General features: G+C 41.9%; 16 protein-coding genes across 25 annotated transcripts; 6 read left to right on the top strand and 10 right to left on the bottom strand.

Moving 5' to 3' along the window:
* Positions 1-57,094: 57,094 nt before the first annotated feature.
* Positions 57,095-68,869, bottom strand: LOC308124960 (SUN domain-containing ossification factor). 5 transcript variants are annotated; one of them, XM_080488383.1, is made up of 24 exons: positions 68,616-68,869; positions 67,651-67,768; positions 66,845-66,925; positions 66,556-66,761; positions 66,307-66,411; positions 65,536-65,674; positions 65,322-65,439; positions 64,193-64,317; positions 64,022-64,089; positions 63,839-63,946; positions 63,557-63,662; positions 63,315-63,335; positions 62,759-62,814; positions 62,164-62,246; positions 61,896-61,961; positions 61,729-61,794; positions 60,943-61,033; positions 59,449-60,792; positions 59,254-59,341; positions 58,959-59,063; positions 58,415-58,572; positions 58,035-58,126; positions 57,898-57,953; positions 57,095-57,792 (listed from the first exon to the last, which is right to left on the bottom strand). In XM_080488383.1, exons 1-24 carry the CDS (start codon positions 68,672-68,674, stop codon positions 57,337-57,339), a joined length of 3,915 nt encoding a protein of 1,304 aa, XP_080344509.1. In that variant the 5' UTR covers positions 68,675-68,869; the 3' UTR covers positions 57,095-57,336. The 5 variants fall into 5 exon arrangements, with proteins under 5 accessions (XP_080344509.1, XP_080344505.1, XP_080344506.1 ...); XM_080488379.1 differs by having other exon boundaries at positions 66,845-66,952; positions 68,616-68,847; XM_080488380.1 differs by having other exon boundaries at positions 65,536-65,671; positions 66,845-66,952; positions 68,616-68,843.
* Positions 68,870-71,289: 2,420 nt separating this feature from the next.
* dnm3b (dynamin 3b) lies at positions 71,290-94,587 on the bottom strand. 2 transcript variants are annotated; one of them, XM_080487544.1, is made up of 21 exons: positions 94,252-94,587; positions 93,276-93,654; positions 91,510-91,583; positions 91,151-91,300; positions 89,594-89,797; positions 88,662-88,760; positions 88,359-88,519; positions 87,883-88,025; positions 87,580-87,715; positions 85,067-85,134; positions 84,339-84,477; positions 84,121-84,207; positions 82,702-82,772; positions 82,498-82,552; positions 80,804-80,917; positions 76,703-76,812; positions 75,287-75,401; positions 74,852-75,016; positions 74,520-74,743; positions 74,226-74,399; positions 71,290-73,031 (listed from the first exon to the last, which is right to left on the bottom strand). In XM_080487544.1, the coding sequence occupies exons 2-21, from the start codon at positions 93,434-93,436 to the stop codon at positions 72,989-72,991; spliced, it is 2,493 nt and encodes an 830-aa protein (XP_080343670.1). In that variant the 5' UTR covers positions 93,437-93,654; positions 94,252-94,587; the 3' UTR covers positions 71,290-72,988. The 2 variants fall into 2 exon arrangements, with proteins under 2 accessions (XP_080343670.1, XP_080343671.1); XM_080487545.1 differs by having other exon boundaries at positions 94,269-94,576.
* An 8,409-nt stretch (positions 94,588-102,996) lies between these two features.
* Positions 102,997-105,614, top strand: LOC308124504 (myocilin-like). The gene is made up of 3 exons (XM_080487531.1): positions 102,997-103,636; positions 104,076-104,180; positions 104,279-105,614. The coding sequence occupies exons 1-3, from the start codon at positions 103,153-103,155 to the stop codon at positions 105,082-105,084; spliced, it is 1,395 nt and encodes a 464-aa protein (XP_080343657.1). The 5' UTR covers positions 102,997-103,152; the 3' UTR covers positions 105,085-105,614.
* Positions 105,615-110,302: 4,688 nt separating this feature from the next.
* LOC308112002 (polyisoprenoid diphosphate/phosphate phosphohydrolase PLPP6-like) lies at positions 110,303-113,930 on the bottom strand. Its single transcript, XM_080467169.1, has 2 exons — positions 113,242-113,930; positions 110,303-111,054 (listed from the first exon to the last, which is right to left on the bottom strand). The coding sequence occupies exons 1-2, from the start codon at positions 113,624-113,626 to the stop codon at positions 110,633-110,635; spliced, it is 807 nt and encodes a 268-aa protein (XP_080323295.1). The 5' UTR covers positions 113,627-113,930; the 3' UTR covers positions 110,303-110,632.
* Positions 113,931-113,996: 66 nt separating this feature from the next.
* On the top strand, positions 113,997-118,167 carry LOC308115548 (peroxiredoxin-6-like). The gene is made up of 5 exons (XM_080473106.1): positions 113,997-114,273; positions 114,864-115,020; positions 116,969-117,118; positions 117,227-117,373; positions 117,488-118,167. The coding sequence occupies exons 1-5, from the start codon at positions 114,182-114,184 to the stop codon at positions 117,623-117,625; spliced, it is 684 nt and encodes a 227-aa protein (XP_080329232.1). The 5' UTR covers positions 113,997-114,181; the 3' UTR covers positions 117,626-118,167.
* Positions 118,168-118,620: 453 nt separating this feature from the next.
* On the bottom strand, positions 118,621-128,010 carry fggy (FGGY carbohydrate kinase domain containing). 2 transcript variants are annotated; one of them, XM_080485257.1, is made up of 16 exons: positions 127,895-128,010; positions 127,442-127,635; positions 126,047-126,158; positions 125,458-125,609; positions 125,173-125,261; positions 124,816-124,931; positions 124,586-124,714; positions 123,237-123,340; positions 122,685-122,792; positions 122,289-122,350; positions 121,832-121,994; positions 121,359-121,433; positions 121,100-121,220; positions 120,842-120,936; positions 119,346-119,407; positions 118,621-119,046 (listed from the first exon to the last, which is right to left on the bottom strand). In XM_080485257.1, exons 2-16 carry the CDS (start codon positions 127,622-127,624, stop codon positions 118,965-118,967), a joined length of 1,653 nt encoding a protein of 550 aa, XP_080341383.1. In that variant the 5' UTR covers positions 127,625-127,635; positions 127,895-128,010; the 3' UTR covers positions 118,621-118,964. The 2 variants fall into 2 exon arrangements, with proteins under 2 accessions (XP_080341383.1, XP_080341384.1); XM_080485258.1 differs by having other exon boundaries at positions 127,912-128,010.
* A 3,907-nt stretch (positions 128,011-131,917) lies between these two features.
* Positions 131,918-134,166, top strand: LOC308118811 (transcription factor Jun-like). Its single transcript, XM_080478409.1, has one exon. It carries the CDS (start codon positions 132,421-132,423, stop codon positions 133,387-133,389), a length of 969 nt encoding a protein of 322 aa, XP_080334535.1. The 5' UTR covers positions 131,918-132,420; the 3' UTR covers positions 133,390-134,166.
* Positions 134,167-134,567: 401 nt separating this feature from the next.
* Positions 134,568-139,049, bottom strand: tada1 (transcriptional adaptor 1). Of its 2 annotated transcripts, none has more exons than XM_080473087.1 (8): positions 138,952-139,029; positions 138,718-138,863; positions 138,581-138,646; positions 138,051-138,145; positions 137,629-137,841; positions 136,636-136,787; positions 136,247-136,403; positions 134,568-135,589 (listed from the first exon to the last, which is right to left on the bottom strand). In XM_080473087.1, exons 1-8 carry the CDS (start codon positions 139,023-139,025, stop codon positions 135,437-135,439), a joined length of 1,056 nt encoding a protein of 351 aa, XP_080329213.1. In that variant the 5' UTR covers positions 139,026-139,029; the 3' UTR covers positions 134,568-135,436. The 2 variants fall into 2 exon arrangements, with proteins under 2 accessions (XP_080329213.1, XP_080329214.1); XM_080473088.1 differs by having other exon boundaries at positions 134,569-135,589; positions 138,718-138,809; positions 138,952-139,049.
* A 4,384-nt stretch (positions 139,050-143,433) lies between these two features.
* LOC308114527 (angiopoietin-related protein 1-like) lies at positions 143,434-158,058 on the bottom strand. The gene is made up of 5 exons (XM_080471465.1): positions 157,854-158,058; positions 153,688-154,526; positions 151,337-151,530; positions 150,034-150,304; positions 143,434-145,662 (listed from the first exon to the last, which is right to left on the bottom strand). Exons 2-5 carry the CDS (start codon positions 154,508-154,510, stop codon positions 145,475-145,477), a joined length of 1,476 nt encoding a protein of 491 aa, XP_080327591.1. The 5' UTR covers positions 154,511-154,526; positions 157,854-158,058; the 3' UTR covers positions 143,434-145,474.
* A 3,609-nt stretch (positions 158,059-161,667) lies between these two features.
* On the top strand, positions 161,668-168,859 carry LOC308123142 (protein zyg-11 homolog). The gene is made up of 14 exons (XM_080485466.1): positions 161,668-161,905; positions 162,337-162,502; positions 162,831-163,630; positions 163,833-163,973; positions 165,086-165,262; positions 165,484-165,548; positions 165,847-165,946; positions 166,186-166,236; positions 166,602-166,763; positions 166,876-166,923; positions 167,043-167,243; positions 167,326-167,378; positions 167,843-167,940; positions 168,218-168,859. Exons 1-14 carry the CDS (start codon positions 161,903-161,905, stop codon positions 168,391-168,393), a joined length of 2,241 nt encoding a protein of 746 aa, XP_080341592.1. The 5' UTR covers positions 161,668-161,902; the 3' UTR covers positions 168,394-168,859.
* Positions 168,860-175,951: 7,092 nt separating this feature from the next.
* On the bottom strand, positions 175,952-185,412 carry LOC308112832 (leucine-rich repeat-containing protein 52-like). The gene is made up of 2 exons (XM_080468595.1): positions 184,410-185,412; positions 175,952-177,061 (listed from the first exon to the last, which is right to left on the bottom strand). The coding sequence occupies exons 1-2, from the start codon at positions 185,056-185,058 to the stop codon at positions 176,733-176,735; spliced, it is 978 nt and encodes a 325-aa protein (XP_080324721.1). The 5' UTR covers positions 185,059-185,412; the 3' UTR covers positions 175,952-176,732.
* Positions 185,413-189,222: 3,810 nt separating this feature from the next.
* mgst3a (microsomal glutathione S-transferase 3a) lies at positions 189,223-191,960 on the top strand. Its single transcript, XM_080468584.1, has 6 exons — positions 189,223-189,680; positions 189,891-190,017; positions 190,117-190,190; positions 190,983-191,040; positions 191,178-191,250; positions 191,336-191,960. The coding sequence occupies exons 2-6, from the start codon at positions 189,901-189,903 to the stop codon at positions 191,473-191,475; spliced, it is 462 nt and encodes a 153-aa protein (XP_080324710.1). The 5' UTR covers positions 189,223-189,680; positions 189,891-189,900; the 3' UTR covers positions 191,476-191,960.
* On the bottom strand, positions 191,956-198,896 carry LOC308112809 (uncharacterized protein). The gene is made up of 5 exons (XM_080468572.1): positions 198,685-198,896; positions 197,201-197,494; positions 195,192-195,497; positions 194,947-195,107; positions 191,956-194,245 (listed from the first exon to the last, which is right to left on the bottom strand). Exons 1-5 carry the CDS (start codon positions 198,749-198,751, stop codon positions 194,201-194,203), a joined length of 873 nt encoding a protein of 290 aa, XP_080324698.1. The 5' UTR covers positions 198,752-198,896; the 3' UTR covers positions 191,956-194,200.
* Positions 198,660-208,350, top strand: LOC308112787 (importin-13-like). Its single transcript, XM_080468550.1, has 21 exons — positions 198,660-199,611; positions 200,435-200,560; positions 200,654-201,294; positions 201,374-201,514; positions 201,608-201,749; positions 201,892-202,058; positions 202,334-202,454; positions 203,118-203,265; positions 203,378-203,559; positions 203,641-203,667; positions 203,833-203,967; positions 204,969-205,115; positions 205,212-205,292; positions 205,409-205,546; positions 205,636-205,732; positions 205,816-205,868; positions 205,955-206,021; positions 206,144-206,202; positions 206,296-206,385; positions 206,491-206,672; positions 207,448-208,350. Exons 1-21 carry the CDS (start codon positions 199,543-199,545, stop codon positions 207,539-207,541), a joined length of 2,907 nt encoding a protein of 968 aa, XP_080324676.1. The 5' UTR covers positions 198,660-199,542; the 3' UTR covers positions 207,542-208,350.
* On the bottom strand, positions 208,168-213,438 carry fzr1b (fizzy/cell division cycle 20 related 1b). Its single transcript, XM_080468561.1, has 14 exons — positions 213,202-213,438; positions 212,683-212,856; positions 212,488-212,589; positions 212,351-212,414; positions 212,128-212,255; positions 211,938-212,020; positions 211,662-211,845; positions 211,467-211,532; positions 210,391-210,493; positions 210,031-210,212; positions 209,679-209,912; positions 209,475-209,579; positions 208,993-209,085; positions 208,168-208,896 (listed from the first exon to the last, which is right to left on the bottom strand). The coding sequence occupies exons 2-14, from the start codon at positions 212,758-212,760 to the stop codon at positions 208,855-208,857; spliced, it is 1,464 nt and encodes a 487-aa protein (XP_080324687.1). The 5' UTR covers positions 212,761-212,856; positions 213,202-213,438; the 3' UTR covers positions 208,168-208,854.
* A 7,809-nt stretch (positions 213,439-221,247) lies between these two features.
* Positions 221,248-266,509, bottom strand: LOC308111355 (3',5'-cyclic-AMP phosphodiesterase 4B-like). Of its 3 annotated transcripts, XM_080466218.1 has the most exons (18): positions 266,286-266,509; positions 263,796-263,850; positions 254,865-255,003; positions 250,051-250,298; positions 244,572-244,766; positions 244,442-244,478; positions 243,800-243,870; positions 243,140-243,189; positions 233,895-234,007; positions 227,485-227,578; positions 225,907-226,130; positions 225,718-225,816; positions 225,124-225,288; positions 224,653-224,752; positions 224,324-224,478; positions 224,060-224,182; positions 223,792-223,974; positions 221,248-223,703 (listed from the first exon to the last, which is right to left on the bottom strand). In XM_080466218.1, exons 3-18 carry the CDS (start codon positions 254,904-254,906, stop codon positions 223,338-223,340), a joined length of 2,265 nt encoding a protein of 754 aa, XP_080322344.1. In that variant the 5' UTR covers positions 254,907-255,003; positions 263,796-263,850; positions 266,286-266,509; the 3' UTR covers positions 221,248-223,337. The 3 variants fall into 3 exon arrangements, with proteins under 3 accessions (XP_080322344.1, XP_080322343.1, XP_080322345.1); XM_080466217.1 differs by lacking the exons at positions 263,796-263,850; positions 266,286-266,509 and adding an exon at positions 259,148-259,304; XM_080466219.1 differs by lacking the exons at positions 250,051-250,298; positions 254,865-255,003; positions 263,796-263,850; positions 266,286-266,509 and adding an exon at positions 246,278-246,396.
* Positions 266,510-268,451: the final 1,942 nt, after the last annotated feature.

Below are 268,451 nucleotides of genomic sequence, written 5' to 3'. Positions count from 1 at the left end.
AACAGAGATGTAAGTGAATAATATTCCAGCCTGCAGACTGTTATGCAAAGTGCTGTGAAACAGCCAGCCACCTATTTCTTCTGTGGACAATTTGCCTTTAAGGAGCAGAGATCCGTCTCATTTCTAAAATCCCTCAAAAAAGCAATCCATCAGGGTAATTGATCATACTCCTCTTTACCCAGCCATCCGTCAAGCCATAGCTCTCCCCTCCTCCCTCTGGCCAAACCCCTGTCCCACTCCAGTCGCCTCATCATAGGCCGTATTGATTTCAATTTCCCCTTTCAGCCAGGGTGAAAGGTGTAGGAGAGCAAGCCAGGTTCAATCACTGGAAATGCAGCACGTGGGGTAACAATGACCCCCCCACACCTTCATGGTCTGCCAACTGGGGAGAGGGGTAACTACATCCAGGTCAAGCTCCCAAACACACACCTATATGAACACTTTGGCCTTTATGAGCTGCCTGCACCACTGGTGGCTTCAGACTGGCCCCCGCAGGGTGCCATGCAGAAAGTGCGAGTGCATTATGGGGGAACAGTTGGGGGTCCTGACAGCTCGACAACAAGTCTCAAAGAGACAGCACCAGCAATGGACGGGTGGGTGGGTGGGTGGGTGGTTGTGGGTCACCCCCGTGTGCAGAGCCGGCACAGTCTGGGCTCTGAGGGTGGGGAACATTCCAGCAGATAAATCAGCATAAAATATGTTTTGTTGCATCTCATATGTCAGCTTTCCTGGTGTTAAAGCATTTTTCACACTGCATACTACAGCGGCAAGGAGCTATTAGTCATACATGATTCATGTTGGGGCATAAAAGGTTTTCATATATGATAAAAAAAAGCATAAAGTTTTTCTTTGCTTTTTTTTTTCTTGCTGTGTATGAGCCATGGTGTGTGACTGACGTATTGCTGGCTTTGCTCCATCCCACAGATTACAAATGAAAACAACAGTGTTGGGGGTCCTCACAGCCGGTGCAGTTGTTGTATACACACAGAAACACACACGGGCAGAAGTACACGCACAAACACTTAGTGGTTGATTGACGTGTAGCTCTTGGCTTGAACACAGCTTAATCCCGCTGCTTTCACAGATGGACTCAGTCTTCCTCTTTTTGTCTGGTGTCACCAGCAGAAGCAGTGCAACGTTACACACACACACACACACACACACACACACACACACACACACACACACACACACACACACACACACACACACACACACACACACACACACACACTGTACAGCACCCTGTACTTTTGTTTACTGGGCAGCAAGGCTGCTGTTGTGAGGGATCTAATCCCTCCCCATGTAACCCCCCCCCCCTCCCTTTAGCGGCCACCCCTGCACAAACACACAGATACACGCACAAATGCACACAGGCATCTACTCTTTGGTCATTATAAAAACAAAGGAGGTCAGTGTCAGCAGTGGAATCAGGCAGCTGGGTCCTGTGAGGCGAGAGTTAATCCTCGTTTTCAAGGCCCAGAGACAGAAAGAAACCTCGCAGATGAAATGTTTCATGAGTTACACATGAACACATCACGCTTGTCCCACCTTGTTTATCCAACCATCCACTTTCACAAAAGAAAAAGAAAGAAAGTGTTTCTTGTCATTCAGTTTCTCTGCTCTTCATAAATTGTCATGGTATATTATTACCATGAACTCCTCTCCCCCTCTCTAATTGTATTCTGCATCTGCAAAAGCTTTGATTTGCATGTCGAAGGACCTGTGTTGATAACATTTGGGAATTGCCCCGCAGAAACGAGGCAGAGAGATAAGATAAGGCAGGCAGATTCAGACAAAAACACAAAGAGGAGAGTCATCACCCCACAAGGCGGTTAATCTCCATTCAATCCAGAGATTAACAAAGTCACATTCTCATTGCTGCAAATGATTAGTCATCTCCCCATGGGGAGATTGTTAACTGGTGGCCCTACAGCAAAACCTTGGAGGAAAACCTGATCAATAACTAACTCCTGGTTAAAATGACAAAACATGTTCCTGAAACGCACATTGCTGACTTGCTTATTGCAACAGTCTTGACCACTAAATACCCAACTATTCAGCTGCGTTCATGACACAAGTAAACAGGCACACAGTGACTATGTTATCAAATCAGAAAGATTCAATCAGAAAGTGTTTATTGTCATGTGTACATTAAATAAACGTGTTTCCCTGTACAATGAAATTGCTGCCCACACTGAATGCCACATAATTGAAAAACTTAAAAAAAAAAATATATATTAAAACTATAATAAACTTAAGCAATAGAAATATAAACGTACGCATTAAAACTGTGCAAAATACAAGTGATATATACAAGTGAATATGCAATATGAAATTCAAGGTGGAAGTAAAAGAAAATGCTACAGTCTGTACACAAGCGTGCAGAAAGGCCTGTTTGCTCAGTATTGTGCTGAGCCTATACGGAGTTCTATGCTAATGGACTGTTTTAATCAAGTCTAATCGTATTGTCCAAAACCACGTGTGAGTGATTAGCATTCAGACAGGCAAGGCAGGGAGAAGCCTGACATCGATAAATGACACGTGGCCCCTGACCCCGACTACCCTGGCTGCTGAAAAGTTACTCTCCTTTTATTGGTCTCATCCCAGGACTCTTCATTTCCTGCAGCACAGATAATCATAATATACTTAGAGGAAAGCATGTCTGAGGGGTGCAGTTCACCGGGGAAGCAGCGAGAGCACCTGTGGTAAAGTAGTAAATACATTAATTACTGAGAGAAGCAGTCAAGTAGTTTGACCTAACCAGGAAGTGCCATTTAGGAAGGTGTGCTACACAAACTTGAACACACAGGGGTTACAGCTGGGCGGATTGTCCACCATTGGAAAAGCAGGGAGTTCAATCCTCAGATCCTCCTGTTCAATTGTGGATTTGCCCTTTGACACATCATTGAACCCTGAAGATCACCTCACACTGCAGAAAGGATCACTAAGGTATGAGCTAGACTGATGGTGTAGAGTTTTGACAGGTGACCTACATTATGTTTTTAGGCTGGACATTACCCATAAAGTTCTACAAGAGACAGGATAAAGCCAATAGGTTTTATTTCTTTAAATCTACAATGCAGGACTGTGAGGTGTGTTGCCTTTTAAACTCAAAAAATATACACTGCTGTCTTATCTTGAAAGAGATTCTTTAGAAACCACTCGAAAGGGGAATTTATTGTTTATACATCCGTGTGTCAGCAAGAGTTACGTTTGCATTGGTCCATTATGTGTGAGATTTTACATCTATCTGAGGGCCTGTCCACACAACACAGCCATTTCATGTAACTACATAGTTTTTAGCAGGTCATCCACTCTGCGCAGCGTTTTAGGAGACCGAAAATATATAAATATTTTTAAAAAGGGTTCCCGAATGGCGACATTGTAAAACGCCGCCTCGGCTTTGAGGTTTGGTTGGGCAAGGCGCACATTTGTGAAAAACAATGATGTCATCGCCCCACCCTGCGACTCTCTCTGTCACTTAACAACAACATGCTCCAGGTCGTCCAGAAGCTACTGATGCTATATCTGTAGCTCACAACCCCGCCTACACTTTAAACGTACTTTCCGTACTGGAAACCTGCAACAGATTTGGCTCTGGGTACGCTTTGATGTACTGCTCCGTACTACTCCGTTCCATCCCTGCACTTCTAGTGTGGTGGAAACGGGGTTTAAAAGTCCCTCGAGTGAGCTCTATTCAGAAAAAGGCTGTTTCAGTGACTGTACCTTTAAATGCTCATGATCTGTGTCTGTCCATGCCTCACTCTGGTAGCATTTGCAAGGAGAAAAAAATGGCCCCCTCTCATAAGTTTTATAAGGCAGAGCAAAGTGAGTATCCACCACCAGAGCGGTTATTTCCCCAGTTGATGTCATGAATTTCCTGGATGAGCACACATTCGCTAAAAGAGGGGCCAGCAAGTGAGGAAGATGTCAGACCTTCTTCACTCCTGGGGCCCCATACACAGGCTATGGGGAGATATTTTACTGTTAGAAAACCATTATAAAGACAATTTAGCATTATAAATTGACCTTTTTTGTCATTATCCTTGACTTAACTCGGTTCCAGAAGCAAAAGTATCCAGTCTGGAATGTGCACTTCACAAAAAAAAAAGAAAAAAAACAACTATGGAGATTTGCACAATGAAACAGTCAGACAATGAGTTCTCGACTGAGAAGCATTAGGATCATTGTTACTGAACTGATTAAGATGTTTTTAAACTGTTTTTATAAATGTGCAACACCTTTGCCCTTGTTGTCTTGCTCTACGCCATTGCTGTGGGACGCGAGAGTGTAGTAGCCACAACACCAGCTTGTTAATCTCGTGTAGCTGAAGCAGCCGTCTCGTCAAGGTCAAAGAGGTCTGGAGAAAATTGTGCTCATAAATCTTGAGATAATCAGACCAAGGAAAAACCAGATGCATACACTCAATTGTGCTTAGTTTTATATTTACCTAGAGACAAGCTCTATTACTGCAGTTTTATTTGAGTGAAGAGAAACAGGATGCCCGTGTTTTCAGATTCACCTTGGGTTCCTCAATCTGCATAAATGTCGGTTGAATCTTCAGATATCAGCAGTGAAGCCAAAAGGAAATATGCCATTTTTTGTTGTTGGTGTTGTTGTTGTGGCACTATTGAGTTTTCAGACTAGCCAATATCTCAAAGTACATTCAATCTTACTGTATGCACACATTTGTCAAGTGAAAATACATCACCAAAGTGCTGCATGAAAGCACTCAGTCTAACTACAACTAAAAGGATCCGCGTGGTTCAAGCACAAGCTTTATAAGGTTTATTAGTTCTTGATATTAAATCACAAAAAGAGAAAAGAAAGCAGATGGACAATGACAGGTGCCAGTTTGTATTTTGGGAAAGAAAAAGCAGTTGGATTTTTATCCATCTGCTGAAATCGCATTTTAAATTAAAAGCATTACCACAATGTGGATACATTGCATCTGTACGCCGGGTACAGGATCATCCGCAGATATTATTTGTCGTCTATCTCCGGCGAACATCTTGATAATTGTTGAAATTTGGCAAAAGTCTAATGTCTGGGGAATCGGCTATTCACTGCTTCTGCCTCCATGCTGTACTGCCATTGTTTTATGACTTTTTATGGGCAGCACATTTTCAAAATATAATGCATTAAGTTGTTGTAAAGCATAAGAAAGACAATACAGCTCTGTATGAAAGAAGAAAGTTCTACCACTGATCTGTTAGACAGATGAAGAGGTTGACGTCACTGTTCATGTACACTGATCTGACTGTGGGATCTGGTAGATGATTGTTTAAAGCATCAAAATGCACTTGCGTTTCCCAGGATGCATCTTGGTCCATGTGACGCTAAAAGATAAACCTTGCTCAAATTCTTGTATCCATTGCTGTGGCGGGCAGGGATCAGCATGTGCATCACGACTGTTCTGCCGCTATGCAGCTCCAGATCAGAAACAACGTTAACTGCTGCAGTTTGAGCTACAATAGAATCAGTTGGATCAGAGCACATAGGCCAGCCTTCACTCCCCATGTGAATCACAGAGCCTTGACTTCCCATGACCCTGTTGCTGGCTCACTGCTCGTCCTTCCTTGAACAATTTTTCATAAATCCTTACCAGTGCAGGCGAGGGACACCCCACAAGAGCTGCAGCTTTATTAATGGTCTGACACAGTGGCTTGGCCATCATAATGTGGCTGATGTCAAAATGAAAACCTCATACAATTTTCCTTTCCTTAAGAACGTCACGTTTAAGAACAGCATTTTTCACTTCCTCCCTGAAAAACAAATCTCTCCTAATATCAAGTGCCAAGATATAGAGATCTACGATGTTGTTATGTTCACACATGTCACTGGCGTTAGTGTTTCAAATTAGCCGTACAGGTCATGAAAACAGTGGCATCAAAGCATCTTTGCTAAATCAGCAACTCTGTGCACACAGCAGCTTCTTCAGGATACCATGGAAACACGAGACCTTGCTCATGTCCGGTTTATCAAAGAGGTCTTTTAACGAGTTCACTTGGTAGGAAGACATCTCTTCACACACACACACACACACACACACACACACACACACACACACACACACACACACACACACACACACACACACACACACACACACCCACACACACACACACACACACACACACACACACACACTTGAAACGTAGCTTTGTGGGGCCTTACCGCTGACACAATGATTTTTATTTTTTTTTACAGTAACAATTACTCTAATTGTTTATGTTGAAAACATTTCTTTATAACTAAAATCTAATTCTAATGATACCTTCTGGTACAAAATATAGTGAACTGTCCAAAAAACTTCAACTTCTCCTATAGCTGTTGCATTATGCATGTTTTTATAAACTGACCCTGGCAGCCTGGCTTTAAAGGTTGATGGTAGCTTTTATAGCAGCATCTGATATCTCAACTCTGATCAAATCTGTTTTCTTTGACATTTTTACCATTTGCCGGTGGTTTAGCGGGCCAGATTGGAGCCTCTTGTGGGCCAGCTTTGGACTCTGGGCCTTATGTTTGACACTCCTGATCTTAACTCAGCTGTATGCCCCTATTTTGGGGGCTCAACGCACACACGCATGCACGTGCGCAAGTGTGCACGTACGCACGCACACACCTTCTCCACATGTTTTCCACCCACACATCTCTGTGATCAAATTGTCACAGTGGCCCAATGACAAAGACATTGTGACAGTATGTGATTTATTATGTCAGAAAAGAACATAAAAAGAGGGTAATTGAGGGATAAGTATAGAGGAAACCAAGTTTGCAGGTGTCAGCGTAACTTTGTCTGCCATCACAAGACTGTGATGAATTTATTCATGGGTGGGTGACACTGCCAAGTCAAGGACAAACACCATATAATTACCCCATAAATTTAGGAAGTGATTAATTCTAAATTCAAGCTATTTAATTAAAATATGCAAATAGACAGCCATTGCCTTAACATGCGACACATTTAGGAGAGTGACAAAGTTTGACAGAAGGTTAGTCACTTCTGAATGGTAGTGGCCTGAAATAGAGGCATTGAAAAAAAAAAAATCTCTTACACACAAACACACACACACACACACACACACACACACACACACACACACACACACACACACACACACACACACACACACACACACACACACACTGCATGTGTCTCCTTTGCACATTTGCTCCATTGCGCATCACTGATTTACTGAGCACATTTGAGTCCAACACTGGTGACTCAAGCAAGCTGACTCCTTCAAAGCAGAAGAAGAGTTGAAGAGCCATTACAGATATAATTGGATTTCATTTCAACCATATGAGAGGAAAAAAAGACTCGTCACCACCCTGGAGAAAAGGGAGCTAAAATACAATCATTGTATTAATGCGCTGCATGGAGGGGGGGGGGGGTGTTTGTGAATGCGTATGAACACGTGTTTCACCTCACATGCCTCTGTGTTTGTGCGTTTTAGGGCGACTGTGTGTCCACGTGTTGTTCCTGTTTGTAATGCCAGGTCGTGTATACCTGCACTGCATGTGGAAGAAAAGACAATAGTAAATACAGCAGGCATGCTGCAGTTGTGGTTTTCCACTAGTGTAATAAAAAAATATGACATCCTGTGTCACGGCTACACATAACATAAACTAATAACCTATTGCAGCTCAAATTGGGAGGAAGTCAGGAAAATGCCCGGGCAGGTCTGAAGCTCATTAGCATGGACAAAGACATGGTCATCCACACACACATTCAGGAGCACTTTTAGAGTCCTTATTAACCTAACTTACATGTGTTTATGTTCTGGGATGAAGCCAGAGTAACTGAGCACACAGGGAGAAGCACACGCCACACAAACGGGCTCCCACCTTGACGAATATTGCACCTTCCACCTCTGGAGCAGTTTCAAAGTGTTTTACAGTGCTAGTCAGATTCTGCCACTTACACACACACACACACACACACTCCGATACCAGTGCAGGGTGCTTGAAGAGAAATGTAAGGTTCAGACTGATGCTCAAGGACACTTTAGCACACACACAAGTAGAGCCGAGGATCAGAAGCCCAATCATGGGATTAAAGGACAATGCACTCCACCACCTGATCTCCAATCGCCTCGCAGCATTCTTAGTCATTTGTAACTCACAAAACGTAGGAAAGATTTGAAATTGTCAACCTAAACATACTTGAGGGTGTAATCAACAGAAAGGTATTATGTCTTTTAAACCTACCTATGTCAAATCAGGCAAAATCAGTCCCAGTGATTTGAAGTATCAGGGCTCACCTACACACCTTAGTCAGTTATCATATAATAATGAAAATAATAATAATGATGCATCGGTTTTATATAGTGCTTTTCAGGACATTCAAAGATGCTTTACATTGCATTATTCATTCACTCCATACTCAATGGTAGTATAGTATAGTATAGTAGACTATAGTTGTAAGGCACTCCAGGACTTTTATCTTAATGGGAGCAATAAAAAAAGAAGTGAAACATTGTATTGGTTTAGGCATCAAAGCAACTGAGTGAAGTCAGAAAAAAATGTCATAATTACAGTTAAAACACATACAATATGCGTATAAGCAGTGAAATATTAAATAACATTGTGATAAAGTTGCCTTCTGCTTTTATCTTGATTAGATTTAGGAAGTTGGTTGAAATATGTTCATTGATATATTATGTGGCTTTACACCTACAAAAGTCTTCAGTGTTTTTACAGATGCTATTTGAATTCGTCATCATTATTAGATCGACTGTAGGTTACACTGAATCTTCCCTCCTGACACTAACAATGTCAACTCAATGGCCCTGACAACATTCAAATACTTTATTGAAGTATACATAATGTGTTTAACTGTAGCTCACATTCAACATAAAATGTTACACAGCCCATGCTACGGCAATGCTTGATACATCTTTTATTGTGAGCACACCAGTCCATGTAGTTTTATACACAAACTCCCCAGGCATACACAAATCAATAGAGGAATAAACTAAAGAAAAACTTTTTAAAGAAAGAAATCATGACACCTTAGTTTTATTGCTTCTTTGGCTTATTCTTCATTTGTGTGAAAGCTTTTTGGTGCATTTGACCATTTTCAGCTTAAGTACAAATTCTATCATTTAAAAGTTGACAAAGTGACATAAGTGTAAATCTTTAACTTTGTTACAAATACAAATCATTCTGCTTCAGGAATAATAATGTGGCTGCAATCTCCTACCACCTATCTGCTATCACAGGTGAACATGCTTTGTAAACAAGTCAAAGTACTTCATTTCGTGTCATGTGTATTCATTTTTTTCAGACGAGAAAAAAGATGTAAAGATTCAATCCTGGATGCGAAGAGCCGAGACGGGTGTATTTTGCAGCGTGGCGCCCAGATGGAGGCTGTCTTTTAGGAGCGTGTTAGAAATGTGGAGCTCCGCACGGGGAGTCGAGGCGCGGGAGGAGGGAACCCGTGGAACATTTGATTTTCCATCAAGAGCATCCAAATGCCTTCAGACCTCCCCCCTTCACAACACTGACAGGCACACCTACCTACACAACCTCGCATCATCACACTCCCATGCACACGCAGTCAGATGGGTGCAGCTGCTGCACACCTCCCTGTGCCTAACTGACATATATATTTAACCACCCACACATACTTTACGTGACACACACACACACGCAGACACACAAGATGCAAATTGAGGCACACTGACACACAGGCAGGTTTTCCACTCACAGTACCACGTGAGCAGGGCTACCCTGAGATATTCTCCAGAGATTTGGGAGTTCAACTGGTACAGAGACCCAGATTTCACTACTTTGATCGTCATGCAAGAGACACTTTCACCAAGATGTTAACGATGGGTTATTTAAAAGCCAGAGGCCACATTGGACCAACGCACATCACCACGGAGCCTCCTTCTCTGACATCTGGAGTCTGGGTATTCCTCTCCTCCCTCCGTTACCCTCATCGCTATCCTAAATGTGCCAAGATATTGTTTAGAGAGTTTATATCTGGCAGGATATGAAGCTTGACAATACACAGAAATGATAATAAGGCGCCTCGTTTGATATTTTGAAGCTCTGACCCAGTTTTGATTTGTTCTATGGGGGGGCTGTTACTGCAATACACTGCTTCAGAACACAACTCCAGACCCTAACAAACAGTGAATCCGCTGCATAATTACACCAAAAACTTTCCCAGGGCAAACAAGCTGTGTTTGACAATTTCTATCTGAATCTTGTTCAGGCTGGCCAGCCAAGAAAGAAATCTGGAGCCTACTTGAAGTGGAAATTTTGCAGTTACATGAGCAATCAGTCAGACTGAGACGGATGCTACATGAGTGTGTGTGAAAGAAGAGAGAAAGAACATCTAAGAAAAGCGGTGAATGACAGAAGGAGGGAGAACGAGAAGACAATGAAGGTACAATAAAAAATGGATTCAGAAACAGCCAGATGGAGTTTTGAATTATCTACTAACTGTCATCCATCCACACATACGGTAGCATGGCACGAGGCAGTCTCCATCACCTGCACCATGAAGACCGAAGCAGATGTGAAACCATGTCGGAGAAGGACTCAAATGTCAGGCGGTAACGGCAGCCAGTTATATTAATCACAGTCAGGGGCCTCCTTAAGACTCCTACATCCTTGGGGAGGAGTGTCATAAAAAATAACGCAGTAAAGAGAACTGTGTAGCAATGCAGCATGAAAAATGCCCTCCATCTGCAGTGACTCAACCAGTGAATCCAAGGTAAAGAGGAATATGTTTGCCCTCTCTCTCCTCTCGTCTCCATGCAATCGCTCTCTGTCTGTCTCTCGGTCTCGCTCTACATACGTACATGCATCAGTTCATAGACTCGATCTCCACTCACACAGATGCACAGGAAAAGAAAGTGTGAGGAGGGGGGGGGGAGAAAGAGAGACTCTCGCTTTAGAATATTATCAAGGCCTGCTTACATTCATCAGGTCCTGTGTGCACACGATTTCATTCATTATCCTCAAATAGACATTTGAATTCATATACGCTTGCTCAAACAATCACTACTGTCTTTCCGTTTCGAAATCAAACAGCAGATGCGGGCGTTTTCTTCTTCTTCTCCCCCCCTCTCCCGTTGACTAATCTGTTAATTCTACATTCCCTGGGTGAGACAGACAATAAGGACGATGGGCTTCTACGTTAAAACCCCCAGCTATCGGAGCTACATGGAGAGAATGTCTATTGTTACGGGGCTTTCTAATGTAAATAGGCTGTGTAAACAACCATCACTACATGCTACTGTCCTAGATAGATACTACGGTGCACTGCAACACTATTAAGTACAAAGGCATATTTATGCATGACCGGGCACACTCACATTCCTACTTAGCAGTAGACTGCAGCGAGGCTGAGGAAGGTACATACATAAACAAGAGCAAACTCTCATTTAGATGAGTTTCCAATCTGGAGTATATCCACACATCCTGTCATTCAGTTCACTTCTGTCGCTGCTGCTCTTGTCCTGTACTGTCTTTGTTGTGGGACCATTCAAAGCTTCACTTTTTTTTTTAGACGATGTAGAGCTTTGTAAAAATACTTGGTGAAGGTGTGTAAATAAATCCTTTATGAAAGCATTCAACTTTGATGAGCAGTGAATAGAACCATATTATCTTTCTTCCCTCTTTGCCAAATTAGTTATAGAGCATGTTTATTCACAGAATTTATTGCATATGCATGACTGAACTCCCTGCCATGATAAGTTTGCTGATTTAGTTTTCCTGTCCGATGCACAAGTAATTAGAAGAGCGACTTCTTTTTTGCTGGCTTGAGATGTTGAGAAAAAAATAGAAAAAAAATAAATAAAATCAACCATATACTGGAACAAAACAGCTAAATCCCAAAGTAAATTAGAAATCTATTTGAGCCCAGACAGAGAATACATGGTGGCAGAGTACCTGACCACTGTGACTGATGGAAAAATGAGAACAACATTGATAGTGACACACACACACAGTGGACACAGACCAGAACAGGTGAGACTCTGCCACTTTGTTGCAGGAGAGAGGATGAGAGAGAACGCTTCATTTGCTACTTTTTCTGTCAGTTTGATGAGGGAAAATTTTCAACATGAAGTGATATGTATTGAGAAAGGATTGTGTTTAGAACTCAATTATTCGTATGGGGATTTTGGATGTTATATAAGATGATCAAACTCTACGAAGCAACGCCATCAAGCTGAAACACACACACACAAAAATAAACAAAAAAACGTTTGTATTGCATATAGTGTTACTTTGCATTCAGAATAACAGTCCTTTTAGTGGAAGGATCATAGGAAATGTTCCACTTTCTAAAAGGCAAAACCCATCTGGGCACTTGTCCAACTTCAAACTTTATGGTGGAGAGCTCTGATCTGTGCACCAATGCAAATATCCATCCACCTTCGAGACCCGTTCATTCGACTTAAGGTCACAGGGTCCTGGAGCCATTCCCAGGTGATTTTGTGTGAAGGCAGTGCACACCCTGTACAGGTCACTAGTCCATTACACACACTCACACTCATACCTGTGGGCAATATAGAGTCACTGAATAACCTCCAGCACATTTTGTTTGTTGCCTGACAACATAAAATGAAAACCCAATTCAAGCAGAGGTAGAACTGATAAAGTCAATGCAGAAAGCTCCCCAAAGATATCAATCACACATTATTGCAATCGAGTGCAAATAGCCAAACTTCTTTCGCCTGGTCTTTGAAGTTCGCTGCCTACAAATACTACATCCTTACCATAAAATGAATACAGTATATGACAGAGCTCAAATTCCACCGTACTGGGAAAACATAAATTTTTTAAAAAAACATCATCAAATTCATTCCGACTTTATTGCTCTTCCCATTTTCACAAATCAATTTGCTGGGAGAAAATAGTTGGCCTGGAAATTAGTTGAAAATGAAGCTGCGACAATGTGTACAAATATAAGTAAAGGTCCGCAGATATCCACATCATGACCTCCAACTCAATCCTAACTGGCGCCTTTTTTGTGTTGTCACAAGTTAAAGTGAACGCACGGAATCAAGAAATGTTTACTACTAGTACATGCTTCATATTTGCATTCATAGTGCTCATCACCTGTATGTTTTTTCTGCACTGCCTTTACAATGATGCTATCTAATCTGTTATGGCAATTAGACATAAAAAAGTTACAATTTAATTTGCAAGTGCGTTGTTTATTAGTTATATATTGAACTAAGTAGTAGCAAAATTGCTTTAATCTATTTCACTAGAATTCTGTTACTATACTTGAAAACTGCGGTTTAATTGCAGATTAAAGAGCTTAAACCATCAGAAAGTGAATCCATATCAGACTGTTACATTCAAACTGGTTGGGGGTAAAAAAAAAAGTGCACGTGCATTAAACGTTTTGGAAAAGTAATGCAAATAATCCTCCCCCAGAATGAATGATATTCTTCCTTCAGTGACATATTGACACCCTTCCTGACATATAAATAGATCCACAGTCACGCAGGCAGGTCAGACAGAGAGAGCGCGGCGGCTTCCGCTGCTGCAGCCTCACTCATCCGTGGTCTACCCCGATGCAGATGTGCTCTCTACCTCGTTAACCTCAGCCAATGGGAGCTGCCCGCGCGCAGCTGTGCAGCCGACATACTGCTCTGCCTCACCAGACAGCGGCGCTGGCACGAGAAGCCCACTGGCACCGAGTCAACACATACTCAAACACTTGGACACGTGTACATACACATACAGTATACACCTGTGCGTGCGCACATGCACACGCACACGTGCACGCACACACGCACACACACTGCTGTGCCTGCACAGGAGTGGAGAGCACTCAGACATGAATGTGTTTTTAAACAAGATCCACCTCTGCTCAGACTCGGAGCATCATGCTGCACAGTATGCTGGCACGTATTACATACAAGTCACCTTGTTCAAGGCCAGAAATAAATAGGTAATTTATCGACAGGGCTGGCTTTCTTGACTACATTCAATTACACCTCGCAAGAGGCTTGTACAAATTTATATCGGGTCCTATAATGCTCACAGTGGCTCTGCATCCTGCAGGGCTGCAACTACCACCACCACCCGATTTACAGTAACCATAGCAACTACTTGGGACTACCAGGGCTACGAGGGGAGGAAGGTCAAGGGTTGAGTTCTGTTCAGCGGAGAAATCAAATCTTCTCTTTGCCAAGACAGCAGCTCGGAAGATTGATGTCCAGCAGGAGGGGAATATGTGGAGTGAGTGGCTCTGGAGGTTAGGGCAGCTCTGACCCGGCCTAAAATGTGCCGGCCATGCCCACTGTGACTGAGCCCCTATCTGACTGATCAGGAGACTCTGCTGTCTGCTGATTCAAGATGTTTCTTATCTGCTTGCGTGGATGTTCTGAAACATCAGAGAGACTGAAATGTTGGATTTATTCCAGGGTACTCTCGGTCAATCAGTTTGCAGTCTGACGGTTTGTCTCTCTTTTTTTTTTTTTTTTACATCAGAAGCGAACCCACAGGTGGTCGCTTACTTTATTGTAGCCATGGCAACTGTCTACGGTAAGCCAAGAGTGTTGGCACAGAAAGAGAAGAAGAAGAAAAAAAGACCTTTCACTTACCTTTAGAGGGGCAGCTCCTTCGATGAGTGTGGGTGGTTTCCCATTTGTCGAGTGTGATTTCAAGGTTTTAAGGTTTATTTGGATCCCCATCAGCACTGGAAGCTATAACTACCTTACCAGGGCTCCTCAAACGTCACACTCACACATAATGTGTTACCGCAAATGAATATAATAGACAGATAAAGGATAAAGACACAATCAAAGCATACATACAGGACAAATTCTGCAAATTTGAGTGTTACTACACAACAGAAGAATGTAAAGGGTTCCACTTTCACTCCCTCTCTCTCTCTATATAGACACACACACACACACACACACACACACACACACACACACACACAAACACGCCGGGCGGGGGGCGGGGGGGGGGGTGGGGGGGGTTACTGGCATTGCGGCCAAAGCAAGCGGAGCCAGTAGAGATCCATACTTCCAGTTTCAGAAACAAAGACCAGCTGGATAGACTGGGTCATTGTCAATGGCAGTCTGATAGGAAGGCAGCTGTCTTCATAAAAATAAATAAATAAATAAATAAATAAATAAATAAATAAATAAATAAATAAATAAATAAATAAATAAATAAATAAATAAAATTCCAATTCCAATTCCTATTTTTGCATTGCATTATATATTTTGGAATGTTTGATAGCGTTTGTATTTCACTACATGGAGGGAAATGAAATCTCTTACTCTTACATTCATGGTAGCATAACGTTGTCCCTCTGAGCTCCAGGACAAGTAGTCACAATACAGATGGAGTTTTTGTAACACAAACAGTCACAGGATACACAGGATACAAGTAGAGAATGCAGAAGTTTCTTTTAACCACTAACCAAGTGAGAGCGTAACACATTGCAACACTTGTTTGATGATCACTTTGTAGCACAAGATGGACTTCCACATTATGTAACAGTTTCTTTACTTTGTCCCTTGTGGTGTTTAACTATACAGCAGGACAATAGTGAATGTTAAAGCTCTGTCAGACCTTTGACTTGTTGAAATGAATCAAGACAAAATGGGCACTGTTCAGGGCGCTCCCATTCAACCCAGGTGGGTCACTTTCATTCCCCTCAAGGCCAGTCCACAGATGGGCTGAGCCAAGAGGGGGTGAGTTATGGGGCGGGGGGAAGTGGGCACAGTCCTGGCACTGAAGAGCTGAGCCATCTGCCTGTCAGGACTGCTTCATTTCAGACCCCGGCTCTGGCTCTCCTGTGTTCCCACCACAGATGGACAGCCTTCAGAAAGGTGTTAGTCATGCCTGGGCTGCATCACAGTGACACGGGGAGGGCCGGACAGTTTGGCTATCATTAAAGCAAAAGCGAAGCAACGTGAAAGAAAGGATGGAGGAGGAATGCTTGAGTAAATCTGTTGTCTATTTGAACAGGTTGAAAGGGGTTAAGACACAGAGCAGGGACCTGGCAGTAACTGATATTTGCACACAATATTAAGTAAACGCTGTGTGGATACCAGATATTAAATGTTTCAACAGTCAAACCCCTTTTCGATACCAAACACACTCACACATGACCACAATCTCTCTTTATTCTGCCTTTTGTTCTCCTTTCGTTGCTCCTACACCTCTTTTCCTTTTCAGTTCTCTCTCATGTCTATTCCCACGTAAGCGCACGGAAATTCAGCGGGTGGTCACCTACACACTTTCATTTTCTCACTTAGGTTCAATGGGTTGGCTGTGTGCCTTTGAATGTCCTTGGAGCTCTCTATCCATCCACCTCTTTTTATCACCTCATTTCGTTCTGACCTTTGTTCTCGCTCCTCTCCTCTCCTCTCCTCTCCTCTCCTCTCCTCTCCTCTCCTCTCCTCTCCTCTCCTCTCCTCTCCTCTCCTCTCCTCTCCTCTCCTCTCCTCAGTGGCAGCCCCACCATTAATCCACCGGGATGCTGTGCAGCATTTCTGCTGGGGTTTTCTGGGAGTGGATTTGTAAGAGAAACACCAGTAAGCCTCTCTCTCCCCCTGTCTTAATGGCAGATTAGAGTCTTGCTCCAGCATTAAGTCGACAAACACACAGAGCCGTCACAGAAGCTCGCAGGCAGGTACACTGGTGAGGTGGAGCAGCACTGGTACAGACCTGACACTCATCAAAAGAAGTAGAAGCAACAAATACAGGTAAAGGGGAGGAGGGGGAGGGAGGGGATCATCATAAACTAAACATAAGCTGCTTAATGTACCACCTGCTAATTCATTTTTTTTTACAGGAGAAAAAAACAAGCACGTGGAAAAGGACACAGGAAGCCTCGCATCTACCTTTCCACGCTGAACACTGAGATGTTCGGAGAGGTTGACCTTTTTCGAGACATTGGGTTTCATTGTGACATGTATCTGTGGTGCATTTCTGGAGCCTGTAAAATAAATACACAGCCGACCATGTGAGCAGTCATTCACCCGTATCCAGAGAAAAGGTTTTCAATCAAAAAAAAAGAAGGGAAATGTTTTATTATCCACAATGTCATAACATAAAACCACATAAAGCTACTCATGACAGCAAACCTTGTTTCAAATTAATTATGTGAAATAAATTTTACGAGGAGGTAGCAGCTTTCTATAAAAAAAACCAATGCCAAACCAGTGAAACTGCCATATTAATACTGAACATAGGAGTGGAACTTTAAGAAGCTCAGTGAAAAGTGGTTACACGAGTTTCACTCGATTATCTTGATCAGTGCAAAAAGCTGGTCTCCCAATGTCATACACAGGAAAAGTAGGACCCATCTTAAGTATTCGGGAGACTTGTATTCATTTGTATTAAAACATTGTATTTATGACAACAGAAATGCAGCAAAGTGGGAAAGAGGGACAGAAATCTGTGCCAAGAAAGATAATGGCAAATGTACCCAGGGAAATATACCAGTGGAAACTGGTCCCTTGTGAAAGAATTGTGGATTTATTTATATTTTTTTTAACTTGAAATTTTTTGTAATTATCCGCATGACTGTTGTTGTTGTTTTTTTGTAAGACTTAGCATGTTTTAATAACTTGTTAGAGTGATGGATGATTCTGAATGAGTGCATTGAGCTTTTTTGAGTTCCACAAAGTTTGTATAACTGTTCTAATGTGTAATTATTCGTTTTGTCAACTTGTGTGCAAAGAAAGAAAGAAAGAAAGAAAATCAAGGATGACCCCCCCCCCCCCCCCCCCCCCCCTTATAGTTTCATGTATTTAAACACATTGTGATCGATTAGGTATTTTTGCATGACTGCTTTATAATAGCAAATAACAGATCACTCATGACAGTGATTTAGGTATATAAAAACATTCAGCCTGAGAGTACATCTGGTCAGTTGACTGTCCAGTGACTACAATACTGATCAAAAACAACAAGGAAAACTCCCACCACACTCACAGTCTCATCACTATGAAAAGAAAAATCCTCATTTAAATAATAAATAAACTCCCTCAGTGGCCGCTGGGCTTTTTTTCTGGACCTTACGCTGAGAAGCATCTGTCAACATGATGAAATTCTGCTTGCCTTCATCTGCTGATCCTGGAGACGATTGGCCAGCTGGACGGTCCTGCCTCCCCGCTCCTCTGGCCACTGGATGACACAGTCGCAGGGACTGACCTGGCCTCCTGTGTCAGGTAAGTGGGCTGACAGTAAACTGGACAGAGGGGTTCGTTACTGGGTCAGCGCCGTGAACTGGCACTGCAGCTCACTCATCTGACCTACATTATCCTCCACACGGCCGGGACGAGACGCACTCCAGTACACTGTTGTCTCTAGATAGAGCCTAAAAAAGCACAGCCGATACGCTTCAGCAGTGCTGCACTGCAAATAAGTAATGAGGTGTGTTGACTTCACTCGCTCACACATTTTTCTACGGTTTAATGAGACAGAACTCTGTCATGAGTTTTATTGTATAATATCAATCGAGACAAAGGAGATAGGCTTCTTTTAAACCCCTCAAAGTATTTCTAACTAAATATATCTAATGAAATAAATGCATTAGTATTAAAAAAAAACAACCTGATGAACATTTCTGGAAAGCTCTTGTCTTTTAGGATTTTTGTGATTAAATTAACCACCTATTTTGGGATGAAGCACTGTTCACATCTGACCTTGTCTTGCCTTTGGTGATCACTCAATAAGAAGGTTAAAAAGTTTAATCTGGCAGGTATATCATTCATGAATTAAAAGAGGCAGATCATTGACAGAAATCTTGGTAAATAAATAGGAGAACACTAAATATGCGGGTCGGTTTCCTCTGTCCTGCTCTCTACTATCTCTGCCGCACCATCTTTGAATATATAATTCTCTTCCTCATCATGGCTGTGATCCAAGATGATGAATCTGGCACTATCACAGAGTGACATATGAGCAGCATTATTTATTCATAGAGCATAGATCAGTGAGAGCAAAAATCAGTGTAGTCTTAAGTTGTGTTGTGGTTAAGCACCATATTCTGTTTAATCCCAGAGCAGACATGTTTATTTAGCAATGTATGCCTCATGAAGAGGAAGGGTGAAGATATTCATATGCATTGATCCATTTTCTGTTCTGCTTTATCTAAATTAGGGTTGTGAGGGGCTTTAGTCCATCCCGGCTGACTATGGGCGAAGGTGGGTTACACATTGGACAGGTCATCCGTCCATTACAGGACAAACACAAGAAGACACATATATGCACTCAAAAAGACACAGAATCTGCACAGAAAGGACTGTAACAAGGGTTTAGTTTTGACTGGAGAGCAAACCACTATATCTGTTATCCATTGTTCCATAATGTCGAATATATAATATTTAACTCTATATTGTTCACATTTCATCTTCTTGTGTGGTTTTACAATATTTCATAGACAATTTTTTATCATCTATCTACATATATCACCCGATTGAGAAGAGCCAGGACATGTGAAATGTGTAATGATATGACAATAAAAGATCCTTGAATCGTATATTTTGTATACGCTACCCCACATGGTATACATAATCAGATGTATTATACTATTCTATTGATTATTCCTCTTATATTGGAAAAACCGTCTATATTATCTTACAATGTGGATACATTATACTATATCAGGGGTCTGAAACATATGGAAAATGGGCCAAAAACTCACAGACCAGAAGGTCTACTCCAGCTTACTAGATGACATCGCAAAGTACAGCTAGAGAAGTAGCAGAAGCATCAACGCCCAGTTATGATCAGGGATTTAAAAGAACATGCACACTGAAATCTGCAAAATGCCACAATTAGAGGACATGATTTTTTGGGGGGACATTTCATTATATTTTGCACCAGGTAGCATTATTCAAATTGTCTTTATATTGCAAATGTCATTATACACATTTTGTCCTTGGTCATTATATGATTTCTAAGGCCCCGTTTACACGACAACGAATACGAGGGTGTCCGCAAGACTAGACTAGACTTGTCCGAAATGTACTTCCATCAGTTTGCACTAAAACAAATGGAACACTGAGTTTTCCAGAAATGTGCATTTATATGCTACCATTTTAGTTCTACTCATTCAGGATCAAATTAGGCCATATGTGGCCTTTATACCCAAATTGATTTAACACTCCTGTTCTATATTGTGTACTTATTATTGCGCAAAGTGTATATGCTGTTATATTGTGCACTTATTCTATTTTTTATTTCTTTACTCTTTTGCGTACCATTCCTCCTTGCTTCTGAAACACCAGGAATGTTCCTGTTTTGGGAATAATAAAGGATTATTTAATAACGCAGTGAGAAACTGTTTAAGGAATCATTTGGTGACTAATAGTACATGTTTTAATAAGCACTACATTTTTGTGTAGAATGTTCACTCTATGATGATAGGTGTGTTGAGGAGGGAGATAATTCAATAAGTTCGTACACCAGTATATGAGGGTGGTTATATTTGAATAATTTTAAATCAATCAAGTTAAATTAAACTTACGTTCCTCAATAATGATCACTTCATCCTTTAATGAGTTCACGAGGAGCTGACGTTTTTCACAGCCAACACTGAACAAAGAGCAGGAAACACCTTGGACAGGTTGCCAGTCTGTCACAGGGCTGATGCAGTGAGCGACACAATCTCCAACACACACATTCACACCCTCAGGCAATTTAGACTAGCCAATAACCTTAACAAATACACATTGAAGGGGGGGATAATGGGAGGATGCCAGGGTCCTGGCAACAAATAAATAAATAAAACCCTTACAGACACAATACAATCATTATTAAAAAAAAAAAACACTTAGTGAGCACACTGCAAAATGTCTTGCTGAACAAAACCTAAAACAAAATATTCAAATTGTGTCACTTTTTATTTAGTGTGGAAAATTCAAGCATTACAAAGATGTCCACAATAGTTATCAATTATTGCATATCTACTTTTGGCTTTTTGGTCCAGGAGGCTGGATAGTTCCATAAAATGATTGTAGTCACAGAAATACATACTTGCACATATTTGAAGTGCAGTTATGCTTAAGGCTAATCAACTTTGTCAACATGGCTCCAAATTGACTTACCCAAGAAGATTTGGGGGTTTGTTTGTTGTTGGGGTTTTGTTTTTAGTAACTGCCCAAAACAGATATCAAGTAAGCCATCTTACTGTTACTAACAAAACAAATGTTTGACTATTCATTACGTCACAGGAATTACATAACTCTGTCCACTATTTATCTTTGACCAATTCATCTTTCTTTTTAGCCTAATGTGCCAACAGTGTTTCTCCCGCTGCTGCTGACTTTGCAGTCTTATCTTTGTGTTTACTGCACTTTTGAATACTAACTTTTTAAATGATGTTTTTAAATAAATGAATCTCTTCTAATCTGAAAGGCTAAATGTAGTACATTTGTGACATAGATGAAGTAAATGCTGAATCACTTGTTCTTCAAACATAAAAATAAATAAATAAATCATACCCCTTAAAATCAAGAGGACGATGCAACCCCCCCCCCCCCCCCCCCCCCCCCCCCCCCCCCTTAAATCCTTGGTGCCCTTTCTGGTTGTTGATCAGTGCCTTAACGCATGGCCTGCTGGGATCAGCTAAAGCACATTTGTCATTTTATTTCTTAATTCTTTAAAACAGATATTGTAAATAACTGTGAAAACAGGTAAAAGGTGATTAGTCAACTTTGTGAAGCCAGCTCACTGCAACAGTCTAAAAACAGCAAAATACACTCAGGAAAGAACACTTTGAAAAATGCATGATTTATTTTGGCCTGTGGTAAATGTAATAGCTCAAGCCAAACAGCTCACACCAAGGTGGGAGAAATATCCTCGCCCCGTGCGTGTCCATTATTTTAGCTAAGATACCTTTGGGTGTGCTACACTCACTTAATAACTCTTTGACTGACTGTAATGCTTTGTGCAGTGAATATGAAGGTAGAGGCACTGCTGTTGCTGTGTGGGTCGCGTTTTGTGCACTCATGTGTTTTAGTTCCACTAGTTAGTGCTTGTATTTGTCCAATAGTGGTTGACTTCTATTCCACATGAGTAACTGTGTTTTGATGCGCGAGTCCCTCCTGTCTGACCTGTGTCTGTATGCGTCTGTTGAGCACAGGAGGATCTGAACATGTGAACCCTCATGTACAGTACTCCACGCTAACACATATACATGCAGACAGAATGTGGACCCTTTCATGGTATGTGAACAGCCCATTAGTGGGACAAAAGCACGTTTCCCTATTCATTTGAAGGAGATCAGTGGATTTGCACAAAGGCAACCCAATTTAGACATTTCTAACAAAGCTTGCCTTCTCTCTCCCTTTCCTCCTCTCCTCGCTCTCTGTCTCTGTTGCACATACATTTGCACATTTGCATGCTCTTTGAGAAAGTAGCGGTTCTCAACCAAAAGCCCAAGCTGTGAAAAATGGGGATTTTAGAGGCCAATGACTGAAGGGACCGAATTAGTCGCAAACTGTGGGGTGGGGGGTGGGGGGTGGGGGGCAAGGAGACAGAGAGAGAGAGAGGGGGGGGGGGGGGGGGGGGGGTGGGGGGGGGGAAAAGGTCCCTTGAAGAAGCTTAAGTCCACCCTGTTTTAAAGTACTTTGATCTCGCTCTGGAGCAGCTCACCCAGGAGTTAAGACTGTTGCTTTATTAAGGACCTACTCTCCTCTGCTCTCTGCTCTGTCAACACTTTTTTTTTTTGTTTTGGATCTCAAAATTAGCAATTCAAATGAGGGCTATTTGGATATGCTTGCCCAGCTTCCTCCCCTCGGCTTTCCAGGCAGTTTGACAATATTTTTGTTAAGCCCCATTTCCCCCTCACGTAACTGTAGCAACAGGGGAGAGAAAGGAGATGGGTAGATAAGGGAAGGGAAGTGAGAGCATACGCGATGTTAGTGTGGGTGTGGAAGGTCAAACAGAAGACATAGTTGCTCTTGCCATTTGGCACGCTTGCTCCGCAAATGCACGATAGGTTTTGACGGGGACTGTTACAATATGGTTTCTTTAAATAGTAAATGGTCTAAAAACACATTTTTAATTTAAGTAAACGATAAATGCACACAGTAATTAAAAAACAGTGCCACTGGGTGATGAACTTTTTTTTCAACACGCCAGCTGACAGAGGGATTATATACACTGGTGAACTGTCAAAGTGATGCAAATTACTTTTACGTGTGATCACTTCAGAAACAGCTGCCAGACAGTGTTTAATGATGAATAAAGAAATACATCAATGCGGTGTATGTAGTGACACTCAAGTGAGGATTCAAAGGCTGGATGCAGAATTAAAGGACACCAGTATTTTCCTATATTATCTATATTTGGATGAATGGGCGAAAAGTAGACCCAGGTTGAGATGAAATTATTGACAGATGGGATTAACCGGCTGAAAAACAAACAATTCGGTGTTAACGTTGGGTAGCCTGATAATGGTTCTAATGCTTAGAGCACGACCAAGCCATCACAGTCTTCAATTTTTAATTTCAACTCGTACTGCCCATCTTCTTATACAGCTCCTCATTTATGATCTTATGAAGACGATCTTACAAAGGCAGCCGTTGCGAAAGATATCAACCCTTCTCATATTTCTTTTCATATCTCCCGATTATAACTTCATATCAATTAGTTTAAAAATAAAAAGAATAACACATAATCTGAAAGTGACCATATGGAAAAGAGTTAAAAGATGGGCTTGTTGTATAGTAAATATTGCACTCATATAAAGCCTGCAACACTTCTTGTTCTTGTGAGTAAGTTTGTATTTGGTTTAATGAGAGTTAAAAATAAATTCCAGGACAGTAAATTTGGAGTTTTGGAGGATATCAAGCCAAACAGTGTTGTTTAGTAAACAAATGGAACAAGACTCCTCTGAGGAAACATCATGAAAGACGACAAGCATGCGCTTGTTCTGTCCCTGACCGGCGTTACATTCGTAAAGCTTGGATATCGACGGCCCTTCAACTTCAAACATCTCTGCTTGATTTCTGGGTCATAGCCTTAAGCCAAGCTCTTACCATCAATCTTCATCATCACCATTAATATTTAGTCATCGAGGCCATGCAGTTTAAGGTCAAAGGTAAAATTGCAAACATGAACAAGGTCACATGGTGACGTGCAATATCAAACAATACCCTGGCTCGTGAAAAATGATGCTCAACTCCAGCTAACAGTCATGACCATTACCAAAACTCTAACATAATCATACAACAACTGTCACTTCAAACCTTTGGCCTTCTGAAACAGATCCCGTTCAATATCAAACAATTATACTGGGCCTTTTTTCTTTAAGAGAACACATTTTAGAATTACACCGTAATGTTGTCTTGTGTTGTGTTTAGCACTCCGTTCCCCAGGGGTCTTTTTTCCGGTAAGTATCAATAAATGGAAAATATTCTTGCAATAAAATAAAATGTGTCAGTGATAATATCTAACACCTTCTCTAGTGACTCTCTAGTGTTAGTATTTGTTATAGTGCAATGAAACAGTTTTACACCCGAACCCAAGTATTATACCTGTCAGGAGTATAAGTAAGACACAAACAGTGTCTTGTGAAACTCGTCTTTAGTTTTACTCAAAAAACAAAAATAGATTAGACTCACTGCCACCTACGAGGTGTAAAACAAAGTCCTGCTCCTCTTCAGTGAGGGAAGCTGCTCGAGCTTTGGAGAAAGTCTACATTGTTTGACCGGGGCTGTATGGATAGATGGAACGACGGCCAGGATGCCAGTTATAATTCAGCTGCTCATAGAACCGATTCTGTTGGACCAGACTGGACAAAATAAATCCTGGATAGTCCAGCACTCTCCCCAGTCCCGGATCAGGTTGCCACAGGCAGACAGGAGAGGACTTCCTTTTTTTTTTTTTTTTTCCAGCATATCATGTAATTTCTCCCTTATCAGCTGGTATTACAATGAGCACCTGTCCCATTGGGTCTGAGACGTATAGCGTTTTAATCTCTTTCCCACCATCCTGTAAGTTGAGATCGCATCCTGCCTCGTGATGTTTGGGAATTAACAAATTGTTCTCAACCCAGCGAGCTAGTTTGCTGACTTTCAGCGTTGTTCTTATTGGTCATTGAGCTATAAATCCATCCCGAGAACTCCTGGACCATCGTAAACAGACAAGATCAAAACATTTTAGTCTGGGACTAATCCTGATAAGGCCAGAATTCCTCCAGACCTGGTCCGCAACCAATAAATCCTATCCGCTGATATCGCAAACAAGAGCAGATTGAGACAGATTTCTTGGCCAAGACAAAAAAATCCACCCCAATCCGCTCTGTTTGTGGCATTACTGGTTGACTGTTTTCTGCTTTTCTTTTGCTGAAACCAATATGGAGATCCAGAAACTTAAGCCCTAAGATGAAGCTGCAAATCTTCAAAGCTGTCCTCCTTTACGGTCCTGAGACCTGGTGGGTAACACAAACTACAACAGACAGGGTGAAAATCTTCGAGAATACCAACCAGGAAGGAATGGCACACTAAATACGCAGAAGCAAGTTGAGGTGGATCTGTCATGTGCTCAGGAAGCCTCGGGACTGTTTGACAAGACAAGTGCTATCGGGGAACAAACAAGGGCAGGAGAAAACCGGGTTGGCCCAAACTGAGCTGGAACTGATCAGCGGAACAGGGACTATGTTAAACCGGGTCAGACTGGTATAAAATTGCCAGATTCGCTCAAGATTGTTCGAAGGGGTGTAATTTTCTGGAAGCTGTATGCTACTTTTAGGATTGATGGGGTTATATAAAAAAAAAAAAAAAAGCTACAAACTAAATGAATCTTCCACAAGGCTGACACCTTGAATACTTCTTTTGTTCTCATTCTCTCTCTTCAAATGAAACTGCAATTTTCCTAGAAAACTGGGTTCAGTTTCATGAAAGAAAATCCTAACATTTCTCAGCATAGTTCAGTTTTTGCTCCCGAAATTTTTTGTCCAATCTTTTTGGTACCAAAGACGAGGATGTGTGCCAAATGACTTTTTCATAAGCAGGCCAAACTTGTATAGCCACGCTTATTTCATTAGAAATCAACTGAACAAGCATGTGAATTAGAGACAGTTTTATTTCAATTACTAAATATTGTAATTTTAGTTAGCCGCAGCAGCTTTCCAGTGAAATTGCACCAGGAATCGCCAGCTGGGATGAAGCCTGTCTGGGAGCTGTGGCTCCTTTGTATGAGTCGGTCGTATTCATACTCCAAGGTTCGTGGTTCAATCCCTCATTGCACCTTGTCCAAATCTTGCTGGGCAAGATACTGAACTCCAAATAGATCTTGAGCACCGTATGGGTGAATTTCACCAACTGTGTGAAGCACTTTGAGGAATGCGGAAGCAGTGAAAATCTTGCAAAGCTGCAGTCATTTTATTGTTATAGAAAACCCAGAACCTGGTTGTGAGGATATAGTTCTTGCTTGGGCCAATGAGGGCCTCCTTGATGTACTTTGAAATTGTCAAAGGCATGTCTGAGAAAGCAAATTGCAGTCACTTTAAAATGACTGCAATTTGCTTTCCCTGCAATTACCAACCTAAATGTTAAAAAAACTGTAGCACAACATTTGTCAGCAGTTAAATCCTACAAGACAATCATTTGAGCAAGAGTAAAACTCGGCATTTTAATCTCCCACATGCAGTTATTTTCGGTGTTCCGTTTTTATTAAGCACTATAACTTTTGTGTAATTCTTTTCGAGTTTCCATTCATAACAATTTACAAAAGCAAGCACAGGAAAATAAAGTATATGTGTGGGAACATGAATGAACTTCTCCTCAGGTGAACTGAGCTACTCTCATATGAAAAGAAAACAACTTTAAAGGCCGGCAAGCTGGTGTTAAACAGCAACCTCTCCCTCCCTGTTCCCTTTCACTTTGGCTGAAAAAGAAGTTTTGCTTCAGATCACTCACATCATTTTCCAAATATTTGGACAACAAAAAAATTGGCTCTGCAATTGAAATTGGTATGAGATTTCCTGTTTATGGGAGTCACGTGTGCATAGTCAGCTCCAGTGTATTCCCTCTGGTTTGTTATGGTGATTAGGCTATTCTGGAGAGAGCTATGGAGACAGAGAGAAGATCCCATAAAGAGAGAAGAAGTTACACCAAAGAGGCTTTAAAGATTACAATTAAAACGACTTAGACCGAACACACACACACACACACACACACACACACACACACACACACACACACACACACACACACACACACACACACACACGGGTTGTGCTCATTTTGAGACAGAAGAAATATTCATGCAAAAGTTGGTAGATTCTGCTTAACAGGCAGGAAAAGAAAATCACACAGACACTCTCTTTCAGGCGCGCGCGCGCACACACACACACACACACACACACACACACACACACACACACACACACACACACACACACACACACACACACACACACACACACACACACACACACACACACACACACACACACGCCACTCTCTCAAGACCCGTCTAGAGGACATGAGGGTGAGATTAAATATTTTTCTCTTCCTCTCTGCCTGTGATGGGAGGAAATATGACAACAGCAGCTAATGAGACAAATGATAAATGTCCCTCATGTGTGGTCTTCAATCCCCAATCCAGACACAGAAGCCAAAAACCGGCGCGCCCCGTTAAATTTAACTTCATGAGATTGTATGCTTGTGCAATGTCACCCCAAACAAATAGAGGCGGGTGCGGGGAAATTACAGTTAAATGCTAATTCAATATGTTTCCATCCTGCCAATCAGGTCCAACTGATTAGTAGTGCTTATTCATCTCACTGTATTGTATCACTCTTTTGCCAAAATATAATGCGATTCTTTCATGCGTGGTTGGCCGGGGCTGTGGCGCAGTGCTAAGTCAGCGCTCTAGTTAATAAGTCCTTTTCATGAAACAAGCGTTCATTAAACATTCATTCATTCACTCATCCTCATTTGCATTTTCTCATCATGAAAACATTCATGAAACATTCATTTGTTCACTTGTTCTCATTTGCACAAATTCAAACGCATTCTTCAAGGACCGAATTAAGCCGAAATAGGTAGCGAGCGAGAGAAGGAGCAAGGGAAGGATAACTGTTATGCTGTTTGAACAATCTGTCCTGTAAATGAAAGTATAAATTAGATTGTGTTTCCTCACATCATTATGTAGAGGCACTCGCCATGCAAAAAAAAAAAAAAAAATGATATCTATGTTGCACAATGTGGGCTTGTGATATGAAAACAACTCATCTTCAATACCGAAGCACACAGAGATTGAAAATTCATTCTTAGATGTGGTTGAATAATGTACCTGCAAAGAAAAAAGCCACCACGGCCCATTTCAAAGATGATGCACTAAGATCACAATCACAACAGTTTACTCGGCTTGCCTGACTCACTGTATACCGAATATTAAATGTTTGCTGTGATATACAATGGATCATAACATTTCATTGTGTCTCTTATATTTCATTAGATCCACACTGTATTGTGCGCTCTGTGCCATACACATACCATTCCCTCTCTTTCACGAACAGGCAACACATCAAAGACACGTTCACCAAATCCTCTGTGAATTGAAGCAGTTTTACTTCACACAACTCCCAGTACATACAGCATGGTTGCGTGTACACGTGTGAATGTCAATGCAATGAATTGAATACCGATGATGCAGCACCAAGAGATCATCTTCATGTCTCTACCCCTTGGAGCATTCTCCATCCTCTCTTCATTACCTTCCCCTCCTTTCCTTTTAACTTGTGCCGTCAGGGGAGACATCAATCTGAGTGACAGGTTGTGTGATCCTCCTCCCGGGCTTTGGTGGGAGAAGGAGGCCTGTCAACATAAATATCCTTCCTGGATTCGCGGCGGACACGGAGCAGCCGTGGCCACCATGAATCTTCATCCATGATCACAGGCAGAAAAACATGAGCCCATCAAGAATGGCTGGAAACCTCGCAGTCACCGGCAAACGCCACGCTCAAAACCTCCCTCCCGTCCATGCTGCAGAAAAATGTGATCAATACTGTCAGTTTACTGCTTGTTCTTGATTGTTGCTCTATTTTTTACTTTCCCACACAGGCGATGTAGTTGGCATATCCCTTGATCCAGGGTTTACGAGTGATCTCACGCAAGAAGTGGAATAGTGCACATACAGTATAGCACACAGAATATTTTCACACGGTGAGCATATATCTGTGTCTACCTGTGTGTTTTTGTTCATTTTTGTTTTGAAGTCTTATATTAGATGGGGGATCAGTGAAAGAGTTGTGAGCACGATCTGTCTCATCATATAAACAAGCTTCCACCCACAGATCATTCTATATACTATGTTAGAACTGTATTAATATTTAAAAATAAGAATCCAGTGGTTCAACTCATATTGGTAAGCTGTCATTGATATATGAAGCTGAGAAGTCAGTAAAGCATGTGTAATAGTACAAGGGCTTTTAGTAACATAGCGTGTTAGTGGTTAACATCGATATGATCAAATGTGGAATCTGAAACCAAAAATGTTTTGGAAGGAAAATAAAATAAATGTGCTTTTTGAAAGCATTCAGTGTAAGAACTGTAGCATGCAACAATTCAAGCATTTTCTCAAAATCTAAAATTGTTTGTAAAAAACTAAAATCATGCAGGAGGAACAGCAGGAAATTTTGAGTCAGAAAGCTATGTCGATACTGCAAATAATAAGAAGCCATTTTCAATATGTTTCTTTGGTGACAACATGAATTTCTATTTGATTTTCGGAGAAGATCTTAACTGATTATACAAAGATTCCTGTGAACAGATTCCTGTCATTTACTGGATGAAGTGGGACGATGGCTGCAGCCCAAATATGAAACAGTTGTTTCCTCAGTGGAAGAATCACAAGTTTTCTGGTAAATCAAAGAAGGCAAAGCAGAGCAAGAGTGTGTCTATAATGTATGACTGATTTATTCAGTTTAGGGTAATGGGGGTTGGACTCCCTCCCAGCCGACACTGGGTTGTAGGCAGACATGCCGTGGACAGGAATAATAAGGGTTCTGTTTGGAATCCGCATGTTCTCACTGTGCATGTGTGGGTTTTACCAGATGATATGTGTGATTGGACTCATCCTTTCACCTTCTTCTGTCCAGAATGAACTTTATCCGGCTAAAGTGAGCATGGAACTAGTTTTCTTCTATTGAGGCGACACATCAACTTCTTGAATAAACGGTTGGCTGATCTAAACTCTGCGATGTCATTTAGCCTCTGTAATTGTTATCATTTCAGTCTTTTCCAATACTTTCCCCTTCAATTCTCATTTACATCAAATTACCATGCTGTTACTTTGGCATCCTTAATTTATATGTAGTCATTTTTCAATTATACACCCAGATGCACACACTGACGTCGATGCTGCAGCTCAATGGGGAGTGGAAAAACCCCGGGGCCTCATCTATTAAAGAAACTTTGACACGAACATTGCTCTTGTGACCTGAGGTACAAAATGAGTTTGTGCATCCATAAAAGTTCATCCTGACTTTGCTTTTATTTTTGAATTATGTGTACATTTTAGATGTGGTTGATGAACCTGAAGACGTTCCTTTCTAATGACTACTGGACAGATATTGATTTTGATGTCCATTTTGTTGCAAAACCGAACATGGCTTACATATATGTAAAGGTTGATTTAACCTTCAGTGGGGTTAAAGGATTCAACTCAGGGTCTCTCTCTCTCTCTCTCTCTCCCTCTCCCTCTCCCTCTCCCTCTCTCTCTGGTTACAGCAGATGCAGCTTATTGAACTCGGTCTTCTTCCCTGAGACGTTATTAAAGATTACACGAGATAACCGCTGTGGTATCGTGCCGAATCCTGAGGTCGGTCAGCCCAATATCATCATCACACAGGAGAATTCCCCCGGGAGAATACTCGATTGGATTTGAGGGGATCTGTCCATAAGTCCGAGCATCGTTAGACGATAACTCCGCTCAACACACCGAGGTTTAAAGAAGCTTAAAGGTGTATTTGGTGTTCAACATGTGTTTGACAAAACTCTAGTGGAAAATCTCAAATTGAATCAGGTCGACTGAACTTGGCCACATGTCCGTCATAAAACAAAGGGAGGATTGGAAACAGCTGGAACAACTGTCAAATTGAGTGACAGGCCCTTTCATATGAACAGGCGAGTGTTTTCCGCAGGCCAATGCTGTCAAATGCTGGTTCTTGTCTGATTAAAAGTTTGACGTTAATTAATTGGTGTTCAATTATTTAGTTTATGAGAGTTACATATCAGGGAAAATTGATAGCACTTGGTTGGGTGTGTTAAATATAGAGCTGCAGTCAGCTGGTAATGAGCTTGGCTTTGCAAAGAGACTGAAAACAGCTAATGTGAAGACCCTGAAACTTGAATGTCGACAGCTATAAACGTCATTAATGAATGGATATAATCTTGTTGAAGATATCTGTGGCATTAAGTGTTGTCATTGCAGCTATATTTTTTTTCAATCCACGTGTACAAACATACAAAGACATTTCATTAACATTAACATAAATTAACATTTTTGCTTTTGAGAGCAAAGGTCTCTGGTTTGAGTCCCGGTTGTGCCTCATCTACTGGTGCTCTGGTTGTTTCCCCACAGTCTAAAAAAGCATGTTTAAAATCTCTGGATAAAGTGAGAACCAGATCTGGATGGAAGAAAAAAAGAAGTTACTTGTAGAATGCCTTCTTGTAATGTTTAAAGAGGGTTATTTAAACACATTAGTATTGTGCAGGGACACACTGTATGTGCATCCTTGGTACACACAAAGCAGCAATAAAATAAATAAATCCTTCCACCTGTCAACATCTTGGTCAACTCTTCAGTTTGGTGACGTAGTGTTTGTTGCCTCCAGCCTTTCCTGTGGTTGAAATACCTGCAGCATCAAAGATCAAACTGGTTTACGTTCCCCAAAGTAGGGTTAGTATTGCACAGTGTTACGCACATCGCAGTGGTAAATTCATTATGTACTTAGAAATTATCTGTGTCTTATGGGAACAACATGTAAGGGGAAAGTTTGTACTTTTCTTCATTCCTGACAGATCGGCTGGCAAGCAGTTACAGTTTATTTTACTGTGCGGTGTCCTGAGCCCCATCTGTCATTGTACACTTTGTGCATACATATATGGTTTTCTCCTACAGAGGAAAGGTTTTTTTTCTCTTATTAAGCGTATTTGCTGTCAAGCAATACAACTATATGCAGAAAACAGTTAACAGTGAATGGGAAAGTAAACGCTGATTGGTTTATTTGTTGATACACACCTGAAACACATCTGCAAACCATATAAAATACGTTCTTTTTTAGATTATGCAGTGGTAGGATAATGGAACCTACTTTGAAACTCCCTTTAGATCCTTGGGCTTTAGATTGCTTCAGTGCAACACCGAGACCTTCAAACAGAAAAAGGCTTGCCATGCCTCTTTTCTCAGTTTTAGCAGAAGTATAAGGTTACTCTTTGAACAACAGACTACAACAAACATTTGGAATTGCATTTGAATGTACAAGATGTAAAAACATACACCAGATAGCATTCACACATTGGCGTTTCAATACAGTACACATCAGTGAGGATTTGCAAGTTTATGTACCGTGCATTCAAATGGCCTCCGATAGCTGCAAAAACACCAGCTGAAAACGTGTCATTCTTGTCGGTGGAAAACACGGGGTCTCTGCCGATCTGTAAGACTGCGAGGCAGCTTATCAGTGGGCTATCATTGTCTGAGCCACAGCCACGGACACCTGCTCTGCAGAGTCACACACAGGCAGCAGAGGAGGCCACCTGAATACAAATCAGACGGAGCTGCCGAGCAAGAGCAGGGGAGGAATGGTAGAGCGAGCGAGAGAGAGAGAGAGAGAGAGAGAGAGAGAGAGAGAGAGAGAGAGAGAGAGAGAGAGAGAGAGAGAGAGAGAGCAGGGCCTGGTTAGAGGAAATAGGAGCAGTTAATTAGCGAGGATGCTCATAATGCTATCTATTCTTGTGCCTCCCCCTCCCTTGAACACAGCTTTGTCTGCCTCTGCAGGTACTGAAGAAAATTATGAGTGATGGAGTCACACAACAAGCTTTCTAATCAAACTGACACTTCTTTAATACCGTATTGATTTCTCATCCCGCAGTTTTTACATTATTGATGAATATGAGTAAAAGATTGTTGTTCTGACTAATGGCGCAGTGGTCTTCTGTAACAGCTGGTACATTTTGTGCACAAAGACCAACCACACAGCTTTGTGGGGTTGTTGTTTTTTTTGGTGAATTCACATCCAGACTGTTTTGCTTGCCCGGGTTGCATAACGACCACAGCTGACTCACAAACACAGCAACCTCTAATTAATATTTTGTTGAGTACCCGAAGCGAGGTCATTATTGCAACACTTCAGTTATAATCACGGCTGCTCTGCACTGATGCTGAGGGTGAGATATAAATATTCTGCTCTACTTGGAGAAGGCTGAGTTTAAACTACAGCCTCCGGTTGAATATGAACACACTGCAGCAAATGGAAAGAACAGATTATGACCTCTGATGTCTTTTTTTATTGTTGGAGAAAAGAGTAGACCACACCATTATCATGTATAACATATTTTTGAATGACAGAGTTTGGAATTAAGGTTTGAGTTCAGCTGTTAGTGGCAGGTCACTTTAAAATATTTACCATCCGGAGTTCGTCTTGAAATAAATTTGCATTAATAAACCACTGAACTTGTTTCTTATGTCATATCTTGTTGAAAGTCAAAAACTATTATTCTGTTGTCTTCTTCTTCTTCCCTTCTAAATAAAGTCAGTGACTTTGTTTCAAATCATCAGAATATTATTGCATTCTTGTAAGAGGGTGAATTACTAAGTCAATTGCTGGAAAATTTGATATTCATTGTCTCGAAGGGACGCGATCTTTGACTTTTCCTCCGGCACTACCAAGAGCTGGCAGAACTAATGACATTCCCAGAGTCATGTGTAACGATAATTATCAGACTCTAAAATGGTGAACATGTTTAACATTATGAGGCCCAATCAAAACACCACGTGACAGCCCCTATAAAAAGCATCTGAATTCAAATTGTCTGCCGTTTCCTTTGATGTACTCACCTTGTGCAGGGATCCACTGCTCCCAGCACCCCCGCCATGCCTGTAACGCTCTCTGAAAGAACCATTCTTCACGTGGAGCAACGGGCATCTACATCACAACTTTGATCTCTCCAAATGTGTCAGAAAATTTGGATTTTTCACCTTAAACCTCAACTTGGAAAAAATAAATAAAAATAAAAATAAAAATAAAATATATATATATATATATGAATTTGGACTGATACAAGCCATGTGTGCAGAGCTAGTGGGGAAATATAATTGTATTTGTGAGATTGAAGAACTTCCTGCCCACCGGGGAAAATGCCTCAGAACATTAAAGTACACCAGAGCATAAACAAATTAGCAATGGGCAATGAATTCACAGTTAGCAACCCGGGAAGGTCACGTAGTGATATGAAACGCTTTAGTGGTTATCGCTGCTCCTTCAGTCCAAGAAGAGCTTCTTCTCTCTAAGGAGTCCGCATGTTCTTCCACTGTTCTGTTCACAATTCAAAGACATGTCGGTTAATGTGATCGTTTTTTGTTTTTCAAAACTGTGTGGGTGATCCTGTCTTGGGGGTCCAGCCCCGGTGACCTCAGCTTAGATAAATCAGGTACCACAATATGGACACTGTCCTGCTCTGCTCTGTAGTTTTAAAGCTCAGAAAGGTGCAGCGCCTCCATTATTTTACGTTTGGTCCACATTGTGTTAGTCCCACTTCCTCTCACCAGAGACGCTCTGTTCACAGAATTAGGCACATTAACAGTTGAAGGAATCAAATGTATATTCACATGATGCAACCTGTGCCTGAAATGTAAAAAGCTTTCAACAGATTTTATGTTTTGGAAAAAGTGCTTTTAATGCTTTTTTAAATTTTTATTCTCAATGGACTCAATAAGCTCCCATTTTTATTTTATGACTTCTTAAAGCTTATTTTTGTAGTATTCTGACTAAAACATATGTGTTACTACTGTAATCTCCAAGTTATTGTTTATATTAGACAACTTTGACTGACTAGCACTTCTGGGATTCACTTTCTTTGGTTTATTGACAACTGATCACCATGAAGGTTTCAGTATTGACTTGAGATTGTTAAAGAAATACAAATCTTATGCGTGCGTGTGTGTATAAAAATAGGGAATTAGAGAGAAAGAAAATGTGAAGCAATACTTGCAAACACACATATACTTCTATTTAATCAGTAACCAGAAACATATTTTTAATTGACATGGAAATTAACTGAACAAGGTCATCGGTAGTATTGCAGAGATTAATTAATTTCACCAAACACAAGGATCACAACAGAGCCTGATCTTTTCCTGTTCTTTTTAACAGTATTAACTGGTACAGAAACACCATGACCATGAGTCTAAATCTCAGCCAATTTTCTAGAACAAACACAATGTCACCTACCACAAATGCAAATCCTCCTATCATCATCATCTGAAAAATTCATTAAACCCCCCCTGGGCCCACCCCTACCTGTCTTCACTAATGGCATGTCACATGCATAATGTATGAGCGTAATCTAAAATTATAGATTTCATAATGCGGATCCACCTGCGTTACAAAACACAGAAGGGTACTGTAAACACTCACTGGCATGCATTTCAATATCAAAGTGGATACACTTGCATGGAGTCACCTGATCAAACATGTCAAATTGAACTACGCATCAGTAGCGCTGAAGCGGTGGGGGCCCCATGGGGCAATCCGGGCTTCCCTCCCCATCACTTCATGCTCAGCATTGATTTGATGTGAACTTGAACCATCTGTCCTGCGATAATTGCACATGTGCCGCAATGTAGCCTCATCGGTCCGCTAAACTAGAAAGGGACCCGTAATATAATCCCCCTCAGGCCTTCTTATAGGTGCATGTGATCATTCACTCTCTCAAACAGTTGGTGACCTGTCAGGCCAAAACACGAAATTCAGTGAGTGATCCAAAATGTGAAATTGATATTTGGCAATCTGTTGCTTGTGGAGCAGCTGCACACTACGAATCTATGTGCATAATCAAAAAAAAAAGGTCTAGGTGTTCTCAACCTTTCTTTAAAAAGCATTGTTTGTTGACTGTCAACAAATGCATCCTTCACATTGTATATGCAGTTTCAGAGCTGCGGTGGAGCAGGGTTGGATTTTCTGAATAATAATAAGTGGCTAAAGGGGAGATTTAGTCGAAGTGCATTCATCTCGCTGGCTCTGCTGTGGGTGACATCGTTTTCCCCTCTCCTGCTCTTGGTCTCTTTACCTCCGGCGCAAACAAGCTCTCATTGAAAACAGCAGGGGTGTCCCCTCTGACTTAAATATTACATGGTCGAGATGAGGCGAACACAGGACAGCAGCCAGGAGAAGATATTCTGATGTCAAATGATCGGGGACAATCTGAGAGCAGCTGAGAGGAAGGAGGTGAAGTCAAGCAGGCCAGAGAGACAGAGAAAGAGAGCAGAAAACAAAAAGAGACAGAAGGCACTAGAGTGCAACATATTGCAGAAGCTCGGAAACAAGGGCGTTGGGGAAAAAAAAGATGTTAGGATGCAAAAGAGAGAGCAGAAAGAACAGCAGGAAAAGAGGGTGAGACGTAAGAAGAGGCAGAGCCTGTGATCTTCTGTCTATCTACAGTGAACAAGGCCGTCCTGATGGAGCGCGGGGAATTAGAAAACAGAAAAGAGCCATTTCCCAGTCTTGACAGGTGTCATGTACAGTTCCACCACGCATGATGTTGGCTTTCCTGACGCACACATACAGACATTCAGCTGAAGTGAAAATGCCAATTCTTCACTGCAGTGTCCCCATGTGGGGTTTTCTCACAGCATCAAAATGTGGTTGGCATGTTTGAAGCTGCATGCACTTTCCATTCAATATTTCAGCAACAATAAAGTCAAAGTAAAATCACGATGGAAATAACCTGATATGTCCATAAAGATTTTTGGAATGATTCCAAACTCCATCGCTCGTCAGTTGCGTAGTCTGGCAATTGTGTCTAGCAAAATACCTTTCTGATAGAATAATTCTTCTTTCAGGAGCGTCGGGGCATTTCTCTAGTTCTGTTTGTGACATTTAAGGATATACTTCAGAAAAAGGGTATTGATCTGCATTTAACAAATCATCTTCAAAAAAAAAAGTCTTCGATTATTAATTCACTTTGATTGAGCATCACATATAGAGGGAGCAGTGTGCTTCAAGTCCACTCTAAGAAATATTTCTGTCTCCACCAGTCGAATGTCATGCCAGCTTATCCTAATTTTTACATAATGGTACTGTATTCACCCTACATTTGCCATTAATAAAAACATTCTACATGGTACAGAATCAAATTATATTATAATTAAGAATCAAATCAAACAAATATATTGTCACTTGCACTACATAAAGTGTACAATTATCCACACACTGGATGGGAAATTAGTCAATGAATTCCATTCAATGCTATTCAAACGGATTTATATTTAGTTTGAATTGTATTTCAGAGGCAGCTAAGTCTCAGGATTCCCTGCTGAGGGTCAAGATATAACAGTTACTTGAAAAACAGTGAGAATAAGACAAATGAGAAAAATAAATGTGGTGGTAAAATGTTGTAAACTAGTAAAGTAAGGTAAGTAAGTCATTAAGTCAAGTGTCGTCTGTCTTTTTAATCCTCGATTTCTGTTACATAATTCTAAGAAATCAGGAAAGATCTGTTTGTAAATATAAACAAAAGAGCAGCTACAAGGTACATTTTGGACACAAAGATTTATCCCACATAACAACCAATAATGTAACTAACTGCCAATAACATCATAATCTTGGCAATTCTGAATATTGTAATGAAATGGTAAACTGTTCATTTATAACCATGACAGTACGATGAGTACGTATCCTCAATGAATGAATATGATTATGATCCCAACCACTTTGTCTATGTTTGATCAGCAAACTGCACAGGACCCGAAAAAAAGCTTTATCTCCAAGAAACACAGGATTATTTATTCATACATTATTGGCTGCATTTATTACATCTTCATGGGATTTTTTAATTTAAAGAGTTTGTAAGTCATTATAATTTTGGAAAAATGTCATTGCAATAATAGATCAGATGCATTATTGGCCATCGTTACATCAATGTGACGAGAGGAACAAAAGTCCTTATTTACAAAATCTTTGTTGATCAAGGCACCAAATTCCCTTGTTTGATCACGTCTATCACCAGACACTGTTACACCCATAGAGCATTTCACAGGCGTGTGCAAGGAAGCAGAAACATATTCTAATGCTGCAACCGAATGCCAAGTTATCTCAGAATTAATCAAGCAAAATTGATCAAGCACAAATACAAAAGAGTCAGGCAGAAACGCCAAGAAGAATTCAGTGGATCGGCTTTTACACCTCTCGGCTCTCCATCTTCTTTCTTTCAAACAGTCACATCACACACCTCCACTCTTCATGCACTATGGTTTAACAGCTGTGCACCTGCTTGCGGTGCAGTAGAATCATACACCGGGAAAGGGAAAGGAAGGCAAAACGGGAGAAAGTGCTTAATAGGTACCGAGGACAAGGTCAGGAATGCTAGGAAAGCTCCTGCGCCGCCTCTATGGCAACCAGATGTGTTCCCACTCTGAGACAGAGACAAAGACAAGTCACTCACACTTGCACCTCTAATGCATGGTTTCACAATGTGGGAGGGAAGTTTATTAGAAAGCATTTACAGTTTTGGTTAAAAACAACAAAAACTCATTAAGCTAATTTGGCTTTTTGGGGGGGGGGGGGGGGGGGGGCTTAACCTGCTTAATAAAGCTGTGCGCTGCTTCCTGTGCTTGTCTGACAACACAGCATGCAACACCACCTCTGCTTCCAGCGCAGAGGATGCCAGGCACCTCTCCCGAGAAACAATTAATCGTGAACTTCAGAGGAGAACAATGATTAGCATTTGTGCACACGAGTAGGGGAGAGCTCGAGTCCCCTTAGTTTTATTATTGAGCCCTTACATAATCGGGCACTGAATTACATAACATTTGGTGCTTTCAGACACAACCTCCCTGTCACTCCGCATCACCCAACGCACCCCCGCTACTCCCACATGCCATTTCTCTCGTCCCCGCGCTTTTTGATTGGATTTTTCTTGCCACCATCGGAGTAACCTCATTTGGACTGTTGGGCTAATTAAAGGGCCCACAAACCAGAGTAAGAGGCCGGCCATATGTTCGGGCTAACAGTTACTCCAGAGTGTTGCAACCTGGAGCGTCAGACATACTGTATCGCACAGAGCAGGAAAAAAAAAAAAGGCACATTACATCCTTCTGCTCACCTTATCGACACTATAAAACCCCTCGCCGATCTCTTTTAACCAACGCTCATTTAATGGGAATCATATTGGGTTTTATGATGCATAAAGTAAACTTTGCATCGCACGTTGATGTGTGTTTCTTTTTTAAAAATTTTACTGCAACTGAAATTAAATTAGAACGGAAAAGCCAGAAGAAGAAAAACTTGGGGAGAAACTTAAAGCAACTGTAGAAGACAAAGAGACTGGGGAGAGATTAAGAAGAGGCTTTAACCTGGTACAACATAATTTACAGAGTGATATGACTGAAGATGCCATTTCTGGCAGCCTTGACTCCTAAGGCAATACAGCCCACCAGGGCCCTGTTGGCAACAGCACAGGTCGCCTTTAATCTTTAGATTTGATTAAGGAAAAACAAAAGAATTTGACAGAGACTAAAGGAAACCCTGTCGGCTTCAGTGAAAGCATGAGGCCTCAGTCATGTTCAGCCTCACAGTGATGTCAAATCTGGAAAATATTTCTAAAAACACAAGGAAAACACGCCAATAAAATGTGAACGATATGATCCAATTGCAAATAATGAGAGAATAAAATAAAGTTGGTCTATTTTCAGGTAAAAAAAATCAAAAAAAAATCTGAAAACTCTACTTGAAAATCCCCTCCAGACGTTTATCAAAAAACATTCTGCAATGAATAACAATTTGTGTGATGCTTTTTTCCAATATGAGAAAGAAAAAGAAAAATCATAAAACATCTTTAATGACCTCATTGGGAGATCCAGACTCTTAATTTTTATCTTTTATATACTCAACATTATAAAATATGTATTTTTTTTTATGTTTGAAGATGTCTATGATCTGCCTTCCCGGCCAGACTTTATCATTTATATCACACAAACCACAACTGCAGCTTTCAGGTGACTATAACTTTCAACTCCCTCTAAACTTACATCATTCTGCACAATAAGCATCAAAATGTCAAACATCCGACAACTCTAGGTTTCAAATGCATTTTTTCAGCAACGTTTTTTTTACTGTGTAAATTAAAAGGCAATGTGCGAGCTGTTACTATGACTTATTTATTTAGTTACATGCAGTCCTGCCGCCTGGCCATAGATGTGAGCAAAATGACTCAGTAAATAGCTCACAGATGGGCAGACTGACCCAACATGACCCAGTTTTAACTATTTGAAGGCGGTTTGTGAGTTTTATCTTTAACGCTGCTGTGATCAATATTTCATATTTACAGTAGAGCAAGTGTATGAGAAAAGGGGCAAGTCGGGGTAAGAAACCCAGAGGGATTCATCACAGGCTTTGCAATTCCTTGCAGCCTTTATAACTTACACATTTGGTATCCCCAGACCATGCGAGAATGAGTCCACAGCTCCCCTGCTGGCTAACGTGAACATTACAGCAACACGCTTGAGTCTGCCAATTTGCTTCGGATGTAACCTGTATGTTTGATTCAAGAGAAATCGTGATTCAAAAGGAGGTAAGTGGAGGTACAGACATCTGTCAAAATAAAACAGATTGTTTTTTAAGACTGGAATGGAATGTACAGACAATGTGAAGACAAATTCTAACTGTAAAACATAAGCATGTAAAGAAATTAAACAAATTCAAGGGCTCAGACAAAGGTCTCATCTTCTCTTTTGTACAATTAGATTTCAGTGCTGCCATATTACAGAAACTGGAGCATGTCATTATGATTAAAGGAACAACCCTGAACTTGCTTCAATCATATCTACAGAATTAGACAAATTCCACTTCGTTCATGTTCATGATGACTCTTCAGCTCCATCTGAAGTTATTCATGGAGTTCCACAGGGCTCTGTGTTAGGACCCATACTTTTCACGTTATACATGCTTCCTAATTATGAAACACTGCATTAACTTCCATTGCTATACATCTATCTATATATGCAAACAGATGACAGACGATATGACACAATCAAGCTGTCAAAGTACAAGTGTTTCTTAAAGACATAAAAGCTTGGTTGAGCTGTACTTTTCTGCTCCTGAACTCAAAGCGTTCAGTTATCAGGCTCCTCTTATGTGGAACCTGCTCCCAGTTTCAGGTAAGGAAGCTGACATAGTCTCCACCTTTAGGATCAGGCTTCAAATGTTCCTTTTTAATAAAGGTGCTAGTTAGGGCTGATTAAGGCCAATCTTAGTCTTATTCTTTTTATGTCATCACATTTCGACAGCTGGAAGACCTTCTCTTCTCTCCTTTGAAAAACCGCAGAATTAAAGGCTTTTGGAAGATTAACTTGAAATACGTAGCTTGTCAGGATCGCCACATATGTGTAGTTAAGTATATATTTCCACTTTTGATATATTATAGAGAAGCATTTTGTATAAATACAACAATTTCACATCAAAACTGATTAAAATGAAATAAACATCGACCAAAATGTCTACTTTCCTACTTTTTAAAAACCGATTAGCCGAAAAGAGAGTCTAAAATTGTCTTATCGTGTTCATGAACAGACAATTGTAAGAATCAAATAGCAGTAGAGCTTTTATATTGTATACATATCAATATTCATTACACTGTATATCTGACTTTCAACAGAAGGTCTGCTGGTACAATGGTAATTTCTAGCAGAGCAAGTCAAGCTCCGTTCTTTGCCGTAAGGGTTTAACGACAATAAGGGGCAACATACACATCAAGAACTATAAAGTAATTAACTTCACTCTGCTGTTAATTCTATATAACCTCCAGACCTCTGCACAACCTATTTAACACCCTGTCAACCCTGAGCGCCACCCTGTCACTGCTCAGCTTTGAGTCATTGTACAGCAGAGTCTCAGGAGAAAGTAAATAGAAAAAAAAAATTGAAGGGCAAATAAAGAGACATGGAGGCTTCTCTCTCATATGTACAACTCATGTAATGAGGGTCATAGTGCCCTGGGCTACCCAACTGTACAGACGGGAAAAATAATTTAATTCATGAAGGAGGGCGGGGGAGTGGTAGCTTTTCCATATCAAAGAGGGTTGGGAGCATTTTGTTTGAGAGGCATTTTTTCAAATTCTACAAATTCATTATTCTCTTTTTGATTAAAATTCCAAGCGTCTGCCCTGCGTCTTTGCCTGACTGGAGCGCCGGGGGAGCTTTCCAGACAAAGGTACTGGATTCAGCTCCTTAAGGCAATTGCTGACTTCGAGTGTTAAGTGCAGCGGGGATCTCCGTGGATGAACTGTGCGAAAATGTTCAGACAGCAAATCCCAAATGCATTGAGAGGTTCATGTTCCTTGTACAGCTGCAAGAGACGGCAGTGTCTGACAGAGGGCTTTGTGTTTAAAGTTTGATCCTTTCTGTGTCACAGCGCTCGCCTCAGAGGGCTGCGACGGCCTTAGCGTGGCAGCGATCACTCCTCCGCAGGATTTCCACTCGCAAGAGCAAATGTCTATCAGATCAGACACATTAAGAAGCTAATTGCCCCCCTTGGGTTGGGCTGTTCAATTATTTGAGCCAGTGCACAAAATTCATTGAAGCAGGAGCAGGAATAGGAATAGAGGCCACGGCAAGGCTGACACATACAAGCATGGTCAGTAGTTTGGTAAACTCCGAACAGGCAGCCTGTGGTTGTGCCGAGCTTCCAAGCTTTTCGTGATTCTCCCTCTGTAAACAGGAAATCTCTCTGTGAAATTGCCAACTATAGCATTGCAATTACCAGCTACAGTTTGAGCTCGTTTTCTGAGCACATAACCTGCCCGCAACAATATTCTAATTTACTTTTGTCTTTCTCTTGAATAGAGCATTTTGCAGAAGTCCAAGACCAGACAAAAACCTCTGTCACCCATGAGGAAAGCCGCCGTTTGCCATGCAAGGTGTATTGTTGGCATTAAACCACACGCATCAGTCCGTATTATTCAGGAAGTCAAATTCCTTAAAAAGATTGACACCTTCTTTTCAGGAAGGAAGAAAGAGAACCTTTATTACTCCTCTTGTGGCAGCAGGAATTGGGCTGGAAGGTGTCCAAGCTGAGATGTATTGGCAGGTGAACATTTAATACCATTCATTCTTACCCGGCGAACACACAACAACAACAGACCCTGCCCCCTTTGAGCTCCAACAAATAACTCTCCTCTTCACAGCCAACGTGTGTCTTTATTTCCACACAATTGAGTCATGATGGGATTACCTATTGTGTGTACAGCTGCAGTCACAGGATTAGGGATGACTGGGGATGATGGCAGAGAAAACACAGTTCAAACCAACTGCACAACACCAGGCACTGGCTCCACAAATAGCAAGCTTGGAAAGCTGCTCAAAGACCTGAGATCGTAGCAGGAGTATTATCAACTGATGATAACACTAGCTTCCTCTCAAAAAAGAGAGATAGGGCTCTGATGACAGACTGAGAAAGGCAAAGTAATGTGTCACAGTGTGGTTGTAATGTGTTGGATGTACTCCTGAATGTCTGCATAGCATGTGCTTCAGAGTTTTCTTGCTCGCATGAGGAGACAACAAGGCTCCTCATCACAGCCTGTCAGCCTCCTCCTCTCTGTTGTTCATACCTTTTGTGACAACAAATCGTGTATTTGTGACGGTGGGTGTGTGTACACCGGTGTGTGAGAGCACGGGAGGCGAGCAACGCACGTCAGAAGTGACATGTGATGACTGGGGTTTGCAAGGCACACCATTATCACGACTCTCGCACCTCAGGCAAGTAATGCGCGTGCGTGCGTGCCAGCAAGCCGTGATAACAGGGTGCACCTCGTGTTCCCGTGCAGCCTTGTAAGACAGAGCTGCACATCTCCGCTGGCAGATGGGCCCCCCCCCACCTCCAATACCGGTGAAGCAGCTCAGCCGGCGTCATGGGAACAATGACTCGCAATGCTGTTATTACACCTCAGTACAAAGTGGTAATTTACTGTAATTCTAGTCAGTGTCACAACAGCACTGATGTGCCTTTCAGAGCGCTGTCATGTTTTTCAGACGCCGCGAGCTACCAGAGGAGACAGTTTTTATTTTAAAGGGGTGATACGCTCTCATGACACCAACGACCCCCGTGAACTGGAGCCACGCTGAGAGGCAGAGATGTCAAATGCGGTTGGTGATCGGCAGGGACAGCGTCCAGACGTCCCGTGCCAGCATAAAAACTGTGATTGCTGTGCATTTGTGTGTCTGCACCCTCTCTGAAGAGTGAAGGAATAATTGACGGAGGGAGGGGGGTTTGCCGAGGGAGACACAGTGACTCACATTTTAGATGGGAAGGGTACTGAGGGGGCAGAGAGTAGGACTGAGAGTCACTCATTATCACACATGTGCCCACATCATCTCCCTCCCTCATTACAGCCAGTGCCACCCACACTCCTAAGAGCATGCTCACTCTGAGTTTACACACACACACACACACACACACACACACACACACACACACACACACACACACACACACACACACACACACACACACACACACACACACACACACACACACACACACACACAATATAAAGCCTCTACATCAGTGTGTCAGAGGAGCTTATCCATAATGGGCAAAGCAGGCGGTAGCAGTGAATCAAGCACTTACCCAGAGCAGCCATCCTGTATAATACAGTGCTCACAGTGAGAGCAGACATTCAGAGAAAGTGGTTAAAAGCTTGTGCAAATTATCATGTTTCAGCGTCGACGTTCTGATGTCGGCTTTCTTGCAGTGACAGGTCGCAGTGTGTTGTATTCAACAATGGGGATTTCACGGATTGAATACAAAATGTGTATTTTCAACTGGCTTTGATTGGGTCAGTCAGTCATTTGCGGGCATGTGAGTTATAATGAGCCGACTCCTATAGTGTTGATGCCAAATAGTGAAAATAAGGGACCAAGTGAACATAGCTGGTTACGGTTTTCCAACGTCTACCCCGCCTGCAGTGTCGCAGCAGTGTGATGCCGCTTCTTCTCCACACAGATAAAAAAGCTTTGGCGTGCAATTACTAAATTAGTCGAGAAATTAATTTCAACTCACTGAACTGACACAGAAACGCACTGAACTGCTAATCTGGGAGCAGGAGGGCTAAAAATCCTCTGGAATTTAAAGTTTAATGGATTAATGATGTCAAGGCTCTCAAGTGGATAGGACTGTAGCGCAAAGTAACTCTGGAGGAATTAAATTGCTTATGGGGTCTGTCAGAAAGCAAGCCGAAGGAGTCTTTTAGTACAGTAGCAGCTTCACTGTGGAGCAACCAGCATCTGCTGTTGGCTGTGAAGCCCAAACTACGCCATGATATTGTAATCTTTCATTCCTCTTGCATTGGATGGCCTTTACTTGCACACGGGATTTGTGAACGGCTCTACGAGTGAGTGACACAACGGCATCTCACAGTATGACATAACTTATTGTTTTGTAAAAAGAGCCCACACAGGGAGACAACGTCGTGGAAGGGCACCTACTGTACATCATCACTGATCACTCTTGTTAGTCATGACCAAAGACTCAGAATACCAAATAAATCATTTCTGAATTGAAATGATCATTTTAGCTGGCGGTACTTTACTACACCAAGTTGTGTGCATACCTATAACGTTCACTGAAAATGGTGTTTTAGCCGCCAAGATGTTTGATTAAAAAAAACAAATCAACCTTATGCTAGTGTTATGACAAAAAATGTCAGGAGATCAGCAAACACATGAAACCAGTAATAACCGTGCAGAATTCTATGGTAAATGAGTTATATCAGATCGTGATTTACTCACCGAGGGATGTTCCTAATTCTTTTTTTTTTCCATAGCAATGACCTGTAAGTAATAAAAACCAGCAGGGGTCACAACAGTGATAGGCCATCTTTATCCCTCTCTTCTGACACAAGAAACGTACAGCACAATAACCAAACCGTGTAGGACACACATAGTTTTGTATGCCCATTAGTAAGACCTGCAGGGACTTATTCTTCTCCACCAACCTCTTGTGGTAGCCTCAAACCAAAATAATCATCCTTCATTACACTATGTATGAGCCGAGGGCTGACATGGCATTAGCAAGAGCTGATACAAGGTTAGTGGATATGAACTCAACTAACAACATCCTCCTGCATAACCGCAAACTAAAGCTGCAGAGAGGTTTAATTACGATGGTCTCAGAGAGCACTGTGGGGCTCTGTTTCACTCCAGATACATATCAATTAAGGTATTTTTAGTCAGGTTGCTGCTCTTGAGAGAAAACCTCTCTTTTTTATTAGTCATGTGAAGAAAAGTAATTTACTTGGCATATTTTGGGGATGTTGAAAGTTCACCTGGTATGTGAAATTACCATCTTTCACTCAAAGACTAAAAACACAGAGCCAAAACTGTGATGGACCACTGCAGGAAAGATTTGGAGTTGTTCCACTGATGGGATATGGGAGACTGCCAGAGAGGATATGAAGCATCAGTATTCCAAGGTGACTTCCCCAGGCAGGTTATAACCATAGCAATTAAATGAAGCTGTACTGTTGTGGAAAAGAAAAGAAAAACTGAGGACAGCACCGGCTTTTCTGCTGGTTGATGTATGACCATAGTGCTTTGGTTATTTCTTTCAAGCTGCAGCATATTTTATACCCATTGGACAACTAAACAGTCGTCTTGCGATCTAAAATGCGTGTAGTGATGAATCTCCAAAGAGTGATCCCGCTGTCTCATGCAGCCGATTTGAACGCCGACAGCCAAATCAAATAAAGAATGTGTGAAAATCATAAATCACCCCTGATTTTTTAATTAATGCGAGGTCTTGGGATACATTGTCTGGAATACAAACATGTTAAAAATGTCATTAAATCTAAAAGTTGGCTCTCTTTCTATGACGCTTAGGTGTATGCTGAATTGGAATCCATAGTTTACCCCTGGCTGAACAAATCTTTGCATTCTGGAAATGTTGATCCTTACATTTGAATTTGACTAAATCTTCATGAACAGCAAATATGTGAAAGTGTTATGTATTTATTGTCATATTCATCAAGTGAGTAATATTTTTTGTTTTCCCCCAAAAATGTGACCAAACATAACAAACCCCATGTTATTGTTTACCATGGCAGCAAACGTTTTGTTTTGTTTTTAAACCTGTTTACAGTGTCCATTTTGAGAATAGTGTTAATGATAATTCATAAACCCTGCTAAGAGGAATTCAGCAATGCAACTTCATAGCTGTAAGACTGCTAAAAAGTACCAAAGGTGGACTTAAACCATTTCAAAAGAGTTGGGGTAATCCCTAAATACATCTAAAAGTAGTGCAATTGTCAAGTATGTTCAAAATCCCCTCCAAATGAGCAAACCTGTTGCTCTGTATGCGCTAGATGTGCAAAATGCAGCACTTTCACAAGATAGCCACACATTTCTAGTATTGCCTTGACACAACTTTGTATTCAGCCGTGTAAACAGTGTAAGAAACAGTCTCATTAAAGTAACTGAAAGGATAAGTCTCTCCTCCTAAATCATTAAAATTTCCTTCATGTTTAAACGAAGAGTAATGGGTCTAAAGTTGAAGTTAACTCAGGGTGATTAGAGGGTAAAATCTCATTAAGAGCAGCAGCATTCTTCGCATTATACATCAGTAGGTTGCATCTCAGTTCCCAGTTTGGTTGGGGGAAAGAAAAAAAAAAAATTGTTTTTAAAATAAGCAGAAAGGACAGACGTATCAGCCAAACACAACCTTGCTCCGGGGAGCAAAACACACAGTCGACCTGGTCCCTCTAATTCCTGTTGCGTGCCTTTCTCACCTGGCAAGTGTTTCCTCGGGGGAGGTGACGGAGGTCATGAGCAGAGGATGGTGGTCCTGATGTGAAAGCAGAAAACCCCGGGGACAAAATATGACAACCAACAACACCACCATCATCATCATCATCATCGTCATAATCATCACATCTTCATCTGCGGAACCCTTCCAATTGTGTGTAACCATGGCGACAATCAAGGCACTGGCCCTCATCAGGGTCAGTCCAACGGCCTTCAAACGACCTCCACACACACTGTTATTGGAAGAAAAGCTACCGTGTAAGCGAATAAGAAATTCATAAGACAGAGTCCTCCTCATCTAACACCGTGAACATATATTCAGCCTTCCACTCACAGCTGATCCTGTGTGCCACATGTGCAGAATAAATCCTTAGTCCATAGAAATTTAATGATGCACTTGAAACACAAAAGTTCTTTGTGTGGAAGCACATTTTCACAACTGGGTTTTCTTCCGAGTCTTGAGTCGACGGTAGCCGTCAGGGACAATGCACTCAGACCTACAACAAGTGAGAAAAATAGCAGCCAGAGCTGACATTTTCTCTCTGCCTTGACGCACACCATTTTCCCTTGACTTTCCCCTCACACGTTACATAATTTTGTGCTGTTTGTTATGCCATGAATTACAATTACAAAGGCAGTTACACAAGAGGCTCATATTAATTTAAATAGTAATTAGCACATTACAGAGGCACATGAGACCATGCAGTCATTGCCTATATTACTGCAGCAGCAGAATGTCTGCTTAGCAACAAAGCAGCCTCAGCGGTGATCGTTGAATCATGAAGTAATGCTGTTTAAACGAAAAACAGAAATTTGAGCTTAAATAAAACAGCTTTCACTTCAGGGCTCTGGTATGTTTCCTTTTCAGTCCTGTTTCAGTAATAATTTATTGGAACTGTTGTTGGACAAAGCTGATGGGCTGTTCACAGGCATGAGAAACACTTTGCGGCCAGTGAATTGAACTGGGCCACAGCTTTTAAAATATTGGCATTACGTCCGAGCATCTTGCAGTGTTGGTGACATTTGTTACCAGAGTGTGTGGGGGAGTGCTCAAGGGAGGGTTCATGATATCAACCTCTGCCCGGCACTTGATACCTCCGCCTGGCTGCAGTGTAGATCACATAGTCTCTGCCCTCTGTGTGAGTGGATGAGACACGAGTCACACTAAACACGTCAACATTTACCTGAAACGTCTTTTTTTGTGTGGTGGTTTTGTAAACCTCATTGAAGGAAATTGTGACACCATTGCATCAAGAGCCTGGTCCGAGCCAAGGCGGCGGTGTTTTCTTTGGGAATGCTTGATCCCTCCTGTAATGCAAAGACTTGCTTGTCAAGTTAAGTGACAGGCATAAATTGTTAATAGGTGTGGATGTATGCATGGATGATTTACTGCATCCCTGTATGTCTTTACCCTGTGATGGAGTAAAGATCTGTCCAGGCAGGCCTGTCTTTCAGCCAGTATCAGAAGGGAAGGGATCCAACACCCTGCAACTCTAGCAAGGATAAAGCAGGAACTATGGATAATTTATATTGTTGGAGATTTAGAGGTTAACTTCGCAAGTCATTGCTAAAGTAAAAGGATACCCAACAAGCTTAGGGCTCAAGAAACATAAGGAGTACTGGATGTGTCGCCGGATTTAAATCAACAGCAGACAGTGAAGCTCAGACTTTACTCACTACAATGGCGCCATCACTCATCGTTTCTGCCCATGGTTAGCACTTGGAGCATGGTGGAAATTACTGCAAATTAGCAGTTAATTATAGTTTCTTCTTTAATAATTATGAGCAACTGCTGCCATCAATTGCCACTACAGTACAGAGGATTCTAATCTGGTACAAGTTTAATACTCGATGCCCTTCAAGGCAGAACCCACAGTGGGATTCGGGATCAGGGGGATTCAGACCCTGACCTTCCAGTCACAAGTGAGCTGCTCTAGGCTGTCATTCCCTCGCGTAAATTGACTTTACTAGTAACTAGCAAGGTAGAGGGTGTTTCTAGATGACTATGCGAAAAGACGGACATCACCCTGGACTATTTTTCGAGTCCATCATGAGGCAAATGCACCACACGCACGCCTCCATTCAGACCAACACAAACCCACATAAGCACATAAAAAAAAAAAAACCAGACTCAAACCAGGAATAATCTTGCTGTGATAAGAGATGGATGGACGGACAACAACATTTGAATGTTAATATTAAGGTAAAGCCCATTTAAATTCCATCCATCCACCTTCAACACCACCAGGTGAAGGCAGTGTATATCCTACAGTGACGCGAAGGGGAAAAATCTAGAGTCAACAATCCCTCTCAAACATGTTTTTAGACTATTGGAGGAAACTGAAGAACAACAGGCAGGTAAAACGTGTTAAATCTACATAGAAAGACATTCAGTCTCAAACTGGGGATGTAGTGGCGAGGTGAGAGTAGTAATCAATTCACAACTTTTGCAATCTAGTGAAAAGGTTAATTCATTTTGTGCAGTTACGTCTAATGCTTGCCATTACCCTGTATGATGCTGAAAAATTGTTTGCAGGGGTATTTCGGGAAGCTGCAGACCGCCATGTTCTTCTCGTGACTTCAATATGCACCAATGAGGGGTGTATTAAAAAAAAAAAAAAGATTTCATTGTCCATAAAAAGGATCTGCTTGGAAAAATAAGGAAGAACACCATGAGATATGGTCGTAAACATTTTTTGCAAAGGGAGTGTAGCAGTCAGAGGTGCACACCGTATAAGGTCACCTTTGGCATCTGGGCTGTGACTCATTCATCAGCATCGGAAAAGGTTAGGCTACATGCTTCCATGAAAGTGCACGTCATGCATGATCATTCTTTACTCCAGGCTGAATGGTGTGCATCCTCTCCTGTATTTAGTCAACATGTCACATCTCATCTGTGTGCGAGTGTGTCTCAGCTGCGTCTCACTCATGTGGGCCTCGCGTGAGAGCACAGTGTGACCCAGTGAATGTTGACTCAATATTGTATGTCCACGTCTGCTGCACTCTTGCCACACGGATGTGGGATTTCCAACTGTGTGTGTGAAAGCATATCCATTATTGCCCCTCACACACCTAGGCCTCTGTGTCAGATGGGCTGCGATCACAGCGAGCGCCTCATGTTTCTGCATGTCGTATCAGACAGCGGCAAATCTCAGATGACAGGAGGGCACAGAAGAAATAAGTCCATGAAACATTAATCAGAAGCCTCCCTGGAGGGAAATGTTATTCATATGTTATGTTATTCATCTCCAAGCAAAGACTTATCAAATGTGGCACGTATGCAGGAGCCTTTTGAATGGCGACCTCACTCCTCAACACCGGGCTTAATCACAGGCACATGGGAACAGGACCTCAGTGACAGTAGGCTTACTGGGGGTAAGGCATGGCCGAATTGATTTCAAGTGGCTGCCAGCGTCTTATCGGCCTCTTGCTAAGCACCTTGCTAAACGGCCCTGTCAGATTGCCATTGTAGCCCCAACACGTGCAAGATTTAGTTGCTTTTAAATCACAAATACAAGTGTGTTTATATTGGCCAACAGTGGACAAGAAAGGACAATAAAAAGAGGTCACAGAAACATAATGGAGAGAGCAGTTTAAAAGAAAGAAAAAACTGGAATAAGGATCCATGAAGACAGTGGAAGAAAATTGGATGGGAGAATCTATGACAGAAACTGTAAATCCGCATTTAATGCCGCGGTCTCAAATGGTATCCGCTGAACATCAAAGAATCCCCCTTCTAGTCCCCTCTCCCCACAACATCAACAAAAAAAAATAAATCTAAGAAAGCAAAGCACTCAGAGGATTATTCTCCTCCAATCACATCGCTCACTCTGACGGGATCCTCACACCCCCCAACCCCCCCCCCCCCCCCCCCCCCCCCACACACACACACACACACACCCCCAACAGCCGGAGAGAAGTAGAGGAAGCACGTAGACTAAGAGCAGGAGTTGGAGCTGTGCGTGGAGAAATCAAATCAAATAAAGCTAGAGGTGTGCATGTAAGACAATGTTGAGGAAGCATATCGGAGGAGAAACTGGATCAATGAAGATGAGAAGTGAAGGTTGGACTGTTCAGAAGCACAGAGGGGCATTTAGGGCCTACAAGTGGAGACACTTGAAAAGCTTTATCCACACACACACACACACACACACACACACACACACACACACACACACACACACACACACACACACACACACACACACACACACACACACACACACACACACACACACACACACACACACACACACACACACACACACACACACGAGTGGGTGAACCATGTGATCTCGACAATGACCAGCCCATTCCTAAAGAGCACCCAATCTGCATATTTCACTCAGTATGAATTGCTGCATTGAGATTTTTTCCCCAAAGGAAAAAAGTCCAAGCAGCGTTTTGATCCGATTCTGACCCAAATGTTTTCTGCTGCGTTCAGACTTCAGATCACCACACAACCCTCCTTTATCCAGCCTGGATCTCTCTATACAAACAGAATGTTAATGTGAGGTGTGATCGGGTACATTTTCAGGTGGGCAACTTCAAAGGAAAATCATATTAGAGGGAAAGGGAAGAAACAAGTAAAAAAAAAATAATAATAATAATTCTATCATAGAGGCAACACATGCTGAGAATCCTGATCCATAACGAGCATGTTTGTGTTCACACTTTGGGTTTTAATCTCTTGAAACAAAATAATATTTTCAGCCGGGATAACTCGTGCTTTGCTGCCATTTCTTTTTAAACGATGAATGCAAAGGAATCAAGTTAGCCATACTATCACAACCACAATGTTGTCTAATGCTCCTCAAACCTGGACTTGTAAAGAGATGGACCTCTGTGGGCGTGTTGTGCTATATGGCACCAGGATGTTCCCAACGGATCCTTTTCATCCCGTTAGTTATGTCAGTGTGACTCCTCCATAGGACCTTGTGCATCAGTGAGCTTCATCTGCCAATGACCCTTCACTGGTTCACTGCTTTCCTTCCCTGGGCTACTTCAGATTGATACAGAACATGGCCGACTGAGAACACCTCACAAGAGCCACTCTGAACCAATCATGTCGCCATCACAATTTGACCTTTGTCCAACTCACTCAAATGCTTGTACTTGTCCATTTTTCTTTGCTCTTTGCTTCTAACTCATAGACTTTGAGTACAACATCTTCACTTGCTGCCCAATAAATCCCACCAACAAATGAGCGGCATGATCAAAAGATAATTAATGTTAATTCACTTTAACCGTCATAATGGTTATTTTGTTATGGCTCGTCAGTCTATAAACACATAATGTGTGGAAGTTTTTCGCAGCTGAAAGGCTGATGATGCACAACCATGACTGTCATGCGTTTTCCACAAACATTCACAATCTCTACGTGTTAAAGAGCATGTCAATTCAAACAGGGGTTGGGAATAATACATCAACACATTTTGTCATAAAAGCCTAAAATTACATGATCAAGTGAAAATATTCCTCACATTCTGTGATGATCTGAACACTGACCCAGACAGATGAATAGATTATTTTATTTTCTGTGCGATGTAAGAAACAGCCGCAGCCAGCCAAAACTGAAACCAACCTTCCATTGCAGCCCTCCAAAACCCTTACACATTTGGCACATTTGGAGACTCCGCACTTCCATGTGCTGAGCTAAATGTGCTAGTGGCATTATCGTGGAACTATCTTCACCATCTAAAAACTCCTAAAATATACAAGACGTTTCCCTCATTGTCGATTTTTAAACATTTGCTCTTCACTGCAATCATTCAATCAAACTGTAGCATTTCTTTCAAAGTATTGATCTATTTGTTGGCCATTTTTTAGGATGACAGTGATGATACTTCCCCTCTAAAGTAAAGTGTGCACCTTCGCCTGATAAATCAATAAAACCTTTTCAAGTGCCTCAGTCCCTACAATCCAAACAAGATAACTCTAAAAGCCTGATTTTCGACTTATCATTAGGAAACAGCATTAACTTCCATTGCCATGCAGATTATATACAATTCTACGTATCTATGAAACCTTAGGAAACGGATCAATTTGCTCAACTACAAACGTGTCTTAAAGACGTAAAGGTCTGGATGAGCTGTAGTCGTGTCCTAAGAAACTGATATAACAGAAATTGTTATATTTGGCTGCAAACACACGAAAGACAAATGATCTAAACATAAAACCACACTGGACGGTAATATTTTTAACTCTTTGCCCAAGCACTGAGCGGGTCTGTAAGGCTGCATTCTTTCACCTGTGAAATGTCACTGAAATCAGGATCATGTTGGCTCAGGTCCAAAATCAATTCATGCATTTATAACTTACACAGGTCTATTGTAATATCTTAGCAGGAGTTAAGAAATAAAAAAAAATAAAAAGACCTCTTTGAAAATCTGTAACTGATGCAGCAAGAATATGGACAGGAACTAGCAGACATCACAACTCTCCCACATCCGTGTCTCTCTATTAGTTTGCTGTACATTCCAGAATCCAATTTAAAAGCCATACTTGCAGCTCTTAACATTAACAGCTCCATTATAATTTAAAGACCAGCTAGTTAATAATATGGTAACAGCCAGCGTAAGCTCGGTGTTGTCAGAACGACTAATGCCTGCACAGATGACTGAAAACACATCGGAAGTATTTGCGATAAGTAAAATGACATTTATGTGTCAAAATCAGTTCACGCTTCTTAAAATCAGAAGCATTTAGAAAGCAGGAGGCCGTTTCCCACTCAGGGTCAGGAGTTCATTTCTCTATGCCTATAACACAACAGACACCTGGGTGCCAGAAAGCAAAAGAGTACACATACTGTAAGCAACATCATCTGAGAATATCCCTTCGGATAAAACCAGAGTGCCCGGGAAAAGAGGATTGCAGCCCTGCATTTACAGATAATCTTTGAGATGAGGCGGGGCAAAGAGAAACCTAGGAATTCTGTTAACAAAATGAAAGAAGGAAAAAAAAAAAAAAAAAAGAGCATCATGCACGCTTATCTCTGAGAGGCTCCTGCTACCCAACCAGGTCAGATGAATAAAGAGGTTTTAACCTAATTTCTCACATCCAGCACTCTGACCATGCCTGACCGCAGTAAGAGACGCTGCATAGCAAAGTGCAATAATCCAGTTTTCCAACATGTGAGAAGCTGTACGACAAGAGGTTTTTTGGTTGAGGCTTCGCATCAAAAGATTCAGTCCTCAAACCCAGTTCCACTCAGCGCTTTGTTTTACAGAACACACTTCAAATATGCACAACTGTGCAAGTAACAACGGAGCCCAAACTGGGATAATAGTGACAGCGGCTTCACTGGCTTTAAAGTGAACGCGGTAAACGAGTTCACGAAGTGGAGAGCAGCATTAGCCCTTGAACTCATTTACTTCTATCCCAAGTGATGACTCATCACGTGCAAAATGATTGTGACTGGAGATGAAAAGCTCATCCTGTGGTTTTACACAAAGATTACACTGCCCCCTAGGGGATAGAGTGAGTAATCACTTATATAAGAAAAAGGTTACTGCAGTTCAATCTTTCAGTACCTGTAAATATGGGGGGGAAGCGTTGCATTTATTGAAATATAATATAAATGTTGAAAATAAACTGAACATGATATAAACAGGCACTATAAAAGAAAAAATAAAGATTCAAATAACTTTTTAAAATCTTGAACGGTGTGTACAGCCTCATCTGGAACACATTACCACCTTTAAAGGTTGCCATGATTTACTGAGTGAACCTCTGATGGGGAGAATCAGTGCAAAACCACTCAGCCAATCACGTGAGAGTGTGAATGTCAGCGACACATAAAAGATGCTGCTGTGACCAAAGAAGTATCAGTCATTACCGCGAACACCCAGTAAATGAAAGCCACCTTTTGGCACAAACAGTGTCAGCACAGAATATTAACCGTTTTAGTTTTACTCTCCCGTACTCACAAGTTCTCCTGAGGTCAGCAGAGGAACGTCACTCCCGAGGCCTGTAAGGAAGTTGATGTTTTCAGTTGTAACCTCGAATCAATTTTAATTTAGCAAGAGCAGGACCACCCGTGATAAGAATTAAGCTCAGATCTGTAGCAGGTATACACAGTGCTGGTCTTAAGTTATGTGTGCATGCTCAGAGAACAGCGATTTCTCACAGGTTACACCGCAAACTGAGGTATTTAAAAACCAAGGTGCATCAAATACTACTGAAAGAATACAAATGTTTAAATCATAAGACATACACAGCGCTGCAGAATCGGTAAACTGCCCATTGCTTTTATGCAGGGTGTCAGTGAGGGGCAGAGAGGTAGTGGGTAGTAGGCAGTAGGTGCTACTTCAGGGAGTGGCGACCCTGCCTACGCGAGACCCCGGCTCAGCTTGCTCCGGCTGTCAGTACCCTGCACTACAAGGATGTCTGTAAGCGCAACCTGAGGACAGGCGGCATTGATCCAGTGGACCTGGAAACAGCACTCCCAGACCCGTCAGTTGGCAGTCCCCCGTGAAAACCAGAACCCAAAAAAATCTGAATTGAGGAGAGAGACCAGATGGGAAGAACGGCGGCTCAGGAGACGGCAGAGAATACATCCAGCATCCATCCAGGCCAGTATGTTTACCTGCAGCAACTGTGGCAGACCCTGCCTTTCCAGGATTGGTCTGTACAGTCACAGCAGATGCTGCAAATCCACCAGACTAATCCACTGTCTTCAGAGACTGACGGACCCCAACAAAAAAGTGTGGGGCCAGCATTTGACTTTAGTTTTAGTGAATCTGCCCTCAGGAGGCAATGCGATGGGGCTCCAGGGGGAAAAGGTGAGCTGCCGCTAACTTAGGTTTACCATTTTCTAGTTTCAGTAAATCCAACATTACTTTTTCTATTTTGGAGGCACTTGTCAATAATAAAATTCCCTGTTCACCTCGTCGATCTAAAGAGGAGCATAGTGAATCCACAAAAATGGGCCATTGTGATTTTTTATATATCCTGGTATATTCTCTAGAAGCCTCGGATATATAACAGATAAATCTCTTTAGAAATGGATTATTTGTATGAGGCCGAATAGGTTTGTGAGTTTGGGTAGATCTGTGCAGCATTTTGCTAATGACTTCCTGAACTTATGAGGTCAACAGCGACAAATGATACTCACAAGAGAAAAGCTTTAATGAAAAAACTGGGAAGACGCTTTTTAGGATTTGAAGTACAATGAAAACAAACGTCTGACAAGAAGTGAACAGTGAACATGACTCGACAACAAAAGGAACAGAGATAATAAATGGATTGTCTCATGTTGAAGCGTAAAGCTGCCTCCCGATTACAGAACTCAACGGCCGTCCTCTTCGGGAAAAGAGCGGAGGAAGAAGAGTTTTTAGTCGTTTTGAGTCAGACAGGACCTGAGAGTGCCGCAACCGTCCCAGAGCTCGGCTCTGGTTTTCTGTTCATAATGTCTTGTATGGTTGAAATGGGCAACGTTTCACTTTTGTCCCCCCGAGGAGCGTGAAGCAAGTCCACCACTGCACAGCTGGGCTTAGGACGCCTGCGTCTTAACGCCCGCTTCTCCGCTCGCGTCTTCGGTGGGGGGAGGCCGTCACAGATTCGAGAGCAGGCGGCAGTGATGCCACAGAAAGACGGGTCGTCTGAATGAGAAGATCCCTCTGAGCTGCCTTCTGACGGCGAGTCTCTGAAAGTAGGTTGAAGTAACCTTGACAGGAGTGTGGGGTTTGTGACGACCGGCGCTCCGTTACATACAACGGCGCCGTTACACAGTCCGGGTGCAGAATGAAAGGAGGGCTTCAGAGTCTCCACTTTCTCCAAGGGCTTCATCTTACGACGTTTCCTCTGTTTATGGAGAAGATCACGCGAGACAAAGAGAGAAGAAGAACACGCCGTGCTTTAAACTGTTATAGCAAATTTTTTACACTTCACTTTTAAACTTTTACACACCTTTCTATTTCCTGGACAGAGACTCTGCGTCTCCTCTGGGTGCAGCACATCTGGGCCTGTTACACATAAGAAAATTAATATCTGTTCTGTGAAGTGATCATTTCTTTTGATCATCTCATCTTCTGGTACAAGCCTACCGTCAGTGGTGGCTAGCTGGAGAGACTCGGAGTGGATGAGTGGATAAGATGCACTCCTCTTCAGGCCCGTCTCGTCACAGGAAGAGAACTGCCTATTAAGGAAATGGTAAAGTAATGGTTGAGGGGAAAGGCTTCATGCAGCACCTTCATCAAGACATTAGTCACGGGAGTGCGATCATGAAACTTCCGAGCTGCGATATTCCCGATGAATAATTGTGTCAATAAACTGGTCTAATGAGTGCAGTCCATTTGAGAGACCGTAACCTGTGCCCATTAACCATATTGGCCATTAAAGCCTACTTGGGAGTGCACGGTTACAGCCGATATTTCCACTCCAACGTTGTCTGTTTTCCATCATGCAACATTAAAAAGCCTCCTACCTCTCTGGACAGCAGTAGGTGTAGCTCTTGGGTATGGGCGGCTCCGGTTCTGTGGTGGGAGAGACGGTGGAGATGCGGCAGTGGTGCGCACACAGCAGAAGGCCGAGGCTTAAGCACAGCAGAAGGGACAGCAGCAGGTAATTCTGCCTGTCTGACACCTACAAAACAGCAAATTAGAAGCTCATTATCAGATCAGTCACCATCTAACTGGCTAGGTGGTACATAAAAATGTGACAAAAACCACTGTGCGGCATCGAGACAAGTGTAATTACAATGTCACTGGAACTACAATTAACAAACAGCTGGTCGTATATTGTACTTTCTCTTTAGGCTTCAAAAATGAAACATAAAATTTTTTTATTCAGTTCAGTAATTAAAATAGATCACAGCATGAAAGATTGTCCTTGTGCAGCACAACCTCTCGGGCAAGAGCGCCTCTGCCTAATGAATCGGCCCTGGGAAAAGACTAAATCTACTCAATTTGATCACCCTTAAAATGCGCTGATTACATATGAAGGCTTTGTGCCTGGAGCGTCGCATCTACCTCAGTCTGCAGCTGGCTGACTCTGACAGACAGGTTGAGAACCAGCTGAGTCATATTCTCCAGCTGGCCCTGCAGCATCTGAATGGATTCAGTCTGACGTTGGTCCTATGGGGGGGGGGAAATAAACAGGACAATAAATTAGTCATAAAAAAAAAAGCTATTTATTTAGAGGTGCCTTTCAAAACACATGAGGTCAGCGAAACATCGCATGTACAAAAATTCACATCATTGAGAAAATGATGCACACTCAACACATGCATGTATGAGAGACTCGGCAGCAGCTCTCTGGATTTACCTGCTCCTCTGCAAGTCTCGATGTGTTCTGAAGTTTAATTATGGTTTTATTGAAAGCTTTTTGCATTTCTTCCATCTGCTTCCGGTACCTTGAATTGAAATCAAAAAGGTGAAAGGGTTACAATCGTCCGGCCAATTTGTTCACAAACCAGTAAATAAATAAATACATGTGAACTGTATTGCTGTGTTGCCTCACCTTTGGCTGAGTTGCTCCAGATAGCGCCCGCTGAGGGACATGTTCATCTCCAGAGCCTTGATGCGGTTGTTGAGTCTCATGAACACAGACTCTTTTTGGCTGGAGCCGTGCACCGCGTTCCTGTTCTGCTCCGTACCGTTAGGCGGCTCGGCGTAGATGTCCGAGAGGGACGGCGGGGTGGACGAAGTAGGAGTCGCAGTTGAGGGGTGAAGCAGTTGATTGCTGCCACCAGCAGGTGCAGACAAGTCCTCTGTGAGATCCTCTGTCTTGCTCTCTGTGACGGCTGCCTGGCCACCAGAGGGATCCAGCTCGGTGACGATGTCCTGAAAAGGGTTGGTGACCTCGGTGGAAGAGCTACTTTCAGGTACAACTGGGGGGTCAGGGTCCTTTTCTAATTGAGGGGAGACCGTGGGAGGGAGAGGCACAGGCTGGTCCGTCTTCTCTTGAGTTTGGACGGGTGCTCCATTTGTTTCTCTGGGAGTGATGTCAACAATCGTCTTGTCCTCTAATGGATCTGCTAATATTTCGCTCACTGTCGCACTGACACTGGGTTTTCCGTAGATGGACATACTGAGGGAGGCTGAAGGCTCCATCTGTTTCTCTTCAGCCAGCACATCCCGGCTCTGTTCTGGCTCCATTGTGTGGAGCTCAGAAGACAGCTGTGGCGTTTCCACAATAGGGGTGGCTTTGGCAAGGGATGAATCAGCAGCACTGGGTTTGGGGAGTTTCGCGGTTTGACTAGGCTCCAGCAGAGGAGGTTCGGATGTGGACAGGGACGAGTCCCCTGAAGGCTGCGGTGGTTCTGGTACGATTGCTACACTTTCTGGCTCCGGCTCGGGAGCTTGTTCTTTTTCATGGGGCTTATGTGTTTGACTGTGGTGCTGTTGAGGGTCAGGGCAGGAAGAAGGAGGCAGAGGTAGTTGCCAGGAGGGGGTTTGAATGATTTGCTTTCTCTCCATTCTTTGGCAGGTTCTTCTTTTGGAAAGGCAGGCTGAGCACCTTTTCTGAAGATACTCATAGAAAGAAGCTGCACAAGAACATGAAGAAGAAAGAGACGGTCCCAGAGCACAGTAGTTTAGACTTTCCTGCTGTCGCTCATCGTGTTCCGTTTCCTCCTTCTCTTCATCAAGGTCATCCTCCTTGTCCAGAAGAATGATTGTAGAACTGATCGGTTCCTCCTCTTCTTTCTCTAAAGGAATAACTATTCTTTCCTCCACTGGGTGGAGCTGTTCAGAGCTGCCATCTGGGGGGGTGAGAGTCTCTGTCACAGGGTCTTCTGAAGTTGCAGGTGTAGTTGCAGGAATATCAGAGTCTGTCGATAATGTTACATCTTCAGTGTCAGGTCTAGAGAGAGAGAGAGAAGGAATATTTATTACATATCAAAGACATTTAATGCTGCATGTTACCTGCATGTCGTTGCCAATAGGCAACACAGGCGTGCAATAGAAATATAATGTTGCATGCTCTTATGAAACGACCCTGGCAGGTACTCACACTGAAGCGAGATCTTTAGTGGTTGTTTGATCGCTTGATTCAAGCGGCAGCGACGGCTCAGTCACGTTTACTTCTTGAGATGAAAGGTTGCCTTAAAAAAATTCAAATAAATTGAATGTTAGTGCCCCAATTATCATTCTAAAGTCATGTTAATGTCAGCATTTCATCAGTATACATTTGTGTTCCTTATTATTATTCAAAACAACAAAAAATCTTTTGACTTCTTTTTCCTCGACTGCTTTGAGGAACACTGAGCGGGGAGTCCTGTCTACAATATCATCACTCCAATCTTCAGGGATTTCCTCTGCTAGTTTTTGTCTAAGACTTACAAAGAAATTGTTAAAACTATTAACAACCTCTTCCATCTTGTCCTTTTTTGTTTCATTATCAATCAAGTATTGAGGATAACTTTGTCGTCGAGAATCATTCACAATAAGACTATTTAATATGTCCCATATTCCTTTCATATTATACTCTAATATTCCTATCTACATAACCTTAGAATTATGGCCAACTTATTCTCATATTTATCTTCTGCTTCCTTAGTTCTTTGTTTGCTGAATTCTCTGTAGAGTGTATTTTTCTTTTTAAAAGCATTCTGTAATCACGTTGTCATTCAAGGTCGATCTGTACGTTTTATTTTTCTGCTAGATTGTTTAATCAGACCATATATGGACAAGGTATTTGCAAATAAAAAGTCTGTAAACTTTCATTTCAAGCAGCTTACCGAAAAAAGAAAACAGAGAAATTCTACCCACGAATATCTATGAAATTCATATTTTGTACCTTGCATTTCTGGGCCTCCCCCAAGAACATTGACAGCAATATTATTCACCATGTTCAAAATGGCGTCTGGGGAGGAATTTAAAACATCACAATCACATGTGTAATCCAAGTCTGACATGAAAGCACACATCTGAATGGCGTCTAAATCCGTTTTAAGCTCGACTTACCTTTAGCTGAGCCAATCAAATTGTTGGATAACTTGGCTTCTCCAGGTGCAAATCCAGAGAGATAATCTGCAAGGAGCATTAAAACATGCAAAGCTTTCATATGATCCATTCTACAAGACTTACATTTTGACAGGTCGATCTAAAAGGCTATTTTTACCACTTACTCATTATGTTGTAAATCGAACCAACAGGTTAACAGGCTGCGTGAACAGTCGGAGGACCAAATTCAGAAATTCATCTATCTGCATTTCAGAATCTAAGTTCTTACCCAAGTCATCATCGGGATCATCGGTTCTTTCCGAGGGATCGGCTCTCTCTTCATACTCTTCCACCATGCTCGTGCCAAACACTCTGCCGAAAAACATTTCAAATCATTCAGTCTCCGCTTGAAAAAATGTTTTGTCCCCGGGATCTTAAAAGCTACGCCTGCAAAGGTCATAAAGAAAGTGATTCTATTCTTGGATTTTTTTCTCTCCACATGAAAGCATCTGAACATGAGCATCTTTTTTTTTTTTTTAGGGGGGGGGTTGTAAATACAGTTTAAAAAATATCCTTCACCTTTTATGTACAAATATATATTGAATTTGACCTTTTCACTTTGAAAAATTTGCAACTTAGGATGCTAAAATAAAAAAGTAAGAAATAGGCTTCTGCTCAGTAACTACTAAAATGTACCAAATAACCAATAATAGCTTCGGTAAAGTGATATAGAATTTAGATCAACCAAAATAAGCAGGACAAACATTGTTATTTTTGTCAAATCATGAGACGGGTAACCCTCATTATGAAACAGTTCTCAGAAGTCAAAGCTGCCAATATGTCATATTTTAATAACATGCTCCCTCTCCTTGTCTGTTACATACCTTATGAGACTCAGTGGACAGAAATGTTCAGAGCCAAAGTGAGAGACCAGCTCCACCTGAAACATGAAAAGTCATTAGAATAGTTTTGTGTGTTTTACACAGCAACACATATTCACTAAAGAAAACAATTTCAGCAGTGATTTAGTTACTTAAGGAATAGTTTGGACTGTCAAAGCGGTAGTTTCAGGAGGAAGTACGTGTGAACACTATTAGTTCAAAGAATGCATGTTTAAGTGCCTCAAACAAATTGAATTGAAAGAATCCAAACTATACTCTTAAGAAGCAGCAACGTAGTGATTCTGTTGCAGTTATGAAAATGTGAGCTACTGAGCATGTAAATCTAAAAGACACGTCTCAGACAATAAGATGCCTTTCCTGGCAGAATGGGATTCTTTAAATGAATGAAAATGAAAATCATCACAGGAGTTATCAAATTGTCAAATCAGTGCCAATGTTTCAGGTCCTTTGAAGACTTGGATCTGATTACGGTACAGGACAATCACCCCACACGAGAGCCACCCGGCCACATTCAGCTCTAAAAAGAGGGCATGCTAACCTTTATGTACTTGGTGAACATCTGAAGCAAGAGAGACAAAAAGAGGGGAAAAATTAAGGGGATTTGAGCGTGCATTCAAAACAGGACTGAAGGAAAGCATGTGGCGTTTGTGAATCACTTCCAAGTCAAACTGCCACAGACCGAGACGACGACTTTCCAACTTGGCCTAAGCCACATGTTACACATTTTACTCCATCCACACAAATATTACAGCAATTTTGCTTTGACTATATTGAGCTCACCTTCACATATTTAGCATAAAGATGCTCATCCAAAGGGAAGCTCTGCACTGTGCGCTCCTCTCTGGCGTGGAAGGTCCCCAGCTTTAGCCACTTATTTGTTGGGTATCTGATGCAATACATTTATTTGAGAACAGTCAGTTCGGTCAAATGGGTGTTTGGGAGCTCAGTGTGGCCTCTTTGGAAATTACAACAGCGGTAATGCTGATGGGATTATTAAAGCGTGACAACAACACAATCCTATGTTGGATACAAGCGGCAATGTTTGCTGGTTATGGCGCGTACCTGTCACTAATGGAGACAAGGAAGTCTTTGGGAGTGGAGGAGAAGAGCTCGAAATTGGCGATGTCCAACTGCTTCAGCTGGATGGGCTCACAGAGTTCAATGACAAACCTGAGCCGGGAAGAAAAGAGTGTTTCAGACCGATGAAAACCAAAAGACAGCAGGAGATACACAGACGCGACATACCAGATTTTGTTACTGCAGGGGTTCAGCATGTACAAGTCCATGTTCTCCCTCAATATGGCCGACGTGCTCTGGAAAGTAACAGAAATTGCAAAAAAATTAACAAAAGTAACAAAAATTGTCATTGTGCAATCATTTTCTGCAGAGCGCACCGGACGCTTGACATCATTATACCTTGGCCTCTGGGTTGGCGCCAAGTATCTTTGCTCCACACTCCACTGAAGCGTAGTTATTGAAGTTCTTCTGAACTTTCTTCACAGTATGAGAAGCCCCATTATTAGAGGTGTGAGTAGTCAGAGCTGCAAAGGAAGACAAATATCAAGCACATTTTAAAATAAACCCTCACATTTCTATGATTTGAACTATGAACTATGATCTGGACTTCGGCAGATTTTCACTGGGACTCGCATCAGGTAACGTATCCACTTTCTCAGTAAATAATGGAGTTTCCTATTCGGGATCTCCCATACATTCTTCCATTCATCCTTCCTTCGATTACAGGAGGTTTTCCAGCACCAGTGCCAGGAGTGTATTGAAAAACCAGCAGCACACCGCCATGTTCCCACCGCCAAACTTCACTGTTGGTTTGGTGTTTTTGTGGAGGCGTGCAAGTGCCATTTTCACTCCTGATCTGGTGTGTATTGGTCTTATCTGACCAGATGGAACTTCTCACATTATTTCTCAGGCTTGTGCAAATGTTGTATAACAACCTTCAAACAAGCTTCACCATGCTTCTTCTTCAGCGGTGAAGCGTTACGTGATGACCATGCACAGAGGTCATGGAGGTTGAGGTTATTACTTTTGAACAACTCTTCTGACGATCCTTATTACACAGATATCTTGCAATGAAAACCTAGTTGGAGCCAGTTTATGCTAAAATTATGTTCTTTCCCATTCCTGATTATGAACCCAACCGTGCTCACTTGAAGCATCACAAGCTTGTAAATCCTTCTTTAACAAATATCCTCTGTATGTTTTACAATGAGGTTGTAAATGTTGTGAGGGAGCTGTTCACATTTACAAATCATGAGATTTTTCTTGTAAATTAGACTTAAGCCATCTGACTAAACGAGCTGACATTAACTACCACTGACAGGATTTCACGGGAACTTCTGATCTATTTCAGCTGCTGTCTTAGCTTTCCGTGCATTTTGTACTATGTGTGGATGATATGATTTGTTACCAACATCGAGTGAAACTTTCACGTCAACGGCACCTTTGGAAATAGACTTACCGATGAAAAATGCCGACATGTTTAATACTGGTTTTACTGCCGTCTCACAAGCAAGATGTGTCGCCTTACTTTTCTCATTCTCCACTTCCATCATCTTCCGCTTCCACTCATCAAAGGTGGGGATGTCCTCCGGGTCTTTGCTACTCATGCTGGAATCTGTGTCTGTGGTGACAGGGGAGCTCAAGTCCTGTCAGAAATAATGAGAAAATGAGAGCTGGGACACCTCCTTTGGTAGACGGTGGAATATAGTTCACGTACTCCCAATTCCATCCGAGTTCCCTACCTGATCTTTCATGGCGTGTGATGTGTTTTGCACATGCTGGGCGCTCTGGCTGCTTGGAGAGCTCAGGGGAGGGTCAGTGTGGGTTTTAGTACCTGCAGTGTGAGCATTTGAAGTGTTCTCCAGGACAATTGGAAGACTGCTGAAATAGCAAAACAAAAGAAAACTTGTCTTCACTATTCAAACTTCAACAATTTTCAAGGTTCTGTGCCACATTTGACCAAGAAAGACAAAAAAAAAAAAAGAAGAATTTATGCCAACACAGAATACCATATGTAAAAAAAAAAAACTGCATGAATGTTAATGCTATGCAATAAAGATAGGCAATATTACCCTAAAATTTAAATTTTATAGTGAAATATTGATAATGATCCGAGACACTTCAGCAACAAAATCGCATTGCAAAGGAAAGGGTTTACCATTAAAATCGTTATATTGGTGAACTAAAATAAAGGGTTTTATTTCAAAACAGCTCCAGGAAATGCTGGCACATAAAAGCGAGTGGTTGCAAGCAACCAATCATGAGCTGTTGCGTTTACACAACAAGATCTGTAACAACAAGGCCAACAAGTAGCTGCACCTTCGTATTTTGGTCGTAATTTTTTTTTTTTTGTCAGATTAGTTTCATTTCCAGTGATCTTCCCTCCACACCCATAAACTATTTAATTGGCTTTCATTATATGTTTTCAGACGCAACTGCAAGTGGATCATACTTGTACAGTGAAGTCATGGAATCATAATAATAATGTTCAAACTGGCAAGAGCCGTACTCACCTATCACTGTTGTATGAGTCATTTTCTTCTTCTTCTTCACAGTCGCTTGGCAGGTCAGAGTCACTGGCCTGAGCTACAGCTACATCCGATACGTCTCCCGACACACTGAAATCAAACAATATACATTGAAAATTAAAAATCAGAAGAAAAAAAGCTGCTTCGGCGAGGACCAGTCATCAAATAGATGCAATATGTATATTCAAAAAGCACGTGTATGAGCCATGGGTGAGATTCCAGGTAATAACTTACCTAGCAAGGATGATTTCAGGAAGGTTCGGGATGCTGGAGTCTTCTTTAGTCTCATCCGTAGACCCAGCGATGACATCAGGGGAAGGCATCAGGGGGACCTGGTCCTGGTCTTTAGTGCTGGCCTCTTCATGATGTTCATATGCTGAGCTTGGCTCAGCTTTAATTTCTTTGTCTGTTTCTAGCTCCACCTCTTGAGCTTCTGTAGTCTGATGGATTGAGAGATGGTGAGAGAAGGATACACTCAAGACTGATCACGGTCTGTTAAATAAATGTTTGAACTACACAGTACCTCATCTTGTTTGGCCTCATCTTGTATTATCTTCTCCTCTTTGGGCTGATTATCATTCATCACCTTTTCACTTTCTGCTGACTGAGGAGGTAAGACCACATCTTCAATCTAGATGGATAGAATTTAAATAGTTGCTTGAAACATAAATTTATTCAGACACAAACATCAATGAACAGCGAAACGGTTTCTAAATAGCTGTATAAATCTTCAAATCTTTAGTCAAATCAGATAATGCATGGAAATTCCCCGTTAACCTCACGGATGTCTCACAGAAGCAAGAGGATTTTCACTACTTCCTGCATTAATGTGTACTGGTGCATCTCAAACAGTTTGAATATTGTAAAAAAAGTTAAATTTTTTTGTCAATCATTTCAGAATGTGAAACCCAAATATTATATAGGTTCATTATACATAGAATGAATATTTCAAGCCTTTATTTCTTGAAATATGGATCATTGCAGCTCACGGATATTGAAAACCCAGAATTTAAAGTCTGGGAAAATGTAAATATTACAAAAGATCAACAAAAAAAATAAAAAGAGAGAATTTAAACAGAAATGTCAGGCTTCTGAAAACTCAGTTCATTTCTATGCACTCAATACTTGGTTGGGCCTCCAAATTTCAAGAAATAAAGGCTTGACATATTCATTCTAAGTGTATTGAATCTATATAATATTTGGGTTTCACTTTATGAGACGAGTGACTAAAAATATTGAACCTTTTCATGATATTACTTTCTTTTTTTTTTTTTTTTTTTTAGATGTACCTGCAAATCCCAAATAATTTGGAAGGTTGTGAAATGCTACCTTGAGAGGATGAGGCTCCTCTCTGGGCTCTTCCACTGGACTGTCGCCCTGAGAGGACGTGGGGGACCTCTGGGCCTCTTGTTGCACCTCCGTGCAACCAACATAGTGACTGGGGTACCTGGGCAACAAAGTGAAAGACAAGAAGTAGGTGAAATCACTGAACTATTTGAATTTGTGTGAGTCAGGGTCGCATTCTAATGATTTACATTAAGTATCCTGCATAGCCAGGCAAGTGTAATAATTCCTTAATTCTTATTGCAAAACCTGATTAATTGTGAGAGCTGACGCTGACCTGACAACAGGCCATGCCAACATCATCAGTACAGATTTTAATGGAACATTACATCATGCGTTTCCGCCTCCCCAACTAAAGCACAGTCTGTGTGTTGTGTTATTGCCCTCCAGCATCATGCGAAGAGCACATAATCCCTCTCCATAATCGCTACCACTTTCTATCTGTCTCCTGGCTTTGCGATGTTCAGTCAGATTTACACAAGAGGACATGGCTGACGTGACAAGGCCATAATCCCGTCATGAGCGGATGAACCAATCTGTGGGACTGACTGGTGGTCAGTGGAAGTGGAAGATCCGATGTGCACTGAATGCACCACGTTGATTCTGTGCTCACGGTCGCTTTTAAAGGTCGGACGGACGCGACAAACTTCGGCCGACTTATAAACACACGTCTGACTGTGTCAAATCACCGGAGTGGAAAATGTCACTGGGTGTCCGAGGATATAACGCACAGAACGACGAGTTATTTCTGCGCTAACTTGTAGCTGGCGCATGCTAAAAGGCTAGAAGTCAGAAGTCAGCCAGGTGCCACATCACAGCAGTGTAGACGTTAGCTGACGTTTAGGTGATTCTAACCATGGCGAACATTAGACAGACATGTTGTTAAGGCCCCACAGTACACATGTAACAACAAAACAGAGATGTTTTTTTTAAAAAGTTAACCAACTCACCGACAGACTACAGCTACACAGAGCCACGCTGATACAATTCTCCACAGCAGTGTTGTCATCTTCAGCCCTCTCCGGACGGGACAGGCATCCTCGCCGTACTCGAACTCTCTTTTTTTTTTTTTGTCACTTGTCTACCCGGCTGGGTGCGACATGGATTCACCTGCTGTTTCCTGTTAACTTGGCGGCTGAAGTGGAATGCTAACACGGCTCAACAACACAAACGCAGTCAGCTGCTGACTGACGTTAAACGGCCCAATGAGAGAGCAGTGACGCAGTGACGCAATGACGCTGTGGAGTAATTCGAATCAAGTGGAGCATGGAAGCGCTCGTTTTATTGCCTTTGAATATCCGGAAAAGCGGTGGTTATAGAACCAAATGAATTTGAAATGTGTCTTTTCTCTAAAATTGATAATGAAATAGTTTAACTATACGTGGAAGGGCAAATAACACTGATAAGATTATAGCCGGTGTTAGTCACTGCCTCATGGAGTGCACAGTTCAATGTATATGAACCTCAGGTACACGTAATCTCCGCGAAAACAATCGCACCTTTGTACGTCACACTATCTTTCTCGAAGTTGCATCCTAATCGATAACACAAGCCACCACAATTCAAAACACTTTAGAAGGATATCTTTTTTTTGTTTTTTTGGGGTTTGCCAGAAAAATCCGGTGGAATAATAATAATAATAATAATAATAATAATAATAATAATAATAATAATAATAATAATAATAATAATAATAATAATAATTAATAATAATAATAATAATAATAATAATAAACGGCCACTAATAAACATTTGCGCCTTACCTCTGAGAGGAAAAAAAAATCTTTTTTGCGTAAATCATTGAAATATACATAAATATATATTTTTGAAGCTTTACCTCTGTACAAATAGTCGTTTGTCACATCAAACGCATCTTGTGATAATTTGGGCAAAAGAGGAATTCTATTTCTTTCCTTTTTTTGATTTGCAGGCCATAAATACTGCATTTGAGACTCGAATGCACTGCAAATGAGTTTGCAGTAAAAAAGCACATCCACGTTTCGGTCACAAGAGGGCGCCCTTTGCACAAGTGTACCATTCATTTAGGCCAGAAACAACACAGTAGTAGACGGTCACCTTGGTGAAGGCAATGGGGGATGTGCCCAAGAGTTTTTGTTGGTAAAAGAATAAATGTCAAGTAAATTTCCTCGATGAGTGAAGCTTTTATAAGGGGCATTTTGGCGGTACTACATGGTTTCCAACAATGGACTAAAGTTTAGATACATTTTGCACCTGTCAGTTTGTACAGCTAAAACAAATCAATGAAATTAATTGTCACATAACTGATCAATCGAGACAAACTCTGTAACCAGCTCTTATGGCATCAAAGTAAGGAGTCATCACTCTGACACGTTTATAGATTGTTCATATAAGTCGTTATTTCTACCTGATCATACCACATTCAGGTGTATAGACAGTGTATGTCCCATAATGTTATGCCAGAGTAGTGTATGCCAAGTTCTACAATTACAAAGCTCAACAAGAAATGCTCCTGTTATGCGGTTGGAACTGAATCGTGGTTGCAGTTAAGAAGGGGATGTAGGCTGTCTATGCTTGAACCCTCAATACATTATTGTAGAATGTGTGATAAAATGACAGTGATCCAAATAAATTAATAATTTTCAAGTCTGCATTTTTATAGTCTACCCTTTAATAATGTGCATATGTTAATGTTGCTTAAGTTTCAGGCTCAAGTAAACAGACTTCATCATAGAAGACAATTTTGTCATAAGAATAACATAATACACAGTCATTGTTTAACCTGTTATAAGACAGATGATGCTCATCTACAGCTGTCACGATCAGCTGTCATGCCTGTGCTATTGTCTATAATGACTTTTCATCCCAAAAGACACAGTAAAAGCTTTTTTAAACCATCATTCAAGGCACAGGTAAGCCTGAAACATTGTCATGTCATGTAAAACTAGAAGTTTTGCAATTAATCAAGTGGTTTTGAAGTAAGAAGAGAATTATGCGATTGACTTCAGTTTATCAGGGAGGTAAATGTATTCTAAATATAGTGAATACCTTAAGTGAGAAGTCAGTGATCCCATCTGCTTCAGGGTAATACACAAACAATCAATAAGTACCTCATACAAGAGGGATGGTAAAATGATTTTCATCATGGGCCAAAGACTGCCGTGCAATTCTGATTCATGAAGTTACTTGTCTTGCTGTTTGTTACATGGTTTGAGAAAGGTGATGAAAAAAGTCAATGTTAAATCCTTAGATATCCTTGAATACAGTAATCTGTCAAAGGCAAAATAATGTTTACGATAGAGATCAGTAAATAAACATAGAAATGTTCACATTTCAGTAGAAACTGTACATTCTGCGTTGCAGCACAAATGAAGCGTAGCTCCCCAAGCTTTTTGTTCTTAAACATAAAGTATTCAAAAAATAAAGGGAAAGTAGTGGTATTGCATGAATCAGACATGGTGTCGTTATTTGGTTCCTTAGTCCTGACTGACTTCCCATGGGGATGCCACACTTCAAGTAATCAAAATCATTGATTTACTTCATGCATAAAGACGTCGTCTTTGTCTCTCAATTTAATAAATAGGGTCTGCATAACTATGTCAGCTCTATACAAAATCTTGTTTGTGAAATAATGAAGACTCAATTGACAATTTGGGACATTATGAGGAAGAAGTTTATTGAGGAGCGATACAGAGACACAGAAAATAACAACCGATGCATTTCCCCCAATTTACCATTAAGCTCTCTAGGAAACAACGTCATCTCACTACACGGGAGCCATTCAATTGTTGATCTTGAGCAGGTTTTTTTTGTTTTGTTTTTTTTCCAACTTCACAATTCTCTTTCTACATTTAGCTTTGGCAATACAGAATTGTAATTCATGCCAGTAAGGCAGTCTAAATTAGAGAGAAGAGAGCATTTAGTGAATAGAGACATAGAGAACGATTAAAGCGCTAGGATCCTTGATGAGGTCTTTATAGTCCACAGGTACAGTATCTCCTTATCATTACCTATATACATCAGAACACAGTTTAGGCCCACATACACAATAACAAACTGACAGAGAAGCACTTGAACATTGACATTACAACCTTAAGCCTCGATGCAAACGCTGACTGAGTGGCTTTCATGGTTGTGAGGAGAGCAAAAAAAAAAAAAAAAAGCGTTGAGAAGAATATGAAAAGCTAATTTGCGATATGAATGGAGTTGCATGTTTCAAACCTGAGAAAAGGGCTAAATGGAAACATGTTAATGCATGGTCTTTGTTCATTAATGGGGGAACTCGTGTTTTGCCACATTAAATAACACATCATTTTAAAAAGTGGAAAATGTCATCCCCATCTATATCACCAGTCAGCGTCCGTATCAGATGTTAAGGTGGCATGGGTCGCGATTTGACCATTGATACAGCACAGGTGGACACCTATGACAAGTTTAAATGCATTATTGAGGCTGTTTTCCATATAGAGAATACTGAAGGTGCTCCTCAGCCTTGCTATGTGTGTATGGCTGCTACTACAACACAGGAACAACTCACAAAAGTCCAACATTGAATTGACCCGAGAGGGTTTTTATGATTCATCTTTAACAGCTTTGACCATGAAAACAAACAGAACTGAAACGCCAACAAACGTGCAGACAGACAGCACATGCACACATGTCCTCACGCACCCACACGCACACCCGCATTCACACACATACACAGTATTATTCGCACACGTGAACGCATATTTACACATATATTAAGGTACAACTTCTGTTCCTAGGAGAACATCAGGCTGATATTCAACACTTAGGGGGGGCCATTATACAATAAATTAATACAATACTAAATCAAACTCAGCCTATATATAGGCAAATTTGACCCTCCCCCATATACATACACACAAAACACTCACATACACACACACATTCTACATACACACACTCCCATGCAATAAAAGCAGCGTATGTGCCATGCTGCATTTTGGAATGAGCAGGGCAGTATGACTGCTGAGCGTATTTTCATGTAGAAGCAGCAAGTGGGGGTAATGGCTGACTTGGCAGAAGGGCTCGGGTGTGTGGGGGTAAAGAGGCTCCAGGGACTGATACTGGGTAGTGGACCTGCTAAGCAAACCTGGACCACAGGCGAGCAACAAGCGCACATATACATACACCACAAGACAAGTACCATACTGTACATAGATATATGGACATCGTCACCTGGCAGGAAATTGAAGGTCAGGGGGGGGTCAAAGACTTCAGTGTCTGCACTAAGGACCAGGACGGCAGAGCCATGGCTAAGAGAGGAGGGATGGCATGGGCGAGGGAAAGAGACCAGGGTTTGAGGAACCCCTGTAGATAATTATGGTGGGACTTGTCTTGTAGGAGATGGAGGGGGCCGCCGGCTAAAGATTTGACAGACAGATGTCCCAGAGATGATGAGGATAAAAGATTGAAGAAAGGAAGAGAAAAGAAAAGGAGAGACCCATTTTTAGTGCATACATATATTCACAAGATAAGAGAATACGAAACCTAAACTTTACAACACTTTGCTAAACTATGCTATACTATAACATTCTATGCTGTGTTAAGCTATACTTTATTATACTATGTGGGTGAAAGTCACGGTGGGATTGAGGGGTCTTGATCCCACCATTCTTAGCAAAAAAATAATTAAATATCTAATTAAACAAATTAAGGCATTTGTGCAAATCAAATTCACGTTTTTAATACTTTTTACAAATGATACACACTTCATCTGGGAGGAATGTGGAGATTTGGAAAGGCTCGTTTGACAGTTTTGGATCGGCTTTGTTAATTTAATTTCTCACCAAAAGTCAATATTATTTTACACTTACGCACTGAATATTATTCCACAATGAACATGTTTGCTCAGCTGAACACAAAGACTAGAAACGTTGGAAAAAAGTGGTTGGTGGCCTTTGTTTGACTGAAGGTCGCACCTACATTAATGTACGTTCAGACAAGATCAAACAATGGCAGTGGAGTCAATGTCCTAATCAGTTTTTTTCATACTGGATGTCAGTGTGTGTATTTCTTTAAATATGTTTGTTTGATGACTAAACACACCTAATCTTTACACATCTGTAGTGCAATGTTTACTAGTGCATGTTTATGAGAATTAGTTTGATGCATAAACTTGCAAAGGAATCTGTGCTAATATTAGATTCAATCCACTATAGATTGTCTCATGCTTAGCTGTGGTTAGGTGAGTTGCTACAGAAACAACATTAAAGCAGATTTCAGTTAATGGTTGCAAAAGTATTAACTCTAATCCAATGCCAGATAAAGAGCGTTTTGTGGAGAGAGCGACTGAGATTTTAAATCTGAGCAGAGACAGATCAGTGGATTATATTCTCAGCAACGTCCTTTGTTATGCAATAAAAAAAAAGATGCCTGAATACATATCAAACAGGTTGATGTTATTACCAGGAAAGTTTCCCCTCATGAAATATTCATATACATTGTTTTCTCCACATTTCAGCCACACACACACACACAAAAAAATCGATTGTTCAATGGGAAAAAGCAATCTCAATAACACTCCAGAGAGCACTAAAAGGGAAAAATGAACTCACCTTGGGATGCTAGGTGGGGCCCTGTTAGGGCGGCTGGGAGCCTGAGGGCTGTCAGCGGTGTTATTGAAAGGCCCCAGGGGTCCTGGACGGTTTGGTGGAGGCGGGGCTCCTCTGGGAGCAGGACGCTGGCCTGAAGACATCCTCCTGGGGGCAGTGGGGCTGGGTGGAGGAGACCTGAAGAACAGAGCGGAAGTGGCCAGAGGGACAGATTTAAGGAGCCAGTCAGTAATGCCCCCCCGTTTGCTTTCGTCCCTAATTCCATCTGTATGTGTGTAGCTGTTAAATTTACTCTACCTGCGACCTCCCATCCAGGAAGTATCGACCGGGGGAGGCATGGGTACAGTGATCGTGGTGGTGGAGATATCACCGATGATGGCCAGGGCCTCCTTCAGAGCCTGGTGGGTTCTCAGCACCTCATCCCTCCTCTGCGCTTGCTCCTGGGACTCATCCATGAGAGCGTTCTGGTCACCTGCAGAGTATAGCTGCGCCAACAGCTCTGCATTGATGAAGTCCTTCACCTAGTGGTGGGAAGAGGAAGTGAGGGATTGTAAATCACAGCTGACAGAATAAGGGGGAAAAAGTTGTAACTAAGGGTTTAGTTTGTTGTTTTTGTTTTTTTTCCTTACATTGTTGATCATCAAATGCATGATGGCCTTGGGCATGAGATCTCGGATGCACTTGTTGACAATAGCCATATAGGAATCCACAAGGTTACGGATGGTTTCCACTTTACGCTCAAGCTGAGGGTCCATGGAAAAGTTATCTGCAGTGGTGGTCGTCTCACTCTCAACCTGCACGAAAGTGACGAGAGACATTGAAAGAAAATGCTTACATTCACAAAAGCATATACTATTTTATTGTTTGCGTTTTATGGAAATCACACAAAGTAAAGGTATATATTTCATAAAGTTCTTCACATGTTAAAAACAAGGTGGAACTTAGAAATGTCATCAACAGTTGAGAAAAACAGGAGTGATATTAGAGATGGTGTTTGGATCAGGCAACAGAGCCAGTCTGAATGAGCTCATCTTGCAAAGTGGAGAATAAATGGGTTTGCAAACCGTAACAGTCTTCTCAGGATAGACCCCAGCACGGAGGAGCGAAGACTTCCAGCTGTCCACATCATCCTGAGTGTCACAGGCCAATTCCAGGGTGCGATTATCCTTGTACACATTCCTGAAGACCAGACAGAAGAGATCGTACACGGGGAGCCCCTCCAAGTTGGATAAGTATAGAAAATGGATGATCTAATAGGGATTCAGGACAAGTCACACATCTTGATAAAAGTGTATTTAATGATGGTGTGAGTGTTTTCAAAATGCTCACTATGGTAAGAATGCTCAAAAGAAAAAAACTAAACATTTGCAAGTATTGACCTCATATTAGGTTTTGTAAGTTCTTCCATGTGGCTAATTTTGTGGTTTCAAAGTTTTAATTTGTAAACTTGAGTAAAAAAGTAAAACAATACTTTAAAATCAGCAACATACAACACACGGGTAGGTTCTAAGTATAAAGCTACTATTTCACATGTACAGTACTTAAAATAAATTCAATTTTAAAGCTATTTATGGCTTTTTCACAAGTTTGCCTTTAAGGTAACATTTTGAGGTGATATATAGTGTATCAAGCGTCCTTGTTGGGATAAAAGCATAGCTCCACAACTGTTAGGATAAAATAACAAAATAACATCACATTTTTGATGTCTAAAAGTTTCTTCTTCCACCAAATGTTGATTGAACCGTTCACATTTTGATAAATGACCACATGGCCTGCTATCTTACCACTGATCAAAGTTCAAATTAATCAGATTACCAAAGCAAAAAAAAAAAGACAAAAACAACCCTAAAGAAAACTCCCATATTACAAACATTATTTGTTCATATATTATCTCCCAAGAATCACCTCATGACCCCTCAAACATCACCGTTAAATAAAACAGCTTAATCTAACACAGCATTACTGACACATTTTTACTTTTACTTGAAGTAAAGCTATATTTGTAATAGTGTATTTAACTGACATGATTGTTATTATGTTTTATCTAAAGACACTGCCTGAGAGCAAGATCCACCTCTGTAACACTTTCACTGTGTAATACTGCATAAAAGCTGCAGTTCTTTGGCTGAATTCACTTTAGTATCATTCCTATTAAATCATCAGAAATAAAATGGTTTATTAATTCTTATAAAATACCATGATTGTTTCAACTTTTTGCACTCCTTGTATTTTTAACAAATATATAAATGACAAAATCCATGAACCGAGGCGTACTTTATTAGAAATACTTCAAGCCTGTCCCAGCCGGTATTCATGCATGCACACATGATATGCAGAACACATAATCTAAAACATCTTTCAGCAGCACACAGCATCTACTGCATGTGGTTCTTGTCACTAAAACCTCGGTGTGTTTGATCACTGGCAAGCTTTTACAAAGCTGAGTGGAAAATACGGAATAGCAGGGACTTTGAGCCGACCTTGACTCTGTGTTGAAGATGCAGAATATGTGCTTGCTGGACATGAAGCTCTTCTCCACATCGCGGACCTTCAGGTTGTCCAGGGGCAGCATGTACTTCTTCTCTTTCTCCTGCAAATGAGGAAAGCAGAAGACATCGATCACAGTCACTTTCACAACCGGAACCATTGTGCCCCATTGTTGTGCTGTGATTTGCCTTAGAGGAGAGGTGAAATCAGATTTTAAAACAGGGACAGAGTGAGATGGGGGGTGGGCAGAAAGAGGAGGAGGAGGAGGAGGAGGTGACGGGAGAGAGGAGGAATGGGGGAGAAAAGAAGGTGGGAGGTAAGGAGGGGGAGTGGGTGGAGAAGGGGAAGCAGAGACAGAGAAAGAAAAAGGCAAAAGGAGAGCACATGTGGAAGTCATTACAGAGTGGGTCAAGACACAGTCGCTCTTCACGGTACGTTTTGCTGTGGAACTAAAGGCTGAACAAACGCTTCGGCTGTAGTAAAGACAGAACACACTGAGCTATGAAGGCACTGGAGGTCCAGAGAGAGCTGCTCAACCACAGCGTTGGTGCGACTGTAGATTCAGAGAAGAGCCATGTCACATCCTCGGGTCCACTAAACCCTCCTCTTCTTTTTACACTTCATCCAAGCCTCCATCTTCCTTAACTCTCGCCGTCTTTTTTCTTTTATCCCTCCCCCTCAATATTTTTTCAATATTTTTTCTTTCCATTCCAGAGGGGCCCACTTCCTGCCTGATTTTTTTGAAGGAGGGAGAGAGAGCGAGAGAGATTAAATGACAGCCTGGCGTTAAAACTCAACATCTGGTAGTGCTTAGCAGCACACAGAGAAGCAGGGAAGGAGGGAGAAGTTAAAGAGACGGCGGGTGAAGGAGGAGGAGAGACCGAGAAGAAGAAACACCAACGTGGATTTGCGAAAGATTTGCAGAAGAAAGCCCACATCTGGTCTGACGGTCTGGAAAGTGTTGGTAGATGGTTGCAGGTAAGAATTAAAGGGGATGATGGGAGAAGACGAAGAAAAGACAAGAAAACTCTGCAGACTCTTCTGGGTAGTATTCCCCAAGGGGTCACTACAACCCATATATGGTCACATGGGTCTCCTCCCTCTTCCTCTCTCTTCCTCTCCCTTTCTCACTCACTCACTCCCCCCATCTCTCTCTTTCCCTCTTTTTTGTAATATCTCCTCCCTGAACGCGCAGCCAGTCTGTCCCAGTCGCCTGAGCGAATATGCCACGTCAAGGCTGGATACTCTTCATGGCCGGCGTGACCAAAACGGACCGCGAGGGGACCCAGAGCCCAGACGCCCACCAAAAACAAATAAACAAGCCAAGAGATGTGCGCAAAAAGAAATCTAAGGACAGAAGGCGGCAAATGCGGATGAGGCGAAGCGCACTTTTGAGGGGTTTTCGGGATCCTTGCGGCCAAAATGGAGAGGGGCGAAGGGAGGGCACAGACGACAGAGCCACGAGCATCTGGAATGGCAGAAAACCGCACACAAGGCCTGGCTCTTAACTCCGGCTCCGTCCACCCAGTGTTCAGACTACCTGTTCATTGTCATACTGGTGTACAGTAGTCTGCACATTGGTTAGACTGGGCATGGACACCTCTTCTGTCAGTCTGTCCTTCTGTGTGTGTCTATCTCTCTCTGTTGCCATTTCAGGCCGCTGATATGTGTTTTTTTGTTTTTTTTGTGTGTGTTTTTTTGTGCATCTGTTGCTTTTCTTCACCTGCTATTTTTAATCTAAATATAATTTAATCTGTATTGATCTGTATTTTGTTTTAAGTGCACTTTAACACTCACCACTTCCTTTTCAATTCTTTTTCTTGGAATAAACATGCATCACCAGATCTCAACACTAACTGCACAATTGGAAATTCGCTGTGAAAACCAGGGTGTGAGAAAACTCAAATTTGGAGGCATAATGATAAAGAATTTAAAGCTCAAACTCACAAAATAGCCAGCTCACATGATTTATAGCATGAATGAGTAAGTGTTCAGGCTGCTAGCCTGGTGCTCTGATGAAGATGTGGTCCACTGGAAGGAGGGGGGGGGGGGGGGGGGGGGGGGGTGCGGACGAAAGCGGCTGCAAAGCATCAAACACAGGCCAAAGGAACGAAGGGCCAATCAATCAAGTGCAGTTTGAAAATACAGTCAGACACCTCCAGTGAAGTTATTTCTGTGGGTGGCCAAAGTGGAACTAGAGTGCTAGAAAGGCAACGGACACCGATGTATACAAGATTGCTGTGGTGTCAAATAACTGCGACAAGCTGGTATGAAAACTATTTTGCAGAGAGTGCAATAAAACAGCAGCTACAGCCACAGTGCACAAAGAAGTCTTGCACACAAAGGATGTTTGAACCAGGCGGCATGAGATTAGGTCGGTTTTTGTTAGGATCGTGTGCTGTGTTAAGATTTATTGAAAACCAGTGAGTGGAAATGTGACTTCTTGGTGTAAGTGTACATACATACGTGATCAGTGAGTCATTGCGACTGAGCAATAGCCACTTTAGAAGCTAAAGGACAAAAACAGAAGGTTAGGTCAGATTGAGATGCTGATATTTAATTGGAGGGATTTCTTCCCACTGAAACACTGGAGGCTGATGTTTGGATTGAAAACTTGTGATTTTACTGCCAAGAATGCAGGCCGTTCCAAAGTAACTGCCAACCACATTATGAGAGAGGGAGGAGGGTGCGCGAATGTGAGTATGTGCAGCCGTACGTGTACACTTTCATGCATATGTGACTATAGAAAGTTCACAGAGTGTAACACAGAAATATACAAGGCGAAGCCAGCAGAGTCTATAATTTCCTACATTACCACACGAGAGTCTCAAATGACAATCTGTAGACCCGATGCTGTGCAGCCCCATGTGCTGTCTGAGGACTGAGAGTGCTGCCATATATTTTCTGTGTCTGTGAGTCAACCTTTGGTTAGAATTGGGACTGTTCCAAAGTTTGCAAAGAAAAAGTGAATGCCTAAACTCCCAGAGGAAAGAGGTGGGGAGAGAGGGAAGAGAGAAGAGAGGGGTAAACGTCAAGACAATTGAGAAGATGAATGGAAAGAACGAGCAAACGACAGAACCATGGCCAAACGCTTCACATATGGCATTCATACAGTAAACTGCTTCATCATGCTGATGATAGACTCTCCGGCAACATTCAAATATTGCACTGCCAGCCAGATAAACTCAGAGTTCGGTTGAAAACCTGTTTAATAATTACAACTGCAAACACATTTTATTTTCTGTCTGTGTATCACTTCTGTGTGTGTCTTTTAGGACTGTTTTGTGGCAACAAAACAACACAGCAGCAGCAGCGGCAGCAACAGCAGCAGCAGCAGCGTCGCTTGGCTGAAGGAGTTGTGGTATGTCTGCCTATCTACACTTGCTGTGCAGAATATCCTCGAACCTGTACAGCAGGCACAGACAGGCAGATAGACATCAGCCCGGCAAACTGAGCCAGCGGAATGGAACAGATGCTGCATTTTTTTACGACAAAACCAACAGGATGTCGAAACATAGTTGAAATGAAATGATAAAAAAAATCTGCTTTTAAACTTTCCCAGGGGATGCAAGTTATTAATGCATCACTTCATGAATTTATTAGCTTATTGAATTCTGTATAACATAAAGGCTGTGATCCATAATGAATGTACTTATTCACAATATCTTAAAATATAGTCATTGTAAATATAAAAACCAATGAAAAGAAGAAAAAAAAACTCTCTTCCGTGTCATTTTTCATCTACTAATGTGATCTCCTTGGCAGTTTCACATAGCATAAAATTGTCCAAGTCTAAACCAGCCTTTATGGATTCATTTATAAGAAGAGAAAGAAATATAGAGAGCTAAGAACTCCTATATCAGTCAGAGTGAAATATCAGTCACTATAGCTGCCTACCTGTGGCCAAAGACAACACAATGAGAGCAGTAAGTCTGAATCCAAATAGAATATCACGAGCTATAAAACTGACAAAAAAGAGATAAAAGATGCTCAATCATTTAAAACATATAACCTGCAGAAAATATTGGCTTCATGAGAAATCTCTCTACAAAAAAAACCAATAATAGTAATGACTTCAGATGCTTCCAGCTCACCTCATCGTCCTTGAACCAGGAGAGGCTCTCAGCAGTCAACACAAACCAGTACTCCTTGGCTCCTCCCTTCATGATACTGATGTTGTTAATTGTCAGCCAGCCTTTGCGGATGACCTGAGGGGAGGGGATGGTCAACAAGTTACAACATGTGTGTAAGCATCATTAGAAAAAAAAATAATAATAATACAAAATACAACGCAATATAGCTTTTTTTTTTGTCTGTAGAGGTTTTATCAATTGCAAATGACTCGTCCGCCTCAAAACACAAAGACGACACGTGATATTTCCTGGCTCAAACTAGAGAAGACAGAACAAATCTGTGCAAATCATCAAAGCATGAATCACGGTGACATGAGTGTGAAGGTCGGGTTAGGTGTGTCATTGTGCCTTTGTGAGTCGTTCAGGGCCTGGCATGTGACTGTGTGTCAGTGCAGTCTCATTCAGGGAACTGTGTTCACAATGCCACAAACAGAGGCCCGTGTTAGCTCGTTAAGTGACAACGGTGTTTTAGTGTTTCCAGCGCACGACAAAGCGTGTGTGCGTCTTCTGTGTTAGGTGAATTAACCCCGCAGGCCTGACATAAACAGGCCCGTGGACAGAGTGCCAAGTGATTATTCGGTTAGATTACTGTCAGTCTTGCACCGCCTAAGACTCACTAAGGAGGTTACCCAAATCATTACAAAGCCTTTCTGTTGGAGGCACAAATTAGAGAGCACTTTTGAGGTTGGAACCATGACAGGATGTTAAAAGAAGCAGCATTTGGACACATTAAATCTGAGAGACGTTTACCGCCAAACCGTAGGAAATGTTATCATTTCACATGTAACTGGGAACCCCTTGTAGTCTGCAGGCCTTGGTGGGTGTTAGAGAGTAAACAGTTAGAAAGTAAACTCTTACAATCAGGCCTGATGCGGGAGGAGAGGAGGCCTGCAACAGGAAGGAATGTGTGTGTGTTTTTTTTTTTAAAGATGGCATCTCATCTAATGTTGAAAAAGGAAGAAAAACCTCTGCCCAAGAGAAGCCAATTAGCATTCTTGACCTGTCTGAGTGGAGAAACGATGTGAGTTGTATTTTTTATATTTTTATTAAAATAGCAGCAGTGCTGGAGAGCACCACACAAAGGGGCAGAGGTGTTACTGCAGGCACAAATGACATTGCAAACTAAAACCCACATTGAGCGATACTCACCAACAGACACCCATAAGAGGGCAGCTGAGATTCTCACTAAGGGATGGGGATGAAATGCAAAGTGGCACCTTGATGACACAGGAGGGGTTCAAACAAAAGGGAAATGTCTCAACAACAACACCAGTGATGATGGTGGGCAGAAGTAATAGAACCCAATGTGACCAAATAGGCAAAAAAACAAACAAACAAAAAAAAAACACTGTTCAGAACTGTTGCCCAAATAAAACACAACATAGCATGCAAGACTAAAACAGAACTGAAGATCAACAACATCATCCAAAAAGTATGATAAAAAGCAGACAACAGAAATGTGCTACACCAAAGAATTATCCAAATGAAAGAGAATTTGCTGCTTCAGTTCTCTTTCATTTCAGCTCTGTTTTTCTTCTTTTTTTTTCTTCTTTTGTTTGCGGTAGTAACCATCTTGCCACTGTGGATGTGCTGGACTCCCTAGGCCTTTTGCTTTCCTGTTTGTATGAGACACGTAAGACGTGACAAATGCTCACCTGATTTCCAGCTGAACTCTGGCTCTTATTAGTCTGACTGCTCCTCTGCTGTGCACTGAGGCAGAGAGACAACAAAGCAAAAGAGGAGGGATGATGGGGAGAGAAAAAAGGGAACATCGAGGAAAGAGGAGAAGACATTGGTCAGAAATGTTTACATATTTCATGTTATCGTGCTGTAATTATTGTATAAGGTTCAGTTTTTACTTGGCAAAACCAATGAAGTCCTCATGGTTCGTGTTGATGTAAGAGAGCTGAATGTCAATCAACAGCAGAACCTGAAAAGACACAGAACATTAAATATGACGTGAGGAAGGGTTGTTATCCTTTTTTTTTTTTTATCCTTAAGAGTCTGTATATTGAGTACCTTGTTTGCAATAATGATGATTTTTATACCAATAGTAAAAATAAATAAAGATAAAGATGCAATGTATATGTTGAGGCCCAGATTGGAATCTGGCTCGATCCGGAATCCGGCTGGCCCAGATTGGAATTCCACGTTGAAGTTAAAGACAACAACAGTCATTCCCAAAAACAAAATTTGATTTGATCAGAAAACAGTTGATGAACATGTTAATTATCAACAATGAAACTGTGTAACAGAGAAATAATGTACAAATGGAAAATAATCTGCAATGAAATGAAAAGATGAGACAAACAAGTGCTGAACAATTATATTATTGTAACTAAGTAATAGGAAAAATAATGAAATGCAATTATTGAATATTTGAGAGGTGGTAGGATTAAATAAGTTTTACTTCTTCCTAACAACTTTCAGGCATGATGAATTATATATAAATGCTTGAATGACATATATGGAGTGAAATTCCATTCTGGGCCTGGACATAAATACTGCACCTTTAGTTAAGTGCAGTGAATATATTCTATATTATCTATATAATTCTATATCTCTATAGAATTCTTATTTTGTTACCCTCAAGACTAGAGAGCAGCAAAAAGTGTTGATATTAAATTGAATTATTAGAGTAATTAAACAGAAGTAAACTGAAGTAAACTGCCATAATCAAAACTTTCAATTGTATTGCTTTTGGATTATTTTCTTTGTGTTTTGGCCTTGAATTCAATTTTATATATACATAAACTTTAACTTATATATGTATACTCATAGTGAGAATATCCAGGATTTGGAGTCTATCAGTGTGGCGTTTGCATGGTCTCCCCATGTGTGCATTTTCTTTGTTCGCACTCACGCAAGTCGAATTTGTGATTGAAGTTGCTCCTAGGTTGGTGTGACTGTTTATGTGTATGCAGTAACTATCTGTATTTGCCCTGTAATGGAAGTGAAACCTGTCCAGTGTGTATCCTGCCTTTAACCATAATCAGCCGGGGTTATCTGCGGTGACCTCTGACCTTGAGATGGACAACGCCGTGTAGAAGACGCAAGGACGGATGGATGTCTTCTCTCACTGACATATATGTCTTTTCTGTTAATTACCTATTGGAGTTTATCTTAATTGATTCACTTATTTATAGATTGATTAAATGAAACTCATTTAAAATCCCTCTGCACAACTTTGGATATATATGTGATTAAATGTGTCATACATCATATCATATCTAACAAGCAAAAGTGAGCGTCTATAATTGCAGTGTATCAAGTGTTACCTGGTCTTTGGCGCGACTCTCTCGGTCTCGGATATGAGTCGTCACAATTCTCTCAGTTTCCTCGCGCAGCATGGGGAAGCACTCCAGCTGAAAGCATACCACAAAAAATTCCACCGCGTCCACGTAATAAATGTGAAAATGTGAATTTCTACACAGAATGTTCAACTTTGAATGAGAAGCTGGGGCTTTTGCAGAAAGCTTGTTGGTAGACGAGGTACCTTGTTGGAGCACTGGCGCACAGTGTTGATCAGCTCCTGTATGACCATGTCCACACACTTCACACAGGGCTCCTTCAGCTTTATGACTTGCTTCTTCACAATGGCCTCAAATGCCATGTCTGGGGTGAAAAGTCCAGTCCTGGAACCCACAGAGAAGACAAATGAAATAATGAACAGTGTTCTCCTGAGTACAATATTCAATTACATGCTTGGTTGCTGCATCAGTAGTACAGGTTCCGATTCTACATTATAGTCCTGCCATTTGTAACCACAGATTTCATATGTGGCTGCAAACATGTAAGGATGATTTAAAAAAAAAATAAATAAAAAAAAAGGTCATCACAGACCTGCTTTTGTTTTTGAGGACAGTCAGGCTAAAAATGTGAGGTTTCTTTAAATGTCACATTTTATCTCGCCTGGGTGGCAATTTCTTTTTGGTTGCGGTGGGAAACCGCCGCTGAGTCAGAGACACACAGAGAGCCTGGAGTGAATGTTGTAAACAAAAATAGGACATGCTGCACCCTTCTATGTAAATCCTCACTGAAATAGTTTCAGTCTTTTAGTTGGTAACATATTTACCATATCAATAAAGTCTATCCAGGAAGTAGTCAAGCATTCATGCGTCTTCAATGCCAAGAGACAGAACATAGAAAAAGGCAGCATCACATAGTAAGGCTGTAACATTTGGGGGAGCTGCGTGCTGGCTTGAGAAACTGGCATAAACCTACCTGATACCATGGATGTTCTTGATAGCATAACTGATCTCACGGCGCATCTCTTTCTCATCGCACTCCATCTGACAAAGGAATTGAGGAAAAAAAGGTGATCAGAGATGAGAAAAAGTGTCTCCACAGAAAACGCATCATGTTGAAAACTGAGGAACAGTTCAGACCATTTATTGTATGGTCAAGGAGACAATAAATAATGAATTAACCACAGTCATTACCATATCTTCAGTCTGGCGAAGCAGACGGCTGTACAGATATTATCTAAGTAATGTACCGCTATGAATAGGTTTGGCGATAAAAGAGGTTCATGTTGCCATCAGACACAATTTAATGTCAGCAAACATTGTCATTATAGTATTATTTTGAAAGTTATATATTACATAGACAAATACATTTTTTTCCACAGCACAGGGGAAGGGAATTGATGATCTACTGTTGTTTCTCCCAATTGATTGTGTCACTGAAATAACACCAGATGTTATTGCAGGCCAAAACAAAACTGCTAAAAAGAAAGTTGCCATACATGTTTCCGAGTCTGGCAACCAGTTCATCTATAAGACATCATAATTATGATCAAGCCAGGCTCCACTAACACTGAAAGAAAGGGAAATCCTTGTACACGTCACCAGCTGTTATTACTGCAGTGGAGCTGATCCCAGCTGACTAAGGGCAAAGGCAAGGTATATCCTGGACCGAGTACTAGAAATACACAAATGTCAAATACAGAGTCAGACAATCACACACACTCACATTCACACCTCTGACGCCAACTTAGTAACTTATTAGTATAGGCATGTTTGCATTTGATTAGAATGTGAGAGAAAAACCAACACACATAGTGGGAACCTTGTATTTGCTGTGGCAATCTTTGAACGTTGTGGTGGTGCACGCCAAACAACCTGACTAAGCATGTTTAAAAAGCAGCATGCGGTGCAGCTCCTGCCATAATCTGATGTGGTTTGATTGAAGTAAGGGATCTGAATGCATCGACACAGAACAACAGTCAGAGGCTATACTCAACATCATCGCAGCATATCTTAATTGCTATACAGATTGTGGGAATTTGTACGGCTGAGTGGATTCCTTAATACAAACAATAGTTTGTGTATGTTTACATCGTGTGATCAGATGTTAAAAATGCTAATGTGAACAAAAAGTGGACAAGACTAGAAGAAAGCAACCAGGGAACTTGACCAAAAGTGTTAACACTGCTTAAAACGAGTAGACAAGGCGCTTTTAAATACCACAATTGTGAAAATCTGGTTAAAGTCAAAAAATAACACAGTGTAATGATAAAAATAGGAGTTGTCCAGCAATGTTTCTGTTCTGTGAGGTAACAGAGATTGAAGCAATGTGGTTCCCTTTCATGAAATGGTAAATATATCTGACGAATACTGACAACCGTATGTGTTTTGTTAGTGGTCCTGTTCACAACAGCATATTGCTTCGCTCTGTGTTGGTGAAGCTTTTCTAAACTGGGAATTTGCTCATTGTTGACCTCTTAACTGCTGCAGGAAGCACACTGGCTATTGGCAAGTACTTCATACGTATGTTTTCAAAAAATGATCTTCAAAAAGAGAGAGAGAACTGTTAAAAAAATATGTTGCAAAGATTGATGAGGCATTCATGACAGTGAAGCTATGTAGGGATCTTTCAAAAGAAAATCACAATAGAGGGAATATAAGAGGTAATTACAGTGTGTGAGGGGAGTTGGCAGAAATCAGGACAAAGAAAAAAAGGAAACAAAGGAAAAAGGCTGGAGAATGCGTCATTTAGTCTTATATTCACCGATAAAAATGTACATTATCTTAAAACAAGTAGAAAGATTGGTACTGGGGGTGTTGTTGTAGATGTTCACTATGTTCTGCTGTCCATGTCAGTATTTTGAAAGAAAACACAATCTTGCAAATGGATTCAGGGGCAACGCTACAAATCAGCTGAATGTATATTTCAGAACAAAACTAACAAGAAGAAGCTCAAATAAGGCACTGAAATAAAATAAAAAAAAATATATCCCAGAATGCGGTGTACTTAGCTTTACTGCTCTCAGCTCATAGTGAGATTGTTAACTCCATGTAAGGTTTGGGGTCTTTGTTTTTTGTTTGTTTTTGTTTTTTTCTGGGAGTCTGGTCTCCTCTCACAGTCAGTAAACATGCATTTGAGGCTTATTACTGATTATACATTGCCCAAAGGTGTGAGAGTGTGTGAGTCTCTCTGTTTGCCCTCTGAGGGCCTGGCGACCGGTACAATGTGTATCTTGCCTTTGCCCATTGTCAGCTGGGATCATCTCCACCCAGATCTGCAACCCTGAGTTGGATAAAGCTGCATAGAGAATGGATAGAAGTTCAGTTTTCTGAAGTTGGTGCTCATGAGGATTTTGGTCACTGGTCGGAGGTTATTCTACTGCTACCAAGAAATAAACACCAGATTTATTTTTTTAATTGCATTGGAGTAAAGTCATTTTACGACACCTAGTTGATATATTTGTTGACCTTTCATAAGCAGCATATCACCTTAACCAGCTCAAAGGGGAAACGCTCATGAAAGATGCGGTTGATTTTTGCTCCACCAGACAACTCCACTGTGTCCACTTGGTCCCCTGAACCTTCAATCCTCTTCTCGAAATCCACAGAGAACTGCTGCACCATCCTACAACACAAAAACAGGCAAACGTGTTTATCTAGTGACAGACCGGCAGTCGGTTCTGATGCTGAAAGGAAGTCAAGAAAGAAGGGGGACATTGAGCGTGACGCATATTTTCTGGTAACCAGATCTAATGTAAAGGCTTTCTGGCGTGAGAAAGAAAGTATACTGACTGCAACAGCTGCTTGGTTTTGCGAGATGGGTCATCAGGCCGGTATCCCCGGTATTCTTCTGCCTCCTTGTCCAGGGCTAACAGCTGGGATTGCAGCTTGCTGCGGAAAGCTGGCAGAGTGTCCCGGATGTGGTTGGTCAATTGCTATGGAGACACAAAACAAGGAAAAACTGAACTAGTTCAGATCACGCAGGGTCATTAATGACGATGTGGTGTCACTGGCACGCAGGCTGTGCAGATAAAGACGGCACAATCAAACACTGATCCTGTGGCAGTGCAGAGGCAATGTTGGAATCCTGCATGATTAAAAACTATTAGGGGAAGAACTGGGGAAAAGCGTAGTTGACTTTAACCTACACACAGGTTTATGTCACTGACATTGATGTACAGTGGAAAAAAAAAAAAAAAAGTAGGCCACTCTCTTATTAATTATGCAAAGTGCACTGAAGGGAAGCACTGGGAGTAAATCTATGTCACCTCGTTGAGCACTCTCTGCAAACGTGGGGTGCCCATTTTTTCAGCCATGTGCCTGTATCCTGGGTGGGACAAAAAGAATTTCCTCTCAGCCTCCAAAGCCGCCTTGATGTCCTTCCTTCCATCGATGTCCTTCTGACTGCGATTCACCACTCCGATATATCCTGGTGACCAGCGGAAAAGAAAAAAAAAGAAAAAGAAAAAGAGACGCACGGTCAGAAAGCGTGAGCCCACAAAAAGAAATGCCAAACTGCTAAAGCCAGAGAGATGCTGGCCGCCACGGCCGACTGACAAATTACTACACACCTCTTCGAAGTGGCAGCAGTTTGTTTTCCAGCACATCCCGAGCATCCGTGCCCTCATCCATCAAATCCAGTTTGGTAATTACTCCAATAGTCCTTAAACCTGGAAAAAAAGTTAGGGGACAATAAGAACATCCAAATATTTTGATGTTCTTGAATGTAAGTATTTATGATGTGGGGGATCCCTACTTTGCTTATAAATACATATACGGTGCATACAAGGACTTTGCCAATTCTACTCAACATTATTCTGCCCAGAAGATTTATTTTCTATCATATTAAATGTTTTAGTTTGTGGGTCTTAGAGGTTAATGTGGTTTTTTATTCAGCTTCTCTTTATTACTTCACTCCTGACAACCTTTTTTTAAAATTTTCACTCCTATTATTTTTGCCCTCTCTCTCTCTCTCTTCATCCCTGTACCTTTACTTCTTATCTAATTTTCATCATTCATTTTTACAAGGTTATTTGTCCAAGTCCTCCTCCTTTACTTAGCTAATTCTCTCTCTTCATATCTTCTCTTGTGTCTGAAGGTCAAACTCTTGACCATTAAATTAGGATTTTTCCTCTCTCCTTTATAATGTTTCCTAGTTATCTCACACAGAAATTCCATCCTGTGTTTCTTTACTTCACCAATTCTCCTTCGGATTCTTTCTTTGTCTCTCCCTTGCTTATCCTCTTTTTTCTCCTCTTGGTGTCTTGTTTCTATAAATGATGTGGCACCTGATCGATCCCTACAGGGAAATTCTTCTTTCCACATTCAGAAAGGTCAAAACACAAGGTCAGCGTCTCTGCAGCTGCGAAGCGCTCCGTGTGTCTTACTCCATATATTTTGTCCCAATAACCTGAACGTTGCTTTCTTTTGTCTTTATTACTTTCATGTTCATACTCAAGATCCTTGCAACAGCCACTTGGACCCCTTGATGCCCTCTTCTTACCTTGGGGGTCCACGTCCTTTGACAGTTTAAGGGCGTCAGAGTTGGCCAGGTCAGTGTTGGCCGGGGTGACGGCAAGAATCAAGCAGCTCTCTCTGGAGATGAATTGCATGATCATTTCCCTGATCTGCTGCTCGATGTCTGCAGGCTGGTCTCCAACTGGCACCTTAGTGATGCCCGGCAAGTCGATGAGGGTTAGGTTCAGCACTGCAGATACAGAGAAATGACATATTTTACACCAGACCATACCTGTGGCATATTCTGTAAACCTAGTAATTATTTTCCCTGCATTTATTTAGCTTTAGTGGTTTGCTATTTGTTTTCGAGGTACAGTATAAAGGCAAAATGCTATTAAGATAGAGCATTTGGCAATTTTACAACGGTACCACCCACCAATTAGAGTTTACTGTTAATAATTTCCTTGGATCGCAGTATTATCCTCAAGTTTCTTCTTAGCTGTTTCAGACCTGATATAAATGCTACAGATGGGGCTGAGAGACAAATAGTGGAACACATTGAGAACCAAATCAATGCAAAAAAAACCCCATTTCAGCTCATCTCAGAATCTCCTACTTTCTTTTAAGTCATCGAGGGACCTGGAAAGTAATATTCATGCATTCACTGCAGCTTGTTTAAACTGTTCTGATTCGACGTATCAAGGCCCGAGCAAAAACAACCATTCTAGACTTGAATTAGTAGAAATAGCTGATTCCAGACAACTTACAAATTTTGTAAAAAATAGCACGTCTGTAATTTTACTCTAATTGCTCTAGCCACATGTGATTCATTTCATGATTTTAAATAATACCTTTCAGACAGAGACAGTGATATTTCCTCAGTCCTGAGTGTGACTTCCTCATAAGCGAGGATGCAGTCGGATATTGTAGAGTGTATCTCTATTCAAAGTATTGTTTTCTGCGCTTTAATATTTATCTGTTCACCTCTATCTTTCTCTTCAAAACAAAGCTTTATTAACATTACAAATTTTGTTTTACTAACACCATAGATAATGATAAATATCCTCCTTGCAAAATATTGGGAATCTTGTAATAATTTCCAAGCTTTAGTCCTGCTTAATAAGCACATGTATATGTATAGTAACTGAACATAATAGGTCTTCTTAACAATTGTTATCAGACCGGATCGTACCAAACAGTTCACAGTCCCGCATTGAGCTCTACAAGTGCCAGGGAATCACAGATGGCAGGAAGCTGAAAGTCTATTTTACACATCTCTTTGGTTTCAAAGGAGAACATTCACTTTCACAGTGCAAGCAGTCTGATGACATCAGCCGAAGATGTCTGAATATTTTTTAGGATACCACAAAGCTTTTAAGGAAATCACTTCAGCTGCTTTGCTTTGATGTCCTCCTCCGAATCGGCAAAACCATTTTATTTGCTTCAAATGGCCCACTTTAAAAACCACTATCTGCTCGCTATTGGTGCACGAAGCCAGAATGTGATGACTCATAGCATGTCACAAGCTCCTTTCGTTTAAAAGTGGTAATGCACACTGTTAATTGGCAGTTAAAGAAGGAAGGATGAGTTAGTACTTTCGCACCATGAGGGGAGTAAACCCGCAGGTTGATGGGGACAGGAGATATGCCTTTGTTAGCCCCCGTGGCGCGGTCCGTCTCTGCCTCAATCTCCTGGCGAATCTCATCAAAGTCTGTGAACTTTTTCCCTTTGCAGTGGAGGAATTCACCCCATTCTAGGAGGATGACAATGAAGAACATACAACAGAGATTAGTGATGGCTTCACAGCATGTGAATGAAAAAATAAAAGCAGGAGAATAGGGAATAAGGGCAAAAGAAATCGTAGAAATAAAAGAAAAAAAAAGGAAACCAGGAAGCAGTTCCAACTGTGTGCAAATGTGTGCACGCATATATGTGTGGGTCTGCAGACGTCTGTGCACCCACCTGCAGTAGCGCTAATAAGCTGCAGAACCAGGGGTCTGCGGGTGACAATACCAGATCCACGGGGCAGAAAGTCCCTAAGGAAAGAGAGCCATGCAAAACTCACTATATCAAATCACAGCAAACGCAAACATTCATCAAAACGTAGCTGAAGATGTCTTAAAGATAACTTCACCTTGAAGTCTTTCCCTTCAAAGTCTTGAAGGCCCAATTTCTTATAATTACACCCTTCATAACAAGCATGTCACCAAGTGTGCCATGTATCCAGTATGCTCTTATTCAGCTCAAAACAAGCAGGAAGGGGAATACCTTAAAACACGGCTCCTGTAACGTTAAGATGCAGCAGCAATGAGGTGCTTTAACAGAACAGAACGATCTGACCTTACAAACCACAGGTAACGTGTGGAGCAGCATCCCTGACAGCCAGCTCTCTCATTTAAAAACAATAGCTTCAGCATTTCCGCTGTATTTCCACACACTGTGCCAGACACACTGTGTGTCTCTGCATCTGCAAGCCTGTGTGCACTCTAGGCACCTGAAAGTCAATCTCGTACGCTTGACGTTTGCTTTGTGGAGCCTTGTTAACACATACTGACCTGCACATGGAATGACTTAAAACAAAGAGAAGCTTACTACTTGTCCATTCAGCTATGTTCAGAGCCGGTGCCGGACAGATGGACTATTACTCAGCATCACGACTCTCAATGAGGGAAGGATCAGGACTAAATCAATGTGTCCATCTGGAAGTCTACACATACACAGGCAAGCAATATTTGGTTTAAAGACAGCCAAAGCTAATGCTAAGTGAGTGTATTTGAAGGATGAGGTGGCTAAAGACATTCTCTAGCGATGACTGTGCACTTGTGGAAAACCCACAGGCAGGTCTAAAACTGATGCTCTTGAGTATCATCCCTTTCATAATCACCAGATCCTACTGATCTAAGAGTGTCTTTATGGTTTGTTGATCTGATCCAAAATTTGAGCCTCAACTCAAATAACTGGGATAGCAATCGTCCACAGCCATATGAGATCACTCTGGAGTGATAGAAGTTCTTAAAATTCTTTAGCACTTTATTATTAGAAAACTGTGGAACATTCTAATTAAAAGCTAATTTGGAGGGCCTCATTTTAATGCAGGACCATCAAGAAACCATGGCAACGTGTTATTGCTCAAAGAAATTCCCTGCAGTAGATAACATGCAGTGGGAGCAACTAGAAATAAGAGCATAGATCTACTAAATGCCTTGACTGTATCGAGCAAAGAAAAATACAAATCAGCTCAAATGCAGTGGCTCTTGATTGACTTGTTTCCTGTGAGAAATTCTAGGATAAAATGATGAATATTCATGTGTGTTTTCAAGAGTGGGAGTCGACACTGCTGCATGTATAGCAGGATGATGTTTTAAAAGGTTGCATGCAATGGTGTCTGCAGAACATTCAGCCATGACAGTGTTGTTAAGAGAAAAAAAAACTGTGAATATTTTTAGGACTGTTAGAGGGCCCTTCTGCAGTTGGTACTGGCTGGTCTGAAATCCCCAAAGGTGCAGCTGTAACCCATATAACTCTCCCCTGCCCTGTTGGTATTTACAGGATACTGGTGCGTGTTGAAAATTAGAGCACAAACATAGGGGAAAGTGGGCATCACAAGCCCTGACTTAAAGCAATGATGGTTTGAACTCAGCACAGAGAGCTTGGCCACATAGGCCTCTTATGTCATCCTCAAGGTTAAAGGGAGAAGGGATTATCCTATTTGTGGTGGTCAATGTTACCTGCCCACAAAGTTCTCCAGCACGGAGCTCTTCCCTGCACTCTGACCACCGACCACAGCGATCTGAGGCAGGTCCAGGTTGCAGGCCTGGCCGATGGAGCTGAAGGCATCCTGCAGTTTATTGACCAGCGGGATCAGCTCCTCCATGCCACGGTTTCCCATGGTGCCTTTTGATGGAGGGACTCGAGATCAGCGATTGGAGGTAGAGAAAGCGAGGGTGTGAGAGAGAGAGAGAGAGAGAGAGAGAGAGAGAGAGAGAGAGAGAGAGAGGAGTGGGGGACGTAGCGCTGCTATATTAGTCCAGGACTACCGCGGTGCTTGTTGATGTAGTGAAGTCATCTAGCCGCGCATTGCCCCGAGCCAAGCGAGGGTCGGACCGACTGTGGGAGAGAGAGAGGGAGAGGGAGAGAGAGAGAGGGAGAGAGAGAGAGAGAGGTGCAGAAATGAGAGATATGAACAGACAGCGACAGACAATTGCGCAGTTGCTTACCACCACCACACATAACCTCTCTCTCTCTCTCTCTCTCTCTCTCTCTCTCTCTCTCTCTCTCTCTCTCTCTCTCTCTCTCTCTCTCTCTCTCTCTCTCTCTCATATCTTTCCCATTTCGCTCTCTCCTTCACACACACACACACACACACACACACACACACACACACACACACACACACACACACACACACACACACACACACACACACACACACACACACACACACACACACACATACAGCTCGCTGCACGAAGCCTATACTTTCAAGGGCATTTGGTGAGCGAGAGCTCCGCAGCCTTTCAGTCATATCGTCACATTCAACCAACCCCTGCGCGCGCGCGCGCGCGCACAAGGATTCACAAATCAAACACGACTCGCGCTTAATAAAAACACAACAACGCGTCGTTCACTGCATGCAAATAAACGGTGAAATCCAACTGTAAATGCTTGGTACGGTGGTACAATGTGGTGTTGATGTGAGCCTACCCCGCCTCAGGACGCACTCAGTGTGTTCAGTGTCCGATGGTCCCGGTCGCTGTCCAGTGCTGAAACGACGCGCAGATCAGGCAGCAAAGACGAGTGACAAGACCGTGGACGATTATACAAGCGCCACCTGTCACGGCGGTGCACCGGCTCGATGCAAAACCCCCGTGCATTAATAGTAATGACCGGTGGGTTATCCTTACGCTAGACTGGACGTCAGAGCGGTATCATCCCCGACACAAATTCGCCTTTGACAGATTAATCATTTTCCACCTTCTCCTCTCCTCTTTTTCCGCGGTGTAATTGCGAAGCTGCGCCTCGCTCATGCGGCTTATCGACGGGGCGACGGACCAATGGGAAGCGCGGGTTGGGACGCGAGGCTGAGCGGCGTGGCGTCTGATTGGTCTGCGTTAGGCAGGTTAGGCCTACCTGAACCCGCCCCCTGTTTACATCCGTGCCATTTCTGCCGCTGTGAGTCATGCGGCACGGCTGCGCATCGCTGCAACAGAAGAGGTGGATGCGCTCCTTCAGATTCCCGCAGTAGGAGCAGAAAACCAGCTGTCGTAAATTGTATACACTCCCATTTCATACATGTTGCAGGCTACGGGAGGCATTTGTTTTTTTATGTCGCTTTGCCTTAGTGCATATTGAAACATTACTGTAGGGAACTCGCAGTCTTCATGCTTTGACATTCCTCTACTGTGCTTGGGTGAATTACATGAAGCCCAGAGCGGTTTGCATTAAGTGGACATGAAAGTGTGATGCGTGGTCCCAGATTGTCATTGCAGGCCGAGGCTGGTGGAAGCGGTCATGCGGAAAGGACGCTGCCATTCTGCTTTAACCTCTCGTAGGACCGCATCTGTGCCTGAGAAGTGCCTCCTATACAGCTGGATGTTATCATGAAATCCTCTTTGAAGGGGGATCTAATTTGCCTTGGGATGTATTTTGTTGAGAGGCAGAAATAAATTGGTTACACGTGGAGGGCAAAGCAATCAAAGCTCTGTGGTCCATTTGTAGATGACAGTAAAACCTTATGGACTCAGTCGGCATCTCCCTTTTCATTATGGCCAGGCCTCTAAAAAGCCCTGTCTAGTATGCAAGTCATGAGCACTAGGTGGCAGTAACGACCAGACTAAAGCGCTTTAAGCCTTTATGACAATATTTAGGTCTGCTGTAGGTTTAGGGTTTAATAGGAATGGAAAAATGTCCACTATTCTCATAAATTATTAGACTTTAACTTATAAAACAAAGGAAGTAGGATGCCTCAGAGGTCATCTCATGGAAATAAAACCTGATTAATAATGTAAATACTACTTTGAAAGCTCTTTAGGTGTTTATGTTTCCACTGATTTGAAAAAACAGCAGTCAAGTGAATCAACATGAAGAGTTATACTGATACGAAAACTGAGGGGGTGGACTGTTGTGGTTCATCCGTAACCTCAACCCCTGTGACCTTACTTGACAGAGAAAGGACATACGAGAGGGAGTATCTGGTCTTGTCGACATCAATCCAACACTTTTTTTCTGTCTCTCTCTTCCTGGGCCCTCCCTTTCATGCCCTTCCAACGATCCTGTTTCCTGAGGCATCTGGGGCAACAGCAGAGGTGGTCTCCAGGTCAGTATTTTAAGGTTCAAAAATATAGGTGGGCCTGTTTTTAGACCAGGAACTTGACAACGCGTTTCCCTTACAGCAAAGTGAAAAAGAGGCCCTTGAATGAGTCGGGAGTCAGAGAAGAAAATTCAATGTTTTCATTGGTTTAGATCTTAAAGATTGTGGGTGCGTTATAACTTCAGTCACATTTTGTGCAGTCTTCTAAACAGAATACTATTTATCACCACAAAGCATATTTACAACAAAGAATATCTATATATTTCCCTACTTTCTGTTGAATTGTTTTGCATCTATCAGATGGAAAGATTGAGGATCATACGTTATGGCAATCTTTACATTTAAGGATGTTTCATATGACGCTTACAGTCAGCCTTTCATTTAAAAGAAACTGTGAATGAATTCAAATTAATTATTTTCTTTACCTTATCCCAATAGGGTTTTTTTCATCATCATGGTTGTGCAGAAGCTCTATCAACATGGCATCAATGAGAACAGCTCATAAAACAATACATTGTAGTCCTTTGTGTGGGTATGTTTATATGGACATGTGTGTTTGTTGTTGCAAGGAACGCATTTCGGATATGGGGCAGATGGTGCAGTGCTGGTGGTGAACACATTATTGGCTAGAGGTCAAAATCAGGCCAGGGAGAGTACTTATCAACATGTTGGTCTCCATGTGGCTCTCCATCATCTTCCTGAATCATCCATTACCCACGCTTCACTGCAGTGCTGCGTTTGGACAGGACGGCGTAGCCTGCTCATCATACCTCAGTTCACTGAATGATCGCTCTGTGTCCGGTTTGAGCTCGGCCAACAAGGGCTGCCTTTAGAAGAAACATTGGTGTCTCCTTTTCTGTTCAGTCCAACAAGAAATCACAGATGGTGCAGATATACGTAGCCGTTGACTGTGGCGTCCCTTTAGATTAAAGTTTGTTTCCAAATAGTTTTGTTTCTTCATCTCTCAAATGAGATTGCAAGATGAGATCAGTTGAACATGTGAGCTTCTGTCATTCCAGATGTAAATACAATAAGGTTCTACATTGTGTAAAGTCGGAAATTATACCATAATGTAAAACTTTTTTTTATGTCATTCCTCCCTCTCTCAATGTTCATTGACAGCTCAGCACCAAAGTTGAAGCAGTGTCATATTAAAGTGTCGTTAAAGTGGAAGAAAATACCTGTCCCCTTACATAACGCACACCTTTAAACAGTCTCAGATTGCACAACATGCTCGCACCTAACACATATGGAATGAGTGTTAGTGAAGCAGGGAGGGAAAAAAATATTGACTGAAACTCTAGCGTGTATATATGCGTATCCCTGGAATCCTGAAAGCCTGTACTTTAGAACAACACGGAGGGCAATTCTGTGCGAGGAGGTATTAGCAGAATTACAATGCACAGGTTTTCAGTTATTTGTACTGTGTGTGTTTAGATGATGTCATGCAACAGAAGACAAAAGAATGTAACACATCTCAAGAATCTCCCTTAGTCGAGTCCAGGTTGGGCTTTTCTGCAGTTTGCATGTTTGACCCCATATGTGGGTTTTGTTTTGGTGCAGAGACGGTGGAACCGCAGTCCAAACATATGTAGTAATGCAGTCCAACTCCTTCAACTAAAACCAAGAAATGCAATTAACACTGACCATTGCTGAGCATAGTAATTATGACTGTGAATGAGTCAGTGTAAAGAGAATCCGTGTTACAAAAGAACGACACACGCCAAGTGATTTCTAACTAATAATTTGGTGTTTGACTCACATCCAAAACCAGAGTCATGTGCATGTGTAAGCATGTGCACACTCATAGATGTGTGTGAGAGTGTGTATATATGTATTCTTTCGATGTTTTGTCAATAGTTTATTTTATTGTTTGACGTGTGTGGTATCAATAAGGATTGAATGATGATTGACTCAGGCATGAATAGTATAGTTTAAGGGCTGAGGTCCTGTATTTAAATGCAAACATTGAAATAAAAGTGGGTAACATTAAGTTTGACTCCATAACAATCACAACATTCAAGTCTTCAGTCTATCAATAATATAGTCTCATAACAAAGCAAGCAGTGTCTCCAATTTGTTTTCATACTTCAGTTATGTCAGAATGTGAAATCTTTTCTGCAGTACAGTGAGAAGGCATGCATGACTGGAGATTGTCTAAAGTTGCTCTAATAAAATGACCTGATCAAAATATAATTACTCTAAACATAAAGTTAACAACTGATCTCTCGTCGCCTTACATATTAACTAAAAAATACACCATCAGTTATTCTTTTACCTGCTGTACACACACCTGCCGCGGAGAAGAAGCACGTTTTCATCAGAACTGAGTGACATCAGTTGACCCATCTTGTTAGGGTGACTTCTGTCTTTCGGCCTGGAGCCGTACCAGCGTGTCTCTATCAGTAATAAGAACCTCTGGTGTAACGCCAGTGACCAAACAACACCTACTGAGCCGCTGTGAGCTTTCGTGCGTGTAGGCGTGTGATCCTCTGTGATTATACCCTGACAGTCACAACAGAAAGCAGGACATTTTTGTGCTTTTCTCTAAAACAGATCACAGAAAACTCCCAGGGTGCTTCAAGCAAACATTTCAGTCCTCAACACGTTATCGTCACTTCTTACTGTATGACTCAAACTCACAGGCAACTGGTATCATGGGAAGTTTTCTTGTTGACTTATTTTTCTCTTTCAGGTTCTCGTAGGAATCAACCCACAACCACGCCGAGGTTACTGCAAAGCTACTGAATTGTACTTTCAGTCAGGGCACTGAGGCATATGGTAAATGTCACCCACATGTTGAGGTGGTCGCTCGTGCCCAAGGTGGTTAACAACCTTTGAGCACTCTTGAGAACACTTCCTTTATGTCTGCATTACAATGTACATCTACAGACTGCACAGGCACCAAACGGAAATGCACAGTACGCAATATTTCACAGGTCTAAATGTAAGTCAAGCTAGTGATGTTGTGTTAGAGTTACTGGAATTTACTCTCCATTAATCACTAAAATATTATGCTGTAAAGGCTGCAGGTAAATGATTTAATTAGTTAACAAGTCCATTTCCTTTTTTTTTTTTTGAAGCAATCAGAATTTAGATTTGTGCAAACTGCTGAAGTTTTTGCACCCAGCCTGATTCAATAATCACACAAATTTTCAGCCATCCCCTCTTTTTCCTTCGGCATAATATTATGTAATTCATATTCAAACAAATGCAGCCATAAACTATCCCTTCAGGACAGCATGCAGTCTTAGAATACCGAGAACGCAAGGATTATGTTTTCAAATTCATGTAAAATAGAAGCCGTTATCTTCTTTTCTCCCAAATATTTCTTGTTTGCCAATCCTGGCAGGCTTTTCTACAGATGAAATAGGGTTATTTTTCTTTGAAATGCATGTGTATCAAGGGGGAAACAGTGGAACAATGGTTACAACTGTTGTCTATCAGGGCTTATCTGAAGAGAGATTTGTATGTTCTCCCAGTGCCTTGTGGGATTCTCTACCTGTTCTCTGGCTTCCTCCCAGCATGCAAAAACATTTGTTAGAATAGTTGTCGACTCTAAATTTGTCTCAGGTGTGAATGTTTCTGTTGCTGACTGTTTGTCCTTCTGTTTCGCTTGTGATGGCTTTACCACCTGAGATACTGTCTCGATAAAAACGTTCAGAAGATGAATCTGAATTCAGCTGCAGAAGAAGCCGTCCTGTACATAGAGTAACGAACCGGAAAAGGGCAAACTGTCATCTTAACCCTTTGGTTTTTGTATGTGTTGTGTATGTGGGTGTCCTTCCGTCACCTTTGCAGTCACCGTGATGTTTCCACTTCAACGTTGGACTCAACTAAACAACCTATGAACCAAACTAAGCAAAGCATTTTGCATTTAAACTCGATACCTCACTGCAATGAGAGTGCTGATCCTCTAATGTCTTGGCATGTGTGACTGTACATATTTCCTAAAATGTCAGAACTAAGAACATTGTCCTTCTGAATCACACTTATTCCCACTCCATGCATAATAGTCCACTGGCTGAAAAGCAGGTTGCACAGAAACATTTCCGTCCCTGTCCCATGGCCAATTTTCAAAAACCACAGAAAAGCACAATGCCATTTTATGAGACCTTTAAGGACCACATCTTTTCCTGTTAAAGCATCAGACTCCAACCCTCAAAGGCTCAACTGTTTCCTTGTGTCATGTCATCAAGCTAAGCCAAGATATCCAGCTGCTTGTTGGCGTCTGAACGTAGCATTGATGCTCTCCAATAACTCTCAAGTGTTTGCTAAAATGTCAAACTATTTCCCGGAGATAAATATTTCCAACTTGAGGTTAGGTGATTTATTGAAAGGCACACCAGTTACATTGGCTGTGTTTCAAGAATTGAATAGAAGATTTGGAGTTTCTAATTGGGATTTTACCGACCTGCAAACCGAGGATAAGATGAATATAAATCAGCTATTGTAGGCTAAAAAGAAATCATAAGAGACTTGATTGCTATGAAGGACATTCACATTGCCTGGTGCTGTTTATTTTAATTTTGTGAATGTTTATCAAGTAATGTACTTATTTAAACCTAAATAAATAAATCTGACCACATTGTAGCTGTATCATAATGTTTATAGTCATATCACTACAGATGTTGATCTTGAAAAGTTTTTAATTCACTATTAATTCTTTGTATCCCTGGTTTAAATGAAAGCAAGGATCATTCACATGACAACACAAAACAATAAATACATCCACCCCCACATGATCTGCAAATAAATTAACATGGATATTAATGGTGGTAGTAAGAGTAATATCATTACCTTCGCCAATGAAACTTTGTATGTATGTATGTATGTATGTATGTATGTATGTATGTATGTATGTATGTATGTATGTATGTATGTATGTATGTATGTATGTATGTATGTGTTTTACAAACTTTTCGCAAAAACTACTCAACCGAATTGCATAAAATTTTCAGGGATAATTTGTCAACATTCAAGGACCAACCATTTTGATCTTGGGACGTTAACGACTCACCGTTTCCGAATAAATACCAAAAAACTGTGAAACTGCAAAAAAAAAAAAAAAAGGGCCATTCATCTCTTTTCATCTCCTTTCATCTCATCACACTTAATTTCCTTTGAAATTTTCTAATAATAACAACACTAATACATTTCTCATTCCCTGTTGAAGCGGTTATGAGCGAGTGATCATCTCTTCTCTGAAGGGCCAACGGAAAAGCTACCGCTGAATTTTTACAGGATGACTGAGTCGTGTTGCGTAAGAAAAACACACCTCTGAGGTAAAAAACATTGAGGAATACTTGTGACTTTCCATGGGTCATAAAAAAGGACAGGTTAACTAGGCAGCAGATCAATCTTGTGGAACCAAACACAGATGTGCACCTTCAGCTTCTTATGGGAGGAGGCACCACTCCTTTATTCACAGACATTCACAAAGAAACATTAAGAACATAAGATAAAGCACCAAAGAAACCGCTATCAGTTCATGAGAGAAATGTGTTCCCTCAAGTCCCTCAGAGACCAGACAAATGTTTTTTGCACATTCACATTGGGTACACTTGTGTTATGCTCATTCAGTGATATATTTACCATTTCCTTTGTCTGCTTAGTGCATCAGACGGAGACAGCTGGAGCATTGGTGGGCCCCAAACTGCTGAAAGCCATATGGGATTATTTGGACAATGTAAAAATTATTTATTTTCAACTTGAATGCTTAATCTTTAAAATTAGCAGAATAACTTACTTTATTGTTGTTGTTGTTTGTGAAACACAATTTTCTATATTTGAGCTGAATTTGTGTCAGTAGTGTTGTATGTTATCACACCAATTGAACATCTGATGGTGTCAGTTGCATAAATATGGCCAGTAAAGAAGAGACTGGCAACCTCATTGGTGGCTCAAAAGGCGGTTATTAAGGTCATGTATAAAGCTGGAAAGCTGGAATTTCAGTAATAGACTTACAAGATCTTTGTCAGTGAATATTTGATTTGGCTTACTTACAAAAGCTAGTTTTAGAATAGATAACACATTTGATGTTATGTGATACAAAGCTATATTTTTTGGTTTGGTTTTGGCATTAAATCTCAAACTGTCCTTAATTCTGGCTTGTTACTTCTGTAGATGCAGTTAATATCTTCTTAACCAGAAATATTGGAACAGTAAAAGCCAACAGGGCTGACAGCATTTGTGTTTTTATGTTTCTTACAGTCAATTCACATTGCCTATATATAGCACCATATAGTGCTTGAGCAGTCTCAAGGTGCTTTTCAGTCAGTCACATGCCCAAACTAATGACAATGGTTGGTATGGAAGCTTGCAGTTGCAACAGGACAAGTCAGCTACTGCTCTAACCGCACAGTTACAATTACAGTTGACACATTAGGTTGCACCTCTGAAGAGAAATAGTGGTTTTTCATGACATTTTTACACCCGAATATATCACGAGGCACGGCAGTACTGATCTTTACATTCATTCATCTATCTTCTTTTTAGCCAGCATCAGGGGAAATGCAGGGTCCATTCTGAACGGCTCACCAGTCCGTCACAACACTGATGCAGAGACAAGGTCTATTGAGGCTGATAGAGAACATGGAAACTCAAAAAAAGAAAGACCCATAGTCTGGATTTGTGCTTTCCTTCTTTCAGTGTGGAGACAGACCAGCCTCACTGCATCTTCATAGGTCTCTTGTGCAACATATCATGACTAACTGATGTGGAGGAAGAAGAGTACCAGCATGCCCCCAAGTTCTCTGAAGGATGAGCCTCCTCTGCAGAACATTACCTTTCTAAACATTTCATCCCAATAACGGTTACAGTATTTAGTAGTAAAACAATAAAATACCTCTGCAGCTGACACCCAGAAGACACATCAGGGGATGCTGTCCAGTCAAAACAACCTTGTTACACATGACTAAGGAATTCTCCACAGCAGGAGCAACTTGTGCAATTTTCCACTGATACCGTGTGATTTTGTTGTTTACTCATCTTAATAGTCGTTTAGCAGCAGAAGGGAGAAAACATGTGGACCCTTACAAAAGCACTCTACACCCCCAAGCTATTTCCCTGCCACGCTCCCTGTCCCCTCCCACTCCCTGACACTTGGCTGTATAAATTCCCTCTCAGAGAACTGCTGGGAGCCACACGTTGACCTGCACTGACCAGGGACACTGCGTTATGGGGAGTCTACTTTAGTAAATTCCTAACAGTGGTATAGCTTTTTAACAAAATATACAACTACATCTTTGCAAATTGATCCAAAACTAGAGGAAGATCGACTCAAACCCTTCAGGATGTTGCACTGGCTGTCTTTTTTCTATTTGAACTGCTTTATGCTTTCCATCTACAGTCAGGCGCCAGACCGAGCCTTCCTGCACCGCTCCAATGACCCTACTGGACGCTGTCAGTACACTTTCACTGTGGCCAGTCCAGAGGAGTCCACCTGTTCTGGAAGCAACACCAAACCAGAGATAGATGGCGTCGTGTCCAGGCTCACTTTGCTGGAAGCTCTGGTCAGTCGCATGATTGCAGGAGCAGACAGAGGCGATGGGACTGGAGCCGGGCCGAACAGCAAAGACGGTCTCCAAGAAGCCTATTCCCACGTTACAAGAGAGAGAAACCAGTTGCAGCAGGACAAGGAAAGTCTGAACAAGCAGGTCCAGGAGATGCAGAGGAGACTGACGGAGCTGAACCAGGAGGCAGAGAGCCTCCGGCAGAAACCCTGCCTGCAGACACACGCCACAAGTGGGGCTCAGCACGAAAATAGACCCATCAGTGGTATGTACATCAATGAGCAAAGAGCAAAGCATAAACCTATCAAGACCCTACTGACATCATTTGTATCCCTGAAAAATGCTGCAAAATTACTATGCATATGTGCAAATTTGTTGAACTTCTAGATCTTGTGCACTTTATAAGTTAGGATAAAAATTCTCCCGGTTGCCTATGAAACTTCTCTTGAGCGAGCGGGTCAAATTGCAACAGACACAACCTGACCTGCTGCCCTCCCGGCTGAGTGAGGACGAAAGGAATTTACAACATAGACTCTTCTTTAATGGCCTTGTCACTCACAGCTGTCTGTTTAAGCAGCTGTTATCAGCTTCAGGATCCAGCAGTGCTCTGAGGAAAATAAATAATGTGCGCTTTATTCGACTATTTTGTCAATATGTGTCTTCCTCCCCTTTATGATTTACACAACCCTCCCCTTCTCTTTCAGATCCTAGATATAATCAGGGGAATGGTGCCTATCAGGAAATGAAGGCAGAAGTGACAGAAGTCCCAGCATCACATCTCTTACCTGGTGGATATCACAACTTCACAGGTAGGGGGTTTATTTTTTCTTTCTTGTATCAAAATGATATGTTCAAGAGTGCTGTAAATAGCAAAATGGCATAATGTTCAATTCTTTTTTTCCCCTAGGCTGTGGAGAGTTACGGTCAGTGGGAGAACCTGTGTTGCATAGGAAAGCTGACAGCATCATGGGGAAGTATGGCGTGTGGCTGCAGGATCCGAAGCCTCAGGGTTCCATCTACACCAACATGACCGTGTGGCGTATCGACGCTGTGGGTAAAGATGTGCGTCAGCTCTTCGCATATGACGACATGGATCAGTTCACCCGAGGCTTCCCGATGAAGGTCCTGGTACTGCCGGAGCCTCTTGAGAGCACAGGAGCAACCCTGTACCAAGGGTCACTCTATTACCAGCGGAGGCGCAGTCGCACACTGATTCGTTACGACCTGACCTCAGAGACCTTGGCATTGCGTACTGACCTGCCGCACGCCGGCTTCCATGGCCAGTTCCCATACTCCTGGGGTGGTTACACTGACATCGACCTGGCAGTGGACGAGCAGGGTCTGTGGGCCATCTACAGTACAACCAAAGCAAAGGGTGCTATTGTGATTTCCCAGCTGGATCCCGAAAGCCTTGAAGTGAAGAAGAGCTGGGAGACCAACATCAGAAAGAACACAGTGGCCAATGCTTTCATGGTGTGTGGACGGCTGTACACGGTGGCCAGCTACACCGCAACCAACACCACCATCAATTATGTGTTTGACACAGCCACCGGCGAGGGACGAGCTCTCTCTGTGCCCTTCAAGAACAAGTACCGATACAACAGCATGGTGGACTACAACCACGCCAAGAGGAAGCTCTATGCATGGGACAACTTCCACATGGTGACCTATGATGTCCGACTGGGCAGGGTCACCCAGGGTAGCAGAGCGTAAATTAGAGGAAAATCCTCTTTACTTCAATCCGTGCTGAGATTTTGTCAAGGTTTTAAGCAGCTCTTCATTTTTGATTAAAAACTATATTTTTTCTAATAACACTGTAAATAAAATAATCTGTGACTAGAAACATAAATTTATCAAACAGATTAATGTACTTTTTTCTCCCATATAGTCACTGATATCAGTAGCCAGTAGAAAAGCTAAACATCGTATAACAATGATATATTTTTGTAATCTATGAAGAGTGTTCATGTTATTTAATTTTCTCAATAAAACTTTATAAAACAACATACTTTTGCTTGCTTGTGTCACACAAACCTGACATTCAGAAACTAGTAACATGAAGGGTACAGAGAGATTACTAAATCACCATAAATATCAGAAATGTCTAATTCAGAAGTGCACTCATGGTTATCTATTTGATCTCAAAATAAGATTTCTGTAAAACACAATGTAATTATTTTTCAATTGTTTAGCATTTAGAAGCACACACAAGCAAAATTCAAAATAAAGTCTTCTAAAACATTAATCTACATGTTACATGTTTGCATTGTATCTTATGTAAATCACTTTATAGCATTAATGATAAACCTGACGCTTCAGGATTTTCCAAAATGTAGAACATACCTCTGTAAGTCTCACAAGTCAAGAAACAAAAGGACAAATATGTGTTTGAGTGGCTTTACTGGTAACGTGTTAAGTTGAGTGACTGCATGCATCAACTTGCAGTAGACAGGAAATGCAACAACCTTGTGTGAGACGCTGCCTAGACATTCATTCGCAGGCAGTCACATTAACACATTTTACATGCATCTTGGTTGCAATAGAAGTACCCGAAATATGACTTTGGGCAAATGCAGAAAAGGTTACAATGCCTTGCTCAAACAAGGTCTTTAGGGGGGGGGGGGGGGGGGGGGGGGGGGGGGGGGGGGGGGGGGGATTCAAGTAAAATTCATTAATCAGGTGAATTGAGTGGAAGGTAAGATACTCTTTTTTAGAACAAAAAGACAAACATACAAATAGGTATCACTCATTTCAATGTTATAGCATAACATTTGAATCATGTATTATATTGATTTCATTATGAAACAGTAAGGAATACAGAAGTTACCAAATTATGTCACTTGTCCATTAAAACATTCAGTGTTGTCTGACCAGAGAGAACATAAAATAAAGCTTTGCTCAAAAGCCACTGAAGCCACAACACTTTGCAATATTTTCCTTTTAAAGGTACTCCTCACGTGACTGCTGTCGGTGAGCTTTTGAGGAGACAGGCACACATGATTTCGAAACTTGAATATGCATAAGACTAATTGAGAAACGTCTCAATAATTTCCTACGGCATGAAGAAAAGTAACATGAGCTTCATGTTTGATGTTTGTTACTGTATAATGATTGAACAGTTGCTGAGAATTGGTGAAATCAACCTCTCAATACAAACATGTTTTTCTGTAACTTCATTATTCTGTTTTTAATGTGCAGTACCTGTATCCCATGATTTGACTTGTATTTTCAAACAGTGACACAAACATTCACAAGTTTGACTACATTTGGAAGCTTTGTGTAAATTTCATGCAAAACCTCAAGTGTGATGTACCCAGTAACAACAGGAACAAAACAATTGTGTGAGGACAATTAATCTGGTCAGTGTCCACCATAATTGTGAGTCATCATGCAAGAAAGTTGGACCCTGGGAACAGTTCACATAATTTCAGCTTCTTCTGAAGATTATTAATCATGCTTTCCTGGCTCAAGTGAAAAGTCAACTCATCTGAGTGACATTTCTCGTCATCCTGGGAAACACAGATGGGGCTGTTTGGAAATTATCCTTACTGACGTTACTGCTGTTGGGATTTATGGTTGGTTATTAGCATAAAATTACTGTAAGTCATAGATTACTAAAAGCAATAAATCACTGGAAGTAATTTATGAAAAATTGAAATTATTAATGGAAGTAAACGGTCATTTACTCATTAACAACTCCTAAAGTAATTGAATAATTACTTTAAAAATGAAAAAAAATAAAAAAATAATCAAAAATAATTTTTAATAAAAGAAATTAGTAATTTGCATAAATTTCTTATTTATGTATTAATAATAAATCGGGGCACCACCAGATAAACTGGAAATAGCTAATACCAAAATATCAGTCTCGTTTGTAAAAAGTTTATAAAAGTTAGTTAATATTTCTTCATAAAATATAACAATCTTAAATAGAATGGAAGGTGTGAGATCCGAGCACAGACTGTTACAAACCAGTGAATTGTCAACAATAAATACACAATAATCACCAAGAAGCGTACAATTCAGCTAACAGGTGTTTATTAATAAAAATGTATTAATTCATAAATAATTCGGAAATCATCTCATAAATCAACACATTCAAATAGCAAACGACATCTAACACGGAGATCAAATCTATTAAACAGCAAACACTATGTACAAAGAGAGAGTGTGTGTGTGTGTGTGTGTGTGTGTGTGTGTGTGTGTGTGTGTGTGTGTGTGTGTGTGTGTGTGTGCGCGTGGTCTGGAGTGACGAGGGGGTGTAATGACCTCGAACGTCCACCAGGTGGAGGCAGACGTCGGCGGGTCAATGCGGTTACTGGGACGACCACTAGGGGCGTGCGGCGGCGCGCAGAGGGAGAGCGACTTGATGTGTCCACCAGGTGGATGTCAAGAGGGATTGCGATGACCCATGCGACCACTAGAGGCGTTTGACTCGCTCTTTCTCGGGAAGCGGCGGTTGCTTAGCGGCCAGATAAACAAGACGTCCGTCGAGCGCGCATGCGCGAGGGCGGTCTCGGAGCGAGTTAGTCTACCGAGGGCGTAACAAACGGGCGGTTCCGTTGGCCCGGTTCTGAGCACCTGAGTCCTAAGTGGAGGTCGGGTCCTGCAGTTAGAACTCTTGTGATCAAAACAGATCTGCTCTTGCAGCAGCTAACAGATAGTTGTTACATGCAGTGAATGGAGAAAGCGGGGCGCATATCTGCGGGTTAGTGAAAGAGGGGGAGAGATGAGAGAGGATGAAGACAAGAGAAAGACAGAGAATTCTGTGGGGCTCGGTTCTGAACCCTGGTTCCTCCACACAGAGCTCCCAGTGGGCCTGGAGCTCACTCGGACCTCTGGTTCTGAGGTGGAAAACCAGAGTCCTGGACTTGGTTGGTGCGGCCTTCTGATCGGCACATGGAAACACATTGCATTTTCAACAGAACATCATTCTAACTATTCTCTGCCCAGACAAAAGCTCTCACCCTTCTTGGTTTGGTTCTGGACAGCACCGTCCGTGGTGCTGTTGGTTCTGGGAGGCTGTGGTAACTGGTTGTTCCCGGGTCTGAATTCAGCGTCCTGAATTCAGAGGCCTGACTCCAGCTGCAGCAGTGGACAGCAAGGCAGTTGAAGGAGGAGAGGAGAAGAGGAGACAATGGCTCTGGTCTCCAGAATCCCCCAAAAAGGCAAAAATAGAGGAAACAGAAGATGTAGTCCAAACTGGGTCCTGCTCGTCCAGCGGGCTGGTGTTGGTTCTGTCTCTTTGTTTCTGCTTGGTGCTCTCTAATACCATCCTGATGAGGGAAAGAGATGTCTCTCCCTCGATGGTCAGATTGAAAAGCAGAGAGTTTTGGTAGGAAGTGAGTCTCACCAACTTGGGTTTGGACCCCTGTGGTGTGTTCGGGTCGGATTCAAGCATCCTCATTGGCCACTTCCGGGGTCTGGCTCGCTCCCCTGCTGTTTTATGGCCTGTTTATTGTTGCTGGTGTTTTCCTTTCGGGGGAAAAACCTCTGGAGGAGTTCATGGAATCTTCAGCCCCCAACACTGCTAAGGTGCCCTAACAACCCTGAACTAACTCCAGGGATATGTCACACTACAAGTATAAAATCAGCATTGACAACACTGAATAAACCTTTGCTTACCTTTGCCATAGCTGCTCTCTCAATGTTGGCAGTTTATCTCAACTGCTTTTTCTTCGTGAGTTAATTGATTTGTCTCTTTCAAAAATCAACTATATCCACATTATCTTCCTTCAAATAACTGAAGAAGGTCGAACTTGAGGGGTCATTGTACTGACCTACGCAATGCTGACAGCTGTGAGCTTCAGTATTGCAGCTAAATGTCTGTTCACATTAGTAGGGCAGGGCAAATCGAGCGGTCAATAAGAATTTACACCAGTCCAAGCTTACCCTGGGTAGAGGTATGGTACACCCCACACAGGAAAAACACAGAGAGACAGCCACATACACTCACACCTATACTATGAAGCAAGAGCAATAACCACTATATCACTCTCAGGCCTTCAATAATCCATTATCTTTCATTTACAGTGATTGGTAAAGTATAAAACAATTTCAACAAATAATCCATTAGTAATTATTTAGTTAATTATTATTATAATTTAATTTGCACTCGCTATAACCTCTGTTATTGCACCTCACTAAATGGCTCTGAGATCAGCTTATTCAACAAGCCAAGAAGAAGTGACATTCTCCTGCTATCCAAAGGAAGTGAAGGAGCCGAGCCTTGTAGTTTATAAACTGTGAGACCACTCCTGGAGTTTGGCTGGTGGTTTTATTGTGCACCATCACATCGTCTCACCTGCATCGTGCTTCATGAGCATAAGAGCTTTGACCAGTTAATGCAGACGTATACTCGTGGTCTTACCTCCAGATCTATTTTCCATCTCCTACCCAATCTTCTCTTTAAAATGCTTTGTTCCCCCTCTTCATTTCGGCCTCAAGTTGGCCGTTTGCAACGAGTTTATTGTTATGCACCGCCCTCTAGAGACGGCTGGCTGCATTTATCATGCACGACTCCCAGGTCTCAGAGTTCATTGCTCACTGTGTTGTTGTCACACAAATACGTTTTGCCTGGTCTAAATCCACATATCCTCAGGGTCTGTGTAGTCTCATTTGGAAGTTGCACTGGTATGTTAAAAAGGAGGCGATGGCAGCACAGTTTGTCAACACTGTAAGACGAGATGGAACCTACTGCAGCATAATGACAGTCAGGAGGCTCAGCAGCAGCTGATGGAAACTTGGGTGAGGATGAGTCGACCAAGTGCTTATTCAGATACAGTGCCAGCTGTGGTTTGTGACAGCTTAAAGCAAAACCGCATGAGAAATCGAATGGAAGTCTTACTCTACCCGTCTGTGCCAGTCTAATTTTGATAAGAGTATACTTATTTGAGCATTCACACTTCACCAAAAACCCAGTCATTGTTTTGGTAGAATACAAATAATCTGTAAATTACTTTTTATTCTAGAAAGAAATCTGCAGATTTCCTTTCATCATTGTGAAATCAAGTGCATGCATCATTTACAAAAATTACAATCTTATTGAAGACATGCAACACAGAAAACACTTTCAATATTTTACTCCACCCTTTAAAAAAAGAAAAAAGTAAGCACTGATTAAACTCTTACAAACAAAGAGTTTAAGTTATTTTAATTCAGTAATACAGATGTTTTCATAAGAGCAGGGAGTTTCTGAATCACAGAAACTTCTGCTGTACATTTTCGCCACACATATGCTGACTCTCAGACACCACCTGACCTAATGTTTCCAATCCAGCATCCACAGTCCGCTGTACGCACTGCTGAGGCTCTCTCTCAGCCGCATGAGCAGTGGGTCCTGCAGGCAGTCCCAGGTCACCCACAATCTCTCCACCAAGCAGTACTGGCAGTAGCCCATAGCCAACCCAAAGCCCACATCCGTCACATAGTGTCTGGCAAGCAGCAGTCTGGCCAGGCTCACCATGGTGGCCCAACCCACCACCAGGACCCTCATGGAGTCTGTATCTACCAGCTGGGCGAGAAAGAACCGGGCGCACAAGGCCGCCCTGGAAGCGTGGCCAGAGGGAAAGGAGTAGCGCTCCACAAAGAAAGTGGAGAGGATTTCAGAGCGGTTTTGTGCAGGCCTGCGACGTCTGACCAATGTCTTCACAATCCTGACCAGCAGCAGGTCCAACATCAGAGCTGGAAAGGGAGAAAAACAATCTTCATTTTCACTTTGAAATACTGACCAAACTCGTTATGCTCAAAAAGCAACTCAGATTCTTGTTGATCTTGCTGGATTTGAGGTCTCTCACTTTTAAAACACACGTTCAGATTGTAACAACAATTAGAATCTGTAATTCAAGTCTTAAGATGCAAGGTCTGGAGCCTGTCTCAGCTAACATTATTTCAAAAGTCTAGAAATTTGTTAAACCAATATCAAACACGTGACAATTTCTAACTTAAAAAAAAACATCAGTTGGATACCTTTCCTACTGGGTTTCTATAAACGGACATTCACACATCATTGATAACAATTGTAACACAAAATGCATACATACATTTTTTAATATAACAAGAATTGGTAGAGTCACTTCCACTAGTTGCATGTGCACAGTGCATACATCAATGTATAACGTCAACCTTTCTCACATTGTTTAGGATGAGTATATGATATGTATTCTGGGATTCTAATCAATTTCACGTTAGCTCAGTAAATAGAGGGTTAAGAATGTTCAAGTACATCTTTGGATCTTGGAAGGAAGTTGAGGCACCTAAAGAACTAAAGGCCACTGAAAACATGCAAACTCCCTTAAAACAAATTTCCTCCCCAGGAATTAAACCCAGGAAGTAAAAAGGTTATTTTTATTTTTTTTCCCAACAACATAACCATTGGAGTAACATTTAACTTCTTCTTTCAGCATTCTGTAAATTAAAGGTTCTTGCAGATAGCTGCATTTCTGAAAGCCATCTTGGCTCTGTATTCACAGAACAACTGCAAGTCTGTTTAGGGAGAGCAGGTTAGATGATGTACATTTTTTTGTCCATCACAAAAGCTAATAAGACTGAATTATTTTGGGGAGAAAAATCCTCGAGAAAAGGTAGAACAGCTAATAGAAACGGTCCTGGAGCCTCTGTCTGCTCCAAATGGCAGAATGAGATTTAAAGACCCTGAGAAACACAGAAAGTGGGGAAACTCCTGGGGACCAGGTTTAGCTGTCACTGGACAAAAGTGTCATTTGAAGCTGCACTGCCTCTCTAACAACACTTGACTTAAATACAAACATGGTGAGACAACTGAAGAGGAGAGCTTTATTTTGCAGTTTTTTGCATTTATTTACCTCATGCAGGAGACTATCTACCACTACAATAACATGCTGATGAACAAGTAAGGAGCATGTTGTTTTTTAAAACAACAGTCCTGTTGATGGAGTTCATGTGGTTTTGTACTCAACTGTGTCATTAATTGCTTCACGTAAAGACGCTGGAGTCTTTCTAATGTATCTGGCTGAACACTTAATTCTACATCTGAGACAATTAAGTAAGAAAAATAAACAAAAGGAAAGGTTGAACCAAATGTGCTGTCCTTGGGCTCTTATAGAATGACATTTTGCTGACACCCTTGACCTCATTAGTTTCTAATTTGTCTACAACAATAAGCAGTGGTACACTATCTATAGTATTTCCACATCAGAGTGCCATTCTATAGGCTATTACAGGCCAAGAATAGCTCCGGTATTTTCCCCCAGTACAATACAGAATATCAGCACACCACTAACCACAAAGCTGCCAGTCAACGAATATAATCTATGCCTGCAAATAAATCGTCAACTATGTCACGTGCATCACTGACAGACACCATCAGCTCAAAACAGAAAACTTTCCATTGCTGTTCCCGGTTCTGGGCTACGGGGACTCACAATCATCCATAGGCTTTATTTATTTTTTTATCTCACTTTTGGAGGAGTCAATGCGTCTTTGACCTGCTGAGTGGAGCAAATTCAGTGGCGTCCTTAGATGCGGTCTCTATTTTACAAGAGCGCAACAGACTCACAACACTGGCAAAAGTTTAATTGAATTTGGCACGAATGTGCCTTATTACGCAACGGCAACACCTGCCGCTGATGGAGTGATCGATATGAAGATCCAAAAACAGCAAAGGCGAAAACGTCTAATTGAAAGCATTGCAATGTGCTTCTTTTTTTATTTTATTTTTAATCCTGCATACAGTTGCGCTTTAATAGCTGTAAATGAACACACACAGATGATGAACGTGTTCGGTTAAATGAAATGATAGGACAATATTTGATCGTGTAAATGTTTATTACAGAAAATGTTCGTTTCCGTTGAAATGACACCTGATGATGCACTTTGAGTGTAGAAACTCACCAAGAGCCAGGTTGAGCATGGTCTCCTGCTCCGCCGCGCTCCCTCCTCGGAGCAGAGTGTACACAGTGCCGATGAGCCATGGCGCGACGTGTCCGGAGAACTCCACCAGGCGCACCAGGGGCCGTATGCTGCCCCATGGTGACTCCTCGCAGGCGCACACGCCGAGCCGCTTGGACAGCCACAGATCTATAGCCAGCAGAAAGCGGAGTGTTATAGTAAATATCGGCTGGCTCAGGCTGACTGTGAAGTCCTCGGTTTGCACTCCGGGGGAAAAGTAGGAGCAACTGGAGCCCCGGCGGCGGACATGGCACTCAGAAGGTGCCCGGCTTCCACACACAACTCCGCGGCAACTATTCCGTCTGGATGCCGCTGAGGACATTTTCATGTGACACAGTGTGTCCCCAGTAATTTATCCGCCCTCCTTCCTTATCGGCTACCTAAACAGTCCTGCGCTCAGACTCAACCCATTCTTCAGAGAGGAGACTCTGCTGGCGCTGAAATGATGCCAGTTTACAACTGGGCTGCACTTGTCATGTGACTAAAATACCTGCAAAATTATTCTTGATAGAAGTTTATTAATTTAATTGAGATGAATAAGATATTTTTTGTCCATATCATTTTTCTTTTATCACCGATAGCAGGTATGCCAATTCCAGGTATGATAGTGAAACATTAACTACATGCATTCAGAAGAGTTATTTAACTGTGGTGTAACCACATAGGACATGTGTGCGTATCCGCCGAGTCCGTGCGTCACATCAAAAGTGTGGTTTTGAACAGTTGCGCTACTCTGTACACTTCACAATAATGCTTTTGTATTTTGTTAGTTTGAGAGGGAAGTTTCCGCCCACTCTTCATCTGTCCGACTATCAGCCATCAGAGGTGCTGCTGAACACACACACACACACACACACACACACACTCCTCCACCTTTCACATCATGCCGGGGCTCCTGCTTGGGGAGTTATTTCCTGATTTCGAGGCGGAAACCACTGCTGGGATAATTCAATTCCACGAATTTATCGGCGATTCGTAAGTTAACTTAAAAATTCTTGGATATTTTTTAAGTCAGGAATCAAACTTATTGAGGAATAGGAACGCAAGAGAGAGAGATGAGAGAGGGAACTTGTGCACAGTTCCTGTTACTTTTATTGTGACGTCTGCTTTTTGAACATCCTGCACACACAGCTTTTAAATCTTCACACACAACTGTACTATTGTGGCATATCGGATCTAAGGCAACACAAATGATACTTTATGAAGTGGTGATGAAGAAAGGGATTAAATATGGTCTATTGCAGAGCTGTTCAGTGGGGCTAATAATGAAACCTGTATACTTAACAAAACAGGTCAAATGTTAAAACCAATACACCACAGAGCTGGTTCACACAATCACTCTGCCGGCCTCATGAAAACAATCTGGCCTGTCATTTCAAAAGTTAAAGGTAGCACTTTAAGTGTCAAGCGCATATGAAGTAATACCTTGTTCCACAAAATCCAAGAAATCAGTATAATATATTATTGCAAAATCTCTCTCTTAAAAAAAAAACAAAAAAAAAACAAAAACGCATCTTTCTTCTTAAAGACTTGACACATCCAGACTTAATATCTTTTCTTTCTAGATGGGGAATCCTCTTCTCCCATCCTAGAGACTACACTCCAGTATGCACCACGGAGCTGGGTCAAGCTGCCAAACTGAGTGGAGAGTTCACAAAACGCGATGTCAAGATGATTGGCCTGTCCATCGACTGCCTGGACGACCACCACGGCTGGGCCAAGGTGTTATCTGCTAACTGTAACTGGCTCTATGACTTTGTGTTAACAGATTATCTGCAATCCGACTGAATTCCTAGGAGTTACGATTAAGATTGGGTTAGAGTTAAAGGAGACATATCATGCTTTTAAATCCTTCCTTTTTACATATAAATCATACAGTTGTGGTCTATACAACGCGGAACTGCAATGCTTGGGTCTGAATTCCTCATTATTATAGCTCCACAGGCCCCTTTTCAACCCCTTTTCTGATGCGCTTCTGAGAGCAACTCGTTTTGGGGCGGTCTCTTCAAATGCAAATGAGACACTTCATACCCCGCCTCCTCTCCAGGTTGCAGAGGTGACACTCGGTTCAACTACACCCTGTTCGGCCATCTTTGTAGTTTGATAGAACAGATACAATTATCTAGCGGCGGAGAAACTTTATATTCACACATTATTTACAAAATGTCAACAATGGAAGATTTGTCCATCCAGCCATACATGTTGGAGCCAGAGTCGGACCCGGCGGAGCGAGATGAAAATGACGATGATGCACCTACAGAACAACGTCTTCATATGGATGTAACGCAATGGTGTGTTACTATATTTACACTAACTTCTCCATCCATGCCCACTACTACAATACTGCCTGTATTACAACGACTATTTAACACAGAAGTTACATTATAATCTAAAACGAGCACACAGCGCTAACATATGAAGACGGTGCAACTGCTAATGCTAACAAAACAATGACAGGGACGTCTTATCATCACACTTTTTAGCGTTATATACAGCTTACCGAAGTGCTCTGTTCGTCGTCTCCATAGATAGAAGGAACTGACCGCTCAATCAGACCAAGTCTTTCGGCAAATCCTTCTTTATACTGGCGGAGGTTGCTGAAGCAGTCATTCTTGAAGTGATTCGCGCACACAAAAATGACCTTACCCACAGATGTGGGTACATTTCTGTGAAAAATAAAACTCAACCAGGCACTTGGAAAAGGTTCTGATGCTGGGAGACGGTGTAACGAAGCTTGTGGGTTACTACATCCAACAACCGAACATTTCGACTTATCCTCTCGTAACTTCGGTTGGACTACAAAATCGCAGCGAGAAACAAAAATGGCGGATTGCTCGAAATGTCGATGTCCTAATTTGGCAGTTCCGCTGAGAATACTGTGACGTCATTGTTCAAAAAACGTAATAGAGAATAGAAAAATCGAAACCGATCGCAAAATATGACCAAAACAGAATATAAAGATATCAACGGAGCACCTGAAGAGACTACTTTGAACTTTTCTGTACTTCTAAACACTCTAAATATACAACAAAATGCATTTAAGGGCTAAAAAAGTGGATTTTGCATGATATGTCCCCTTTAAGGAATTTTCTCTGCATGTTATTAGAAAGTAATTTGAAAACACTGTTAAACATTAATTGCTAACCATTGAATTCTAGATTGTGCAAATATCTGAAAATCTCTGACTGGTACTTTTTCATACTAGACGTTTTGTTGGGTCTTTGCATCACAAACACAACTGAATGACGTGGAAATGAGGAAGGCAGATGAATGTTTTAACAACATGAGAACAAAATGAAGACAAAGTTCAGCTTTGAGAATGAATTTTATTCTATCCATCCAACTTCGATAATGCGCGATGTAACTCAGGGTCAATGGTATCTGGAGCAGAGTACAGCCTGGACAAGTCACCCGTCCATCACAGGGACTTATAGTTTATGAACGTTCTGACAAACAGATTGTATATTTAACCCTTTTTGAGAGAAATCCCAGGTCATATTTTGCTGAAGAAGCTTTTTCATTGAATGAAGACTTGATTGCTTTTGAATGCTTTTAGTACAGTTGAGTCTCTTAACTGTGGTCAGATGAGTAAATGTGTCAGAGCCCCATATTTGCAGCAGTGGCTTATTTTGAGTGTTTTAGGTTTGACAATAGTCTTGTATCTGACTAGGATATCCTAGCTTACAACTGTGAGGAGGCCGCCTGCTGTTCGTTGCCCTTTCCCATCATAGCAGACAGCAAACGGGAGCTGGCAGTTGCCCTGGGCATGTTGGACGCAGATGAGAAGGACAAAGACGGCATGCCGCTCACTGCCCGCTGTGTGAGTTACAAACATTTCATTTGCTTGTTTTAGAAAAAACTATCCTGCTTCCATTTGTATTCGAAGAGGTAGAAAGATTTCACTCGTCAACTGTCCCATCTTCCTCAGGTCTTTATAATTGGTCCTGACAAGCGGCTGAAGCTGTCACTGCTTTACCCAGCCACCACAGGACGCAATTTTGCCGAGATCCTGCGTGTGGTGGACTCGCTCCAGCTGACAGCAGGGAAGCGTGTGGCCACGCCCGCCAACTGGCAGGTATTTCACGAATCAGAACTCTCTTGGCACAAATAAGTCCTGCAGTTGGTTGTACAAATAGGAGACACGGAGCTGGACAGATAGTCCCTTTCTCATGTGACTCTCTTCCTTCAGCCTGGAGATTGTGTCATGGTCCCTCCCAGCATGTCTGAGGAAGAAGCTGCGTCTTTGTTCCCAGCTGGCATCTACACCAAAGACCTGCCCTCCGGGAAGAAGTACCTACGCTACACGCCTTACCCAAAACCTCAGTGAGAGTGCATTGATATACTACACTTATGCCCCCCATCCTACAGGCTATACTTTAATGCAGCAGTTCTCAGGTCAGGGCATGTAGTTAAAGAGACATCTCCAGACGAAGTAAGTTGATAGAATAGTCGTGCCTCACGATAAAGAATCATTATCATTTAACATGGTAGTACACTGCCTTTAACAAAAAGTTGCAAAAACATTCCGCTTTCTCTTTCCCCGACGTGATGAAGACAAAGGAATGAAATGTCCAGATTTATTTCATATTTAAGTACGTAAATGTTTCTTATGTAGAGGGTGGCAGGATAAGTTTCCAAGGTACCTGAGGTGAAGCCTTTTGCACACGCGTAGTTTGTTTACGTTTTTCAAACAAGATTGTGTAAGTTCATAAAACCGTTTGTTGCTGGCGTGAGTCATCCAGCTGCTTGTTACCATTCAACTGTTTAAGGTGTGTAATAAAACATGTGCTGCACAAATTCATTTTATTTTCACTAAGTGTACTTGTAGTCTAACCTGCCACTAATAAAGACATTCATTCCCCGAGTGGTAAGAGATAATTTTGTGCAACCCCCCCCCCCCCCAAAACAACCCTCAACTAAAAGTTGATTTTACTCAGCCATGACTTCCAGAAACAACTGCTCAGGCTCTCCTCTGTAACTTTGTTATTTTGAGCCAGCAGCAATCTCCCACCTCCTGCCCTGTTTGATCAGAAGTTAGTTTGAAGTGTTAACTCAGCTGTGCAGGATTTTGCGTCCCCCTCCCTCCCCTCACTGGGTTTACAGCATCAGCGGGGAGCTTATCAACTTTGATCTCACGTACGCCGGCAACAGGCTCCTCTTGTGAGCAGAAGACCAGAGGACTTAAGGACAGCGGCAGAGGTGATACAAACAGGAAGGGGAAGGACAAAATACTGTCGAGAGAGGACAAAAAGGAACAGATTAAAAATGTATGTCACTGTATGTTTGAGCCACATTGAATTATGTATCATGGCACGTTGGGGTGGAGTGACGGAGACAGGCACAAGTTTAATGTTTAAAAATGTATTAGGAATGCATTACAAAAGGATTTGATGGGATTTGACTTTAGAAAGGGCCATGGAGCCATGGGTAAATCCAACAATAAAACAACTGCTGTTGCTCCAGCAACCACCGATTCAACCGAAGTACATCTGGCCTCAGAAGCTGAACATCCTTTTGGTTCTTGAGGAAATTACAATAAACAATTTGCCATACAATGAACAGCAGCAATGTTAATGTGCTTGCTTTGTCAGGCCAGTTCCTGGATTTGTCATCACAGTTACGTCACAGAGAGTCATTTCCAGCTCGGCCTCCTCCCAGCAGCTCCGTCATCTCTGCTTCATGAGGTCCTGGTACTCCCTCTGGTGGGAGAACAGTCGCAGGAACACCTTGTACTTTCTCTCATAGAAGCTGTACAAAGAAAAAAAAATCAGAAAGTAACCAAATATAATATTCCTGCATGGATCAATGTGTCAAAAGTGAGTTTCGACTTAGAAAATTTGAGCTTAGTATTGTACATTTTGGTTTCACTTTGGACATACACAAAATTTCACGAAAACACTTTAATTTGCCTTTATCTGTGTTTCTGAAAAGCACAAAATATACTCTACAAAATGATGAAATTGTTATAAAAGTTTTCTGAAAATGCAATTTTATTGTATCAGCATCATTGATATCTGGTTATTTCCTTTAAAATATCAATATCTCACCTCTGGAGTTCATGGTCAGGCTGAATAACTTTTCCTACTTTAGCCATTTTCTCCATTGCCTCCTAAAGAAAAGAACAATTCCAAGGTTACTTAATAAATCATAATGTGCATTTTAGGTTTCAGATCAGCCATGACCGAGTTATGGTATGAGTCGAAGCCAACAGCAGCAGCGTTGATGTGGCAGACTTCATGATTAATGCAACGTGGGGCCTCTCCATTGTCTGAACCTACAAAATCCAGGCAGTTGACTATGTGCAGCTCAGAGGATCAGAGACAACAACTGCCAGCCGTACTTGTGGCTCAAAGTGGGATGACAGGTGTAGACTAGTCCAAATAATAACATTGTATATTTAGTATATCTGGCTTATAGACTGCTCTGAGTTCTCCCGCTGAAAGAGATGATAATTTAACTCTGCAAAAGATTAATCTGCACTTCACATTTTAAACAGACAGCACTCCTAAACTTGTTCCTGTAAAAAGCCGGTGGAGCCATGCATGTCATACTTTATACGGCGGTCGGTTCCACCCATCAGATGGACGCATTGTGCCAGTGATTATATGATCTGCCCTCAGTCATGTCTAAAAAGCTTTTTTGTACTGCACTACTAAATAGTACAATTGAATTATGAACTCACACACGATTAGATGCTGAACAAGCAGCTCTCTAGAATATCATCTGCGGCTCAGAATCTGAATAAGTCAATGCATTAATTAGGCTTTACTTTGAGATTTGTTGTTTTTGGGGGGGATTTATTTTTTTTTTTGTAAAAGTGCCTATAAATGACGGTTGTATTTGATTCTATACAAATAAAATTGATCTGATTCAAAGTCCTCAACTAATAATGTAACACATTTTGTGTTCATAATATGTAACCATTGTAGCTTTAAAGTAATTGTGGCCCAAGTTTTCAATTCTTTTCCTGACACGTATATAGCATAAATACAAAGATTTGGTTTTTTTGTCTCCAGCTTTTACTGTTACAACAGTGACTGTTACTTTATGTTAGGTCTTTCTTTACATCTGCAACTGAGACACGTTAGGCTTTTGGGAGGCCCGCTGTGCAACACCACATGCACAAATCACAGGGCTGTCAGAAATACAAAACCTACAGAAAGGGCCTTTTTTTCCCAGCAACACAGGCTTTTGTAGTGCTGGGGGAATATAAGATTTTTGTTTTACCGGCATAAATCAGCAAATACAAAATTCCAGTGTGATTCTACGTATCTACTGCCGGTGCTTTGAATTGTGGATTTAGTTGACTGAAAATACACAAGAACAGTGGCAGACAAAGTATTGTTTAAAAAAGTATTATTTAATGATCAAGCACCAGAATCTATTTTTATTTCAATATTTTAGAAATGCTTCGACATATTGCACACAATGCAGATTGCATCTTAGCAATAAACTGTTCTTTTAACCCAAACACTCAATTATTTAAAAAAAAAAAAAAAAAAAAAGGTTAAAGTTTATGTCAGTTACAGATGTGCCACTCTACCTGTATATTGTTATAGTCTTGTGATGCACATGCACCCAGGACTGCTGCCCCCACTAACACAGCCTCCATCTGGTCTGGCAACACCACAGGCAATCCTGAGAAGAAGAAAAAACACAAAGAAAGAATTCATATTTTCGTGTCAGAGTTGTCTCATGGCTTGTTTTCAAGACTCAGTGGAAGAATCTTTATCTCTTCCATTTGGATGGAAAATGCTTGGAGGTCATTAAGAAAATTGTGTATGATGTGTTCTTTTTCTACCTGTAGCATTGGCGTGAACCTGTACAAACAGAGCGTTTTTGCTCAATCCTCCACACAGAAAGAGCGTCCTGATGTCATGTCCAGCTTCTTTCATGGCCTCCAGAATATGAAGCGTCCCGAGCTGAAACCAGAGAGGACGGCACAAGAAGGGTTAGGGTTACAAGAAATCAAATACAACCTTCCTTTGTACTTACAGTCTCCAGGATATCAGTTTAAGTGCAGAGGAAGTCATTTGAAACACAAAACACATCTGACTTACAGCGAGGGCTTGAACCGTGGCCAGATAGAGCAGGGCCAAGTCATCCAGCGTTTGTGAGAGGGACAATCCCACCACCTGCAAAACAGCAATCACTCAATTAAATGAAAATGTGTCAGAGATGAAGAACCAGGAGGCTGGGATCACTGGCGGGTGGCGAACTCATTTTGTTACTCATCCGCGGTCAAGTAACAAAATAGACATGGTCCATAATGTAATCATCCGTACTTCTTCAACCCTCTGGGGCTGATATTTAAACAGTAATTAACCTACACAGCATAGATATCAATGACTTTGTTAAAATCTCCAACTACAGCCCATTTAATTAAACAACATAACTCACAATTATCCTTTTTGCTTCTTAACAGGACATTTTTATTTGCTGAAAAGTTAAAAAACAAGCACATTGTCGAAACCTACGCTGAGATGGATCTGAATTCTAATTGTGAGAATCATAGATCATGACAAACCCTTACCGTGCCCTTCAAAGTGGGATCAGCCAGCGGCGACCTGTTCCCGTGGAAGTCTGGCCAGACATGAATATTTGATCCCAGCAGGTCAACGGCCGAGGCCGAGTCGGCCATCAAACTCAAGTGGTTATTCAGGTAGCTGGAGATGTTCTCACCGGTAAAGGGTAATCTGGGAAGGCAAAGCATAAAATGTAAACACAAAGCGCAGACATTAAAAAGATTAATAATAGCTTGTTGGTACCGCATTGTGACCAGGCAGCAAGTGTACAGTACAGTTTAGTTATTAAAAGAAATTACTCACACATTATCCTCACAGACAGAATAGGGAAATTGAGCAGGATAAACATTAACTAGGCTTTTAATCTCTCTAAAGCTCACTTAACATTATTGTGTTGGCTGATGGGATTGACAGCTGCGCAAATTATTTTTTAGGTGAAGTGCGATGCCGAAAGTATCCGCTGACCTCTGCTGCGCCTGCTCCTGGAGCTGAGAGTACGCAGCGTGGCCTCTCACCACGTGGTCGATCTGAGGTCAGAGGCACAACACATGACACAGGTAATGACACAAAGGCTGCTGGTGCTGATGAATATTGTATGGATTCAATTAGCTGAGTAATAATTTAATCTAAAATACGTCAAAGAATTTGATTATTCTGTCAAAACAACATTTGGAAGGCATTCATTGTGAGAGGGCGTTAAAAAAACTACATTAATTATACTTTATAAAAGTCCCATTCGGAGCAGTTTCTGAGTAGTGGATTAGCCTATTTTTGGACGTACACATGAGCAGTCTGCAGCATTTATCAACATATTTGTGTTTTTGTGATAAAAAGATAGTTCAGTGTTTAAGGTAAACTGACCAGGCGTCCCGTGGCACTCTGCCCCCCCTCGTTGAGCCACATGCCGGGCACCATGGCAGACAGACAGGGACCCCACACCCCGGGCACAAACAGCGGCTGCTCACTGATCTGTTTTTCAAATAATCAGTTAGAAGCAGAATAAGATGCATTTTAAAAAGATTAAAAAAACAAAAATTAATATTTATCCAGCGATTTGCATGGATTGCCATCATTGCCACTAATGGAAACAGGTTAAATTTAGTCTGTATGCAATTTAAATACACACTGACAATTTGATATATGTTGAAATGACATACAGAGCAGCTTTGAAAGATGTGATTTATCAGAGTGCTTTTAATAGACTGCATACCTGCGTATTAATATTGTAGTTTGATTAAGTTCCACTGAAGACACAAAAGCTGTCAGTATGGGATTAATCACAAGTCTGTCATGGGTTTATATTCCCAGAAAATGTGTGCAAAAGTCATAATGGACTTTACATTTGCTGTTACATCAGCAAACTTCACAGCTAAATATGACAAATTAGGTGAAATACAGCTGAAGCTCACTGACCGCCATATGACAAGACGATGTCCCACAGATCATCGCCATGCGTGAGCTGATAGGCCGGCCCTCACAAGGCAAGTGAAAACCTTTCACATCAGCACCGATCACGCCTGCAGAGAGAGAAATTGTTTTATCATATTTGAGCTCTGTTAGCGTTATTTTTTTTTTCTTGTTCGGGTTAGGGTGCAGAGCAAAAAAAAAGTCCCATTTATCTGTCTTAGAAAAGAAGATCCACGTTGTTATTGGAGCCCCATCAGGGAATAACTGAAGCTTACTGCAGATTAGAAGCATTAAATCCTTGTGAAGCGCTTGTGTGAACTTTGCCTGAGATTCAGAAGTGACACTAACTGCTGGAATAATGTTTGTCAAGCTGGTTTGAGTTTGAGGTGGCAGGGTAGTCAACATCCTGGGCCCGGCGTGTACATCATTGTGACACAGACAACAACCAACAGTGCGGAGCGTTTTAACCTCTGACTGATACAGCCCTGTGTGATTGGCAGAGGTCACAGCCACTGGTCACAGGGCAGAGTTCACGAGCAGTTTACCGTTCAGAACAAAACCAGATGGTTGGGATTTATGTGGCCCTGATTTCAACAATGTGCTGATAAAGTGCTTTCTTCCAGAGGCGCAGATGCATTTTAACACCAATTTCTCACCTCAAATATCAGAAAGAGTTTGCCTGAACTCTACATCTAAAAATTACTACATCTTCATCACTCCTTTTTCAAGGCAACACCTACTTTTTGCAGTATTTGGTTAATTCTGCTTCAGGGACTTTGTCTATCATATAGTTTGTTTGCTTTCACAACAAGATATTCCCAAAATGAGCAATCAGAGGGTCTACCAAACCCCAGCATCTCCTGTCCCTCAAGTTTAAGAGTTTTTGAGCAAATAAAAACCCTAAAAAAACATGCTTAAACATGGCTAATAATGGCAAAATGGGGATATATATTCTGTGACAAGTTTTTATGTTCTCCCTGTTTTCTACAGGTACTACAGTTTCTTCTCTTCAGTCAAAAAACATGTATTAGAGGCTCATCTGTAATTTCAAATTGCCCACTGATATGGAAGTGAGTGCATGTGATTATCTGCCTCTGTATTTGCACTGAGATGGACTGGTGACCTGTCCAGCGTTGGCTCCTACAGCCTGCAACTGAGTTTGATAAAATGAGAATATATTCATGGGAATTCCTCCGATTATACTCTGGTGAAACATTAAAAACTTGTCTCACAATAAAGCAAAACTTGTGCTCAACAGTTGCCAGTATAGACCTTTTTTATATATATATATATCTTCTGAGGGAATGATCACACACGTTTGAACCTTATCATGACCAGAGTTCATTGTGCAATACCTAGACCTCCAGCGTGGGCGTCGATGAGAGAAGCACCAACTGCAGTTCCGGGGTTCAAACCCAGATCGTCAGCTGCCTCTTGGCTCAGGCCACGTCCCAGCGGACTTCCTGGAGAGCATGTCTCACTCCCTGGAAGACAATAGTTTTGTCTAGTTATTGCCAAATCAAAATGTAAATGTCCAAAGTAAAAAAACATGGTTTTGGAGTAATAAAGATATTTGTTTAAAAACCTATTTTGGAAAAGTTGTTTTCCAGAAGGTCCTCCAGTCCAATGGTAGTCCAGAAGCTGGGATCCCATCCTTCAGGAGGACAGTATGTCCACTTACACACCAGAGTGCACAAAGACCTGAAGAAGATTGTAGTATGCATCTCAAGACAAACGTTTGATAGAAATAAATAAACATTCAACATTCTTTTTAACATCTCATAGAAGAAGAATGTTTCTACATAACTATGACATTATTGATAGAAGCCAAATCAATTTCTTAAGATATTGGCAACATTTTCTTTTTACAGGTTTGCAGTAACAAAATATAAAGGTTGAAATAATCTATCATAGTCATAAAAACATCCTAATAAAAGCTCACCTTGTTAAACAGCCTGTTGCCTTCCAAGAGAGGAAGTCGGGCAGATCAAAAAAGTGAGCAGCTTTGCTCCAGCACCTTTCTTTAAGATTCTGAGGAAGAGACAGGAAATGTGCAATAAGGACCTTGTGATTAATTAACAGTAAAACTGAATTTTTCAATCAAAAGAAAAGCAAAAATTAATAAACTAACATTAGTACATTCTGACCAGCAGCCGGTACAAAAGATGACAATAAAGCACAGGGATCGGTGGTGGAGTGTTGACCTCGCTCACCTCTAACCTCTCACCTCTTTGAGCCAGAGGAGCTTAGGGGGTTGCATCTCTGGTGACATGACCCCTCCCACCCTGCTCAGGACCCTGTGGCCGGTGTTTGTTATACGAGCCGCCTGCTCGGCGGCGCGGTGGTCCATCCACATCACCACATTTCTTTGTGTCTCACCTGGAAAACCAGAAAAGAAAGCCAAAGATCAAACATTCATGACATATATCAAGAGCCAACATGAACAAACCAGCAGGCATAAAATGATGCAAGATATTTATATTATCTGAGAAGAATTTTATACTTTATATCCACCTTCTTTAATTGAAAAAAATATTGTTTCTTAACTTACAGCTTCTACTCTAGTAATGTAGCCGACCCTGACCTTTGACCTCACTGCAAAGGAAAGAGTTTTCCTTTCCTCTATCAATAAGGTAATCAATAAACTTGCACAAAAATAATTAGTCAAAACAAAGTTCCACAATTGAATAGCATCATCCCCAAAAAACGTATATGCCATATAAATAATGGACAGATACATTCTATTTAGTGATTGATTAAATTCAAGACTGTGATCGGGACGTGTCGGTGACAGAGAATGAGGTGAAATCACTCACCGTCCTGAGTTACTGGAACAGGCTGAAAACTTTGGTCCAAAACCACGAGAGAGCAGGTGGCATCGAAACCAACCCCTCGAACCTGACTCCTCTCCACACCGTCAGTGACTTTCTGTTTAAAATATGTCAATGAAATCAGTGTTTCAGTTGTAATTATCAACAGACAACACACCGTATGGCGTATGCTGTGTCTTACTATTAAAAATTCATAGAAAAACATGACAGGGTCCTTGCTTGTTTTTTTGGGTTGTTTTTTTTTTATAATTGAGCTGGCTCGCACCGAGAGGTTTTTAATTGTAGCCAAGAATGGGACTTTCCAAATGACATGTAACCCAAAACATAAAAGTGTAGTTCTCTGCGCGAAGTTTGCACGTTCTCCCTGCGTGACGATGGGTTTTGTGTGGGTCCTTTTGTTTCCTCCCACAGTCCAAAAACATGTGTTTGGAGTTTATTAAATGACTGTCCAGTCTATAGTAACTTCACCCAATTAAGTGTAGTGACAGCCTCTGAAGAGTTGACATGCGAGATGGCAAATAGGCTCAACCTGTACCACAATAAAATGGGGGAAATATATTGATCTAATCCTAGGACCATCACTGACTGCTTTTGGAGTACAGTGACTCACCGTGAGCTGGTGATGTAGACCTGTGGCACCTGCGCTTCAGTGTTCACATTTAAAGATAGCAGACAACTAAGCTTTCCTACACAGACTAATTGTGGATCAATATTTTTTTGTAATATATTGATAGTAATATGTTTTGGTCATTTTAACTTCCTTCTTATTTTGGTTTGTATTACTGTTGACGGATGTTTATCTATGTACTATTTCCAGTCAGTTAAGCTGTTCTGTAAACACAAAAATAATAAAAAAATATTTTGATCATTGAAAAAAATTGCCCATTTTTAATGGAGGTATTTATTTTACTTCAAACGCACTTGTCTACGTGTAACAAACAGCCAATATGTTTGCAGAATCTGCAAGTTAATCAAGGGATTAGGACTGGAAAACGATGGGATGGATGCTGTGTGGGGTTATAGGCGAGTAGGTAAATCTGTTTATATAATGTAGGTATGAGGGAAAGGGTGGACGTATCCTCGTACGGATAGGGGTGTGTAGTTATTAGGTCAAAGGGCATTTGAGGATTTCATGAGAAAATGGACAAGTGTAATGAAAAGCATCTCCTGACGTTGTATGTAATGACTGCATATTACATTTTTTTTTATTTTTAAAGTTCCCAAAAAAAGTACTTAAACGTTAAAAGAATGATTGTAACTCTAAAGTTGATGTACTGCCACTGAACACTGATGATATTCCCTCCGTGAAGCAGCTGCTGCATGATCTCCCACGCATTGACTGGCATGTGTGTGTCTGTGAACATCAAAACAACAGCATACCTTCACAACTGTGCAGCACTTGTCCCAGATGTCAGTAGAGGACTGGACATAGTGGTCAGACTCTGGCTCCCAGATGCTGATGGGCTCCTGGGCGGTGGTGCTGAGGACGCCCCCTCTGGTCACCAGGGCGGCTCGCACACTGGCCGTGCCCACGTCCACCCCGACGTAGAAGACCTCTGCCATGAGGACGAGGGCTGCATACAGAGGATCCCCGAGCAGATCATTAACCAGGTCACACGGCCAATTTCGACACCGTGTTCACTAGCCAGAAGGTCAGACATTAATATGGACTTATTTACTAAATCTTCCCGTAAGATCCGAGTTTCTGTTCAAGACAACGGTGCAAGAGGCGGCGAGACGCGCAGTCACCGCCGAGATTCACACAGAATAACATTTAAAATGCACGTAGCAGGCAATATCAAACAAACAGAGCGTCAGTTCATAAATACTTACAAGAACTCGGAACTCACCCGGTGATCAAACTGTTATTTTATCGCAGGATACATGAACGTTTTTCGTTAAAGTTTGTGACCAGCCGCACTTTGAGTTTGGTGTTGAAGGTTGTGGGGACGGCAACCGAGAGCGGCCAAAAGGCATACAGTCGCGTTTCACAGCTGAGAGGCATATCTATCTATCTATCTATCTATCTATCTATCTATCTATCTATCTATCTATCTATCTATCTATCTGTCTATCTGTCTGTCTGTCTGTCTGTCTGTCTGTCTGTCTGTCTATCTGTCTGTCTGTCTGTCTGTCTGTCTGTCTGTCTGTCTGTCTGTCTGTCTGTCTGTCTATCTATCTATCTATCTATCTATCTATCTATCTATCTATCTATATGAGCAACAGTAGATTTTGTCATTAAAGTCTCATAGACGGTTGTGGGTTCAAAATCAGGCCAAGCATTACAGTGTGGATTTTGCATGTTCTCCCTGTGTGTGTATTTTACAGAGACAAACCAGTAAATGCCTCGAAAATCAAGGATAAGGAATAAATGTTAAAGCAGCCACATATGTAGGTTTACTCTCATTTCCTCCGTCTGTCCAAAACCAGGCATGTACGTTTTGATTGATGAGCTCAGTCAGTCGGTATGGTTGTTTGTCTCTCTGTGTCTGTCCTGTCATAGACCAGACCCTTACATTGACTTCAAAAAATATCACTCGTGCTTCGTATATTTGCATACAGACGTAATAAACTTCAGTGTTGTGAATGAAGAACAATTGTTGAAGTTGTAAATACTTAACAAAACTTGAACAAAGATTTGGACGGAACATGCAGACATGTCAATTTGACCACAAAATCAATTGACTGTTTCTTTTCTGAACCAAACCTTGTTTTATTTATATTATTATCTTCTCAATGTAGAGGACATAAACAGTTGTCCAGAGGAAGCAGTCCTGGCTGTGATCACCATGTTTAGACCAGGAGTGACCAGCAGAAATGGAGCACAGAGAGAGAAAAAAAACCAAACAGCAGGACAGGAAGAAACAGATGGTCTTCAACAAACACTGCAAGGACAGTGTTTGAAATTTCATCTGTCTCTCTCATTGCTCTGCCTGTGTGTGTGTGTCCCAAGCTCACGCATGAAGGTAATCCAAACTTTTCTCTGTTGATATTTCAGCACATAGCTTCAAATATAGCTCTTTTTTTTTTTTTGCCCTGTTGAAGGGATGGGGGTGATTCCATGGACCTTGGGAGGTTCCCGCCTCTGTTCAACAAAAGCAGGGCCTGTTGGGAAGCAGGCAGGATCGGCTCATGATTAGAAAACTACATGTAGTGGAAACAGCTGGCCCTTGCAGGGAGGAGGAAAAGGCCATTATCTAAAAGTGACCCGATTGGTCCAGCAGAGGGGAAAGCAGGGAAACAGGAAGCACAGCCAGGGAAAACTGGTACTTTGACAAGAAAGAAAAAACTCCTTGGTTGGTCTTCACACAGGTGTACAGAAGGATGTGTTCTTATTGTACAGGACATGAAGAAAGAAAGAAAGCAAGAACCAGTATTTGCCACAAATGTAGTATACTAACAAAAGTATTTCTGAAGGATGCCAGCAACAAGATTTAACTTCAAGGTGTAAAATACTTCTAACCAGGTGTCACAGCCATGACGTGAATACTTCTCATCTCAATAGTGTTGACCTTAGACAGCTCTGGTTATCCCAGGCTTTCTGTGGCTGTTAACTTATTTATAGTTGGCTTGAGGAGAACATGCTGAATAATACAATGGTGAGAAGGCCAGACAGACTGCAGCTGGGCAGAGGCTTCAATCAATAGTGCAGTTTCATAAATACCTCTATTAGTGAGCCATTTGAACCACTGAACAACATATTTGTATGTCCAGCACAGGGAAGTTATCATGCAAGTTAATCACTTCAGAAAGTCACACTCAAATCTGAATGATGACAAACTTCACCTTACAAAAGGCTTCAATATAAGATAAAAAAAAAATATGTATCATAAAGCTTTAAACTTAAGGATTTTATTCACAAACATTACCGTTGTACTCTGTACATAAAATTCAACTCCATGTGTTGCAAAAATGTTCCATGTACCGATTGAATACAAAACAAAAGATGAGGTGTGGATTTTAATTGCCACAGGAAATCAAATAAAAGTGTGGGATATTGCTCTCTATGGCAACAAAGAAAAAAGAAGAAGAAAAACATAAAAGCACACAAATGGGATCATTTTCCCGTTTAATGTTGAACACACTTTATCAAGCTGGAAAAAAGTACTGTGAGCAAAACATGCATCTTATGATATTCAGACAGAAAAGAAAAGGTTTATATGAAAAGTGAATTTTCACATTTAAAAAAAACGATGAATGTCTTGAGTATTATTCCGAATGGAATCCTTTTTAACTCCCCAGCATTTCAAGGTGGCTAAACAGAATAAAAAATAATAAATCATATATTACTGTTTCTGATGTACGGTTACTTAATTCTTCTTCTGTGTTTACAGGACGTCAAAGTAGCATAAATATGACTTTAAAAAGTATTTTGTATTGATTTCAAATCATTACAATTGAGGTACTTTCAGATCGGAGAGACACAGTACCTCGCCTCACATATGACTGTTACTTTGACATTCATTGGATTGAGAACAATAAAGCGAAACCTTGAAATGGAATTTTTTCGAATGGGTTATTTGTATGCATGTCACCTACTGTAGCCAGACATCTGAATGGCCACAGCCCGCCGAGCCCTTGAGGCAGACAATATTCTACAAGACCAGATCCATCACTAGATTAACTCTGCGCACAACAGGGGTGTCACTTTGCTCAATGTCAGTGGTGGACATACATGGTACTGATAGAAAATCCATTTCTTTACCCTGCTCTGTGTCGTCTACTGTCACTTTGAATTATATGTATTGTAGGCTATGATTTCACTTTGATTAAATAGTTAGGACATTTATTTTCCTGTTGCAAAATCTGTAATCAAATCACTACGCATCATGCTTTTTTTTTTTAACCTTAGACACTGTGTTTTTATTTTTGTCAAGTGTAGCCAACTCAGTTTTATAATACAGTTATGACATTATTCAAAAGAATATCCATTGGGAATATACAGAGATGTAAAAAATAAACGAATGAAATTTTGAACAAAGGTGCATAGAAATAATGAATTTTAATTTCAATTGAAAATTTATGGGAGATTTTACATCTACAGTATATGACTATGCTCTCTCTCGCCCTCTGTGTGTGTGTGTGTGTGTGTGTGTGTGTGTGTGTGTGTGTGTGTGTGTGTGTGTGTGTGTGTGTGTGTGTGTGTGTGTGTGTGTGTGTGTGTTCAAATCATAGCAATGTATTATAATAGACTGGAAAATGATGGCAAATTATGGGCACACACAAAAAATGCTCTTGACGACATTTTTTGTCTCATTTTTGTTCTCAATCTATTTATTTTTATGTTTGGTACCAAGTGTAATTCAGCACTTATCTGTTAGTTGTAAAACACATTTTGTCAGTGCTGTACAAAGGGTATTATTTGTGTGCGTGTGTGTGTGTGTGTGTGTGTGTGTGTGTGTGTGTGTGTGTGTGTGTGTGTGTGTGTGTGTGTGTGTGTGTGTGTGTGTGTGTGTGTGTGCGCGTGTGTGCGCGTGTTCTACTCTTGAAGCAGGTGAGATTGACGTCTGTTCCTCTCTCTCGAACTATTTCTATAAAACTCGCTGCCTGATTCTCCTCTTCTTCTTACTGAGACACGATGGACATTGATGACTTCACGATTTCCCCATCCAGACAATAAAGCGATTATCTTGTTTGTTCTTTTCCTCCGATGACTGTTCGTCCTTGTAACCAGCAAAATGTTCCTCGTGAAAAACGTAGTCCTTGAAGATCAGCGTGGTACCGATGTCTGATAAACTCCCTCTATGGGATGGGTAACTAATAATTGAGCGGGTAACTAAATATTCAAAAACACTACGTAATCCCAGAGTACATTGCTCCACTGTCTGCATTACCTAATCCCATAAACCATCGCGGGGGGGCGGGGACATGGCTCGTTGTCAGAGCAACCTGCATGTCATTACACAAGCCGCGCCCACCAAATCGTGCCCAGCCAATGGCAGGCCGTAGAAATGACATCATTGTTATTTTCAGTGGAGCTGCAGCTTAGAGGTGGATAAAGTTCGTCTCCACGTTGGAAGTGATAGAAAGTATTAGCCGTATTCAGGCCTGTTTCTCGTTGATTTGGGAAGCGGGATATATCAAAGAGAAGAGTCGAGGTTTGTAAACATTGACGATCTGCGACGGGAAGCTGTTTTTTTTGTTGTTGTTGTTGCTGCTGCTGTCGATGACCGCTCGACTCACAAAAGAAAAGTTTTTCTCCGGACAGAAACTTGTCAAGTGAGTTGAACTTCAACAATAGACGGACTTCGTCGTAACGCACCGGAGAGCCTGGGACGGGACACATGTAAACAGCTGATTTTTTTGGACTTTATTTTCTCACAGAAGAAACCACCCTCGCTCAGGGCGATCAAAACTTTATGTCCAGGAAAATGGAAGCGACATTCTACGACGAAGCCGTAAGCGCGTCCAACTCTCAGCGCGACGGGGCGGCGGTGTACGGGTTCAACCCTAAAACTCTCAAACAAACCATGACCCTGAACCTAAACGACCCGAAAAACTTCAGACCTCAGCTGGGTGCCAAGGCCCTGGACATCCTGACGTCCCCCGACGTGGGCTTGCTGAAGCTGGCCTCGCCGGAACTGGAGAGATTAATCATCCAGTCCTGCACCGGGCTGACGACACCCACCCCGACCCAGTTCGTCTGTCCCAAGAACATCACCGACGAGCAGGAAGGCTTCGCTGAGGGCTTCGTGAAGGCGCTTGCTGAACTCCACTATCAGCAGCAAGTCCCCGCTGAGCACCCTGACGCACAGACCGGCGCCACCATCACCATCGCGTGCAGCTCCGCTCCGCCGGAGAGCGGCGGGATTCCCTACAGCTGCACGGTGCGCCCGGAGCCGCCGGAGTACACCAACCTGAGCAGTTTCAACCGGGCTGTGAGCTCCGCGTCCGCACCTGCCGGTGAAAGGCACCCGCCGACGGGCTACCACGCCGCTCCGCCGCCGTCCCATAACCACATGGACCAGCAGCTGGGAGCGGCGCAGCACCCGCGGCTACACGCGCTCAAAGAGGAGCCCCAGACGGTGCCCGAGATGTCCGGGGACACCCCCCCGCTCTCACCCATCGACATGGAGAACCAGGAGCGCATCAAAGCGGAGAGGAAGCGCATGAGGAATCGAGTGGCCGCGTCCAAATGCCGGAAAAGGAAGCTGGAGAGGATCTCACGGCTGGAGGATAGGGTCAAAAATCTGAAGAGCCAGAACACAGAGTTGGTTTCCTCCGCTAACATCCTCCGGGACGAGCTGGCTCTGCTCAAGCAAAAGGTCATGGACCACGTTAACAGCGGCTGCCAGCTCATTTTGACGCAGCAGCTCCAGGCTTACTAGACTGCCGAGAGGAAAAGTACCAAGGGACACAGCTTGGGGACCAAATGCAGCTTATAGTGGCCTCTGAAGGCTTTCAGGGAAGTCCCTGCATCTCAGCGCATTTTCCACCAAATTACCCGCTCGGACTGTACCCACACGGAGGATCACTGACAAGATTATTGTGATTGGTCAGTATGGTGAGACACAAGCCACCAAACTAATTGCACAGAAACACAGTTCAGGGGAAACATTTGCTCTGAGTGTGCCTCGGATGAGACTTGCTATACACATTTATTGCAATTTTATATCTCTTTTCCCACTCAACTGTTTTTTGTTTGTTTTTTTTATTGTCAAACTAGGATGTTATGTCCAAACATTAAGATTAATGGAGTCATGCACCCTGACCGAAAACCCCTCGAGGCAAGTGTGGAATGGAACTGTAAACAGACCGAAAGACAATGTGAAACCAGGCCTTGATCTGCAAATTCTCCACTTTTGTCAAGTAGCATTGTAAGCATATAGAGTTGAGTCAAGCACTGAGTAGCCCACGCACCAGCGACTATGTACAGAATAACACTAACACTATCACAATTTTTACACCTTTACGCACGGACTTTCAGGGTGTGTAACGTTTGCTGACAAAACGGCCTTACTTTCTTAACATCCATGTTCATACAACTTTGTGATATAGTTGTAACTAATGTTAGTCCTGAAATAACACTTTGTATAATATTTGTACGCAGTATTTTGAGCACTTAACTGTAAATATGTCGAAATAAAAGTGATGGACACGCCTGATGTGTGAGTATGCGTTTTGTGTCTGTAATTAAGAATTAATCATGAGCAGGAAGGTTTTTTTTTTTTTTTTTGGTGGGGGTTGGGGTGTCTTCATTTTGGGGGGGAGGGGGGGGTCCAGAGTGGTTGTTATTGAATCTGGGGCAGACGGGAGATTGAGTCACCAGAGTCGTATGAGGCGCTCGTCATGGTTGGCGAATCTACACGGACGCTCATTGGACGGGAAGACGTCGGAAGTGAGCTGCAGGAGACCAAATAAGGCAAAGAGGTCCCGAGTGTGCAGTGGGACGAGTGTGTGCGCGCATCCCGACTCTGAATCACAGTCTCCAACTACTGCTGCGCATCCCCAACAAGCCGGGGTAGGTCTGTTTACAAGCTTGGGGAGTAAATAAAGAATACATTTATCCTGTACAAAACGTCTTTTATTATTTGAGCTACAGTTTGTTGTATAAATAATCAACACTGTGTAGAAAAAGTACAAAGTATATACATTCAACCTGAACAAATTCAAGTGAGATAGTTAGAAAAAAAAAACAACTAACAGCTTCATCTGTACAGAAACTGAGGACCACCAATGCCGACACCAGGAACCAGTAAACCTTTTAGGAATAATTATGAGGCTATTTCATCATGTTCATGAGCAGGCAGACACCTGGCTTTTAGAGTTTAAAGACTTGACCCAATTGCTGTAAACCTACACAGGTGTTTACACTTACTGCTCGAAAAGGCTCTCCAGCTGGACTGTTTCCATCACTGCCAAATGTGCTGGTGCACAGGAGGAGCACAGACACCTCTCATAACAGAATCACACTCACTTTAAACTTGATATGAGGTCTCGTCAGCAAATACACAAAGACACCTGCAGAAGGAGTCCACTACTATCATCTCGTGGCGCCTGTAGTCCATTTTGATCTGATCTCACCAGTTTCAAGTCCTTGAGATTTGTTCTAATCGAGAGTTGTGGTTCATATCTGTCAACATGACAAGATGATCATGTTTTAGTCTATTTTCAGTACTGGAAAGCATTTTGCACATTTGAAGTACTTGGAAGGAAGAACATTTCAAAAATAATAATTTTGGTAAAAGTGGACTCTAGTTTCATTTCGCTTCACTCGCCCTCTCTTTCAACTCAACACCTCTACAATTTGTTTAACTTTTGCCAGCTCTTTCATTTTTTTTTTCCTTTATCCTGAACACACCATCCTTTCTTATGTGGAATTGTTTTTGGTTCCTGATGATATACGCAGTCCTCGCCGTCTTGTGTTGGTTGTTCTCAGCTGACGGACAGGCCTTCTTTAGCGGCGAGACGCTGCCGGTGCACGTGGTCCTGTTCCAGCTCTTCATGGCTGGGGTGCCACAGGCGGGAGAGAATGCGCTCCATGTTCAGGGCGTACATGGTGTGAGAGGGCATCACGCCATGGTGGACCTAGATCGGACAAACATCCCAGAGGTGATTGAGAGATGGGATAAACGTCAGGATATAAACACATCTACTGATAATAAGAGTGAAACTTAAAAAATCCAACATATAAATATAACTTTAAACACAATTGAAGCTTTAATATTAAAGTCCGACTTTGACTGTCAGAACTTCACAAACATCACATCTTTTTGTCCAACCAACACGCAACAACCACAATATTAAAACAATAGGCACCAATTGTTCCGACGAGAAAAGCTGCACAACATATTCTTGAAACACTCCTTACGGAATCATCAAGCTCCTTCACCTCTGTCACAGATTACAAATGATCAATTTCACTGGGTCACAAGCTTCAAATAAAAGTTTTACGATGTCTTAAAGATAAGGGAATTAAGCATGCATGCAGACTGCAGATGACCCCCGCCCCCATAAATACCCATAAGGCAGCACTAGTCAAGACGTTACAATCACACACACACACACGCACACACACACACACACACACACACACACACACACACACACACACACACACACACACACACACACACACACACACACACACACACACACACACACACACACACACACACACACACACACACACACACACACACACACACACACACACACACACACACACACACAATGTTTATTTACCTGCAATGCTTCTAGGAGATCAAACATACTGATTGGAGGGAGTGGAGCAGGAAGGCTGTCTGCAGAACAAGCCAACAGGTGAACAGCTTGTTGCTCAGCCTCATCAGGCGACACCTGAGGCGGTGGGCCGGCAGGGAGAGAAGCACTGGAGGGCGGACTAAAAGAAGAAAAGAAAAATTGTATCTAAAAAATAAATGTGTACATACTATCCGTCTTAACTGACAGCAGAAAAGACCTGCCAATTGTCAAGAGGACAGCGCTTATCGGGGTAAGCTGTATAGTTACATCAGCAACAGTCTCAAGCAATAACAAAATAATTCATCTGAATCAAACGTTTTCTATTACATCAAACTTGCACAATATTTATGAGGCAATCAAGTCTTCCGTACCATTCAGTAACACTGTGGTAAGCAGCAAGACTGTTTTTCAGATAAGGTTGAGGCATGACGTCACTGCCAAAAGCGTAGGGGAAATGACCGTCTCGTAATCGATATGCTTTCCTCCGGGTAATTACAGCAGTCAGGACATCTTTCAAGTGGTGCTGCAATAAATCAAGAGCAGAGTCACAATGAAATGCACTCACGTTGGTTTCTGAAGAAAAAAGGGCTCATTGACTTCCAGTGCGACCTTCTTGTTCTCATACATAGGTAAATCTGACAAATTTACATATGTAAAGGAACACAATCTGCAATGTTAAGTCAGTCTGAGAAAAGTCTTTAAAGTTGCCTTAATTATTCAAATGATGGCTGTGTATTATGACTTACCGGTAAAAATGTAAAATAAAGCTGCACAACAGAATAGAGAGAATTCTTGTTCCCAGGACAGGAAATGGCGTGCGGGAGTCACATGTTTAGGAGGGAATTTACCTTGCAACTCAGCACACTGTTGTTTGAATTACAGTGAAGACCGCACACACTTCTGATGTCACGTCCTATTTTTATGTGATTTCCTGTGGTCTCTGCTTTTTTTTTTTTCTTTCCACACCACGATGATATATTTCACTTGATGGATTTTGTTCTAACCCTTCAAGTGCCTTCTGACAAGTCAGTGTTGTGGACTATATGGTGCAGGAAATTTAAAAAAATCTACATTCACTATATTAATGTTGTGAAGAGAAAAAATTGTTAACTTTGGGAATGAGGGTTGTGTTTGACTCTTGTCATTGTCGTCTATTAATTCTGTTGTAATGCCCGTCGTCACAGCCATAATGCTGAGGGTGTAGCTTCGGAGAAAGGTCTAAGGAGTGTCCAAAGGAGGTCATATTGTTTAAAAAACACACCTTGGTCATTTGCTTTAATGCAATCCTGCATTATTCTGGGAGGTAGTTTGTTTGAAACAACACAAATGTAGCTTGAATCTTCTGCTGGAAAGTTACTACACACCTCAACGGCATAGATCATGGTGCTGATGGCATCATCCGTGATGTTGTCCAGACCCAGCTCAAATGCAGTCACCATCATGCGGGCCTCCAGTTGGCCTCGTGTGGGCAGCAGCATAGTGTGGGCACTGAGACGTAGCTCCTCTTCCTCACTTCCAACCTCTCTTGGGCTGAACGGCTGGGCGGCACTCAGAGGATTCTGAGGCTGGAATCGATGCTGAAAGTGCAAAATAAGATTTTCAAACAGCAGAGTGAGTTTACCGTTCAAACATTTTGCAGTGAGTAACTGAAAGCCAAAAATCATTAATTAAAAAAAAAAAAAAAAAAAAAGCACTATTGGAGAGTTTGGCACTTAGTACATTCTTCCAGGTTTGCTATTGAACTATACACACTTCTTTTAATGTTTTTAAAAAAAGAAGTACTTACATCAAATTTTTGTCGGGATGGAAATTTCTTCTTCACTTTGGGTTTTCCAGGCTTGGATGAGCAGCCACCCTGCCACTGTAATGGTCCTGTGCCCTCTACAGGCCATAAAGAAACAACATAAAAGGATTTGGAAACTAATAATGACACTTTTCACACATGTCATCACTGTGAACCTCAAATTAAGAGTGGTCCTTAACCAATGCTCCAGTGGACTACACATGTAATTATACTACACACGGAGTTGCATAAACTGATACTATAATATACACATAAAATCAGCACCTCGTGCTACTGTCATTTTCTTGAATTTGGTCTACATTCCTAACTTACGTTTCAACAGTAGGTGTACAAACACATTGTGTTCATAGTAGGCTTGCATGTTAAGTAATTTGTGACTTCATAATTAAGATGCAAAATCAAACATGCTGTTCATTAAGTCAACACAACCCTGATTTCTAAATGCAACCACGATTTCAATCAAAGCTATTCAGCTCATAGGCACATCCTCTGTATGTTTGCAGAAAACATACCTGGTGTGGAGACGATGATCTGGCATCGTGTGAGGATGGCCAGGAGAAAATCATTGTGGACATGCACTGTGGGGCAAACATGAGACGTAAGACTCTCCACAAAGAGCATCATACGGCGGCTTTTCTCTGATACTAACCATTCTCCTGGGCCAGCAGACGACGAGCCTCCACGTCAAACTCCTCCTTGCTGATCTTCTGTTTGAACCACAGCTTCAGGTTGGCCCAGTAACTGCACAGACAGGCGAGAGCTAGCCACATGCTAATCCGCGCGTTGAATGATGCACTAACGTGTATAATTCTTCATTTCAGTGGCAGTAAGTGATTCACTATTGACACCGCAAATGAAACACAAATGCAGACAGTCTACTTACTGCTTGACATTGTCTCCGATTGCTTCCGTTAGATTCTTCTTTGCAATCTCCAACTCGCTAGCATGAGCCGCCATTGTATTCAGGGGCGCGACAAATGCGTCATCATCCAGCGACAAAGGCGTATTTTCTTTTTAATCAAAAGAGGTTTAAAACAATACTATTACTACTACAATAATAATAATAATAATAATAATAATAATAATAATAATAATAATAATAATAATAATAATAATAATAATAATAATAATAATAATAATAATAATAATAATGTGATATAGTCTGATATGACATTGTTATCTTTCGTTTTGTTGTGATGATATTTTAAGGTTATTCACATCTTCAGAAAGATACTTGAATGTAAAAATAAAAAAAGTAAAAACAAAAGTAATTTTAAGATGGACGTCTGACATATTTTCTAATTCTCTGTGTGGGTTTTCTCTGAGTTAGAAAGTTTTAGCTTATTCCACTCTGTCCAATCTTGTGAACCTACTTCTGGGCTGCTAGAAATCCACCTGTGGTTGCCCATCTGTTCTGGATTTAGCCCTGACTGACACTTTCCACTCTCACTCCTGGGACCCATGATCCTATGTTGTAATTGGCTGTATCTTATGCAGCTTATCAAAACGACCGGATTACTATCAAGCTCTGAGGATGCTTTATTATGACCAATCCATTTCATTACTCCTGATCTTGTAGCAGCTACCTACACAGTAATAAGGTGTTACTTTTATTTAAGATATGTGCAGAATTAAAAAAAAATCCAAATAATGAAGGATAGTGTATGCTCAGGACCACAGGTGTGAAACACAGCTCAGCAGGATAAAGTTTACTTCGTTCTGGGGATGGATGGATGCTTTATGAATTCAAAGATATGTTTTGGTAGTGAAACAATACGACCACTAGATGGCGAAATAGATTTAGACTGTTTGAAGCAGGTCTATTTGGTACAGGCCAACACGGTGCAAAGATAAGCTGGGCTCTTTGAATAAATGACAAGTTCTGACCATACAGCATACAAGATGATACGTCTAAGTCTCTGATAAAGAAAGCAAGCGCTATTTTTTTTTTTACCCAGCTGTATTTTAATTTATGTATTTTTTCGGATTCAGCTCTGTTTTTCTCTAAAATACAGTGAATATGTCACTGAAACCTGAGCAGATGTGAACAAAATAGTCTATAATTAAAGCTATTGCATTTAGCGTAAAGATTGCAAATGTTGCCAAAAAGGTTACAGTACTTTTAGTTTATCCTCAATTTACAGCTATTTGATCCTTAGCAATGTACCGTTCAATAATCTAAAGAAAATATTTTGGGTTACCCAACTCCACAAGTAGCCATTACTTTTAATGTTCTCTATAACCTTGTTCCAACATGAAGAGTAAACATCTGTCAGGATCTGAGTTGTTTAAATTGGATAAACCTGCTCTGTAAAGTATTTGCTTTACTGTTTCATTTTCACCAGTGAAATCCACACTATGGAACAAAGCAGTTAAAGCATAAACTGCAACCTCTGCATGCTTACAACTTATTAAAAGACACTCTCTTCTTTCTATCTTCTAAATACAGCCGCCTAAAATTCAGAAGCCCACTTCTCCATTAGACCGGCTGTGTAGCATTTCTGTGGTTCCCTTTGTTATCTTTTGTAGCTCTTAGGCTCATAGCTCCCTCCAACAGGTTTAAGCGGGGGGCCCTTTTTGTTTTTCACTGTTTTAACTATGGTGGAAAAATATTGGAGTAGTCAGGGTGATCGCTCTCTGGCTCTGTCTCCCCAGGCGGTCAAGAAGCCTTAAACAGACCTCCGTGACTCACGTCGTTCATCTCAATAAGTGGAAGCATATAGCCAGAACGCGAAGAGTTAAATCACACTGTGGCCTCCTGTGGGTCCTCAGTTAGGTAAGTAATGCTGACTCCACAGTGTTCTGAGTTCATGTGTCATTACATGGAGATATTTTTTGATTTGGCGAAGGTTTTCGAGGTTTGAATAAACATGCATGTAATGCCAACTACAACGACAATAAAAATAATCTGAAAGTTAGGTCACTGATAGATGTATTTAACAGACTAAATGTCTGGTGATAAGCAACTGAATCTCTAAGAGTGCACCTCTCATGACTGAAATGTTCCCTTTGTTTATTATCTCTGGCTTGTGTTGGTTCTCTGATTCCCATATTTCTGTTAAACAAAAAGACTGCCTGAAAACACATCTCTTTTTTATTTTCTGTTTTTGTACTTAAAGATGATTAAGATATCAATCTAGTGACTATTTTTAATCAGTACGAGTGAGTGGAAAATTGTAAAGCTGTCTCATGGAAAGTGAGCCTACCCAGAACTCTTTTGAAAGGTAATACATCTTAAACAAGTGTCTGTTAAGCTTCACATGAAAAGAGCACCGAAGAACAGAATTAGTCATGGAGTTGTTTAACTGTCCCAGTTGGGGGAAAAGTGGTCAGTGTTTAAAAGAACAAAGGCCGACATCCTCTTTGTCGATTTGCTCGACACTATTGACACTAACTGAACTTTTGACGGTAAATGAGTCACACTCCAGATGTTCTTTTAGCAAACACTGGAAACATGTCCAGACAATCTTTCAAGCCTGGTGGTGAAATCAACAGACAGTGAAGTTTCTCTGGGTGCCAGTTGAGACTTTCACCTGAGAAACCTGCAGCAATTCCCAAAGGACTGCATCAGCTCTTGGTCATCCCTAGTTCACTGGCCAAGGGCTTCAGGTAGTTTGACTTGAGTGTGGTCCACCTGTACTGGAGCCAAGGAGGTCATCAGCATCTGAATGGTCCAGAATCTGGTTTCTGTGGGTTTATTGGCATTTCTGTATTTCCCATAAGGAAGTTTCAAATATGAAGATTCAGTGTGAATCCTGGGCACGGTGAGATTACTGTTACTGCTCCTTATGATGGAGAAAACCCACACTGACCCCCTGTAGGGTGATTAGAACATTTCGAAGCAGATTTGTTGACAAGAGGAAGGCTCGTCATGCTGTTTCCTATCCATGATTAAGTGGAGACACTGGGTATTAAAATGAGAGAAATGCTCTCATCACATTTTAAACTATGAATGCATGTGAGGTTGGCCCACAATCTTAATCCTAATCTAGTTGTGCATCTGATGAATAGAACACTCATGTATGAATGTACTGAAAGGTGCAGACTTTAAAGCATATGCTAATGTATAACTGTATGATAAGTCATTTTTATTTGTGTCTCAGCCAGTGTACCACACAGAGTTTTACGGACCACCTTTATCATTTTTTATACAGTTGACTTGACATTCATATACTGAAACTTTACATTACACTACAACCACATAAAGCTACCCAGACTCTGTCCAAATTTCCAAACCTTTTGGTCAGTTAGTTAGATTAGTTGGCACTACATCTTTAGCATTGGAGTTTAAAACTAGTTAAATGTAATTTATTCTCAACAAACATAACATAATCCTCTTAGTGATGTTGCTCAACTTTTAATATCTGTTTTTATCCGTCCATCCGTCCGTCCATCCATCCATCCATCCATCCATCCGTCCATCCATCCATCCATCCATCCATCCATCCATCCATCCATCCATCCATCCATCCATCCATCCATCCATCCATCCATCCATACATACATACATACATACATACATACATACATACATACATACATACTCACTCTTCTATACCACTTTGTCCAACTTAGAGTGGCAAAGGGAGTTGATCCCAGTTGAGCATAGGTAACAGTAGGGTACACCCTGGAGAGGTCACTAGTCCTGAATAATAACCTCACATACACATCAGCAACATATAAACTCTCTATAGAAAGACAAGCTCCATGCACATAATCAAAATAGGAATATTCTTGTTGTCTACGACACCATCATGAGGTCTGTGTTTTCATCAGGAAGTAATAACCAACAACTTGCGGATCATTTTGATGGTGCTACTGAAATGAACTAGTAAAACTTTGTAAAGACCTCACTGTCCTTTTGCTTCTTTTGTTCTTGCAAATATAAGCTGAATGCCTGCTGGCTCCAACTTCACATTTGCCACACTGCATGTTCCCAGTACTTCTCATTATTCTTTTATGTTAAGTATAGAGAAAGTCTGTGAGCATAGTACTTTCAGCTTTTGTTTCAGGAAAACTAATGTATCCTTGCTATGCAAGAAAAAAAAAAGCTTGGCTCTTGCTTTTTAAATAAAACAAAAAAAAATGTGAAACCTAATCTCAAACAACAATACACTTACCAAGACAATCTCAATAATGATGAGAAAAAAAGAGTGTATAGAATATGGTGAGACAAAATTTAAGTCCAAAAGAATGAACTGTTCTTTGATCTGCTCTGGAACAAATAGCATAGACGATGATGAATAAAGAAACACTGTTGTGTAGCTCAGGCGGTGAGATTTGAGTTGACGATTTGCTTTCATCCAGTCATGCCCAGAAATGTGTATCCACTTGGAGAAGAGAAGAAGGTCTTTGTGATGCATTTGCCTGTCTGCTCATGAATTCTTTCATATTTAACTCAAGGCTTACACAACAGGGCATATTCACAAAAGCAGTTGTAACAGTAAAAACAAATGACTCAGGAGTTCAGTGGGAAAATCTCCCTTGAATCTCTTTTTCAGGATGACTAACAATATTATTTTGAATCAACTGCATTGACGGCATGACTCACACCACAAAGACTGGAATGTAATATTAGCAAAAACAAGTCCAACGATGTAAATCAGCAAAGCAAAGTAAAACAAAATTAAATAAAACAACCCATTTAAAACCCAATAAACAGGATTTCCCCCCGAAGTGACCCAACATATTCTCCATAGACTGAAGCTATTGTATAATAAAGCCCTGCCAAGTCTTGTGACTCATTAGTTTCAGGTTTTATTGCTTTTTAATTTCAAGAGTATAACATCATTTTTATAAGTTGCTGCTTTTTACATGTCCATAAACACGTTTTCATGTCCAGCATGCCTATTTTATGTTTTTTTTGCTTTACAAGTCTCTTAAAGACATGGGTGTGGGGACCATTGTGGTCAGTAAGAAAATTAAAGAAAGAAAACAAACTGGGGGAAATTTGTCCTTTTTGGGGTCACAGACTGGCTGTTTGTCTTTCATATGTGATATGGATGCTGTGTTGTTGTGTCATCTCTCTTTTCCTCCTCTGCTTTCATTTCTCCTAAATTATGCTGTTTTCCATCCATGCTGGTGATTACAGGATGGAAGAAACACGGACTTTGTCAATGAAATACATTTCTTTATGAAAACATACAGTTCAAGCACGTTTCTGTGGAAAGAATGTACTTTTCTGTGTATTTGAAAGGAAGATTGGGGTGGTGGGGGTAACGTGGAAAGAATAACTTGGAAATTTGGACCACTTCCATGCAGTTCATCCCCTCCCCGCTCTCCTCTCTCCTTCTTTCTCCATCCTGTCTGGTTTTCAGAAATGTGCTTCTCGTTGTCTGTCCCAAAGCTCAAAAGTCTCAACATGCTTGGTCGGCATATTTTTTGGTTCTCAAAAACCACTCTGAGCAATGTGCAATCCCAGCTTTTGTTCACCTAGAATACTTGTATTTCCTGGAGTCACACTGAAATGTAATGAACGGCGAAATGAGAAAAACATACAACAGAAATTTCCATATGTGTAAGCACACGCTGAGAATGATTGTCATGTACGTATACCAAGGAGGAAATTAGCCCTTTTTTTCTCTGTAGGATCATTTACTGTTCCCTAAGGACACCTGGCCCTTTTCACTGTTATGATAACTTAATTATAGACATAAATTATCTTTTCTGGTCATCAGTACTTGTTGAAAGTATTTTAACAGATGGAATACACATCATTTTAAGTGTAGGAATATAAATTTAAATAATTTTGGCTTTTTGTCTGATAAAATGTGCCAACTCCAGCACTGTTGCTGTGTTGGCTTTTTTTTTTTGACACAGAGCCTCAATAAATCTATACAAGTACCAACAAAATATATTTACCAAATCCCAGCAAATATAGCAAGTTAAATAGAACATATGAAAGTTTCCACCAGACATTTATCTTGGCGAGGTAGAAAAAGCGGTAATTTGATCTTGTGACACTGAGGGTTGGTTATTAAACGGTACCTCTGAAGTTCTTTGAGAATGTCGCTCCCCCCGATACATAACGTTTAGTTATAATGAGGGAAACCAAATCTTTTCTTTCCCAATCACTCACCTGCACAATGTTGGCAGTTACTCCCAATTTTCCTTCAACATAATACATATCGGGTGGTTACTGGAGCTGTATAGCCCACTATAAATAGTTATACTTCCAAATCCCCCTATATGTGCTTCTACTAAGATATAAAAAGAACAGTGTCCACACAAAGTCCGCCTTTGTTACAGGAGGCAGTTCAAGTCACTATTGCTGGTTGGAAATCTTCACTGTTGAGGTTCTTCCATCAAGGAACAACCAGATACGGTCATTACCAAATACGGGTGAGGTTTAACTTTGACCTGGGCTCTGTAGTTACTGCGAGGCCAGCGTGAATAACAGTGTCTTCTCAGTCTATCGGCCTGATCATCATGCGGACAGCCTTCATGGAGTAGAAACCTCCGCCATAGTCAGCCCAGAAGATCCCATCCTGGAATTTGCTGCGATAAACACCTCCGGTGTACCAGACACCGTTAAGATTGGCTTGGCCACAGGCGTTGTACCACCAGCCTCCTTTGTGGAAATGGGCACAGTTACCTAAGATCAGAAGAAGAAAAAAGAAGAGGAAGATTAGCTTGATGAATTTTTTTTTTTCTTTCAAAAGAGAGAACATCAACATATTGCACGCATTTTTCATAAAAAATCTTTTTTTCTTTAAAAAGAACAACATTGCCTACACATCACTAGTCTACGACTTTTTCCACCAAAATATTGTCATGTTGAGTCAAGTTGCACCTTTTTTTTTTTAAAATATATAATCAAAAGTGAAATCCAAGAAACAACAAATATGGTATAAATTTGGTCTGGTGACAAAAAGAATAAATGAAAATCAACAAACACGGGATTGGTACCCTGGAAACTTGAAGCAATACACAGAAAAATGTCAGCGGTCACGCTGTTAGGTTGCCTTTGTTGAGTGATCACTATTTTCCACAAGTGGTGACTGAATTATGGGTGACATGAAATGAGTGGTGTGGTGGACATTTCCAGTAGAGGTGTATTTGTGATCGCCTGTCTCTCAGTCTTAGCCCTGTTGATGGCCTGTCCATGGTGCACCCTGGTTCCCTGATGTCAGCTCGTATAAGCACCAAAGACCTTTCCCCAATTAAAGCAGGTAAGGTCAGAAGTCATATATATTCTAATAATTTTACCTTAATCAATTATTTCCTTTACATTATCATAATTGTGACAATTCACACAATTCTTAATAATTTATATATTGTTCATTCAGCTCTCATAAAGACTCTTCTCTCATCTCAGCATTTTCTTCAAATCTCAGCTCTGTGGCTGTACTCTGATTTTAAAATGTTTCTGCTTCTAGGGGGCCATTGTTTTTTTTTATTCATTCACATTTCAAGACTCAAAATCAACCCTACACTTAGAACTGCATAATCACACAAGTGCAATGTCACATTGACTAAAATAAAAGCTGACATGATGTTCAGTGTGATCGATCAGCTTTGAATAGAAGTATTACATGTTGCTGGAAACATCAATATTAAACAACAATGACTCAACCAGTGCTTCCTCTGAAGTTTCCAAGTGATCATGGATATTGGGTACCTAATAAAGATCAATAGTGTTGGTTTTTATAAGGGAGGAAATCTTTCTTCATGAGACATTGCATTTTTAAAGAGTCATGATCAATGAATCAGTTTTCAAAGTAAGCAGATGAAAGTAATTGTAATCATGTATGTACACTATGCCTGCGAGCATTCTGTGTTGCACTAATGTAGCTTCTCTTGTGTGTTTGACTGCAGCCTCCTTTACACTTGTGTTTGGAAGCCATGAAGGGGGCCACTATCCTCTCATTCAGTCTTTGCTCTACAGCCCTTTCTTCCATGTGTCAGTAGCACTGGTAGGTATACCATCAGTGGCGGCTGGCCGTGAAAGTAAAAGGAATGTTTTTTTTTTTTTTAAATATATAATTCTATGAATAAACTGTAATACTGTCTAAATTTGTTTATACCAACATGTATTTGCTTCATTTTCTACAGATAATCTTCAATAAAAGAGAGGATTTCTGGATTTCTCTCTCTAGTAGTGTGCGCGAGCAGCCTGGGGCACTGAGGAAAGTCGCTTAGTAGTGATCTCACCAATTACCGATTAACGCCAGAGTGACTGACATGAAATTTAACTAACAAGCGTCATTTCATGTCCGGGACTTAGGGCGCTTTTTAAAAATCGGGCATTGCCAGACCTGCTCAGTGATTGGCTTAAAGTCAGTTCTGGTTTGTTCTTGTGTGTTTCTACGAGATGTTGAGATGAAGACAAACAAGCAGTGAGTCTCTGATTATTAACTCTGTCAACAGCACTTCTAATTTACCGTTTGAAAGAAGAAATTTGGGTGAAAACCTACAGGTCAGGTTCAACTTTCTCCATCATAGTTATCTTTAAATGCACACAAAGAGAAATGTGTTCAGAATTGTGCAGACGTGTCCAGGTTTGTTAATGTTTATAAATGTTTAGATATGCTCATATTTATTAATGACTGAAAATCTCAGAGCTTAAAGAAAGCAGTTTATTTTGCACTTCTTTTTTAAGGTTTCTTTCAAAGCATTCTAAAATGTTCACCCTCACTTTTTGTCTTCATTTGGGCAGCTGTCTTCACAGCTGCCTGACATATTCACTGAGCACCGAATCACCTGAAGCAAAATTTCTGATGTCATCTTGGATTTTATGTTTTTTGGATTCTGTTAGAGTAATCTTCACTTAACAGAAACAATGGAGTCTTGAGGTCCACTTTGTGTTTAACTTGTTCCTTGCAGCCAGGAGTTGACACATACAGCCAACAGAGTACAATGACCATTGAAGGAAACAATGCGGTCTTTTTGGGTTCATATTTTCACTTTACATGAGTTCTTCATACCTTAAACAACGAGGTGGGAAGACGCCTTCTCGGAGGCAGGGAGTTAACAGAGCTATTATCAGCCTCATGCTCGGACATTTTCATGGTCAGCTGAAATTCAACTCAATATTTTTCATCAGCTATTTCCAATATGGATGTTGAAGTAACACAAATCTTGCTTCAGGTAATTTGGAGCATTGCATCATAATGTGCAGCTATGATCATTCATGGTGATGCTTTGAGTGACTGCCCCTGCAGGCCCAATGTTTCGTTGAAATATTCAGTTTGCACCCGTTGCAGTCTGTTACCTTACATGGAAATGTGGAAACAAAGTGGTTGTTCTGGTAACAACTGCTAAGTGATCCCACAGAGGACGTAGCAGTTCATGGGTGCAGAGAAGTTTTCAAAACATCTCGTTTAATTTGTTGACCACCATTGCAGAAAGTCACCCATCGAGCCTGGAATACATAGACACTATCTTCATCACATGTGATTCTGTTCAAGACGAGGTAAGATAACTTTCTGTGAATCTTGTTCCATCAGAACATTTTTCAGATTTTAGTACTGTATGCTGATTTTGTCATTTTCGTAATGTGGTTGTTGAATTGCAGGTGTGAGTCCATATTTACTCCCATGAAGTCACTCAGAGCCAGGAATACATACAAAAGTTCTTAACCAAGTCCTGTTCTGTTGTGCGGACTCTGGATGAGCTGCAGTTATCTAATAGCTTATTAACTGACACACAATAACACACTGTTACAATAGTCTAGTCTACTGAAATGCATTAACAAGCTTCTCTGCATCAGAAATTCTTTCATTCTTGCAATATTTTTCAGACATTAGTACTGTTTGCTGATTTTTCTATTGTCTTCATGTTCCTGAATTTCAGGTCCGAGACCATAACTGCCACCAGATTTCTGCCTTGATTTGTCGTCTTGAGTGAGATCATCTTGTTGGAGATTCCAACAAAGAGAAAGATGCAGCAAGAAAACGTATAGGACCTCCAAAGAAGAATTCTGTCCCTGGACAAGGCTCTCACCTTCTACAGCCAAATCAGCATGGAGCAGAACTCTGAAATCATTGAGCTGAAACAGTGCTTAACCACCTCCAAAAAAGACAAAGAGAAGCTCCTTAAAGAAAAGACACCAGCTGAGAGATTTGGAGGCCAAACAAGAAGTCATGGAATCAAAGCTCCAGCAAAAGGAAGAGGAGCTCAACACCCTCAAACAGGCTCTGCAGGACGAGGGAACTGATCCCAAATATGATGAGAGTTTGTTGGCGAAGAAAGTCGGGCAGATGAAGACAGTGGCAGACAAAATGCTGGCTGACATGAATAACCGCTGGACTCAAAGACTGGAGAGCAGAGAGCAGAAAATAAATGGCTGCAGAGAGGGAGGCTCTCCGCTCTTTTCTTAAATGTATACAGCTGAGTATCAATCTGTAGGTAGATTTTAGTTTCTCTTTGCGAATAACAAATAAAATGCCACCATTGTAAGCTTACGGTCAGTTTGGAAGCGAATCCTGTTCCAGTTTTAGTTTCTGACTGTGATTTGAAAATTTGTGAACTAACTCTGAGTATGGACATTAATATGAATCATAAGACATCAATTGCATGACAACCAAATATTTAAATGGTATAGATAAATACTAACAAGCAAGCAAGTCCCTGCAACATAGCAAGTCTTTGCACTGTAGACGTGGTTAGTTTTCATGCAAAATGCCCTTCCTGCCATAAACAGAAGTCTTTCCCTGGTCAAGATATACCCCAATGTGCCACCAGAAGTTACAATATGAATATGAACTAAATACATTACATGTATTAAACAATAGACAGAATTAATTCATGTTTTTTTTTCAGGATTGTTGTTAAATAACTGACAAATCTATCACTCAAAAAGTCTTGTTGCAAGCATAGAATATTTCCTTCGATAAATGGTATGAATCAGTTTGCAGAATTTAATCATTTGACGACAGAATATTAACAGTGAAAATTCAAATGTTTATGGAAGGAGGACAACAATCCCACTCTCACGGAAAGTAGTAATGCTGATTTCAACTACCTGAGAAGGTGTCTTTGTCTCGATCCAGAGTGGTAAACTGTTTGCCGTTGTGGCTGGTGAGTGAGTCCCCAGCATTGCCTTGGTAGATGCCCAGCCGCAGACGGTAGCCCTCGCTCTCTGGCTCCAGGTGGAAGCTGTTGTACTGAGCATACACTTTCTTGCCCATCCAGTCCTCCAGCTCCACCAGGAGCTTGTAGTCTCCCTGCCTCCCCAGCTTGTAGATGCCTTCCAGGCCAAGCCAGTACTCTCCGTCTATGTTTCCGAAGCCGCTCTGAGTCAAACAGAAGATTAAAAAAGAACAATAAGAAATATTTATAGAAATGCTGCACACTGCTTTTTAAGTGGAAGACATTATTGGGCTTTGAACAGAAAAAAAATTGAGATTTCTCTTTTGATGACAATTTGGTCGCGGCTGTGATGTTAACAAAAAAAAAGCCTTTCAACTTCAAAAGAAGAAAACATTGTTGCCAAATAGAAAAAGCCACATCGTCTTTAAAATTCCTCAAACACACATGTTGCAGAGTTTCTGCTGGAAAATAAGCATTTATCCTCAGGTTGCCGGTTCACTGAGCAAACCCCACAGATTTCTTGGATCTGAGCTAATGGCAAAACCGGCACTTGTGTTGAAAAACCACGAACCATCTACGTCTGGCCTTGCGCCTCCAGAACACTTCACTTGGAAGAGGAGGTTGAGGTTTCTGATTGTGGATTAGTTGGGCGAGCCAGCAAATGATGAATGACGTCGGGTTTCAGTTCGGGGCCTCCTCTGTTTGTGTGTGTGCGCTTGGTGGCTTTGTGGTACAGTGTGGAGGCAAATCAACGTCGAGGGGAATGATTTGACTTGCAGCCACAAATGCACAAACCTGGCTGGGCTGAATAGAACAGAGGATCGCAGAGGCTGCCAGCAGTGATATGCTCCACCTCATTCTCACAGAGAGTTGATGAGAAGGCTCAGTACAGTGTGGTGGCGCGAGCCAACCAGCCATCCGTCCAGGAAGGCACCATAGTGGTGGTTTCGGAAAGAAATGCAGAAGATTGAGCTGTGGAACATACCTTCCTAGTGGGGTGTCTAATGTTTCATAATGGGAATCTCAAAGAGCTTGAGTAGTGCTGCTGACAGGGCGTTATATCTTACAGTCAGTGAAAACACAAGGGTTTAGACTCAGGAAATTGTACCAAAGACCCCAGATGGTTCCTCTCGATGGGCCATATAACTGCACCACTGTTGGGATAGTATTCTGAGATTAACTCAAGTGAGAAAAGGAAAGAGAGAGAGGCGGCAGGAAGGGCTCATTGTCATCACCTTGTAGTTATCCCAGTTCCTGAAGAAGTTAACTGAGCCGTCTCTCCTGCTCTGGATGACGGTCCAGCCTCCACTGTCCATATTCTGCTCACACCAGACCTGTATTGGCCGGTCTGTTTCATCGGGTTTGATCAGGTACATGCCGCTGCCGCTGTGGCCAGCCTCCTGTGCCCCCAGGCAGTCTCTGAAAGGGCCTGGAGGAGAGCACAATATGAGAGGTAGTCAGGCAGTAAAAGAAAATAGGCCCAGATGGATGTCAAAAAGCACAAAACCAATTTCTACAAATAAAATAATCAGAGAAGGATAAAGTGCTTTGGTAAATATGCACAAATAGTAATCAACATAAAAAATAGCCAATGAAATTGAGGCTTGGTGAATTAGCTCTGAGCAGGATTGAATATCTGGTATTTGATTTAACTCCAGCCCAGTTTTCTATGATGCACCAAACTGAATTAAGAAGTGCAGCATAAAATAGCATTTTTCATGAGCAGAAACAAGCGAATATGAAAACCACGAGGATTCTATCCTTTTAAATGAACTGCTAAGTATAATGGAACAAATGCGACAACAAAGACATCAGAGCTTTTTTTTTTGTTTCACTCAAATACTACAGTCCATCAAGTTGAGCATTTGTGGAAAACAAGAGAGCATTCCCTTGAGGCTATCCAGAGGTATTAAATTGTGTTTCCCAAATAAAAAAATAACAAAAACCCACCTCAAGCTGTTTCTGAACCTTTTAATTAATGAGAAGCACAAACAGCCTAACAACCCAATACTGGTGGCTTTTTGTTATTGTATGAGAAAAGCATAAAAACAGCAAATTACCTGTTAGCTTTAGGTAAGACTATATCGGGAATATGTATTCATGTATTCTTTGCAAATGATGCATTTATGCGGCGAAAAGGCCAACTCGGTCTGATTCTAACTTGACATAATTGAATATATTTTCATTTTACTTGACTAAATTTAGTCACTTGTTATATCACGAGACAACATCCAGGAGTTTACATTTCTACAAAGAAATAACATTGACTCAACGCCCGACAAACAAATAGGATAAAGCAATAAACAAGGAAAAGAATCCCAGAAGCTGACAGATAAATAAAAAACACATGTTTTTTTCCACGTAAGTCTAGACTTGGCATTAATGTAAACAGACTGTTCCTGTAAGTTCACTACAGTATGTGGCTAATTGTTCTGGGATGGTGCATATCCTGCTGAGATATTCTGCAGCAAGTTGAAATCATGCAGATTTACTGAGCGTGGAAAAAGAAAAAAGATATTAGGTCACGGTATTTAGACATTACGGTAATTTATTTAAGTTAAAGACAAATATATTGATGACTTGCCCTTTGTTGAAAGAGTGAGTAATCCCGGCCCAAATAGTTTCAAAATAATAATAACAATGTAAAGGTCCCTTCACAAAGTAGATGAGAGTTACTGCTGTTTTGTGGTTTGTAGGATCCTTACCATGCCATGTCTGCGTTCTGTCAACATCCCACATGCAATGGAAAAGTCTCATAAGATCCTGAAAGGATAATTTTCATACACAGCTGGACTGAAATCCTACACACTTTATTATTCTTGGGCAAACGTGATCTAACTCTGTCAGGAAATTCTGTTGATTAGCAGAATCATGCCGGTTGGGTCTTTCTTTGCTTTGCTTTAAGTCCCTTGCCTTAATTCAGACATTACCACATTTTTATTTCCACCCTGGTATTTCTTCATTCTGTTGAACGGGGAGCAGAGTTCCAGCTGAATTTGCAAATCTTTAACCTTTGAAAATGAGGCCACTGGCCCACCTGCAGCTGCATTTAAAGTCAGAGATTATTGTTTTGTTATGGTTGGCCTGCAAAGTTAATGCCTGCTTGATGAATGTGGGGTCCATGCTCACTATGACTGTGTTGCGTTTTCAAGTTGAATGACAGAATTGCATTAAGAAGTAACAAAAAATGGATGTATGTATGGAAAAATGGCTGAATGGATAACTAAAAATAAGTGGGAATGTTCATGAAAACTCTGGCCACATGATTAGTGATCTCCCCTCAGAGCATGAATACTGCCAGCTGAAATATGTACTTGGGCCAGCTTTTCTATGAGGAGTTTGCATTTATTTCCTGTGTGTATGGATTTTCTTCGGGTACTCCGGTTTCCTCCCTCAGAATAAAACAATGCACTTGAGGTCAATTGATGATTCTAAAACTGTGAAAACTGTGTAAAAGTGGGAATGCGGGATTGTGTGATTGGTGACCTGTCCAGGGTATATGCTGCCATGGATGGATGGATGGATGGATGGATGGATGGATGGATGGATGGATGGATCATTTTGTAATTGATTCTCTCTGACTCACCTTCAGCACTGAAGTTTCTCTCGGGTGGTTTCTGGACCTCCAGAGTCTCGCCTGTGGGCGTTGGTCCTGACCGAGAGCCCCTTTCTCTAGCAAACCCCCGGTTGTTGTCCGTCTGGATCTCATTGGTGAAACGTGGCACACTGACTGGAATGTTCTCAGGAACCACCTGCACAAGCGGAGGCCCCATGGGTGGATGTTCCTGCCCGCGGCTGTACACCTGCATACAACGCTCCTCCAGTGCTCCAATCAGCACCGACTGGTTATTCACTACTGCCGACAGGGTCGAATATTTGGCCTCCAGTTCTCTGTATCTGGAGGCCAGGCGGAGTGACTCCGTGGTGGCATTGAGGATGCGTGTCTCCAGCTGAGCCAGTTCAAGTGAGTTGTCTCTTTTCCTGATGATCTCGTGCAGCAGCTGCATGTACAGCTGGGTCACTCTCGAATTCATGTTTCGGCTCTCTTTCCTTAACAGCTTCATCTCATTTACCAAGTTGCCATCCACGTCCACCACCAGCTTCAAAGTTTCCATCTCCCGACGCTGCTTTGACAGAAGGTCACGCACTGAGGCCACATCCAGGCGCGTCACTCGGTCCTTGTCAGTTGAGTAACCACGGGCGGCACAGATGGGGCCTGTGATCTTCTGCTCTGGGACCAGAAAGGTGTAGGAGCACTTCTTGTTTTCTCCATTGGCCTCTGGAGCCCTACGTATCCGGGAGAGGATAGGGTTCTGGGTGAAAGCTTGACTGTTACTCCAGAGAGACAGAGCAAACAGAATAAATAGGTTCCACATTCCAGGTCCCATGGTTCCTCCTCTCTTAACCATCAAACAAGTTGGAAATCTAAAAAAGGAAACAGAAGTGCACAGCAAACATAAAGGATAAGGCCAGTGTTATTCTACATTTCACATGAAAAGCCTTAAACAGTTCCTTCCGAATTGCCTGCCAGAGATTACTTACTCTTTCTCAGCCCCACTTATTCCTATTAAATGTGTAAATTCGTATCATGCACTCAAGTCTTAACTTCAACTTCATTATGCAGTTGCGTCATTATGTGTCATGCAGAAGTAACAAAAAATAAATAAATATCTAAAAAAAAACACAGTAAAACATTCCTAACACACAAACATAGGATAGACAGGAGCATTAGCAGCAATCTTGGTCATGGAGGTGTAGTTCAGTGGAACAGTCGCTCAATTGGCGATGACTTTGATTATCAATGTTATTCTGTTGGAAAAATGTTCCACCTCGTAGTATACATGGAAACATCAAAACAACACCTTTTGGATGGACTGTCACACAATTTGGTGCATACGCTGATGAGTTGATAGGAAGGAGTCTAGGAGATCCTTACATTCTGCCCACCATGAGTGCAATACTAAAATTTTGTGTTTGAATATATGTGCATGTGTGACTTATAACACTACACTCCATTGTGCAGACCTGTAGCGTCACCTATGTTCCACCTGATTGTGTTATACAAACATCCCAAATCTGAGAGTGCAGTCACTTTTTTGTCGCATTTAGTAGTCTGGAGCACTTTACCAGAAAGCCATGCTCTTGTGTTTTCTGCCGATGTTTTCTGTTCACTTCTAATCCACGTTAATCCAATATAACTGCTTTGTCTTGCGAAACTTGAATAATCAAAGCGAAATTGTTGGCACGATTCAGGAAAGAGTTCCAGAGAAGACTCGCCATAAGACTCCTGGTTAATTATGAAGCAAAGCAGCATTACGATGTGAAGTGAAAAGTAGCAGAGCTTGGCACAGATACAGCTGGATGTGTACACCAAGAACTGCAGACAGTCCTGCCCTTGGCTAGACGGGCCTCCCGGTACGATCGTGCTGGAGTAGCGGTAGTTCCACCCACTCACCACAAATCTGTTATCTTAACTCAGATTTTCAATACAATCCCTCATGGGCTCTCTTTCATTATAGCTCTTGCCATGTCTGTATCAGGTGTGGGGGTGCGTGCACATGTTGGGATCTGTTTTTAATTTTTCTGTACCTCATGTGTTAGACCACTTTCAATGACGTGTGTGTAAAATGAGGAAGTCAAATGAGAATTGTTGGAGAAAAAAAACATACCATGAAGAAAATGAAGTCGATGCGTCATTGGTGGAATCATGAGTTGCGGCAATGCATATTTCACTAATGAGCAAAAATGACATAAGCTCACAGGTGGTTGTAATTTGGGTTCGATTGCAGTTTCTACTTGGTTGGTACAAGCCCATAAATCAGAGATTGGTGGCAAACAACAGAAACAGATGTTTACAAGGAGCCACTGGGGTAACAGGGAGCCCTGGTTTATAAGCAATGTTGTCTGGAATCTATTTTTTATAATGAAAGCTTGTGTTTGGATTTTATTGGCTTTGTCAGCACAAAGAATAAAATAGGGATGGGAGCACAAGCTGCTTCCTTCCATACACAAGCAAAATTTTGGATCTGGAAGTGAAGCTACAATTAATGAGCCTACTGTATTTGACAGTCAAGGCCAATCCATCCTAAGGGCAGGCTCTGGGAATTGACCAGGAAGGTTGGGTAACTTTACAATAACAAGTCTGATGGGCGCATAATCCGACCCACTTCACGTTGGTGCTCTTCAAAACAAATCCACAAAGAATTTTAACAGATGCCGCATAAGCAGAATCAAGTAATTCCAAGGCAGAGAGAACCTGGGCTTTAGCTCATTTCTGTGGTCTCATCTTGATGTTTAGTTGCACTGAGGAGTCCTGACCACAGCTAAAGGGATAAATCCCAGGACACTGCCTGAGTTCAAACTGCTGCTGTAGCAGAATAGTTCCATTGTATCTCTATCAGATGAAAAAATATGCTTGCCTCAAGAGAAATTAGTTTGTATATTTATGTAGGGCAATAACCTATTGACAGGAAGAAAGTGTCTGAGGCTAATCAACTTTTTACAGCCATATTGTTATGCAGCACAAGGTTTCGCTCCAATTTCACTTGTCATATATTGCAAATCATGTGAAAGCAAATGCCCTTAAAAGTAAATGAGCCATATGTCAGACCTCAGAGACACCTTTGCACTGTTGTCAGCTATTACTACCGTGAGAACGCTTTTCCTTTTCTTTCCTTAATCACAGGTGGCCTCCCTTTCATAGCTCAGTCTCAGCAATTGGCACGTCTGCCCGTCTCCAACCCCACAATATGAATCTCACGGGCCGCGGCCTGACAGCAGTGACAGTGTTTACACAGAGGCTCCTCAGCCAGGGCTGCGAAACCCATCTCAGCAGTTATTACCACCAGGTTTCTCTCTGTCGTTCACACCCTGCTGCTCTTCATCAACTTGGGCACAGCAGCCTTTATTTCTTTTTTTTTTTTGGGGGGGGGGGGGTTATTGACTTATTCAAAGGATAATTTCTCCCCTCCTTTCCTTGCACAGAGCCAGACCTGACTTGATCCAACCACCTCATCTGTATTAATACAGTCCTCACTGTATGCAGGTCAAACTTTGTGGTAGCCAGCTTTCCCAACCCAGAGGAACAGGGGGACTCTGCCAATCCGACTAAAAGTGCCACCATTGAGCTTTAACTGTCTACTAGGAAGATTCGACATTATAAGGCTTTCTTTTCCATGAAGAGCCACAAAAAAAATAAATCCCTTAAGAACACAGCATACAGTATGAGTCCTTTGGTTTCTTTCCACTGCAATTCAACAGAAAGAATACATGCATTGCCAATTGTGAATTTACTCTTTTTCCAGTCCAGCTTTGCTGCGGTTTTGCTGCCAAAAGAAATTTAGGAATGTGCCAATTAGCCCACAAGTTATACTCATGGTGCCGCTGATTAGGCCCATCTGCTGAGGAGACGACATGATACATGAGCTTTGTACACGCTGACTTTCACCAACAGCTTTACATATCGTGTGCTCAGCCAGTATTACCAGTTTTTTTTATAAGGAATCAATGAAGAGACCTAGAGCATGCTCTTTTTTGTTAAAAAAAACATCAAAAAAAACAAAATCAAAGCTCCGTCAATGGATTTTCATCACATCAAATTACATTTTTTAAATCCACATGACCAGCAAGAAAAACATCCAGGATAAGAAGTTTCAACATTTTTAATGACCCATGAAAACAATAGACATACTTGTAGTTCAAGCTACCGTAAGCATGTGAACAGATCAAAGGAACACAAAAACAAAAGCTCACCTGTTTCAGTGACTTCGGTCAGTGGTCCAAGACGTGTCTCAGTTGCGTCCGCTCAGCAGGTTCCTGCTCTCCATTCTGGTTTCCTCACGCTCACTCTGCCTTTGCTCTCATTGAGAATGAAGGCCAACACACTCTGCTGTGACACCAGCAAATGCAGGAGAGAACAGTGGAGGGTGGTCCAAGTACAGAAAGAGGCAGGCTGGATGGTGTGATTTCCCCCCGAAGTTCGAGCACGAGCAAGACTTGGCCCTGCCTTCCTCCTCTGATGTCACATAAGGTTTAGGAAGAAAAAAGAAAACCTCCTGTTTCTATGAAGTTTCACTATAAATGAAAAAAAAACTGAGTTATGAATCTGATTGGCAGGGAGTGAGAGAGTGGAAGTGAAACTCAGATCAGTCTGTCTTTTAATTCTTTTCAGATTTTGTTGACATGCTTTCTTTGTCCCCCACGAAAGAAGTATGTCAGTCAAGCTTATAGAAGTTGGGGGACTCTTTTTCGTTGCCGTACACTCACAGGCTCAACTGTCAGTTTCATTCTTACAACAGTAGTTGCTCCTCCTCACAAATCTGTTTCCTATCAGCTTCAATCTAATGACTGAGTGATTATGGTGATACAGGAACTTCACCATAATAACAAGAGGTTTTTTTTGGATGTGTTCCTCTTGCATTTATTCTGTGTGTGTGTGTGTGTGTGTGTGTGTGTGTGTGTGTGTGTGTGTGTGTGTGTGTGTGTGTGTGTGTGTGTGTGTGTGTGTGTGTGTGTGTGTGTGTGTGTGTGTGTGTGTGTGTGTGTGTGTGTGTGTGTGTGTTGCAGCCATCCAAGAACTGTTGGCAGCTGTGTTTATTTGGTTATGAGGACAATATGCTCAGGGCTTTGCTGACAAAGCGCACGGCCCCTGAGCTAAATGTTTTGGATTGAGGAGGAAGCGCAGGCTTTGAAGCATGGAGATCCTCTGTGTGGGGAGACATACTTCAGCATGTGGGAGGACAGTTTTCACATGAGCAATCAAGACACAACATTTATAATGTGGAAGTGTCAGTGTGCACATTTCAATCTGACACATGGATATGTGAGATCATATGTGAGGATGAGTGTGATTGAGCGACTGTGTGGTGGGCGGTTGTATATAACCAGAGTCATCCAAATTAAATATGGTTGAACTGAAAAAAGAACAATAGGTTTCAGGCACTGTTTTGTTATGTTTCTCTGAAATTGTGTTTCCTCCCTTGCGAGCTTTAATGCTTTAAAAACATTTAGGCGCAGAAAGAAAGCTCTACGACAAATAGCACACAACAGTGCACCTACTTGTGCAAAATCATTTGTGAGATTACATAGATTATTTACCAAATACTAATCCATTTAGTCAACCCACTTACCACATACTAGTGCTCTGCCACTTTATGTCACACAAACTAAACAACACGTATACACACAACAAATCAGGAGAACATGAAGGTATATAGCTGTCAGGAAGAAATCTAACTTCTTCAACAGTTCAAGATCACATCCATTAATAAGAATTCAAATTTTCGGCAGTTTGTTTTATTTTAAGTGACCCTAGCAAATGTCCTTGATTTATTTTGCTATTAAGTGGTAACTTCTTTTCTCTAAAAGGAAGGCTCCAATAGCACAACCTAACACATTTCTTTAAAGTGTGCTTAAAATGTTTTTACTTCAACATTATTCAACATCATGACTGATGCCAATTCTATATCTGGAATATGGCAAAAGTATTTCACTTATATAAAGCTTTTGCCAGAGCACTATACAGTGTCAGTTACATTCACCCATTCACATCAATGGTGGCCAGGAAGCGCTCGATCGATCCATTGGGAGCAATTTAGGGTTCCCTGCCTTGCTCAAGGACAGAAATCAAACCTCGCGAATGAAAGGCAACTGCCTCTATCAACTGAAACACAGCAGACCATGACCTGAATAACTGAGAGTCCTCACAGAATGAAGAACAAATAATGTTTTAGTATCTTATAAAAATTATTAAATAACATCTAAAATCCTTCTGTCTCAGTAGAAATTCTAGATTCAAAGTGGAAAATACCCTTCATTTATGGAATTCAGTAGACTTCCCAAACTTCACTGCAATGTTCATTCTTAGTGTTGAGGCACTGCGGGTTTGAAGCTTCTTTGTCAAACTTCTTAATGTTGAATTGGACCAAGACCAGTTCCTCAACCCTATTTTCAATGGCGACAGAGAAACTTTCCACCTTCACCACATGAAAGTGAAAACAGATTTCTAGTCTTGAACTCTGTACAAGGATAATTCTGCATAGACTAACCCAAACATTCACTGCCCCAACAAGAAGAAAAACTTTAACTTTAAAACGTAGTGTAAAAGATCCTGTGGCGCTGAACAGGGTAGCGACCGATTGTATGAAGGAGATCCCACACTCTATCTCTCTTTAAGACTTCTTGGATCCATTTCAAAAGTAAGAGAAAAGCAACAATTGCAGGCCATTGTCGACTGATAAATGTCACATTTTTTTGTGTTCAACAGCTGTGTCACACTGGTTTTAGTTCATTGGCCTCAAACGATCCAACTGGATTATGACTGGGCAGTAAAATGGTATCATAATGTTGGATACCCCTGCTCTATGACTATAAAGGGCGTCGTTTTTGCCTTTTGCCCCTGGGTAACCTTTTAACTGTGTCCCCTGTGTCTTCATTCACAAGAATATGAATATTTATGAACTTTTCTCGATTAAATCCATTGGTCGTTTTCAGTAACTCCTAAAAACGTTATTTCCTAACTTCAGTGTGGCATGTGTTGCTACTGCATTGTTTCAGTCCTTGACAGGTAGATTTTATTTTTTTTACAACATCTAACACAGCTAAAATCACACAGCTTTTACCAAAACAATTTTACAGTTGGAATGGAATCCCATAAGAAATGAATAATTGCTTCAGGGCATTCATTACAAAAGCTATATTCTACAACGATATCTTTCTCAAATCTGTCTTTCATACACGTTCTAGCAGGACACAATTTATGGATAAGTTTATAAGATGTTTCTATGACTTTATTTCTAATTAAATATCTATTAGGGAGGAGCCAAACTTTTTTTCATCCACAAATCTATTCCAATATGAAACTACTCAGACTAAAGTTGAAACCTCTTTTGTTAACATGGTTCTAATATTTCTAGTATTATTTAGAGAATGATTGGATAGACAGATATTCCTGCAGATGTTTCTGTTGGGACTGAGGCTACTCTACAGACATCAAGTCTCTTTTGGCATTTAAAGAGCATACATACATCAGAAGGGTGATTCAAGATTTTATTTAAATTTTTTATCGAATCCATCTTAAATGTATTATTTCAAGTGTGAAAAAAAGAGCTTCTTCTATCTAGATCCCTTGTTATTAAAATATCTACATATTGCAGTTAGCCTCCTCCCCCCTTTATAATATTCAAGCACAGACTTGAAGCCCTTGAGAACAGGTGGAAAACAGATTTTTTTTTAAAGAAGTTTATTTAACAAAGACGGTACATGTGCTCATAATCATGCTCACAATAATGTATAAAATTCAACATTTTAAATTCTATATTGTGCAAGGTTTGTTAAGGTTTTAAATATGGAGTACAAATTAAATATATGAATTTGGAGTACACAACATAAATACAAAAGGAGGTGCTAAGGTTGTCATTGTTCCTTAAATATTTTGATGGTTTTACTGCTTTTTTGTGTTTGTATTATTTAATGTTTTAAAGTGTTCTTCTAATTCAATAGAGAACTTAAACAGGTTAAAAAAAAATTTTTTGAGGCAATGAAAGCGGAAGACCCACGGTGACGTCACATTCACAGACCAATAGGAAGCGCGAAGGTGACACTTGACGCTCGAGGATCAGCCGCGCGACTTCAATCAAAACAGAGGAACTCTTTTTTTATATTATTATTTTATCTTTCTGTTATTTAAATGAAAGGACGTGATATGTAATTAATTTGATGATGTGGTCGAGTGTTTTTAAAAAGTCCTTAAATGACGTGTCGCCGCTGTTTTTTTAGTTTTTGCTTCATTTCACTTTTCAGACATGGTGAGTTTGACCTCTGTGCCTCTTACAAGATAGCGCCTCGCCTTTCTTTCCGTGCACGTCTTGTCCTGGGGACAGACACGCTGTCATACGCTGAAGTAGCAGTTGCTTTTGTCCACTTTGCCCTACAGGGAGCGGCTGGATTAGGTGATTTAGACGGGCTTTACTTATGTGCTGAAGATAAAATTAGCCTCCTGCAGAGTGAGAGATCCTGTGTCGCTGTGCGTCTGTTCAACCTAGAGACGACGGTCGGTTAATGAATATTGTACATGTAAACAAACACCTCTAAAACTATAATTCCAGGATTACATCAAAGACGTTTTTGGTTTTTTTTCATTTCTAACGTGTGTGATTGCAGCTCTCAGGGTGATCCCCGATGTACCTGTGACAGGCAGCTCTTTGATGTGCAGTCACGTGGTGGTGGTGTGTTGCAGGATGCTGAGGGTCCCCAGGCGCTCTCTGACCTCTGCTTGGCTCAGGTGTGCAGCAGCTTGGACGCTCTGTGCTCCACGCGTGCGGATGGCTCCATGAGCCTCATCTGGGCGCCGCTTTTCCCACAGGAGATCGCTGATCAGCTCCTGCATAAAATGGCGAAGAAAGGTAGGTCAGGAAGACTAAAAAAAAAAAGAAGATGTAAAGCAGCCAACTGATGGCAGAAAATTTCGCTTCAAGACTGAAATCATAGGTTGATGTAAATCAGTATTCAGTCAGAACTAGAAGAGTTTTCCTTCACAAGCAAAAGTAATTCAAACTGTCTGAAAATGACCTTAGAATTAGATTGCTGTGTCGTTGGTATACGAAAAGGAAACTTTGCACTGAGTTGGGAAAATAAAAAGAGAAAACATTTATTCCGCAAACATTAGTGTGACTAAATTGCTTCTTGTTTCTCCAACAAAATCCCTCCATTGACTTTTTTTCCCCCCGCCAGGTATACTGAATGACACGAGTGTTGGGATTTTCCAAAACTGCAAAGAACTGCGCCTCCGCAGAGCCTCGCTCCGCGGATGTCCAGTGTCTGCCGAAGCTTTCCGTCTGGCCATCTGTCCACACCGACTTCTGGAACTGGATGCCTCCTGGGTCTCTGGGGGTTTAACTGGGGCTGACGTTGTCTCAGGCTTGTCCTCCAACCCGGAGTGCAGGTCTGGCCTGCAGAAGTTGTCCCTGAGCGGGTTACGACTGGATTGGGATTCCCTGAAGGAGGATGGTGTGACCCGTGTTGGCTTCAGCTCACTCCAGGGCCTCAGGGCACTCAATCTGTCCAACACAGATATAAGTGATGCTGTCTTTGAAAATATCTGTAATCTCCCTCACCTGGAGACACTAGATATTTCCTGCACTGCTATTTCGAAACTCACTGCCCTTTTAGGGTGCAAAAACACCCTGAGATCTTTAGTTGCCCACAAGCTGCGGCAGCTGGATATGTCGCCCGCCAGCATGCTCTTTGTCTTTAGCCATCTCAATGCTCTCAGGCATCTGGACTTCTCAGATGACCACTTTGCTGGGGATGACAGTGATGGGAAAGATGGAGACGAGACGGTGCGGCAGCTTCTGGAGGGGAGTCCCCAGGTCCTCCCTTCACTTGTTTCTCTCGATTTGTCCGGGCGGAGGACAGTCAGCGAAGCAGCAATTACGTCCTTTGTGGAGTCCAGGACGGGTCTGCTTTTCATGGGTTTGCTGGCCACTGGGGTTAGCTCCTGCGATGCTCTTTCTTCACAGGGAAACCTAAAAGTAAGGATCAACTCCATGGCATAGCGACAGGAATGTAGTTTGTGGAAAATGTCAGGACATCGTAGGAATACAATGAGCAGGCATCTGAGCCTGATTATTGGCTGTTTGTTATTATGGTTTACTTGAGACTTGGTGTACTTTCTGATCACGGTCGCTGCATTTCCGGTCTGTCTGACGGTGCTGATCTGCTGTTTGTGTTTAGGTAGCTGGAGAAGCTAATGAGGACCAGGTGTGTGAGGCTCTCACAAGGTACAGAGAGCGGGAGTGTTTCACACGAGAGGCCCTCGTCCATCTCTACAATCTCACCACCGACACCAACGAGCCACAGCCAGACATGCTGAAGGTGCTGTGGCCCGGTGCCTTCCCCGATTGCACTCGTGCCAGGCAGCACATCACGCAGTACTAACGAGTGATCGGTTATTATTAGGTGATGAATGGGAATTACATGGGGGAAAAAGAAATTCCAAGCAATATGGAAAAATATTTTTAAGTTTTAGATTTTCAAATATGAAAAACATTCTCTCTAACATTAAGTTGAATATATGGAACTTTTACAGTTTATTACTACTGTCACTGTTGCCTTCACCCACAGTCCGCTTGGATTACGTCCAGCAACCCCACCACCCTGAACTGGATTAAGTGCTATGGAATGATAGATGGGTGGATTAAAGAAATTACTGAGGAAAAAGTATAATTCAACAATCAAAACCACATCATGTGGACGTGTCACTGATGAAAGTTCATTCCATGTTTAAACTCCGACACAATCCACAAACAAACAATTTTACTTAAGTGTTGTACAATAATGAAGCTTCTTCTCTGTGAAGCAGTTGGCTAGTGGTGGCGCCTTGCTCCATAGTTATTGTTTCAAATAACGTTCCTTATCCATAAGACTAGAACAAAGTGGGATTTTAAAACCTTTATGTGAAAACACTTTTAAAACTAATGTCCATATAAACTATAAATCTGTTAGATTTCATGCAGCAAAATAACTTGCCAGCCACTTCAGTGACCATGCCATATTTAAAAGCAATGGTGATTGCAGCGTTATAACAGTGTTTTTGTTTTTTTAGATTTTGAAGAAACAGGGAAAGGTTAATGTTTGGGAATCCCTCCTCCATCCAGTGTCATGCTCGTCACAAAGTGAAGAATGTAATGATTTATTCTAAGTCACTGGTATTCTATTCTTTTAGGATTGTTTCTCCAATTTTATTTGGGACACTTGTCACAGCTGAAGCTCAAATATCCTGTGAGCTGTTGTTTTGATTTCTGTAGTAACTTACGGTGGATACAATAACACATTTTCCAACGCCTCCACAGAGCTGGGTTGGTGAGTAGTTTGTATAAGTTGTTGTAGATAATTGCCAGTCTGACAAACTAGTTCCCACAAATCCAATTTCAAATGGGGTTTGCGAGGCTAATGTGATGGTTCCGTTGACACCTCGTCCCCTGTAGTTGGTGGTGAGTGGGATGCAGAGCCACCCCACGTCCCTGCATGTCCACCTGGTGGCCACAGCCTGCGTGTTCAACCTCACCACTCAGGACCTGGCGGAGGCCATGCCTGTCAGCCTTCTGAGCCGCACCGTCACGCAGCTGCTGTACTCCATGAAGACCTTCCCCAACCACCAACAGGTCAGAGGATACGCTCGGGAGGTCTCTAATTTCACAGACATATGCTGATAGCCACACAACAGCAACACATATTGGGTTTCTGTTGCTCTCACGTTTGGCTGCGCTTCCTTTTTCTGCCACATTCAGAGACTATTTGGACGTGCTCTCCAGTACCTCATACATCAATATATTTTCTTACATCCATATGTTTCTTCAATTTATGATTATTTCCATCTCTCCAGGTGCAAAAGAACTGTCTGCTGGCGCTGTGCAGTGACTACATCCTTCAGGATGTTCCTTTTGACAAGTTAGTTTTCTTTCCCTCACTTGTAATATGACTTTCGAGTCCACGGCTTCACGGTAGCCAAAATAACCAGTGTACTCACAGAGTGGCACTGCTGCATTTTTTTTTTTTTTCTTTCAACAAATTGAAATCCAGCTGAAATGTGTTTTCTCTTGAAATGTAATTGCCAAAAGAAACACCTCTTCCAGATGTTAAAAATTTAGAACTGAACTCAAAATGTCCCAGAGGTTTCGTCTCTGCATGACTGCTGTATTTTTGTCATACTCTGTTCCTCATTTCCAATGCTGTGATCATGGTTCAGGTATTTAGCGGCCACGCTGGTGATTAACTGGCTGAGCAGCCACGAGGATGCGACCCTTCAGAGGATGGCCGTGGCTGTCATCTCCATTCTGGTGGCCAAGGTCAAGACTCTGCTCACTTATCGTGCATTAGCCCGCCGCAGGGAGAATAGCATGGCACCTGTTAGTCCCGCCTGTTGAGATCCCCTTTACCTTTGTGACACTTCCTCAGACAACTGCCTTTATTGTTTCATTTAGTGCAGCTAAATGTGGCCAATTTCACTTTGCTTCGTCCCTCCTTGACATTTAGTGGAGCGGGTGAAATTTAAAGAAGCACTCATCTGTTCGTTTTTTATGTGCAGTTGTCTACAGAGGAGACCGCGCAGCTCAGCAAGGACGTCTTTATCATGAAGGTACAATGATACATGATACTTGCGAGGTGTTGAGTTTCAGACTTGAGCAAAGTCCCGGGCTCAACACTAGATATGCGCGAGTGTCTTTCCAGTTCTCTTCCTGTCTCTCCTTTCACCTTTCTCACTCACTAATTTCCTTTTCCCCCACTGAAGCGACCCACTCTTCAGCATTTAATTAACAGTTTCTCACATCTTTTTTTTATCCTGTTCTCTAAATGTCATTTTGTTTCTTTTGTTCGATATTTAATGTCACATATTTTGTCGTTGCATTTCTCCAAACGCGCATTTTAGTGCACCTGCGTGTATTTTCGCCGGTTCTTTCTCTCAACTCCCACATGTTATTTTGTTGCGTCTGCCTCCAACAGCAGCTGCTTGCTATCGTGCAGCAAAAAGCCATGGTGGGTGTCGTGGACTCCACTCTGAAGTTTGCGCTGAGTGCTCTGTGGAACCTGACGGACGAGATGCCCGCAGCGGCCCGCAACTTCATCGAGTGCCAAGGGTTGGAGCTGTACGAGGAGGTTCTGGAGGTAGAGGAGTGCAGAAACTACGTCAGAGACTTTTAGACAGAAAATGACCCCTTACAGATAGAAACGTACCTGTTTTCTTTCATCTTCTCCCTTTTTTTTTTTTGAATTGCAGTCGTACTATAACGAACCTTCCATTCAGCAGAAAGTTCTGGGTCTTCTGGTAATTCTTGATTTAATCACCCCATAAAATAAATATCATCTGTTGTATCACATTTGCCTCAGATTTTCTTAATACAATATGTAATGCATTTCGTGACCTTTTTCGCCTTCTTCTTGCAGAACAACATAGCGGAGGTGGAGGAGTTGCAGCGTGACCTGATGGAGGAAGACCTTTTGGAGCACATTCTCAGTCTCCTGCAGGACTTCCAGCTGGAGGTGGGGGTCCGTTACTTTGCAGGTGGCATTTTGGCACAGATCACCTCCAGACCCGAGGCCTGGGTGTTGGATGAAGAGCTCCGCACCACCATAATTCAGCGGCTGGTGTGTATTTTGGATGCCTTCCTTGTAGCCGACAGTAAAATGTGGCCTCGGCTCATTTCAATGCACATGTCTTTCTCTGCAGCATGAATCCATAATAACCTGGACACAGCCTGAAAGAGAAATGGTGTCCTACAGGTGAGAGAGAAGAGAACTGGACAAAACAGATCTTTTTTTTTTTTTTTTTTGATTTTTGTTGGAAAAGCAGACGTGTTTTCAGTTATTTGAGTCATTCTTTCTGTAAAGTGCAACATCAAATCAAAAGTACATGTTGCATAACACATTTTTTTTTAAATTCTATCTATCAATTACTCACTGTACTATGCCTCTGTAATGTTCTTACATAACACTTTTTTTCACATATTTTGCTAATTCGGTGAAGGTAATACATGTGTAATCAACTACTGTTATTTGGATGTCTGCATTGCATTATAAGAAATGTTTAATCTGCTTAGAATAAATAGCGGGTACCACATTAAGCTACAGTGTTGGACTGGATTGCAATGGTTTGACAGTTTGAAATGTGTGGTGCAAATAAGAAAAATACCGAACGTTAAATTTCCCCTGTGCCCGTGAGCTGATTGGTGATGTTTGTGTTTCAGGTCATTTCATCCGTTTTGCCCTCTGCTTCAGACTCGTCAGCCCTCGGGGGTCCAGCTGTGGGGGGTCTGGGCCATACATCTGGTCTGCAGTCAAAACAGTAAGACACAAAGAAAACACCCCCGTGGAGATCTGTCTGGTTTAACTATAAGGAACTCAGGAGTAAATCTTAAGGGGCCTGTGGGTATCACAGTTGCTAGTTTGAAGAAAATCTCCTCCGTTTTTATTTATCACAATAGTTCAATATAACTTAATATGATATGCCTCATTAACTGATTGATAGACCCTCTGGTTTATTAATAGAGGTGACGTTAAAAGTTGGCTTCTGTTCCCTTTTCATCTTCTTCTAAGTGCCTCTCTCTCCTCTCATCCTCTAGCCTCACATTACAGCAGCATGCTGGAGAGAGGGGGCCTGATTGAACTTCTAAAAGCCTTGGCTGCACATCCCGACACACACAGCGATGTTCGAGGACTTTCAGACAGCATATTGCATTTGGTAGAGCAGCAGCAGAGTCTCTCGGGAGCCTTCAAGAGCCAGACTCGAAACTCTTGACAGAAGTGTAAGAAATTGGTTTGGATTTAATGTCTTTGACAAGCTGTATCTAAAACGTGTCTAATCCATTAAGTAAAAAGGTGTATAAACGGTAGATGTAGTTATAACGTTTGATGTCAGTCCTCTCTCCATTTAGGTTAAATAAATGATGTACTGTTGGCTGTATATTTTCTTCGAGAAAGTTTGGATGTATTCTTGTCATTATTAACTTCAAAAGCAGATACCCTGATCACTTGGTACAAAATATCAAAATTGCAAATGGACTTGACGCTTAAGCTTTCGTAAATGCAGCAATTTTAGTGAAGACTAAATCAAGTACACTTCTTAAATCTGCACACTAGAGGGCGTTTCAGTGCTTTTGCTTTGAGGCTGTGTTGTTCTTGAGATAGATTTGTGTAAAATGTTCAGTTACTAGATGAGTGTATTTGATATATATCTGTCATAAGTGACAAAATCCCAAAGCGACAATAATCTGCTGTGTCTGTTTTCCTCTGTCCTCCTCTTGCTCTCATTCTGTTTTCTCTCTTTCTCTCTGGTATCCTCGATGCTGATTTCATTATATTTTATGTAATTCAGCTGGAAGTCTGAACCACTCATAGCCGGATAGGGTGTCTATTATAAGTTTTCCTATTAATAATTCCTTCTGGAAAGTGGATTACAAAGCTTGTATGAATCATGTTCCACTTTTAAGGACCAAATCCTCCCGCTTCACTTTATTGTTGTAACACAGGAGGTCGTTCAAAAAAGATCTTACACAATATGGCTTCAAATGCTTGTGATTCAGCCTGGTTAGTAATTCCCCTGCCAGTGGGAGACGTATATGTTCAGTAAGAGCAGAGGAAGCTGGGTGAGGTGCATTTGAAAAGCACCTCACCCCCACCCAACATGAGACTGACTGTGGCGGTCCCATAGGATTAAAGGTCAAGTGAACATGGTGTGATGTTACCATGAGACGTTCAAGTCACGAGAAGTGTGGGAAAGCAGCTCTGCTTTCCAGGGGCTGCACTCCATCCTGCTGCATGTAACCTTGCACGGGTGTACCTGGAATAGATAGCACGTGTAGCGAAGAGCCGCCGGCTGATGGTGGCGTGCGTTGTGTTAATTAGGTCTTAGGTTTCTGTCTTTTGTTTAAAGAGCTCGTCAACATGAAAGAAAGAGAGACACCTGAAAAGACCATAAGATCATCAAGCAACGAAATAATAAAGGGAGAAATTATGACATTTTCAACTTGCGCCTACACACTGAGTAGATTACAAGTTACAATTAGTGGGTTTTCGAGTTGAATTTGAACAGAGTGCACAAGCACGGACAGCTTTAACTTGTGGACATAACGATGTTCAACCGCAGCCAAACCTTTGTCCTGATGCCAATATATGAAGAACCTACGATAACATTTTTTGTTTTAAAGGTTTGTTGGAGACTTCATTTTGCATCCAGCTTTAGTTTAATTTGCTGGGCTGGATCTGACTGCCAGAAAATATATATAATAGTTACCTTGAATAGTTATGCAGATCTAAGGAAAAGGGAGCATAATACTAATTTATTGAATCTGGAGATATGATGAATGTTGAATTGTTGTTATTTTACCCGTGAGACTGTGTGACATGATTTGATTCTATTTATGCTGACCATATTATTCTAATGCTTCTCTGAACATGTAAAATGAGCTTGCCTTGTCACGCGACTGTACAGTGTATCGCTGCAAAGCTCACCTGGTTCTGGGAGTCGCTTCACTGTCCTCCTGCATCAGAGTGGTTCGCATGAGGTCATTTGACTCTTCTTCTTAAACTTTAAATCCACATTTCATAAAGTGTCAAACAGGACAAGAACAGGCGACTGCAACTTTCTGGAAGAAAAAAAGAAGAAGGAAAAAAAGCCAGAAATAGACTTGTCTATAAGGAAAATGACAGGTGCAAAAATAGGACTTATGGCCAAAAATATTTTTGGGAGCGATAAAAAAAAGCAGGAGGGGATGAAGAGAGACATGCTGGAGATAAAAGGAAGCCGGTACATCGTAGGAAATTAAAGTCCCTTTCATGCTCCGCAATTGTTTGTGCAAAAATACCACAGACCAATTTGCAGAATCTGTCTCAGTCTGAAATATCATCGAGTTGCTTTTGAGTTGGAGCTTAGCGTGAGCGAGCATCTCTTTATCTCACTAGTGCAGCCAGCTCTGTTGGATTACCATAACTGTGAACTGGTCCGGGCACCCAGCATACACACCAGGACACAGCGCAATGCAACACATCGCCAGCTGTGTGCGCTTAAACACGTGTGTGTGCGCTGCAATTTCCACACTGTGTGTGTGTTTGGGTGTTTGTTTGTGAGGGGTTTGATTTAACACTAGCTAACTTTCTAAATGCCCAGAGAGCAAAAGAGGGAGAAAGTTCATTGAAAGAGCAGCAAGAGGGTGAACAACAAGACAAAAAAAAAAAAAAAAAGCAACACTTCTCCAGGCAGATATGTGACGCACAAAAGGACACACCATCTCTTCTCCAATGACCTTTTATTGCAGGGGAAGGATACAGAGATGGCAGGCCCCGCAGCCTGTGTACAGATATGTAACAGCAGTAGGACAATCCTCCTCTCTGCCATATGAAGGCTGGGGATTTTTTTTCCTCTTTTCCATCAATCAATAGCCACTTCCTCAGAGGAGGGCAAACCAGAGCTGGTCAAAATCAAGGCTAATAGAAAGGGTACATTATGTATCAGGGGACCGAATGTAATAATTCCGGTAAACCCAACAGCCGAATAATTTATGATAACAATGCAATGTGAGCGCGACAAACAGAAAACTGTGCTTCACCGTGATGAGATACGAGCCGAAATGACTGATAATTACTTCAGATGTGAATAAAAAAAAAGGAGTGCTCCTAATGAATTTTTTGTTTATGAGTATTAGCACGAGAAACAATTAACTTGAAATAAATCACAGCGGTTCCTTCACGCTTCCAGTCGACGGCACGTTATGTTGCAGCCAATTGAGAGGTTGCAGACCGCAGACAGTACTTTTGTGCTGTCATCCGTGTGTGGTTGTGGTTAATGATGAAATCTCTGTGAAATAACCGAAACACAGACACCATTTTGCCGGCACCAGTGCGGTGGAAAATGTATCCCTCATCTCTAACTTTGGTGTAAGTCTTTCCATTACTCCATGACTAAAGGATTTTCTTCCCATTTTCTGTGTGTGTGTGCGTGTGCGTGTGAGCCTGCTTATAAGTAGATGTGTCAGAGGGCTATTACGGTCGGTTAGAGCCACTCTTACTTGATGTCACATCTCCCATCTGCAGGCATTTTACAGAGGCCAGTTTGCCTTCAGCACAGTGAGTGCACACAATGGTGCAAAAATATGGGTTAAACAACTGCGGGCGGGAAAGAAAACGGCAGGAAATTCTGGATTCAATAGCTGTGTGCATTTCCTCGTCTATTCGCCGCGCCGTCTCGCAGCCACAGCTGTGCTACTGATGTGACCACAGCCAGCTGAGTGCATCTCTGTCCTGAAGCACATCCTGACCACTACCTCAGCTGAGTTGGTGAATGATGCGATGAAACAAGCATCCATTCTCAAGCACCGCAGCAATATTCCCCTAAGTGTTGCTGTTTATTTCAATGTCACAAATTATTTATTCGGGCGATTTTACTCTTAGAAGCAAAACGATCACAATTCATTTCAATTGGGTGAATTCGGGTTTTGTGGTGTGGGGGATGTTCTGGTTCGTGTCAGTAATACAGTGTTAGTAAGAGTCCTTCTAAGCTTTTACACAATATATCTACTCAGAGGTGATTCGTGTTGGAGGCAGAACTGATGCTTTTGTCTCTGCGTTTTTAAGCACATTCACACATGTGCCCTAAATATGGAGTGAGTGAAGCGTGGGGGTGTAAAAAAAAAAGAAAAAAAAAAAAGTGCAAATTGTTGAAAATCGGTTCAGGTGCATTATTGAAATTCGGCATATTCATCAGCACAATAATACGCCCATATGAAGAGAGAAACTATCAGGGCCCGTTTTCAAAAGTGGGAGTCTGCCGGTACATGTTTATTCAGAGAGGGAGACCTGGGTATTCCTTGTCATTCCATGTGTGTCACTGTGCTGACATGAATTAGGGCAACCAACTATCCTATTTCCAGTCTGCACACTCACCCTTGCCTGTAGCATCACATGGCCTGATCAGTGTGCAAAGCAGAATGCAAGACAGGCTCACATTGGAGGCTATTTCAGTGAACTGTGTGTAGATAAGGATTACATTTTACTGCACAGACCTGAACTGACACCCATATTATGCAACGTATTTTGTATATAGGACCCCATGCAAATATTACAGCTGTTGTCGTGGGAGCAATCGGCCACTAATGCTTCAAGTGTACAGATGCATCTCAGCATACCGCTAATGTAGGCAACATAGAAGCACGGCACATGGTTCACTATTTTGGATTGACTCTTCAGGCATCCCTCCACGTACGCCATGCCATTATGTTTATATCAGTACATGCATACTGCCATGAGTGAGGATCATTTCCTTATATGAGAAGGGAGAGCAAGAAGATTTACGTGAGGTTCATTCCTGAGTGCCTTATTTCAGTGGTCTGGACCAAAGACTTACTTTCTTCTTCTTTTAACAGCAATCTTACCAACTGCAACAGGGAAAACTTCACTATAAACACTCGTCATTGCAAACAGTTAATTACACACTTTTAGAGATATTAATGCCTGCTGTTAAGAATGTTGGCGGTGATGAACACCGACAATGTTACTTAGGCATCCACGAACAGCATGCCAATATTGTTTACAACACTGTTACTTTGTTAGATAAAGCACTCTGTATGGGAAATCCCAACAATAGTCTCATGCAAATGCGTTGACAACTAACTCGTGTTGGAGAAAGTTTTACAGACAGGAAACAGCTTGTGCAGAGTCAGAGCACTAACAGTTGTCTTCTCCACATTTTTAGACAGCAACTAATTCCTACGGGTGATGTGGATAACCGCATTCCTTAGTGTAACATTTGGCAGTAACACTAACATCTTACTCTTCCCAGTCTGGTATTCGCAGTCCAACTGTTCAAAGCCCAACAAACAAGGCTTTTAAACAGCAGATACTTAGGTTACGGGTGTTACTAAGCACATAAACAATGGCTTTGGTCCATCTAAATCCATTCTGATAAGCCCTGAATGAAGAATGATGAAGCCACGTGGACGCCATAACAATGGAACTCAAGTAGCTCAATGCTACAGTTGGAGATGAATTTGCCTTACATGTAATTAATTTGCTGAGATAGAGGATTTGAATGTTGTCTGGCCTAATGAATGCCTTTAGATATATTCCATCAGAATGTAGATGGCAGTAAGGACAGAAGATTTGACGCAACCTGTAATGAACTGTAGGACTTTTACTTTGCGGACTAAAGTTCCGACCTGAACTTCCATGTTGGCTTTTATAAGTTACATATATCAGTAAAGTTCAAGTTGAAGCAGTTCAAATCCTAAGTTGTTACAGCTATAAATTGTAAGTTTGACCCAACACAAACATTGGTTTTGCATTTTGAAGGGATTTTTACTGGTAATTCCTAAGTTTATAACAGTCAATGTCAACAGTGTTATTTAAGATTAAAAAATAAATATATATATATATATATGAGGGTTTGAAATCTTGGCCAACACAAATGCCAACATATAAAAACGTCAAACAAAGGACTGTAAATGTTAAATGTTACTGGGTTTTTTTGTTTCTGGTGTAGCAGTTTTATTAGTAGCACATCTGTTACAGCTGTACATGATTCACGGAACAGCAAAGCCAAACTTAATTCATTCTCATTAAAAAAAAAACAAGAAATGGAAATTATTGAAGAATAAATAAGAGCAAATAATTATATATGTTATATCATATTTCGGAGTCTTAAATTACCGAAGATTGCATTTCATCTTTAATCAACTGTAATTGTCACCGTCAAAGCATGTTGACACCCCGTAAGGTTTTTTTGGTGCATCAGCAGCACACAGAAACAAGTAGGACACAGCACTCACGCCAACAAAAAGTAGATGAATTAGACGGAAGCTATAACACCGTCCTGTTTACTTGCCATGCAGCAGGGCTCACTGCCAAAAACGAACCTCAGCAGTTGTCACATGTTGTTTCTCTCAGCTTCAAGAAGACGACTGGAGAAAGTCATTTTCACTGCAGTTTGCTTGTGGGCTAATGATTACGGAGATGGCAAACCATCAGTGGACAAAAAGACACACACACACACACACACACACACACACACACACACACACACACACACACACACACACACACACACACACACACACACACACACACACACACACACACACACACACACACACACACACACACACACACACACCTTGAGAGTGGACTGAAACACTCTCAAGTGCAAAACAGAGGCACACATGTACGCCGCAGTGTTTAACTGCTTCATGTGCACATTATTCACAGACTCTGAGATAAATGCGATGCGTGAAAGCAGCCTGTCCTCTGCTTTCATACCTGTGGGTAGAATGACAAACGAAATATGTAGACTGTCAAGCTGTGTCCCAGTTCTGTGCCTCTGCTCGGTGCCTTCGCGGAGGTCCTCAAGAGAACGGCTGATTTGCATACAATGGTATGCAAACAGTGCTTAGATGGTTCCACGGAACGATTGTCATGGCCGATTAATTTATTTTAAATCTCTTTTGATATAAAGTGCTTTTTTTTCTTTCGCTCAACATGAGTCAATGAAGAAGAATGTTGCAAAACAATTTATTCCTCAGATGGAAACCCTGCAATTGATGATATTCAGACTTTTTCCCAGGCAAACAAATACGGCCAATGAGACTTCCCAGGCTGATATATTGTGCTTGTCAGCTCGGAGTCTTAATAGTTGTATCTTGTAGTTTGCACCTACAAACTGAAGTTAAGTTGGTAGTTTCATTGCCTTTAAATGATCCATAGATGTGGATGAAGGTGATTGTTTCTGTGTTAGCCCTGTGATGGACAGATGATCAGGGTGTAGCGACCCTAAACAAGTATAAAACCTGGTTCACTGTACCACTTTTTCCAAATATATCCAGCAGTGGTATTACAACTAAAACACAATTAGCATAAAACATGTTAATATATGATTTAACTGAAAAACAGGATCCATATGATGGTAACAAAAATAAATAAATAAATAGCCAAACCACATTTTTATTTCTTTTATATGAATAAAAACTCAACTCTGTCCAATATTTTTTTTTCTTGTAATATGATCACAGTGTGAAGTTATTAGGCTGACTTCGACTTTGCAATTCTGATGTGTTTGGGAATCAAACAAACACAACGAATAGAGCCTTAGCAAAGATCGCTTACTGGGAATATTCTGCAAAAAGAAAGGAACAATGTCAAAGGAAGCTTGTCGCATGCATCCTTGAAAAGACACTTCTTTCTGTTTTCTCTGCACAGCACAGTGTCGTCAGTAAAACCTCTTTTTTGTCCATCAAACCCATTGGTCACTGCGTTGATTGGAATCTATCTTTTTTAATGATAAAATGTTTTTTGGAGAGTTTTTTTTTTTTTTTGCAAACTGCAGAACTACGCAACGTGTGAAACCCAAAACTCAGACTGAATGAACACAAGCCAAAATGATTAAGATGGTCTGCTTTTGACCCATTCTTTCGGTTTCTAAATATTCCTCTTTTGCCAGAAAAATGGTGTGTTAGACATGCACAGGAGGTGCCCCTTTGACTAAAGGAAGAAGTCCGGTGAGGTAGTAAAAAAAAAAAAGGTGAGAAAATCTGCCTCAGGAAGTAGGTCATGAATGGCTGGGGTCCTCAAGCGCAGGACTTTCAATCTTGGAGACAGCTCTTCGTGACCATGATCTCTGAGCCTAAACCAACTGAAATAACACAAAAGAGCAGCTCGTACATATTTCAGAAACGCCAGCAGCTTTAACTGAATTGTTCCTCGCGAATAGGATTTAGGCTCCTCGTCAGTATGTTGTGGTAAAACAATACCAAAAAAAGCTATACTAAAGTAGGTTGCACATTAAGCAGGCGTGACCATTTCTCATTCAAATATTGCAGAGAAATGACCAGAATACAGTCAGATTTGCATATGTAATGTGTTGCCCAAGCACTCGGGACCTCCACTCTAGTGACTACAGTGCATGTTACATCACCCGAAAGCCCACTACAAATAAGCCGAAAGACATTCCTCATCTCTGAATCTCTCCCTTCTCTTCCAGAGCTGAGTTTGTTAAACAGGTTCAGTCGTATTTAGATAGTCATGGAAGCTGAAAGGAGGCACTGTGGAAATCCATGGGGGGGGGGGGGGGGGGGGATAAAAGGGATTGAGGTTTTTTTAAACAGTGTGTGAGGTTTTTAAATCCCCATTGTCGTGGCCGCCCTTGGCTCTCGAGGTACGGCCCACCTCGCTCCCTTCTTCCTCCTCGTCCGTGTCAAGCTGTTCATCTTTCTTCTTGATGTAACGCTCATAGAGCACCATGATGACGCCCATCACCCAGGCTGACACTGTGCCGGCTGCAAAGATGACAAAGCCAATGACGACAAAGAAAAGGTAGTCCCAGGAGCCCAGAGTCTGGTGACATAACGTCCGCAGCTGGATGCCCACCTCGCCGAGACGACGGCCCTGCATGTCAGCAGGCGAGCCACACACCGTCTGGCCTTCATCTGTTTCAAAGGACACATTCAGGCACAACAGATTTGGTAAGTAAATATTGCATCGGATCACTGAGACGGGAGTCACAACTACACAAACTGCAGACAAATATGGTATTATCACTCTCTAAAGAATCCATGTCAATTCAGTCTTTATAGTACGTTTTGTACGTCAGAGCATGAAAACCCACATTAAAATTGTATAACTAAACTGTAAAAAGAAGGACTTTCTGAATTTGTTGCCATAATGAGCTTTCATTGTCTTCTCGTACCAACATTTGAAAAACACACACAGTGTGTGTTTTTTTATTTGATTAATTTCACTCCAGATGATGTAATTCAAGATAATTTCAAGATGATGAAATAGGTTGTTATTTCCAAGCAGATCTTAAAGTAGAAACTATTTTGTAGTAAACCCAGTTGTATGTGTATATACAAAACCACAATTTCAACGATACACTTATCAGACCATAAGAAGTCATTGGGATATAATTATTTAAGGCAAAAAAAAACATCAACAATCTCTCTGGTTGTTTATGTTGCAATGATACTACTTGAGTGAAGTCTATCATTTAGTTACTAAGCAGTTTTCACACTTGTCTAAGTGTGTTTTATTACAAATAATTGCTAATAAATCCAGAACAAACAAACAAGCATCAGCACTTAGTCTGATAATTACACGAGTGCTCATGGCGGGTTAGGGAATACAGAGGGAAGACACCAGAGGGCAAGACATGTCACATGTTGGCCGTAGGTAAGTTTCAGTGATTTGTTTTGTTTTTATGCAAACGGCTTGGTGGAGATTCTGTCTCTGATCAATCCATCTCCCCCCTTAAATTCCACCCATAGTCGTTCCTTCTTTTAATCTCCTTTGTCTGACTTATTTCACTGGTTTTGTCACATTTTCTACTCCAACTGGAGGTTTTACGGTGGCTTTAGTATGGCGCCTACAAGCACACACATCTATGGGATATATGTGTGTTGATAACAATAGTTCAATCAGGTTGCACATAAAAGAAAAGAAAATTGTTTTAATTCCTAGAGCCATTATGTTTTGTCCAATTCATGGATCTTTGAACTTCTACGTAATCGTATTTCCAAATGGCAGACTTAAACTAAACCTTGACATGTCCTCTGCATTTCATTTCAAATGATCCCATGATGTTAAAATAGAACAAAATCAGAGCAACGTTGGAAAGAAAAAGTATATAAATAGTTCAGCTCATTGAATAACCCAAGGTTTTCTGTTTCTTTTCATTTTGCACATTTGTAAAAAGCCCTGAAATTGCTCAAGCGAACCATTAAATATTCAAGAGAAACTGCAACAGGATCAAAACATTCCTTCTTTATCAGAATACTACAAGGTTTGTGGAGCTTCCTGTGTTGTAGAGCCTTAGGTTGATGCAGCATTAAATTACAAAAGAAATCTGGATGAATTATTCAAACTCTTTTTTTCCTGCACAGGATTAGAGAGTGACTTGGGCCTTTGTGCCTCCCTGAATCCACAGATAATAATGTTTTTCATCAACAAGCACATTTGGTATGACTCCATCTAAGACCTTGCTAAAATCCACAAATCCTAACAAAATGTTGACTTCCTTTGCTTTCAGAAAACTGGATGGATATGCTGTCATTTCAAAGGCCAATCAGTCAAAATGAAAAACACCACACGATGGGTTTGTAGCTCTGATGCAGCTGACAGGAGAGGTATTTTTCAGAAATGAATCCTGTGGGCTTTTGTTACTGTGAGCAGAAACTGAGAACAGCAGAGTGCTGCCATTTCCATACGGCCACTGTTTTTAATTGGCTTTTTTTTTTCCTTCCCAAAGCTTTTCTGCTAGAGGGGAATTCCCACTGGGAGAGATCAAAAGACTTGAAAGTTTCTTCACTGGAACGCTTTTATGTTACCCCATTTCTGCACCAGCGGTATTAAAATACTGACTCATTTTGCTGGTATATCTGGCAATGGATATGAGGTCGTGTGTGCAGAGATGCAAACCTATCAAATGTAAGAAAACAATATGTTGGAAAATATTGTTACATTATTTACAACACTGATGTAACCAAACAGTAAGGAAATATGTGATTGGTAGATTATTTATTGTCTTATACTGGAGGAAACCCTGTTCATTTCTCTTTCACTGCATTTGTACTGGCATGAGGAGCAGAACTTCGTATCTGTGTCTGTTGTGCTTCTGAAAAATGTTGCCAAAACTTCTGTTCCAGTGTAATCCTACTGCAGTTGAAGCTTTCTCTCACAATTAGTTGTGTCATTTCCCACACTGAACAAACAAAGCTTCCTCATTGTGTAGGTGAGATTCAGTGGAAAAGCCCTATCGCCACAGTCTGCCCAAATGTTATACTCCGAGATGACGGCGTTTGCACGCGTTCACACACAGGACGGGGTCCACCTTCAGGAGGAAACACTTCGGAGTGCTGTTTGCGCCACGGTGACAAACACATTGGCTGACTTGGGACAGTCGCTGGTTTCAGAATGGGATTTCATATCACAGCAGTGTGTGTGTGGGAGGTGCCAGGATGTAGTGGCTGTAAATGGTTGGTTCTCCCCCACGCTGCTGAGGCTCCGGCTTGGTGAAGTTCTCAATTTGTTAAATTGCCACAGTGTCTTGTCTTTCGAGCCGTCAATCACCCAATCCGTGAAACAAAACAGGATAAGCTGTTTGGTATTGGCAGAGAGGATTTGGAAAGTTAATATAATGAGTGCAACCCACATACTTAGCCAATAATTAGATGCATTGTTGCAATAAATAATATTCAGATATTAATTCCTTTACATTTTGTGCTGCCTTTATTTTTTTTATCTAATCACTGTTTTCACTCAGCTGACAGCAGTTTTCATTACTTCGAGCACTTTCTTCTTTATTCCATCAATTTCAGCTGTGTGTCTTTTACCTTCAGCAATCTAGAAAAAAATAGATGGACTTGTCTGCAAGTGGAGTTGTTTTTGTGATGCAACCATATATGATCATGATCACACAGAGCAGATTTATTAACAAATAGAAGATTTTTAATATCTTCATGGGAAAAGGCAAATATAAATTTGCATGACCTCAATTAGAATGAAACAAATTTTGACAGCAGTATATTAATATAGCCAAAAATTGAATATATCCTTGTTGTTTCAGCACTGTTTACAATCATTTGGTTGTACAAGCTTTGACCGATTGCTTCTAAACATCTCTTCAATGCATATATGCATATCCAGCTTCTTCACACAATCCCAGTATATCTAACTGGAGCTTTTCTGACTTGGCTTTTCTCTAAGGTTTTACCAAGAAAAGAGTGTTTGCTGTTTTTGTGATGCACTGATGTAAATCACCCTTTCTTCTGATTGGCTGAGATTTCCTCATTAATAAGTGTGCTGGAGAACTGCTGTTTGATGTTTCTTTTTGCTTGCTGGCTCCGTGATCAAATTACTTTTTTGTATTTTCTGGAGTGAAAGGTTGAAATATTAAATGTGCTGTTGGTGCACATATAATGTGAGCATATTATTGTGACATTACAAAGGTTAGTGATTTCAAAGTCTCTTTATACACAATGCCGCTGCAGGGAGTATCCCTCATTATGCTTATTTTTCCTCTTTTTAAAAAAAATGATGAATAAAGCAAAGCCAACACAAGCTGTTCCACGGTTGATGATAAAAGTGTAACACTATGTTTGTGTGTGTGTGTGTGTGTGTGTGTATGTGTGTGTGTGTGTGTGTGTGTGTGTGTGTGTGTGTGTGTGTGTGTGTGTGTGTGTGTGTGTGTGTGTGTGTGTGTGTGTGTGTGTGTGTGTGTGTGTGTGTGTGTGTGTGTGTGTGTGTGTGTGGTATTGTTCCACTGGCTCCTTTTTTTTCTTTTTTACATAGATGTTGATTTGGCTTTAGGCCTTTATTACTGGTTTAATTATAACAAAAACAATACTGTCCCAATATTCCCATCCTGAGCAGACTATACACAGGCAAAAAAACAAAAACGTGTGTATTTCATCTGTGAGCATTTTTCTACTTGACATTTGATTTGATATCGTGTGTGTATTAACAATAGATCATGGTTTAAATACATAATCTTCAGGACATATTGTCACAACTTTTGGAAAAAGAAAAACTTCCAGTTGGCAAAACAGGACTGTTTAAACCTCCACTTTGAGTTGTTTTTCATTCTGTCAATGTTATGTTACCTGCGAGTTTCCAAACTCTTTGAATGGCAGCATGTGAAGAAAGTGACTCAGGTTGGTGGGAGGTGTGATATGACAGCAGGCGAGAGGGCTCAGGCTGTGTGCTTTCAATCAAATCGCTTGACAATTCAATTTAATAGGATGACAGAAATGTACGTTGACTAATATTTAATTCATTCAGAGCCTAAATCTCTGCTCGCATCCTCGGAAAAGCTTCTCTGCGGCTCACTGATGTGAAAATGAGCATACGGCAGAAGAACACGAGGACAGCCCGCTTCTCTAAGCTCTGGAAATTCAAAGTCTCCTCTGATCCCCTCAAAGGCTGCTGCCGCGCACACTTCACAAAATGTGCTGTTGCACTCCAGCTATGACAAACACACACATACTTCTATGCAGCCACACATGTTCACACTCCGTCATTGCATACATGCATGCACAATCCCCTCTCCACAAGCCTTTACGCTCCAGTCCTTTATCTATGTCTTTGCAGAGTCTGGTACTGCGTATTGGTGCACGTGTATTTGAGTACGTGACTGACAGCAAGAAGGAAACCCCTCTGGCTGAGCCCCCTCCACATCTCCCCAAAGAAACTGGCATCAAAAGAGAGGGCTTTCCCTCTCACCTTCCCCCATCCACTTTGCTCTATTTCTAGACGCCCTCCTTATATAACAGCTGAGAGAGTGCTAATCTACCCAGGGAGGCGAGACAGAGGAGAATCTGTTGGTTCCTTCCTGGAGCTTTATTTCTCTCACTCCCTTTCTCTGTTTGCTTGCTATTGATGCGTTCCCTAAACTGAAGAGACAAGCGAGCCATGTTGCGTGAACCAGGTGAGACCCAGACTGTAGACAACAGGGCTCGCAGCCAAATAACAGCCTCCTCCAAAATCTTACTTCACTTCCCCATCACATCTCCCACCACTCCCCTCAGCATTAAATGAGAGTTTTTGACTTTGTTGGCTAAAGGCAAAAATTAGTCAAATGTGGATTTTTAACCGTGCATGCACGCGTGTGTGTGTGTGTGTGTGTGTGTGTGTGTGTGTGTGTGTGTGTGTGTGTGTGTGTGTGTGTGTGTGTGTGTGTGTGTGTGTGTGTGTGTGTGTGTGTGTGTGTGTGTGTGTGTGTGTGTGTGTGTGTGTGTGTGTGTGTGTGTGTGTGTGTGTGTGTGTGTGTGTGTGTGTGTGTGTTCAATATGGCTTGAAGGACACTTTAAGAAGGACCAAGGTTTTGTCTGTGCACTTGTCACATTGATAAAATATGAACAGACTTCGTGTGTGTATGAGGTGGAGAATGTGTGTATCTATGTGTCCGCCTTCTCCCTCTCTGGCAGCTGTCACTGGAAGAGGCTCCACTCCAAATTAAGCGAGACAAAAGGCGACGAGCAGCAGGAAAATAGGACAGCTCTTGCAGGACTTCTTTTGGACTCAGCCTAAGCTTCACAGGGACTCTCTGTGTGTGTGTGTGTGTGTGTGTGTGTGTGTGTGTGTGTGTGTGTGTGTGTGTGTGTGTGTGTGTGTGTGTGTGTGTGTGTGTGTGTGTGTGTGTGTGTGTGTGTGTGTGTGTGTGTGTGTGTGTGTGTGTGTGTGTGTGTGTGTGTGTAGGGGGGGGGATGCCTCCTTAGTAAGCGTGGCAGTTGTATTATAGCAATGTGTTCGAATTATGACTGGCTTCACGCTCACTAAGACACACTATAAATAGCAGCTGCCCTTTTGCATAGTGGCACATCCACACCAATCCATGAGGGTAATAACTCAAAAGTAAGACAGATTATGAAACAGCAGCCGCATCTATCAGGCTGATAGTAATACAACAAAGGGGATCAATATTTGATGGCGCAAGTGTGATCCATTAATCACACCTGCATCACCGTCGCTGAGCAGAGCAGAGATTGATTAGTCATTTCCAGATAGAAACACTGTCTTGTTTTCGTCAAACGCTGCAGAAAGCAGAGATGAATTAATGAACAGAGCTGCTTCAGGATAACTCAAGCAGCTCCCTGCCTATGTGCTCTTCTTTCACCGTCTTTGTTATTTGATAGCCTGTGTGCTGCCATGCTCCATCACCTGTGTCTCGTCCCACTGGGGCCTGAGGAAGGAGCGAACTCTGCAGACTTTACGAGACTGCACATAGCTGAGCCGCTTCATGTGTGAATGCCTTACCCGCAACATATTTCTTTTGAAATAGATATTGCTCCCTGCCATTAGCGTGGTGTGTTATTACTGGTATTACTGTCAGCTGTGTGTGCTCAGACGTGCAGAGGTGACAGGGGGTGTCGAGGTGATCTGGTGTGGAAATCCTGTAGTGGCCTCTACATACACTTGAAAAGATATGAAGTCATTCTTGGAAGGAATCTAAAGTGAGACCTTCGCTGTCATTATAGAAGAAGTCACCTTCGCACCTTGTCGTTTTCTTTTCTATTCTATCTTTTTGTTTGATATTTCTTTTGATGTGTTGCATGAATTATTGACAACGGCTGTGTGTGGCTGAAGGACAACAAACCAACAACAAGGCCGCCAACAGGTTCGGGTAACCTTAACACCCGAAGCCGTGGGCCTTACTGTTCAAACTGTATAGCTCACAGTAACATTGTTTAAATCTGGAGGTTATGTTCAAGTTTGCTAGTTATTTGATTGATGTATTCCAAAAGTTTAAACATCTCAAACTGCATAGCAATGTAAACAACCAGGGTCAATATGAGCTTTGTTCTTGTAACAACTGAATCTAAAGGTTTTCATACCCTGATAGGTCAGAGGTCATTTATGGGCTATTGTAAATCATAGCTATAAAGCATTAGTGGATAATTTCTAAAAGCACTAACCAGAAGCAGTTATAACATGCTTAACTTATCGTCTTCTAACTTCATCTGGTCAATTGTTGTTTTTACATAAATGAAGACGTCATTTTCTATTCTGCTAACTTTCTCAATTTACTGCAAGTTTTCCTAATAGCTGATAAACTGGGGCTTTTTTTTCCATCATTTCTTTAATGGATACAGGTCATTTATCTACTCAGCCTCCAGCAAAAGGTCATTCGTTTATGTAACTGAACCTTATCTAATAATTAATAACTGGAGCACAGGATTCCCTGAATTTAGTTTGCTCTAATGCCCAAAAAATAAAAGGTCATGATGTGATGATTTCCACAACTTTACAGTCAAATAAAACAGAAGCGGTACTTGACGAGACCTTGAAACTTGAATCCTTCCAGGTGGACCCACAAGCAGAGGTCCTCGTTGTCGCACTCGCAGCTCCACGGGTTCCCGCTCAGCCCCACGGAGCGCAGCGTGGGCAGCGCGATCAGGGAGCTGATGTTCAACACCGTCAGGTTGTTCCGGCTCACGTCCAGCACCTGAAGGGCCCAGTTCTCCACAAAGGCGTCCGGGTGGATCTCGGAAAGCCCCGGGTTGTCTGTCATCCTCAGCATCACCAGGCTGGCCAGCGGACCAAACGTCCTGTCCTCGATGCGCGTCAAGGTGTTGAAGGAGAGGTCCAGGTAGGCCAGTTTGCGGAGATTCCCAAAAGTGGACTCGGAGATCTCCGTCAGCGAGTTGTTGCTGCAGTCCAGGTACACCAGGTCGGAGAGGTAGTTGAGCGCGAGAGGCGGAAGCTCCACGATCCGGTTGTTGGAGAGGATGAGCTGCCGCGTGGCCAGAGGCAAGTTGACCGGGAAGGTTGTCAGGTGCTGCCCGGCGCACTGTACCACCAGCTGGTCATCGCAAACACACCTGTCCGGGCAGCCGGAGGAGAGCACCGGGGACGTGACGACTCCCGAGGTGAGGAGAAACAGAACTATGAGCCGCAAGGGTTGCGCGCTTGGCTGCGGGGCAAGACGCATGACACCGCAGAGGGCTTCATCAACCCTGTTTGGACAGAGTCAGACGCAGTCACATTCTTCATTGATACATCTTCACCAGGTTGTCGGTTCCAGAAATGATTTCCACTGAGGTCAAACCAAACGCTCGCCCCTGGCAACTTTCTTGCGCGTAATGTCTCAGTTCATCCTGTCCTCTGGTTGTTGATCCAGCGCGCATCCACAGCCAGATGTCACCATGCTGCTTCAAATACAATCAATATTTGATGTGATGGCAGCTATTCTCACATTTGTAACGCCCTCTCGAGCTGCGCTGCTCGCGATGATCACGGTCAGTTGTTCCACTACATGTGTGCCATCCTCTCGCTTCTGGAAGCTGACTCCAAATGAGTGGTGGTGGTGGTGAAGTGGGGGGGGGGGGGGGGGGGGGGGGGGGGGGGGTAGTGAACTGCGCTGGGTGGGGGTGAGCTGTAGAGTGCGCTCACGGTCTGGAGTGAGCTGGAGCAGGAGTTGAAGAGGTCTGGGTATATAGCCGCGGTAATGCAAGACTAACATTAAAAATTGAAGCCAGCAAAGCACTACCCATGCACAGTGGACACCTAAAGGTGACCTGTCATGCTTCAGCTGCTGACCCACAGATTACATCTACACATGTCTCAGGTGTAATTATGTGTACAAGCTTTATGTATTAAAAAAAATAATAATAATAAATTGTGAAAGTGGGCATGTGCACACCTTGTGTCTGCCTGCTTGAAGTCTGCAGCAGGGATGGGAATGTGTGCATTTGACAAGAGAATGTGTGGGTTTCCCGGTAATCCAGGGCAATGACGACACTGATGAGAAAGGGGATCCCAGTTAGCCTATATACCCCTCATGAATGTGCCATAAGTCTTTTCACTGTCAGGACTGACATATCACACATGTAACCAACCCACACAATTCAAACTACCCAGCGTACAACCAGATGATGGGACAAGATGAGATGGGGCAGGGTGGTCTCAGGCAGCAGTTGTTTTCTCCTCTCTCCAGTATGAGTCCTTCTGAGTCTATTCTTGGTTCTCTGTGTAGGTGTTGAAGTGCTGAATCAGACTCAGCATGATGGAGGAGGAAGAGGAGGAGGAGGAGGAGGAGGTGGTGGAGGAGGACAGATGTGCCACTGACAGTCTGTGAAAGAAACTACCCCGAACCGACAGCCAACAACCCACTGCACACTGACCACACTCTCACCCTCCTTCCCCTCACAGAGCTGCACATCCTCAGAACAAAGCTGAACTCTCTCTGTATTCACTGTGTGACTGAGTCAGAGCCAGAGGCCTTTGTATAACTAATGCTTCTCTCCACTTGCCATCCATGTGGAGTGAACTAATTCTCGCAGCTGTTTTTGTCAAGGATATTCAGTGACTTTAGGAGGACATCTAGTGACGACTACTTGGTATTGTTCCATAGAGTCAATCATGCAGGATCTTCCTATATGTTCTCTTTCAGAGGAGTTTGCTTTATGTTGTTAGTTTTGTGTAAAAGGTATGATTATGGCTTTTCAAATCCATGCACAAAAAAAGCAGCAGAACAGCAATAGCTTCACTCATAAGGTCACTTTGTTAAACCAGTAACATTACTCTAACCAACATTTTCTTCCAGAAAACAAATGTTTCATTACCAATTGCACATCTGCTTGTTACTGTTGGTTTTTTTCCTCAGTCTCATACAATGTTTGTTTAAGCAGTTATACAACAATCCCTTTTGATGCACTCGGTGATAAGTCAATTTTTTCCAACTTTTATTTAATACCAGCACAACAAACAATATATAAATATGAAAACATTTAGTCAAAAAAGGGTTTCAGTTTCGGTAATGTTCTCGATTTAACTGTGTAGAATATCCATATAGTGATCTTCTATAACTCACGTCAATGGAACTGATCCCAGCTGGCTGCACAAACGCAGGGTATGCTGGGACAGGTCACCTGTCCGCAAGACAACACAGAGACAGACTGTATACAGAACTGAACTCAAACTGTAGATATCCCTGCTTTGAAGCATGACTGTGAGAATGTGACTCTAATATTTGTCTCTATAGACAGTCAGCAACACTCAAGCTCTGCGTTTGCTGTAACAGGTAGTAACATGCCTTTTGATCGAGAGCAATAGCAAATATACTATGTGGCACTTCTCTCCAAAAGGGACATATCGCATTGTAATGATAGGACTTGAATTCCATGTTTGTTGTGTAAATGTCACCACTAACAGCACCTAGCGTGACTCAGGTTGGCTTGATGTGTGATACAGAAAACGCAGGCCTGTCAGATCTCTGTCAACCTCACCAGAGGGCATGTTGTTTGGCTGCACCCACTTCGGCCAAAAGAATCTGCCCTCTGGCTCCTGGCCTTGGTATTGCGAACTGGCTGGCTGACATGACTGGCAGGGGTACTTCAAACAAACAGAGTGATCACTGATGTAACTGGAGTGCCTGTATCACTAAATCAAAATGCCCAATAAAAAAGGATTAACTGGGCAGTAGAAGGCATCACATAAACGTTACAGCGGGTTGAATACGATGCTCAGTCATTCAGACTGCGATCTCTGTTAGGCTCGGGAAAGAAAGGAATCATGTTTGAGCCAAATAGGTAAAGCCAAAGATATTCTGAAATACTATTCATGTTAATTCTGTTTATTTATAGGTAAGGGAAAGCACAAGTTTTGCTGAAAGGGAAAATCACTGCTTGTCTTTTGCAGGGAAACAAAGCTTTATGTCACAACTTACTAACTGATTTTTTTTTGGTCTCACCAGCTCAAGTGGCAAAGTAAGAATAACTAACAGCTGTTTGTTTTATCCCTCTATACCAAGGGTTTGCAGCCTGTGGCTCTGGAGCTACATGTGACTTTTTGGCCCTTCATTTCTCAAAATAATACCTAAATATACATTTGATCACATTTTCAGTTTATGTACACACACAGTCATTTTCATTTTTTAACCCTATAGACTAAAGAGGGATTTTAAAGAAGGTACAAATACAATGGCTAAAATGAAAAAAACTATTATGGGACACAAAGCTGCTTAAAAAGAGCCAAAACGGTTAAAACAGATAAAAGTTCAAATTATTAGGAAAAAATGCTGAAAAGGAAGGTTGAAACCTCTTATGCTGCATTTATGAAGTTTCAAGATACAGTTTATGTTCATTTAACAAAAAGGTTAAACACAGTTTGCTGCTCCAGCTAAATTTGATTTGGTGGAAATCGATAAAAAAAAGTCTAATTTCGTCGTAAAGGTTGCAGATCCATGCTCTATACTGTAACTGTGGCTTGTTAATTGAAACACAACTAACAGTCACACAGTGTATCGTCAGCCATTTTAGCTTACACATTTCATATTTCACAGGCAGAAATATATGTGCCAAATGTTTTATATTAGGGATTTCAATTGCAAAGAAAGTCTTTTATTCATCGACATAAGTCAGAAAAGAAAAAAACATTTGTTGTCAACAGTTTTTTAAGCTTCCGGTTGGATTTGTATATTTTGGATTTCTCTGCACAGTGTTATCAAAGGGCACATAGAATAATTTTTAATAGGAGGTGGGGGTTAAATTGGGGAAGATCAAAACGTGATAATAATGAAGGCTGACACTCAGGTCTCTCTTACGTGTTCAGACAGGTTAATGGACATAAACTTTTAATTTGTTCAGGTTTTCTTCTTCTTGTATTTTGTGAGTGATTTTTCTTTGTAAAGAAGGTTGTGTGACATCTTCATTTTACATTGTCAACTTTAATATTGGGGGTAAGATATGGCCACTTGTTTGCATTGTTCTCTTTACCACCTTATTCTTCATTGCTCTACACAAGTGAACGGAATCATAAACAGCGAAAGTAGGGAAAGATTCAACATGACTGGCATTGTCATTTAAACTGTGTGATAAAGTGAAAACATCCAAAAAAGGTTCCTCGTGGTGAAATCAAAGACATCACTTTCATTTCCTTTTTATAATACCATTGCAACTTTTATCACTTATTGACAATGTTTACAATCAATAGAAATGGAGGAGGCACACACATTGGCCAATCAGATTGCAGGGAAGTTGTCCGGCTTGTAAAATTTTAATTTAGGGTAAGAAGAAATTTTTGTAGAGGAGTTAAGGGGTGAATCACGTTTTTTTCCGTGTACTTTGGTTACCTACGTAACGTGCGTAAATACAGCAGCAAGGCGCATGCGCGACAAGCGAACCTAACGAAAAAGCTTGCTGAAAAACCTTTTGAACTGCACCAGAAACATTATAAAAACCTAAAGCATACATTTTAGCGTCAGATCGTAGAATGTCCTGGTTCTGCTGCGACCACAGCTGAGGCAGTGCACAGTGAACACACACTGCGGTCATTCCTGCTGCTTTAAAGGGGTTGAACGGGGACACCAGTCCCACGCAGGACTTCATTTCCGACATTCTCCTTTAATCTGGGCCCAACCTTTAGCACATATCAGCCATAAAACTGCCAGGTATATCCAAACAGCAGACAATCTACGGCCGTCACCACGCCTTCGCTGGGTGTTGACGTTACGTAAGCGTTTACGCACACGTACGGAGTCGCGCAGGAAACTTCAGTGCTGTCGGTTGCAGTGTTTCCACCAGAGCCTTTACAGCTGAAACTCGGACCTTTAAGGTAAGCTCATATACTGTGTGAATAATGCAGAGAGTCTATAAATGTGTGATCTTACATGCGTGGTTTCAACCTGACTCATGTTTGCGCTGCTGGTGTCCTCGTTCGACCTTTCCTTTAAAACGCGTCCTTGCTCTGCGCTGCTGCTGCTGCTGCGTTGTCTTTCCCCACATTTTTGAGTAGTTTGCTTTGTTTTGGGTTTTTTTTTTCCAGGTTTGTCAACATGGTCGTGCTTTCCAAGGAGTATGGATTTGTGGTGTTTACTGGCGTTGCCAGCATGGTCATGATTGGACATTTGGCCATTAAAGTAGGCAAAGCCCGGAAGAAGTACAACGTGCCGGTGAGTGGAAGATTTCCAATGTTTTGAACGCGACAGATCCCACTTTGAGTTTCCTTGTAAAAGGTGCTTCGGCTAATAAACTTGCTCTCCGCCTTGCAGTATCCCCAGATGTACAGTGATGACTCCGAGACTGGCAACGTTTTCAATTGTATCCAGCGGGCTCATCAAAACACGTAATTATTTATGTCATCTGAAGCCAGTCATTTACATTAAGTTTAATCGGTGCATTAGAGGGAGGTTTGGGACATGCATTTATGTATTTACAGCATTTTGATGTTTGCATCTTAAAAGGGCAAGGTCTTGACTTTGTCAGGGTGCAGTGATCTGAGCAATGGTGGCTTATAGAGCCTGGAAACTCCCACTGCTGATGGGTTTCTGCTGTGTCTCCCTCTGCAAGCCATTGCCCTCGAACTGCACGTGTCTGACCAAAGCTCTCTGATATAAAGGAAAACTAAGTTATTACACAGTTTGGATTGTTACTGCATGACAGTTTCATTCATTATTTTTTACAAGACAGGAGTCAATTGCCTGTTTTAAAGACAAAATTGGTTTCTCCTAGTAAACTGGTTCTAAACCACAGTCATAGCTGAGATCATATGACCTCTATTTGGATCATAGGCTGCATAGATAAATGGGGAGGAAAGATCCCAGACATAGTCGGCCATACCTGACTTTCTAGTGTCACCACAGTCGGCAGGCTGTATCTGAAACAGGAATATGAAATAGGTGTGACTGCAACAAAGATTTGTGGGTTTGATGGTAGAACCTGTTCACAGACGACTTCTTGTTTCGACTACATTTCACTGTCCCTCAAAGTCTTAGCATTATTCGGCACAATAGGCAGCTTGAAAGTCAAGAACTGGTTTAAATCTCCCCATGGTGATTGTTTTTTATGACTCAATAAATCATTGCACAGTGTCAATGACAAAGCAGGTGAGAGTTAACCCTTGTCTTTGTCTCACCAGCCTGGAATTCTACCCCAGCTTCCTTTTCTGTCTGGCTGTTGGTGGTGTGCATGCCCCTGTGAGTTAATTTTGCACGATCACACCATAATTACAACCTCACTTTTTCGGTCAATTCTTATCTTATTTACTCTATCCCTGATATGTGATGTTGAATCTCGTCACATGGGAGTGTAATCGTTGTTTTCTGTGTCCTAGCGTCTCATGAGTGGACTAGGAGCTGTGTGGATTATCAGCAGAGAGGTGTATGCGCATGGTTACTCCACGGGCGGTGAGAAAAATGTTTCGGTAACATTTTCTGCTTTTATTGCGTGGATTTTGCAGCTAATTAGTTTTGCTCCATTCGTCTCCATCAGATCCTAAGAAGAGGATGAGGGGAGCGTTTGGAAATATTGCCTTCATGGGGATGATATTGACCACACTCAGCTTTGGTCGCCATCTGCTGGGCTGGACCGGACCGCGAATGGGGAGATTCCACCCAATGGTCACTGCCTAATGACCATGAAGACTTCAGGCTGGGCTTACACAATCATCGCAATAATCATGCCCATTACACATCTTGTAAAAAGTTTGGCCGACAGTGCGTCCTGACATCCGACCAGAGCAACAGCTCAAGTGAGGAAAAGTTTAGATTGTTTGGTGTTGAAACTGGTTTCAGTGGAGAGGGAGCGGTCTCATTGGGGTTAATATATGTGGTGTACTTACAGATCAGCACTCCCATTGCACACAGAGCATCTCAGCATGTCATGATATTACATTTAACTGCATCATGTAGAAATTGTAACTAAATGACTGATGTGTTTTTTTTCCAATTTAATAAAAAGCAAACAAATGCTGCAATAAAAAAGTTGGTGCCATGAGGAAAGTACCCTATGTTTGATGGACTTTATCACCTTTATATTTTGCACTCAAGCTGAAAAATTCCATGTTTTGTATGAGAGGTGCTTTTGTCAATTAAAGTTTTACTAATTCCAATCATGACTTGCATTGCTTTATTTGATTTACGGGCTTGTTTCAATATAAAAAGTATAGATTATCGAAGAGCAGTCATAAATGGGTACTGATTAGGATAACAATGGCGTGTGGGTAAAAGGAGTGGCTTTTTCTAAGCCTCGCATTTGTTCAAAGTCCCTAACACATGTCTTAACTGGCACAGCAAGACTGTCGGGTTCAAAACATCAACTCAATCGTGTTAGACAAAAGAAACCAGCTTTTTATGCAATGACACGCCACATAGCTGCTGTCCGTGTACTACTGCTACAATAAAACCGCCTCCCACCTCGTAAGCACGAACAACCTGAGGCCTAAATAATGGTTTGTATTTTATTATCAAACAGGAAATCCTCAAATCCGTACATTTTTTACATCTCAATGACACACTGTCACACAATACTGTTTCCACTTGATAGTCAAGTAATCATAGTTTTGAAATAGCTTAGTTACAGCACACTTGCATGATACTCCATCGATACAGACACATGTAACCACCAGTTTTAAAGCTCCTCCGCTGCTGCTAGTAAATCTCTCACCTTAATCAACTGTGTGTGAGAGCAACTTTTCCAAGGACCGGTGTGAAGGATGTGCCTGACCTGTTGAGGGAAAAATAAGCCCAATATTGATTGTATTGTTTTCAATAGTCAAAGTACCTGCAAATGTCTTTTTTGTTAAATTAATAAGAACACTTTATCTACAATGGGAGTAAGGCCTCTTTCATAGATGATTAATGTCTTTTAACCTGTGTGGTTGTAATTAAAATCCCAAGGGAGCGACCTCTTGAAAGGCAACACTCTAGCTCAGTTTCATAAAAGGCAGGGTGGTCATGAGCAGGTCACTGGTCCAATACATTACCATGTAGAGCAATTTAGAGTCACCATATAACCTGAAATACATGTTTGTGGACTGAAGCAAAATCCACAGAAACTGTGTATCACCTCACTGAGAGGTAAGAGCTCTAACCACTGCGCCACTGTGCAGGTTATTCGCATAGTAAATACTGTGTTTTGCAGTAGCTGCTTTTGGAATTATGTTTCAATTTCATTTGCTAATTGTATATTGACATAGAGTATTAATTCATTAATGCAACAAACCCATATGAACATTTTATTTATTTTTTTAAATGGGGTAGGTTCATATTTTGTCCTGGGTCATTTCTTAAGATAGCAATCTGAAATGAAATTTCAAGGGAGTATATGTATATAAAACTACATATAAAAGCTTCATACCATCTACCAAAAAAAGCCATGTATAAAGAATATAACTGATGCTGTAGAAGGTGCAGTAGGAAGTGTTTTGTCGCCACCACAGGTTCTCTTACACTTCTGGATGTGAATCAGAGGTATTTAGCCCAGCAAATTCAATGCTTGATGCCATCAAATCCCACACACAATTTTCCAAATTAGAGTGTAGCAGAGTATAATATTTATGTAAATTAAATTTGTTAACAAAGGCAAAAGCCAAGTTCAAAATTTCTACAAGAGCATCTGACCCTGATGATACAAGCCCAACAACATGTACAGTCACACATCAAAGGCTAAATATTTTCCCACAAGTAACCTTACTCGGTTATTTGAACGAAACAGCTGAATAGGAAACCTGTGCTGTAAGAAGAGCAGTGATTTGTGTGTAGACTTTCTGCTGTGAGACCTTGGCTTTAAGACAACATATGTGACCTGGTATTTTGGTTTTAAAAGTGCAGTTCACTCACATTTGGTCACTTCAGGTATCGTAACTAAAGTTCCTTATGGGCACTTTGCTACTTTCCCAAGTGTTGAAAAGAAGTTATCCCTCTGAAAACCCGAGGTTGTCCATTAAACATGTCACGCAACCTTGATCCACATTACCTCAGAAATCCCCTAGGGGGCAGTGTGACCCTTTATGCCACATTAAAGTGCTGTGCATACATAAGGATACAGTCAGGGATGCAGAGGTCTAATGAATTCAACACTCCGTGAAGGGACAGAAAAGAGAAAGTCTGACCACCCTGAGCAGCTCCAGAACTTTAAAGGGGAATGTGGAAGAAAGTTGGAGTGACTCTGAAGAGCCTCGTTTGAAGAAAGCGTGTAGATATTAATCAGTGACCCTCATCTTTCAGTCACAAAACCAACAGAGGGGATACAGCAGCTGTCAGGCAACAAAGTGCTTCTTTGATCCAAAGTGGTTTCCCTTTGGTGTTTGATGAGCTTCTGATCTCCGAGGGGTGGCTGGAAGGACAGCAGCTTCCATCAGTAGGAGTATCTGGAGAGCGGCGTGTCCTCCATCAAATCATCCTGGAGCAGATGAACAAAACAAGAACACTTTGTAATGGGATTGAGAATGATTTGCGATCCAGTTTGCAAAACAATGCGACACAAAATCTTCAACTTGAGCAATAAAAAAACGATGAAAACTAATAAGAATTTAGATCTCTAAGCCAAAGTTGATTGCTGATATACCAAGAGGCTCAAGGTATTTCATATCATGTTCCTGCTTATTTCACCTAATCTGTCCTTGTGCGTTCTGATAAAAACCTAAAAGCTTTTCTAGGTCAACTTCATAGAGGGATTCAACTTATATTTCTTCTCTGCTCATGAAAAACATATCAAAACCGATTCCAAGCCGATTTTTAAAAGTGAGATTGGAAGTTTGATCATTTTAAATGTCATAATTTTGATTTTGGTTAAGATTTCTGAAAACCACATACACACATATCCATCCCTGCATCTTCTATATTTCTTTATCCCGTCATACACACAAGTGCATATGTTTAATTTATCCTTGCTTTAAGTTTAAAAGTACATGTCACCCTCCAGAAACAAAGAAGTCCTACATTTTTCACAATGTAATGAAACAGTTTATTTCATTAGACCGTTCCTTTCAGCTTTTAACCTTCACACTTGAAGCTGATGACGCTGTTTGCTCTTAAATCTAAAGCATATTTGAGAAGCACCGAGGCACTGTTACTGCTATACCGTTGTTAACTGTGTCTCACCATGGGTAAATCCTGCAGTCGATGAAACTCTGGGTGGTTCGTCCGCTGCTTGAACTTGAGGAACAGAATGACGAAGACGATTGCCGTGCTAACTATGAACACTGACAGTAAACCAGCCAGCAGAGGGTCTAGACGGGATCTGGAGTGATTCCTTTTCAGCTCTATGACAAACAAAGATGGTCATAATAAGTAGCTTCATAGTTTACAGTGATTCAGTTTAAGAAGCCGAAAATCTCTTCTCTGACCTTCATCTCCAACATTGAGTTCAGACGGGCCCTGGTGGTGTGTTGGCCCTGCGGGGGCTCGGCCCGGAGCCGAGGTCTGAGGGCGACCTGTGGTCTGCCAGCTGGCTGTGGAGAAGGAGTCCGACTCCGACTGCGCTGTGGAGGTGGGAGCCGTGGCGCTCACGCCCGTCCCTGCATGGGCTGGCTGAGATGAAAAGGCGGCGAGGGAAACGCTGGTGAGCGGGGCTGTGCTGTCAGGAGTTGAGGTGTGCTGCGGGGAGGTGGTGAGGGGTCCGCTCGCTGTGGATGAAAGGCCCTCGGCAGCAGCTGAAGGTGGGGATGTGAGCACAGGGCTGCATCAATTCAAAACACCACAGAGAATTCTTCAAAGCCAGTGAAGCCTGCAGACAGCAGCCAGAAGTAACTGTACACTACCCTGCTCATGAAAATCGATCGCCGCCACCGACATTAAGGTGCTGCGCTTATTGTTGAGGCCTGCAGGTTCAAGCTATCCTGCTCTGCAGAGCCTAGAGGAGATGACTTATTTAACACACTGTTTGCATTTACAAGCATCAAATAAACTTAATAAAACCTCAGTGGCTGTTTCAGATACAATTACACTCTTCGATTATCCAAGTATCTATTCTTTGATTTGTAATTGGTGGCTTCAACTTGCCGGGTGAACTTGATAGAATTAAAGACGTTTATCGTTGATATAAACATGTTATTCCTGTTGGGGAACCTGACAAAAAATCTGGAATCCTGCTTGTCAAGTCAAATGCATTTTTCCAATTGATCCTTTCCTCCTCTTCAAGGTCAATCAAAACAAGCCTGAACAAATCATGAGACTGTGTGACCAGTCAAACAAACCTGTGTGGAAGAGTAACCTTAGCATCCTGCTGCTTTAAATTTAGTGACAATAAAAATAGAAACATGAGTGTAATTCAAACTACTGGTTGTTTTTGTTTTGATCCAAATTGTAGATCCTATTTAAAGACTGGTTTCCCGGTGATTACGCTTCTTTGAAAGTTAAATGAATGAATGAATGAATGAATGAATGAATGAATGAATGAATGAAAAAAAAATTTCCCCACTATTTTCACTGTTTTCTGACAGTGTATATAACAACAGGTTAATCATGTAACAAACTGCATACACATATACAACAACAACAAAATCTATAGTGTTTGTCAGTTACAACCTGAAGTAATTTGTTTTGATAAAAAATAAACTACGCTACAAAAAGAAGCATAACAAATATAAATCTGTTTCTTCCTGACACACAGTTTGACTTAATGATTTTCCCAGTCAATGTGAACGCAAATAGTTCACTCAAAGATCACCCTCTCAAAAGATCTCTAGTCTTCTTTGGGTGAGGGAAAGTGAAACGTCTACAGGTCATTCAGTCTATAGTGTAATTACTGAGGAGTTCTGTACAACATCTATTGAAAAAAAACAGAATACTCCGTAAAGTTGTTTTCCACCTGTGTGCACACTTGTCACAATGTGACACTGAACAAGAACAGAAATGGGCCTGTTATTTTGTCTACAGCTTTTTAGTTGAGATATTTGAGGAGGGCCTGTTGCCAAGCGAAGGCCTTCACATCTCTCAGGGTCGTGATGACACGATATGGACGGGGTTATGCCAGGGTGTTTTCATATTTGCTCCTTAAAGAGGCAGCATGTCATCATCATAGGGAGTTATATTTGTCTGATCTAAATAAGGGAATCGCTTCGATGAGGTTACGAAACATTCTTGATCTTGGTTCAGACCCGTGGGTGGGGGGGTCAGAGGTGGATGGTGTTACTGGCACGTTGCTGGCTGGAGAGTCTGTGTTTGCTTCGCAAACAGGTAGCGTTTAGTGAAGGGTTATTTTTAGGTTCTGGTCTGGATAAAGTAAACAAACTGGACTGGGAAATTATAGGCGCACTATCATAAAAAAAAATCAATAGAATCATCACCATAATTTCTGTGTTGACAATGTAAAAAAAAACCATCTTATTAAAAGGACGTATGCAAAGATTTGTACCTGTAGAAGATGGAGCAGCCGAGGGGCCGTCGGTGACGAAGGCGATGTTTGTCGGCGTTGCAGAAGTCAGGGTTGTGAATACAGTGTTTATCTGAGTGTTTGAGGGGACTGTCTCCTGTGACTGAGGAGTCCCAGTGGAGCTTTCAGTCCATGTTTCATTCCCACTTGCCAGATTATGTGTCCACTGTGGGGCCTCATTCCCAGGATCCTCTGTCGGGTCAGAAGATACTGACGTTCCAGTGTGACTCGGCAAGGTGGCTGGAGTGGAGCCAGGAGGTGAAACACTGCTCTGACCTTTGAAATAAAAGCAAGTCCTGCTTCAGAAAGGCTTTTGATTTAGTCATCGGAAAAATATTTTTAAAGGAGGAAAACATTAAATTGTGCACATTTATGGCCTGTTTAGCTGGAGAAACGCTCCTATTTGGGACACGCATGTGTTCAACTAATTGTGCATTTGAGGACACTTCTCTCAACTGACAACATAAATATCTTGATACTGATACCCTATGTATTGGTGGAAATAAGATTATTTAGAATGCTTATTTCAAATAGTGCTTCCAAAGCCTGAGATATATATTTTTTACTGTCTTTATCACGTCTTTTAGGCTTTATATAAATCATTCCCAAGTGACAAGCTGATAAGGCAGAATACATCCTGGGCAGGTTTCCAGTCAATCAAAGGGCAGACAAAGAGAGACATTCAAACCACGCACGCTCACATACATAACATTCAAACTGAAACGCATGTTGTTGGACTTGAGATGACGCTAGAGTATACCTACAAGAGAACATACAACAACTCCACACAGAAAGGCCCCCAAGGACTGGATTCAAACCAGCGACAGTGGTGCTGTTTAGAAATCAGTTTTGATCAAATGTGATTGTTTTTCATCACGCATATAGTAGAAACATAATTCCAGATTAGTTGATCTAATTTTACTGTGTCGGATCAATATCAAACTCAAAGGCATTAATGCTTAATTGGAGGCGCTGGAAACACACAATTAGTTTTTACTGGGTTTGATGAAGAATTACACTCATTCATCAAGAGATCTATGAAAATAGTTGGTTGGCTTTTGTTTAATGGATTTAGAGAATAGCTTACTCACGTTTAATTCGTTTCAAAACAAATATATTTTTATAGTGTAAATGTAAGATGAAAGTTTAAAAAAAAGAGAGAGAAATCTTGACTGCTGGACTGGTGTTACGGTGAAATAAGTAACAGTGTTGAGAAAGGTACAAACTACTACTGCACATCCTGCTGAGGTGCTGTGTCACAAATAACCTTGTCCAAAAACCAAAAAAAAAGATCCGCACATGAATTAACAACGAATATCTGGCGCCTGCAGCCGCATATAAACTTTACTAAAGATCAATTGTGCCTCATGTGCTGAATCAAGAAGAGCCCAACTCAACGTCAGCAGGATGTCAAGTCTGTTCGCATCAAACACACACAGACACACTCGGAGAGGACGACACCTTACCTCCCGTCTGCGATGAGCCGGTAAGGGCCACCAGCACGCCGAACATCACATTTATTCCAAATTTCATCTCATCAAGCTTCAATCCTGCGGATCGCAATAAACCGGGCTGAGCGGGATCTGCACGGCCGCTCCGGATCTGTAGCTGTGAGCTTGTTTCCGTTACGTGATTTGACAGGGAACATCATCAGCGCTAAAAATATCCTGAGGGAGTCGGGCAGAAGAGGAGCCGGGGTGGGGCTGCGCGCGGCGCGCGGCGCGGTGCGGCGCGCGGCGTGGCCTGGCGTGCGTGCGAGCTGAAAAACAGACTTTTTTCATTAAGACCACAATGTGTCAGTGAACGATCTGCAGGGGCATATTTCACGTTTGAATCTCTGTATTTTTTTATTTTTTTTTAAACCTCTGCACCTAATTACACGAGTTTGCAGTCGGTGTCGCTTCGCTGCTCCAATCAGACGTCTGTGCGTCAACGGCGCAGCTGTCTGCGTCAGGAGCGCCTGTTGAGAGCCCGGCGGCGCGCGCACAAGCGCCAAAACACCAAACTGCAAGCAACTTCTCGTGCATTAAACATATACTGCTGATTTGCACTCAATACCGACGTGTAGAAATTGCCAGCTGGATATGTGTCGGTGTTGCCGGTTGAGCGACAACTTGCGGGTCCTCAGAGGTCAGAGTGTCGTCATGCGTGAGCGCACTGCCCACATGTGGACTGTGTGGACAGCTGAGTGACCCGCTGCGTCCTTTGACAGCGGGATTTGACACACTCTGGAGGACGCTGAGTGGCCCTTCAGTTTACCTCCACTGACCGATCAGACTGTCCAAAAGACGGTCCACCCCTAAAAAAAACCAGGAATACGCCCGATGGAGCCACCCGCCAACCCGGTGGACAGCTCGGTGGAGTTGGAGTTAACAGTGGAGAATGTAGAGTCGGTAAGTTACTGGTCAGTCTCTTCATTTCATGACACATTATTGAATTGGACATATATGGTTATATCTATAAAACTAAGATGATCTTCTAGGCGAATGTGTCCTTTCCAGTAACCAGTGTAACATAATTATAGATCAGTAACAATACGCACGGATACTAAACGAAACAACCACATTCAGTGTGTCTAGTTTAACACAGTGAAATTAGGAAAACCAGACCATTTGTAATCTGATACCAGCTATAAGCATATGCTGTCCTAATAATAACTAGCACCATGTGCTTTGGATTAGTTGCTATGGCAACACATTTTTTGGTAACTATTGACCATCGAAGATAGATAATTACTAGTGTATGTTAATAATGCATCTTGGTTAATTTATACGTTTTAATAAGTAAGTAGACTGATAAAACTTTATTGTCACACAAGTAGAAGTTCCAATAAGATACTTGTGGAAACGCAATAACTTATTTTAACAATATACAGCATCACAGAAAACAACACAAACCAACATCCCTACATAATGCATTTTATGTGCTGTTTGGTGTATAAATCACATACTTGATATATATGTACATGCATTGCATATTACATGTAATCAATGTGTTGAGTTACAGTATCTGTGCAGCATCTTAAGCTCATGCACAAACAAAGTCACATAAAATTGAATATAATGACGCTGAGTCAATAATCTCAAACATATTTCAGGAAATGTGGAAACGCTGGCATTGAGTTCTGTCATTTGCCAGTGTTTTGAATTGTCATTACCAAATTTCTTCCTTTGCTCAAGCGTTTCCGCCACAACTGGCCTGCCTCTCTCCCTCCAGGCCCTCTACCAGCTCTACTTTGACCCAGACATGGAGAACAAGAATGTGGCCCAGAAGTGGCTGACCCAGGCTCAGGCCTCGGCACAGGCATGGCAGTTCAGCTGGGCTCTGCTCGCTGCTGACAAGGTGCACAGTTGACTTCCATATATATTTCTGATAGCGTTTAAAGAATATTTGAGAGCAGAGGACAACAACAACTTTTTAAATTTCTTTATTCAGATCCCGGAGGTTCAGTTTTTTGGCGCCAGCACGCTCCACACCAAGATCTCCCGTCACTGGAGCGACCTCCCAACAGACCAACAAGAGAGCCTCAGGATGCAGCTCCTCTCCCACATCTTACACTTCTCCTCTGGACCTAAAATGGTGTTGACTCGTCTTTGTGTTGCGTTGGCCTCCATGGCTCTTAACTTGATCCCACAGGCCTGGTCACAGCCTGTGGCGGACATGGTGAGGGCCTTCCAGCCTCAGGTACCAGATTCGGAGGATGACTCTGGTGCGAAGGCTGCCCGGGACCCCCACGCACACTGTCTGGCTCTTCTGGAACTCCTCACAGTGCTACCGGAGGAGTTCCAGAGCAGCCGCCTGGCTCAGTCTCGCTGCACTCAGCTGAGAGAGGCCCTGGCGGGAGAGTGGGTGGTGGTGTGTCCCATGCTGCGACAGCTCCTGCAGAGCCAGGATTCAACCAACCAGGTGAAGGAGAAGGTGCTCCGCTGCCTGTCCAGCTGGGTGGGGCTGAATGTGCCGTTGGGAGAAAGCCAGGAATTAGTCCAGGACTGTTTCACTGCTCTGTCTGTCCCAGAGCTCTTCGACACAGCTGTTGAGACAATCGTTAACGCCGTCTCACAGCCTGATTGCCATAGGTAAACAAGGGTGCAGGATCAAATGAGTTTAGATGAGCTTCAGTGTAGAAGTGTAAATTCTGAGAGGGTTAATGTGCAGGTACATCACTGCCCTGGTGAACCTGATGCCCCTGGTTCTGGGTCTCCACGACCAGCTGAAGACAGCAGCTCAGGACGGGGACATGGAGACCTCACACGGTATCTGTCGAATCGCTGTGGCCATGGGGGAGACCCACTCACGGTACTTATAGAAGCACATGCGCAACATTGTCCTGTGGCCAGGTTTCACTATTCACCTGTTTTTTTTTTTCCTCAACGTGTTTGCGTATGACAGGGTTTTGCTGGAGCAGGTGGACCACTGGCAGGAATATCTGGCTTTAGTTAACATGATTTTGTTCTGTACGGGTATCCCTGGACACTATCCAGTCAGCGAGACGACAAGCTCCCTGACACTCACCTTCTGGTACACTCTGCAGGTATAAAAAAATAAATGGATGGCAGTTTTCTTACTTTCACATATTTTGTTTTTTTTTGTTTCAGTTTACAAATATAATATTCAACATTGTTGTTTCGCTTTCTGATAAATTATTTGAACTTTCTTTGTTTACACATTCTCAGGATGAAATCTTGTCATTTGAGGAGGACAAGCAGGCAGTTTACCTGCAGGTTTACAGGCCGGTTTACTTCCAGCTGGTGGACGTGTTGTTACATAAATGTCACTATCCATCTCAGGAGGAATACGCCTCCTGGTCCACTGATGACAAGGAGCAGTTCAGAATTTACAGGTCAGAGTGCGTCTGATGGGAGCTTCCATGAAAAATAGGCTTTGGAATATTGTTAGAGTGTCAGTATCTCATAAGAAATGCTTCAATAGTACATTGACAAAAAGAAAAGTCCAATTGTAGGATTTGTTCAATGTTTTTGCGCGCACTATTTTCTATTAAAAATATGTGTTGACTTATAAGACTTATTCAAATTCATCTTAGAAACTTGATCTGTTGAAGATATATTTAGTGATTTATGAAAACTTGAGTGCTGCCTTGGCTGGTTTTCTTCACAGGGTAGACATCTCCGACACTCTGATGTACGTGTATGAGATGTTGGGGGCGGAGCTGCTCAGTAACCTCTACGACAGGCTGGGCAGACACCTGCTGGACCCGCAGCAGTCAGCAGCATGGCAGGTATTGTAAATAACAGCTTTCAGTGTTGGCTTGGGAGGCTCTCTTTGTTCAAAGTCTGCATGTTCTTCCTCTTTGTGTGGGGGATTGATCCAGTTACTCAGCTTGTCTCACACAATGTTGCTTAGTTTGCCTCGGCTAATATGTATACGGTAATAGATGATGGATGGATAGATAGGTCCATCGCTGCTTTAGGAAAAGCATCAGAGATCACAAGGGACCTTCACCTATTCCGAGGTTCTCTAGTTTCGTCCATGTCAAAGGAAGTTGTGAAAAAACACTTTCTAGAATCACCAGATCTGAGAAGCTGCTTTCTGTTTTTCAGTTGAAAGAAATGGTTTCACTATCATGTTTCTCCATATCAGAGATTGCAGAGGGGGTCTGATTGGATGCTTGAGGATATAGTCTGAAAAAACAATATGCAACAGTTGTCAGTCCACTATGCTTTATATTTTCAGTTTGAATACAGGCAGGACAATAATAGACTAAATCGAATAGCAGAGGCCAAGTGTGACTCACCTCCCTGACATGAAATCCCTAATCTTGTCATTTCCACCCTGTTTTCCTTAAGATGAGAGCACCACCCTTCATTCAGTTCTCCATCTTCAGAGTTGGTGTTTGCTCCCTTCCTTTGATCTGAGATCACGTGTTCTTTTCTATCTTTAGGACACCGAGGCTCTGTTGTTTGGCTTCCAGTCGATAGCTGAGACTATCGATGTGAACTACTCTGATGTTATTCCTGGCCTGATCGGTCTGATCCCCAGAATCAACATCAGCAACATTATGCTGGCCGACACCGTCATGTACACCATAGGTATATACTCATCCATCTGCATACTATATATAATAATTAGGCTAAAATTACAAATCAGATTGTTGTAAATTCATCCAACTAAGAAGAGTTCACAACTCGTCTTTTTGACAAGGCTCTCTGGCTGAGTGGCTGGCTGACCATCCAGTGATGCTGGGTGGCATTTTACCCATGGTGCTCCAGGGCCTAGAAAAGCCCGAGCTGTCGGTGTCCAGTGTATCGACGTTAAAGAGAATCTGTAGGGAGTGTCGACACGACCTCGGCCCCTTCGCTCAGGACATCCTGACTGTGTCGCAGGTCAGACCCCGACACAGGCACAGTGATTGATTAAATCTGCTTTTGACAAACCATAACTGCTTTTATCTGCAATTCATGTAGGATGTGCTGCTAAAAGAAATACATAAGGTGAGTAAGCAGCCCTCAAGTGCTAGGATTTCTTTTTTTTGTGTTAGTCTGCAAACATTAAAGATCACTCTTTGCTCGGAGGACAGCATTTATGTTATGCACCGTGTGTGTCTGTGTGTGTGTGCGTGCGTGCGTGCGTGCGTGCGTGCGTGCGTGTGTGTGCAGAGCAGCCAGTGCATGTGGCTGATGCAGGCCCTGGGTTTCCTGCTGTCCGCCCTGCCAGTGGAGGAGATTTTAGGCCGACTGCACACACTCATCACGCCTCACATCCAGCAGCTGGATTCACTGGCTCAGCAGGAGGTAAAACAATGACAAGAGGAACAATGCGAGTGGAATTCTCTAAAAGCACAGTATTCTACAGTGAATGTCTTTATTTTGTTGATATTCTTTTCTTATGGTTTTTCATGGAAATATAAATGTGGGAGGTTATAACTCAGTTGGGTTTTTTTTCTTGTTGAAGCTTATGAACTTGCTTATTTAAAATGTTATAACGCGGCTTCCCGTTTCAAGGGTAAAAGGAATGAAAGTGTGGGTGTGCTTTAATCATGCTTGGCTGTCCGTGCTGGCTCTGGACCAAAAAAAAAAGAAAAAAAAAAGTCACTTATTCTGTAATCAATAAGCTAAAAAACAAAGACACAACAAGCAAGATTGATAATTTCGCACATGAAATAAACAATTACTTTATGAATTAACTTCTGTACATACACACAGAAGATAATTTTTAATTGCATAATCACAATGCTTATTCTATTACACTATATGGACAAACCACTGACACTACTAAAATACATCTAGTGCAAGCACATAGCTCAGTAAGACATAAAATAGACAAATGAGAATCATAAACATACATTAAGACATGGCTTTGCCTTGAAGGTGTAACAGGCCTGTGTAAATTGTGGGTAATCTCACTTTTGGTCATTAGCTGGCAGTAAGGGGTTAGATTGAGGACGGGTGAGATGCTGGATAAACTGGGGTGATCTGGTTACCTTACACTTATCAATTAAATCACATCATAACTGTTATTTTCTTTTATTTGATTTTTTTTTTTTAATAAAGTGAATCCTTTGAATAGACTCTTACTTCGAAGTCAATGTTTCTCTTCATTCTATATTGTTAATTTTTAGTTTTTTCATGCGGCTAATAAAAAAGCGGTGAAAGCAGAAATTGCGTTGGACTCTGCACAGTGTTTTCTTGTTTTTCCTGAATCTTTGACGATGTTGGTTTAACGCGCTCCCACTTCACTTTGCTAACAGTAAATCACTGCCACGTTAAACAAAATACCTTCCCCTCCCTCGTAGCCTAATCCGGCCAATAAGCAGACGATCATCCACATTCTGGGGACGCTGTCCAGCCTCTTCACCACGCTGGACATCAACAGAGACGTGGACAGCTTGGAGGGAGCAGCCAGTCCCAGACTCATGTCCGCTCGGCGCAAACAAAACCCTGTGAGTTCAGAGACAAATCAGAAGAATGCTGTGGTTTATTGGTCAAAAAGATCTGAATCAAGTCAGTGCAACGTCTTCTTGATTTCCAATGTGTAGGTTGTGGTCGTCCTGCAGCAAGTCTTCACTCTGATCCAGAACATCCTCAGCAAGTGGCTCCATGAGGCGGAGGTGGTGGAGGTATGAGGCATGTTTCAGCTCCTTCACTCGCCACATCTCTGCATGTCTGATCCGGCACCGTGAGCGTTTAGTGACTCACCGTCACTCATAGAAGCCCACTCTTTCCTTCCATCCAGGCGGTGTGTGGAGTTTTTGATAAATCGGTTCGAACCCTCCTCCATGACTTCGGGCCCATGGTGCCTCAGCTGAGTGAGATGCTGGGTCAGATCTATAGCACCTTCCCTCAAGCCGCAGCTTTGGACCTGGCGCGGCAGGTATTCCTCCAAACCTCCAAACATTATTTAACGCTACATGATCAATGTTTGAAGTCATTATTCATCTCTTCCTGTATCTGTGAGTCTAGATGATTCACATATTTGCTGCGGACGAGCATCACATCTCAACCATCCGCGGCCTCGCTGAAGTGCTGACGTCCAGCACGCTCACTATATTCCAACAAGGTAACAAAAGAGCTGCGAGCGTTGGTCCCTTTTTTTTTTTTTCTTAAACACAACTAGTCTCACACGCCATTTCTTTAAATCAGGTCCAAGGGATCACCCTGATATTGCAGAATCATTTATGCATCTTCATGCCCAGGTTGGTTTTTATTTTCATGGTGCACATTCGCACGAGAGAAACTCTTCGATTATCTACAACTTGCGTGTTGTCTTCTCAACGATTAGATTCTTAAGAGGAAGCCTGATCTGTATCTGTCTGACCAACTGGATGTTAAAGCACTGTTTTACTGTGGTGAGTAGGATTAAAAAAAAAAACCGCATTTTGGATTGATGTTCTTTAAACTGCTTTTAATTTGAAAGCTTAAAGCTTTTGCTGAAGTTAAAAATCAGTTCAATCTGTTTCTTACATTTCAGGAATTCTGTCAGTCAAGTTTCCGGAGACGCCGACTGTAAAAGCGGCGTGCGGGTTCTTCGTGAGTCGATGATGCGCAGTAGTTCTACCCTGGGTTACATTTCTTGGTCCTGCAGTCGACTTTGGCCTCACAGATGCTTGTCGTCCCACACAGGCAGAGTTTTTAAGTCGCTGTAAAGACATGCCCGCCCTGGGAGAGGTGTTGCAGAGCGACGGACGGCTCCTGACTGAGACCTTACTCCAGGTGAACCCGTCTGTAGCCTCAAGGTTGCACCATTGATCAGCGGCACCCTGTGTGTTCTTTTGAGACACTTCTGGAAGAGTTTTGCTCTTCTTCTTCTCACCTTAGGCGGTTGGAGGTGCATCACCCCGCAGCCTGACTGAACACTTTGCAGAGGTACTGCTGAATTTAAACAGACACTCTCCGGCGCTGCTGTCCCAGTGGCTGAAGGAAACGCTGCAGACCGCGGGGTTCCCCTCATCCCACGTCTCCACAGAGCAGAAACAAACCTTTACTCAGCAGCTTTTAAGGTAATCCCCTCTATTCAGAATTCGTTTCATGGTTCCTGCGGCAGATCACAAGCTTCCAACGCCTCACTGCATCCACGAGCCTCCTCATCCTCAACCTTCCTCTTCTCATCTTATTTGACAGCGCCATCTTCAGCATTATTCCCATCATAGTTATTATACAAACAGATTTTCTCAGGACGTTTATTGACTGGAATTCTGGTGTGAAATTCACAAAATGCTTCAGCATCTTTTGGTGAATAGTTTTGCTATTTGAAATACAGCTTTTACTCTACTTTATATTCATTTAGTCCAACTATACATCCATCTTCTATACCTGCTTCATCTAATAAGGTGGCCAGAGCAGATTGAGTCAAAACAAAGTCATTTCATAGTTTACCCATCCGCCGATGGGTCTCGAGTACATTGAATGACTTATTTCATGCAGAATCTACATTAAAATAAGGGGACAGAGTTAGTTTTAGATTATCTACTTGGAGCATTAACTACATGGTTTTCACCCCCGAGGAGATTGAGAGTCAAGCAGAACAAAAAAGCTAAACACAACTCACCATTATTGGGTTAATCTGTCTGAGCGCCCACTTTATTGTACATCTTGCCATGTAATGCCAGTGTTAGAGAGCTTATTTCTTTTAATTTAAAGCTTGTTGGCGGTAATATCAGTGGTTGCACATCTGCAAACCCGCCATTGGATTTACCCTAACCCAACTTATATATTTTGCATTTCTTGATTTATCGCAGGTAAAATATGGCTTTCTCTCTCGTTTATGTCTTCCAGGGAACAAACCAACAAGCGTCAAGTCAAAGAGATTGTCAAGGAGTTCTCTCTGCTCTGCCGAGGCCTGCAGGGCTCCGGATATTCAGATTACTAGTTCCAGCTAGTAATCTGGCCATTTTTACCCCCACAGCTTTCATTTATGAGGACAAAATCAACTCCTCCAATACTTCAACAATCTTTGGTGTCGGCATTTAAAGTCTCCTTAACACTGTGCAATTTTATCCATCTATCATGTTAAATAATTGCTGGACGGCAATGTGGATTTCCAAAACTTGAGTATGATGGTGTGTTTGACTGCTCGGCATTGCTCTTCGCCGAATCGGAGGCACCATACGACACCTTCAGGAAATAAATCAAGCGATCCAAGTTTCTAGTAGCATTTAAGTACAGGGAATAAAGTTCAGTATGGAAGTAGATGGGGAATGTGGACCCGCGCCAACGTATCCATCTACTTAAGAAGCTGTAATCAACCGTTTTAGTGCAGTGCGGCTGAGTTTTGATCATCCGAGACGGCGGCAGATCCATTTCTCAAATAGCATGTGGTCACACGACCATGTCAACGGGTATCTCTCAACTGCCCTTTCGCAGCCACGGATTTAGAGCCTCAAGTTTCAAGCCACGGCCCTCTGGGACGGCCAAAGTCACACAGTGCTGCTTCCTTTATAGAGAAGACATGGAAAACAGATCCCTGGATTAAAAAGTCAATAAGACACATTGCGTGGGCTGGTGTGGAGATAAAGTGGTTTCTTTGCAGCATGTTTTTAATGACACACCCGTCAGACCTAAATGAAAAAGTGCCACAGTGCCATTCCTGTAACCATTCACATCAAAACAAACTCATCTTTCAATCGACTGACAAAACAAAACACCAATAAATACATCATTTGTTGCCGCGGCTCCAGCAACTGTGTCCTCTCTTATTTATTGGTCATCTTCTGTTGCATACTTCTGGAATCCATGATCACCCAATAAAAAAAATGTTTGTTTTTTTTAAAAAAAAAAAACCACTGCCCCAGTCAGGCGTCTTCCGATACGAATCATGCTTATACCATTATATTATGTAGCTTATAACTCTTGTACACGTAGACATCCGCTAATAAACAACTCAATCACTTCCACGACAGAAGAAAACGCGACCCAAGTCATGACAATAAACTGCGTTGTTTGTGTTTTAATCAGTGACATCACTGAGGGATGGCAGTTGGAGGGTTGGTTTTTTTTTTCTTTCCTGCATCCTTCACAGAAAGAAAAAGGATTTTTTTTTTTTTTTTTTTTTTGAAGTGTTGTGGTGCGGAGAGGAGAAGGGGTCTGTGGGGTCAGTCCGAGTATAGCAGTCCGAGTATAGCTGGTTGAGTCTGTGCCTGTTAACTGCAGCTCAGCTGAAGCAGTCCCGGCCCTGCACGTGTACTATCGTATCCTTGTGAAGAGGTTCAGCACCGACTTCGACTCCTGCCAGGAGAAAGAGAGCAAAGTGGGGTGTTTGAAAGGGAGTTCGGTGGGTGGCACGCGGGAGCGAGGAACTCGGGAACGATGGACCGTCGGTACCTTGGTGCAGCGCGTCTTACTGAAGACGTTCCAGAAACGCAGCGTCTCGTCTCCAGCTCCCGTGACGATGGCCTCGCCATCTGGTGACACAGCCTGTCAGTGGAGAGGGACGAGAGGAAAGACTCTGATGGGAACACAAACAATGCTGCATAATCAAGTTATGTAGAATCTAGACGGCATTGTAGTGCAGAAGTTCTGTCCTGACAGCAAGCCCTGCTATGTTGAGTTGGCATGTTTTGTCAAAATAAGGCGAACACGCATTTCAGGTTGATTGTGTAGCTGGGAAAGGACAGATATTCAATTTTCAGCTACTGAATCGTTCCTATACCATGTAGATGCAGTTTCCATTAACTTTTCGATCAGTGGTTAAGTCAGGTTACAATGACTGGGAGGGACGCATCAAACTGAATGTGTATTTGTGGGACATGTTGGCATCTGGTTACACACTTTGCGAGCTAAACAATTCAGCCATTTGGTCATACCAGATACAAGACTCTGTAGGAGTGTCCAGTCAGCTTGGCCACTTGTGTTAGTGATGGGTACTTCCACACCAGGATCTGGTTTTGAGAGTAGCCGTGTGTGCTCACCTACAAATACAGAAAGCAATCCAGTTCAGGCGTGACACTGGGAGAGGCTGGAGACACATTGGGAAGAACACCTTGTGTTAAACAACATGTGTCCCTCACCAGTTCGTTGGCGTGCTTGGACCAGGCCAGGTTGCAGACCTGGGAGCCCGTGTCTGTGCTCTGCAGTGCCTGACCCGTCAGCGTGTTCCAGAAACGCAGGCAGCGGTCGGCGGTGCCGCCCCCCGACGCCAGCAGCCCGTGCTGGTGCGGCGACCAGGCGATGGCCTTCACTGCTGCCAGGTGGTCACTATACTGCTGCACCGGGAGAAGGCTGGAGCTGTTCCACACCAGCAACTGGAGAGACGACAGCAAGAACATCAGTATATTCGGTTTATTGATACCGTCCCTCATCTGTCAGAGTACTTTAAAGCTGCCGGGTCAATGTTTTACTGGGGATCGAACTTGGCGTCACCTTGTTGTCGTTTCCTCCAGAGGCGAGGTGCTGGTGGTCCGGGGACCATTTGAGGCCGCACACTTCCTGCCGGTGACCTTGGAGTCTTCTCTCAGCTGCCGCGGGTGTTCGAACGTCCCTCTGTAGGATCACCCGGTCCCGACTTCCAGACGATAGCTGCTCGCCATTCCACGCCAAGGCCCCTTTGGGCGCAAAGGAGAGGCACCATTTCACTACAGCTGCAGTGTGTGTGTGTGTGTGTGTGTGTGTGTGTGTGTGTGTGTGTGTGTGTGTGTGTGTGTGTGTGTGTGTATTACCACCAACAAAAACAAGAAAAATGTGGGTTTGAATCTGCATTGTAGATTTCTAAACTTGACTCACCAACTCTGGCTGAGTGACCCTCCAGGCTGGTCAGTTTCCTCCCTCCTGCTGCATCCCAGATCTGAACGTAACCTTTGTGGGTTCCAACGGCCACCAGACTTCCCTGACACGATCAGAGCAAAGAAACCATTGTTGTGTTTTGCCGGCACTCGCCACACTAAATCTCTGGATCCACGTTACAACAATTACAAAATCAGCCCTTTTCCAACCTAAACATCTCTCGCTCTGTGGATTCTGGAATATTGTGGTGACTTATTGAAAAGTCAAGCTGCGAGACTCTCAACTTAAAACAGGAACCTGTAACATGTATTTGCATCCAGGGATTTAGAACAGATCTTTATCTTTTAACCAGCTACAAATCACTTCATGGGTGAGCAGATTGGTGCATTTCAGACGGAATATAAGATAACCTGCAGTTTAACATTGATCCGAGCTGCTTTATTGAAGGTTTTCGTCAACAAACAACTTTCAACATTAAGACATTGGGATTTCATAATGGCCAATTTTTTGCCACGCACCATTTGTTAGTAGTTTTAAAAAATCTTTTTATTTGGGCGTTCTTTTAAAAGTCCCGTTTTAACCACTTTGTTTTTAGATGGCGAGTTTGTTCTCTTGATCTTTACTTCATGTATGAAGGGTGGTACATGAATAAAGGACTAAAGATCATTATTTAAAAAAAAATTGAAATTTTCAGAGGTAATAATGGGCAAGAAAAAAAAACTAAAGAAAATTGAAATGTGTGGGGAAAAAAACTAATGTTTACAAATAAATACAACATTTGGTAAAAAAAATTTAAATCTTAATTCAAATTTAAAATACAAACCCACTTTATGAGAAAGTAGAAAATTAGGCAAAATATGTTGACAAATGCAAAACGTGATTAAAAATCAACAGTTTATATTTTTATAATAAATAAAAATGCTAAAAAAAAACTAAAAACTTCAGTGTTAAAAGTGACAGTTGTGGGAATAAAACACTTGTTTGCCTCGTCGTAGCGGTAACCTATCCTTCTCATACACTTCATCACCACACCGTTTTAGTCACTCTGTGCTGCAGTGTCATGTCTGGCAGCTCACTCTTTCATTCCAGCAGACTGACGTGACGGAGTCTCCATCCACTGAGAGGTCACATAACCTCGTCACCTGTTAAGAGACACACACACACACACACACACACACACACACACACACACACACACACAGTAAACAACCACTTCCACTGCTGCTCGACAGGAACTAGAACGCTGCGACGGCGTCGGTCCTTCGCCTCACCTGGCTGGTACAGGCACTCCACAGGTAGACGCAGGCTCCCAGCCCCACGCTGAGCAAGTTGCCCGCTGACCAGTCTACCAGGTTGAGGTAGAAGTCGTCCTGCAGCTCCGGTGCATCCAGCACCTTAAAGGGGATCTTGGAGATCTTTCTGGCCGGCTTGCGGGGAGAGCGGAGCAGCTTGTGACTTCAGAAACAGAAACAAATAAAAATAAAAATAAGTGAGTGCAAGTTTAGGGACAGCTCTGAGAAGCAAGCGTCGAGCCAAACATGTCCTACCTCTTGTTACTGAGTGGAGACAGGGAGTAAGGGGAGACTTCACTATCACTATCCGAAGGCACTCTCCTCGTGTGGACGGTGTACTGTGGAGAGGAAACACGTGAAGCAGAGTTAGAAACTCTCTTCACCCCAAAACACGAGCAAATGACTGAGTTTGTAGTGTTCGAGTCATGTCTGCTGGGATTCACACCCTAAAGACGCTGTGGCAGTCTTGAGAGAGGACTGCGTGCCGCCGGTCGTCGGTGTGAGGGTCCGGCACCGTGTCGATCCCGGCCCCCAGCAACTCGTTTCTCAGCAGGGCTGCGTACGCCACGGCGTCTGGAGGGGCGGCAGAGGCAAGGGGTGATTCAAACCAGTCCGGGCGATTGAACCGACTTGAAATGGCAGTAAGAAAGTTCTAACGGGTGACTGACCTTTGCTTGAATCTGAACTGGCATCTTTCGCTTTGTGGTTCTGACTTGGGGAGCGACAATTCTCCTGAGAGAGACAAAGGGTGATCAGTGGACGGGCTGGAAAATCAGTGTCGCCAGGGTTCAACTGCTCCACTCACATTGGCATAGTGAAAGTTAATGCTCCAGTTGCTTCCAGCACGGGTGGGAATGAAGCGATCCCCTGACTTCACACTGACAGGACTGCAGGTGGCACTTAGAGCCTATAGTAGGAAGACTTCTGTCAGGATCTTGGAGCTGACACAGATTGTGGTGCATGCAGTACTTATGACCCCCCCCCCTCCCCAACAACTCACCTTCTTCAGACGGGGGTCTGATGGCAGGTTCTGATGGTTGATCTGCCTCAGCAGCCTCCTCTCGTACTCCTGGTCCATCGCCTCACAGCTGACCAGTCCCCGCCCCTCCCCGCCCCCCTCCTCTTTACACCTCCGCTTCCTCCCGGTGAGAAAATCCGCAGAGGACTTTCATCTCTGTTGACAGAGAGAGTCAAATTAAAAAAAAAAAAAATGGGAACAATTGTGCAACATGCCAGAAAACACAAAAGCCTGATCTGGGTAAACACAGACGGCCTGAAGCAGCCGGGCGTCATCATGCATGTGCGGCCATTCACGGCGGCTTTAAAGCCACAGTGCGCGTCAATGGTGCAATCGCTGACACTGAACCAGACTGGAACAAAAGGTCAAAATCGTCGGATGACAGCCGCACTGTTGTCATGGCATCACGCTCGCGGACAGACACACACACACACACACAACCCCGTGTTTAAAGCGGCTGCAGCGTCTGGACACGAGCCGCAGCTCCGCACCGCGTCTCACCGACTCTGCCGCGGAGCTCACGTCGCCACATCAACCCTCATCTCCGCACGAAAACAGCAGCCCGGCGGGAGGACGACCGACGTCGCTTTCTTCCGAGTGACGGGGGTACATCCAAGACGCCAGAACGCGACCCACTGGTGTTGTTTATGTTCGTGACAAAGATGGCGACCGAATCAGCTGGAGCACAAATTGTTTGGTTGACTTCTGCCGTCTCTGTGTGTGAACGACAGCGACTCCGCAGCGGCGCCCGCTGGCCGCATCGGGTACTTGCAAGTCCGGGGTGTACTCTGACTGTTCCCCATATGGCCACAGGGTGTCGCTGTTGTACTATAAGTTGGGGGTTTTTGGTCACATATTGGCATGGTGGTGAAATTCAGCAACTGTCCACCAGGCTCTACAACACAATAGGAAAAAAAATATATACGTATCAAATACAAAATAAAGGTATAATATAATAAGCGCACGGATGGGTAAAGGGACTATTATATACAAGAATCAAAGACAGGAAGACTCCATGCTGCACACTGTGCAGTGGGTGTGAAAGGGGGAAAGTGCAGCCACACAGAAAGTGCAGTGTGTGTGTGATGTGCAATGCTGCAGTGCCCACAACCATGGGTTTATTTCCTCGGTTTCGCTATAAAAGGATTTCCTGTGTCTCAGTTGCCTTGAAATGTACTTATTTCTCATTTATTAAAATTTTTCAAACAAGTATACAGCATAAAAACATTTAGTGTCTGGTGTTTTAAGATAGCTTCAGGTACAGTCATCTGTCAAACCGTCATTAAACCCCCAAAAAAGAAGAAGAAGAAGAAATAGATGTCCCATCTGAATAGAGGACAGGGTAACATTTTAAAAGTTATATGAAGTCTCTAGCTGAAAGTATGGCGACTTCACCTGTTGTTAAAGAAGGAGGATTTTTTTTGATGTTTTTCACCAAACTCCCATCTGCTTTGTATGGGACATTTGTTGCACTTAGTTAAATTTTTTTATGAAAGTATTAGCCGAATCGTTAACAAAAGATCTAGCACACGTTTCCAGTTTAATGTACTTTTTGTGAACATGCTATCAACGCTGCAGAACTAGTTATGCTGCAAAGATCGGCGGAAGAAAAATATTTTTTTTAAAAACATGCTCCCAGGATGGTAATCTTTGCTCTTAGGACATGTTCACACATACACAGGTTTGTACAAAAACTGATATTTCCCCCTCTCCGTTTACAAAAAAAACTGGGTTTTCAGAAATCGTCGTTTGTGGTGCCTTGTAGTTGCGTTTATGTGTAAATGTAAGGCCCAAACTTAGAGAAATATCATGGTTTTTGTAAATACCCAGGTACATGTAAACATGGCCTCAAAGAGGCAGGCACATGAATGAAAAAAAGACAATAATCTGATTATTTCAGTTACTGGTTTCTCCTGCGGTGCAAAAGCTGAGTCAGTTGCACATGATTGTGATTGTCTCTCTGTATTTACCCTGACGGGCAGGCAATTGGTTCAGAAATTGGTCCAGAACAATAATCAGCTGGGATTAGCTGCAGAACAAGGTGACCCTCATTCGGATTATACCTTTTAAATAACATAATTCTTTTTTTCTATTGTTGAATTTAATGAATTTTATGAAACAGTGAATATAATAGATGCTCCAAAAGGTTTAATGACATCACATTCAAGTCCAAAAAAGGGCAAAGATGAATCAGTCAATTTAATTGTTGCCCCTTGGACTTCTTTTATAATTCAGTCGGACAAACAAGTCAGAATTTATAACAGAAGAAAAAACAAATAAAGCAAAGCATGAGGAAAAGAGATTAAAAAAAAGGCACTTTTGATCATGACCACTGATATTAGTTTGCACAGCATCTGCATCATCATCATCATCATCATCATCATCCGAAGCATGTGTATCAGAGGGCAGAGGGTGAAAGAGCATCCGCACGTGACTCCAAAGTAAATAAAGATCTTAAGTTTGCTTTGCTACGAGGCTAAATGGGCCATCGCCTTGATAACAGGGGGAGAAACGGGCAGATAAAGACTTTAATTTTGGAATTTTCTTAATGAGCGGTTCCTCCTGAAACAAAGAGGCAGAGGCAGGAAAACTCCCCGCTGCAGCAGCCGCCCGGGTTGTAATCAGAGCGGCTGACATGGTGGAGTGCAGACAATGCATGGCATCTTTTCGGTGGCACCCAGAGCTGCACGTAGGCCCGTGTCCACCGACATTCCTCGAGTCGCTCGGCCAACGTTTACATGTAAGCAGGCCTGATGTTCGCTGTATACAGACTGTTTATAGATCATCCCTGATACCCCCTGTTTTTTGTTTTTCTTTCCTTGTCTCCGCTTTGGATGCACACATTACTGTAAATACTGGAGCTACTGGAGTGCAATTCAGCAGTTCTTTATACTCATTCAATAATTAGCGCTACTAGAAAACACAGCTTCGCCTTCTAATTCAGTAAACGAGCGCTTCGAATCTCACAAGTTGAATTTAATACATCGTGTACATTTATTTTGGAACCTTTCATCCGCCTTTGATATCGTCAAAGATACGTCGCCAGTCCATCACAGAGCAAACACAGAGAGACAGACAACCACACACACACACACACACACTTATGTTCAATTTAGGGTCACCAATTCGCAGGAAACCCATGTAGGACCCAGGGAGAACATGCAAACTCTGCACTGAAAGGCCCGGTCCGGACTCACACCCGCTGCCTTCTTGCGGTGGAGAAATGAATCACGACAATAAATCAATTCAGTAGGGACAATTGTGCTGGTGCAAAGTCACAAGTCACACTGTGTTAAGATTAAAACAAACCTAGAAATCAGTTACTTTGTCCGCAATTATAAGAGAATTTAGAAAGTCCCTCCTGGGATTAACACAATATTTTTATTCTATTCTAAAATCGATAGATATGATTATAAATTTCGCTCCTGAAGTTTAACTACTGGAGTTAATTAATTATTGGTAAATTCAAATAGACTTTTCTCCTTTTGTAAATGAAACATATTTTTTGGGTTAAAAGTCACTTTAAAATCAACTATGGCCAAAGTAGAACTTGAACCTCTTTGATGGAGTTAAGCTTCAGAGTGCTGCCATTGCTGTTATATTTATTCATTCTTGCCAAACATGTTTGTACCACTCGCTTTATACTCACTATACGGTGCATGCAGACACAGACACAAACATTCACAACGCCAGCATGACTTCCAAGAAGCTATCTGACCAGCATCACATGTTGCCTTCAAGAGAACCCAGTCACAACAGCCTCCCTTATCGACATCCTGCATCATGTCTACAAAGGGCAACGTGCAGCCAGGCCCACGTTTGAGAGGCCTGAACTTGGTGGTGGTGGTGGTGGTGGTGGTGGTGGTGGGGGGGGGGGGGGGGCAGCTCAATATGCCCTGGTCTGGGTTGAGGGGTGAGGAAACGCCGCTTATCGCTGACCGTAATAGAGCACAGATCAGTGGGCACAGAGGAAGTCAGGTCAGTGTTTGCAGGCAGTGACGCTCTCAGATCCTTACTGGAATTCATAACAAAAAAAAAAAACCAACCAAAAAAACAATGGCACTCTTGACTAATCTCATCTCTTGTGTGATGACAACAAAAATAACAGTTTTGGTATGATGAAGAGTGAAAACAACAAGTTGAAGCTCTCTTGCCCTGAAAGCAGGCTCAGCATTTTTCTTTCCAGGCAAACAGGCACAACTAGGAGAAATAGTCGTTACTGGTAAAGTGATTCTGGCTGCATCTGTAAAACACGCTTGGCGTGTCTACATTCGTATGAACTGTGCTCGTGTTTTGTGCAGAGACGTTGGGACGTCACACCAGATTCAGAGTCACTAAACCCTCTCCCACAGATATGGATGACGTTAGATAGCATTTCTGGAGTTTACGTTGCGCTACAGTCACTATGCTTTGTTTATCTCGCCCGTATAAGATGTGGTGCAGTCGATATCTTCACATGGCGTAGGCCACGGTTTCTTTTCCCCCTCTACCACAGCCTGTGCCACTGCAGCGCATGTCGAACTCCCACGCACTGGCTGACTTTGACACAGCAGAGGTTACAGATCAACACAGCAGCCCGCACCTCTCTTTTCTGTGTCCGCCTCTCTGGGAGGTCGATGAGGACAGCTATTGATCAGGGTAAAAGACAAGCGTGAGACATGCAGGGCCAACGTGATTTGGTGTTTGTCTCATCAAACGACAGTAAACGTGAAGCCTGCAGTTTCCTTTTGGAGGCCCTGCCTCACAGAATAAAAGATCATATATGCTCGGTGCGTGTGTGTGTGTGTGTGTGTGTGTGTGTGTGTGTGTGTGTGTGTGTGTGTGTGTGTGTGCTCTCTGCGCCCCTACGGGGGTGTTCCATTCCTTGTCCACACAGTTCCCTGGTTGGGTGCATGCTGGGTAAAAAGCCCACAGGAATCAGCACAAATGTCAGACTGGTGTAAGGTCCTTAAACGCATCGTGATTAAATGTGAGTCGACACAAACAAACACGTTGACACACAAATAACAAGAATAACATCCAAGAGTCAATTCTTTTTTTTTTTAAACATATATCCAGTTTGTATTTTTCAATGAAAAGGGTTTCCCTACTCTACCTATCTGTGAGTTTCATTATTCTGGCCCGGAAGGCAAAACTAAATAATATTGTTGCATAATAAACCTTCCTTGCATGGTTTCTTTTTTTCTTTTTTTCTTTTTTCCCCTCGTGGAAAGTTCATGAAAAAACACTGATTATATTTTGAATTTGTTTTGACATTCTGCACGCCTTTGCCCATTTTGTGAATTATATAACACACGCCTTACTTTTTCAGGGAAAGAAAAAAAAAAGAGCACCTCGGAGAAAACAATGGCATATCGAAGACGACTGCCATCGTGTTAGATAACTCTAATGATTTGTAACATCTTTTGGGGAAGGCCACATCCTGCTATTGTCCTAATTCTGTAGATTTCAGATTCTTTTTTTTTTTTGATAGTACATGAAAGACACGCGCGCAAGAGGCCATAGAGGAAGCTTCCTGTTCGATCTGATGACTTCCAGATTCATCATATTTTTTTTGAGGTTGCCCCTCTCCTGTCTCTATGAGATCACTTCCTCACTCATCTGTCGAAGCCACTCTGAGATGATCTTTGCCACATACACACACACACACACACACACACACACACACACACACACACACACACACACACACACACACACACAGACACACACACACACACACACACTGGACAGCCATTGAATTATCCTGGAATGCCCCGTGTTGCCCCTGCACTCTGCCCGGTTGACTGCAGTTCTTACTGTAAGCCCAACTGAAAACAAACAGCAGCTGTCCAGGAGAGACTCCAGGAAGACATTTGTTTTCATAAAGTGGGTATGGAGGGAGCAGGTTTGTTTTGCTGGAAGTGGTTCTCTTCCTCTCCGCCTTGGACCCGAGCCGCGGGCCCTTTCAGGGCCCTGGCTGGCTGGCAGAGTGGGGAGCGGGCGCCGAGCGGCTGTCAACCTCACCCACCGGCGGGGAGAGCGCCTACGGTCGAGCCTGGAGACTCAGACAGTTCGCAGATATTGCCGCCGGGCCGGCCCCTCGCCCCCAGCTGACGTCAGTCACCGACAAACCACAAAACCTGTGTTAGGCTTTCAAACAAACTGCCTGCCTATTGCCATGGCAGTATGGACCACCACCACGGAAGGCAGTCTCAGCCTGTTCCTGTGTTTACCATAAACAGCCGCCTCCTTTTCGCTGAATCTAAAGGAAGTTGAGGCCAGTTCGGTTTCCAAGGTGTCATCTCCAAAGGTAAACAGAGGTGAAAGTCCTAAACTGGGGCCAATTTAACCAGCGATTCAGTATCTCTCGCTCACACATGGAGGACAGGCGGTACATTTTTTGCAGAGAATTTCACATTGAACAAAGGAGCTCTTGACCACTCCGGCTCAGCATCGGTCCGCTCACAGTGCAAGTTGTGTCCTACCAGGTAATTTTCATAGCCCAGTAATGAGTGGCTGTATAAATGTTAGTGACCAGATGAACGCAATAAAAATCCCTCGCAGAATTATAAAAGAAACAAACTGAGCTGTGGCTCCGGCGACAATCTGTTACCACATCACCTACGTCATCAGCTGAGCCTGCTCATAATCGTAACAATGAAAATAATCAGTCAGTTGTATCGCTAAAATATCTTGGTTTAGTTTTGTTTTTTTTCCTGCGAAGTCCTTTTGTTCTCCGTTTTTGTTGATCTTTCTCAGAATGAAATCCGTCCGAGGCGTCCACGACTCCATGCTAATTTTATTCGTCCTGATGCTTATCTGTTTTTGGGTCAAGGTGCTCACAGCCATGGGAGAGTGAATGCCCCCAGGGGCCCGGCACATAGCATCACTATCTCTAACTCTTCCTGTTTACACTGCTGGCCTGGTGCCCGGCGGGAGCCGAGCTCGAATCAGAGCTGTAAGAAGTCACTGGTGTCACTGCACGGAAATGACTGAAGACTCTGATTCGAGTCTTGAATTTGCTTCCCCTCCGTCACTTCTGCCTGTTTTTTCCCCCTCGGTGTTGCAAAAGTGGAGCGGTGACGTGAACAGAAACCACATCAGATGACACATTGTAGATTCATGGACGCGTTTATGAGAGTGCCTCTGAAAACTCATCGTTGAATAGGGGAACACAACTCTTAAGTTGACGCGGAAGTTGGTGGGAAAAAAATCACAAATAAATGTGTCTTTTTATTAATGCAGTTAATTGCATTCATGCAGTGGCGTCAGGAAGGAGTCGGACTGCTCTGAATTCTTTCTGCAGCACGACAAAGACCCGTCTTCAGTTGTTTTTTCCTGAGTTCTCTTGCTACACAGACACATCCTTGTGAAGTTTTAATGTTGATACGAATTGTTCAAGCCCCAGCCTACATGTTCCTAACTTGTAAAGAAAATGATAGACAAAACTGGGACAACAGAGGCACTGCAGGGCTACTTTATACGTAAGCACAGTGAAAATGGGGGGGGCTTTTTAACCTTAAAAGATCACACTGTTTATGAGGTTAGTTTTGATAAACATGCATTTATGACATTTCAGGAGAATATTATGGAATTAAGAGTTTTAGATTTTGTAGCCATTTTTAGCTGTTTTAACCTTTGTAGCAACTTTAACTGAGTCAACTGGTCTGGTTGTTTTTAACCAATTCATCTGTTTATGCTCCACTCTAAACAGTTCAAACATTCTGGCTACTTTTTCTTTTTAAAACAATTTTTCAGTTTTATTTAGAATTTTTTTATTTTTAAAAAAATCAATTTTAGCCGTTTGTATCCTTTTTTTTTTTTTTTAAATAGCAATTTTCGCTGTTTTTCAACCATATCTAAAATAGATATTAGGATGAAAATTGTTCTACACATAATTTTTTTTTCCCCAGAAAGGTTGAGAGAGCCAATACAGAGGTACTAAAGAGCCGCAGACTGCAGACCCGTTTAGAAGACGCACAGATGAAATGTTTGGTTGAGCGCTTTCCGAATCCTCGTCCAACATCCTCTGGTGCGTTTACACATCGTCTTGCTCTATTACACCCGACTTAGACAAATGGGCTTGTTGTTGAGATTAATCTCTTTTTTTTTTTTTTTTACTTTGAAAGGTCATTCTTGAAAGCCTAAATCCAGGGGATTGAGTTAATCAGGTAAAATGAACATTCACATGTCGCAACCAGTCATGAAGCGAAGGCGGTCGGTACGACATGTGAATGTTATTTCTTGTTCATGTCGCAATTTATGCCGATTTGCTATGTGATGTTTAGATAATATAATTATTATATTCTAATTATTTGATTCAGTGATGTGACAACCTGGACGTTATCTAACTAACCAACCCTGCTTATTGGAGAACAACAAAATCAAGTTTGGGTGAAAATGGCCCAGTTTTAATAAAAAAATATTTGCGAGTGAGATAAAGGATCGGATATGAAAACGTATTAAACACAAAACGCTATCTAGATTCGACAGATTTTTCTCCAAGGTGATGAAAGGTGTGTGAGTTGTCTTCAGAGAATCAATTCCGATTCGGACCCCAGGATTCCTGTTGTACATGCTCATTTTAATGATTGATAGAAAACATTTTTCTGAGCACAACATACACCGTCTTACAATATAGTGTGAGGAAAACACTGAAAAAATACATTTGAAACAATGCTATATATTTCAGCAAATATCCTTATAGCAGTACAATGACCTGTCACTGTACACAGAATGCTGCAGTAAATACCCAGCCTTCATTATCCGCCAGGAAGAAAAGAAAAACTTCAAAGCTTTTGCTGCACCTCTCGTGAGGTGTTGTTTGTTTCGAACTGTACAAAGATCTCTGGCTGGATTTTCAAACCCAAACGGCAACAAATTGTCAAAATTGGCTTGCATAACTACATGTTACACTCTTGTAGCAAAAAACCTTGTTGAATACAGACAAACCACCAGACAGGTTCCGTCAAACTGTCATCTGGTAGTGCATATAAATAATACCAAATATACAATAGAATATTATCATATACAAGTCAAAGGTAATAAATATACTGTTACAAACAGCTTAAGGGTCAGCACAACACAGCTGGGCGCGACAAGATTGTGCGACACACACACACACGCACACGCACACACACACACACACACCATACAAACGTTGTACCGTTAAGGTAATGTTGGACAGCTCAGCAACCAGCTGCAGAACTGCCGACGTGTTCAAAGTGCTGCGATTGACTCTACACAATACAATTACTCTTACACAAACAGGTGTCGTTTGGAATCGTGCACACAGTCTTTCAGTCATTCAGAATTTGGAACGGTTCACGGTGCGCTGCGTATTCACCAGAATGGAATGCTGCTCGCCGCAGCAGGTGTGTGTGCGCTCAACGGCCGATGAAAAGGGAAATTATAGGGTGGAAACGGGTTTTCCACACCGGAGCAGCTTATGACGAAAGCAGGGCTTTTTTCTTTTTTTTTAATTCAATATCCTTGATTGTTGGTGAAAATCTGTGTTATATAGCCGGCCTTCATGAGCCTGAACTCTACAGCAGGCCATCGGAAGGTGTGAGGATTTATTGGGTTTTCCTGTAGGAAGTTTCACTCCCCACACCGGCGACTCCATGGAGAGGTGGCAGTGAGTTCAGCAAAGTGCTTTCCATACAAGATCTTTGGAGGGTTTTTTTTTATTTTTTGGGCTTAAAGCTACAAAAAGCTTTTCTACTTCCAAGGAATCGGATATCATTCAATAATGATGCTGTTCCATTGCTTGTGTTATGACTTGGATGCGTCAAATGAAATTATTTGGTTTTGCATGTTTACCATTATGAATTCCATGAACGCTTTTCCACACTCTGTTTGACAGTCTGCCACAAAGTGCAAATTGTGCTGGGAAGTCTACTGATTCTATTTGTTTGTTTTTTTTAGTTTTTTTTTTAGAAATACATCCACTATCGTGAGAGCAAGCTTATCCTATTGCAGGAAGGTTTAGGAAGACTGTGTGACTATGTCTGTTTGTCTGTGGAGAATCTAACACACTTTACAGCTACATGAATGTGTTCAATAAATAAGAATTTTTTTTGTTTTACAAAAAGACACAATTGTAAAAAAAAAAAAAAAAAAAAAAAGAAAAGGCACACGACTAAATTCTTTTAAGTAGTAAAACCAATTTGGTTACAATGAACTTGCAGACCAGCAGTTCTGGTCTGGTCTGGCACTACCAGGACCAGGTGGTGTCCAACTTGAAAAACCCCCACAAATAACGAAAATCGAACTATTTAAAAAAAATTAAAATAAAAAAAATGAAAGAAAAGCTTCTGAAGTGCAAGTTTGTATTTCTTACTTGTCTCAGTACATGAATTCATACCATCCCACTTCACATTCTTCATCTGGAGGAAGCCAGATTCAGTTATTACCCTACAGTCCAGCACCGGTCCCTTCTTTAAAGAGGAGAGGCTGCGCTCTCCCAGCTCCCTCGCAGGGGGCTCGAGAACAACCTGCCACGGGGTTTCCAAGCTGCGCTTGTAAAGGAGCCCCACAATCACTCAGGCGCTCTCAGCCAGGCAGCTCCAAAGAGCCAGATTGCAGGATTACTCAACTGCAATAAAATTTTATCTGCCGAAAATGCTGTGTTTTCCACACCAGGACGAGTTCAGCTATGTTTCTGCCGTAGAGACGTCGTCCACCTCGTCCTGATCGGACGGAAGATCCTCAAGAGTCATTGGGTCACATCCGTCAGCCGAGTCCGTCATCCCACTGCCTCGGTCCTCATTATGTCCGTCCTGTTCGTCCAGCGTCAGTTCAAATTGAAATTTGTTGGCCACCGGTCGGCCCTCCTCCTCCCCGTGTGGGCCTCCTTCTCCATCACTGCTGTAGAACGGAGGTGATGGGCTTTGAGGGATCATGCTTTGGTACCAGTTCCTGTTGTCCTCGAGTGTGTCCAGGATGTCCTGTGCGTCAGGATGCACGAGGTCCGCCCACGTCTCCCACAGAGGGTGCACAATGTAATCGATGAAGCCGACCTAGAAGAGATGCACGGAGACAACGTCAGCACAAATCAAAAGAAGCCGATTGTTAATGTCGTCGGACCTCATGGTCTTTGTCTCCCACCTGAGTTCGCTCCACTGAAGCCGTGTGTTTGTCACACATGGGGCTGATCTCCATCCCCCTCTCCCTCTCTCTGTCACCCTGGTGGAAGAATTCGTCCATGATCCTGTCAGTCCACTGCCGGTACAGGTCCAGAGGTTTGGTGGGGTTGCTCAGATCTGCACAGTGGACCATGTTTCGCAGAACCTGCAGACAGATCAATAGTTTAGTTCCCCATTTCTCACTGTGGTGTCATTATGAAATATATTATGCATTAAGTGGGTGTTAGTACCTGCATCCTGTCTGTGTAGTTGTCCAGCAGCAGAACACCAGAGCTGGTCACCTTCTTGGTTTCCACCATGGTCTTCAGATCAGCCAGCAGACTCATGTGTTTGGACATGTCTGTTGCTAAAACCTGGAACATTGAAAAAAGAAAAGAAAAGATGTAACAAATCCCTTTCTTTTTTCTTTTTTTTTAAAGAATGGAATCTTCCAGCCACCTTTAAACGCGAAGACAGGTCTATGTCTCCAAACAGATGTGCAGACATTTCCTCACCATTTCTATGACCATCCTGCGGAGCGTCTGCTTCTGTTTCTTGGTAAGGTTCTGGAAGATGTCGCAGTTGTCTTCCTGCAGCAGTTTGAAGCCGACGGCCAGGTGGTGATTCTCCAGCACTGACTCATCGTTGTACATCAGAGCCAGCTCAGAGTCTAAACGCAAGCCAGGAAGGGAAAAAAAAAAAAAAGAAGACAGGAGGAGCCAAATCAAATCGGCTGTCTCACGCACAACATACAAGGCTACAATGCTGCCTTTAGAGCGTAAGCATTTCTACCTATTCTGTAAATGTAAACCAAATATGTGAGCGCGAGTAAATTCTGACTCACTGGTATTAATGAGAAACTGATTGGACACTCCTGGGTGGTCCACGTCGTGAATGGCTGCGGCAAAAATGGCTGCCAAGATCTCCAGGTCAGTGAAGACGGCCTGTGTGTGAAGAGGAGGAAGTACAATGAGTTGATTAAACAGCCCATACAAGGTAAAGTATGTGACAGTGGTTTGGAGACAATCCTTTCATGTGTCATGCTTTCTGGAACGCAATGTCGGTCAATCCCTTGAACTGTCAAAATAAACTGACGAGGATAAAGGTGGAGGCCATCCTTCCACACTTCATATTCAAATCAGGTGACCTCAAGTCAAACATACTGAAACACCGAAGGAGGGAATCTAAATATTTCCAGCTGCATCTTACTTAATTGTGCCTTTCTGTCATGCCACCGAGAGAAATCAACATCACGGTGCAAAGCAAGTTAAGACGACGAGGAAGTGTCAGCAAAGATCAAATGTGAGGCGCTTACATCCAGTGCCGGCGTGGACAGGAGGATGTGTGTGGACTGGGCGACGTCGGCGGCGTGCAGGCTGTTGTGGTACGCCACGTCGGAGTGGTAGTGGCCCTCCAGGGTCAACATGAACGTCACAAAGGTGTCTGCTGGAATCTTGAACGTCCTCATGAGGTCTCGCTCCTGCATGAGACGCAGAGGGAGAAAGTTAGGGAAACAGTCTCCACAAGTGACGACAAGTGACTTCTTTTGGAAGACGTTAGGGAATTTTTTTTCGAGCATCCCATACAGGGGATGTGTTCAGCAGCTGATCTCGAACGCCATTTTAAAAACATAGCAGTCAAATTGTGACTCAGACAGTCAAGTAAAGGACCGAGGAATATACACATTTAGCTTTACTGCAAAGATGATTCACAGCTAGAAATCAATTCCAACTGCTAATGGTCGTGTGGCAGACGTTCCTGCAGTAATATGGACGGAGAACATACTGTCCACGCTGACCTCAGCTATGTGTCATGCTTTCTAAGGCTGAATGTGTACAATGAAACGTGTTCACACATTGCTGAAATGAGCCATGGGTGTAAGTGGAGGATGTCGAAGCGGCCGACTCACCTGGAAGATGGAGTACATGATGCATGTGAGCGGTCGGTTGTGAGAATGCTCGGCAATTTTGAAGATATTCAGTCCCCATTTGTTAATGTCCTCCAGATCCTGGAAGAAAGAATTTGGATTGTTGAGCCACATGACATCTCTGGAATTGTATTTTCTAGCTGCCAGCTGTACAGTCTCTTCATTACTCACCTTTGACAGAAGCTCCTCCTGGTCCGTTTTGACCCCGAAGCGATTCCCACTGCTTCCAGAGATGCTGGAGGTATGGCTGACCTTTCTCACCCCGCTGATCTGTGTCATCATGCCGCCCTGCTGCTGCTGCTGTTGCTGCTGCTGCTGCTGCTGCTGGCCCTGCCTCCTCTTCCTCTCTCTGGATTTTGGCACGGGACATGGAAGCTCCAACTCATTCTGCTTGTCTAGAGAAACAAACGAGAGAACACAAAAAGAAGAAAGCCGGATTAGAAAAAAAAAAAAAGGTGTTGTCTTGTCATGCGCTACCACCGCGCTGAGTGAACCCAGGAAGATAGTCCGACTTTCACAATATGACAACTCATTAAAGCTGCACAAAATATGTTTCCTTCTTCTCCAAGGACACAAAAAAGCAGCCAAGTCCAAGAAATTTGACTTATAATGTGATCTAAATGTGACAAGAACATCCAATGACATGTTAACACAGTGGTACAACACATTCTGTTCAAATAACATGTAAAGCTGTAATGTTTCGAGGAGAGACCGATGCGGGTCTCTTCAATGCCTCGATGTCGCGCTGATGACAATTTCCCACATGCTTCACACAGTCGACAGAGTTTGTGTGTCTAATGCAAAAACCCCAGACATTTCAGCAGCGTTCTCAACAAAGCACAGGAAAAGGATCTCTCTCCACCTGACAGACGTTAGCTGGAATGCAGACAACAAAAGCACTAAGCTTAAAGATGAACTGAGCTGTGCTGTTTTTTTTTTAATCTACCGAAGCTGCTCTATCAGACCTTAACTTTGTCTATTGCACCACTTCTATGGTTCTATTTCCACCATGCATGTAGCTTCTTGCTCCGCTCCCCTTCTCCTGATGCCGTCTTCTGTTTTAAGCTTTGCTCTTGCGAGGCAGGAAGATCGAGGTGCGTTATTTTTTAGGTAGAGCACCACATCGGCGTGCACACAGCCTTGACAATCTGGCTGTCTGCGTTTATGCTGGTGGGGAGTTGGATGGGAGGTTGGAAAACCTGAGGGGCAGACCAGCTGGCTGTTTGCAGCGGGGGGGGGCGCAGGTTGGCTGGTTGACTGTGAGTCACGACATGCCGGCAGGCTTTTAAAAAACAAGGAAACACTGCTGTCCTCCTGATGAATAATGCAGTCCCTATCTGGACCTGATGGCACTGCATGCACACAAGCAGTCTTCCCCTCTCACCCCCGCTCAATGCTCCTGATCTCTCCAGAGGGAAGTCTTTCCTGAGTACAATGCCCTCCCTCCTCCCTCCTCATATCTCTGCAGTCAGAATGAGGGGACTCTCTGTCTCTCTCCTTAAGACCAGATCAGACTGGTTTGAGAGCAGTGGTGCAGACTAACTGTGAGTGTCTCCACTACTTAGCACATGCCTTGGATAACCTTGCCACCTCTGCCACTCGCAGAATGTGGCATTCCTATAAGAATCATGGCTCTTTGAAGTCCCACACTGCAGGCATGCAAGAGGTTTTGCACATTATGTGACGGTGCGCTGTTTACTTCAGAGGGGGTTCCTGTGCTTGTGTGTGAAGATGCGCTGCAGTGCTCACCTAGGAAGGTGCTGGAGATGTACTCTGACACTTGGTTGCCCGAGCGACTCATCTCGGACAGGTGGCTTAACTCCCGGTTCAGCATCCTCTTGAACTAGAAGCGGAGAAGAGAAAATATGGATTTGGTTAAATGATTTATACAAAGAGGCATTGCCAATAATTTCACTGTTGTTTCCGAGCAGAGAAATTAAGGATTCATTGGTATTTTCCACTGCAACATGTCCCATGGGAACATGATCTCAGTTTTTTTTTTATTTTTTTATGCGCCATCAGTCTGTGTTTGTCTTCTTGGTTCTGGTTTGATTTAGCCTCTAAGACTCTGGCCTGCTTCGGGTTTTTATCAAACAAAATACTGTGTATACTAACAGAATATTGTGTACTAGTCATAATGCACCAATTTTCCATGGAATACAAAGTGTTCTAGTTTTCCCAACCTTTGCAACCGCTGAGCCAGAGAATGACGACAAATTGAGTTGAACATAATTAAACGCTCCAAGGACATAATTCCGAAGCACAGATTAGCAAAACATTAAAAAGAGTCGGAGACACTTCACCGGCTCCAGCAAAACAGATATAATTGATGCAGAAACAAACACACACAAAAATCCATGCTCCCATCAAGGACAAGTGTCTTCCTGGACACACCTTTATGTATCCCCAGGACACAGAGAACAGGTAGTTGGCCTCAGGCATGATGCTGAGCTGTACTGAGCCCCTGGTGCTCCCCAGCAGAAGCAGTGAGTGCTCCTCTCTGAGTGGACCTCCAAGGCTGAGCTCAGCCCTACAGCCTGAAACTCAAGGCGCCACCAAATCGCCGCGTTCCAATGAGCCACCGTGGTAAAAAAAAGCCCCAGTCGATGCCTCTGCAGAGGGGCTGTGGCGGACCCCTACATGCCCGGCCAAATGCACCTCCTCCTTGCATCGTCCATCGTTTCACGGAACCAAAAGCCCCTGGCGCAAGTGATGGAATCCCCCTGAATGTGATCAATGTTTCCTTTCGTCTCCGGTTTTCGCTGCTCTCGTCTGTCCCTCTAAAAGCTCCGTCTCTTCCAGCCACAATCCAAATGTTATCCAGCAAGACGCGCGGGGGGGAAATCCAGCCTTCCAGAGCCCAGAGCGAGCGAGGCAGGAAGGCTACACGATCGAGGGAGAATAGGAAAAGGGACGGGTAAAGGCAGAAGAGGGGGAGGAAGGGGTGCGCTTTAGCTTTAGAGTCCCCTGTGGCAGACAGACTGGTAGAGCCTCTCTCTCTCTCTCTCTCTCTCTCTCTCTCTTTGCCTCCCACCCTCCTGAAACATGGAGCCATACACAGCACTGCAGAAAATGAGAGCTTGGAGAATCCCCCACATCTTCCTTTCTGTGTCTTGCTTTTTCTCAACCCTCCCCTCCCCTACACCATCCCAACCCAGTCCCCCCCCCACCCCCTTCAGTAATGCAGAACAGATGCAATGTAAACTGCGCAACTTGAGGCTTCAAAGCGCCACAGTGTTTATTATATGAGTGAGGAGACAAGCGGTATTAATTTATCAGATTTTCAAAAACAAGAGTGAGGTCACATGCATTTTCTATGCAGCGCCGCTCAATCCATACTCGTGTTTCAATTGAAAAATCTACATGATTTGTGTCCTCAGCTTCTCTCCAGCAGATTTTTTCCAACAAAAGTAGCGTTTCGGTCTCACTGCAGCAGATTTCTGCACGGAAGACACAAACTAGGGATGACGGATGACAAGTAGACAGGAGTCTTTTCAGTCTACATCCCACCAGTGCGCCACCAATTGCTCTGCAACCTGGACGCCATGGCAACAGAGTCACATGGCCCTCTCCGTCGTTCTCACGATGGTCCCCACTCTGTGCACATTGCATCACATCACATATGCAGACACGGAAGGCATGCACAGCCGCACGCACAGCTAACGTGCGATATGCAGCAGAGACACAACAAGATCAGACATTTTAAAAACAAACTCAGTGTCTGATCACACATTGTCACGACCAACACGAGGGCAATAAGAAATGTGCCATCTCTATTTGAATAGTGCAATCAAATTCAACAAAGAATAAAAATAAATAAATAGTGCCATTCTTTCTTTGGCTTGGAGCGGTATTATTCCAACAATGTGGGCTTTTCTCTGCATAGCAGATCAGACTCACAAGTCTCACCAGCTGTCTAATAGCTGTCAAGCAGACAGCTAACATCTACTTGACTGTGTGAGTTTGAATACCACTTTCAAAGGGCTGGCTGCACTCAAAACCCCGAGAGCCAGAGGCAGTCCATAAAAATCAAAGAGAGCTCGTAAGGACAAAAAAGAAAAAAAAAAAAAGGTGCTTGGACTCAGCCGGCTTTATTCAGTTCAAAGGGAAGTTGTAATTGATTCTTTAGAGCACAACGGAACAGAAGGATTTAGAGAGACTTCTAGGAAACAAACTAGGCGCACAGCTGCATGTCAGTCAAGCCGGGTCACGCAGTTCAGCTGAAACACACAGCATACACTCATGGCAGGGTGACAAGTCAGTGAGTGTGCCCCGGAGAACGGATTACTCAATGCATGGCGCAAACTCATACATCCTTTTCAGGTTAGCAGAGCTCGCACAGTCAAAACCAACGGTGTCTGAGGAAACCAAAAGTAGTTACATAAAGTCTAAAGAACTTGTGGTTTCGTCTCAGACGATGAAAACTTCTTGCCTGATAAAGTTTGAATCTTCAAGTAGTATATACTCATTTCACTGCTTCACAAAAAGAAATCGTATTATATTGGAAAACAAAGTGACTTATTGAAATAATGACTAAGAAGCAAAATTGGTTCAAAACATTTAAGACCATTAAGCCACCCGGGGATGTTTAATGGACTTAAGCTTACAAAAAAGAAACAAAATGGAGCACACATCCAATATTATATACCACTTTAACTCAACAAACTCATTTTTAACTGAATGAAACAGTTTATATATCACAAATCACACTAAAATGTCAAAATGTAGGTTAACTCACCATTTTCCAACTTGTAATAATCTCAAAGTTGTTCTCCTGCTTTTCAGAGCAACATAGTCCCATTGTCATTTAGGAAAAACTAAACACAATACAAAAGAAATCTTGGTAAAAGGTCTGTGAGCGATAAATGTTCGGCTAAATGTCTGAGATCCTGCCTGCTTCCTCTCTCTATTCTCTTTTCTGAAGTGGCGTCAGACAGGAAACATATAGTGATAAAGCTTTCTTGACTGACTGGGCTACACAGTCAAACCAGGAGATCGATGGCTCCTCCCTCCAACACAGGCTCGAGCATGTGTCCCCACCTACTTCCCCTTTTTTACTTGACGGAGTTATTCACTGAAGTCATTTACTGGTAGACATCCTACTTCCAAACATAGCCCTGGGCACCAGACAATCAACATACCTGCGCTCATCACTGAAAAAAGTCCCAGAAAACAAGTTCATGACGTGTTGTCTGGATGAATCCTGCAAGATGGATGTGTGTATCACTTTGGGACAGGACATGTAGAGTTTTTTTGTTTGTTTGCTTTTTTTGTGTGAATGACGGAGTTGCAAAGAAACTGCTCAACATCATAATGTAATAGTGCAAAACCCAGAGTGAGCCAATGCTACCTCTGGCCCATGTGTGGCTGTTTACTGTGTAAACACACAGATGCACTGCTAGTTTTAGCAGTTTTGAAACATTGTAAAGACAAACCTCTAAGGTGTAACTTAAAGTAAGCGAGAATAGTTCTTTAATGAAAACATGTTTAATATTTGCACTTTATCATTTGATCTCGTTTTCCATGATGAATGAACAGAAGATTATAGAGGGAAGACTTTTAATTACAATTAGCCACTATAATCACCATTGCCGCTTGTCTGAGCTCTTCACCACTCTTTCAGTCAAATGGAATCACAGCTCTATAATTTAATGTCCATTACCCTGCTACAGCTACGGGCCCACCACTACATCTGTTTCAATCATTTTGTCATTCTTTCCCCTCTGAAGACGGCGGCGCTTCAAAGTTGAAGTGACCACACATGAGTTAAAGTTTCCTACTCGCTTGTGTTCTGCTCGGGGTCTCGCTCGCACGCTAGCCCGCAGAGCGCTAAACTCTTCTAACTGGACTCAGATGGCAGTGTTTGCCCAAGGCCGTCACCGGCATCAGCATGGAAGCGTGGCGAGGCTAATGATAGTGAGGGGCAGGGAAGCAGTTTCCTACTCTGAGGTCAGCGTGACCAGGCTCGTGGTCAGCAGGGTGTGTGGTCCGGTATCCCCGGACACACCTGTGCCCTTGGATACCGAAAGTGGAGACACCCCGGGTTCAATTGTGGGTCCAATTACATCTTGTAGTTCTTTGTCAAAAGTCATAGTAAATTGAAGCAAAGGCCTATGAGTGAAATAATTCAACTCTATTGAGTGTAAAAAAAACACAATGTACCAGTTGGTGGTTGTTTCTATTGCTGCACAATTACACAACTATCCAGACTATCCACACCGATGAAACTGAATCGTAACGTCATCAACTTTTGACCGCCGTACTTTTGAAATCAGCATTGGTCAACAATGGTCCAGGGTCATATTTGTAGAAATCTGTGCGTGGCCTCCCTGACCGGTGACTCCAGCTGGGCCCTGATTCTCATTGTCCTGCTGGTCTTAGTGACGTAGTAGTCTGTAAAGACTCAACCTGGTCAGAGCATTGCTATTGTCATCTGGTAAGCAGGGAGCGAAGAGGAGGCGGTGTGTGTGTGTGTGTGTGTGTGTGTGTGTGTGTGTGTGTGTGTGTGTGTGTGTGTGTGTGTGTGTGTGTGTGCGGGCGGGGGGTTGAGGAAATGAAGAGACGGGAAACTAGCGTTACGGTCACAGTCACCCATCAAGGTCTGACAACACCGCTACCCACCCCAATCCTCCCCCAGACCACATTGGAGAGCGCAGACGGATATGGACAACACCACCCTGGGTGTTTATAATCTGATGCCGCCATGCAGTCTCCACTGTCTGTGGGGAGGGAAAGAAATAATGTGCAGCGAAGAGTAATTTGGTGGAGTTCTGTGCAAATAAAAACGCACAAAGAAACCCGCATGTGCATCAAAGCAATTGGAAGTAATTAGTTGTCAAAAGCTGCACGAGAACCGCAGTATTTATTAGAATTTTGTGAAACCAAATAAAATAACCAAAATTTTCCCCCCAAAATTATACAATCTTTCATGCAAATTGACGAATGGAGTCTTTTTATGTTTTGTAAGAATCAATCTTTCATAAATGGATATTTATTAATTGGGGATTCTTGAAGTCAAATTCGAGTCGCATTGATGATCTCATTCCTTTTCTGTTGTTTTTAATGAAATATTGAAAGTCACCTCAGCGCAATGATTGGAGAGACGGACAGACATTGTTCCATCAACAGAGAATACTTTTCTTTTTTTTTATTTAGTAATGCCAAACAAGACAAGATGTCCACTGTGCTTTTAATCGTGCTAAACTTTCCTTGATATAAGTCGAGATTCTGTCTGTAAATCTTAAATCCACATTAAAGAAAAACTCATATCTGTTAGTCTCAGGTGACCTTTACTGACATCACTATAGAAAATGGACCAAAGTCCATATAAGCTAAACATTACGACAGTCAAAAAACAAACTGCAATAAAATCAGTGACAAATGCATCTGCGCCAAGTTAAATCAGACTTTATATAAAGCTACATCCAGCTCCAGTTGTATGCCGTGCAGCATGTTTAGAGGTTTGCACAAAGGAGGAAAAGAAACCAGCGCAGCCTTTTCTATAGAAAACATGATTACTCAGTCCTGTTAGAAAAACATGAGTGTTTTTCTTAAGCCACAGATCCATAGAATGAAACTGACAGCTCACACTCTACCAGACAACACCTGTTTTTGCAACTTTGCAACTACGTCAATGTGGCAAAAAGCAATTTGCATTTTGCATTCACTGTGCAAATGGCCGGTTACGCTGCAACAGAGAGCAATTATACTGATAGGCACCGGCTTGTTGAGTCATTGCAGTAAAATCCCAATATCACTTTATTCACAAATGGCACATTCAAAAACTGTTCACAATGTTTTTATTTCAAGATTAAATAGTTGACAGATTTAGGTTTAAAACCCTGTATTTCTCATCTTTGAGCTGAATCTCTGTTTGAATTCTGGTTTGGCAGACATTGCGAGACAGCGGCTGTGTTCGTGGGAGGTCTTTTAGTGGTCGTTTTTTGCAGAGGCTGGCGCAGACGTGGGCAGACAGGCTCTCATTATGAGATATGATCATGAGTATCAACTCAACATGGAAGAAATGTGCCGTTTGCCTTTGACATAGCATCTCGATTAGCTCGACGTTCGAACGCATGGTTGTAAAAACTTCCTGACAGTATCACAAATAGAAAAGTGTCACATTCATGTAATAACAACATTTTACCAAGTTGTCCTACCTTGTTGGAAGCCATGTCGCTGACAGACCGGTAGGTCTGGATAGTCTCCAGCTGGTCCAGACACCAGTCCAGCTCTTCCATTGTTTCCATTGCCAGTTTCTGGTAAGACTCATCTGCCAACAGACACATGGAGACGTAGTCAGGCCCAAGAGGATCCATATCCATACCTGAGCCCCCTGACACCATGTGTGGTGCTGCAAGGGTCCCAGAGTGGATTGATCGCATGGGGGGCTGGCATGCGGGACATCCGGAAGACGCAGAGGAAGAGGGGGAGGAGTGCACACAGAGCTCCTTCATCTTGTGACGCTCCAGGACCTCAGAAAGCTGAGGGAAGTTGTATTCTCAGACAAACTGAGGTTGGAGCTCCCGATTGCCAACTCTCTCCCTCTCTGTAACCTCTTTCTCTGCATACCCGGTTTCCCTCGCTCTTGTGCGCTCTGCTAACCTCCTCCCACTCTGCCGGTCTCCCCTCTCCCTCTCAGCCTCTCTCTTATTAACTTACCCCCTTCTCAGTACCACTGCGCTCAATGAGTGGCGGGGAAATAGGGCGGTCTACTGCCTCCTGCTGTTCGTGCATCTGTGACCCCACGCCCCCATCCTTTTCTGACTCAAACACATATAAAAGATGCGCACACAGGTACAACGCAGAATCTTGCAGCCTGCATGGGCAGAAAAGCATCGGCTCTTCCATTTAATTCACTTCTTTGCGTTTTTAACCCAAAAATGCATCTGAGTGAGATTCAGTTATTTAAACCACATGGAGGAGGCGGGAAGAGAAAAGGGGACATTGATGCCGCTGCAAAGTCGACAGTGTGCTCACTCTCAATCACCTTTCTAAAACACACAAAAACCACTTCAAATCGAGTCTGCTGAACTGCAGCAGGAGCCACACACACACACACACACACACACACACACACACACACACACACACACACACACACACACACACACACACACACACACACACACACACACACACACACACACACACACACACACACACACACACACACACACACACACACACACACACACACACAACTGGCTCTCTCCCCTCTGAACCTCTCGGAGGGAGGGAAAAAAAAAAATCAAACACTAAATTTTGTGTTTGCACAAGCAACACGAGAGGCAAATTTTGACTCCCTGATTTGGGGGAGGCCAGGATAGGGCTTTACTGTGAGCCAAAGAAACTAAAACACTTCCTCTTTGGCCTTGAATGCACAGAAAACATGGAGTGGAGTTGCAAAATGGTGCAGTGACTGCTGAGGACAATCCTTATAATAAGAAACCCGTCTTTTCTTAGAAAGTAAGGTAGGCGCAAAGGGTTGAGAAGGAAAATGCTGGTTTAAAAAAAAAAAAAAAAAAAAAAATGCACCGAGACGATCAGACATGAGGAAACAAAACTGAAAAGCGTCATAAACTGATATGCCGAGAGGAAGGAACATTGAACAGCAGGGAATGAACAGCAAACGCATCTGGATCCCCCCACCTCTCTTTTTTTGTATGGAAAAGGCTGATCTGTACTTCATAGGGCTTGACACATGGAAGAGATTTACCCCATATGCTTAGCACAACAGGACAGCCAGCACGCCGCTCTCCAATTTACGTCAATATAGTGGATCAAAGCCCTTCAAAGCACAGTGATGGCGTACAGATTTCGAACCACTGGTGTTCAACAAAGAACCTCAATGAAACCTCAGACAATATTGTGGGGCTAAGAAACCTCCCACCATTTAAAAGTGTCAGAACAACGTCAAGACAGTAACTTTTTGGAGTCACAAAAGAACCTAACATTTCAGCGGTGCAACTTTCAAAGAATTTGATAGAAGCCATATTAGACATGCATGTCTGCTGGCACTAGCCTCACTCCTCCACTTTTTTTGGTGGGGAGGGGGGAATCATATAACCCTTGGCTACAGTATATTAATGACTGCCAAGTTTTGTGGTCCAAAACCACTCACTAGGATCTGCTGGCACCCCAACCATGCAAAAGTCAAAAAGGGCATACACTACGACATCAAAGCAGCTTATGTAGAAGGCAGCGAGTTGTTGAAACTAGGTATACGCCAACGTGTGGCTGTCTCGGGCCATAGGGGAGGAGACGCTGCCAGAAAGGTGTGACCACATCCTGCCTCCGATCCTTGCTTTGTGGGTACAAGGAGACATTAGACATTTTAAAAGGGCAGTTGAGAAACATCAAAGGCCTGGCACATCCACAAGCAATCCATGATCCGGCTTCAGGTCGGTCCAAAGCTGGCAGCTGAAACGTTGATACAGGCCAGGATGATAGTAAAATGGTGGACGTAGCCTTGCAGGACAAAAGCTTCCTGGCTTCAGAGTTTGGCCTTAAAACACATGGTTTATAGAAGATTGCAGAAAAGTGGAGGAAAAAAAATCCAACAAAAACTAACAAATGCCGGGTGTGTTTCCTTGAAAACACACTTTATAGAAAAGCTGAAGCCAGGCTTCACGAAATGTCGTGCTGTAACCATCACACCTGCACACTGACGTTCTAAATAAAACAAAGTGATGCATTCGCACACAGTGTGAGCCGACGGAGTGCTGAACCCATCGTCACCTTTGGCTGATCATAAATACGCCGCTGAATGGACTGACATTTCACAATGTCACCAGTCAAAGGTGGCATGACGCACTTTCAGTCTAAAAAACCTTCTTCCAGACAGAGTGTGAGGTACTTTTCCAGTCTGTTTTTTTTCTTTTCTCTCTCTTCAGTGGACCTCTCTCCCTCTCTCCTGCTCTCTCTTTTTTATTTTTTTGGTAAGTTCTAATGCTTTGGCCATATGCTGGAGGCTGCAAAGAGGACAACAGACCTCAGTGTGCAGACAGACCCCGTCTGCCTCCCCTCTCAACCCCCCCCCCCCCCCCCCCCCTTCCCCTTCTATCTCTCTCCCCTGTAGGGCCACAAACCAGCTTCTGTAGGAGCCATCAACTACACTAACAACCAGGGCTGGGCTCAAACTTTCACTCCCACCAAAACACCTTCCGCTTACATCTACCTCACACTGCCCCTCTCTGTGTTCCCAAGCTGCCACCAGTAACTCGCTTCTCTCCATGTCTGGCTTAAAGCTTGGCTTGCAAAGCCACACCGTCTCATCTCCTAAAGTAAATCTACTGCCAACGACATGTTTGGTAATGAGATCCTTTTCTAAACCAGTGTGAAAAATGTTTTACTTGTAGAGGAACCTCTAGTAAAACTTTAGTAAAAAGAAATGCACTTCAGTATTAAGTGTGCTCAGTATATAAAGTAGTGACATTCATATAACTGGTATTGGATTAAAATCCCAACTATAATAAGTAAAAAAAAATGCTGGGTACATGTTAAGGGGGACTTGTGTTTATTTAAGCTATTATTAAGATTTAATAAGGATTATTAAAATTGTCAAAATATTTTCCCCCTGGAATTAAAAAAAAAAAAGTATTCTGATTCTGAAGATGTTATAGATTTCATTGACAACATCACGTCAACGACAGTGCTCCAGTCTCCTCTGGAGTGTAAATTTCCACAGATTCATCCTTTGTGTGAGCAGTTTTACAGGTCTGATGTCAAGTTGAGGCTTTCATGGAATTATATGAGTTTTCCTGGTAAGGCTGACTTTAACACAGTCACTGATGAAGCTAAGATTGCGCTTATTCATACAGACTTAGTTTGACTTGTCGGTGAATAAGAATGGTGTAATGACTGAGGGTCAATGAAAGAGACTTGAGTCACCACCGACAGCTGAAATGTAAGCACCTCTGAGCTACATGAACGTACGCAGACATGTGTACTTGCATGCGGGGGGTGGGTAATGATTCACCTTTGCATCACCTCCAATCTACGTCAAATTATTCAGCAGCCAACCAAGAGAAGGAAACGGGGGAGACGGAAAAGCAGGAAGAAAAAAAAAAAAAACAACACAAGTCCGCCAAGTGTTTGTCTGCTTAGGAAACAAAACAAGGGGGTGACCAAAACGGGTAATCGTGAACTCAGTGAAGGCACAATTTGAAAAAACAAACAAACAAACAAAAAAAACAAAAAACATTATTAAACTAATTACAATTTAATCATTTAATATTTGTTTTAATAAACCTTGTTACTCTAACACTGTTTTAATGCCTCAAAATTATTGCCATCTATCTATTCACACAATTCAGATTAGGGTAGTTTGCACACCTACAAAAAGAGAAAATAAAACAAAATACTGGGCCTAAAAAGCCAGTGACCTGCATGTCCCAAGAAGTTTCATCACTTCTACACACCTGACTATCAGGAAACCGTGAGACAACTAAAAACGTGCAGGCCCAGTGGCACTAGTTTTGAACAAAACAGCTTTATAGGATTAAGCATGCACCCAATGACCACTTGTTTGGATACACTGGTAAAATGTAATGCTTTTTATGTATCTTTTAGGCGATATAAGTCTGTTTACACAGTCCAATCATACAGGCGTACTGACCTCATGACAAAAAGGAGCAACAGTGTTCAATGTTTAAGTCAAGAGTTAGATTTGATAGGACAGATGCATCTCAGAGTATAACCAAAAAGTTAAATGTTGTCTCAGTTATTCCTACACTCATAACATAACCGAATGGTTTCAAGCATTTTCGGAATTTTCATTGACAAGACTGCTAAATTGGGAAAAAACAAACAAAGAACTGCTCATATGAAACATTTAGAGATATGGAAATTCTGTATGTTTATTGTTATGACTTTTAAGCTAAAATTATGAAAATAAAGCAAATAAATTCTTCCAGTGAATCTTTAATATCATTATAAATTTTTTTTAGATGCATCTGCAGTTCTGGTTGTATTTATTTCAACACAAACTACAACTTCAACTTTCACTCATTTATTGGCCCTTAATTTGTTGTATTTTTGATATTATATTGATGTGTAGAAAAATACAGTAAAATCCTGAAGAAAACAATTTCACAACCGGGTCAGATGTTTGTTTCAATTTATATTTGTCTAGATTATTAAAGAATGAGCATAAAAACAAGCATGTGTTTCTCTGGCACTCATTTTATGAGTTAAGGTGGCGTGTTAGGAGTCTATTGTCACGTTAGCCAACTATAGTTGCATCTGTGGGACTGAGGACTTTTACCGTAATGGCCAAACCCCGAAACCTACCTCTTCATTGTTTTCCTCTCTCTTAAAACCCTCACTGATTATATCACTTCAAAGTTTACAACTGGGCCATAATCACATCAACTATCAAAACAAAAGCCTTCAAATACACTTGCCTCATCTGGGCCTGTTTGACAGCTCTCTCACAATGCACCAAGGAGCTGTGCTGGCAAGGAGCAGCTTGAGGGATGGGCCACGGGGAGGTTTATGACTGTGCTGACGTCAATGACATAATTCAAATACTTAACCAGGCAGCACACTTCCAGCCCGCCAGGTCCTCTCCGCTGGCTGCGAGCCTGGAAAACCTGAAATGGATTCCTGCTGTGGAGCAGAACAGCTGCTGTGGCCATGAGAAAGCTGTCCAGATAGAAAATTAAGGATCAAAACGGCTCGGGGTGTCTAGTTTGTGACCGTCTTTTATTGCTTCAAATATGAGGAGCAATATTTGATTGTAAAGTACAATGGGAACCAAGTGCAATCTAACATTTAGATGCCAGTCTACATGCAAATAAAATTACTTGAACCAAATCACTTTCTTAATTAGACTGGAATTATTAATAGAGAGTGCCGAAACACATGCAACGTTGGTTTTCACAAATCGTTTAACCCCCTTTTAAATCACAATTCCATTATCAAGGTATAAAGTACAGTAAAACTCTTAACGCTACAAAGTGCCTCTATGATTTAAAGTTACTCCATCATCAGTATCAATATGAAGGTCACTGGTGAACGGAAGAAACTCTTGTCCTGCTAAATTCTCTCAAGGTAACCAGATACGTTGGACACGGCTGTCAATGCTGGTCTTTCAGGACACGTTTACAAATCCAGACAAAAGAAAAATGAGTCGTGCTTATTGTGTGGGGCCCCACTCCCTCGGCCGTTTACGCACGAAGTCACATGTCTGAGAAGTTTCAAGGCGAAGCGTGCATATGTCTGAATGTAGTTATCTACCATATTCAAATTCATTCTTCACACCATGAATCAGAGCAGATTCCTGGAAAAAGGCCCACTCAGAAACTGACCCATGAATCCCACGAAGAGAGGGAGAACTGACTGTGGAGCGAGGAAATCGACTTCTTCAAACTAGCGTGTAAAGTTTAATCATGAGAACTTTATAATGCAAAGCACTTTGCAAAGGAAAAACGATGCACAATGTGTGTTCTTTGTGGATACTGATGTAAAAATGCTCATGTAAAGAAAACAAAAGTATGCAAATCACTGTAATTCGAGCAGAAAAACGGAAGTTAATGAACACAACATAAAAAAACATGTTGTGTGTCAAGTTTAGGGAACAAAGAGAAACCGCTCTACGAGTTCCTCTGCAAAATAATCTTCAATCAGAAAATGCAAAGTGGGTAGTAAAAAAATTAAAAATATACAAGTTGACTAAAGTGGCCTTCTTTTGCCCTCTAGCTCACTTTGGCCAGCCTAAACATTAACTTCTGAGGGCATTGTGTAAGCATTAAGTTTCTGGAGGTCATTCAAGAGATAATTATAAGGTTTGACGTCCCGCTCTTGCAGAAATGACTGACCACAAGTACCCGAGACAACTATTTGTGACAATGTTCAAGCTCATGCGAGTGATAACCGTTACTGATTAATCACCAGTCCTTGACGGTCAGACATCAAAATCAAGCTTTTACCACCCCCCCCTCCCTCCTCAAAAGTACTCTTTATCAGGAATAATATAAAGCAAAGCTTATAATCTGAATCAGTGAGCCCTTTGTTGGCTGCTGAACTCACGAGACTGCGTGTGGTGAGGCAGATTTGGTTCATGAAGCATAAACTCCAAACTCATATGAGGAAAAGACTGCAATCCCCTCACGTTACCGGAGTAAGACATTAAACAGTGTAAACACGCTACAGTGACGCACTTGCAGCTGAGCTGATTTTTTAGCAACCCCCCCCCCCCGTCCTCATTGTCTGCATCTCCTGCCCTTTCGCCCACTGACTGCGGTCGCGTTCCTGCTCTTTCTGTACGTTTCATCTGATTCCACTTGCTTCTGTATCAAACTTTAAGACGTTTCGTTAAAAAAGTTCAAAAGCAGTGACGTCTTTCTCTAACCCTCGCTCCGAGTTGTTTTTTTTCCTTATCTCACTCCATCCAACATTCTCACCGTCATCAACCTAGCAGTCTATGTGTAACCACATCTTTGTTCTTCCTCTATCCAAACACGTTTGACTCTGCATTTATCTTAAATCTCTTTATGAGAGTATTCCAAAAAAAAAAAAAGAAAAAAAAAAAAGGGCTCACTACTCTGTGCCAAGCTCATGCAGAGACAGACACAGGCACTGTATCGTCTGCACTACGGGGGATTTTGCTTCACTGAAAACAGGGACGCAAAACAGGAAAAATCTGTTCTCCTTTTCCGGTCGGAGAGTTGACGAATAACAGACAGAGCGGATCAGGGGAGGATATGAGGGCATCTTTCAGCGTGATATTGTTAATTGTTGTATTCTTCTTCCGAACAAACTCAACAATCCCCATTATATGGTGGCAGGTGTACTGTACGTTCCCTGTATGTTCAGGGAAATCTCATGACGTGGACGTTCCGCGGTGGGACTGAGGTGAAACGAAGGATTTTCAGAGTTAATAAGATTTGATTTGATTTTTTTTTTTTAACTTTATCTCCCGGGTGCGTCATGATGGAGGCCAAAGAAACCGCTTGACTCGTCAGTGATTACTTTGAGAAGGTCAAGGTTTGTGAGAAGTGTGGAGGAGGAAGGACAATAAGAGGCGCACAGTTGTCTTGTATTTTTTCCTGCTGCGGGACACTCCTCACAGCCCATCTGTGCTGAGAGGAAGTAGAGAGCACCCATGTGTAGGCCTTGCTGACGTCAATCGGACTCGAAAAACCAGTGTAACAGGAACTAATATCCCCAGCCCCTCCTCTCTGACTTCCACTCCTTCAAATGTACTTCATCTGAATTTGAAGCCTTTCTGCGGTTTGTCCTTTATTCCTTATACAACATGTCAAAGGGGACATTTTGTGAACTGGCATCAAGCCACAGTTTTGTCGAAAAATAATTTAAAAGCTCACGCCTTCAATTTACATAAGAGGAAATTATTAACACATTTTTTAGTATGCTGCAGGCATGGTGAACTTCTGGGACTTCATTTGAGGTTTTAAACAAAACTCCAAAGGATTACCAGTTCCACTTTTACAAGCTGCAGTATTTGACTTGACGTTTTGGCAAAGGCACAAGTTGCAATATTGTGAATGTCTACCTTTTTGCGGCCAAATACACAACAACTATGTCTTCAGACACGTTTCCTGCAGAACCGCAGTGTCAACCGTAACTTGTGCAGCAGTTTGAGCGACTGATCATCTGTGATCAGTCGGATTGGACCACGCAGGCCCACCTACAGTTTTGGAGATACTCTAACTCAGTCATCTAGATAAAACAATAAAGCCTTTGTCAAACCTGCTTAAATCCAAATGCTTACATATATATATATTTTTTTAATTCTACCACATAAACATTTAGAAGAAAAAAAGATATATATAACTTACTGGTCAATGTATGCCACCCTCTTACAGGTGTCATGATAAAGAGTGTATCAGACTAATAGAAAAGATATTCTTGTCAACTTTAACTGTATTTGACTGGCATTGTTGCATTTAAGAGATTTCTCGATAAATGCTGTCAACTACTTACTGTTATGCATTTAAAGCCGCATGCATTGGAATTGTCCTTGGTTAAAAGAACTTGTTGTTTTAGGATCAATGTGTTCTTCTTCTTTTGAACTGTTTTTCCTTTCCTTGACCTACCTTTTAATTTTTTTCCCCTCTGTAGCACTTTGAGATTGTTTAAATGTAAAGTGTGTTATAAAGACAATGTATTATTATGATTATTATTATTCTTACTACCAACAGTGCTCTATATTCATTTCTTTGGCAAAAATATATTTCATAAGCAGCCGACTTCGATAACTGAGAGCTGACGAACAAACCATAATCATGGCCTTGTTGTATAACTGTTACCGAGTGTAATTATTATTTTTTTTTTAAATGAATTAACTCAAAAGAGTGTCATTAAACTCCATCAATCAGGTGCTTAATCAGGCTTAACACTAAAATCTGTATTATTTACAGCGTCACAGAGAACTCACCTGACAGACACACTTTGGTGAGACAGGGCTGATTTGCTGCAGGAGACCTCCTGTAAGAATTCACAGTGTATTACAATCTGAAACCATGGCAGACTACAAAGCATCACGACATTTATCTATCCCATTGTGAGGATTTCTTTTGAAAGCAAACATTATTGCTACACCACAAAGATGAAACAGATGCTGCCCCAGGAGCTGATATTGACCCATCTCTCTGAGGTCACATTGACTCAGTGTCCACTGCTGGAAAACGTGACGCAGCTGCAGCCACTGACCCAATTCAGAGATGAGAACGACGCTTCATGCGTTTAAAAAAAAAAAGAAAAAGGGATGACATCGGTGCCCCCTCTGACATTAAAAGATGGTGACCAGTTTAAGGTTATCAGTGCTTTTAACACTGTTAAAATACTTCTTTGATTCCCAGAGGAGGCTTAATATCAGATTGTGCAGTGTCATGAGTTTTAACACTGTTTTTGATGGACTGGCGCCCCCAAGTGGGCCACTGTGGTATCATGAGCCTAAACAAAACAAGTCTGGGTCACTTTTTCCCCAACAAAAACCAAACACAAATATACTCATACCGGCAATCCAAGTGCAGGAGCAAATACTGCTGCAGTGTGTGCACAAATCAACAAAGTAATGAAAAACAAGATGACTCACCTATTAGATACACACTGCACATTGGTCAGGGTGGTAAAGTTGTTCCTCACAGTTCGAAGGCTCGCAAGGACCTGAAAAGAAGAGGTCAGATATGCCAAAAGCAGCATTAAAAACATTTTAGAAAATGATTTCGTTCTCATAAGAGAGTTTAAACAAAATGTTTCTTTTGGTTACTTCATATGTGACCACAACTGTGGAGAAAAAAATGTGTGCACGTTTCAATGAAACACTTTCCACAATAGTTTTGCACATACAATTAAAGTTTTTCTGTGCTCCTCTTGAATATGAACTCAAAGGTGAGATGTGTGGTATCCTAGTTAGCTGGAATCCGATCTTGATCAAGTGTTTTAAATAATGGAAGGATATAAGTGAAATATTTTTTTAATAAACAGCGTTGTTATATTTCACATCGAAAGAGAAATCTTTGATAATAAAAAGTAAACTTTTTCAACAGGGTGTTTTGACTAATGTGTACCACCAGAGGGCAGAAAAGTTAAACGTAGAGTGTTCCACTTTGTTTTTGGATCAATGCAGGACTTTCCATCTAAAAGCCCTTGGGGAAAAATGTGTTTTATTTATCCATTAACAATCTGACTTTGATCTTCTTCAAAGTGCATCTATTGAATTTCATGCAGTTGTTACCTGAGCAAATGGAGTCACGATCAAGTCCTCGCCATGCCTGAAACGAGATGCAATGAAAGCAAAGACCGATTTAAACACAATCCGGCAGCCCCGCTGCTCAGTGACAGAGAGTTTATGTTAAACAACTCACAATTCTCCAACAATGGAAGAATTTCGAGACAAAGACTTCGGTGAGAGTTCGTAGTCGCTGTCCGATCGGTAAAGGAAGGATTCCCGACGCTGGCCGTGACCCGCCAGGTTAGGATGGAGAACCAGACCCGAACCTGGGGACACCTGTGCGTCTGAAGGACTGCAGCACAATGATGGACCATTCTCTACTTCAAAGCTGCAGAAAGGAAAAGACAATATTATATTATATTAATATATGTATTATAATAATATATTTGTCACCAGTTTCAAAAGCATTTTGGAATGTAAATCACTATGATTTGATGATAAATTTACTGATTTTAAGGTAGTAATATAATGTGAATCAATCATAAGTTTAATCTTGTTCAGTTGATTTTCAAATAATATTACATTAGTATTCTAAATAAGCTCCTGCTCAGTACTAACGTGCAAAATCTTATTCAGGAAAGGGAGCGTTTCATAGATATGAAAATGATTGCTCATCCATTTACCCAAAGCATAAAACCGAAATATATTAAATGAGTATGCTTTGCTGGTCAGTGAAAGACGGAGGCGGTGCCGTTTTACTCTAATCTGCTGCTCTGGCTTTTGTTCCCCCTGGAAACAAAAAAAAATACGAAAAAACAAAAACAAACATGTGCGGCCCATTTATCCAGGAGAAACGGATCAGCTCCCTACTGTATGTAAGAGACGTGTTTTCACTTATGACCTATGCAACTTTTGCATGTTCACATTTGTATGAAAGAATATGCCTCGCAAATCAAAAATATATCTAATATTTCACTTAATGCTATCAGTGCTTTTAGTGAACTTTTCCGACAAAGAGATGCCGAGAGGCAAAACAAATCAATGAGCTTCAAGAGAATTATGATATTTCATCCGAGTTTCATCTGCAAGGCTTCTCTGTCATTGTCTGATGCCACAATGGGCCTGAAACAGATGCACAGACAGATATAATCCATTTGTCGCCGTGGAGTGGATGCAGAGGCAGAGGTCAAGCTATTGTGTAATAAAATGATGACAGATGGAGCCGAATTTAAAAGGCCAAAGGTCAAAGTGTAGGAGCAGCAGCAGATGCAGAAAAAACAAAAAACAAAAACAAAAACACACACACACACACACACACACACACACTGGACAATTAAAATCTTATTCTTTTTCCCCTCTCAGATTCCTGTGATTCATTCCACCACCTTTCTGCAATCTCTGTAATTTCTGCTACATGTGGGATTAACTTTGTCCCACTAAGACACTCAGTCCCACACCTCTGACAGAAAAGCTCGGATTAATATGAAATGTGCAAACTCATTACACGCACGCTCAGGAATCCTCAACGTCATCCATGCGGCGATTTGCGTCATTCAAATCCCAACTTCATTCAACATTAGTGGAATTCTTTACCAACAGCAATTTAATCTTTTAATCTGTCATAGGCAAACAGAAAACCATATTAACGCTGTTTATCTACAACTGGATAAACTGTAAATCTTATAGCAAAGCCGCAATGCAGCGAATGAAAGACAGATTCCTCCACCTCGGCAATGCACAGGAAAGTTACAGCAGCCCCAAGTATGCAACCGTGCTATGTAACAATGAGCACTTCAGAAAAAATAGGAAGAGGCCAAATAGTGGCGCACAAAAGCCAAATACCACACGTGAAAAAACTCAAAAAGAAGCATTACAATAGAAGACTGAGGGAAAAGTCACCTGGGAGCTGAGAGGTGGGCTCTGCTGACCACCTCCTCACTGAAGTCAAAGTGCCCCGCTTTGCACCAAGGGGACCGCCGCAACATCCTTCGTGCGTCCACCTCCTTCCTCCTCATCGAGCAAACAAAAACCACGGATTCTGTGGTTGCTAACTCATACACACACACACACACACACACACAGAGCCAGACCCCCTTTCTGTCCAGTGACAGGCCACGTGCTGGAATAACGTCGGCTTGGCAGACGCTAACAGGCAGATCTGGGCTGGAGCATCGGGAACGGACTGGCAGTCACTCTGTTTATCTGACCGTCTGTCCTTTCCCCCCCTCTATAGTAAAACACTGCAGATTCGTCTGCATGTCGACCGCCTCACCCATCCTTCACCTTAATTAAATCACAGAGTTCATGGTGAGAGAGCGGCATTAAAACTGAAAAAAACAGTTTTTTGTTTTACGCGCCGTGCCTTATAATCCGAGTTGACAAATAAACGATGTGTGCACCATACATCAGGACATTTCGAGTATCTGATTGCACAGCTATGTAAAGGCCCTTTGACCTTGACTTTATTCAGGCCATACATCTTATGATCACCTTACAGATAATTTTCACATTTGAAAGTCTCTTTAGGCACTTTGAACAGCAGTTCAGAAGGTTGTTTGGACTCTAATACCAGTTTAAAGGGCTTGGAGAACACGGGAAGGTAAAGTAATAGTCTGATTCTCCAGTTTATTAAACCTCACCGAAAACATTTATTTTGGGACAAAAATAAATCCCATCATTAACACAATTCATTGTTAGAGTAATACTTTGCCAGTGTTTATGTCCGCAGCAAGAGAGCCTGTTGGACACTAAAGCTCTCTTTAAAACACTTAACAGCCTGTTTGCCTGCATGTCTCCTGAAACATGAGGACAACCAGAACCTTCCATCTGGCTTGGATCAAAGGAGGAAAGAAACAAGCCGCCCGTCATAACAATGAGCGATGCGCTTAGAAATATTCATAACAGAGTTAGAAAGCCTGAGCGACACAATAAATCACATTTGAGTTTAAAATTTAAATTGGGACGGATTTCTGATTGGGAACATTTGAAGAGAAGAAATGTCATTACATGTAAGATATTTTAATTAATCGGCACGAGGTCAAGGGGAAGGGTGAGTGCATCATTTCCAGGTCACCAATTCCCAACTTATCAGACGCTTGTGAGAGGAAATCAACCTGCAGCTGTTGTTCACCTGTAAAAAATCTTTAACAGAGCACTGCTAAGTAGAACTTTCGATAATGAGAGCGAGGGTGTGAGAACTAATTGGCATTATTAGATATTGAATCACTATATATCTCGTACGCTTTGACAAAACTTCCCGACAATGCAGTGTGCCGGAGTAGATGAAATTTACTTTGTGTTGGATTAGTGTGGCAGGACTTTATTCAGCGAAGAACTCATCAGCAGTTTACAAAACGGAGTTAAAACAGCAGGATTCCTCCATTCGGTGTGCTGAGAGCTCTGAAATCACACTCTATTGTGTTTGAACATCAATTGATCGGCATCACAGTTTGTGAAGAAGTGGAATAAGACCTGCTTTTGAAAAAGAACGGCACACCAAGGACACGGAGAGCAGCTGTCAATCTGCCACAAAGGGAAAAATACTCACAAATATGCAAAAACTATGACTAGACTAAAAACATGACATTCACTCGTCGGAGTATTTTGACTTTTAGCAACGTGTGGGTGTGGATGTGCATCAAGCCCACAGTGAAACACGGCGGTGGGAGCTCTTCATCCCGACTAAGGAGACGCACCATCATACAAGCAGCAAGACACAAAACCTGAACATGTGTCAAAGTTTTGAAAGACGTCTTGAAGGCCAAAGAGCCCTGACTGCCACAGATTTCGTTCCCAACGCTACTTTTCTGACATCACAAGACGCTCGGTGGACATTTTCAGATCGACGCGACGATAACGTGAGCCGGTAATAGGCTATGCAAGTCACTAAAGAAAAAGATCAAAATATTTCATGAGCAATACAATATACACTTTTTTTTTTTTTTTTACTTATTTGAAGTTATTGAGCTGACGTTATTATGTGTGTATATATAATTATATAATGTGTTTAATAATCTGAAGTTTTCAGCGCAAAAATATCTCGTTCTGCGACATCGCGCTTGGCTCATGACTACTCGGGGGATTCCATCCGTCACCGTGGTCTGATGTTGTGCTCATCCCTTTGATGTCTCACAATCTCATCCCCTCTGCAGTAAAACATACACCGTACACAGAGTTAAACTGTCTAAAAGATAAACGCGTTTGGGATGTATAAATAATTTCAGCTTTACTTAAGTTATGATATGATCTCTTTCAAGTGATTTATTTTTTTTTTCCTAAGGCTGATAAATGTCTGTTCTGAGCTCTAACTCACCCTAGAGCAGGAACAGCATGACATCTTTAAAACAAATACTTCAAAATACGGGTCGTTCTGTGCTGCTCAGTAAATCCTCAGGTCACTGCACACCTGCTTCATCTGTTACAAGGAGACGATAACCAAAGGCCGTCGAAAATAAAGACTCTTAGAATGTGCTATTTGAGTTTCATGTTCACTTCAGCAAATCTCCCTTTGTCTCACATACTAAGAGTGCAGCGTCTGTAGCAGGTATTCGCTCATCATCTGCTTGCAACTGTGTGGAGAGTTTCTGGCCAACCCTGAAACCCAAGTGCCTTTATTTTTAAGCCCGGTTTCAATGGCGTGCTCACTTTACAACCACTTTACCGTTATTTGAGAACGACAGCCTTTCCTTGTTTCGTGTAAAAAAAAAAAAAAAAGAAAAATCACAACACACCGATGACACTCTTTCTTTTTCTGAAATTGAATTCACTGAAATATTTTACCCAAACCTGAAGAAACATGGATTGAGCTCATTATTTATTTGACTGGCAGATATCATCCAGGTATCCTCCGTTCAATATTTAAAACGCAATAAAAATAAAAATCGACAACAATCTGATGCGCAGTCTGAAACAACTCGTCTCTAAAGGCTGCGAAACTGCATGAAAACTAATGGAGCAAAAAAAAAAAAAAAAGAAATCAAAGGTCTTCCAGCTCCTGACCCTTCTTACAGATTAATGTCTCTCATGCTTTCAAAAAAAAGTCAAATTTTCCAGATGAAAGCAAGCGAATATGAACATGCCCCATCTCTGAAGAAAGAAACATAATCATGTGTAGTTCATTGAGGGGAATTGTCGTGATTCAAAGTAAAACAAGGAATGAGGGAACAATTGTCTTCTAATCATGTAAAGTGGAGAGAAAAAAAAAAAAAAAAACACTATTCTATAATACATCCACAATTACTTGCCTGGAAAAGCAGCATGCCGCATCATGTCTCAGAAGAAAAGAAAATATTGTGTTTTTGTTTACACGACTGCCAAATTATTTTGTAGAGTGTTTTTCACTAGAGGACACACGGTTATATTTTTTTTAGTAAACATGTTGCTGAAAACTATTTCAAGCTAAACTAAAATAAAAGAATAAAATAAATGACAACTTTGCTGCAAATTTGCAAATCTAATGTTAGAAGCAGATGGGGGGGGGGGACATACTAGCCTCTTACTGCGACTGGATGCTTGAGCAGTTTAAAAATACTGCCTCTAAAAAAAAACAAAAAACATGGTTCTGAAAAATTAGTTAAAAACATGGACATTAAAATGGAATAAAAAGAAAAACACCGCAGGACTTCCACAGACTGTCGCTCGCTGACATCATATCTGCTCGATCCGAGCCTCACCTGTCGGGATCGGCCTGCGTGATGTCGATGCGCGGCAGAGAGGCGATGGGAAGGCTGGTGGGTCTGGCATGGGCCACTGGATCTTCTTCTGGTGTCAGCGGTCTGCCCCTGTCCCTCTCTTTTTCGGCCTGTCGCCATGACAACGGAGGCAGCTGCAGGTTGCCTGAAAAGCGCCTGTGGACTTTGCACAGCTCCACTCCGAGGGTGCTGCCCATGGAAAACTGTCCCGGGTGAGGCTCCTTCGGCTCCTGTCAGACAAGATGGGATTGATTATTGCTTCTTTATATAAATATATCAATATTTACCAAAAGGACATCAATCACCTTTGAGAAATGTGGCTAAAAGCTCATATCAGGATATAAAGATGATTTAGAAACTTCGGGACATTAAATGTTGTTCTGTGCATGATGATCTAATCAATTGTTGCCTTTTAAAGACGCAGATCTGACAAGTATGTGCAACTTGTACTGCTGACTTGACTATTTTTTTTGCTGCATCTGCAGGTCAAACACTCAAGTTCAAATCTTAACCAGGTGAAAAAAAATGGTATGTATTGGAATGAAAAATCTTACTAAAATAGTCAAATGTGAGTGAATAATGCTGAATAAAAACTATTTCGGTAAAACAAGAGATTTAATTTGAGACCATATTAGCACAAAAACACGATCGCTCCGGTGCTAATAGGTGTTAATGTTTCGTCACCATCTGCTTGCCCTGTGTGCATCCTTAATTCAATAAATACACAGCAACAAGACTCACTTTGCAGGATTTTACTGAGTCTGTGGGTTTATTCTGAGTATTTCTATTTCCTTTAACAGTGAAAACATTGAATGTGTGCCTGTGTGACTATGCATCCAGTCTTCCGCCCCTACACGTCCTTCATTCGGCTAAAACAGAAGTCAAACAGTTTTTAAGGAAAACAAAAAAAAACTGCTGTAGGCCCTCAACACTTTCATAAAACAGTGGCACACATGAATAGTGTATTTAATGTGTCTAAAGGTTTCTAGTAAGGAGCCCCAGGTGATTCACTGAAACAACAAGGAAGCACTTCAGAAACAGAAGTGCGCTGTTGAGTTTTGTCTGCATACGCCACCTTAATTTGTGTTTCATGCACACAGGGACAAACAAATCAGCCCGGACAGCTTTTAATGAGATAGAGTAGATATGGATAATGATGACAAGCAGATTGAAGTGTGTGTCGCCTGTGTACAGTTAATTGGTGATGGGTGTGCAGAAGTAAGAGTGATTGTCTCTCTAGGTGAGTTTTAGAATAGGCAGGGAGAAAACACTCTGAACGGGTCACCTATCGCCCGTCGTTGTCATGTGATGGCACTTGGTATAGAAGTTGAAATGATCTTCGTCCTCATGTGATGCACCCAGGGAGCTGCTCACATTTATATTTTCTCTACTGCCTCAGGAAGAGTGCCTATCATTGATTGTTCAATGGGTAAAAATGATTGATTAAAACCAAATTGTATGTGACTGAATGAGTGGAGACGGACTGGTGTCTCCGCGTGATGAAGGTGACTGGAAAGAAAGAGAAGATGATACATGGATGGACTGTCTCATCCTATCTCCTTCATGTAAAAGTCACCGATAATATAGATTCACCTGCAGATCAGAGCCCCACGATTGAGAAAGAGAAACGCTTTTGATTAAAAAAAAAAAGTAAATTAACCCCAGAGATGGTTAGAGAAACCCCCTGACAGAGTCTGTTGTATTTTCTGATCGTCAGTGAACACAACTCTGCTGACTCCCATGCTCTCTCCAGGAAATTCAATTTGTCTGATTTATTGGGCCTGCCTTTTCGAGACACATTCTCTCTGTCCCCGGGAAAGAGGTGAGAATGAAATCTGGCAAAACACAACTCTGTTTCAATGACTGCTCGGGGGTCTTTTCGGCCTACGTGCACAATCACTCTTGTCAGACCAACGCTATAATGAGAGATCCAAGTACCCTCTTGTCGCTGTGTCACGGTGTTGCCGTTTCGCTGCTAAATTATTTATCAATTGTTCATCGACTGCATTTGACATCGCAGCATGTCATTTTACGTCTTAATTGATTTCTTGTCCGTGATGCAAACGACATCTGAAGGAGGAAACTCTCCCGATTCACTCACAGTGAGTGGGTATATACAAGCCAAGAGTCAAATAAGGATACTGACAATTAAAGAAATCCAAATGTTACACTTAGAAACTTTTTACCTTCATGTTCCCAAATGTGGTCATTAATAGGAAGAAAGTTGGACGAAAATAAATAAATAAATACATAAATAAATGATCTCAAATCAGGCTGTGTGGCTGCAGAGTCAAACAGATGTGGACAAAGTGTTGGTGAAGACGACGCAGTTTTATTGGCTGCACAGCCTCAACGACTCTCAACTTCTCTGGCATACGTCCTCAAAGCCTTAAAGGAGGTGGCTATAAATCGGGTGGCTCAAAGAGTAGCTAAATCTCTAACACCACCGCTCTATGTAGTGACTAAATTATTGAATCTTGCAGCCAAAAAGAAAAAATAATATCAGCTTTAATTATTCAGTTGTTCTACATTCTCAGTCAAGGGTGATTCAGCACTTCAGATATCTGGACTCTTATTTGTTTTCTGCTCAAACAAAACATTTTCTGTGGCAGACGTTACAGTTCTGGATGCTCATATTAAACAATCTTCATCACAATACCTAACACAGGTTTGACAAAACTGCTTGATGAGTCTTGCTTTCCTGTGAGTTAAATGTTGTCCCGCGCACACTTGGATGGTCTCCAGGTACTCCAGTTTCTTAACGAGGGAAAATTTTTTTTAGGACAACTGATGACTTTATTTTGCCGTTAGAAACCATGGAAGCCAGGATGTGTGATCCCCGGTCTTTGTTTCTAGTCAGCTGAGGTCGGCTCCAGCGCCAAGTGACTTTAAGTTAACTCAAGCGGTATAGAAGAGGAGTGGAAGTTGAAGGAATGCTAAAATATCAGCAGATTGCACCGATGAAACAGAAAAAGTAGAGTCCTGTTGGCTCAGATTGAACACTGAAATAAATCAATAAATAAATAAAAACATGACTGGAGCTTTGCTATGTTGGATTTCCAAATCACTGAGCTTACCTGTTGACTAGTAGTCATATAATCCATTTGATACAACACCACTGGGGACAACGTTTTGAAAGTAATACCACAAGAAATATGTTATCACTTGCAGGTAGTTCTAAGCAGTACATAGACCTCCACAATTCAAGGTTTTCTGACTCCTGCAGAATGCTGGAAAGTGAGAGTGAGTTTAGATGAGCTGACATCAATTTATGAATAATTTTTTCTGAAATGACTCTTGGCAAAAAAAAAAAGAAAAAAGGGGGGGATATGAGGTGAATGTTAAATTACATGCATGCACTTTGTGGCTGAATGTTGGAAGTGATATGCCCAGGGAGCCAGAAAGATAAATTGGCTTTTTTTCTTTCTCAAAACTGTGACATGTAAGTAATTATTGTATTGGAGCTCTGGGGAAACACAGGCTAAAAACAAAAAAACTAAATAAAACATGAACTTATAAAATAGGTTCCCTTAAACACAGAAGTGTATTGTTTCATCATATTTCCTGTGTAAGTGTCTTTGACACTTTTTTACTTTTCCTATTTATTGAAAAATGTTGCCAAATGTTGTTTGTTCACACTCGAATGTGACGAAAACATAGTCACCCAACTGACAGGGAACAGATTATTATATAAATGTTGACTACAAGCTGCATCAGAGTTTGGCATCGAGGTGCGCTGTGCAGGAGTCAGAATTGATCACACTCGACTACCCCCTGCCGCAGGGCCAGACTCGGAGCCCACGGGTGGTTTTTCATTCGAGTTGGAAGTGTTGTGCGAGTCTATCGATTCAACTCCATTCATCCATCCATGTCATGTTGTCATGAAGATATTTCTGATTATCTGACTAGTTCACAGGCACACCCAATGATAAAATGAGCTGAAATATTGAGAAAATGATGATAAAGACTGATTTTTGGTGCTTGATATTATAACTTTTACTAAGAACGATCATTAGAATATAACAATGGCTCGGCAGCAGTACATTTTGGAGACGTTAGTGGACGATGGAAGCCCGTGGAAGCAGACAAAACTTTTAACAGCGAGCATTAAACTTGGCCTCTGAGCTCCAGTTGGACAATGTCACAGTAAATGAGCTGGCGAGGCGGCCCAGTCATAAACACCAGTGGCATGAAGGAGAAACAGATGGGCCTCTCTGTCAGATCCCCATCCTTCTCTGATCCTTCATTCCATGCAACTAATATCCTAAAGACTCCCTGTGTGAAATGTGTTTTTTGTTTTTTTTCAAACACCCTTCCCACACTTCTAATATCATTCAACTGTTTGTACCTTTGTAATGCACACACGGGCACGTGCATACACAAACATGCACACACTGTCCTTAACCATCAAGTCACACACGTGCACACACACACACACACACATACACACACACACACACACGCCATCTCCCTGGCTGCAGTGTGTGTGTCCTGCCGATCTGTTGTGTACAGTACAGTCATCTGTTTATGAGTCACTGACCACCGCTAAGACATACTGCACCTCACTGCCAGTGCGTGTTCCCGCTAGAGCTCACTGTAAATTTATTTTGGAAGAAACACAAGCAACCAAGAAAATTCACAGTAAGTGTGAAAAACGATTTTTGACGATGCACTTTAAAAAATAGAAGGTAAGATAAGGACATTCAGATTGAAGTTAATTCACGTCTGGCCGTGTAATGAATGCAGCGATCGATTCATGGCTGAACAGATGGACGGTTGGAAAAATCAGCACTTACGTCACCCGGCGTAACCCCGTGTGCACTCCGGCTCTTCTTCATTTTGAGGGATGCTCAGCCAGACTCTTGTGTTTCTCTCTGTGTCAGATCCTCGGTCTGAAAGCGCAGCTCTGTCCAGCTTCTCCTTCTCACAGTTCGCCTGCACATGGAAAGGAGGGGGGGAGACGATGTTAAAATAACCAGTTCGAAAAGTTACTCTTCCTCCCTCGCACTGATCCTGTCTATTGGAACACTTGGGTTGTTGTTTTGACTGTGTACACGGAGTGAATTATACCACTTTGGAAGAAAAGTCATCCAGCCCGGCCTGTTGTTTTGGTCAGTGTTTTCAGGTTTGAGCGAGTGCAGTGTGGTGGGATGAACACTTTATAGAGAATTCAAGAATCCAGCATAAAAGGTGAGAACCATATGGCTGACCCGACTAGCTTTTTTTAAGGACACACTTTTTTTTCTAAACCCATTTGATAAGGCCACCATATCTCAGGATCTACATGAAAAACTGAATTTACAAACTATACATGGACTCAATTTATATAGAATATAAGGCAAATCCATGATGATCAAGAGAAAAACTACTAAGAAATTAAATGAGCCTGAAACATTTTCACTTCCTGAAAGTATTCATAAAAGAAAGTGAATCGGTCTATGAACTTAGTCAAAAAAAAAATAAAAAAATTCAACATTTGATTGCCATCACTTTTGTAAGGCTGTCTACACTCTGCAGAAAACGAACACAACTGAGCCCAAACATTTGGATTAGCACTGACAGGCCGAGACAACCATGACTTGGTACAGTCACCCCCCCCCCCCCCCCCACAATATAACTTGTGATCATTCAACTGACACTTTTGTTAAAACTCCACTCATCACATCAAAATGTACATTTCCTAGTGAATTAGTGTGCGAGCGCACCTGTCAAACTAATGATACTCTGACGAAGAAATGTGATCCAGTTCAAAGACAGTGGATCTGAAAGATTTCTATTTCAGCTCCATCTGTCAGCCTGACTGTAACGTCATGAATTATAGAATGACCACAGCTGGAGGAAAGATCGCCATGAGTTAGACATGAGTGACTAATCTATGTGACACACACGAATCAATACTTTCCATGTCACTACTGCTTTCCTCTCACTGCGCCTCCCATTCGGCAAGCACTCTGCCCTTGCACTGAAGTCAGTGTAGGTGTGATGCTGAGGGCGTGTGCGGCTGCCGCTCTCCAGCTGCTGCCAAGTCAAGTGGCAAGAAAAGAAAGATCACAGCTGCTAACAACCTACCTCTGCCTGCAGCATACAAAACCAGCATCTATAGGTGCCGTGTGAAAGAGGCTCCGGGCCGTCTTCTGTTTCTCTGAACAACAATGACACAAAAGGTGAAGCCAATATGGATATGCAGTGTTGGTAGCATCTGTGAGATAACTCTTAATGCCCGGCTGCTGGCTGAAATGTCAGTAGTTGGAAGAAGTTCTGAATAATGTATGAGGAAGGATTTCTGTGTCCGATATAGGTTTCTAAAGAACACCAACTCTTCAATAGTTTTCCGGAAGAATCATAAAAGAAAAATCCAGTTGGTGATTATTTGATGCTACGTTGCTGCGAAAGCATCCGACTATCAGCAAAACTAATGAAAGAAAAAGTGCAGGAGGTCACTGTGTTTGTATGCCAAGAGACCCTTAAGAGTGTACGTGAAGCTCAAAGGCTCCATAAAGGGTCACTGTGTAGCTGTTCGTCTGTTCGAGGCCGACTCCCATGGCTGCTTGTTAGAAACAAACGACATGGAAGAAGCTCCATCAATCCATCTTCGATAATGCTTCATCTGACTTTGGGCTTCTGGAGCCAATCCTGGCAGAGACTATGAGCAAAGTAAGGAGCTGGAGCCGTCCGCGGTCACAAGGAAAACAGTGACAGGCAATCACATCATCATTCATGCCTTTCAATTTATAGTCACCTATTGACCTTGATGGCACATTGTTTTGTGGACTGTGGAAGGAAGCGGGAGGACCCAGAGCAAACACATGCACAGTGAGATAATGCAAACTGAGTGGCCAGGCTGAGAGCCACTGCAGCACAGCACGGATAGACAATTAAATCTAAAAGCAGGAATGCAAAATGATCTCTATAAACTCAAAATTAGTTTTTTGTTTTTTTTTAAGCCAATTGAAATCACAAGTGGGTTATTTTTTTAAACATCCCATAACAGCTCAGTGAAAAAGGGAATAAATCCCTCCCGATTGCTGATCAATACCGTGTTTATGTAATCTGTCAAGTTACACTATTTTCGAATACCGGCTTCAAATGTTTTTTTAAACTGCAACTTTTCTCTTTCACAGTGAGGATGAACAGATATATTTACCACTGAATCAACATTTGAAGCTGTAATAACATGTACCAATAATACTTTCAATTGATCTAAGACCTCCGAGCCCTGGGTGACACTCATATATATCTGATCTCTGACCTCGTAAACTGCCTTTTATTTCATTTAATTATGAGGTAAAACCAAAATTATTTAAAAAGATAAATAAAACACTGAGAAACTAGATTTAACAAAGCCATAGTGGTTATTTTAAATTCTGTAAACGGAACTAATGATCGTTTCAGCGTAACCATGTTCTTCGTGTATCTGTATATGTGTCACTCTCTATGGGAGCATGTTCTGTGAGAGCAGCCTCAGGTGATTTTCATCATTCATTGATTTCTCAAGCTTTCACTGAGAATTTAAGAGTTTGTGAAAATACTGTTAAGCATGTCTTTAGAAATTTGGGTAAGTCAATGTAGGGCATAAGGAGAGCATGTAATCCCCACAAAGAAGTCTTTGACTGCTAAACATTAGGCCTGTGTGCTGCTCCTAATCAGTATTTGTCCATTTTCAATTTTATCCTAGTTTGAAAAGCTTTTAGCGATGCAACTGTGCCTTTTAGACTCCATGTTTCCATAAAGATTACCTTTAAGTCTTTTCACCCAAAATGAACAAAATATCACTGTATACTAATTAAGCCAATTAAAAACAAAGGTTTGTTTTGGACATTTTCAAGCCAAGCCTCCTACGTGCTGTCAGACTGTAGTGAAAGTGATGGATTGGTCAATAAATGTAAGCAAGAAATGAGTGTTTTAGACTTGAACCGTGGCGTCTCAAACCCAGGAGAGCACTCAAATCAAACAAGATCTCTGGACAAAAGACGCTGAATTGTAATTGGACTGCTGATCCAATTCCTCCAGGAATAAGCATCAAGTGACCTCATGTTTGCAGGCCCAGCAGCAGGTCATCCCCCAGGCAGCTATCTGTACTTCTACAAATAATTGGTTGTTGAGATGACGTGGGAGACAGAATGCGAGGCATGAGGCCACACTGGAGGGCAGATTTTGAGGATTGGGTTTGTTTTTAGAGGAGAACACCAGGGATCAGTGTGTTAAGTGTAGGTCATCACAACAGGAACAAAAACAAAACAACTTCAGTCTGCAACTCAAAGACATTTAAATACGCCCGTTAGTATTTTCTCAATTTGAATATGGGTGCAAATAAAGTGTTAAATAAAGTACTCATAAATGCTGACTAAGGTCTTTCAGTCAAGCACTTGCAGCAAAGCCTTGTATTTTAAAAATGATCAATTTTCCTTTGCTTTATTCTGTTACAAACCCCACTCTGGCCTCATGATAAGCAGGTAAAGGAAGATAAAACTTTTTTTTTTTTTTTTTTGCAAAGCTGTGAAGGTATTTATTTCACCTACCACACAATTACTGACTCTATCTAATACACAAAAGGACTTATGTTCCATGCTGTGAATTGTACATTATGACCTTTGGACGACTGGTCTGGTGAAATGATCTGAATGAGCTTCTTTATCTCTGTAATTTCATTAATTATGCTTGTTTCAAACATTTCACAGACCAAATGATAGAAAGGTTCAAATTTGCCACCAACTAATGTTCACACTGTTTTACAGGTCAGCCAACAATTTTCACAGCAATGATGAATTTCATCCCTCCGACCAGTGAGTCAATGTCACATGGCTCGCATGTCCAATGGAGAGCACTGGAAGCTGAGTCAATGGCGCTTATACATTTAACAGCGAAACACCCACACAGAGGTACCTCTAATGGTGCCAAAACCAAGATAACTGAAGACATGATGGCTGGAAGTTTGACAACATTACATTTAGTCACCATGTTGTCCAGCAGTGAGAGCTTCCAAACGCCTCGAACAACAGGAAGTGAAACGGATAAATCATTTGAACTGTTAAACCGAACGACATACTCCAGGATTGTTATGCAAATTGGTGTGACTTACCGTGATACACAGCTGAAAAGAATCTGTTTTCAAAATAAGTCTCCAAATACTCGTTTATGAAGAAGTAAACGGCAACGATTACCGTCACGAATGGGAACCACAGCTGCTGACACAAGTGCAGAAGATCCTGTTTTAAGGTGGAACACGCCCACATTTCAGAACCAGCATGACAACTATTTTATTCACACCTCGAGAACAGCATGTACACTGCTGGCATAACTCAAAAATACTATGTATCCGAGCAATTACATATCCTTAAAAATATTCACCTCTAATTCTCAACACAGCTCTGGGATTACTTTTTTTTGCTTACCTTAAGTGACTTTAATATAAGACTGTGTCTCCCTAGAGACACATACTCAAGATACAATATGGTCTCCCTTTGAATCAAATAAAAAACTCAGAAGGCCAGTTGGGAAATTAAACTGAGCTCGAGGAAACATCTCTAAAAGTCAGCGTCTATATTTATTCTGAGCATTGAGACATCAGTATTTCATCAAGCAGCATTTACAGGGAAACTTTTTTTTTTTTTTCTGATTGCAAGCGCTTTGTTTATTACTCCCATCCAAGGTTGAACAATAACTATCCACAATCCCTCGAAGCAAACGCAAAAGAAAACAGAACTGGAGACGAAGCAGCGACTCCAGTCCGCCTCTCTTCTTGATCCCAGGTCACATATCGAAGTGCCGGGAGGACAAAGTCTCCAAACTCACTTTCATCTTTAAATTACACACAGTGGAGCTGCATGAGTGGCTGGACAGTGTTTGCCTTTTGCTCTGTCGCTGTGCTTTTTAGAAAACCGAGGTGGTTTGGTCTAGTTGCTGCCATCAGTGGAAAACTAAACGGGAAGAAGAATGGCCAGGAGAATAAACAGTAATGGATAACTGCTCTTAAGTGAAATCGCACCGTAGAGCACAGGGTTTACCTGCTGAACTGTGACTTTTGTCGACAATATACACAAGAGCATTTACCCACTTTCTTTTGTTTTTCTCCCGGAGCCATAGAATACTTACAGAAGAACTCGAATGAAGGCATACGTAAAACATCACAGTATAACTATGCTTACCCGGGCGGCAGTCACAAATTCAATACTGTAAACTGGGTGTCTTCATTTTATTTTTCGAATTTCTAACCAATCGATGCTAAAATTTCCATTTGGCCAGGAGCCAGTTAAGATCAGCGCAACTTACAGGAATTCACAGTGTGCTGAATACGATACACAATCAATACGAGCTTGGATGCTGTCAGCGCAGAGGTTAGAGAGTTAATTTTGGATGGAAAAATAATTGCTGCACACAACACGGCCTGAAGGTTTTAGGCATGCACCGTTTTCTTTCTAATCTTATCCATCCTTCCCACGCGCTTTGTGTGGGCATGCAGGGTCTGCACACGAAGCAGCTGTTGCACTTTATACAGGTGTCCTCGGACTCACAAAACACAGAACGGCATCGACATTTAAAATGATTGTGCCAATACCCATGACTACCTATTTTAGAAAGTTAAGATTGTATGTTACAGATTGTAATTCCAGTCCAGGCTTGGGGGGATTTGTGTGCTTACTTTGCATGTACTCCCTTATGCATGCTTTGGCTTTTCTCGGAGTACTCCAGTTTCCGCACGCATTCCCAAAGCATGCATTTGAGGTTTTTTTGGTCTGGTGACCCACAGTCAGCTGGGATTAACTCATGAGCTCAGAAACGTAAATAACACGATTAAGCAGCATCGAAGATGAATAAATTGACGGCTGGATGTTCACATTTGACCTCTTTACCTTTCAGTACAGTAAAACGACATGATCCTGAAGTAAATGACACCGACAGCTGCCACACATCCGATTGTGCGGCAAAATAGACTCCTAATAGTTCGTGCCAGTCAGCTATTTGGGACCAGCTTAGTTGACTTACCCACATGTAACTTTCTCAGAGACAGTAACTGATAGTTTTAACTGTTAACAGGATGAAACAAGCTCGTTACAGAAAACTGCAAACCCCCCCCCCCCCCCATCCTCTTTGAACAACCGAAGTAACTGATTAAGTATGCAAATAACTATTTCATTATGAAACTCATCAGTACAGTGCCGACATTAAGACAGAGGCTTCTTTGCCTCAGGGCTCGAAGTGAAATTTCAAAAACTAATGAAATAGCTTATTAAAAACTACTCAAATGCTCATCGTATTCAAAAGTATGAGCTTGGCACGTATTAAGTGCCATGAATAATTGTATTCTATAATTATATAAAGATGAAATACGGTTAACAGTCGAAGGTACTAGATAAATATTTGATGACAACCTTGGCGAAACACAGCAGTGTGGCTGTAAACATAGAGCAAACTGTGATCAAAACATTGCACAGCATATTAAACAGAAGCTCGTATATCTTCATGCAGCCACAATAATATAATAGGCTTAACAGTTACAAACCATTTGTAACAACTGACACACTGAAGGCATGAGTGGAATCAAAATTAACATTAAACGGACATCAATTGGAAGATGTTGATTTACTTCTAAATGTTTAAATTCTTTAATATAGTAACCTAAGCAGACATATAAATCAAGATCCTGCGACTCGGGAAGATAATAGCCTCCACTGTGACTTTGTTTTCATTTTTCGCTGACATTCGCATTGGAAAGTAGATTCCAGCAGAAATGAGATGATTGAGCACTGAGAGGAGTTTGTTGAGGAGGCAGAGAAACAACACAGAGATTTGTGGCAGCTGTAAGATGACGTCACTGTGGAGGCCACATGCAGGGAACCCACTGCCCTACTGTACACACACAGAGAGGACGGACACAGAGAAACAATGTGCAGGCCAGGGCCTCTGAGCCCGAGGCCATTCATCCAAATGTCTCATTTTGGGGGTTCTCCTGCTTTCGCATCATGTGCTTGGTTGAGTAAAATCATGGAAAAGTTGCTCGATCCCTCTGGCAGATTGTGTCAAGTCAAGCGTCTCAACAAACCGCGTGAAATGGGTTAAAAGAGTCATGGAACAAACGCATAAAGAACCAATAGTGTCCCGTTTCTCGGGAAACTAAACGACAAACAAAAAGTGAGGAAGGGCAAAAGGGAGGTAATTATTCTTTCCAATTACATAATATTCAATTCCAAAAAGCATTCCTATCTGTCAAATCTACACAAGTTTCCTTAGGTTTTGTGCAGAATTTATATATTTTAACAAAGGAGACCTCTCATGTGATACTGACCTGCAGATATCAGAAATGATGCTGAAATTCAGATTTTTTTTTTGTTTTGTGAGATACGAGATACGAGATAGGTGTATTACTGTTATTATTCTGGTTATTTCTGTGGAGGCGTGCTTGGGGACGAGGCTGAGAGTGGTCGTGGTTGTATACAACTGTATTGTAGCATCAATTCGGGAGCTTTTCCTGTGTGTCTTAAGATATGTGGCTTGAGCTCCCTTGGGACTTGGATCACACATATCTAAGTGACAATCGTTTTGAAATTCAGATACTCGTTTGATTATATCATCACAATGTTTTTGTTGTTTTTTTTATATAAAAAATAAAAGCTTGATCTATCAGGAGGTTTTAATGCCACATTACTGATCTAAAACAGACCAAAACCATTGCAGAGAACAATAAAACAATGTCAAACTTCAGCTGTGACTCGGAATGAGTCACTGTTTGATTGGATTTGTTGAAAAAAAAGACCAACAATTTAGAGGGAGTGTCATTTTGTGAAAGAAAAAAAGAAAAACCTCCCACACACACATATACTAATCGTCCCACCATATTCAAGATGTCCTTGTTTAACACCCACTGGGGTAATGTGGTCGAGGCGCTCTCTGTGTCAGCGCTTTATGCGGTATCTATTCACTAAAAGAAGAATTCATGGCTAAAAAGCATAAAGCTTTCATCATTAAAAAAACAACCCAATGATTTGGAGTAAGGCAGTAACAGGAGGCCTGGCAGATTGCAGAATTTACCAGTTGGCGACTTCAGTGTCAACAGGACTACAAATCTTTGAGATGACGTGTGCAGCTGAATTGGGTCGTCATACGGATCTGACCTGTGCTCCATGGAGACGCTCTACACACTGAAGAGAATAAATCATGTGATCCACTGCCTATTTTGTGGATAACGTCACATAGAGCACGCATGATAATAAACACAGAATACACTTCCTTTGCCTTTAATTATACCAAAACTCTTTACTGCGGCTTCAAATAAAGACTAATGGTTATTAAATACTGTGGTGTCAGATGTATTAAAAAAAACAGCGTAATCGGCCTGTTGTACAGTTAAGAATGATGAATGACACATTCAAAGGTGTTCATATGTCAAAGCATAATTTTGAAACCATTTTAATAGATATTGTTGGCACAAATAAGTAATTACAATACTGTGGGGTGCAATGGTGGCTCAAAACTAAATACTAAAATGTACATTAACTGTGAAATTTCACTCGGCTAAACAAGAACACGAGGACACAGAAAGCCAAGAAAGTCTTTGTCAAAACGTAGCAGGAAATTCAATTTTCCACTTCTGATCAATCACACGAAAAAATGATCCTTTCACCTCGAAGACTTGTAAGGAAATATACACTACACAGTCAGCAACAATGCTTGAAGTAAGAATTGATCATAGCCACAATAACGCGGGTCAGATACTGAAAAAGGAAACTCACGAATGAAGCGGCGGCGACTGGAGGAGCGGGAAATTCTCGTCAGCAGATTGTCACACTGAACAAAAGAGAAGGGATGGATTACAATACACATATCACATTGCACAGCAAAGATTTCGAAAATAGTTACTGACGACAGTTTCTTTAGCCAGTTGAAACTACACATTTCATCAGAGATCAGCGACAATGTCTGACAAAATCTAAGGAGAACTGTACTTTTTGTGGAAAAACCAAGCGTCATTTTCCAAGATTTCTCCTCAGACAACTCTTCATACCTGTGATTTATGATAAAAAAAAAATACTTTGAACAATGGTGGATATCCAATGTCCACCATGCCGTTGTAATAAAGCCAACATTCGGCGCTCATGCAAACACACGATTGAACGCAAACATGCGTGCACACAATGCTTTCAGGATCCACGAGCAGCTGGATTTTAATCAGAGCTCACAGTTAAACAAACACTCAGGCAGTCTGAAATCACAGAACGCTTGGAGTCGGCATAGTTTGTATTCATCAGCTGGAAACGTCAGTGTTCCCCAGCGGAAAAGGCCAGTATAGTAACCAAACCACCAGTGACCCCATCAAGCAGCCAGTAAGCGAGTCATCAGTCTGGCAGCTCTTTTTTAACAAGGAGCTGGATGTATGCGTCCTGTTGTTACAGCACCGACCGAGAATAAAAGCCCAGTGGTCAGTTGAGTTCACACCCCAACACCAGACCAAACAAAAGCTTTGAACTGGGCCTACGGGGAAAGGCCGCTGAATTTCAGCCGTGTAATCTAACGATATGGAAATGTTACCTCAGTCGCTAAAGAAGAGATGATATGAGTGATACAAACTACGCAGAGCTCAAGCAACAGTTAAGACTTTATCAAAATGCGCAGAAATGATCAGAGTAAACTGTCAAATGTCCACGAACCAGGTGATGATATGCAAGTATAGAGATACAAACATTTTAAAAGAGAAACCTTATCAGGCTTTTTTTCCATTTATAATCGTTACAAGAAAGTGTGTAGCTGAATTTATTTACCCTGGGGCAGAACAGAAGTGTCGTGGTTACACGCTCACCTCACAGCAATAATGTCTCACGTTGCGATTCCACATTAGGGCTGAAACCCTTTCTGTGTCTTGCTGTTGGGATTTCTCCAATTGGCTCTTGAAATGTAAAAACATGCAGTTGTAGCTCATTAGTGTCTATGAACTTCATTAACCCTTTGTCGGCTGGGATCGCCCCCAGCCCTCAACCCCCCCCCCCCCCCCCCCCAGAAGTCGTGTAGAAAATGCATGGATGGGCATTTCATCTATATAATCAGCATTCACTGTGAACACTGCAATTACAGTTAAAAGCCTGTATACCACCACAAAAAACCCCATGTCAGCTCAGTCTGATCATGTTTTTTGTGTTATTTCAACCAACGCACTGAAGCAATGAAACAGAATATTTTAGATGTTTCAGATCCTTGTACCATCTGCTTGATTAACTTCTATGCTGACAAACGGTGCTCATTTAAATTCAAAAAGGTTCAGCCCCAAAACTCAGTAAACGGCTGGTGATGAATACACGGCCATCCTCAGTTTACCTCAGTACAAGTCACATTGGAGAATACTACATTGATTCATCCAGCAGGGTGAAATAGCCTCACTACTGCCATCAATTTGGCCTGACCTCGTCTGACTCAATCTTCATTGTTAAATGGACTGACTGATGGAGTCACAAGCATAACAAACACTTGGTTGATGGATCAAACTTTAACGTTTTAACGACCCCGGCAGTCCTTCACGCCCGCTACACAAATATTCCCTTGTCACCACCCACATGCCAATTGTCCCGCATAAAGAACAATGCTGTGAACTCACTTGTTTGTTTTTTTCTCCTGCAATGTGAGAAGTCGGTGAATGAGAACGTGCTCACCTTATTCCACCTCTCCATCGTACTCCACGGGAAACCTTTCTGCGGGCTGCTAACCATGGCAACACATCAATGCCATTGAAAAGTGCCTCAAACAAACAAACAGTACACTGATAAACACGGAGCTGTCAAGGGGGGAAACGAGAAGGACACAATACAGAGAGGAAGCAAAGCCTGCACACACACACACACCTATACACACACACACACACACACACGGGAATCTGGTGTGATTTCAAACCAAAAACTCATTATTCTTATTTTTTTAGTTTACTCGAAAACAGGCGACTCAAATAAAACCTGCCACCTGAACGTCATAAAACAATACTTTTGCAAACCACCTTCGGGTTTTTTTTTTTACGTACCCTGCGTGCAACAAACTCTTCTAATCCTAATCATTTTGCACACATCAGAAATAGAAAACTTCAAGGAATGTTGCCCGTGGGAATGGTTTTCGTTTTAAAAACAAAAAGGGGAGACAAAGCATCCACTCGACGTGCTTTATCTTCCTCCCGTGGGAGCGTGAAAAACGTTCCACACCGTGTCTGCCCCAGATTCCCGGGAGGGTGAAATGCAGTCTCTTACCGGAGCTCGGTCACCGACGCGCGGTCGGCCAGTGTTTCGGTGTATCCTCGGGTTTCTCTCTCTGCTCCGCCTCGGTGGTTGGCGCCCCCCTTTTTATCGCATCCATTTGTGCCATTCGCGCTCGTTCCCCTCCACGAGCCCGCGGCAGAGTCGATTGGACGACGTAAAACCGTCCGTTTACCAATGGCTCGTCAGCGCGCGCGCTCTGCTCCACATCGTCCTGTATCTGTGTTTTCAGCGCACACTATGGATCTACTCCTAATGAGGCTTCACCCCCCCCCCCCCCCCCCACTCCACCCACAGCTCTCTTTTCACAGACTCCCAGTATGATAAAACTGTTCAGCACTCAGACACACAGTGAGGTTGTTTATTATGCACTAAAATAAAGTTGGTTTTTTTTCCTTTTCTGCATTATGTTGTAATATCAAGCTGGAGTGTCCAACATAAGGCTCGGGGTCCAAAATGGGCCGGCAGGGGGTCCAATCTGGCCTGCAAGATGGTGCAAGGTTTACAAGTTAATTTATACATTTACAATAATTTGTTAAGATCCATTTTCAATATTTGTACAATTATTTCCATATTTGTGTTCTAATATTTTTTATATATGATACATGATGTCAAAATAGTTAATTAAGTAGGTTGAATCCATCAGAAGTTTTAGACACGTTCATCTCAGTTAAAAACTTTCAAAATGTTCATTGGTCAATTGAGACATGTGACTGGTGACATAAGAATGTAATGAGGAAGTGCGGTGTGAAGTGGAGAAGAAAATGTGGATTGAAGTTCCACATTTGATTGATCAAAACAATATCCGTCTCCATCCGTCTGTGTACTCCTTATAAGAGTGAGCCGACCACCACACATCGAACCCTCATGTTACAATGGCATTTTCAGAGTGTAAAAATATTCTTAAAAAAATTATTAACAGAATGTTTTCCCAAAAAGTGATTGCTGCTAGTTCACTGGGGTGTGTTGCTGTGAGGCCCCGTTTTAGAAAAGTTGTGTTTCCCCTGTTTACACACAGACGGAGTCGAAGCATTTTTGAAAAGTTCCACTCTAGGAGCTGTTTTCAAAAAGTTGCACATACATATGAGAACATATCAAGAGAATTTGCCACCGATGAAAATGCCAAAAAACACTGTGCTATGGATATCTTGTCTGCAGTGGTACTGTAAGGTATATACAGAAAATCAAAATATCCACACTGAGATGATAGGGCTGAGGACGTGTCGAGAAAATTGACATGGTGCTAAAGAAGTAGCATTAGCCTCAAAGCTACATTCTGAATAGGAATTTGTAAAAAGGTTGCAAAATTACACGAATGAAGTGTTTGTTTTTTTGACATTACAGTTTAATCCGCACCATCAAATATCATTAAAAAAAATGTCATCTAAATTTTCAAACTGTTGGAGTTTTCTAAAACGATATTGAATCACGTGTTCTAATTATTCAGAATGTCTTTGTTCTGAAACAAACAAGAACATTTAGAGCTGTCCAAATACCTTTATCAAAAGGTAGTTATATATAGAGAGAGAAATCAAGAAGAATAATAAAGTATTAGATGCTGTTAAATATTTTGATTCTCACAGATGATTACTTTATTCTCCTTTAATCTGTCTTTATGTGATTCTGGTTTGGTCTGTCTGCAACGCTGCTATTGCACCATTAAACAGTTTGCAGCGTTTAACATAATTTGCGTTGTTATCTTCACAGTTCCTAATTCCTTCTTCGCTGGGGTCTTTTTTCACAGTTGTTTCCTTGATGGTTTTGTCTCTGCGGCATAACAAATCTGCGATGTAGCACTCACTGAAGAACCACACATCAATAACATATGCTGCATTGTACTTGGGGATCTTCTAAACCCTGTTGCATTGTGTTGCCTTCAAGGTCGGATCCAGGAGTATTTTAGAATAATCCTGATGCCTCTGCTGTTGCCAGGCAACCGCTGTCCTGGAACAAAGATGAATGGATGTCCCTGGGCCCATTTCTTCATCTTCATCATTCTTTTTATCGTTTTTCCCCTATCTCGGTGTTTCTTTCACCTAGATTAGGTGGAGTGTAAATGGAAACTGACTCTCAAGTAGCTATCTTCCTCCGCAGATATTTCTTAGACAAGGTGTTGATCTTATCGCTTTCAATTGGATTTTTCTCTCAGTAGGACTGAAG

This window comes from Lipophrys pholis, assembly GCF_963383615.2.
Source record: "Lipophrys pholis genome assembly, chromosome: 1".
NCBI classification, from domain to species: Eukaryota; Metazoa; Chordata; class Actinopteri; order Blenniiformes; family Blenniidae; genus Lipophrys; species Lipophrys pholis.
The sequence above is the reverse complement of the archived record's forward strand: the minus strand, read 5'-3'. Positions and strand labels throughout refer to the sequence as shown.

Excerpts from the sequence above, each read along its gene's own strand:
- LOC308118811 (XM_080478409.1), top strand. The coding sequence starts at position 132,421 with ATGTCCAGGAAAATGGAAGCGACATTCTACGACGAAGCCGTAAGCGCG.
- LOC308112002 (XM_080467169.1), bottom strand. The coding sequence starts at position 113,626 with ATGAAAATGTCCTCAGCGGCATCCAGACGGAATAGTTGCCGCGGAGTT. Across the intron at positions 111,055-113,241 it reads CATGCTCAACCTGGCTCTTG|CTCTGATGTTGGACCTGCTG; the intron begins GTGAGTTTCTAC and ends CTCCCTTTCCAG.
- LOC308123142 (XM_080485466.1), top strand. Across the intron at positions 163,631-163,832 it reads CTTCACAGGGAAACCTAAAA|GTAGCTGGAGAAGCTAATGA; the intron begins GTAAGGATCAAC and ends GTTTGTGTTTAG. Across the intron at positions 167,379-167,842 it reads AGAGAAATGGTGTCCTACAG|GTCATTTCATCCGTTTTGCC; the intron begins GTGAGAGAGAAG and ends TTTGTGTTTCAG.
- LOC308112787 (XM_080468550.1), top strand. The coding sequence starts at position 199,543 with ATGGAGCCACCCGCCAACCCGGTGGACAGCTCGGTGGAGTTGGAGTTA. Across the intron at positions 201,295-201,373 it reads TCACAGCCTGATTGCCATAG|GTACATCACTGCCCTGGTGA; the intron begins GTAAACAAGGGT and ends GTTAATGTGCAG. Across the intron at positions 206,022-206,143 it reads TAAAGCACTGTTTTACTGTG|GAATTCTGTCAGTCAAGTTT; the intron begins GTGAGTAGGATT and ends CTTACATTTCAG.
- LOC308114527 (XM_080471465.1), bottom strand. The coding sequence starts at position 154,510 with ATGGTTAAGAGAGGAGGAACCATGGGACCTGGAATGTGGAACCTATTT. Across the intron at positions 150,305-151,336 it reads GGAACTGGGATAACTACAAG|AGCGGCTTCGGAAACATAGA; the intron begins GTGATGACAATG and ends TGTTTGACTCAG. Across the intron at positions 145,663-150,033 it reads AGACAAAGACACCTTCTCAG|GTAACTGTGCCCATTTCCAC; the intron begins GTAGTTGAAATC and ends TTCTGATCTTAG.
- LOC308124960 (XM_080488379.1), bottom strand. The coding sequence starts at position 68,674 with ATGACAACACTGCTGTGGAGAATTGTATCAGCGTGGCTCTGTGTAGCT. Across the intron at positions 66,762-66,844 it reads ATGAGGCCAAACAAGATGAG|ACTACAGAAGCTCAAGAGGT; the intron begins GTACTGTGTAGT and ends TCAATCCATCAG. Across the intron at positions 57,954-58,034 it reads CCAGCTAGCCACCACTGACG|GCCCAGATGTGCTGCACCCA; the intron begins GTAGGCTTGTAC and ends TATGTGTAACAG.
- LOC308111355 (XM_080466218.1), bottom strand. The coding sequence starts at position 254,906 with ATGAAGAAGAGCCGGAGTGCACACGGGGTTACGCCGGGTGAC. Across the intron at positions 244,767-250,050 it reads ACGCAGGCCGATCCCGACAG|CTTTGAAGTAGAGAATGGTC; the intron begins GTGAGGCTCGGA and ends TCCTTTCTGCAG. Across the intron at positions 243,190-243,799 it reads GTGCAGTGTGTATCTAATAG|GAGGTCTCCTGCAGCAAATC; the intron begins GTGAGTCATCTT and ends GAATTCTTACAG.
- LOC308112809 (XM_080468572.1), bottom strand. The coding sequence starts at position 198,751 with ATGAAATTTGGAATAAATGTGATGTTCGGCGTGCTGGTGGCCCTTACC. Across the intron at positions 195,498-197,200 it reads GGCTGCTCCATCTTCTACAG|CTGCTGCCGAGGGCCTTTCA; the intron begins GTACAAATCTTT and ends CCCCACCTTCAG. Across the intron at positions 195,108-195,191 it reads ACTCAATGTTGGAGATGAAG|AGCTGAAAAGGAATCACTCC; the intron begins GTCAGAGAAGAG and ends TGTTTGTCATAG.
- dnm3b (XM_080487544.1), bottom strand. The coding sequence starts at position 93,436 with ATGGGAAACCGTGGCATGGAGGAGCTGATCCCGCTGGTCAATAAACTG. Across the intron at positions 88,520-88,661 it reads ACTGCTGCCACTTCGAAGAG|GATATATCGGAGTGGTGAAT; the intron begins GTGTGTAGTAAT and ends GCTGGTCACCAG. Across the intron at positions 74,744-74,851 it reads TGCATTTGATGATCAACAAT|GTGAAGGACTTCATCAATGC; the intron begins GTAAGGAAAAAA and ends TCCCACCACTAG.
- fggy (XM_080485257.1), bottom strand. The coding sequence starts at position 127,624 with ATGGCAGAGGTCTTCTACGTCGGGGTGGACGTGGGCACGGCCAGTGTG. Across the intron at positions 124,715-124,815 it reads AAACAACTTTTCCAAAATAG|GGAGTGAGACATGCTCTCCA; the intron begins GTTTTTAAACAA and ends ATTGTCTTCCAG. Across the intron at positions 122,351-122,684 it reads AGAGTGCCACGGGACGCCTG|ATCGACCACGTGGTGAGAGG; the intron begins GTCAGTTTACCT and ends CTCTGACCTCAG.
- mgst3a (XM_080468584.1), top strand. The coding sequence starts at position 189,901 with ATGGTCGTGCTTTCCAAGGAGTATGGATTTGTGGTGTTTACTGGCGTT. Across the intron at positions 191,041-191,177 it reads TTGGTGGTGTGCATGCCCCT|CGTCTCATGAGTGGACTAGG; the intron begins GTGAGTTAATTT and ends TCTGTGTCCTAG. Across the intron at positions 191,251-191,335 it reads GCATGGTTACTCCACGGGCG|ATCCTAAGAAGAGGATGAGG; the intron begins GTGAGAAAAATG and ends CGTCTCCATCAG.
- LOC308112832 (XM_080468595.1), bottom strand. The coding sequence starts at position 185,058 with ATGCGTCTTGCCCCGCAGCCAAGCGCGCAACCCTTGCGGCTCATAGTT. Across the intron at positions 177,062-184,409 it reads GGAAGGATTCAAGTTTCAAG|ATGAAGGCCAGACGGTGTGT; the intron begins GTCTCGTCAAGT and ends CCTTTGAAACAG.
- LOC308124504 (XM_080487531.1), top strand. The coding sequence starts at position 103,153 with ATGTTGCACTGGCTGTCTTTTTTCTATTTGAACTGCTTTATGCTTTCC. Across the intron at positions 103,637-104,075 it reads CGAAAATAGACCCATCAGTG|ATCCTAGATATAATCAGGGG; the intron begins GTATGTACATCA and ends CTTCTCTTTCAG. Across the intron at positions 104,181-104,278 it reads TGGATATCACAACTTCACAG|GCTGTGGAGAGTTACGGTCA; the intron begins GTAGGGGGTTTA and ends TTTTTCCCCTAG.
- LOC308115548 (XM_080473106.1), top strand. The coding sequence starts at position 114,182 with ATGCCGGGGCTCCTGCTTGGGGAGTTATTTCCTGATTTCGAGGCGGAA. Across the intron at positions 115,021-116,968 it reads ACCACCACGGCTGGGCCAAG|GATATCCTAGCTTACAACTG; the intron begins GTGTTATCTGCT and ends GTATCTGACTAG. Across the intron at positions 117,119-117,226 it reads TGCCGCTCACTGCCCGCTGT|GTCTTTATAATTGGTCCTGA; the intron begins GTGAGTTACAAA and ends CATCTTCCTCAG.
- fzr1b (XM_080468561.1), bottom strand. The coding sequence starts at position 212,760 with ATGGACCAGGAGTACGAGAGGAGGCTGCTGAGGCAGATCAACCATCAG. Across the intron at positions 209,580-209,678 it reads CCAAGCACGCCAACGAACTG|GTGAGCACACACGGCTACTC; the intron begins GTGAGGGACACA and ends CTGTATTTGTAG. Across the intron at positions 208,897-208,992 it reads GTAAGACGCGCTGCACCAAG|GAGTCGAAGTCGGTGCTGAA; the intron begins GTACCGACGGTC and ends TTCTCCTGGCAG.
- tada1 (XM_080473087.1), bottom strand. The coding sequence starts at position 139,025 with ATGGCGGCTCATGCTAGCGAGTTGGAGATTGCAAAGAAGAATCTAACG. Across the intron at positions 137,842-138,050 it reads CATCCCGACAAAAATTTGAT|CATCGATTCCAGCCTCAGAA; the intron begins GTAAGTACTTCT and ends TTGCACTTTCAG. Across the intron at positions 135,590-136,246 it reads ATCTCCTAGAAGCATTGCAG|GTCCACCATGGCGTGATGCC; the intron begins GTAAATAAACAT and ends TGTCCGATCTAG.